The sequence below is a fragment of the Erpetoichthys calabaricus genome, chromosome 1, assembly GCF_900747795.2.
Source record: "Erpetoichthys calabaricus chromosome 1, fErpCal1.3, whole genome shotgun sequence".
NCBI classification, from domain to species: Eukaryota; Metazoa; Chordata; class Cladistia; order Polypteriformes; family Polypteridae; genus Erpetoichthys; species Erpetoichthys calabaricus.
The window spans coordinates 103,742,210-104,030,567 of record NC_041394.2 but is presented as its reverse complement, the minus strand read 5'-3'; the positions used below and the strand labels follow the sequence as shown (position 1 = coordinate 104,030,567).

Sequence of the window (288,358 nt, the reverse complement as noted above, 5' to 3'; positions counted from 1 at the left end):
TCCAAAACTGATCATTTTTAATTTGTTATTGATAATTCCCCTGTCTCACAAATCTCTTTATAGGCTTCAACTGGTCCAGAACTCAGTTGCCCGGATCATTACTAGAACCCCCTCTATTCACCATATCACTCCCATTTTACAGCAGCTTCATTGGCTTCCAGTTCAGTTCCGAATTCAATTCAAAATTCTCCTACTAACTTTTAAGGCTCTCCATAACCTTGCCCCTCCATATCTGTCTGACCTCCTCCATGTTGCCATTCCCTCCCGTACCCTTAGATCCTCTTCCTTCATCCACTTGACTGTCCCCTTACCACTATGGGGAGCAGAGCATTCAGTTGCTCTGATCCCCGGCTTTGGAACTCACTACCACCTGAGCTTAGAAATATTGAATCATTTTCACTTTTCAAATCTAAACTTAAAACTCATTTGTTTAAGACTGCTTTTTTTCTTTGATTACAATTGCTCTGTCTGATTTTAATTTTTGTATTTTACCTTTGTTGATAATCTGTGTTTTGTCTATTGTTTGGTGTCCTTGAGTGTTTAGAAAGGCGCCTACAAATAAATAAAATGTATTATTATTATTATTATTATTATTATTATTATTATTATTATTATTATTATTATTATACTGATTTGAATCAGTCGCAAAATTTACCTGAACAGTCCAAAAAAAAAAAAAAACAGATACCTGGAAAAAATCAGGATAGTGTCACTTTTCGCTACAATGTGAGTATGGCATTAAAATGACTCAAACTTCTTCTGACAAGATCTTTGTATGTTAATAACAGCATTCAATAAATGTTAAATGTGTGAAAATGCTACATATAGGAACATTAAATTGGGGTTCTTATGTAAATGCTTTTTTTTCAGAGAGGGTCCGCACCACTACGCTATGCTATGCTATGCTATGCATACCCCTAATGATTACCCCAGTATATACTCTGATAAAGGTGAGCGTAAAAAGAGAACTGGACATTACACTCTGGGTTCACATTAACAAGAATCTACACAGGCAGGTATATATTTAAAGAAGAAGTGTCCCCAAAATCCTTTCTATGATAAAACAATGTACCTCTGTTTTATTCTGTATATTGTCACACATTTGTGCTTAGGGGACAGTTTCAGGGCTTAGTTACTAATAGCAGTTCCACTCCAAGCCATGAGTTGGTGCTCACCAGCAGGTGCTCCAAATCTTTATCTTTGTTAGTTCCTTTATTAATATATATATATATATATATATATATATATATATATATATATATATATATATATATATATATATATATATATATATATATATATATACTTTCCTGAAGATAGTTTATGTCTTGACAAAAAGCCCTCTGAAGGCTAAATGTAATTTGGTGTCATTAAGTTATGCATTCATGATAGTTGGTAATCATGTAGAAATCTAACAAAACTATTCTGTACAATAGTGATCTTCATTTAGCTCAAGCTGCAATAGATTTTAGATTTTTTATGCTTATTTTTAGAAGATTGACAGAAGAGGAATTTTTGAAATTAGGGAGTGATAATGGGGATTCTAATAATTATAAAATAAGAATATGGGAACCATATATCAGAAGCATGAAAAAACACTTATACAACATCTTCTACCTAATTATGAGCAAGAAGGTTATTTCCTTCTACCATTGTGTCTTTGTTGTTGTAAACAAAGAAATGTATAGGATTCCTTGGGTGCACAGGACTAGGTTGTCCCCATCCAAAGCAATATTACCCAATCCATTCTTTATTCCAGGCCCTCCTTCAAATTTTATTTGGCATGCTTACTTTTAGCAATTACCTTAATCATACAGAACATCGTGAAGAACTTGCTTTCTCCTTCAGTTGTTTGTTTATTTTTCTACTGTATGTTAAAGAATAATATTTTTCTTTTCCAATCTTCAATTCAAAGTGTCCTTTAAAATAACATTCATAAAATGCATAAACTGCACATGAGACTTTGTGCTAAATAGCCTCGGATGTCTTGTCAAATACCATGCCAAACAACCTCCGTATCCAGGGCAACTGTTAGTCAAATCATTTTTGATTGGTTAGACTGAAAACTATCATTTTTTTGCTTATTTTCTGCTTTGATCAGCTGCAGCTGCTTGTCTGACTCCAATCATCTTGCTGGCAGCTGCTGATCTTTTCTCCACTTAACACTGTATTTACATGCCACTTGATTTATCCCAACGTTAAGCTTTTTTTGGCCACATGTAAGCATATTTAAATATATACAAAGCTTACCCCCCAATTGAGCCAACAATATTGCCACGAGCAGTTCCTTCCTACATTAGCAAAAATATTTTAAACTTCTTCCTTGGGTTGATTTTATTGAAAAAGAAAAAAAAAGAGTGCTAAAGGTTTGCACTCAACTATCCTATTACTAGTAAGGATTTAAAATGTGGAAAAGAAAAGTATATTGCTGCTTTTGCAAAAGTGGCACAGCTCACCTCGAATTGCAGCAGCACCACATGACAAAGCCATTTCGTGCTGGCATGACAGCTGTAATACAATTAAGGTTGGATGCCATCCGATCTGCCTCTGTGGGAGCCATCTTTGGCAGCATAATCAGCAAAAACACAAGAAAGAAATTACTGATTTTATTTTGATTGTAAATTTATGAAGTTCGCTTATTAATACTTTTAGAAAGGAAGAAAACTCCTTCTGTGGCCATGTCCTCATATAAATAAATACGTACATACATAGCACACACCAAGGTCTGCACTTGATTTGCTGGTAAGGCTTTTTTTATATCCCCAAATATTATGATTCTTAGCAAATAGCAATATGAAAGCATTTAATTTTTCATGTGTGATTCAAACTATATTTTTAGGACTTTTCAAGCTCATAATTAGCATGTACACAAACCACTTGTTATATCATGGGTGCTAGGATCCAATAATAACAGCAATATTGTAGCAAAATGCAAACATACGGTAGGTTTGAGGACAGTTGCAATTTGGGTGGTGTGGCTGCTTTTTTATATTCTTTTACTTACTGTTGCTCCCAAAAAATATCCTATTCTTTTTGCTTAGATCAATTTCCAAATAAAAATTACTATCACTATTGCTCCCACCTAACCACATACAGTACAAACTTGCATTTACTTTTCACTTATACATATAAAACTTTGGACAACACAAAGGACAGCCTCTAATAAGAACATAAGAGGTTCAATCAATAATAGGAGAACATTGAGACCATTGGTCAAGTTTTGTTAGCTATTCGTTAAATTGCCCTAGTATCTCATCTGTAATCTTGTTAAAGATGCTAAGGTTTCCATTTTGATCACATTGTTAAATACTTCACTCTGGATTCCCAAGACCCTTTCTAGAAAAAAATAAAAATGCTTCCATATCAATAACTTTTTCCTAGCTTCATAATGCATCTTCCAGAGTTATTGGTGTAAGACTGCAACAGTGTGCATCTGCATAGGAAAAAAATTGGAAGGTTATTTCCATGCTGAAAAGTAAAGAAGGTAAAAGACACAACGTTGCAGATGAACAGCCTTCATTGGGTGTGCATCTGAAAAGGAAAGAGCTGGTGACATAGAGAGGGAGGTAAGGAGGGCACAAAGCCAGAGCAGATGAAAAGAGAATAGGTAAGAGTAGGCGAGAGTGAAAACGCTGCTGTTAGTTAGTCAGTTATTAAAACCTGGAGAAATAAGTGATCCTAGGTTGAGAATGAGCTTAGCTTCTTCTGTTTTTGTCTTTGAAGCCCTGTGAGAGAACACAAATTCAGAGATCAGTGTGACAATGACCAAGGGATGTGAAGTGTTCTCCAGTAGGCTTTGTAAGGTCTTTGAACTTACTGGCTCAAACATGCGGCCTGAAATGATCTGTTAGCCAACTTCCTGTTTCTCCTACTGTATGTAGATGGCTTAATAAGAGATGCAGTAAATAATCATTTTGGACTGGCAAAAGGCCCATTGTTTAATACTGAATTTACCAGAGACACCAGATACAAGGGTATTGCTGGTAATATATTTGCAGGTGACACAGTGGCTCCTGTTACAGCTCAATGTGCCTGGTAAGGAATATGTGTCTCCTCTGTGAAGTGAGGTGCAGATGAGATATTTGCATAGGTTAGGTGCTCAACAGAGGGAGATCAAAGGAAGGATCAGAGAGCAAAATTGGGAAATATGATTTCATGACCTGAGGGGGTGTTAGGGTGGAGTGGGAGGACCAGCGGGATATGAGGTTCATTATTAAATTCATTATTGAGGTTCCTCTGGGAGTGGATGTTACAAGTTCTAATCTTGGCTTGACTGAATGCCCTGTCAGCAGTATGAGAAGGACATCTTCTGTCAATGAAGAAACTCCACATTCTGAGTGCTTCATTACAGACATCCACCTTATCACTGCAGAAGAGTTTTCAGACTGCCAGCAATGTAAAGAGCTGTAGAGACGGTAACTGTGTGAGTCAGTTGGCTTGTAATACAGCAGTTTTAAGCCCATGGATGCTGACAGCAAGACCAATATCTAAAAATGGTAGAGTTGTGGTGGAAGCATTGACTATAAACCTTAGAGGTGGTTGGAAACTAGTTAAATCGTTAAAGAATGCATGTAGCTGGATTCTGGAACAAGAAGCAGCACAAATACAGGTGTATTGTACTGATGCAAGTACAGATCAGTACAAAGTCTAGGTAGGAAAAGAAATGCTCTTCCACCCAGTTAGCATGGCTAGGTCCCATTCTAGTACCCATTGAAACCTCATTGACATAGTGAAAAAAGTTGTCAAAAAAGAAAGCACTGAAGAAAAACAACCAGTTCTGCCAGTCTGATTAGGATATTTGTAGGAGGATCCTGGACTTTCAGTGTCAACAGCCTCAGTTCACTGTGGAGGCTAAAAGATGGCTAAAATATATGCTAGTCATTGTTACTAAAGTCATGTCCATTACGTAAGGCACTAGAAATCCATTGATTTTTACTTGTTCAACAAATTTACATTGCCATTCAGTTGGCAGAGACACTTAAGGAAAATACAAAACAATAGAGTGCAGTTAACAATTTTATTTGCTAAATGTTGTCTGTTCTGAACAGTCAAATTAGCTTAAAAGGAATACTCTACCCAAAAATTATTTTTTATGTTACTTACCCAATGTGATTTGTAGTGATGGAGAAAAAACGTAATTTCCTGTTTTCATGGAGAACAGATAGCACAGCTTCTAAATTAATGTGCATATCGGGAAACCAATGCTGGACCACAGCAATCAATATAAAAACATCCTTGAAAAAATCTTACATTGTATGCTCACAATGTGCAAAATACACCAATAAAATTTAAAGATACTTTTAGAAAATCAGAACAGTGTAAAAATGGAATGTGTTCAAACACGATTGTGCTTTTGAATTGAAAATCCACCTCTACTTCTCATTCATTAGTCAAGAGATCTTTGTGAAATTGCATTTGGTTTGAAACACCATCAAAATTCACAACTCCAAATACTTGAACCAAGTGACAGAGCAACAACAAAGTACAGGTCAATTTACTAGAATGCATTAGTGAATATTATGAATTTAGCTTGGGGCATAGTGCCATGACCAACAAGAAGATTAAAATAAAATATTAAAATGTTCAATGGAGGCTACAGAATCCCTGAGATTTCAGCAATAACAAGAAGAAAAAATACAGATAGCTGTAGATGAAAAGCCCTGATAGGCTTTAAGAGCAGCAATAAAAATTAAGCTAATTTGAAATGCTTTTTGGTCAAATGTGCAAGGATTTACTTCACTCTCCTCTCTCTTTGTTGTTAGAAGTGAGAGCCTGCCTATCATAAACTAGCTAATACAGGGCAAACAAATATAACCAGTGTACTGCTGAAAAACAGAACAGGTAACTGCTTTCAGTGCAATAATTTGACTACAAAACCTTAATTCTTTATTTTAAGAATTTTTTTTTTTTTTTTGCAAAAGCACGGGCAAAACTAGAAAAAGTGCTTCAAAAGTTTAAGATGAGAAAAAGTCTGCCAGTTCTAGAAAGGTCAGAAGAGCTAATAATATTGCCATGCTTTTGATCTGTTTTATGTACAAACAAAACTCATTTTTTCTTACAGAACGCTAAACAATCAAATAATACCCTAAGTTCTTGTCTATAAGCCACGGCTTATCTAAGGAAAAAAGTTGTGAAAATAAAAAAATAGAATATCGGCTTATACAGTAATCCCTCCTCCATCGCGGGGGTTGCTTTCCAGAGCCACCCGCAAAATAAGAAAATCCGCGAAGTAGAAACCATATGTTTATATGGTTATTTTTATATTGTCATGCTTGGGTCACAGATTTGCGCAGAAACACAGGAGGTTGTAGAGAGACAGGAACGTTATTCAAACACTGCAAACAAACATTTGTCTCTTTTTCAAAAGTTTAAACTGTGCTCCATGACAAGACAGAGATGACAGTTCGGTCTCACAATTAAAAGAGTGCAAACATATCTTCCTCTTCAAAGGTGTGTGTGTCAGGAGCACAGAATGTCACATAGATAGAGAAAACAATCTCTAGCAAACAAATCAGTGGTGCTGTTTGGCTTTTAAGTATGCGAAGCACCGCGGCACAAAGCTGTTGAAGGCGGCAGCTCACACCCCCTCCGTCAGGAGCAGAGAGAGAGAGAGAGAGAGACAGAGAAAAAAATCAATACGTGCCCTTCGAGCTTTTAAGTATGCGAAGCACTGTGCAGCATGTCTTTTCAGGAATCAGCTTTACAAAAGATAGCAACGTGAAGATAATCTTTCAGCATTTTTAGACGAGTGTCCTTATCGTCTAGGTGTGCGAACAGCCCCCCTGCTCAATCCCCATACGTCAGGATCACAGATAGTCAGCGCAAGAGTGAGAGAAAAGTAAGCAATCTTTCTTCTCAGCCATCTGCCAATAGCGTCCCTTGTATGAAATCAACTGGGCAAACCAACTGAGGAAGCATGTACCAGAAATTAAAAGACCCATTGTCCGCAGAAATCCACGAACCAGCAAAAAATCCGCGATATATATTTAAATATGCTTACATATAAAATCACAATTTAAATGACCTCTACGCGTGCGTGTTGACTCGGCGACGCCCAGAGCAGAAAGAACGCGCTCCAGCCACTCCAACCGCGCCATGCGGGGAGTGAGAGAGACGCCAATATCTCACACTCTCTCCCCCCTTAAAGAAATTAAATGAGTGCGAGTGAGACCACTGACCTCCCTCCCTTCTATTAGTTATAGGTTATAGTACGTTCGGCTTATCCATGAGTCCGGCTTATCTATGATATGATTTTATTTTAAAAATTCGTATGATTTTTGGTCTCCGGCTTATACATGAGTCCGGCTTATAGACAAGAACCTAGGGTAATAATAAATACTAAACTTTTGTTACACCTGGTTCTCCAGAGTCCTGTAGTGTGTTACTTGCAAGAGAATTTCCTATCCTGGGCTTGCATGTATTGGAATCAAGATACCTCAACTCTAAAAAGGGAAAAGTAAGTTAAAAAAGATGGACAGCAAACTACATGAATTCAATAATGGATAGAAGAAAGTAGGAAAAGTGTATGTCTTCTCAATATATTGTGAAATTTAAAGGGCATTACAGTAATCCCTCCTCCATCGCGGGGGTTGCGTTCCAGACCCACCCGCGAAATAAGAAAATCCGCGAAGTAGAAACCATATGTTTATATGGTTATTTTTATATTGTCATGCTTGGGTCACAGATTTGCGCAGAAACACAGGAGGTTGTAGAGAGACAGGAACGTTATTCAAACACTGCAAACAAACATTTGTCTCTTTTTCAAAAGTTTAAACTGTGCTCCATGACAAGACAGAGATCACAGTTCCGTCTCACAATTAAAAGAATGCAAACATATCTTCCTCTTCAAAGGAGTGCGAGTCAGGAGCAGATGTCACAGAGATAGAGAAAAGCAAACAAATCAATAGGGCTGTTTGGCTTTGCGAAGCACCGCGGCACAAAGCAGTTGAAGGCGGCAGCTCACACCCCCTCCGTCAGGAGCAGGGAGGGAGAGAGAGAGAGAGAAAGAGAGAGAGAGAGAGAGACAGAGTTTGTTTTTCAATCAAAAATCAATACGTGCCCTTCGAGCTTTTAAGTATGCGAAGCACTGTGCAGCATGTCGTTTCAGGAAGCAGCTGCACAAAAGATAGCAACGTGAAGATAATCTTTCAGCATTTTTAGACGAGCGTCCGTATCGTCTAGGTGTGCGAACAGCCCCCCTGCTCAATCCCCCTACGTCAGGATCAGAGAAAGTGCGCAAGAGAGAGAGAAAAGTAAGCCGGGTAGCTTCTCAGCCATCTGCCAATAGCGTCCCTTGTATGAAATCAACTGGGCAAACCAACTGAGGAAGCATGTACCAGAAATTAAAAGACCCATTGTCCGCAGAAATCCGCGAACCAGCAAAAAATCCGCGATATATATGTAAATATGCTTACAGATAAAATCCGCGATGGAGTGAAGCCGCGAAAGGCGAAGCGTGATATAGCCAGGGATTACTGTATTGTAGCATTCTGTTACTCAGAATAATGCCAAGAAAGATGGCACTTTTTTCTTATAAAAGGGTACATTTATTAATTTCCAAATAAGCACATGGGAGTGGAAAAACAGCAAGAATGTAAATAAGATAACAATAGATACATTTAAAGCTGTTGTCTCTGTGCCATTCTAAACAGATTTGAATCTTTTATTTCCATCTGATATGTGATATGTTTAATTGGCTCTACTGAGTAGTATATTAAGTTGAAGGACCAAGCTTGGTGGTCCTTATGCTGCCTGCCCTCCATAACGAACAGCAAGGATCATTATATTCTCTCTATAGGCATCTTGATCCCACCTAGTCATTATTTTAATTCCATTCCACTAACACAGTGAGTTCTGATCTCTCTTTCAATAGTCTTGTTATACCAGTGGTTGGTGGTGTTGTTCCATTTTATGGTCCTGCAGGGTACACTCCTTGTTCTGTATTTCCTTCCCCTACATAAAAGTTAATTTTTCACCAGGTAACATCTACTACAGAAATATGTATCTTAATCAAGTTGAAAAATGTACTAATTAATTATGTTTAACCACTATTTTAAAATAGATTTGATTGGTTGGAAAATGGATGGATGGATGGATGGATTTGATTTTCTCAATGATCATGATTATAACACTTTGTTTATTTTCAGCAGCTCTAAGAATCCTTGAAATGACCTAAGTTCACTAAATTAAACAATCTAATATAAAAGAAGCAGATACATCATTTACATAGACAAATTTCACATGTAGGAGTAAGATTTCATAGTTAAAATTGGTTCAACAAGCACAAGTTATGTTTTTATTCCACAGGGTAAAGTAGCTCTGCATAACATATTTGTTATAATAAAAACATTTTCATATATTGCTCCTGCATTTGTCATCATTACCATTAAAAATCCATAAAAATAAAGTACACTTTGGAATGCTGAAAGAACAGATGCCTCATGTATAAACGGTGCATACGCACAAAAATGTTGCGTAAGCCCTTGTCCACACTCAAATCACAATGTATAAAACCTAAACTTGGCGTAAAGCAAAGCAGATTTTCACACCGGCTAAATGCTTGGCATATGCAAGTTCTTTGCTTGGTTTTGCCAACTGGTGGCACCCAGCATCAAAGCAGTGTGGTTTCCCTTCTTTTTAGATCCACATCCCTGACGCGGCTTTATCAAATACACTGAAATTAACTGCATATTGTTTATTAGTTTAAGGCATCTGATTGTAATTAACCTGTAACAATATAATGGTCCACGGAATGGCCAAACTATTCCAAATACCATAGCTGTTTTAGCATTGTTTCTCTAAATGCACCACTCAGAGTATTTATCCCACTGTATCTGAGTGTGGAATCACAGCTCTACAGCAGCTGATTGGAAAGATAATTATCGGTATACAACATCAAGCACACGCTGCCTCAACCATGCGCACTGTCTATTGAACTGCTCTCAAACGGCAAACGCTTAAGAGGCTTTCCTGTACGGACCTTACGGTTCAGAAACGGTTTCTTCCCAAGAACTACACACGTACTCAATCAGTCCATCAAGTGCTCCCGGCAGAACTGTTTGTACTTATAAGTACAATTACCTCACTGTAAACTTGCAATACAGTTATAATATTGCACAACCTGAGCCACTTTATAAAGCACGTACTTACATATGATGACAGATAGATAGATAGATAGATAGATAGATAGATAGATAGATAGATAGATAGATAGATAGATAGATAGATAGATAGATAGATAGATAGATAGATAGATAGATAGATAGAGTGCATCCGGAAAGTATTCAATGGATTAAAGTCATTTTTTTCCTCAGAATTCTACACACAACACCCCATAATGACAACATGAAAAAAGTGTACTTGAGATGAAGAGTCGCATAGTTTGGGGGAGGAATGATCTCCTCAGTCTGTCAGTGGAGCAGGACATTGACAGCAGTCTGTCGCTGAAGCTGCTCCTCTGTCTGGAGATGATACTGTTCAGTGGATGCAGTGGATTCTCCATGATTGACAGAGGCGCCTGCTGAGCGCCCGTCGCTCTGCCACAGACGTCAAACTGTCCAGCTCCGAGCCTACAATAAAGACTGCCTTCCTCACCAGTTTGTCCAGGCGTGAGGCGTCCTTCTTCTTTATGCTGCCTCCCCAGCACACCACTGCGTAGAAGAGGGCACTCGCCACAACCGTCTGATAGAACATCTGCAGCATCTTACTGCAGATGTTGAAGGATGCCAGCCTTCTAAGGAAGTATAGTTGGCTCTGTCCTCTCTTGCACAGAGCATCAGTATTGGCAGTCCAGTCCAATTTATCATCCAGCTGCACTCCCAGGTATTTATAGGTCTGCACCCTCTGCACACAGTCACCCCAATAATCACAGGGGCCTGGGTCTCCTAAAATCCACCACCAGCTCCTTGGTTTTGCTGGTGTTCAGGTGTAGGTGGTTTGAGTTGCACCATTTAACAAAATCCTTGATTAGGTTCCTATATTCCTCCTCCTGCCCACTCCTGATGCAGCCCACGATAGCAGTGTCATCAGCGAACTTTTGCACGTGGCAGGACTCCAAGTTGTATTGGAAGTCCGATGTATATAGGCTGAACAGGACCGGAGAAAGTACAGTCCCCTGTGGCGCTCCTGTGTTGCTGACCACAATGTCAGACCTGCAGTTCCTGAGACGCACATACTGAGGTTTGTCTGTAAGGTAGTTCACAATCCATGCCACCAAGTATGAATCTACTCCCATCTTTGTCAGCTTGTCCCTAAGGAGCAGAGGTTGGATGGTGTTAAAGGTGCTAGAGAAGTCCAGAAACATAATTCTTACAGCACCACTGCCTCTGTCCAAGTGGGAGAGGGATCGGTGTAGCATGTAGATGATGGCATCATCCGCTCCCACCTTCTCCTGGTATGCGAACTGCAGAGGGTCGAGGGCATGGCAGACCTGTGGCCTCAGGTGGTGAAGCAGCAGCCGCTCCATGGTCTTCATCACATGTGACGTCAGAGCGACAGGCCAGAAGTCATTCAGCTCACTAGGACGTGATACCTTTGGGACTGGGGTGATGCAAGATGTTTTCCAAAGCCTCGGGATTCTCCCCTGTTCCAGGCTCAGGTTGAAGATGTGCTGTAGAGGACTCCCCAGCTCTAAAGCACAGGCCTTCAGCAGTCATGGCGATATTCCATCTGGACCCACTGCTTTGCTGGCACAAAATCTCCTCAGCTTTCTGCTTACCTGGGCTGCTGTAATTGTGAGTGGGGGGAAACTCTCTCCTATGCTGGTATCAGCAGAAGGATGGGTGGAGGATGCAGTACTCTGAGGTGAGAGTGGGTTAGGGTGGTCAAACCTGTTAAAGAAGTTGTTCATCTGGTTTGCTCTCTCCACGTCTCTCTCGATGGTGGCACCCCGCTTCGAGCTGCAGCCAATGATGATCTTCATCCCATCCCACACTTCCTTCATGCTGTTATTCTGTAACTTCTGCTCCAGCTTTCTCCTGTACTGCTCCTTTGCCGCCCTGAGCTCGACTTGGAGTTCCTTCTGCACGTGCTTGAGCTCATGCTGATCACTGCCTTTAAAAGCCCTTTTCTTCTGGTTCAAAAGGCCCTTGATGTCACTTGTAATCCATGGCTTGTTGTTAGCATAGCAGCTTACTGTTCTTACTGGAACTACAATGTCCATACAGAAGTTGATGTAGTGCAGTCAACAACCTCCTCAATGTTCTCACTATATGATCCCTGCAGGATATCCCAGTTTGTAGTTCCAAAACATTCTCTAAGAGCCTGCTCTGCCTCAGGGGACCACTTCCTGAATGAGCGTGTGGTTGTAGGTGGGACCCTCACTCTTGGTTTGTAGTGAGGCTGAAGCAGAACCAGGTTATGATCTGCTTTCCCAAGCGCAGGCAGCGGAGTGGCGCTGTATGCATCTTTAACATTTGCATACAGTAGGTCAATAGTCCTATTTCCTTGGGTGTTACAATCCACATACTGGGAGAAGGCAGATAATGTTTTGTCCAGCGTCACATGGTTAAAGTCTCCAGCGATTAGCACAAGCGCCTCGGGGTGCTGTGTTTGCAGTTTAGTAACATCAGAATGGATGATGTCACCCGCAATCTCCATGTCCGCCCGAGGAGGGATGTATACAATAACAACAATGACGTGTCCAAACTCTCTGGGCAAGTAATAGGGACGCAAACTTACGGCCAACAGTTCGATGTCCCTGCAGCAAGTGGAGATTTTTACGTTTACATGTCCAGAGATGCACCACCTGGTATTCACATATAGAGCGAGTCCTCCTCCTTTTCTGCTTTCCGCAAGTATTTGCGTCTCTGTCTGCTCTAATTATGCTAAACCAGGGTAGCTCCACATTAGCATCTGGGATGGTAGTTGTTAGCCATGTTTCACAAAAGCACAACAAACTGCATTCTCTGTAGGTCCTGATATTTCTCACCAGCGCGGCCAGTTCATCGCTCTTATTTGGTAGTGAGTTCACATTTCCCAGGATCACAGAAGGCACCAAAGGCTTGTAACGCCACTTTCTCGCAAGCCGCCTAGCCTTTAGCTTAGCTCCGGCTCTGCTGCCACGATACCACCTTCTTACCTCGTCAGGTAAATAGGGAACCACACTGGCGCGGGGATTTGTTCTCAGCGCTTGAAGTTGACTACCTGAATAGACGAGTCTCGGCGTGAAAAAATCCATGTCCAAGTAGTAAAAAGTGTCCAAAGGAACGAGTCCACATTAAAGAAAAATGGTAGCAGTGAACAGTGAAATGGATAAAATAGATAAAAAGGTAGAAAGATAAAGTCATACACGGAGCTGCTGTAAAGGCTGCCACTCGCGGCGGCGCCTGAGTCTTTTAAGATGAAATGCAGCAAAATATGTTTTTTACATTATACAGATAAAATTTTAACATCGTTTAAATAATCTTTATTGTTAATAATTAAACATGTGAGGACACGGTGTTGCAGTGCTAGCGACTACCTGGTACCCCGTTCAGGGATTGTTCCTGCCTCTCGCTGTATGCTTGCTGGGATTGGTGCGACACTGGATGGATAGAATAATTAAACATGTACTTCGAAGATATTTCAATGTTCCTTAAAAGTTCTGAAGAGTCTGCGCTCTAAGCTTACAGATGGCTTGACATCTATTACAGAGCTGATTGTGTGGCGATTGGGTACTTGGAGAAAGAAAAGGAAGGACAGGAATTGGGGGTTAGTACGTTTGAAAGAGACAGTACTGCTGCAATAAATTATTTCATTGAAGGTCGCGCACAGTGCAACAAATATCTTGCAGGAGGTATGAACTATCTATGGACAGGGCGCCAGCTTGTCATTATCACTGTGCCACCGTGTTCCCATGTTTAATAACATGCTTTAACTCCTATCATCATGAAAATGATACCAAGTATACATCTCAGTATTTTAATTATTCAGAGAGCTGTAATATCACAAATATAATGGATTCTGTGTCCTGTCGGAGGAAGAGAAAGCCCGTTTAAGAAGCACGTAGTGATTCACACACATAGAGCACATAGAAGAGCACATACAAAACAAAACATTTAACGTGCTACTTTAGTTACGATGGGATTTGAGAAACTAGTAAATTAATTTTGAGATTAAAGTTGACATTTCAAGCTTTTTTCCCCTCTGTGTGCCTTTTTTTTTGTCTTTTCTCTGTACCCTAATAAGCTTTCATATGACACTGAGATGGTGGGTTACGACTCGCCTTTTCACAGCGACTTTGATATCTGACAACTTCTTTTTTTATTTTGGGCAATGTGCGACTTTGTGAACTTAAGCTTTCAAGTTACTCTTACACTCTATGTTACTCGATCAACTTTTTTTGTTGTTTATACCATTGTTTAAACCAACCATTTCATAGAACGATGAGCTTAAGGGCTATTTACATTGATTTGCATATTCAAAGAGGCGTAATTCTGGGAGGAGTTTGGGAGTGGCAGCAGGTGCGTTCACGTGCATTACGTTTCACGCTGACCGGGATTTATGTAGCGGAAGAACGTGGAAGTTGGCAAATACACAGATTTATGCATCTGGATTTTTTTGTGCGTCCGCACATTTCTGCTTTTGTCCGTACGCCAAGTTTTAGTGTGGCCCCAGATGAGCTTTTTCATTTATGAATGCTGTACCCAAATACTTGTCCAGAAAGTGTTCAAGATATGTGTCAGTGGCTATATGGCCATAATATGTGTGGGATGGCATGTTCTTTCTCTCTGCCGTTTTTTTTCTGAGGAGGCCATTCTTCTCTCCATTCGAAAGCCATGTGGTAGCAAAGACATTGTCAGATTAGATATTAATCATCTTAACAAGACAGAGAGCCACCAAGTAGCTTATTATCAAATTGTATTATTTTACTAACACTCATTGTACTCTGTCATTTAGGGCATGTTACCTAAAATGCATGAATAAATGTGAAACTTTCTCTTCTGCCTGTTTTGGTACTGTAATTGCCTAGGATTACATATGTAAATGAAAGGGGGAATTATTTAAATACAATAGAAGTAAATCCTGACAGCATGTTAAGAATATGAGATTTGGGGAATTCCATTATGGTCTATGTAATAAAGAAAGAGTATAAAGGGGGGAAATAACTACCAGAACAAAACAGATAAGACACTTTTGATATGTACAGTATTTCTCCTTACAGTGATATAACAACATGAAACAGATTCTGTTAAATAAGATCTGTCTTGTTCACACAGCAGGTACAAGTTGTCTTGAGCACATACAGACTCTTCAATCTACAATTTCCCTTACAGGTAATAATCACCAGCAATAATGTAATCAAAGCTGATACCTACTGTAAATTGCTCTTTAGGTCCTATCAATGCATCTACATCCAATCGTTGACTACCTCTAGGCAAAATGGCAAGTGAACAAATTAATCAACTTGGCTAAGATCTAATGTTCTATAATGGATATGGCTTTCAAAGTAAGGTAAGCTGAATAAGTTATAATCTCTATTGTTGGATGAAAGTTTCCCTCAAAAGGGCCGTACTACAGTGTGGCGGTACAGCATTGTGACAAATAACTACACCGATCTGAAGTCAAAATAATGCTACCGCTGTTCATAATCCTTCATAATGTAGTGTGCTAAAAATATGGTCAGAGTATTAACTGTGAAATATGTAAAGATTAATATAATAAGAGAAAAGGTAAAAATAAAAAGAATAAATACTGCATACACACAGCAATAAATAAAAAAATGATCAAAGTGGCAACTTGAGGCATAAAAGCAATACCTAACATAAAATAAACCTTGATCAATGTTTAATTGATTAACTGAGCATAGAGCACTGGATCACAGGACAACTGAATTGACAACAGAGAGAGAATATAATGCCAAGATAGTTGGGACATGAAGGCAGACAGAGTAAATAGAAAGCCAGAAGAGCTGGGTACACTGAATTTTTTTTTTTAATGAACGCCTAATACGGCATATTTTGGAAAATCAAAAACAGATACAGAACCAGTAAGTTCTACTACTCTATTAATCATGCCAACTGTGACTCAAGTTTCCAAAATAACAAATACAGTCAGTCATTCTGGAGGTGACAGTTTGAACTTCATTGTTTTTCAGTTTTTTTCTTCTTTCACCAACTTTTACTAAATCATAAGTGATGTGACAGAATAAATGGGAGGGAACAATAGTAAAATATTTTGGTTTTCAGTGCACATTGAAATAGATAAATATTTGTTTTATGTCATGAAGAGAACTACTGAAATGGTTAAGTAAATAAAAGACAAGAATGTACTAGGAGAATGGTTGATGTAACACACAAAATGTACAAGGAGATGATTAAGAGATCAACAAATGCCCTGTAAATAACAAGACTGGTACGTTATCACTTACACAGAGATTTCCAGGGTAATAGCTGAACATTATAGATATGAGGAAAACAACAGTGCAGCAGAACAGCTTTTTATTTAGATAAGTTATTTGGGTGTAATCCAGCGAACCAATCAGAGTAAATGTATGCATTAATCAGCACTGTTATGAAAATTCAGTTCTTTATAAAATTGGCCTCTGCCCTTATTTTTTTTTAACATTCTGTAAAAGGCCATTGTGATGAATGCTCCCTCTTCAGCATTTGCTGGAGAGATAATTAAAGGTGCAATGGACAAGCTTCCTCCTGCCTGGTTCCTGACTGAAAGAGGTTTTATCAATTTTGTCCAAGTAGAAGATAAGTTTCTTTCTTTACTTGATATGTTGATTTCTTCTACAATTTTTAATTTCTACCACAGTGATTTCACACATGGTGGCATTAGCCTTCATAAATTCGAAAAACATTTTAACTTCTAATCTGTTGTTCTTCCATGTTTCATTCTAGTTCCCAATGTGATTATCCATTCTCTGTGAACCATGAGTAAAATGTTCAATGACACATTTACTGTAGTGAGGAATTTAATTATGAACCACCTACTTCTGCCTAAAGCACCATTAGTGTAAGTGAGGTGTTCATGCCCCATTAGAATTTTAGATTTTGATTGTTTCACTGAAGTGATATCAGGAGAGGTTCAAAATGTTTTTGGAGATAAAAAACAAACCCTGAAGGAGCTTGATGCCCCCCCAACCCACAAATACAGAAGACTCTGAAATAATAATAATAACAAAATATTTATTATTATTCACAATATATTTCTATCTTTTTGATAAGAGAAAAAGTGCAAAGCATCAGCACAGACAGTTTGGAGAGCCTTCAGCACGACTTCAAAAAACAGAATGAGCCAGCGGCTTCAATCATGAAATGCCACTTTGAATTTTCTGGCTTTAAAAGACCTTTGTTTTAGATGAAATACATGATTGTGCGTCTCTGACCACATTCTTACTTCTTTCATCTCACAGAGGCAAGGTGGCACTGCTGCCATACAACTTAGGTCATCTATTTGACCATAATAATTGGTCCAGTATAGTTGGCAGACATTTCCCTAGCCCTCAGTGACACTTTAAAGATGATTGCACCATTATAATCCAGTCAAATCTAGTTCAGTTAGTCCTTCCCCATTTTGCCAAGTTTGGCGATATTCACAAACCCTTACATGATTTCTCTTAACTCAAGGTAAAGTAAACACCTTAGAGTTCGCTCATTACTACTAAACACTTATTTGAGCTGCTGTTAGGGCACCCAAGGCTGTTTTATTCAAAGGTCTGTTTAGCTTATTTGTGCCTTGTTCTCTTTGAAAGATCCATATTACTAATCGAGAATGGTAAACCGGAAGACACGGACACAGGTACACGGCGATGGACCCAGGAGACATAGTGCGCAGGCGCCTACAGCGCGCGTCTCATAAACCGGAAGCGAAGTCTGATCCACCGTGAACGAAGGAGTCACGGCTCAAAAATGAAAGAGCTCAACTAACGTAAATAAGACATGAAGCAACAATGCGCCCATAGCTAACGACTAACGACACAGCCACGCAGAAAAGAGGATTGTGCACTGCACCCCAGAGTCAAACGGAAGACACTACGGAGTCCACAAAGGTCCACAAAGATAGTACAGAAGGCGCGAGAAAGTACGAAAGGCGCAGGTGCCTACAACGCGCTTCTGAACTAAACGTCCACACTACACAGCATGGTCCGGGTAATGAGAATAAAAGAACTCTCCGTATTAAACGTACGGCATCCTCACACATCCAAACCATATAGCATATGTGAATCACATTACAGTGATGCATTATTAACAGTACAACCACAGAAAACGCTCCATATTAACAGTAAGTGCAATTATCCATATTACTAACGGTAGACAATGGATAACTAATGGAGTCACGGTCACGGCTCCAAAACGATCCAGCTCAACTAACGGAGCTACAAAAACGAGCCCGCATGGATAAAAAAAATAAACGTAGGCGCCTACAATGCGCGTCTGAAACCGCGGAACCAAAACTGTCTTGGCTCCAAAACCAAACAGCTCGACTAACGGAGCTACAAACACGAGCCCGCATGGACAAAATCAATGAACGCAGGCGTGTACAACGCACGTCTGAAATGCCGCAAGCAAAGCAGGCACGGCTCCAAAAAGAAAGAGTTCGACTGACAAACATCTCAACTAATGGACATACAGAAATGAGCCCTCCTGAATATAATTAATGAACGCAGGCGCCTACAACGCGCCTTTCAAACAGCAGAGGCAATAGATAAATGGCAAAGAAAGGAACGACAAACAGCTGCTAAACAATTCCGCCAATTAGCTGACAACGCATTCTGTAATGAGTCCACTATTAATGAACATTCATTAGGAGTAATGAATGTCATTTGCTGTCATTGTCATTCACTTAACTTTCCTGAAGAAACAACTGGCAATACAACTAATGAGTTTACACGTTGTTGTCAAAAGGGTCAGGTTAGGCTGCCTCCTTTAGATGAATATCCTGAATATCTACGGAAGCTTCTAACTAACAATGTACCCGAAAGTAAAAACTTTATGGACTGCATTAGATCCATGCTATGGGTTCTTTACTTCCTTTGTTCGTCATCTACACCTTTACACTCCAATATATCTCATACATACATCAATGTATTTCGGGTTACCCAACACCAGGGGTTGGCGAGCGAAGCGAGCAGGGGGCGGAGCCCCCTAGTAAACAGATAATTCTTGAATTCTAGTAATTTTCTCTTTTGAGATTTATTTTCACACCTGCAACTAATACCATATTTAGTCATTTGAAGATTAACAGTAAAGTTTTGTCATCTGCATTTTGATGTTCAGTTTTAGTGCTTTTATCATTTAGGCTTCTCAATTATTCCTTTAGTAACACAACCAAGAAGGAAAGATTAATATATAGAGCATCTACAGACACTTGACAGAAAAAGGGCAGAAAAATAATCACACATCTGTAAGAGACTTCCTGGTGGAGTTAAAAATAAACAAAAGGGACAACAAACCCTTATGCACAGTGCAGACATGCTCAAAGGCTATTTCTGTGGAAAGCCTAGACACATTACACTAAATTGTTCCTACCACAATAAGCCAGTGAAAATTGGCCAAACCAATGTGAAAATTGTGTTGTAAGCTTGTTGTGTTTAATCTTTATCTAGACTCTTGCTGTGAGTCTATGATACTAAAAGGGATTAAACAAAGAGCTCTTCTTGTTTCTGGGAGAAGAAGGACCACTACTGTTTGCCAATTGTTATTACGGCAACAGACAAACAAAAACCTAACCCAACAGTTACTTGCAGGTGAAGTGTAGCATGTTTGGGCCATTGTTCACCTGTACCATCCACATAAAGCAATTACAGAAAGTAAAAGTGGGGTAAATGTACATGACTAGACTGAGACCCACTGAAAAACACACAATGGGAGCTGAAGTGGCACAATCAAGAGGCGTGTGGTACAATGAAAGTACAACCAGAAAGAAACACAGTCCAAGCCTCTCCCATGCAGCATGAACCGAACCAGAAACCACCTCTGTGGTGACAGATGTAATAAGCGAAAATTAAAATTATGGGCCAGGAATTAATGGGGTTCTTTTTTTAACATGTTGGAAATCCAAAGTAAACTGATCAAAGGACTATTTAAAGGTCTAAAATGTTTAAACAGCATACATTTCAATCATTTTTAAATTGTCTCCATTGTGATGGGAATTAGGAAAAATTTAAACAAATCTTATAAATAATTTTGCGGGAGCTTGATAAAAACAGACAGGAAGAACGGGGATCAAGTGCTTCCTGTCTTTTGAGTTTGTCTATTGAGAAAGGTCTCAAGCCAAATTTCTCTCTTTTGACAAATAAAGATATATCTGTCTATCTATTTGTGGGCGTATAACCCGTTGACAATCCAAGGGGTCCATGGACTTGGCTCTGGAGGATTGGGAGGTACAGTAGGCTACCCAATTCGATGTTGTGGAATATGCCCCACAGTTGCACAGATGTTTTGAGAAGTTGTATGAGCACAGAGCGAACAGTCAGAGGGCACTGTTGTGGTTATTTAATTGTGGTACCACATCAAGATAAGATCAGAGAACATAGCCATAATCTTAATCCTCACTTCTCTCTCTAAGTTGTTTACCCATTGGCAGGCAGCCTATGAGATAAAGAAGAGAGAGGATCTAGCATTTCATTATTTACTATTGATGTCAGCAACAAAGGTTGAGATTTAAATAAATCAATTAGGGATTGTTTCTTTTTCCATTAGTACATAGATTTTTACTACTTTTTTAGATGAAATAATTATTAAACAAAAACATTATACAAAAAGAAACCAACATTTTTGTAATTAACAAGAAAAATGGCAACCCACCATTAACGACTGATGCCCACCCCCTCCTACCCAAGACATGCTGCATTGCAAAGCCCAAGGTGGCCAATAAGAAACGAGTATCGCTGTGAAGCTACCCAATGAGAATAAACATGGAAGCAATTCTAAATGACAAGATAAGGATGGAAATATGTATGTTTTATTCAAATACATTCCACTTGACCAAGAAAGTGATAAATCAGATCTTGTTCTTCTGTAGCCTTCAAAAGTTAAGAACGCAGCCCACAGTTTACTTGATGCTATTACATAATACTTTAGTTGAATAAATGTGTCATTTAGCAGATGCCTTTCATCATTAACAAGTTCACTATTTTTTAATTCCTTCATATTTTTAAATTACTTTTTATTGCACATTCAGCTTGTTTACTATATGATATTCATTCCTCTTTATCTGGGTGAAGAGAAGCAAAGTATACTTGCTCAGCCATCTTGAGATCTTGTCTCAGTACAGTATGTTAGACACAGAACAATGGCATGCAAACCTGGATCAAATTTCAGTTACATTCATTTCCTGAATTACTTGACTCAAATTGTTAAAAGTCAAGTCACTTCTGATAAGTAAACAAAGGTTTGAGTGAGAGGTGACCATTAATGCTCAGACTCACTGGGACCTGCTTATGGGAAATACACTGCCTTATAAGAAACATTCAGGAAAAATAAATTATCTGACTCAAGCTTCAGAGACTAAAAACACACCAATGATCTCATTCAAAAGGTGACTCTGTGAGAACATTTCTTAGAAGATCAAAACAAAAACAAGACACACCATAAACAAGGAGTCCAATTAAGCAAAGGGTTCATTTGCTGTCATTATTTATCTTCTGGGATGGAAACCTCCAACCATAGCAGCATTCCTAGGTCAAGTTTGCCCACGCCTATAGATGCACTTTCAACATCTATAAGAAATAAGCTGCCGCAAATTCTGGCCAAAAAAGCTTGTTTGAAACATAGAAGAAGGCTAAAATTAGAAGACACCAAAAGTTTCCACTTTTCAAGTGTCAGCCCTTGTAAGGGCATTGCAGAGCATCCTGCTATGAAGTCTTCTCCTTGGCGTGGCCAGTGCTCAGACAGCCACAGGAAATAGACACAACTTATCCCAGAGCGGAAAATATAAGCTGGGCTCTTTTAATGCCTAACAGTGTGGCGAGCCATATGTAATGTTATTTAAAGGGAATCCGAAGAGGATAGTGAGGGGGCTTCTCCAGGTATTACTTTTTCCATAGCAGGCTTCCACATCTCTGTTTCTGAACACCCCTTGTTCACAATGTGACTAGGACACTTTCTCATATAATCTTGGAATACTATGTTCATAAAATATAGTTAGCAGCATAATAAATAACAAAACTCCCTCTTTTAGATTTTTTGGGGTTTTTTTGTACACAGGTGTTCTACCAGTTTGGTCTTAAAGAAAAAATACATAAAGCAAGTTGGAATGGAATCATCACACATCACTTTTACTGTTCACATGTTCAAGTGTTCCTATAAAGGTTACATGATCATTTTGTCAGGATTAAAGGAGATAACAAAGGAAAAAAAATAAATCACATTTATCAAATGCTTAATGCAATTTAAGGTCATGGAAGAGCCAACGCCTGTTCAGGCAGCCCTGGATTGGGCACCAGTACATCACAGGGTCAGTACACACACACCTGGCCAGTTTGGAATTAAGTTAAAAGATACGTTCATGGGATTGTGAGAGGGAAACTGGAGTAACTGGAAGAAAACCTGGGCAGACAACAACCAGATGTGTGATTCAAATTTAGGAAATGGGATCTGTGAGGTGGGGCGGCATGGTGGCGCAGTGGGTAGCGCTGCTGCCTCGCACTTGGGAGACCTGAGGACCCGGGTTCGCTTCCCGGGTCCTCCCTGCGTGGAGTTTGCATGTTCTCCCCGTGTCTGCGTGGGTTTCCTCTGGGCGCTCCGGTTTCCTCCCACAGTCCAAAGACATGCAGGTTAGGTGGATTGGCGATTCTAAATTGGCCCTAGTGTGTGCTTGGTGTGTGGGTGTGTTTGTGTGTGTCCTGCGGTGGGTTGGCACCCTGCCCTGGATTGGTTCCTGCCTTGTGCCCTGTGTTGGCTGGGATTGGCTCCAGCAGACCCCCGTGACCCTGTGTTCGGATTCAGCGGGTTGGAAAATGGATGGATGGATGGATCTGTGAGGTAGCAGTGCTAACCACTGCAATATCCGTCTCCCCTTGGTATTAATTCAGTCTTTTTAAAATATAACACTGATAAATAGAGTGGACTAATATCGACTTTTCTTAAATGCTTTATAAATTTCCTTTGTCGAATTTAATTGTATCATGAGCAAACATTTGTGTGGTAAATTAAATGTTACTCAATCTACAGAAAGAAAGAAGCACTAAAGTATAACCACTTAAAAGTTATGTTTTATCAAATTCTATATTAGATCACATGTGATAAGCACTAAAATGTTTTAAATTACTCACATTAAGAACCATTTACAATAATATTCATAGGAGTTTTTATCAAAAGCTTTGCAAATTTAAAAGCCAAGGAAAAGAAAGGAAAGCCAAGACCATCTCTAAGCTGACATGATTCTTGTCCAAAAATGAAAGGATCCTCATACAAGTGTCTAGAATGGATGTTCTTTATTCATCAAATTTTTGATTGAAGCCATTTACACTATAGCTGAACACAGTGGTGGAGCAATCAGGGGGATGGAAGGGCCCACAAAGGTGAGAAAAAATGTAACAACATCCTAATATAAAGCCTCAAATCACAAAAAAAAACACAACAAAAAACAAACTATATATATATATATATATATATATACATATATACATATATATATACATATACATATATATATTTACACAGTGCATCCGGAAAGTATTCACAGCGCATCACTTTTTCCACATTTTGTTATGTTACAGCCTTATTCCAAAATGGATTAAATTAACTTTTTTCCTCAGAATTCTACACACAACACCCCATAATGACAACGTGAAAAAAGTTAACTTGATGTTTTTGCAAATTTATTAAAAATAAAAAAATTGGGAAAGCACATGTACATAAGTATTCACAGCCTTTGCTGTGAAGCTCGAAATTGAGCTCAGGTGCATTCTGTTTCCCCTGATCATCCTTGAGATGTTTCTGCAGCTTAACTGGAGTCCACCTGTGGTAAATTCAGTTGATTGGACATGATTTGGAAAGGCACACACCTGTCTATATAAGGTCCCACAGTTGAAAGTTCATGTCAGAGCACAAACCAAGCATGAAGTCAAAGGAATTGTCTCGAGGCACAAATCTGGGGAAGGTTACAGAAAAATTTCTGCTGCTTTGAAGGTCCCAGTGAGCACAGTGGCCTCCATCATCTGTAAGTGGAAGAAGTTCGAAACCACCAGGATTCTTCCTAGAGCTGGCTGGCCATCTAAACTGAGCAATCGGGGGAGAAGGGCCTTAGTCAGGGAGGTGACCAAGAACCCGATGGTCACTCTGTCAGAGCTCCAGAGGTCCCCTGTGGAGAGAGGAGAACCTTCCAGAAGGACAACCATCTCTGCAGCAATCCACCAATCAGGCCGGTATGGTAGAGTGGCTAGACGGAAGCCACTCCTTAGTAAAAGGCACATGGCAGCCCACCTGGAGTTTGCCAAAAGGTACCTGAAGGACTCTCAGACCATGAGAAAGAAAATTCTCTGGTCTGATGAGACAAAGATTGAACTCTTTGGTGTGAATGCCAGGCGTCACGTTTGGAGGAAACCTGGCACCATCACTACAGTGAAGCATGGTGGTGGCAGCATCATGCTGTGGGGATGTTTTTCAGCGGCAGGAACTGGGAGACTAGTCAGGATAAAGGGAAAGATGACTGCAGCAATGTACAGAGACATCCTGGATGAAAACCTTATCCAGAGCGCTCTTGACCTCAGACTGGGGTGATGGTTCATCTTTCAGCAGGACAACGACCCTAAGCACACAGCCAAGATATCAAAGGAGTGGCTTCAGGACAACTCTGTGAATGTCCTTGAGTGGCCCAGCCAGAGCCCAGACTTGAATCAAATTGAACATCTCTAGAGAGATCTTAAAATGGCTGTGCACCGATGCTTCTCATCCAACCTGATGGAGCTTGAGAGGTGCTGCAAAGAGGAATGGGTGAAACTGGCCAAAGATAGGTGTGCCAAGCTTGTGGCATCATATTCAACAAGACTTGCGGCTTTAATTGCTGCCAAAGGTGCATCGACAAAGTACTGAGCAAAGGCTGTGAATACTTATGTACATGTGATTTCTCAGTTTTTTTATGTTTAATAAATTTGCAAAAAACTCAAGTAAACTTTTTTCACGTTGTCATTATGGGGTGTTGTGTGTAGAATTCTGAGGAAAAAAATGAATTTAATCCATTTTGGAATAAGGCTGTAACATAACAAAAGGTGGAAAAAGTGATGCGCTGTGAATACTTTCTGGATGCACTGTATATATGAACATAAGGACTAATTTGACTGTAATTCCACCCCCGACCAAGGTTTACCATTGTCGCCTAATGTCTCTCCTCTTTTTAACTGGAAGATCCCATGATTGACAGCTAGACAAATCATGACATCACTTCTAGTTCTAATGCCTTTTCTCCTTCTTCCACAGACCACCAGAACAGAACCCAACTAAGACTCTGTCTACTTCCGCCACTACATCACACCCTCCTGTAGACCTAATTTCCTTTACCTATAAAAAGCTAAGCCTTCACTCTGTTAGTCAGTCGATGCTTGACTCAGTCCTTTGTGACGACTCTGTTGGAAACCTTATTAGTTTGTTGCTACAGTATACAGGGTGGACTCCCAAAATCTTTATCTGTGTTTCTGTGCTTTCTGCACAATATATATATACATACATATACACATAATATCTATAAACAGAATGCTGTTCTGAACTTTAGAAAGACCAAATGTTGATTACACAAATACAGTACATAACACCATCACAAGACTATTTATTCCCCCACATGCTGGCACACTTATTTCTCCTATATTAGCCTCCCTTAATTGGCTTCTAGGCCATTACAGGGTTGACTTTGAGATGCTATTGTTTTTAAGTGCCCAAATGGGTTAGCACCTTCCTATCTCTTTGAAGTTTTAAATTGTTACATTTCATCTTGACAACTTCAAGCCTCTAATCAAATGCTCTTTGTTGAGCTAACGGCTCGGTGGCAGCTTTAAAGTGAGTGTGCTTTTGCAACAGCCACCCTTAGGCTTTGGAACAATCTATCTGCTCATGTCAAGTCTGCTACAACTGTGGCCATTTTTAAATCCAGGTTGAAAAAACGTCTTTGGCTTTTATTTAGAATTTCTTCCTTTAATATTTTTTTCTGTGTTTTATGTCTTTTGTTTAACTTTATCCTGTCTTAGAATATAGTTCTTTTTACCTTATTTATTGACTTTGGTCTGGTTGTTTTAAATGTACTATATAACTGAACTCTCTGTCTCGTCACTTTGCTCTTTTTCATGTACTTTGTCATTGCAGCTTTGACCAGGTGTAGTTGTTTTATTATTTAACAACATCCAAGACTTGATGTCTTCCACACAATTCATTAAGGAAGTGACCCCCTTTCAGGGGTAAATAAATGTGAATGTCATAGATGGAAACAGATACCATATTATTTAAGAGATATACCCTAAGGAGTGCATGTACAATGAGAATAACACAAGACCCAGAATGGAGAGGAAGAAATTGACCATGTAAATAACACATAAAACAGTGCAACAAATGCAGAAGAAAACTATAATAATGAAAGTGAGAGATGAATATGTAGCAAGTGAAAACAACCGTGTCAGTGGCAGATCAAAATCTGTAAGTGCTATCAATGCTAACATCTTACTTTCTTGAGTATTAAGCCTGAATGAGTGTAACTCCATCAATCCATGCAGGTGCGCTCACCCTGATGACATAACAGCTCTTATTGATCATATGCTAAATCTTTGTAATTTCTGTATGTTGATTGCACATTAAGATGGCTGAAGGTGCTACTTGAAGTGGAAACAATAACAAGTCCGCCTCCATTTTAGAAGCTTTGCTCTACCACTGACTGAACACTATGAACATGTTTTAAATCATTAAACTGCCTTCTACTCCAATCCACTATGACAGGCATATAAAAGAAAGGTTTAAAATTGCCAACACCCACAAGACCTACAGAGCCTCAGCAGAAAGCACATCTGACAGGACAGACTAAAAAAGGAGAAGAAACATAAAATAATCCACTAAAAAGACAAGCACAGAGGGAGGGTGACACCAGGATACAGGCCACCAGCCACTGAGCTCCTCATCAGCCTCACAGCTGCTTCTTAATATTGGAATTGGATGACCAATAATCCATGTTACAGAGGGTTCAAGCAAAAGCAAAGTAAAGATATTTTCAAAACGTTAATGGCCAGAGAACTGGAAGATTTTCATTTATTGGACAGAGTTAATTTGAGTTCAAAAAAGAATGTCAGCAGAGACAGAACAGAACACAGAGGGTCAGGGGGAAACTTGAGCACAAGTAAAGTGATATATACAAAGCAGAGATAACAGAGAGGGAGTCACCTGCCAGACACATGAAATAAGGCCTCCGAGGAGTTACGTAAAGAAAATGTATGCACTTAAATTAAGTGTGTAGATGAGTAGGGTTTTATGAAGAGAAAATTATTTCAAAACCAGTTTTCCATGAAAGAGTGGAGAAGATGGAAGGCCACACATCCCTGCTGAATGTTAAAGGCCTGGGCAGAGATGGATGCAGAACCACCACTGACTTAAAAATGAATGGCAAGGAGCAGGAAATATTATGGAAAATGTGGGAAGAAAAAGAGTGGACAACAGGGCACTGACCACCTTCAGGACCTTCAATGATTGGGAACATCTCAGTTGAGTCATCAAAAATATCAAGAAGAGGCATAACGCCCTGACGTTGCTTTCAGAAAGCCTCATTGTGAAAAATAGGAATATGAGAGTGCCAATTTGGGCAGGAGCCAAAATACTGTACTTCTTAACCCAATGCCAAGTTCTAAGTACAAAGAATTGTTAATGAAGCATGATGCAGGATATGACTCAGCATTGCTCACTGTTACCCTGCTGTACTACTAATAAAAAAAGAATCCAGCTTGTCTTTTCTCAGTCGACCTTCCTTAATACAGGGATGTGGAACTTCTGCTTTTTAATTGCGTATAAATGTCTGGTTCTACGGACGGTTGAGTACATTTTCGTACTGCTTTTTCTGTCATCAAGGTTAGCTTGCTACACTGCTTCTTTTTGTTGCTGATTGTCCATTGCATTCAGGGTTCCAAGAAATGTGTCAATATCTTGATGTTATAAGAGCATTGCTACATAACCAGATGGTTGAGGCCTTGTGAGCTAGTACCTTGATAGCTATTTCTGACATCAGTTCTGGAGTCTGCCCTGACACCTCAGGCTTCCCTGGCAACTACTTGGTTATGTGCTATCTGGCATCATGAAGGGATATTACATGCTACCCTATGGGCTTCTTCTACATCCCGTATGCAGCCCGTTTTCTCACCCAGACATTCTCAGGAGTTCTCCTTCTGCAAGTGGGACTCGGTTTTTTCTGTAGCAAGGGTCTGTACTGTGTCAAACTGGTGGTCTCCCTGCTCCTGGCAACCTTTTGCCAGCTGGTCGCCCACCACAGTATGCATTTAGTTAAACAAAGAACTACTGACAACAAAGCAAAAGACAAAAAGCCATTTTTGAAAAAAATATTTGAACTTTTTATGGTGGATTTGTCATAATGCAGCATTTGTGAACATGCTTGAGTGGGAGACAGTGGCTTTTGATGTTAATAAACAAAGGATTCATAAGATTAAAACTAACAGTTGGAGAATGTGCAAACATGGCCTAAGCGGGATGTTTAGTAGTCAATCAGTAACAATAAACAAACAAAAGGGGATCATTGCATCAACATATAAAAAAGTTAAATATGTATACAATTTTTAGGTAAAATACTGTCGAATTTAATGTAGCAGGGGGCAAAAAAACCCCACAAAATTACAGAGACTAAAGTTAAAGATATGAGAGCAAAACGTGAAAGTCTGGTGCCCAAGTATTCATACCAGCAGGTAGTCAAAGTGATTTCAGATAATGGAAGTTGCCATTTTGATTGATTTGGATTTGGAGAGGGGGCTCTACATGTTTTCCTTACAACCTCCTACATACTGTATTATACTCGGAAAGGGTGGTGGGGGGTGGTGACATTTTATTTTATGTGTTTCATGTTGTACTTTTACTAATGACCATTTCATTTGCAATGTTTAACTTTTCACATCTCAGTCCCTTGTACATTTTTATGTACAAATTTTATGAAAGGGAAAAAAAAAATTTCCTCAGAGTTTTTAATATAGAAACATGGTGAGTATTGATTCATGGTCATTATGTCCTGGAGCACTAATTGTGTGTCAAAGGTATCAGATGCAGTAACTTAAACTCACATTTCAGAGGTCAGTTATTTGGTACAAGTTGTGTTTGTGTATTGTAGGTCATCTTGGTTGCTTAGCAACCAGAATGTCTGACATTCACCTTTGATAATATGGTCCTATGTTTGTTAGTGGTTTTTCTTTTGCTTATTTTTCATTTTTGTCACTTATTTCTGATCAACTTCCTTGTTTGTTTTCTAAAATTTACTTTGAGATGATTGTTTCATGCATCTTCCTTGCTCTTTGTCTTATATGATTGCAGGGATGGAGTCTTGTATTACTTTGCAGCCCCTAGGTGCTGCGCTCATTAGAGCTGCAGTTAACTTGGGAGCTATTTAGGACACCTGCTGCCACCTCAATGTTACTGTGGCATTAGTTGTGTCTCTCCTAAGCATGGTCAGTGTTTTTTAACCATTTCATTTTTTTTTTGCTCTCATGCTTTTAATTTAGTTTCGAGGTATAGAATGTTTGTTTTAGTTTGCACAATTTTGACTTTTTAGTTGTTTTCAGATGATTTCTACCTTTTGCTTCTTTTCAGTTTCTGAGATTTAGTATTTTGCATTTTGAATTCTTCTGTTGTATTTCTGAATTCTTTATTTAATTAAATATATTCAATAATTAGAATATTGCAATGATTAGATGTTACAACAGCTTTAACTGTCCTATTTTGGTATATTCATAACTGTTGGGATGAGAAAGTTTACTAGGGACTTGAATAGATCATCGATTGATGAATTATTCATCTGGTGCAAAATGTCAAAATGGATTTTTGGATGGACCTAGCTCTGCCAATATCTTATTGGGCTGTGTAAAAAAGTGTTTCTTGTCTTTTATTTTAGCTTTATGCCTGACCTGCATAAAAAATATATCAACAGCTTGTCAGGTACACCGTCAGTGTATTTTACCACAGCTCTACCACTTCTTGATGTCAGTCTCTTTATCTATCAATTTGCTAGGACTTAATAGTAAGTCAACTGACTGACATGGTTATTTTCCCTACAGCTCTTTCCATTCCTGGCACACTAAAATACGTACTTGTTCAGAGTTCCTTACACTCCGCCACATTTGCATGATGAAGTTGACTTTCATAATGAATCATTCAGAGGGGTTTCTCCATTAACAGAGGATACCCTAGAAGGCAATGTGCTCAAGCCAGCCAGAAGAAGACCTTGCAATAGTCATCCAAAAAGGAAAAACAGAAATGAAGCCCGCAATCTCTCTTCGTCATTCCTTTCCACCCTAACACTCCCTCCGCAGCAGCTATCTTCATAATCCAAACTTGATCACCTTTGAGCGCCTAACTTATGAAACTGTCTTCTCCTCTGAGCACATTATGTTTTAAAAGGAGACATAGTGCTATTTTCAAATATGTCACCAGCAATAAAATTTTATTTGGTCCCTCTTATGCTAAACTTTGAGAAATATTGTAGATGCTATTATGAAGAATATTCAAGCTGTTAAGATCAACGTTTCTACAAAGCCTAATGCAGATCATTCAATGTCCCTTGATCACAGCAAGACTGATCTCTCTTTTTGTGTTCTTTCCCATGGTTTCAAGGACATTGTCCAAAAAAAACATACATCACACATTTGTTCATGACTAGATTAACAACTTCATTTTCTCTATCTGCCTTATTTCACTCCTACTTTTATCTTTCACCTCTTTCATTTACACTGGCTCGGTTGCAAGCAAAACAACTTAATACACCATACAGGAGTCAACAACATTTTTCTCAAATATGCAGAAAGCTGTTCAAATATGCAAATACTGATGCAGGGAAACATTTAAAGAGGACTGGAAAAGAGGCGATGAATGGAATTGGTTATGCATTTGGATGATGTATTAGGTTAATAGCATTCACACATGACAGCAATGACACTGGACAGAACAAGAAAGGCAGTGATAATACTGTTTATATAAAATGTCCATATGCAAGTTTTTATATATTTCTTTTTTAAACAACATGAACCTCTCATCTTAATTTATAATTTGAATTCAACATTTTTCTGTATTACACCACACCTTTAGTTCTTCACTGGTGATTTTGAAAATCCGAAACAGGAAATTCACTAAAAAGAGTTTTTGGAGGATTTTAAAGTTTTCTATTTTGGGTAGGAGAAAAGTATTATTACTTCCTAATTACTAAGTCACACTTACAAGTTTGCCTGAGTTTTTTTTTTCAGCTTTGAAATGCAGGTGAATACTGGCACATCAGTAAAATTTATTTTATTTATGCCTTTGGTTCCATCACTGAAGAGGTGCAGTGAGTTTCTTTAAAATGTGATGTGCTGCATGTTTTTTACATGAAGGCACATTAAAGTGGACCATCATGATTGTTACTGTGCTTTCACCACAGGAAAACTCAGTACACAGAAAGCCACTCTCTCCATCTTCCACCCTGCCATTACCGAGCAACTGCTGTGTCCTGTTTCTTGATTCCAGAAGATGAGGGTTCCCACACTCTGTGTGCCATGAAGCCTCCTATCTCATTTCTGACTCCAATACATCTGAAGTGGTGTTTCTTAAAGTTTTGCAGACTGTAGAGCTCTTTTATAATTTTTGATCCAAGGAAAATACAGTATTCAGTTATGTGAAAAGTATTCTAATCAAGCAAATATTTATAAATACATTCATATTCAGTGTATATTTATCCAAACTTGTAATGATAAATACTGTTTCATGTTTGCTCTGCCATTGTATGATACAAATCATCAATATTTGATGTAAGGTTTGTTAAAGAGACCATTAATGTTCACTAGATGTCATATTTAGCATATTATGATCATTCATTTTCATTGCAGTAACATCGAAAATCTTTCATATACTGTTAGCAGCCATATTCACTATGATTTCTATACCTAAACTTCATCAAAAAGTAAACTATTGTTCAAAATGTTTAATATAACGTATGAAGTAAGATCAGTCAACATATCTTCTTCATTTGTAGATAAATCGTTCTTTACTTGTTCATTAAATGGATCCATAACACACACACACAAAAAAAGAAAAAAAAAATTACTCCAGAGTTCAGACTTTTACAAAAAAGTCTTCAAATGTAAGTAATGACGTTTTGTAAATGGCTGATCACAATGTGTTTTAGTTGGTTAACATTGTAATCTTCATTTCTTTGTTCTGGCTCATTCAATTGGTCAGTTAGACTCCGAAGTTATCTAAGAGGTTGTATTCAATTCTTTGTATTCTAAGTTTACTTTTCTTTTTTGGGTCTTCTATTTTATTATAACTGTTGAATATTGTTTTATGTGTTTTCTGAAGTGACAAGGTCAATTTTTTTTTTTCAAAAGTGTGAAGGGTAACATAACTTAATGTTTCATTCTGAATCTTTTAAGAATTGTACAAGGTCACAGTTTCAGTTTCATAGGAATAAAATTATATCTGCTCTTGGATCATCACAAAGTCTTTTAAAAAATGTGGCTTCACAAAAAACAGCAGGCATCCACATGTAATAGTAAAAACAAGTGATAATGGTAATACCTTTTTAAAAAAATCACAGTAACATTAATCTGTTCAGTTTAGTGAATACACATAACTAGATGCACAGTGATGAATGTAACTCTGCATCAAACAACAGAGATGTTTAGTAACTATCATGACAGACAATGGACCCATTTCTTTTTGGTTTAGGTGAGCTCAGATCAGTGTGGAAAATGACGCAATGGGTGTTGCATCAAGTTCAGGCTATTTGTTGATTAACACTAATTTTTCCAATTATGACTAATGACACACTATACCCAAGGGTTCCATGGAATACAGAAAAATGGACTGAAAGGCCATTAAGGTTGTCATTATAATTGGAAAAGGAATCATCCTCTAACCAGTAGAAACATAAAAACACATCTGACGACTCAAGAAAATGTCTACACATGACAGGAAATGAGTCCGATGATTTTTTAAATAGTAAATGACAGGCTGATGTTGCCATCTAGAACTGATGCATGAAAATCCTTACAGATAGAAAAGAATCAGTTTTCTTCTTATGTCAATTGCACAATTTTCTCAGAAAGCAAAACTCCATTTATTTTGCAAATTCTTTTGTGAAGTACAATTTCTCACGTTATTCCGCTCATCACTACTTACAGTATAAACAAATGCACCCAAGCCTCTTATGTTTAACTCAGCCACATTAATGTCAATATGTCATGCCCTCGCTGTTTTCTTCTGTATGCTTTAAATACTAATTTTGCAGCTTCTTCATACAGTATGTAAGCCAAAGCAGTAGATTCTTAGAAATCATACAAAGTGATGTCTTAGGAAATCTAGGTTGAGTTTCCCCTGATTTTTGTTCACACGTGACCTTAACTCCATATTTTACTGGTAAATTTGTAGAATAGCCTTTATTGCGCTACATCAACTTATGGTTTGATGATTTCTCCCTGCGTGTTTTTACCTATCTTTTAACATTAGGTCTTCTTTTTGATTTTCCTCATGTTTTTCAGTAGAGCATTCTCCATCCCATTGCACTTGCATTGCCAAACAGAATCATGGAATTGTGCATCAAGCTTGATACTTTAGTTCCTTCTGCCAGATTCAACTTGAAGATGCAACAATTGTGACTTAGCCCAGCATAAAGAGATGATCTATGTAATTTGTGTTTCTTTCAATTTTCTAACAAATACTTCTTTATCATGACATCAGAGAGTGGCAACGAATTTCTTGTAGGTCAGACAAAAAAGCTAAAATTTCACTGCACTTTGTACAGCTAGCCTTCAAAAACATAACAGGAGCAACACAGTGCTACAAAAGTATACGTTGACAGCACAGATGATAGCTGCTGTCAATCACCATAGAGACATTCATGCCCAGCTGGCTGTCTATTAGCCATGTATGTTGACATTTCAGCTGGCAGCTCACATTTCAAGAAGCTGCTGAAATGATGTCTGTACAGACAGCAGATATGCATATGTCTGTCCATCTGATGTTGATCACTGGGTCTGGGATTTGCTTGGATAGCCTATTTCTATCTCATTGTCTCTTTCCTTTTCTGTTTCTTTTTGATAAAGCAGATGATGTGTTTGCCCTTTAGACTGGGAAGTAACATTCCATTTCAACTCCTTGAAGCTTTCTGGTGAAGTATTTGCTGCAACATTATGTATTGTAAACCAAGGTAATCTGTTCTTCCAGACAATGTCAAAGAAGAACAGTTGTAAGCAAGATGATCAGTTTATTCTTAACCACGTAGTTGCCATCAGTAGTATAACTTTACAGTATAGTTACATGTATATATATTTCTAAACACACAAACTTTCCATGCCGACAGCCTACAAAATCAAATCAATGCATTTAGAACAACAAAAGAAATGTTAAAAGAGATGAACTGCTCGTTAAAGGACACTTTCCAAACAGACGCATATGTTTACATTTATGAAATGTGTGCTGATGTTTGTTAGCTATTTTAGCTCTCAGTAAAATTACTGATGGTTTTTCCAAGCTTTGACTTTTACAAATACTTTTTACTGTATGACCTCACTTCGAAGCAAACAATTTACTAACCATGGAAAATCATGTGTGCAAGGAAGATTCTTTGTTCATTTTTAATGTCAACTTTTTTAAACATGAATCCAAGGTTCCAAGTTAGGGTAGGCTATTGTGGCCAGACTATCGGGCTTCCATCACCACAGTAGCCTGCTGTGTTGGTGATCACAGTCTGGGAAAGTGCAGGGCAGGGTGTGCTGCTATGTTCCTCTCTGAGACACACTTTCTGCTTTCTTTTTCTCCAGCCCTTGATAAGTTAGAAAAGGACAGAAATATCTTTAACAAACAATTCATTTCATTGTGAATTGTCTATACTTTTGTTAATATAAACATCATCATATTGAGGCAGAAAAAGAGTTATATTCCTGAAATATCCATTTAAATAATATTTCCTGATGTAATATATAGGCCACATGTACTCGCACTGTCAGATTAACCCCAAAGAAAACACCAATAATCAAATAAACAAATGTCATTTATTAAACTTTCAGTATGTAAATATTCAATAACACAGTGACATCAGTAGGCACTTCTTATTTCTGGTAGTGATATGCTTACTACAAGCTATTTTACTTTTGCCAAAATGCAATTCTCATCAAATCTATATAATTTTTTGGTTAAATCTAAGTCAAGAGATGTATGTTTTGTTTAATAATGGGCATATTGTAACAAGTGAGCAAGCAATCTAACTAGCTTTTTAAATTAAGACACAATCTAGTAAACCAATCTATAATGGTAAAATTAAGTTTTGACATTATGTTTAATCAAATGAAAATCACGAGAAAAAGTGTGAACAGATACTGCCAGCAGTGTTCCTCATCTTTGAGTGACCAGACAGAAGGAAAGCCATGGCAATAGGTAAGAAAAAAGTTCACAACATTTTATTTTTGTATTTTTACAGAACTTTGCAGACACTGTTCAAAAAAAAAAAAAACAAGAAACTAAATTTCAGCCTGGAATCACACATTCCTCCAGTCCTCAATTACTAATTTTTTAATCTCTCCCTTTATTTTCTCTAATGGCAGCTTTTTCTCACCTATTCTCACATTTTTTTTCTCTTCATCTGCCTTGACTTTCCTCCCTCTTATATATATGTGTATATATATTGTCACAAGAACAACAAAAAGACATTGCGAAGGTTTGGGGCAGCCACCCGTATAATATTTCCTGGCTGCAAAAATGATTAGCATGAGCAGACAAGTTCACACAACTGAGTCCAAAACAGAACTGATATGCTGGAAGCAAGATTGCGACTTTAAAGGCCAGTAAAGGAAGTGATGTCATCAGGTCCAGAAGTGATGTCGTTGGCTGCCCCAGAAACAGGCAGGATTTCCCAAGAATGGCCTGCAAGAGATTGAGAGAGAGAATTAGTACACTTTGCCACCCCCTGGCCCAGCGCGGAATTACATCTTTTCAAGCCCTTTATTTGTTTCCTAAACATGCGCGTGTGACAGAGTCCCTCCCCCCTCAGCCCAGACCCACCGGGTCAGGCGACCTGCACCAAGGTCATGAACGCGAGAGAGAGCATCGGCGTTGGTATGGAGAGAGCCCTTCCGATGAACGAGCGAGAACTTATAAGGTTGCAGATCAAGGAACCACCTAGTGACTCGAGGGTTGGACTCCTTGTGTAGGGCTGTCCACTGTAAAGGTGCGTGGTCCATTACAAGTGTAAACTCCCGACCCAGGAGGTAGTACCTCAACTGTGTAATCTCCCCCTTGATCGCAAGAGCCTCTCTCTCCACCGCTGCACACCTGGTCTCCCGATCCAGCAGTTTCTGGCTCAGGAACATGACAGGGTGTTCAGAACCATCGACGCTTTGGCTCAGCACTGCTCTTATGCCTGTGTCCAAAGCGTCCATCTGGAGGATAAAAGGAAGAGAAAAGTCAGGTGCTTTCAAAACAGGTGCTGACGTCAGCTGAAGCTGAATGCAGCTTCTGTCGTCTCAGTCCATACCACAATGTTGAGAGCCCTCTTCTTTGTTAACTCTTTTAGGGCGGATGTCGACTTTTGTCGACAGGAAGGGTTGAAGGCTAATGTCGACAAAAGTCGACATCCAGGGATAGTGGGCGACAATCAGCTGTTAATGGCGACAAATCTCACTGTCACATCACAGGCATTCCCTCTGTGCTTGGAGGAATGCTAGACTCATTGACTCGGCAACTAAACCTTGCGTAGCCCAAATATTTGGCTTCTTTCAACCCAAAAAAAACATTTTTTTGGATTGATCCGAAGACCGGCCTCACCTAGTGTCCGCAATACAGCTCGGATGTGCTGTAAGTGTTCCTTCCAGGTGCTGGAATAGATAATGACATCATCTAGGTAGGCAGCACTATATGTGTTATGGGGTCAGAGCACTTTGTCTACCAGACGCTTGAAAGTCGTAGGAGCCCCATGTAACCCGAATGGAAGGACACGATACTGCCAGTGTCCACAAGGGGTGCAAAACGCAGTCTTAACCTTTGCGGAGTCTGTTAAAGGAACATGCCAGTAACCCTTGGTCATGTCAAGTGTGGTCAAATATTCCACCAGTCCAAGCCTCTCAAGGAGGTCATCCACTCGAAGCATAGGATAAGCATCAAATTGGGAGACCTGATTAAGTCGACGGAAGTCATTGCAAAACCTTCCAACTTCCGTCGGGCTTAGAAACCAAGACTATTGGACTGGACCAGGGACTATAACTCTCCTCTATGACTCCTAAGTCCAGCATGCGCTTGATTTCAAGCTCCACTTCAGCTTTCTTTGCCTCGGGAAGATGATAGGGGCGCTCTCAGACTATAACCCTGGGTCTGGTCACAATGTTGTGGGCAATTAGAGAGGTCCTTCCGGGTTTTTCGTCTACCACCTCCGGGACGGACGAGATAACTGCTTCGAGCTCTCACCTCTGTGAGGGATTCAAGTTAGAGCCGAAGTTAAGTGTGTTGGTCTGAGCAAAGAATGAGCGGGGCTGTCCAGAGGAGGAATTGGGGTCCCTTTCCTTCCACAGTTTCAGAAAATTCACGTGATAAATCCGCTCGCTCGGCCGCCGATTGGGCTCTTTCACCAAATAGTCGATGAACCCTTTCCTCTCTTTAACTTTGTATGGTCCCTGCCAATGGGCAAGTAGTTTAGAATGGGAAGTGGGAACCAACATCATGACCAGATCCCCCGTTTGGAAGCCCTGAAGCATCTGGCCACGGTCATAATAGAGGGCCTGTGCTGCTTGCGCCTCCTCCATGTGACTTTTTAGTATAAGTCAAATTTTCTCAAATCTATCACGTAACTGCGCCATATACTCCAAAACATTAGTCGAGGGAAGAGCCTCTCCTTCCCAACCTTCTTTCAAAATGTCCAATATACCCCGGGGTTGTCGTCCATATACTGTATTAATTCAAATGGTGAGGACCCCATTGAGGCTTGAGGGATTTCCCTGTAGGCAAAGAGTATGAGGGGGAGGAGTTGATCCCGATTCCTTCCATCCCTGCTGACCTCCTTGCGAAGCATCTGTTTGAGAGTCTGATTAAACCTCCCCACTAAACCGTTCCCCTGAATGAAACCAAGGTAAATGGCGTTCCATGGTCCGTAAGGACTTCTTTAGGGATGCCAGTTCTTGCAAAGACCCCTACCAGTTCCCGTGCAATGGCTTTGGAAGTAGCTGAGCGCAGCGGAACAGCCTCTGGATACCGGGTCGCATAATCCACGAGGACTAATACATACTTATGTCCTCGGACTGTGGGCTCCAGGGGTCCCAGTATATCGACTCCTATTCTTTCGAATGGGACATCAATCAAGGGGAACGAGAGGAGCACGGTCCCTCCTAGGAATTTACCGCAGCTGACACTTTGGAAAAGGGATACAGAAGCGGCGAACTTCCTCGTTAATTCCTGGCCAGTAAAATCGGAGCTTGATACGCTCCAATGTTTTCTCGGTGCTCAGGAGTCCTCATAGGAAGTGCGCGCACACTAACTCACAAACCAGCTGCCAGAAGGTTTGTGGAATCAGCAGCAACTTCCGTACCTCCCGCTCATGTTCACTGACCCGATATAATAAATCATTCTCAATAACAAAGTGGGGGCCCTGTGGCATGGGCTGATGGGTGTCTTGACAGTTGACTAGTATGACTTAATTCTTTGCAAATTTAAGGGAATCATCATTCCATTGTTCCCTTTTAAACAAGGCCGGCATTTGTCTAAACCGAAAACTTAGATGATGCAACTGTCTGCAACGGTCTAGGAACTTCCCCATCCTCCTCTTGGCCTCCCATATCTCTCCCCGCCAGCTTAGTACACGGTGTGGAGACAACCTGCGACAGATTATTCCCATCTGTTACTAGGCCTAAATTAGGTTTGGGGGTGGCCAGTACTTCACTGCTTTTAGTATGAGACCAGTTCCACCCGAGAATCACAGTGAAAGGTGGATTTGGGAGGGCCGCTACAGTGAGTTTTTTAACTGATCCTCTCTGGCTGATGAAACATCGGGCGGATTTATAGAATCGGACATCTCCGTGTACACAGGTTATACTGGTCTTTACTTTCAAACACTGTTGCGGCAGTACATACTGGCGATCAACAATGGAAATGTTGCTGCCAGAATCGAAGAGGGCTTCCACCTTAAATCCATTAACAACGACCATTCCCGTATGAGCCATTGACAGGGGGTTTGAAAGTGCACACAATCCACCCCCCCTCTCCACTTGCATTCTGCCTCACTCCCAGGTAAGGGCTGCGCCCTCAGAAACAGGGACTCCGGTGCAAACTCCAGTTTATGCCGAGGGGGCAGATTAGGAGGGACATAATCTCCATAGCGTCCGCTAAAGGACTGTTCTGCTCTGCCAAATTGTGCGGCCGTCCTAGATGCTTCCATGAGCTTGATGAGCTCATTTATAGAAGTAAATTCTCCCCAGACCGGCTGGGTGAAATGGGCGGGAAGGTTGCTCATTAATAGGAAGCAGGCTACCTTCTTTACTATCTGGAAGGTGGAGCACTTGGTGGGCCTTAACCATCCTGCCACCATTTCCCAAAGTGCATCAGCCTGCTCTTGGGTAGATCGCTCAGGATCCAGCTTCCACGCCTGCAAGATCCTCACCTGCTGGTCTGGGAAATCCTCATTTTGATCTGGGGCCTTGGCCCCCATGGGGAGGACAGAACGGCAGCTTAGTGAGGAACATCTTCCAGCCCAGGCAGGGTAGAAAAAACTAGTGCTAAAGGTACATTTCCATGTTTTGTGTTTATTATCATTAATATTCAAACTTTTTTTCTCATGGAGCACTTGTAAACCATGCACTGTTGCCTAAAGATTCATGCAAAAATTCAAACAAATGTGACACATAAAAACAAAGCCATTCTCAAAAATGACATTTTCTATGTGCACAAAGTGATGTGGTCAAACACAAAATAGAGCTGAGAGCACTTTGCACTGTTAGCATAGCAATGCACATAAGCAACTCAGATAAATTCATTTCTTGTGAGAAAGTCAGCACGGAATAATTTTAAGTTAAGAGTGTTGTACTGTTTTATCATACTGTATTTAGTGTTCTATTTTGTCCTTGTGCACTTGCCATACTTTGTGTCTTGCCACTTTAAGCAAGATCACTTTGCCGCCTTTCATATTTACAATTGCAAAGGTTCCCATGTTGTGTGTGTTAATGATAAACGTAAGTTAAAAAAGATTAGTTAATGTCTATATGATGTTTATCATGTTTATCTTTAGTTATATATTGTTTTTCTAGTAAACATTCTTTCACAGCTTTAAATATGGTATGTGGCATCATTTGGAATCCAACACTTCTTTGTGTTTCATTAGCACCATGTGCCTTTGATAAAACAAACCTTTTTAACTCAAGCCCTGTTAATTGTTAGATTTGTTTTATCTTCCTTTTTCAAGAAGTAGTTGCGAAATTTTTCTAAACTGATTTAACTTGAGTTGCCGAAGGAACTGTAAAGTTATTGTGTTTTTAACTGTTTTGTTCCATTATTTATTTTAGACCACCTATACAAATAATAGCCATCAGATTGTAGAACTATAGATCTTTACAGTATATCTACAAGATTAGCAATAAAGAATAAGATAAACTGTCACCTTCTGTGCTCTACTTATGATTCCCTAACTGGAGTCAGGGACAGAGAATTAACAGAAGACTATCAAACTACCACATTCCAGGGGTCCCACCTCTTCTACACTCCCAATTCCTCAAACACATTAAATTATGTCTTTAATTCCTACAAAATCCTAAGGTGAAATTTGGCTAGGTTTTGCATTTAAAGCAGTATACCCCCCCCCCCCCCCAAATTTAATCTGTTTAAGATAATATGACTTTTCTGACACTTCCTACAATTAAAAAACAATAAAAAAAATGTAAATATCCCATTATTTAAACAGCTTCTAAAAAATCTTTACGTTACCAAGTCCTTCAGGTCAATTTTGACTCGGCAAACATTTTACTGGATTTTACTTTCCATTTAGGGTAGTGTGTTCACAACCCACAAAACATTCTGAAAGTAATCTTCATAGCTTAGAAATGTGATAACTTTTAGTAAGGTGACCTAACTTCACAAAAAGCAGTAACAGTTTCCAAAATGTCACATTTTTGTACAACTGCTACAAATTTTTAATACTTTTGAATACAACATTTTAAGACATTGTAAAAGGTAATCTTTTTCTTTCTTTCTATCCTTTTTTGTTCCAGTAGATCAGAAGATGCCATGTTATTGCCAGTCTGTCTCTCATATAAATTGAATCTATGAATTTAAATGTGTTTCACAAGTGAAACAACTGAAAGTATACATACCTTATAATAATGATCTTTAAGTATTTCCTCCACAATATAATTATTGATCCATTCAATTACTTAACATGTTTATTAAGGGCAGAATCACAGGATGGTTGGAGCTGCTGAAACCAACCATGTGCAAGTATATTTATTTAATTATTTATTTACTTGCTTATCTATCTATCTATCTATCTATCTATCTATCTATCTATCTATCTATCTATCTATCTATCTATCTATCTATCTATCTATCTATCTATCTATCTATCTATCTATCTATCTATCTATCTATCTATCTGTCTGTCTTGAAACTGATGCAAGCAAATGATGTAAACAAAGAGCAGCCTTGCTTCCAGTTAAGAAACTGACATTGGCCTACATCTGGCCAAAATGCACTTCACTCTAAAAGGAAGGGGGTCACTATAAAGAACAACTTCTTTAACAGGTCTGACCACCCTAACCCACTCTCACCTCGGAGTACTGCACCCTCCACCCATCCTTCTGCTGATACCAGCATAGGAGAGAGTTTCCCCCCACCCACAATTACAGCAGCCTAGCTAAGCAGAGAGCTGAGAAGACTTTGTGCCAGCAAAGCAGCAGGTCCAGATGGAGTATCGCCCCGACTGCTGAAGGCCTGTGCGTTGGAGCTGGGGAGTCCTCTACATCTCATCTTCAACCTGAGCCTGGAACAGGGGAGAGTCCCCAGGTTTTGGCAAACATCTTGCATCACCCCAGTCCCAAAGGTCTCATGTCCTAATGAGCTGAATGACTTCCGGCCTGTCGCTCTGACGTTGTATGTGATGAAAACCATGGTCCTGCTGCTGCTTCACCACCAGAGGCCACAGGTCTGCCATGCCCTCAACCCTCTGCAGTTCGCATACCAGGAGAAGGTGGGAGCGGAGGATGCCATCATCTATATGCTACACCGATCCCTCTCCCACTTGGACAGAGGCAGTGGTGCAGTAAGAATTATGTTTCTGGACTTCTCTAGCGCCTTCAGCACCATCCAACCTCTGCTCCTTAGGAACAAGCTGACAGAGATGGGAGTAGATTCATACCTGGTGGCACTGATTGTGAACTATCTTGCAGACAGACCTCAGTATGTGCGTCTCGGGAACTGCAGGTCTGACATTGTGGTCAGCAACACAGAAGTGCCGCAGGGGACTGTACTTTCTCCGGTCCTGTTCAGCCTATATACATTGGACTTCCAATACAACTCGAAGTCCTGCCACATGCAAAAATTCGCTGACGACACTGCTATCATGGGCTGCATCAGGAGTGGGCAGGAGGAGGAGTATAGGAACCTAATCAAGGACTTTGTTAAATGGTGCGACACAAACCACTTACACCTGAACACCAGCAAAACCAAGGAGCTGGTGGTGGATTTTAGGAGGACCAGGCCCCTCCTGGACCCCATGATCATCAGAGGTGACTTTGTGCAGAGGGTACAGACCTATAAATACCTGTGAGTGCAGCTGGATGATAAATTGGACTGGACTGGCAATACTGATGCTCTGTGCAAGAGAGGGCAGAGCCAACTATACTTCCTTAGAAGGCTGGCGTCTTTCAACATCTGCAATAAGATGCTGCAGATGTTCTATCAGACGGTTGTGGCGAGCGCCCTCTTCTACACAGTGGTGTGCTGGGGAGGCAGCATAAGGAAGAAGGACGCTATTTATAAGGTTGGGGGTGCTTTCAAAACCACGATGGACAGGTAGACCCACCTTTTGGGATCAACCCACCGAATACAAGAAACATAATAGACTTGAAAGATACTAAATAATTACTAAACACAAGAAAAATAATATAATACTCTATTAAAAATAATAAATGAACAGAACAATATTATAAAATCAATGGAAAACAATGACCAATAGTGAAAAAGAACAAAGAAGACAGAAAGAAACACTTTAACTATGAGCCAAGGGAGGAACAATAACCTGACCATTACTCTGGAGAACAAACACTTGTCTCTTCGTCACTGCACCACTCTGACACCCAACATTATAATTATTCACTTGGCAAATATTTTTATACACAGCAACTAAGAACCACAATGATAAACAATACATGACAGTTTTCAAGCAAAGCACAGAAAATGTAGGCAGCAGAGAGGATCTGTAGGTCCTGGCCTGATACTTCACAGCATGGACAGTGGTTAAGAATGTTAAGGAACTACACTGGACAAAACTAAACTCATTTCTCTTTTTACCTTTTACAGTGTCAGCAAAATGTAATACAGATGACCAGAATATTTTTTAATTGTGCCTCATTGTTTTAGGCAATGTGTATAAGTAGCTGCCTATGAAAATGCTTGAGGGCTGAGGTAGCTAAACAAGTATTGTTGACATGGAAAAGATTCTTTAAAATTGCAACTTTAAAGCTGCTACTGTAAAATAAAATGAAAATCACAAATATGCCAGTTATTTTCCAATGTTATATCCAATGCTTGTTGTGCTAGATGCTTAACAGCTATAGCATACTATATCAGTCAGTCAATGATCTTTGGTTCAAGAGTGAATTGAAATGGGATCAGGATCAGGATTAGGATACTGCAGTACTACTTTAAAATCTGCTCTTAGTGTTGCTGTAGATGCAAAAGCTTGTTGTGCAAAAAAAAGTCCTAAAATGCATTGTGTAGGGTTGTGTTTAAGAAAGGAAAGGATGTCCATTTTACTAATGACAGTACAAATTTACCATTCACAATTATGCCACGCTTGATTGTGAAAGTACAGAAGCAGATCTGTAAAATGTAGCAAAGTTTCATAGCATATTTGGAGTAAAACATGCTGAGATTGGCCTAACTTGAAACAAACAAGCATTCATTTACTGTACATTCAAATGTCAGTAGATGGCTTCAAATATGACTTTTTAATAATACATTCAAATTCTATTCGAATAGTGACATTTGATCCAACAGGCTTATTCCAGATGCACTTTGCATACCCACTGGTTGCTACAACATGGCACTGCAAACATTCTAAACTCTTTACTAATAAATTATGCTTGGATGTAATGCTGCATGTTGCATAGGTACTTCAAGGTGTTTCTCCTACTGTACATAACGCCATCACTTAGTGTAAAAAAACCCAGACAAACTCCCAAGGACAGAAGGAGAACCTTCAGTACAGTGAACAAGCAACTAATGAAACTCTGGTCCATTGGGCTGTGAGGCAGTAGTGCACAAACCTAGGTGTCTTGAAATGTAAGACTTTATAGAAACATTCAAAATAGCAGAATTTATATACAGTACTTTTCACGTGTGCTTTGTCAGTATGTACCACCTATAATCAGTGTTTTTAGGTGCTGATTTACTGAGAACTTGGTAACGATTAATATTGGCTCATTGGTTAAAAGCGGCTATTTTTTACTAAGCTAATGTGCTGTGCTCATCTTTCATTCAGCCTCAGTAAACAACATGTCAGCATGTGTGATCAACTGCAGACAGTGCTTTATACCATTACATGTCACACAAACGCACAGATGCCCTGCAACCACAGCAGCAACACACAAAGGCCTATCTTAAGACTTTTAGTCAGTTAGACCAAGCAGACTATAGTATTAGGAATGGTAATGGAGAAAAAAAACAGAATTTAGTTAAGAGAAGTGTTTACTGGGTAATGCTGTTCAGGACAACTAGAATGATTCTATACAGTAGACAGTTATTCCTATTCAAACTAATGAGAAATACTACTTTGTAATGATAGCCAGCTGGGAAAATACTATTATATAGTAATAGGTGGAACAAGTTGTTTGTAACAGTGGAGATCTTTGTACAACAACATGGGGGTATTGGAGCAGAAATGTTTCAGGCCAGAAGACTTTCCAAAGGTGTTGAGGGAAGGTCAAGTTTAATTTGTGGGTTGTCAGAAGATGATGCATAGAAGATGTAGTGGTGTGATGGGTGTTCTGCAGGCTGCTTTTGTGACCTTTGGTACAGAACGTGTGCAAGAGGCGTGCAGAACCCTGATGTAGTAAGGTTAAATTTAGACAGCAATAATGCAGCTGCTTGGAAAAATTTGGAAAGTTCTGTTACAGAGAAGACGTGTTGAGTGCAGGTATAGCTGTGGGGACAGCAGCTTCAGTAAGAGTAAGAGATGTGTGGAAGACTGGCCCTCCTTCCAATCTCTAAAGGAGCCACTTTGGCAAAGAGCTGAAAGTTTATAAAAACTGTGTGAGGAGGAGTATGCTCTTGGGAGTCAGGCATGGCCAATGAATGCAGAATGGTGATAAGTGTTGTGCTGAGGAGAAACAGACTAAAGTGATTCATTCATGCATCTCTCACTCTGTTCTCAACATGTCACCTAAATATCAGGACATACCTACTTTCTCCAAAACTACTCTAAAGATGATATTTAATTTTACACTTACATATCCAAATTTACACTGTGGAGATAGGTGTTGTACTGGTGAGGAACAGACTGAAGTGGTCTGGGTAGAGGATGACTGTGTGAAGGGGCACAAAGATGGGAGGGAATGAGACCAGGAGGGAAGCCAAAGAAGTGGTTGGAATAGGTGTCAGATGATATGAAAACAATGGGCCTCACGCCAAAGGATGTCAAGGACCATAGACAGTGGAGGAAAAATATCTAGTGGCAACTGGCCAAACTGGAAAATCCAGGAAATGGCTGCTTAACTGATGATGATTGCAGTGAGTGCCTACAAATGTAGGCAGATGTTTATGTCTGATAACAGAATATTTAGTTGATACATATTCTCTAATTTCCAAAATATTTTTTCTAGATACAGATTTCACCCTGAAAACTAGTTGTTGTACTATTGTGAGCTACAGTACTTGACGGGCTTTTGTATGATTGGCTTTTGGGCAACACTCTTCACAGGGTTTAAGAACAGAGCCTGGCTCTGCAACAGGCAATATGTTTTCCGTATGCTTCGTCTAAAGGCATGTGTTCCCTTTGTGAATTCAATACCACAATATTCATTTGGATTTAATTTATAACACAACTGTGAGCACCTTGTGCAAAAAGAAAGAAGTAAATGTTGAAACTGAAAGGCACACTTGGCATGTCACCTACCTGCTGAGATCATTCAGCTCCCCCCAGCCTGAGATACTAAAGGATACGGCTGATTTCGAGAAATGGGTCTTTTTCAACTTCCCTTGTTCCCATGCAGCAGCTGAATGGCTGTCATTCACAAAGACATTTTGAGGGGGAAGGACAGAGCTACTAGGAGTTCATAAGGCCACAGACTCTGGTAGAATCAGTGTTAAAAGCCTCTCTATTTAAACGCACACCTGTTAACAAAGCCACAACAATGGAGGAAAAGCATTACTAGAGTGAACAAAAAAATAAAGGATCATTCTTCCGCCAAATGTGTCCATACACTTTAACTAATAGAGCTCTCACTCTCATTCATGCACGTTCACTAGCGGCTAGAATCACACAAAAAGATCAGCTAATTCAGCAAACACTAAAGACATATGAATTTAAAGATGTTGCCCACATTCTTTTATTACCTTTTATTGCTGATATTTTGACGACAGCTCAGATAACATTCAGCCCAGAACAGGGAAAAGAGTAGGCCAAAACAGTCAGCTTTTGGTAGGAATATCACATTGTTGGAAACAACATCTTGCTGTTAAAAGGCTGAACACTTAGTCTTCCTGATCTGCAGCAACTTTAGATTAAAATATACTTGCATGTTTCCCTTAGATAGTGTGCACCATCCTTTGATTTGTCAGCATGCTATTCAACTACAGCAGCAATGTAAATATAGTCTCTAGACTGTTCCCAGCATAATATCTCCTTGAACCAGAGGCTTTATACTGAATTAAGTCTGGATGTGCTCCTATATCTTTTTCATTTGGTGTTGCTTTATGTAAAACATTTTAAGAGATTGATAACAATCTGTGCCCAAATGTAAACAGAAGAACAGGGGTGGGGTAAGACTAAATGTTGACCCCCAAGTTTAAAGCACAGCAGTCCACTTTAGAGCTGTGCACTCATGATTATCTCTTTCATTCTTCTTAAAAACTCCACCGTGTTGTATGTAGAGCGTGTGCATGTAAAACTAACAAATTAGATAACAGGGTGCAAACAGAAAGTGTTAATAATAATCATCTACTGAGAACACAATCCATTTATCAAAGTATATTTACTACTGGAACAATGTAAGGTTGTATGTGAATTACTTCTGCCATACTCCATTTGCTTGTGGGATCGGCTCCGGCTTCACGTAATCCTGGCCAACCCTTTCCTCCCAATCTCTAAAGTATGTGTAGATGTATTGGTGATTTTTATTTGTTCTGGTGTGATGTGTTTGTGCTCTGTGATAGATGGATATGCTGTCCAGGGCTATATCTCACCAAATACTGCAAAGATAGGCACTAGCTCCTTGTGACCTAAAAGTGGATAAATGGATTAGAAATAGGATGGATAGGGATTGTCAGAGGGACTGGAACAGAAAATTTCTCTATATGCAGATGATATGGTCTTATATATATCGGACCCAGAAAACACTGTCCCTGCTGTTTTAACAGCACTAACAGAATTTCAAAAGATATCTGGTCTTAGAATTAATCTGAATAAAAGTATACTCTTTCCAGTGAATTCACAAGCATATAATATTAGATTAGACACCCTACCTTTTACCATAGCAGATCAGTTTAAATACCTAGGGGTAAATATCACAAGTAAACATAAAGTTCTTTATCAACAAAATTTTGGCGTCTGTATGGAAAAAATTAAGCAAGACTTGCATAGATGGTCAACCCTAGATCTCACTCTAGCCGGAAGAATTAACATTGTTAAGATGAATATCCTTCCTAAACTTCTCTTTTTATTTCAAAACATTTCAATATATATCAATAAATCGTTTTTTAAACAGTTAGATTCAATAATAACCTCATTCATTTGGAACTCAAAACACCCACGTATATGAAGAGCAACCCTACAAAGACCTCAGGCAGAAGGTGGCATGGCTTTACCTAATTTTCAGTTTTATTACTGGGCAGCAAACATACAAGCCATAAAAACCTGGACACAAATAAATGAACATACACAGGCTTGGTCTGCAATAGAAGTAAAATCCTGTAGTACTTCTTTATATTCCCTGCTCTGCTCTCCAATAAATGAAAGTTATCGCAAATATACTAATAACCCAATTGTGCTTTACTCACTCAGAATATGGAACCAAATTAGGAAGCATTTTAAGATGGAAAATCTTTTATCAGTAGCACCTCTGCAAGAGAACCACCTCTTTCAACCTTCGCAAGTATATCCAGTTTTTAATACCTGGAAAAGTTTTGGGATTAAAATGCTCAGAGATCTTTATATAGACAACATATTTACATCTTTTGAACAATTACGTTCAAAATTCAACCTCCCAGCTACACATTTCTTTTACTATCTACAAATTAGAAATTTTGTTAAACAGAAATTGCCCGATTTCCCCCACCTTGCACCCTCCACAATGCTGGAAAAAATACTGCTCAATTCCGAGGAAACAAACACTATTTCCGCAATATATAAAATCTTATTAGAGTCCCTACCTTTCAAAGATCCAAGAGGACATTGGGAAGAAGATCTCTTAATCAATATATCAGAAAAGGAGTGGAAGGTAGCAAAGCAGAGAATTAACTCGAGTTCTATATGCGCAAAGCATAGAATTATTCAACTAAAAATTATATATCGAGCTCATCTGTCTCGCTTAAAACTGTCCAAAATGTTTCCAGGCCAGGATCCAACCTGCGAGCGCTGCAACCAAGCTCCTGCCTCACTGGGTCACATGTTCTGGGCCTGCACCAAACTAACATCATTTTGGACAAAAATTTTTAAGTGCCTCTCAGACAGCCTTAGTATCACAATCCCTCCTAACCCACTAACAGCTGTGTTTGGTGTCCTTCCAGATGGACTTGAATTGGAGAAGGACAAACAAACGGTGATTGCATTCACTACACTTTTGGCACGCAGACTTATTTTGTTAAATTGGAAGAATCCTAATTCTCCTCTTATAAGTCAGTGGGAAACCGATGTTTTATATTATTTGAAATTGGAAAAAATCAAATTCTCAGTTAGAGGATCTGTACAAAATTTTTTCAAAACATGGCAGGATTTAATCAATATTATTTTAGAATAAGAGAATTAACTATTATTGCATTTAACTCCCTTCTCCATCTCATATTTATATAGATATTTACTTCTCCCCTTCTTTTGTCTAATGTTGCCTTATTAAAAAGCTTAAAGCAATTTTCCTTTAGCTAAGCTCTCCTTCTCAGGGGTGGGGTTTGATTTGTCTTCAAATTTGTTGGGTTATAAATTGATCTGTTTGTATGGAATGATTACAATGAAAATTAATAAAATAAAAATATTAAAAAAAAAAAAAAAGAAATAGGATGGATGTATAGATATTAAGCAATTAGGACGCCTGATGGTAGTGTTTATTGCTATGACCTCACAACTTCACAGTCTTTCGAGGTAATTTCTTGATCTGATTTACAGTGTGGGGAAAGATTCATGTTCTCCTGGTGACAATGTGAGTTTTTCTTGAATACACTGGCTTTCTTCATCACCTTGGACACTTCAATATTTGGGTTATTACCAATTCTGTACTGATCTAATATGGATCATTGTGTGAATGTGCCCTGCAGTAGGCCAGTGTCCACTCTAGGGTTTGTTTCTGCCTTGCACCTGATGCTGCTGGGGGAGGTTTCATTCTTTTTTAAGACAACACATTGATTGATAGCCCCTTAATCAAAGTCTGAATTAGCATAAGATGACCAAATTCAGGGTGGTCATAAAAAATGTAATGATTTACTTCATGAGTTAGAAGTACATAATAAACAAGAATACTTGCATTATTTATATGAAATATAAAAAAGTGTGCTTTTAAATGTTTAAATATTTTCAATTGTAATAGAAAGTTGTCATTTTTATCACTCTCTGGTAGAGGTCCATAGAGGGCTAAATCCCTAGTAAAGTATCTATCTATCTATCTATCTATCTATCTATCTATCTATCTATCTATCTATCTATCTATCTATCTATCTATCTATCTATCTATCTATCTATCTATCTATCTATCTATCTATCTATCTATCTATCTATCTATCTATCTATCTATCTATCTATCTAAAGGATCAGAAGTCACAATGATCATATTTCTAATAACTGAACTTGAAATAACCTAAAATGATACCCTGCATGCTTATATTTGAAATTTGCCATTTTTAACCTTCTGGGAGTGACTCTTTAAGGAATAGGACCACTGGAAAGGAATCAAATGTCAAATATATTATAATATCCATGATTATCAACCTCAAAATAGCATAAAATGCCGACAATCCACATGCCTTTTCACTAATCCCCCTTTCATCTAAGTTTTGTGATTTGGAGTGACTCTGATCCCTCGTATCCTATTAGATGTGAACCCCATGGGTCGGTTAATGTGGCATGCACAACTTCAAGTTTATCTGATCATTTTTACTAATACATGTTGGTTTACACTTTATCATAAGGGAGTAATTACCTGCGCAACAAAAAAATATTGTCCAGAAATGGCATAAAAATTAGTTTTTTTGGGGGTCTAATGGGACATAATGGGTGGGGGAATATGTCAGAAAGATTGACAACTTTCATAACTTGACATCAAGACAAGTCCAACAGTATTTGATATGGGAAGGTTTTCTCATACCAATGGGTCAGGAGGCATCGGACAAAAGAAAGTAAAACTATTTCCAAGCGCTCAGAAGTAATTCTTATGAACACAATACAGTACGGGCAACACGGTGGCACAGTGGTAGCTCTGCTGCCTCACAGTAAGGAGACCTGAGTTCGCTTCCCGGGTCCTCCCAGCATGGAGTTTGCATGTTCTCCCTGTGTTTGCGTGGGTTTCCTTTGGGTGCTCCGGTTTCCTCTCACAGTCCAAAGACATGCGGGTTAGGTGCATTGCCGATCCTAAATTGTCCCTAGTGTGTGCTTGATGTGTGTGTGTGTGTGTGTGTGTGTGCCCTGCGATGGGCTGGCACCCTGCCCAAGATATGTTCCTGCCTTGTGCCCTGTGCTGGCTGGGATTGGCTCCAGATCCCCATGACTCTGTGTTAGGATATAGAAGGTTGGAAAATGACTGACTGACTGACTGACTGACAATACAGTACATAATACAGTATTCTGTCAGCTAATCCATGGATAGTTCCCACATTGCACCATGTTACTATTCCACACCACCTTAAACTTGGATAAGTAGGTTTACATGGATGACGGATTTACCTACAATACTCAAATTTCATGTTTTATTAAATATTAACATAAATCTCGTTTGGCTATACTTAATAATATAAACTAGCTAAGGTCAAAACTGGGAGTGCAAGAACTGAGTAACAAAGTCTAGACCATGTAACAAAAATCAGAGTCAATACTGAAAAAGGAGTGTCAAAACCAAGAATTTACAAGTAAACTAAGCATAATCAAAGATCATGGTCAAAGGGACAAGAAAAAGTTCATAGACAGAATCTATAGATAGATAGATAGATAGATAGATAGATAGATAGATAGATAGATAGATAGATAGATAGATAGATAGATAGATAGATGTAAGGCTAGTCTTTTTAATTCAGATCCACAAAGCTGGACAATACCAAACTTTATACCAACAACCCTGTAATTTCATGCATTACACACTTCCTGTTGACCTTCCCAAGCAAGTGAAAGCACCTGAGACAACAGCACAAAATGGTGGCACCCATAACAAAACAAAATGGTGCCACTGCCGGCTACTCCTGTTAGGGGTTGCCACAGTGGATCATCTTTTTCCATATCTTTCTGTCCTCTGCATCTTGCTCTGTTACACCCATCACCTGCATGTCCTCTCTCACCACATCCATAAACCTCCTCTAAGGCCTTCCTCTTTTCCTCTTGCCTGGCAGCTTAAAATCTGAAAACAAACAACTATATTCCTTAACATCTAAAACACCCAAAATGATATTTTTAGTGGCCAAGGACAGACAACGATAAATTAAAAACAAAAGCCAGATCATGACAACTGTGTTAACAAAGATCTGTTCTAATGCATCAATTTCTTCACCACATGGACATATTTGTATCTGAAATTGCCATCTAATTGGACTTCATTTTAGCACTTAGTTATTTGGATCAACTGTTAAAAACATTCTAGTATTTAAACAAGCTCAGTCTTTTGAGCATTAGTTTGAGAAAGAAGTTGTGCAACAGCCCTTTGTGGAGTACGTGATAGCTGGCTTCGCCAAGCAGAGTGTGTATAATCAACATGAGCTCCTAACTATATAAACTAGAGTACCATATCACCACAGCACTGAAGCTAACGGTAAAATCCCTTAAGACCCACAAAATAAAGTCTGGAAGTACATAAGCATAGTAGGTACATTAGCCTTTCTGCCAGGTTCACAATAGCTGACACACTCACCTTTTTGCAGACCTACTTTTACAAGAGGGGGAAAATGGCCACCAATATTAAGTAACCGTTTCCACAGAATATCATATGTTTACAGCGTGACCACATTTATTCAATCAAATAGCCTTGATCCCTTGACTACATGGTGTAGTAGCCACCATAGATCCTAGAAACAATGAAAAATCACCAGACAATCTAAAGTGAAAACAAAGACATAAAAGATAAAATTATGCCAGTACAGCACAATGGAAGTGTTAACGAGACTGTATAATGTGATGCACACTAGCTAGAAAATTATTTCTAGTGTTTGGCAAAAAGTTAAAAATATGACATTTGTCTTTTTTTAAAAAATCAGAATAGTGGGAAAAACACAATACAAGACTTGACAAAATGAAGCTTGACTTAAGGCAACTTTTTATGCTATGCATCACATAACAAATGGAAGTGGTAAAAGCCAATTTAAATACAAGCATAACAGATGCAAGTGTGGTGTTTTCAGGTGATAGTGGTTTTATATCTTGAATCTGTTTTCTTATATATGTCTTCAGAAAAATTTAAAGTTGATCCACAAAAATCCTACCATTTATATTATTCAGAAAAGCAATCATCCATTTATTATGTGTACCTCACTATTTAAATACAAGGTTGTGGGGTGCCACAGCCTATCCAAGCACCACAAAGCACAAGCCATAAGTCAGTTCCAGATGATGGTCATTCGCACCATGATAATTTTTTTAGTTGCCTGTTAGTTGCCTGTCAACCTGAGATGCTTGTCTTTAGGGTGGTGTTCTAGTGCAGTGTGTGTATTTGCACATTCTCTCTGCATTTGTGTGGCTGTGTCTCTCTGGGTATTAAACCTGTGCGCTCTAAGTAAATTGCCAACTCTAAACTGGAGGGAGTGATTGCTTTGTGCCTCACACAGGGTCAGTTACAGCATTGTGTCCAATTTTGCCAGAAAGGATGGCAACCCTCACAGCCCTAAAAATAGATCAATCAATTTAGTAAATGCACAGATGAATATGTGCATTTGAGGAAGAAAAAAATCCTGGAGATCACCTATGCAGACTCCACACAAGCCAGGTTCGACAGTAACACGGCACCACCCTGCAGAAATATAAGACGTGATGAGACTGCACAGTAAAATCAGACGAGTAAAACAACTGTTGCAGTTGGATCAACAAAGGTGTTGTGTTCTGTCTGCTCATCACAACAAAAGACAAAGCCAGAGTAATTTTGGAAAGAATGCATGTTAACGGAAAGAGTAATTGGAGCTTTAAATTTTAAACACAAAATTTAGATTTATAGCCCTACGATTACTGTTTTTATGATTAGCTTTGTGGCCTTTTTCCTTCCCCAAATCCATAATTATGCTGTTAGGCAATTCCCAAAATGTTGAAGCTTGTGGTTAAAAATATTGCACAGTAACCAAGATAATAATTGTTTGTGTAGAGATCCTGAAGTGCCATGCGTGTGATGTGAGAGCGGTGCTCCTCAAGGTGCTACTTACTTGCTGCAGCTTTCTTTACATATCTCGAGCAGCCACATCAATTCAGTCTTTGCCCACATAAAAGCTGGACGTCTCTTCTGGCATGGCTCAAACACTCCTAGAGAATTCCAACTCTTTAATTGCTTCTGGAGGGGAAAAAAAAAAGAAAAAAAAAACAGCAAAAGTTGGGCTCTTTATTCAATCACGTTGTTTTCGAACAACAAAATGTGAACATGCTTCTTTTTTTTTTTTTTGCGAACAAATAATCACAACGGTCACTTGCTTATTGGTCTGCCATCTCTCAATTCAACAAGACCTGGCTTTCTTTTTTTAATGGCTGATTGGGTGCAGCTTTAATCCCTCACTCTGTTATAGAATTCACTTGGAAGATGAATTGCAATTGGTGGAAAACAGGGATGCTGTTGTGTGTAGGGGATTAAACCTTCCAGGGGAATCAAAAGCCACTTACATCCCAGTAATCAGCATGTTTTCACTCTGAAAAGCCAGACATTTTCCCATTTAGAAAACAGAGAGCATTACTCCCTTTCTGTTTCTCACAAAACCCATTCATTTGGTTTTTTTCTTATATAGATTATACCTATGTGTTTTGTGTACCCCACTGCTGAGCAGACAAGGGCCAAGGTGAAGAAGTGTCTATTCCAAAGTGGTAAATAGATTGAAGGGGACACCCACAGCTTGCCTCCCATTCCTCAACTGCTCAGGAATTTCCATTTCTGCTACTTGGTTGGATTTAACCCTTTACGGTATTGCCTGGCTGTAATTAGTCCAAGAGTGCTTGCGCTTGGTGCTGGGGAAGGACAGAGCATTAATGAACCACTAAAGTTATTTGTTTTCCTTCCCATGGATGAACTTAGATTCCCTTGCGTTTAAAAAGCTTCCAGGTTTAGTTACTTTAATTTATTCACATATTAAAAAAACATGAATCTGCCTTCTCAGGAAAACATGCTGCAGAACAGCAGATTAACAGCCCCGATATTTATAAAAAAAACAAACAAAAAAAAAAAAAAACAAGAATCTTAAAAATACTTTGCACTATATTATTATAAGCAAATTCTATAGCACTATCAAAAATATGCAGTTAATTTTTAATAAAATGTTATTTTTTTGGAAGAGCAAATATGACAATGGTCTGGACCTTGAAGGATTCTGGTTACTATTGTGTTTCACTTACAAGGTTTTTTATTTTAATTTGGAACATTATATTTCTAACACTGCAATGCTATTCTGTAAGTTTCTCTTAATGGCTCTAACAGATTGTGATGTGAAATATCAGTTTGTTAAATGTATTTCTTTCTTTCTTGGGGTTAGTATGAATTTTGTTGGTGAGGAATTATATTTTTTCTTAATTAAGTATCGCTATGGTTGGTTTTTGTCATTTTTGATTTTTCTCTTGGGAATAGGTTATTATTAATGCTACTAGCCACGTTACCTGTCAGTGACAGGTAGCAGAATAAACATAAAAATCCCTTGCCCTACATGTGGCTTCAGGTCTGTTCTTGATTGCCGTATTCCTATAAAGTCTGCCTCTCAGATTTTGTCATTTTGCTGACCTCCTGTCTGTTATTTTATACCTCCCATGTTTGAAGGCGACTCTCAGTGTGTCTGCTATGCCTTGAGTTCTTGTTGTGTGTCTCTCACACTCACACTTCCTCTTTCCATCTCACTGACCAATCCGATAGCTCTACAGGACTGGACACAAAAACCTTACCATTTTACTATATATAAGGTAAACTATAATGTTTATTAAATTTGTCTCCATTTTGTGTTTCTGTCTCCGATGTCTCTACCAGTTGTAGGGGTGTGTGGCACAGCACGATGGGTTGGTTTACATCATTAGTACAACATCTCAGACACCGGCGCAACACAGCCACTGGGAGCCATGATTGGATTCAGTTCTTTGAAAAATACAAACCCTTTGCCCCACTTCTTGTTCTTTTGATATTCTGAATTTTTGCACACCCTTTTGGACTACAATTTTTTGTTGTGTTTTGGCTAAAGTTGTTCTGGTTATGGTCCTCCAACTGTCCATGATTTTGATTCATTTCCTGGTCCTGTTACAGTGCTTCCTTCCTCACAGACAGCTTCAATTTAATACATTGTTTACAAGGAAGATATCTGTTTCCAGTCACATGATACACCAACATTTTTACCTGCCGTGTAATCTACCCTTAGATATTTAAGATGACGACATGCAGCATTAGGATCTTAGCTTTGGGATATTTCTTTCAAAAAATCACATTGTATACAATTTAGCAAAAGGATTTTTAGAAAAGCGTTTGGACCTTTGGAGTGGTTTATTTTCTTTATCACATTTTTCATTTTGCTTTTGATCAGTTTCCTTGCGTTATTTTGTGTATTTCAACCAGGATCCTACCTGTCACTTGACAGCTTGCTAGCCTCACCCTTGAAGAAAGTTCTCCTATCAATCTTTTTTTTTTTTACAGTTTTCTTGGTCACTTGCTGTTATTTAGTCGCTGCAGACTCAAAAATAAAGTCTTCTGTTTTAGACATTCCCCCTTCCTTTACTGTAAGAAAGGGTTGTCACATACGTGCGCATGGAAGGCAGCTAAAGGGGTTGAGTAAGGGCGATTCCGAATCAGACTGGGATGTGGCAGAATGCACTGACTTTTTTTCTCTCTGTTCTGCAGACCATTCATGGGAGATTCCACCTGGCTCTCTTGACGTCACTTCCGGGTCCGAGCCTATGGAAGAAGACTTTGCCGGCTCCGGCCCCTTTGATGTCATGTCTGGGATCAAGCCTATGGCTGAAGACCCTTATGAGTCCGACCCCTTTGACCTCACTTCCTGTCTTCCCCTTTAAAAGCCTCCACCTTTTCCCTATTCCCTCAGTTCTGTTTTGGACTCGGTTTTCTGCACATCAGTGCTGTGTAACATTTTTACGATTTTGCAGCCAGGATATCAATTATACAGGTGGCTGCCCCAAACCTTGCTATGACTTGTGGTCAAGTTTGTGACAGAGTAAAAGTGAAAAAGTAGGAAAAACAAATGCAACTCAGTGTTATAATAGGCTTCTTTCCTTGGATGTTTCTCCAGTTTTTGTAGTCTGTAGGACTGAAGCCAGGACATGAAGTTGAAGCAGAAACCTTGACATCCTTTAAGATGTATCTGGATGAAATATTAGAACTGCTTAGCTGTTAGCTAAACAAACAAGCCTGATGAACTGAATGATCTTCTCTCGTTTGTTGAATTTATTATGTTCTTATGTTTATTGAAACAATAGCCCTACTAGCACAAGGAAACAGATTAGGAGCAGGAATGAGGCCAAGGAGCATGTGGTCTGGTCTTATTCTACTTTACGCATGAACTTTAAAGAAGGGGTTACTTGTACATTTGTCATGTCAAATATAAGTGACCGATTTCTACCAATTTTTTTATACATTTCATAGATTTTTAGACATAGATGGCAAGAGTCTGCAGGTTTGTTAATAATTGCTTATATACAGCAATTCACTATGGACAGTAAATATGTGCACTTCATCTGTAGTCCATAACAACTGTTACTCTTAAATTTTTTGCATAAAAGGTTATGCTTGCTCCAAAGAAAGTCAAACCCAGTAAAACTAGTATGCATAGAAGAGTAGCTCTGGTTAATTATACAATAACAAGATAATCTGTGACCATGTCCTCACCACAGCCTCTCTTCAGGTGTTTCGAATAAGACTTTACTGTTTTGTGTACAATCTATTGTGATTATTTTGATTATAGTATCACAAAATTGAAAAATTGGTGAGGCCTTCACAGATACCCACAGAACTAAGAGCCTATCCAGCCTGACCAAAAATAGTTCTTACCCCAGGGGAACCTGAACCTAGGAAACTGGGAGGTTTCAAGAGAGAATTGGCAAAATAATTTGTAATGTTCCAAAATATATAAGAAAATTTTAAAAATATACTGTACCAGGGAGAGAACCTGTGAAAGAAAAGTCTGGCTGTAAAATAATATCAAAACAAAAATCTTTATAAAATGTTTTTATTAACAGAAGAATAACAAAAATGCTCAAAAAGAGGAAGAAAGAGTTGTTTAAAGGCAATCTGAAAAATTTCCAAATCCAATCCACAATGTAAAATCCAAGGACAAGAGGCAGAAGTATCACAAAAAAAAACAAATTTAAATGAAAACTGCAGTACTTACAAAAACTCCTACTGAGCATATTCATGGAAGAGCAAGAAACTCACTTTCCCAGCATGATTTTGAAGGCTGGGGGCAGTTCCTTAGCAATGATGTAATGGTGGCCCATCATTTTGGGGATCCATCCACAAAAGACAAGGAACATGAGAGAATATAATTACACACATAGAAACTGAATAAATAAATAAGTAGAACAAAATTAACAGACAATTCATACTTAGACAAATAGTAAGCGAACAGAACAATGTCCACAGAAACATTTGTAACCAATGAACAACATTGAAAAATGCGCAAACAAGACAGAAAAATGAAATTTAAACATAAGCCAGGAGAGCAGCTCTGGTTAAAACACCACCGCAAGCTGGCTCTCTCAGTGTTACTATTTGCTCTGATCATTAAACTCAAGAAGAGGCTTTGTCTCTAAGATACCTAAAAGTTGTGATAAGGTTGCTTTATATTAAATTTTTCCTGGTCTTGCAAAGGAATATATTTTTTAAATTCTTGATTCCAGTTAGGGTTATTGGTTATGGAGATTTCTATGTTGGTTTTTCATTTTTCCACTTAATAAAGATGCATAAAAATAAATTGCATAATTTCACTGTTTTATAATGAGTGCTGTCATTTGTTTATTTCTTGTCTCTGTAACTAACTAGAAATGATGGGGTGCTCAATGTCATCAGGTTGATAGGATAAAAGGTGCCCTCAATGAGCACTCATTTTTCTAGGATATATTAAACCTTTTTGCGTTTCTTAGAGGAACTTTCTTGTTTTTGATCTCACCATTTTAATTTTTTGGTTGTTATTTTGATTTTGGTTTTTGGCAGTTGTTTAAGTTCTGATGCTCATTATTTTCTTATTAATGAACTAGAACTTGGCCTACCTCCTGTCTGCATATTTTTTTCTGACCCCTTATTTACTCACTGCTATTTTTTGCCACTAGCAGAATAGAAATAAACTCAGCCAGCATTTCAACTCAAAAGGCAAGTTCTATAGCACGATGTGTAGAGCACAATCAAAGGAGGTTATGCTTAAATTTATAGTGCACTGGTGAGGCCACACCCAGAGTACTTGGGCAGTTTTGGCCTGCAGGCTACAAAAATGACATAACAGCGCTAGAGAAAGTACATAAAAGGGCAACTGAACTGACACTGAGAGCTATAAGCTATAAGGAGAGATTGAAGAAGTTGAACTTTTCAATTTCAGCAAACAAATTAATAGGAGACATGACTGAAGTGTTTGAAATTATTAAGGGAATTAGTACAGTGGATCCCAGCTGTTACTTTAAGGTGTGGTCTACAATCAGAAATTCTCACATTGAGAATCATAGACTCATGAAATAAGTTACCCAGTAGTGTGGTGCACAGGAAGACTTCAGAGACCTTCAAAACTTCACTGAATACAGATTGATGACGTATGCTGGGCTGAATGGCCTATTCTCATTATAATTGTTTCAATGTTGTAATCTGAAACTTACTGTAAGATTACACAATCTTAATGTTGGATGTTTAGCAAGTAATTAAAAAACAGGGGAACTTAAAGAAAAAAGAGAAGTATACAGAGGTATGCACTTTCATACTCCAATGATGGCTAAATGTCACGTATATTACATTTGATATAAATATGAATTTACTTTTATTTTTATTTGAACAATGTTTTTACTTTGCTTTGCACATTTTTCTGCTAACTAGTCTTATTAAGATCCCCAGAAATTTCAGGTTTGACTTGACTTTAATATTAACTAAAGGTCTAGTGATGAGATAGATGAATCAGCAGCCATACCACATGCTCTTTGGAACAGGTCATCCATCTGAAATGAATCATGTTTGACTCCATCTAGTACTTGGAGGGGAGACCATCTGGAAAAAGCCTGGGTCACTGCCAGATGAGGTGTTGGTGAGGCTAACAGAGGGCACCTACCTTGTGGTCCAAATGAAGATCCCAATGCCCCAGTGCAGTGATCCGAACACTGTGCTGTAAAAATGGCACTATCCTTTGGATAAGTTGGACAACCGAGGTCCTGACTCTCTGTGGTCATAAAGGATCCCTGGGCATCCTTTATAAAGAGTAGGGTGTATCCTGCCGTCCAGGTTTAACTGCTCTCCATGGCCTAGTCATTCTGGCCCCCTAATAAGCCCCTGTCTCTAATTGACTATCTCTCTTTCACTACTTCACTACTAGCTAATGTGTAGTGGTGCAAAATGGCCACCATCACATCATCCAGGTAGATGCTACACATAAGTGGTGGTTGACTTCGCTCCCCATTCAATGTGAAATGTGCTTTAAACAGTGAGAAATATAATGAATTATTATTAACATATTATAATTATTATAATAGCAGTTGGTAGGAATCCATTCAGTGGTGTGCACGAAGGGGTGGCTACAGTAGCTCAGATCCCTGCCCATTTCCTGTCATTGGCCCAAGTGCCCTTTTCTTCAATTAGAAATTGATTGTTTCACAAGCAACATGCCTTATTAAACCTAGGTAAGCTATTAGTCCCCATCTTATATGGAAATAAAGTATGGTCTAAGATAGTGTTTCACAACCTGGAGGCTGTGGCTGACACTGGATGAAACCCTTTCCCAGCATTGCAGGAGGATGGCATCTGAACCTGAACAAAATCTCGTGCAGTGGTCTGATGATTGCACTTAAAATGGACAAGGTGAAGCAAATCAGCATAGGTGAATTTGGGCTTACTGAGAGTAGTTGTCATATCTAATACTGCATCTACTCTGCTTGCTACCCTGACTTGACTGCATGAAAAATCTGGATTGACACTAACCCAGATGTGCATCCAGAATAGGAAAATACAACTGTCAGGCTGCTCATTCTTCTGTCCTGCTCCTCACGCTTCTCTAGTGTCACGTTCTTGTTTTCCCCCTAGTTACAGAGATGTCAAATGACTTGTCAAGAATTAAGTGATTTTGCCACTTAAGTTTTTTTTATTTCTACCATTTTTGAGGAATTCCATTAGTGGGTTACTGAGGGCATGTAAATGCACCTAATGATCATTGGGGCCATAACCCAAAAATACCAAATAGTCACTACTAAAACCTGGAAACATGAAATATTAAATAAATCCTAAATGAGCCAACAAAGCTCAACTATAAGATACAGGACCAACCCGACTGCCACATAGGGACTGATAAAACATGGTGCTAGTTTAAGGGATGGAACCCTCAGGCGGATGTCTTGCATAGTGAGTCACACCTTCTGCTTAACTCAAAAAATAGAGTATGATCTATGTTTATTGTCCACAAACTGTTTGGAAAAAGTTCCCACCACTTTTAGGTTTCTACTGACTAGTTGCCACAACAATTCAAGCCCAGCAGGGTACTCAGGCATACTAGGAAACAGATGAAGAAATGGAAAGTCTAAAAACAAGAGTTTGAGAACTGCACAACGCTGATTGAGACAAAACATTCTTGAAGAATTAAGCCAAAGATAACAGATCACTCCAATTGCTTTTACAGGAGTTAAAGGTGCAACACAGAAACTTATCCAAGTCCTTGTTAACTTACTTCGTCTGACTATTGGCCTCTGCCCTACAATATATGGTCACAGAACAATCTCGAGAACTGGGACACAAATTGAGAACAATAAAAATAGAATAAAATAATACATATCCATTTAACATTAGAATCCCTGCAGCCTATGAAAAAAGTTGTAATGCCGGCCCACCTTAAATTCCTTCGCACCTCTTCATCATCATCTTTGTTTTGCAAATATGTCAATCAACACTGGCAACAAGCAGCCTGCTATCTCATCTTCCAATGATACAGCTGAAATGAGATGCAAAATTCTTAGAGCTCAAGTCTGTTTATCTGGTGTGAGGAGCCTTGAACTGTATAGGATAAATAATATATTGTTATTTGGAAAAAATATTTAATGCGTGTTCTGTGTCTACAATGTTCTGGATAAATGTATGTAAATGTTCAACACATAATTAAAACTTTTTTCATGTTATAGTAGTAATTGACAAAATGGTGACTTGAAGTGTATAATGTGTGAAGACCGAAGTTTAAACATCAAATAAACACTTTCACAAAAGGTATAACAAAACAAGTGCGCTTTAATTCAGGAATATAACCAAAGAAAAAGAAATTATTTAATTTACATGTGGCTGTCAATGTGTAAAAACTGAAGTTCAAATATCAATCGACACAACGTAAACATGTCTGCTTGGCTGGATGTACAACGAACGTGCCTCTCCCTCTCTGAGTTGATGGCGCTGAAGGGATACAAGCAGACACACAAAACACTTTTGAATCATGTCTTCTTGGTATCTTGTTACTTTAATTTTTATTCAGTTTTATTCTTGAATAAAACCACACTTGTTTTGTTATACCTTTGTGAAAATGTTTATTTTATATTCCAGTAACCACCTGAATGACATCAAATCTGTCTATGCCTCTCTTGTGCAAGCACACACACATCCATGCACGAAAATGCCATTATTTGAAAGCGCTATGTCATTTGAACGTGTTGTTTTTCAAGATTTTGCCCAATCTCCACAATATACTGCATGGTACTGAGAATGCAGACAGACGTCTTCTTTTTGGGTACATACACTGCCAGCATGGTACTGCCAGATCTAAACACTAGCGTGGAGAATTGCATGTGTACTGAAGTGACTTTAGCTGCAGGTGGAAATTCCCGTGCCTCTTTATTTATGGTGCCAAGCAGAGTTGTTTTGCAGTGCAGTAGTCTATTAGCCAGCAAAAGCAACGTGAAGAAGTTGTCTGTTGTTACGGTTCCGCCTTTGTCCAGAAATGGCTTTATGACCACAATCTTGGAAAGTCTTTCTTCTTTGGGATGACTAGGATTTTTTCTTAAAAAAGTATTTTCTCTTAAAAAATCTGCCGCAATCCAAAACTTTATGTCAAATTTGTCAGACTTGGTTGAGATGTATTGCAAGAAAGGACAACAGACTTTGTTTAGAAACAGTTGCTCATCAACAGTAAGATTTTATTACCTCAAATAATCTGGATTTCTTCTTCATCACTGAAACCTGGATTTTAAATGGTGACTCTTCCTGTTTTACTGACTTGGTACCATCAGGTTATTCATTTTTAAACTCTCCGCGGCTGACTCTTCGTGGTGGGGGCATTGCCACTGTCTTTAAAAGTATGTTTTTGTGTCAGAGCCTTACAAAGGGTCCGTTTAGTAGCTTCGAACTGCAACTTTTCAAAGTGTGCAGCTCCCCTTCTTTGTTGTTTGCCGTGGTTTATAGACCTCCTGTATTTAATGATACCTTCATTTCTGAATTCTCTGATCTCCTGGCTGATATTACCCACTCCCATGACAAAGTATTTATTGTTGGTGATTTTAACATTCACGCTTGTTGTCAATCGAAACCTTTGGTTAATGACTTTTTATCACTATTGGACTCGTTTGATTTTATCCAGCATATTAATACGCCAACCCACTCTCTCGGTCATACCCTTGATCTTGTTCTTACTCGTGATATTTCAGTTAATAATATTGATTTATGCGATGTTTCTTTCACTGATCACTTTTCTATAATAATGGATATGAATATTACTGTTGATGTCCCATCTACTATCTGTGCTCGCTTTTTAAATTCTTCTATTATATCCGAATTTAAAACCATATTCTCTAGTCTTGATGTGCATGTCCAAAATAATGGTATCGATGATTCTGTCTTAAACTTTAATTCTTCTTGTAAAACGGTTTTAGACTCAATTACTACACCCAAGATACGCAGTAATAAGGGAAGACCTGCTCCCTGGCTAAATGATGCTACGCGATCGCTGCACCGTGCCTGTCGAGCTGCTGGACAGCGTTGGAAAGAAGATGGACTGATTGTCTCTAAACAGATTTTTAGGACTTCTCTATTCAATTTCCAGGCAGCCGTTAAGAAATCTAAACATGATTTCTTTGCTGATTTAGTATCCCGTCATTCTAAGAATCCTAGGGTCTTATTTAATTCAATTAATGTGGCCATTCACCCTCATTCTGTGATGGGATTAAATAACACTGTTCATTCATGTGAGCAGTTTCTATCATTCTTTGTCAGCAAAATTGATACTATCCGCTGTGGCATTGTTCAAACTGGCTATGAACTTCCTACTGTTAAACAGGGCATTGTCTTAGAATCCTTTGATCTAGTCTCACTTTCACAGTTAAAAAGAACTATTGACACCCTTAAACCAGCTTCCAGCCCTCTTGATATTGTTCCACCACGTCTCTTAGTGGAAGCCTTTGATGTTTTGGGCCCATCTTTACTAGCCATTATCAATGATTCTATAAGTGCGGGGGTTGTACCTTCATTTTTTAAACATTCTGCGGTCCATCCCTGTCTAAAAAAGGCAGAATTAGATCCGGGGTTTTAGCTGGTTTTCACCCAATTTCCCAACTGCCATTTCTGGCTAAAATTCTAGAAAGAATTATTTATAATCAATTGGTCGATCACCTTAACTCCAATAATTTATTTGAGATCTACCAATCTGGCTTTAGGTGTTTTCATGGTGTTGAAACGGCCCTCCTGAAAGTATTCAATGACATCTCTGTTATTACTGACTCAGGTGACGCGGTGGTCCTTCTCCTCCTTGACCTGTGCACTGCCTTTGGCACTATTGACCATGAGATATTGCTGATGCGGCTTGAACATCTTGTGGGGCTTAAAGGGTCTGCTCTTAACTGGTTCAGGTCATATTTAACTGGTAGACACTTTTCAGTGACTTTAAATTCCTCTTTTTCATCTACTGCTCTTCTTAAATGTGGTGTTCCTCAGGGATCCATTTTGGGTCCTATTTTATTCTCTATATATCTTCATCCTATTGGACCTATTTTTAGGAAATTTAACATTGCTTTTCACTGCTATGCTGATGACACACAGGTTTATATTCCTGTCTGCAACTCTGCAATAAATCAACTACACAACTGTCTTTCTGAACTAAGATCCTGGATGGCTAATAATTTTCTTGATCTGAATCAAAATAAAACGGAGGTGCTTATAGTGGGTCCATCAGCTAAAGCCCAAATTGGTCTTGGACTTCTCGACTCTTTCTCTGTCTTTTGCAGACCTCAAGTCCACAATCTTGCTGTAGTCTTTGACAGTAACCTCTCTTTTGAGAAACAAGTAAATTCTGTAGTCAAGAGTTGCTTTTTCCAGCTTTGTCTATTAGGTAAGATCAAGCCTTTTTTTATCTTCTAGGGATCCTAAGAAAGCTACTCATGGTTTTATTTTTTCTCGCCTTGATTACTGCAACTCGCTGTATTCTGGGATTAGCAAATCCCTGAAACACAGGTTACAGTTGGTCCAAAATGCTGCCGCTCGCTTTCTGGTTGGGGCAAGAAAGTATGATTCTGTTTCTCCTATTTTAGCTTCTTTACACTGGCTGCCTGTCAGTTTTTGAATTGATTTTAAAATCTTGTTGCTAGTTTTTAAATCTTTACATGGGCTTGCTCCTGCCTATTTATCTGAATTATGTGTTTTACACCAGCCATCCAGAGTGCTTAGATCTTCTGGTCAGTTGTCTCTTGTTGTCCCTCGTACCAAGTGTAAAACCAAGGGGGACATGGCTTTTGCAGCTGCTGCTCCTCGCCTGTGGAACTCTTTACCTCATCATATATAGGAGTCGCCTACAATTGAACTGTTTAACACAAAATTAATGACTCATTTCTATTCACTTGCATTCCATGACCTTCAGTAATACTGATGGTTTCCTCATTGTGATCGTATAACATCACTTCTATTTATTATTTATATTATTTTTATTTATGTTCATATATTTTTATTTCTATTTATGTTATTTGTTTGTTTTTTTCGTTTTATTCTATTATTGTAAAGCACTTTGGCCACAGCATTCCCATGTTGTTTTAAATGTGCTATACAGTATAAATAAATTGACATTAACATTGACATGTTGCTGTGGGTTGTAACTCAAAACACAGTTCTCAACAAAATGTTGCCAGATGTCCGAGAGCACAGCAAATCTGCTGTTTTTCACATGTTCTACACGGGTGTCTTTGTTGTCAAACTGCAAATGCCACATTATAGTTTGATAGCAGTCACAGGGCATCGTATCTTTGATTGTCGGTAAAACAAATAGTTCTGACCAGGCATTAACCACAGCACTAACTGTGGTCATTGCTGTTCTTGTGAAAGATTGGATATAAACACCATCAACTCAGAGAGGGAGAGGCAAGTTCATTGTACAATGTAAACTTGACTGAGAGAATAAAACTGAAAAAAAAAAAGACTTTTACAAGCAGCAAAAATTTACAATGGGTATTATAGACTCAAATCAAATGCATGTTTTTATTATATAATAGTAATGATAATAGCAGCTTATTTTGCTATTAAGGAAAACATTTGCCAAGTCCCAAGCCAAATATACCTTTTTGACTGGGGCAAAATAAGCATACTTAGAGACATAATCAACCACCACCAATTAAAGGGGGGAAAGTCTGTAATTAAGTCTATGGAAAACAATTCCAATTGACGACTTATAACCAAAATAGGTTGCAATAACCCAAAAGCCAAATCCTGAGAAGATCCAAACAAATTTTGACTCTTTTTAGTTAAAGGAGAGATTTGAGAAGTCATCAAACTAAAATTCTTAACGAAATTATGGTAGCCGTTGGAAAAGCTGACAAATCTTTGTATCAGTTTCAAACTTTCAGGTGATTTCTAATTTAAGATTGTTGTGACTTTAAATTAATCAATGGCCAAATATTTACAAGTTATTTTGTAGACAAGGAATAAAACAAAATCCTGATGGAATTCACATTTCTTTAAATTGACAAAGGGATGATTTTTCTTACAAACGTTATAGTAGTTCTTGTACATGTTGAATGTGAGATTCCAGATTTTTAGAAAAGATGAGTATATCATCAATGTGAACTAGAACAAAGATGCCCACAACATCAAGAGAAATATCATTAATAAAAGATCGGAATTCAGTAGGTGAGTTGGCTAATCCATATGGCATTACCCTAAACTCATATTGTCTGGTAGAAGTACTAAATGCCCCTGTGTCTGCGTGGGTTTTCTCCAGGTACTCTGGTTTCCTCCCACAGTCCAAAGACATGCAGGTTAGGTGAATTGGCAATTCTAAATTGTCCCTTGTGTGTGCTTGGTGTGTAGATGTGTGTGTGTGCGTGCCCTGCCCAGGGTTTGTTTCCTGCCTTGTGCCCTGTGTTGGCTGTGATTGGCTCCAGCAGACCCCCATGACCCTGTAGTTAGGATATAGCGGGTTGGATAATGGATGGATGGATGGATGGATGAAGTATTAAATGCGGTTTTCAGCTCACTCTTATCCCTTATCTATTCTGGTAATAACAGGTATTGAGGGGACTGGGTAAATATTTTTCACTATAACTGTTAAATTCATGGTAATCAATATCTGATCTTAACTCCACATGTTTTATCTCCACAAAAGAAAAATCCTGCACCAGTGGGACTTACCAATGATGCATTAAAACCATTTTGAAGATTTTCTTGAATACATTTTTTCGATAGTGACTCTCTGGTTTAGATAATGTGTATATTTTCTTTCTAGGATGAGAGCATCAAGTAGCTTTCAATAGAACAATCATTTTTTTGATGAGATTGTAACCCTGAACATCAGGTCTTATTAAGAATACATTGAGTAATATTATGTTATATTATTGAGTAATACACTGATATTTCAATAAGTGGGGTCTGAAGAAAGACATTGACAAAATTCTTTTTACATTAAGGGGCTCAACTATTTCATGTTTTTTGTTGCTGCTCTGTAAATGGGTTGTATTTCTGTAACCACAGATTTCCAAGTATTATGAAATTCATTTGAATAATTAAAAAAAAAATGTTATTTTCAGATCAAAAAGCCCCACTTATAAACAGATGGGAGAAGAAATATATTACTAATAGGGTTTCCAACAATAGACAATACTTTTGGTTTGTTTTTCAAAGTAATGCATGTTATCCCTAATTTCCATAATAGAGTGGTTCTAACAACATATTCTGTGGTCCCAGGACCAATTAGAGAGAAATCTTGGTATCATTTATAATACCAGCAACATTTTTTTTACATAAGGCTTGTCTACAAGTGTTCATCCTGCAAACCCTCACAAAGTATGCACACTTCAGTGTTCGTGAAGCTTCTGGCAATTTGGAACAATATGCCCTGTTTCACCACAAGAAAAAAATATAGCTTTTATATTTTGTCACTGCTGCTGTTATAAATTGACAATGTTTTTTTCTGTTTCATTGACTCAGATACCACCTTTTGTCTCAGAAGGACAAGTGAAAAGTCCCCATTTATGTTTACACTCAATTTTTTTTTTTTTTGTGAGCCTGTTGCCCATCTTTTGGCCTAAACCTATTATGTCATCTATAGTTTCACCTACGTTGTGATTGGTGATTTTTTTCATTTATTTCAGTAGATAAACCCTTTTTTAAATAAAGAGACTAGTACAAATTTGTACCACTAGACCTCTGTAGGCAACATTCTAAACTAACTTAGTAATGCATTTTGAGCAAATGACTGTTACTTTGCAAGTTAAAATTCTACGAGGGGCATTCAGTAATTTTTATCTACCTCCTCTCATAATTCAGTAGAAAAGCAACAGGAATATATTGTAGCAGCTCATTCTAATGGCTTATCATCGAGGTAAAGATATCACGTATTTTGGATAAAATTGCAATTTCCCTTTCAGACAAATAAAGCATAATCTATCTAAACCTTAGGTTCTTAGACTATGGCTGTGTGTTGTCTCAGTTTGGGTCGCAAAGAGTTGTGCATCACAATAATACTTAATGGGAATGGGTCATATACGGTTTGAGGAGTGCCTTGCGATGGGTTGCCTCAGGCAGCTGAAGCAAATGCCATTGCTCCTTCACAACCTGTGTCCAAGGGGGAAAATGGTGGAAATTGGGGAAGACACACCCGGATGACAATTGATGGCTATTTTTCATAGGGAGACCCCCTCCCCAGGATGATGATGGCCAGTGATTCTGGGTCTCAAACACACAAAAACTGAAAATTGGGTCATGAGAAAAAAAAAAAGCTCAAGAACAACTGATCTTAACAATGCAGACTCAATCCACTGGGTAAGTATTAGGCTACATGTCAAAAACCATGCAACATTAATTTGGAATGGCACTAAACTTTTTTTGGATCCCTGGAATATCCAGTAGGATTGGGTATTTTTTTTTTTTTTTTTTTTTTTTAACACTACTACAGTCCACAGAAAGTTGGAAATTGGATGAGCAAACTGTTGGGTGCCATTTTTTAATTCTCCTATAATCTGCAGGAGAGAAGTCATGGCATATGACATTATTTATGTATGTCTTTTAATTTTTCCTGCAGCCTGTAAATATCATGTGGCAGACGGCTGGGGCCCTTGCCCAGCCAGGATGCCTTTCTTATGGAATGACCTGGAGAGAAGCAATACTTTTCCTGAAACATGAGAGTGTGACCCCCCTGGATTACATCGGGGCCACGGGCTTGGAAGTTCAACCCTGCTGGGACCCGTGGCCAGCACCAGGGGGTGTCTGGATAATTGCGGAGCCCTGGACGGCAGCATTTCCGCCACACTCGGAAGTGCTGCCAGAAGATAATCCGGGGGCCCCTGGAGTACTTCCGGTTGCCCATGCAGCACTTCTGCCACATCCGGGAATGCTGCTGGAAGATGATGGAACAGCACCTGGAGCACTTCCGGGTGTAGTATAAAAGAGGCCGCCTCATTCCATTCAGAGAGCCAGAGTCGAGAGGAGGACGACAAAGCTTGCGTTGAGGGGTGGAGGTGGCAGAAGAAACAGAAAAGAACTACGAAAGAGAGAAGAGAAAAAGGACTGAGCACTAATTATGGTTGATTGTGCACTGTGCTGTAGAGGCAACTTAAAGTAGAGTGTGTTGCTTAAGAACATGTGGCTCTGTGTCTATCTGTGTTCGGGTTATATTCCACACACAATATACACATCTCATCTTTTACACACCTCATTCATTTTAGTTTTGGTACTGCTACACTAATGTAGATAAACCAGATGTGTGTTAAAAAGCCAGACAAAGTTCACTAACTAAAGGCTGTCAAGTCCAAAACAAAGCCAAAAAATCCACTATTGTCACCACTTCCCAAAATGACAGTGATTAATAAGATGCCATAGATAGTAATACACTGTGTCAATTGTGAGAGCATGTCGTATGCCTTATGGGTGTGCTGATTACACAACGTGGCAGCAGTTTTTAAAGTGGTGGTGGAGATGTCAAAAGACAATGTAGCAGCAAGGGATGAAAACCAGAAAGACGAATGATCAGGCAAAACTAACTAAAGGCTTGAAACAATCATTGTCAGAAAGCAATGTGGCAGATTGAATATCAAAAAATAGAAAAAAAAAAAGAAACATACAATAAAAGAAAAAAAAGAATTGTGTAACCTGAGCCAAAGCCAAAGCAGAGCAATGATTTTAAAACCAGGGATAGAGAAACAAAAATGAATAAAAAGCAAAGGTTTTTGGAAGAATTCAGTCATGGACAAATGTGATGTATATAAAGATAACCATTATAGCTATGACTTAATGACGACATGAGTCGTACGCTTCAGATTGACCCTGCATGGAAACAGCATAACAACCAGCTCAACAAAAGTGCTCAAAATGGTACCACCCATGCAAAAAACAAAATAGTGTCACATGAGAAATGTTAATATTAGCACAATGTTCCTTGACCTTTAAAATACCCAAAATGTAGTTATTTATTAATTTAAACAGACAAGGAAAAAAGATGAGAAACTGAAAAAATTCCTAGTCATGGCAATGGTGACCAACTTTAACACTAGAATTACCAGAGCCTACGAAAAAACTTGTAGATCCGTCCCACCTTAAATCGATTCGCACCTCTCCATCAACGTCTTTTGTCCTGCAAATGTGTCGAAAAGCAGCAAGCAGTCTGCTATCACATTCCCCACCGCCGTACAATTTTCTCAGCTCAAGTCTGTTTACCTGCGTGTCAGTTGCTTAGAGTTGTATAGAGTGAGAAGTCAAGCAAAATGACACCTTTTATAAACACTATATCGTTATTTGGAACACATGCATTTCATGTGTGTTCCGTGTCTACAACAATCTATGTACAGTAAACACATTGTTAAAACAGAAACATTTTTCATGTTTTAGTAATAATTGACAAAATGTAGACATGAAGTGTATAACGTATTAAGCCTGAATTCCAAATATAAAATAAACACTTTCACAAAAGGTACAAATATAATAGAACAAGTGCGCTTCTATTCAAGAATATAACTGCAGAAAGGTGGCACAACGGTATCAACTGTTGACTGGTAATCAAAACTTCACGGGTTCGACCCTGGACGAGTCCGTTTTGAGAAGTGAGTTGCTCTTATTCTTACTGTTTTAGAATAAAAACATACATCTGATTTCAGTCTGTAACAGCCGGTGTAAATGTATGATACTTGTAAAGGTTAGCTTTGTTTTTTTTTTTTTTTTAATTCAGTTTCATTCTCTCAGTCACGTTTACGATCCCACCAAGCCACCTCACGCCCCCCCTCCCAATCTGGCAGTGCTGTTTTCACATAAAGACATGCTATAACAGAGGTAAACTTAGATGATAACGACGGTTCTACATCGGAGCAAGAATGCACATCGCACTTTTGCCATTGCTGTACTTTGTATTTGTACACGGGAAGCTCTGCAGTCTACTTGTGACTTTACGCTGTATGAAGTAAGTAAATAAATAAGGGTAAATAAGTAAATAACATTCGATCTGGCTCTTATATACAAAGTACAGCAACAGCAGCTTCCACCTGCAGTTGATGGAAAGGTGCGAAGCGATTTAAGGTGGGACGGATCTATGAGTTTTTTCGTAGGCTCTGGTAATTCTAGTGTTAAGGGAACACCCGCAAAATATGTCAAATGAACACCAAAACCTAACCATTTCTCTTCTTCCTCCACAAGTGTGATAACTCTAACATTCCTCTGAGCCTTCGAATGGTGTAGGCAATGGAAGAGGTCATACTCAATAGTATCAAATGGGGTTTATCTGATTTTGACCAGAAAACTTGTCACAACTTTCCTGCTTGATCTACAATGGTACATACTCTGAAAACTTCTAGATACGTTTGATTTAATTATGATTCCTCAGTCTTCCTATGAAAGGCTATGGCAAGGTAGTGAAACAGACACTCCAGCAGATAGCTCAAGATAATTCAGATCCAAGAGAGACAGTGCCGATTCCACCTGGCATATGGGCCAAACCCTTGATCTTCCAAAGACATCTGACTGCACATCTGGCCTTCTTTTCTATTTATGATTTTCACAAATTAGATATCATAGTGCTTGGAGACTATCCTGTTTGAGAACCTAAGGGTTGTATCTCTACTGTTGGCTGAAGGTATCTTGTGAGACTATTATCTCCACTGTGCAGTAAAAAGTCTTACAGAAAAGTCTCATACAGTTGGGATTATTAACACCTAATTGAGGCTATGGAAAAAAACTGCCTAGTGCCCAAAGTTCATATTCACAAGTGAGGGTAGAGTCAACTGTAAGACTGACATTGTACCCGTCTGTGGTGGTGAAGCAGGAGCTAAGCGCATCCAAGAAGCTTTTCCTCTTACTGATTAGTCTACATTTCCATTCTGTTCTGTCGTCATAAATTCTGAACACTGACGAATAGAATGAAATTATAAATATAAGCATACAAAACGAGGTTCATATGCAGAGTTCTGCAATATGGGATGACTTTGAAGTAGAACCCCAAACTTTCTTCAACAACAGTACGTGTAACAGGCAGGGCTCATGACATGAAGACCCAGAACATATTGAAATGATATTCATCAGTTGTCCTGGAACATATGCAAAGTCTCCAAGAATTGTTGGACTAGAAGTAATATGAAGTAATACTTAATAAATTAGAGCAAAATAGTCTGTCTAAAGATTATAATCCTTAATATGCATTAATGTGCTTTTAACATGTAATTTCTTGTTTTTAACATGCCTTTCCAATACTGTTATTATATTTGGGGGCACCTGCTATTTATGGAGATCTATAAGATGAGCATCAGAGTGATGCTATGTTTAGCAGTGTTTTTCACTGGGTTACCTCCTTGGAATTACAGTGAAAGTACCTGTGTAGTATATTTAATGGTACTTTTTTGTGATCAAATTTTTATTGAACTTGAACTAAAAATCGTAATGACAACCTTCCTTCCATCCATTCTGTCTTTTCCAAAATTAAAATTAAAAATGGGTAAAATTTGTAAAAATCCAAAAATTGGTTAAGGGGATAAAATGGAGATTGAGTTGACACATATTTGATGAGCTAAATTACAGAAGGGAATATGTCTGTGCAAAACTAAATGGGTGCCAAGATGCTTATCCTCTGAAGGCATGTGAAAAAGGAAGGCAATACTGAAGCCGATTGTAAAATTCTCCTTTTGACATGTAAACCCTCCCTTTAAATGGCTTAGGCCTCCCCTTAACATACCTTTCAGAAGTTATTAATGTGGCATATACATCAGAGTGTATGCTGTGATCTCAATTTGCAGGTTTGTTTAAAATTAAAATAAACAAAAGTAGGAGGTTTTAACTTTTAGCTTCCAGAATGATCAACCTGCCAATATTTGACAGACCCTTTTAGGTATAACACTTTAAATTAGGGCCAAAACATAAAATATGTGTTTAAGAGGCTGCTGCATTTTTTTTTTTGGTTTTTAAAAATTGTAGCAGTCAATTTTGTTACTTTGTCTGTGTCTTGTTGGCATTCTGTAGAGGCAGTTTTTGTATATTGAGTAGTTATATTTTTGTCAATGATGGATCTAGTTAATATATTATCTACCAAATTGCACATATCTAACATAATGAACATTATTTTTGAGATCTGCAATGCATATGTTTTGTTTTTGTTTAATGAAATTCTGTCTTTTATAAACTGTGTTGGTGTACTATGCTCTGGACTTATATGTGGCAGTTCATTTAATAAGAACAATGGGATTTCACTAAACATGAAATAATGTGTTAGAATGAGCTGAAGACCCCCTGTGAGCTTATAATGTGAAAGGATATTGCACTTGTGCAAAGCGACAACAGTTTGCAGAGAAACAGAATCAGGAGATAGCACAAAGAAGTCAGAATTAACGCAGTCTTCATAACCAAGAAGACAATAGCTAAATAACAAGTCCAGGACATGTATTCAGAATTATTAGTGAATTATTAATTTACTGATGTGCAATCCATGTTCTAATAAGGTTACATGGCTAAAAGACTCATACAAAATATGTTTTAATTAAGATGGTACAAAGCAATGGTGCATAATTAAAATCAGACTTTGGAACACACTTTATGAAAGCCATGACAACATAACAGAGAATGACTGCCTATTATCACTATGTAACTTCACCATCTTTAATTAAAAGAGAGACATTTATTTTCTGAATATCACAATTTTAAATTACATGTTTATTATCAAACTTCCATTTACATTTGAATGCATGAGGGAAACATTATCATACTAATGGTAATGCATGGTTCCTGGTTTAAATTAAGGTATAAAGCTTCCACAATACAAATGTACTCCTTTATTTACAACATACACACCGTTCTTCCAACTGAATCACTTTCCTTTCTTCACTGGTTTCAACAATAGCCGTCCATCTCTCTCCTCCACACAAAAACCCAGATCTCTGAGTGCAGAAAGATCTGCCACGCCTTGACTTTTCATTTGCCTTATAATTTCTTGATTCTCTTGGTTATCTTCCAATACATTCCTGATGGTGAATATTGCCCACTGGTTTATAACTGAGATAGCAAGTTAAGGATTTAAGTTTTTATTCATGATGGAAAAAATATATAGATGCAAGGATTAGAAGTTACCTAATAAAATCATGTTTGTACCATAAATCAGGCATTTTAATATGAAAAACATCATGTTTACAAGAATATAACCATGAATGACAAGCAGAAGCATTAGTTATAAGTTGTGTCTTAACATTATATGATTTATTTCAGTAACTAATCCTTTTCTCCAAATCAAGGGAAAACATTCTGCCAAAAGAAGCAGAGCGCTTTAATTACTTACTGTTGTGCAACCACTAGTTGTAATTGCAAACCCAACAGAAAGTACAAAGTTCATGACATCATTAGCAAATAATCAAAAAAGTTACAGACACTGCAAAAAACAACTATGTGCTGCTTGTACTGCACAAATGATCCATTTTTCATTTTCCTGAACCCTTTAAAATCACTTTGGGGTTGCAAAGGGGTGAGACTATTGTAGATGCATCAAGAAAACAGCAGGAATCACACCTGCACATGGAGCTAGTTCATCACAGGTCACCCTCTAAAATGCATTGGATATGGATGTGGGTATGCCACAAAAAACAATATAATTCTTGTAAACAACAAAAGGCAGGTTGATGGCTTACCCTGATGTGGTAAAACATTATTTATTGTAAGCAGTTCTAATCTAAAATGAATATGATTAGTAGTACTCCCATTTTTATCACATTCTGAATCACATGTGAACATATTCTAGCTTGCTTTCAAGAAGATAATGCAGCAGATCAAAGATGATGTATATGTTGTTATGGATGTATTCATAGCATTCTTTGGAAAATGTATTGAAACTAGCCTGATTAGTTCTTGTCTCCTGGATGTTACACTGACTGAGCAGCACACGAGCTAAGCAAATACACACTAGGATGTGGGCAACGAGATGCTGCATGTTCTTTAGCATAAGAGAAAATTTTTCTGTACTCTTTGCACTTGACAATAATAACCTTAAAACCTACACACCACTAACCTTTCACCATCTTAGCCCATAATCACAAAAAATATATCTCCAAATGTAGCAAGTCAATAAGCAAAAGGATAACTAGCAGTACGATTAAATTTTAAATGAAACATTACCTTAAAAAAAGTAAATAAAAACTTAGTAACAGTAATCAGCTGATTTACATAAATTAAACAGATATATATATAATGAGTGTATAGCAATTTGGCTAACAACATATTTTCACGACTGCTATTAATTTGTTAGTACTCTTTATAATCAAGAGAACCAGATAAGTGGGTTATAAGATTGATTAATGGATGTTTTCAAATATAACTGGCAAAAAATCAATATTTATAAAATACTAAGGTTTCTCTGTCACTTTTTGGATTACTTGTGAGCTACTAGGGCTAGAATGTTGATTTTGGTCTTAATCAAAAGCTTATGACCTGATCTGTTCCGGAAATTCTAAATTTTAACGTAGCAGGAGCTTTGTCAAAGTGACCTGTGGTCATGTGTTTGTAATGGTAAATTGATAAGAGACATGACAGAAAGAAAAGGAAGAGCAGCAACATCTGGTCCGTACTAACCCCAACTCTGTTTTCTGTTCTTTTTCCGGTTTTCTGTGGTGGCGATCTGCGTCACTACCACCTAATCAAAGCACCGTAATGTCCCTACATTGATGGATTAAAGACCAGAAGTCCACATGACCGTCATCATCAAGTCCTTACAGGAGAACCCTGAATACAACGAGGACTGATTGATGTCATTTATGTTAGGTAGAATGCCTAGAGGGGGCTGGGAGGTCTCATGGCCTGGAACTCCTGCAGATTTTATTTTTTCTCCAGCCATCTGGAGTGTTTTTGTTGTTTCTGTCCTCCCTGGCCATCGGACCTTACTTTCATTCTATGTTAATCAGTGTTCTCTTATTTTATTCTTATTTTCTCTTTCTTCATCATGTAAAGCATTTTGAGCTACATTATTTGTATGAAAATGTGCTATATACTGTAAATAAATGTTGTTGTTGCTTGGCAAGAAGCAAATTACAGAAGCCAATTATGTGATGAAGAACACAGTAATAGCAATGCCTGCTGAGCTTCAAGCACATCAAAGGAGGTGATCATGTGAAACTGAATAAGCAAACAAGATGCTGAAGCACATGGACAAGCAAGAAGTAATTCTGAATATAGCCTGATACGTTCTGGAAATCTATATACGAGGGGGTCCCCAAAAATAACTGGAATTGAAAAAAAAAATTGTTTATACTTACTGAAACTTTAGTCTCCTTCAAAGTACTCTCCATGTGAATGAATGAACTTGTCCCAACAGTTTTCCTACTGGTGGAAACATTTTTGGAATTGCTAAAGAGGAACGTTGTCCAATGCCTGCAGCGATTTTTCTTTGACTTCCTCCACGGTACAAAAATGCTTTCCTTTAAGTTTTTTTTCATATGCGGGAACAAGAAAATGACGCACAGAGCAAGATCCAGTGACATTTCCAAAAATGTTTCCACCCGTGCATTCATTCACAGGTAGAGTACTTTGAAGGAGACTAAAGTTTCAGTAAGTAAAAGTTATTAAAACAATTTTTTTTTTCAATTCGGCTTATTTTTGGGTACCCCCTTGTATATAAAATGCAAACTTGGGGACACTTTTCTAATGGGCAAAAAAAAAAAAATTTTTATTTTAATGAAAGCATGGTCTCCTTTAAGCCCATCTATTGATAATCCCCCAGGATATGGATATGCATGTTCAGAATTCATAGTCAAATGTTAGTATTATGTTTAATGACCACTAACCAAATAACTTTATTAAACATCAATAGAGGATGGCAAAGCAATCTGTGGTTGTGTGTTTATGGCAAAGTAACTTCAAAATCAACTGATAACCATAATAATGGGATAAAGACAAAAGGACAGCAGCACCATCTGCTGATCAATACACAAACACCACTACTTACCAAAGTTACATTGGCAATGTGATCAGTGTCAAGCTGTATTTTTTTCATATTAAAAACAAGTGAATGTGTAGCCAAAATAGAAAAGTTCTGCTTGCTGTAAAGAGCCACCAGAAGTAATAATATAAATTATTAGTTCTACAGGAGCTGTATCTGTTTAGAAAACATAAGAAGTATTGTTATCTTTTACAGATTTTAATTGCATTTTATTTTAGGATTATAGGTCTGCTTGTTCCACCAGTAAAATATATTGTGAATAGTCTCAACAGATCATTAATTTCTTATATTGCTTGTTGGATATAAATCTAGACAGCTAGTTTTCTGATGGAAACTTCTTCTCTACTAGAAGTTGGAGCCTTATGAAACCTGTGTCTATAATTAGTGATTTTCTCTTATTGTGATTGCCTGCAACTGTTTAGGCTTAAAGTAAAGTTTTCATTTACTGTTTCACAACAGTTGACACTAAACTGTAATCCTTCTGTTACTGAACTTCTCTGACATTTACAAATATTTTTTAAAAACTTATAAAATTTCAAATTATCTTAGTTCATGAACTTTGGTGGAAATCTTGAAACTGTTACACGAAGTAAATATGTATAGCACTATACAACTGTGCCTGCAGATGCAAGCTAGTTTCGAGATGTCTGTTCTTTGCAGACGTGGGGGCTGTACAATTCTGTATTGTGAAAAAAAATTCTGTTTATCTAACAATAGCTTAATAAGACAGCAAAGTAAAGGGATCATTTTCATGATCAGATGAAACAAACTGAACCTTGTTAACAGGGGTTTACAAAGCTACAGTTTGAACTTGTGTGTCTGTTTTCTAAATTTCATGATTTTTTGTTTTCATTTCATTTGGGCAACATTTGCTATTCTGCCAAACTATGAAGTAGAACATGGACTAGCAATTTCTGGATCCGAGCCACATCAAAATAGAGGAAGAAATTTGTTCCACAAACATTTGTCAAAATTAGACTCAAGGCCAACCTAGAACCAAACTAAAATGCAATTATGAAAAAGTGCATGGGCTTTAACATTCTAATTTTTTTATCATAATCATTATTTCTGTAAATTGACTCACTGTTAAGTACCCATATAATTAAAGTCTTACTGACTATGTTAACACTTTAAAGGGACTCATTCTTATTTGAAATACATAGCTTAGCACACTACTTTTATTACATGAGATCTATTTGTGGGGGATTGCAAAGGATGATAAAGGACAAGACAGCCTCTTTGTTCTAGATTAATTACATAAAAAGACATCACCTAATCATCTTTCAGTTCCTAGCCTAATGCCGAAGAGCAATATATGTATTTAATTTGTCTTATGTCTATACATAATACACACCATCTCCATGTTTTATTACTTGAGACATCCTACACGTTTTTTTTAAGCATATAAATTAAGGATTACAAATGTAACATTCACAGTTAATTTTCCACTTTTTATTTTGACAGAAAAACAACGTTAAGTTATATGTTTGAACAGATGTCAGAAATTGAATAAATCATTTAGCAGATTTTCATTCAAATAAAGTCACTTTACCTTCTCCATTTATCCATGCAGGGCAATTAATTTCATAATGTATATCACTTCTGCCTCAAAGGTCCACAGTCTTTGTTGTGCAAATCCCAGCTGATGCAATGCCTGTTGTGGAGTATGCCATGCCTTCCAAGTCTCAATGTTGGTTTCTCTAAGTTTTCTTGTTTTCCTTCAACATTCCTAAAAATGCATGTTAGATTAATGTGCAGTTCTGCTTGTCCAAATGTTGATATAGGTAGGCATGTGCATGAATATGATATGTGATTAAGTCTAAAGTTGGTTCCTACATTAATGTGATCGACTATCTCACTGGCAACTTAAAGAAAAGAATCTAGTCATATACTGTACTAATCAAGAACATCAGAGTAGAGCAATATTTGAATGAAGCATGATATCAGATTAACAGTGCCAGTGAGGTACATCCCTTCAGGCCAACAAGTTCTAGAATGGTTCCAAGGGTATATCTACTTATACAGTATATATATATATATAATATATTAGCCTAGCCAATCTAAAAATTTCTGGCAATGAAAAAGGAGGTCAAAATACAAAGTCAATACTAGCTATTTTGCAAAAACTACAGGACACATTGACATACAGTAGAAATAGTACAGCATCCCAGCTTTTCTGACAACTAGTTAGGTCCAATAATTTTATAGTCATGATGTTTTGAGTGCAAAGGTGAAACTCGATATTAGTTAGGGGTACTAATTAGGACGCTGGCAAGTGACTGAAAACATGTTTAACAATAAATAAAACATACATACAAATACTAAGTTTGAAAAATAAATAAAAAATATACAGTTATTATATGGTATATTTTAGTGAACAACAAATAATTTCAAGTGTTATTTCTGGAACACAAACTATTTTCGGGAACTCACAATATCACCACCTTACTTAGCATTATGTTATTCCTATGGGGAAAAACAATAAGATTCATAGTTATACACAGAGATATCAGACTTTGAGGAAGCAATCATGTTTTTGCAAAAGTTGTGTCATTAAATTTGCTCATAAACTCCTCTATGGCCTCATTTATATGTAACACACTTTGTCTATTTGAAAATAAATACTTCTCTTCAATGGCAGTGTCCTATACAAACAAAGTCATGAATATTACATGAATTGCCTTGTTAGCATGCTGTGACAGGCTAGATAGCCAAGATCAGGCCAAGAGCATCTGAAGTAGGATAGAAGATTAGAGTGAGCCTGATCTAATATTCTCATTACTCCCTTTTAATTCTGTCCAAAGAAGTAAAATTGAACATGGTTTAAACTTAATCCCACTATTACTTTAAGCACTTTTATTGAAGACCCAGCTATACAAGCAGGATCTCTGAAGTTTCCATAGCTACAAGAATAATGCCACAGGCCTGTTTGTTGCAAATCTAAATAGAGGACTAATGCAAATGAAACGACTAGAGAATGCGTTTACCAATGCAGGATAAGTGTTAGCTTTTACAGCTTCTTTGTTTAAATAAAAAGGAAAGCAAAAAATAATCTCATACAAATTCTAAAGGAGGGATTTTTTTAATAAATTAGTTTAAAATTGACAAGTTCCCCAAGAATATACTATGGAAGATAGGTTCTAGTGTGCAGGCATGATAAATATAACTAAGAAAAAATTAATATAAAAGGAGATTAATCTGATAAATAACATTTAATTATCTAATGAACTTTAAATATTGTATCTTAAATTAATAAGTCTTAACCTTTTCTTCATTCAGTTCTATCCACACTTTACATACCACAAAAACAGTAGCTCTTTATCTCTTCCCAAATATGTACTATTTATTCTATTCCAATAAATTATTCAGGTATAAGAAAAACACTTTAGGCAGATTATAATATACTGATGTAGATTACTAATGATAATTCTAGAAAATACTTAAGGTCATAGCTTGAATTAAAAAAATAATTCAGACATTCCATGTATACAGTCTTGGTACCTAGGGATGGTCATTGCTAATGTTAGATCTCATGCTTTAGAATAGAAATGATTTGTCACAAGGTGAACAGGATTGCTTTGCTAGTATTTACAGTGCCTTATATGGTAATATCCATCCATTATAATAATTTAACTTAAATCTCACCAGAAAAAATGCAAAAGACAGCATAAAAGAGCCACCAGAACCATCCACTGTGAAAACGAGCACTCTGGTCTTTTGAATTCTCTTCAAGAGGACCAAGGACCATACAGGTAGTTGTCTGCTTTCAGAGAATATGGTGACAAATAAATATTATTTCATTTTACTACTGATCAACAGCAAGCAAAGGTCCATTTTTATGTGTACTGTAAGTATATTTTAGGGTTTATAAACTACAAAAAGTACACTCCTTTTTGAAGTACTCAACAGACTGCTCTTGATAAAACTCCCTAATCCTAACATACTATACATTGATATTTGCAGTCAAATGATACAGAGCTCATTGCTTTTCTTTTTCCTTGCAATTCAAATAATTGTAAATATAGGTATATCACAGTGGAGGCGTATTCAAATTGTATCTATAGGTTATCTCAGTTGATAAGGTCTTTCTTTCAGATATCCATGCCAACATGACCTTGGACACTGATCTTGGTGAATTATTAGCAGATAAAGTGGCTTGGTCATACAAGTCTTTTTGATCAGCATGATGTGAATAATAGATGATTTTGCTACTTAGTGCCATTAAACTTATATATTTAGACCAATGAGAATGTGAAGCCAAAACATTACTCAATCAGTTTGTCAGTTTAATTTTACATTCTTGAAAGGGCAGTATTATTCATGTACAGCGTCATTCACTGTGTTTCTTACAAACTTAGTCATTTTCCTATTAGGAATTAGCCATTTTTTGTCATAATGAAACATATTAAACTCACTGGTTGCAAAATCACCTCTAGCCCAGAAAAACTGAAAGAAAATAAATTGCAGTCATCACTCTGAACTTCTTTAAATTATACAAACTGAACAATAACTTTAAAACTATAGCTATATAAATGTAATGAATTATTATTATTATTATTATAAGTATTGTCAAAGTTCTAAAACCTGACTGCAACACTATTAATTTTGTTTGAAATCCAAGAATTACCTTCTGCAATTCAGAAAATGACAAACTAATACTGACTGTACAACATTAAGGTGACACTGAAAAGGACCTAATCCCATTACTTGTAATTTTTGCCATTTTTACAACTTTCCCAATACAATTTTGGCTCAAAAAACTCAAAAAATTTTTTTTTATTGTTTCTGATAAATAATTCGATTGCTTTCTGATACCATATAAAACACAGCATATACTCTTTATATTCTGCTGTTGACGGATCATACTTGTTGTTAAGGCTACAACAATACATCTGAGGTGAAGTGAGACCTTTGTTTTTCAAACAACATACAATTTAAATTTAAATTCATACTGTTGAAAATACTCATTATTACTATCAAGTAAGCTGAAACACCTGCTCCTAAATAACATGTAATTTCACAACACAGAAAAACATTACACAAAGAAATGTGTGTCAGCAGTGAGAAAAGTGAACTAGCTATTTTTTAGACAACACATAATATCTACCAAATATTAAACACTAGAGCTTCTTCTTTAAATATGAAACTAGAAAAACAGTGACAGTGTTTTAATGTAAGGGGCCAGAAAATTAAAAGTAATTTTGTAACACAAGTTGTTTTAACACATGCTAACCATCCCAGAGCTTTCTGGTTAACTGCCAGACCAAGACCATGTCTAAACAAAGTATCAGCCAATACCTTAGGAAACCTGATCTGGCAATTTCCCAGGTCAAGACCTCTGCTTCTGTGTCAGTTGTTCAAAATTTAACATATATTATATATATATGTGTGTGTGTGTGTGTGTGTGTGTGTGAGTGTACAATAAGCCTGATGGTTTTCAAAAACAATTGTTAATATTTGTTTTTCTATAAGAGTAGATATTCAAAAAAATTGTGTGTACATAAAAACTGAATTAAAGCATTTTACAGTAGAACAATGGTAAAATATTTTATTATTTTGTTAATTACTTTCTTTGCCTGTGGCAAATAAAATAATTAAGACTTTCAACAATGATACTATAAGGGTTTTCTTTACATTTGCCTACGAATCTGGGTTCTAATTGTTACACGTAAGTCAAGGTAACTGATCACATTTCAAGAAAAAAGTTAATCCAATTTATTAATAAAAAAGACAATTGTATACAGTAATCCCTCGCTATATCGCGCTTCGCCTTTCGCGGCTTCACTCCATTGCGGATTTTATATGTAAGCATATTTAAATATATATCGCGGATTTTTTGCTGGTTCGCGGATTTCTGCGGACAATGGGTCTTTTAATTTCTGGTACATGCTTCCTCAGTTGGTTTGCCCAGTTGATTTCATACAAGGGACGCTATTGGCAGATGGCTGAGAAGCTACCCAGCTTACTTTTCTCTCTCTTGCGCTGACTTTCTCTGATCCTGACGTAGGGGGATTGAGCAGGGGGGCTATTCGCACACCTAGACGATACGGACGCTCGTCTAAAAATGCTGAAAGATTATCTTCATGTTGCTATCTTTTGTGCAGCTGCTTCCTGAAACGACATGTTGCACGGTGCTTCGCATACTTAAAAGCTCGAAGGGCACGTATTGATTTTTGATTGAAAAACAAACTCTGTCTCTCTTTATCTCTCTCTTTGTCTGCTCCTGATGGAGGGGGTGTGAGCTGCCGCCTTCAACAGCTTTGTGCCGCGGTGCTTCGAATACTTAAAAGCCAAACAGCCCTATTGATTTGTTTGCTTTTCTCTCTATCTCTCTGACATGCTCTGCTCCTGACGCGCACTCCTTTGAAGAGGAAGATATGTTTACATTCTTTTAATTGTGAGACAGAACTGTCATCTCTGTCTTGTCATGGAGCACAGTTTAAACTTTTGAAAAAGAGACAAATGTTTGTTTGCAGTGTTTGAATAATGTTCCTGTCTCTCTACAACCTCCTGTGTTTCTGCGCAAATCTGTGACCCAAGCATGACAATATAAAAATAACCATATAAACATATGGTTTCTACTTCGCGGATTTTCTTATTTCGCGGGTGGCTCTGGAACGCAACCCCCGCGATGGAGGAGGGATTACTGTAGTTATTTATATATTAATTGACAAGTGGGAAATGACACAGAGACAAATAAACAAAGGACTCTATATAAATGTAAGTAATATTTTTGTGTGATAGACTTGAGAAATTTATAAGGTATGCTATGTGAAGGAATCCAAAAAAGCCGGGTACAGTCATCCCTCACCTATCGTGGGGGTTACGTTCCAGAGCCCCCCGCGATAGGTGAAAATCCGCGAAGTAGCGACCTATATTTATTTTATTATTTATATATATTTTAAGGCTTTATAAACCCTTCCCACACTCTTATAAACCTTTCTCGCTCTCTTATTAACCTTTCCCACACTCTTATAAACACTTCCTATGCTCTTAAACACTTTCTACACTGTTAAACACTGCAGAGCAACACTACGTGCAACGATCAGACGTCAATGTGTCTGCCACTCGCTTTGTGAAGGGGGCAGCTGAACGCATGCTAAGCAGAAGTGGACTTTGTGCTGCTTCTGCCAAAATGCCTGCTTGTCGCTCTGCGCGTTCTGAAGGAGGAGGAGGAGTGGGGGCAGGGTGTGTGAGGGCTGAACGCACATTTGCTCAAACCCCCCTCCCCTAAGGCGCGATACGCTCCTGCCACTTCGTGTTGTAATGGGGTTGGGGGGGGTCAGCTCAATGCACGCTAAGGAGAAGTGGACTTTGTGCTGGCTTTGTGCTGCTTGTCGCACTGCGTGTCAATTATTTAAAAGCCTGTACAGCAGCTGTTTTCCTGTCTCACTGTCTTGTCTTGCGTTAAGTTAAAATGTTTTATAATAGAGAGATGTTACTCATATCCTTAGCCCAATATTCACATTTGTGTTAACAAAGTGTGTTTTATAAGTTTACATGTGTTTAAAGCATGTGAGATGGGTATTTTAAGGCTTAAACTATAAAAATGTAACTTCCGCGATAGGCAGGCGATCACTTGTATTTAAAAAACCCGCGATACAGTGAAGCCGCAATAGATGAACCGCGATATGGCGAGGGACGACTGTACTACGAGACCTATCGGCAATTTACCTTGGGACAAATAGTGCATTTGATGGTACCACAACTTTTAATACACTCTCCTTTTTTAAAATCATTGATTTGGATTACAGTCAGAAATATGACTACAGACTCGGAAAGTCTTTGCCCTGGGCTGTAACTCAAAACACAATTCTCAACAAAATGTTGGTAGATGTCCAAAATCGCAGCAAATCTGTCGTTTTTCACACATTCTGTACGAGTGTCTTTGTTGTCAAAGTGCAAATGGACCATGAAAGTCTGATAGTGGTCGCGAGACATTGTATCTTTGATTGCTGGTACAACAAATAGTTCTGAGCAGGCATCAACCACAGCACCAACTGTGGTCATTGCTGCTTTTGTGAAAAGAATGGAGATAAACGCCATCAACTCAGAGAGGGAGAGGCAAGTTCGTTTTACCACATGAATGTCACTGACAGAATAAAACTGAATAATAAAAAAAAAGCACTAACTTTTACAAGTACTCTGGGTGTCACAGACTCAAATCAAATGTATGTTTTTATTATATTATTGTAATAATAACAGCAGCACACTACTCAAAACATGGAGCTCAGACTCGAACTTTTGGTTATAACGCAGCGGTTTTTACCTCTGCACCATCCATGAATACATATCAGCTTTGCTGATTGCCATTTGAGCTTCGGTTTTCAACTCACTGACAGCAACATGTAAGTTGAATGATTTTTTTTCTTTGGTTATATTCTTGAATATAAGCGCACATTTATTTGATATTTGAATTAAAGTCTTCACACATTATACACTTCACGTCATTATTAGTATAACATGGAAAAAGTTTTTGTTTCAGTTATGTGTTCAGCATTTCTTGCCTTGCATTTCCTGTCATCCTACATTTACACAGATAGTTGTAGACACGTAACACACGTGAAATGTTTATATTCCAAATAAAGATATATTTTTTACCCTATACAACCCAGACACCTCACACCCAGATAAACACACTTGAGCTTTGAGAATTTTACAACTGACATCAGCACTGTTGGTAGGGGATGGGATAGTAGGCTGCTTGTGCTGATCGACACATTTGCAAAATAAACGTGATGAGGTGAGGTGTGAAGGATTCTAAGGTGGCCAGGGATTATGACTTTTTTGTAGGTTTCAGGGATTCTAATATTAGGTATACTTAACAGCCACTCATACTGATGCCAGCTTAAGCGTTTCTTCTATATATTGCCTGCTGTATTTAAAGTATAATGTTGTATTAACTCTATTTGTATTCATGGTAAAGCATGTTGTTGATATTATACTACTATCGCTAGTATAAATTAGATATGCAGGTAAGAATTACATTGTACGCATGACAGTTCATTTCAGCTTGAGATTAAAAAGGTATTGCAAAACCCATTTCCTCTAAAATAACTAGAGGGAACTTAATGAAAAAATGTAGAAAAAGAAGCAATACTCACTCTGCTAGTTAAACTTACCTGACACCATATTTTCTAATCTAACTAATAAAATCTAATGCTTAGACAGCAGAAATTGGCCATGATCTAATGTATTTTTCACTGTATTGTCTTTCTTGATGAATTACTCATACCCTCATCTTCCGTGCCTATTATTCTAAACATACTTTACAAATACAGGGACATTCACAATGATGAAAACTGAATATATTATCCCAGAAATTGTTGTTCATTCAAACACTTTTGGATGAAGTTTTATTTCCTTAAGGTAAGTTTTGAACATGCCTTTTAGATACTGTATATACATTCATTTTTACATTTAGTATCACAAATGTTTTCAGAAATAAGTAAGAATGAGTGGAAGACAAAAGAGGAAATGCATAACATGTTGCGGATACAAAAAGGCTACATAATAATTTGCTACAAATAAATAATCACAATGCAGCACCATTGCCATGTTCATATCATTACCTCAGACTATAAACTGAAATTTATTTAAAATGAGATAGACATACATTTGTATTAAAGTGTAACAAGTCACAAGGCTTTACACATCATTATTTATCTCTTTATTTTTCACTTAAAAATATACTGACATAGAAATGTCTGTTAATTTAGGCTTCTAGAGTTAAACAATTTATTAAAACATTTTTTTGACAACATATTTAAAAAAAAACAAAACAAAAACATTATAAATCCAATTAATATAAGACGCTAAATACATTTTTGCTCTGAATTTAGACATAATCTAAGGTCAGTTTTTAGAATAGTATTTCTGATAATAAACACAAGCTGTACTTAATGGAAAAACACACTTAGTTAGCTCAACTGTTAAAATTAATGAATGGCCTAAACAAGATAAATATGTAACAAATGGAATTGTTTCAAGGATTAAAATTCCTGCACCTATGGTTTTCTTATGAATGACAATTTTTACTGTCCCTTTCACATTTCAGCTGAAACTGATTCTTCCTTGTTAAGTGGGTCTCCTGTAAAAATACTTTCTCTGCCTTTAAGGATGTGAGTTGTGAGACGAGAACATGTTTTTTTCTCTTAAGCTCAAGTGTGAGGCCCTAAATGCCCCACCTTTCGCTATTTATTGATAGATCAGAATTATACTATTTCTGTATTCTAGGAAATATTTTAAATTTTAGATCTAAAGAGGAAGATATTTTAGATTTCAACTTTGCCATTAAGTTTGCATTTTCATTATCAGGCTTTGTGATCAGTTAACTAACCATTAAGCTCCTAACCAAGCAAGGGAAAAAGACAAACAATTTTGACTAGCTCTTTGCTTTCCCCTCCACTAAACTTTTAGTGTAGGACTGTGAAGGGAGATGTAGAATAACATGGTAGTGGAGAACCTATACAAATCTAAATTTAGTTTGGCTAATGTATATGCACCAAATATAGGCAACCAACAATTCATACTTAATGTTTTCACAATGGTTTCCAGTATGAACACTCATAAATATATATAAAAAAAAGAGACTTTAATTATGTATTAAATTCAGACTTAGATAAAGATAGTATCTTTGACAATTTCAAGTATAACATCAAAAACCATGATTTCACAGTTTATTACAAATCAATCTACCTGGTCCATTGAGATTTCTATAACCAAATAAAAAAGAAAATTCTTTCTTCTCATCAGTACTATACATTATAGTTACTCAAGAATCAACTACTTTTTTAAAACAGGAAAAATTTTAACAGTATTGTAATATCCTCTATTAAATCTTGCGCATATCATCTCCAACCATGCTGCTCTTATCCTGGAGTTCAAACCATTATGCTTACAAACTCATTTTATAACTGGCAACTTAATACAGTGTTGGTAGCAGCTGTGGGCTTCATAAAATATCCACACAAACTGAGACCAATGTTTCCCTGGAGGTTTCTGTGGTTAACACTTTAAACACTAATGGATGTTTTCAAAGGACAAATAATCTTGTAAATCACAAATACAAATAAACTGCAGACTAGAAATGCATCAGAACTGACTACAGAGATCTCCAGATCTTATAAAGAATATGCTATATCACCAAGTTAGTCAAAAGTTCTTTAATTTAATTTAACATTTTGACTTAAACAGAAACACAGCAACTTATTAATATTATGTATTAATATTATGAACATGAACAAAACACAAGTAAAATTCTAGCTCAAAAATACATTAGCAGGTGATTTGCAATGCAGTAACTGAGATTAGTAACAATGCAGGAAATAAAATTAGGAGGAAAAAGAAAAAAATAAATATTTTTAATCAATACTGTAAGTCTTTTTATTCCTCACAGTGTAAAGATGATGAGGCTCAAGTAAAGGATTTTTTTTTGAGAAAATACAAATACCACACCTTGATGTTTTCTGCACAGAAGAGCTTGACAGAATCTCAGAAACACATTGAAAAACAAGCTTCAATAAACTCAATGAAGAATGGAAAAACTGCATTCTCAACATGGCTATCCAGTAGATTTTCATAATAACTCAGCTCCACTTTTGTTAGCAATGTTTATAAAATCTAGAGAAAATAAAATTCTGCCAGAAATATTATGGCAAGTGTATAATGCTGCCTTTCTAAAAAAGGAAGACTTGCTACACTGTGCATCACACAGACCAATTTCATTACTTCATAATGCTGTTAAGATACTGGCAAACATTTTAGCTAGAAAAATTAAAGTGTTTTCATATGTAATACCATACGAACAAAGCCACAGCAAGCTTGAGATCTGAAAAGAAGTGCTGTGAGTCTAGTGTGCATTAAGCATACTTTGGCATGATACTGGAGAAAGGCTTGAATGCCAGCATACCTGCATTCCTTCAGGACTGGGAAGTGAGGACATCACCTTATGAGCTTGTGCTGTCTGTCGGTCAGAGTACCTTTGGAACATTACAATTATAGGGAGTGGATCAGCCTTCTTATTGAAAATCCAGTTGGCACTCATGACCTTGAGCTTGGAATTGGGAAAATGCTGAAACCAGAGCTGCCACTGCAACTCGAGATATTGAAGCATGACATCTGTCTTAGTGTTTGAAGGGGCACCCAGAAAATTAAGATTGTCCCTTCTGGATCTGTCAACTGTTCTGTTAGTTTAAGCTGCATAGCAGCCATTTCAGCTGAGAGAGTAGAGATAGTCTGAGTCATGATGCTCTAGAAAACTGGCTCAGAAAACTTCAAAGGATATAGAGAGCTTGTTCTGATCAACTTTCAAAAAATTAATGCCCACTCTTAAATTCAAAAAACTTCTCTGAAAGACTTGTTTAATGAGGCTTGAAATATTTTGCTTTGTTCCTTGAAAATGTTTTTTAGTTTTGTAATTTTCAAGGACGACTGATCAGACTCAGCTGCCATGACAAAGTCAAGTTTGGACTTGAGAGAGTTCTTTGTAGTGTAGCAGTCTCTGATTCAGAAGGAGTTTTTCTTCCTGAAGGCATCATTTCGAGTAGGTAAGTTAAGGTGTTGATTAATCATAATAACAGAGGTATAGGAATACAAAAATTGACACAGTGCATTTCTTATATCCATGATTGTCCTAGCTGAGAAAAGGGCTAATTTTTTCAACTTCTAGTGGAAAAAACAGAACAAAATATGCAAGGAGGAAAGCAGGCTTAATAAATTTTATATTATTGCTAGTACCACAAAAAAGCAAACAGAATGTGGCTTTTCAACCCATACATGACAGAGCTAGATGTGTAGCTTCAAGTGGTACAAAAACTTGTAGTTAAACTTGATGCTCTCTGGTGAGTTCATCTACGGTAAGCTCTCTGCTTAAGCTCTACCTCGTCTGTTCTCTCAGCTCCTATTAGGTCATCATCTGATACAGCTTACTTCCATAATGTTTCTGTTCCAATGGTTTGCCTGTCTCATAATCACCCAATCTTTACTCCTGGAAGGGGTGCTTATTATTCCATAACCTATCCTTGCTTCTGATATTAGAGGCTCATACAATGAAATATATGCATCTGACATCACAGAGTTTCGAAGCTGCAGATTAATGTTGCTTGTAAACTGGGATGAAAAACTCTTCTGCAATCAGTTACAAGCACAATGATGCAATGCCTTAAACTTCTCGTTAAAAATTGTACACCTCAGAATAGTACTTAACAAAAGTGATAGCATTTCTAAAAATTTCGGGATTTCGGCTTGTAAAATCATAAAACACAGCTGTTCTTATTATTGAAACGTGCAAAAAGATCTTACAACTTGAACTTGAAGATCTTGAACTTACAATGCCTTTTTTAAAACTTTGACTTTTTCACTTAATATATATGCATATTGTCAGAAAAGTATTTCTTTTTCAACATATAATTTAAACTTATCATCTAAAGACATTAACAGACAAACTATGACAAAATGATATATTACAAATACACAGCAACAAAGTGAAACAATAGATAAAAGTGCATTATTTTGTGCAGTTCTTTTAATACAGTTCATTTCTCTTCATTTCTATGAATAATTTTAATCTTCATTACAGTTAGTTCTATCAATTCAGCCTAGTTTAATCTGATGTATTCCAAAAAAAGAATGTGGCATGGCTCTACCTAACTTTCAGTTTACTGGTTGCAAATATTTGTACAATACAATATTGGAAACTGGGAGAAATAAACTAATCTACAACTACTTAGTTTGCAATGGAAAAGAAATGCTTCTCTCAATCGTCTTTGTCCTTTGTTCTTATCTCTAGTTCTTCTATATACAAATTAGTTAAAAGTGGCCAAAGCAATTTCCCACAACTTACACTAATTTCAAATACAGAGGTGATACTGTAGATGGATATTCAGGCAGCATCCCAAAAATATAAATAAAAAGTGCCAAATAATGAATCTTTCAATTACAATTTCAGAGGAATGAATTTCAACCATTTATCTATACATATAAAAGGCAAAGCCCTCATTGACTCATCACTAATTCTCCCACTTTCCATATAGGTGGGAAGCTGAAGTTTCGCATGCTCATTCCTTGCAGTGTACTTACAAAAGTTAGGTATGTTTCATGACCTATTGCAACACCCAAGTGGAGGAAAACGGGTGTCCAATATATGTAAGAAGCCCAAATTTTCCATGATCATCCTTTACATTGTACTTACAAACGTTAAGTATGTTTGATTTTGCGCCGTGCCCCGTAATGAACTTTCGAAAATAACGTCTTCTTTTTGGTGGTTCTCACCATTATGTCATAAAGAACTTTCAGAACTGACCTCTCCTTTCCATTTACTTCACGGCAGATACGCACAAGGGAAGACCCCGGTTCCCCTTCCTTTTACTGCACGGCCGCTGTCTGCGCACCTACCATGTGGTTGGCTCCCTGCCTATATACATTAACGACATCCCACGCTCATGTGCCTCCTCACTCGCTTCCTTACTTTCCTCAGCTGTTCGTCTTGCTCACTGCTTCCTTTTTCTTTACTCCACCACTTCAAGCCTGTTATTGTTCGCCTTGCTTCATGTCTTCCTGCTGGTGACTCCTACCTTTTCATTTAGTTTCTTCACACTCTTAATCCTCCGGGCATGCCTCCGCATGCTCTGCTTTTGAAGGACAGCGCACCAATTATGTTACTACGAAACTTACAACCACCAAAACTTTGTAACGGCACCAGGCTTCCGATCAAATCTCTGCACAAGAACCTCATTGAGGCAACTGTCTTCACTGGAACTGGCTCAGGGAAAACTGTATTTATCCCTCACATCCCTCTCATACCCTCTGACTTCCCATTCCAATTCAAATGCCTCCAATTTCCAGTAAGGATGTGCTTCGCTATGACAATAAATAAATCACAGGGCCAGACTCTAAAAAAGGTCGTCATTGACTTGATACAAGATTGCTTCTCACATGGCCAACTGTACGTTGCATGCTCAAGAGTAAGCTCAGCAGACAGCTTAGTCATTTTACAGTCCGAGGGCAGAACGGCAAGCGTTGTTTACAAAGAGATCCTTACATCCTAAAAATGTGCATTTCTCATACACAACATTTACAACCATAAATTAAACTCTTTACAATCATCAAATTCACTCTCAATACTAAAATAAGCCTACGACAATTACATTGACAATCATGTTATGTTTAAAATGTTTCCTTTTCTTTTTCATAACTTCTTTAACACACTACTTCTCCACTACGAAGCGCGGGTATTTTGCTAGTAAAATAATATATGCCAAGAACACATCATTCTATTAAAAATCAATCACATATCATGTTCAGAACTGTGTAAGATATAACCAGAGCAAGATTAAATTTCTGAAAGATGTCATCAAACATTGTTAGGTCACATGTTTTGGGAATGCTCTACGCTTAAACTATTTTGTCCAAAATCAAATTCTGTTCACAAGGATCTATTCAAAATTTTTTCAGGACTTGGCAAGAGATGATTAATGTAATTGTAAAGTAAACATGCCAGCTCATAAGTAAAATTTTTACTCTATTGGTTATTTCTTCCTATACAAAGAACTATTTTAAATGGGACTCTATTTACTTTGCTGCCTTTCTTTTTGGGATGTTGAACGCTGAATGTTTTTTGGATTTTTAATGAACCATACACACATTTGTCTGGGGTGTGTTTTGCTAAATGTTTCACGTCCAAACAAAATAAAGTTTAAAAATCTTTATTACTAAACCACAATCAATTTATGCACGGCGGACACACGGCGGACGCACCGAGGCGCATGCGCACTGCGGCCTTGGCACCCGCCCCAGAGTCCAGAGTCAAACGCAGCGGCTTTCCAAAACGCGGCGGCTTCCCAGAGTCAGAAGGCGGCGCCCAAATAACACAACGTACTGCGCCGTGGCGCCCGCCCCAGAGTCAAACGTAGCGGCTTCCCAAAACGCGGCAGCTTCCCAGAGTCAGTAGGTGGTGCCCGAACAACACAACCTCTGAGCGCCCAAAAAACACAACCTGTACAGTCAAACGCAGTGGCTTCCCAAAACGCGGTGGATTCCCAGAGTCAGTAGGTGGCGCCCAAACAACACAACCTGTAAGCGCCCAAACAACACCACCTGTAAACTAGACTTGCTCTAATCCATTGTACCGGTAATACAGATCACATAACGGTCATTCAGTTTGGCGCCCGCCCCAGAGTCCAGAGTCAAACGTAGTGGCTTCCCAAAACGCGGCAGCGCCCGCCCCAGAGTCAAACGCAGCGGCTTTCCAAAACGCGGCGGCTTCCCAGAGTTAGAAGGTGGCGCCCAAATAACACAACGTACTGCGCCGTGGTGCCCGCCCCAGAGTCAAACGTAGCGGCTTCCCAAAACGCGGCAGCTTCCCAGAGTCAGTAGGTGGTGCCCGAACAACACAACCTCTGAGCGCCCAAAAAACACAACCTGTACAGTCAAACGCAGTGGCTTCCCAAAACGCGGTGGATTCCCAGAGTCAGTAGGTGGCGCCCAAACAACACAACCTGTAAGCGCCCAAACAACACCACCTGTAAACTAGACTTGCTCTAATCCATTGTACCGGTAATACAGATCACATAACGGTCATTCAGTTTGGCGCCCGCCCCAGAGTCCAGAGTCAAACGTAGTGGCTTCCCAAAACGCGGCGGCTTCCCAGAGTCAGTAGGTGGCGTCCAAACAACACAACCTGTGAGCTACACTTGCTCTAATCCACTGTGCCAGTAATATAAATCACATAATGGTCACAGACTCTAACCCAGCGGCTTCCCAGACTCAGTGGCTGGCACACGAACAGCACAACCTGTAAACTAAACTTGCTGTGCTCCACTCTGCCAGCAGTCGGTGTCAGCAAAGGCAACGGAGTCACGTCCCCACAAAAGGAAACCACTTTAGTACAGATATACTTATTTAATTAAATGCCATTTCCCCAGACGCACCCACCCTCCATGATATGTCATCCATCCAAATATCAGACGGAACAGAAACTGCTTGCCATTCTTGGATTTCCGATTCGCTAGCGAATCGCGGGCTTACTTGTGATCATATATTTTTAACCCAAAAGAGACAAGGATCCATGATGCAACTAAATGATATTGTATGCTGTGTAGAGAAAATTTTCAAATAAGATTAGCCCCTGAATACCTAACTTTAACAATTTTTTTCAAGTGCAAATGGGCTTTTGGCTTTTAAGTGAAGAGCAAGCTTGATGTTGGGAACTTAGCTACACAAGTGTATATCACTGTGAATATCAGAATAATCTGCTGTGTCATAAACCTTAACACAGGACCAAAATAATACACTTGGAAGCCTAGATCATTTAAAAGCAAATGTTGCCTATTACGTTTATCTACGTGTAAAATGCCACACACATACTGATAATACAAACATAACATTTCCAAAGATACTATAATTTTTAGCTGGGTGAAAGTACAACAAATTAGTCATTGTCAGCACAATGTGTTACAGTATTCTCTGTAAGAAAATGCAGATCAGTTTAATTTTAGATATGACAGCAGTAGTAGTACAAATAGTAGTATTTTCACAAATACCCTCCCTTATGTTACACTCGATTGTCACTCAGGCTGTAAAAACAATGCTAAAAGTGTTAGTCCCAACTTGCAATAAGACCGGAGATCTAATTGGGCTGTAAAAGTGCTAACAGCATTAGTGCTGAGCGTTACTCAGGTAATGGTAGAGGTATGTCTTGCATAAGCATCAGACCAGAGCATTACCTGGGCAACAATGTAGACGTGTCTTCTCCTAGCCTCATAATGGTGTCTCTGTTGTTCATATTATTATTATTATTATTATTACTACTATTTGTATTATTACACTTTCTACACTTCTGACTTTGTAAATTTAGTGTTTTGCACATTTCTACAGTAGAAAGATGAGATGTAACAAAAATGTAATTTTTCAAGACAAAAAATACAGAATAAAGTGAAAATCTTATGATTCAAATATGATCAAATTTCTTCCATTACAGCAAAAATTCTACTCTGTATTTCCTTCCCCCATTCCAGAAACTGCAAAGAGTCAAGCAATCACAACATAAACATAAAATGCTCCCCCCAAAAAATGGATTGCTGTACTTGAACAAAAATTAAAACAAAACAACTAAAAATAAAAATGAGATAAAACAAACACCTGCCTAATTGTATATAACAAATACAATGAATAGAAATAGACCATGCAATTGCTTAAAAGGGCTTTTTACTTGACCTTATTATCTCCAATGCTGCATTAGTTATCCACCATTGTCAATTCTGTAGCTGCTTCTTTCATTCAATACCTTGATTTCTTTAGTTTTTCACCATAAAAAATTCTTTATTTTTCCCTTTACCTTTTCCCCCGAGCCTCTAGCATTCCAAGCCAATCTGAAAAAACACTGAGCACTAAATTTCTCAAACTGCATTTAAGATCTGCATAATTTTTACCTTGAAAAAAAACTAGTTAACACAGTTCTGTGAACATCTTTGTGTTCATTCATTTTACTTTCTGATCAAATTTAAAGAAAATAGGAAGTGAACATATATAATTAGAGATGAATGAAACACACAAGTTTTGACTTAAAAATGTTTTCAGTGTGAGCCAAACTCATATTCTGGGGAATATTACTGTACTGGTGCAATGGGGTGATGAGGTCAGATATGCATGGACACGACTGATAGCAGAAATAGCATGTGGTACCTCTGTGCAATGATGAATATGGGTAAGATAAAAAAAAATGGGAAGTGGAACTGAAATTTTCCAATGAAATCTTGTTAATGGGATTGTGCACCAGAGAAAAAATAATCCTAGCAACAGGATAGTCAGATGTTCCAGAAAAGAAAGTAAGAAAGAACCCAAAGAAGAAGAGATGATTACAGTTTTTTATGAACTAGAATACTGAAGAAAGTATTGTGGCCCTGAAGTACAATGGACAAAAACAAATTAAATCATGCAAAAACAAATAGGAAACACAACCACAAAAAAAAAACAAAAACAAAATATGCAAAAACAATTGGAATACACAAAAGCAATACAAATTGTTTATGTATTTTCTGATTTGCCTTTGTGTATTCCATTTTTTTTTGCATATTCAGATTTGTGTTTGTAATTTGCTGCGGTGGGTTGGCACCCTGCCCAGGATTGTTTCCTGCCTTGTGCCCTGTGTTGGCTGGGATTGGCTCCAGCAGACCCCCGTGACCCTGTGTTCGGATTCAGCGGGTTGGAAAATGGATGGATGGATGGATGGATGTTTGTAATTTGTGTTTGTGTTTTTTTATTTGTTTTTGCACAATGCACTTCAGGGCCACCATTCAGGGCATTCACAGAACAGAAGGAGTAGCAGAAAAGGTCAGCATCAAGTCCTAGAGCAAACAGACACCACTGCAAACAAACTATGGTCACCACCTCACATAATGGTTAGTGAAAAAGTACAAAATGAATACATCGCTTAAATTTTTTTTTCTTTGATTGGATGAACTAAGATTTACTGATTCTTTTTTTTCAACCCCTTAGATCTAAGGTTCCCAACAGGGGCAGTACCTCCCACCGGTGGGCGCTGAAGAAATCTATGGGGGCATTTCTGGTCCAAGACATATTAAGGGGGCGTTGAGGACCAGCCGCTGCCTCCTTAGGCAAGACTCGCAAGAACGTGCTGAAAAATTTGATTAATACTAAAAATCATCGAACGCATGTTTCAACCAATTATTCTAAATGTCCATTAAAAAAGACCTGTCCATATTAAATGATCATGCAAGTCCTTAACACACGTGCAGAGGACCGAGTCTATGCATGTTTTGACAGGTTCATTGAACATTACTATAAATACGTGAGAAGTTTTTTATCAATACCAGATTGTTTCGGAATTCCTTCAGACCAAGTTTAAACCTAAAATTACAGTGCGGTACCTACAGATAAAATCCAAAGAGAACTTACATGGACCATCTGCCTGCACTACACGCCAGCCACTTCACGTCTCTGTCGCTCATGAATGTGGATTTCACTTTAAATTAAATTAAGATTTAATTAATTAAATCTTTTAATTCTCGCGGATAGGCCTCTTCATTGGGAAGAAACACTACTTTTCCCTGATGGCAACATGAATTAGACGAGTCTCCAATTACAAGTCTCCCATCATCATATTTAGCCAAAAGAGGATTTAGCATTGTCAACAATCTATAGTGTCATCACACCAAGCTCAGCCCTCTCACTAATATTATATTCATTTTTTTAATAATATATATTTTTTTAATCATACTTTGAGCAATACAATGATATTGTTAATATTTTCTAATAAAATAATGTAAAATATCTGTCCTTGTTTTTCGATATATAGTATAGTTTAGTTCACTCAAGGGGGGCGCTATTGAATCACTCTTTGAAAAAGTGGGCTCTGACCCAGAAAAGGTTGGGAACCTATGCCTTAGATAATTAAAAAAATCATAAAAAAAGCTGCATTCCTGTTCACTTAAGCATAGTTAGGTAAACAAATTACTTTGAGGCAACAAATTAAGCAATTAGAGAGAGAAGAAAATAAGGAAACACCAGCCTACCTAACTAAATAAAACAAACCAATCAGAATATTCTCCAAAACTGTTAAAAAACAAACATGACATTTATCCTAGGCTTTACTAATCTCTAATATACTTTTTCTGTTGTTAATTTTATTTTATTTTTATTAGACATCATAATCTCTGTTATATGAAATGTGTCAATATACTTGCTGCATTTATGTAATGTGTGCTCTCAAAATTTAGCTGTAGGGAAGGTCAGTTTAACTTCAGACAAGATAAACAGTGCATATCCAAAAATATAACTTTAAGCCATATAGCAGGCCCCAACCCTCCAAAATACCCCCTTTTGTCCCTGATTTTTTTTGGGGGAGGGATATGGAAGACAAAGAGAAAAGTGCTGTCAAAATTAAATCAAGGTATAATATTCATTTTTATGACAGGCAATGACAAAAGGAAATGCAAGAGAAGTAATGACTAAGAGGTGACAGATTTCTTCATACCCTTCAAAAACGTGGTGTTAGAGACAGCCATGTCCTTCACTAATGTAGTAGCATCAAAGATAACTAAATAAACTTGCCAGCACAATAGGAGGTGGAATGAACGACTGCTGCCTAATAAATTTCAAGGAGAGGAGAATGGATGTAGATGAGCTGATTTTATAATCAGGTATCTCTGCTCAGGATGCTGCTATATGGAGTTCCAATATTCCATACTGCCAGCTGGCTACAAATATGTAGCCTTCAGTTTACAAAGAATGTCTCTTTTCCCAAAGAGCTACACCAAGATATCCGTCCATGCAAAAATGAGACACCTTGTAAACTACAATGTTTCCATGAATGCAACGTCTGGCTGGCTGGCTTAATCCCAGCCCCATGCTCATGTGTATATCTGGACTGTTATACTAGGAAATACTTTATAGGAATTAAACAGATAGCAGCGACATGCTTCCCCTTGGCCATATTATTCATAGCTTTGGACTTGGATATCATTTAAATGTGGATGACACTCATATCTGTTTTCAGTGTTAAATTTGAAAGTTCATCAGAGCTTGATCAGCTCACAATTTGACTCAGAGAAATTAAAACCTGGTTGGAATATAACAGTTATAAATAAACTACCCAATTCATCATATTAAGAAAGTTTCTTACTTTCACCTCCATAACATATTCCTTGTTCACTTATTCTACTTTCTAATACTGAGAAATGTGTCCATGCTTCTATTACATCCTGCATCGACTACTGTAACTCCTTACTGGCAGATGCACCTGGCAATTTGTTACAACTGCTCCAGAATCCTGCTGCAAGAGTCCTTACACAGACCTGCAACAGCGAGCACATGACACCCATCCTGGCTATGCCTTCAGTGGCTTCCTATGTCTTACAGGATAGATTATAAAATTCTATCAATAGCCTATAAAGATTTAAAAGGCCTTGCATCAGATCTCATCAGTAACTTCTACCCCCACTATGCTACTGTCTGCTCACTAAGGTCCACTGATTATAGCAGTCCTGTTGTGCCCTCAAACTATATTGTGCTTTGTAACTTCCAGACGTCTTACCTCCCTAAACTAATTAGATCAGTCAATTCAATTCATTGTTTTAAAAAAAAAAAATCAAAGCACATTTGTTCAGGAAGCCATTTAACTTACCATGACATTCTGACCATTCTTAACATTTGTCATTTCTAGTAAAAAGACAGCTAGATGAACTAAAATTGGACATCTATCAATAAAATGAAGGACAGTGCAGCTGCAAATTAAATTTGACTGATAGCAGTGAATTAATCTGTGAAGGACTGATCCATAGAAGAAACATATTTATAGCCATATTAAGTGACAAATATGTTTTTGTGGCGGAAACAGTATTTAACATTTGGAAAAAATAGAGTAGCTAATTAGTACTCAAAATTTGGGAAAGATCCTGGTGAAAGAATACCCAGTTCTGGAGATCAACTCTTACCAATAGAGTCCAAAGCTTTCAGTCACTTTGAGGCTAAGGCCAGGTTTATACTTAACGCGACGCGATGCATGCTCCAGCGGATAGTACTGCTATGCAAGCGTTTTACTGTTTATACTTGTGCGTATTTAATGTAAATCTAGAAGATTCCACCAGGTGGCAGTGCAAGATATCATCACGGTGACAAAACGTTCGGCTTCACTGTATTGTGAATTCTGAGGACACCTTGCCACCGTATCTCTGACAAGGATGTTTAATGATTACATCCATCAATCCGGGGATGTGCCCATTCCAGCAAGCATCGGGAGCAAGAAAGAAACAAAATCCCTGGACGGGGGTATCAGCTCATCGCAAGGTAAACACAAGTACACACATACAATAGCGTCATTTTAGCGTCACCAAACCCCCAAAACTTCATGTCTTTGGAAGGAAACCGGAGCACACTGTGGAAACACACCAGGAAAACATGCAAACTCCAGGCAGGGAACACAAGGGATGCAACTCCCTGCGAGGCAGCAGCGCTACCGCTCTGCCACAATATATGTAATTATTATCAGTATTCATTATTTAAATGAAGTTAACAACTTATCTGTAAAATGTAACATACATACTTTAATGCATTTCATCATGAAAATGATATCAAGTATAAATCTAAGTATTCTAAATGTGCAGAGAGCTGGAATACCATAAATTAAATGTGTTATGTGTGTGGTGATTGCCACTGTCAGTTCGGAAGGAAGGCCTAGAAGCACGTAGTGATTAACAACTGGGTCAGTTTTAAGATGACATTTATGACAGTCTACTCTATAATGATAAAGTAAACTACGAAGTTAAAGTGGACATTTCGAGATTAAAGTGAAATTTCCACTTTAATCATAAAATAGACCTTTTCACCACACACACAATTTTTTTCTCTGTGGCTCAAATACGCTGCCATACATTATGATGCTGTTGTGAAGGTGCAAAAAAAAAAAAAAAATTTTGTAAATCTCCCGCCTTGCAAAAAAGTCTGACCAGACAAAGGCGGCATTATATGCTGAGGCATTAAATGCTAATCCACAGTTAATAAAAATAAATTTAATTTGGAGCATAGTTCCCAGCAAACATCAATATTTGGATGTCAAAACCTTCAAAATCAAGTACAGTGGAACCTCGGTTCATGAACGTCTCGGTACACGTACAAATCGGTTTACGACCAAAAAGTTCGCCAAACTTTTGCCTCGGTTCACGACCACACACTCGGTATACGAACAAGCCAGTTTCCCTTTTGGTTTGTACATGTAAGTCTCTCCCTGTGCATTTCTTCTGCAGCGAGCAAGAGAGAGAGAGCGAGACACACACACACAGGCAGCTCGAGAGTGAGAGCACACACACACACAGGCAGCGTGAGAGAGAGACTGACGCACACACACAGGCAGCGCGAGAGAGAGAGAGATGCGCACACATACAGGCAGCGCGAGTGAGAGACAGACGTACACACACACAGGCAGCGCGAGAGAGAGAGCTGGACGCATAAGGTAGGAAGGCAGTTAAAGAATGCACTGGGCTTAATTTTGTTTTCACTTCTGTTTACAGCGATCGGTTCGTAGCGTGCATTGTTGCAATGTTACTTTTCTTGGTGGTTTATTAAATTATGTATTTTTTCAAATGTTCATTTTTTTCCCTGTGCTTAAAACTGTTTTTAGCCAGCGGTTGGTATCACTATAGCGCGAACTATTGCAGTGTTAGTTTTCTCTGTTGTTCAAGGTTTTCTCAGTGTTATTACGACTAGAGTTTTGGAACGAATTATGGTCGTGAACCGAGGTTCCACTGTATAATGCTGTCTCTGGATTTCTAACACTAGAGAACAACATGCCTTCACAGACTCATTCTTGCTAAGTGAACAGGTAAAAGAACCAATTCCTTTTTGGGCAGAAGAATTCCATTTTGGTAGGAATGTTCAAAGGATGATCCAAGGTTTGGTAATAACTGAGTTAAACAACAGGAACCAGGGCAAAAGATTGTATCTAAAACAATTGCAAATGTAGCCCCCTAAAAAAGTGGCATGCAATTTTTTATTTATTTATTTTTTTTACTTGGAAGCTATACTTTTTACTCTCATCCCATCCAAAATGTCACTGCATCATTCTAGGCTTATTTTCTTGACAATTTAATCATGAATGAAAGAAACAGCTTTGGTGGATCAGGTGCATATGCTTACTTGCTATAATGGCAAAATGTAAAATATCTGACTTTTTAAAACCTTAATAGTGTCATAAACGGCAAATGACACAATAAGTGAATTATAAGTGAAAGGTAACGATTCACCACCATAGACAAACAACTATAAAGTTTAAAACAGCATGGCTACAGGAGTTTCCCTGTCTAAGGAATTGTATAGAGAACCAACCTATTCATTGTGACTTTTATTCTAAATTTCATGAAAATACTGCAGAAAAAACTAAACTTATAACCAGTTTATCTCATTTTAAGCAAAGGACCGTGAGAAAACATGTCAAAGGCACAAAACTACAAGAAACTGTGTGACTGCTAAAATCACATCTCAACACTCGCCTTTGGCACGGTCCATCCTTCACGCCACAGAAAGAAAAAATGCCAAGAAAGAATTAAGAGTTCAAGTGGTTTCTCCCATTTTACGCCCAGAATGTTGACACCTGCATCACTGTAACCTGTGCTCCAAGCAGAATTAATATAAAATGGGACACATTTAAGAAGCATTTGATAATGGAGGATAAAACTCATTATTATGACAAAGCTCAAGTAACAGCTGAAACAATAAAAACATAATTCTACAACAGAAAAGAGACTTATGATAAGAGTTTATATGTATAGCATGGAAAGGCTTTGTGAATGATACAGTAAGTACATTATTGTTCATGGGGTTATAGATTAAAAAAAAACCTTATTTAGTTTTACTGTTTTTTTTTTTGTCTTAGTAGCTCAAGCTTAAAACTGTTTGATCATCATTACTATACTGTAGCTAGCTTTTAGATACATTTCAGTAAAAAATGGCATGTCTAACACATGCTCGTCACATGGTTTTAGTAAAGTGGTGCTTCCTTACCACAGATCCTCCTGAACTTACTTCCTGCTAAGTTGGAAAGAAAGAAAACAATCACTGCGGGAAAGCCTCTTTTCCCAAGTGAATCCAGAGTAAACACATGAAGTCAGTTCATGATGAGGGCTTAGAGATGCCTGCACGCACAACAGCACAGCATCCTTTGCACAAACCACAGACACACAAACACAGATGCATAAAAACACACAATTTAGCTGTCCTTTAAACACGATCCTTTTTTGTAATTTGATCTTATTTCCAAACAAAGACAAAGCCTGTATTTTAAAAAGTACATTAACAAATGATTTAAAACTAAATCAAAAACAAAAATTATAAAAATCATCCTATGAAAATGCTTAATCCAATTAGTAACATATTTTTCAAAAAAGTAATAACTCACATTTAATTTTCCATTTCTCTCATAATTGTTCAAAATTTGCAAATAAGAGGTTTTTATTTTGCATAATGTTTTGTAACTGTCGCCAAAGTTAAGGAACAGTTATTATAGTTCATGGTGTTGACATTCATATTTACTACTATTTTTCAAGTGAAGTTTTTTCTATGCACTGGCTTTTCCTAATTGCGGTACAGAAGATTGGTGGAATTACAACTTACTTAAACTAAAAAGAGCACTGTCATTCTTTTTGACAAAAAGATCACATTTTAATTTCTTCATACAAGTATCCTCCTATACAGCTCAGCATTTACCTATGTCATACAGAGCTGAACTTGTCTACAGTCCTCTGTGAGTTTCATCTTGTTCTTACAAAATTTTAGGGAAAATATTGTCATCTGGATAGGATAAAGAAGCTTATCAGGCTTCCAGGCATCAGCTATTAATTTACCATGTTTGCAAAATGTATAGCACTATGAATAATTTTAGAAACCAATAACTATGGTAACATATTCAAAAAAAAGTTTCTGTGTCAAAGTGAAAATTTGCACTAGACTATACATTTAAAATTGTTGAATTAAATATTTTATTATTATATTATTTAGTATTATAGCAAATATTTCATTTTAAAATATTGCTAAAAAATCACAGATGTGCATTTGAGGATACTGGTGCACACTGCAGAACATATAAAAATAGGAACTCTATACTTTTCCAGTAAGAAAATGTTTCAAGATATCAAATCATCTTGAGGTTTAATAAACACCTTAACAATAGAGTAAATGGCTACATGAAAAAAATGTAGACATGTCTGCAAGAGATATATATATTAGCTTCATTAATGGTTCCCAACAGTGACAGATGTATGTTGGTCCAATAAGAAAGGACCTACTTAGTGCTCTCAAAGAGGACAGTTAAATTTTATTTGAATATATCTTTCAAACTGTGTGCAATGGTGAGATATCTTCTGATGTTCATCTATTATTTGTAACTTATAATAAAGAGAAGTGTTCAGTTTAGAAATAAAGAGAGTGTAAGGAACACTGCAGTGAGTTTCCCATCCAAATTTCCAAACATGTGTGGTACTGTGCAACAAGACAGACAGAGGTTCAATAGCAATGATGAAAAGAAGACCTGGAGTGGAACATTCTTGTCTTATGTGATGAAGAACAGCAAAAATATGAGTTTGTATTATTTCAGTTTGAGGCTACCTGAACATAAGTGCAACAATTCTCTGAAAGCTATGATTTTATGGCCATACTTGAACATGTACAACATACTTAATGAATAACCCTATTAATTTTGTATTCAGATATAACAAAACTTTTTGTGTTCAAATACTGATGAGGTATATATTACATTAAATCGACAATGAAAGTTAAAGGACAGTTGTCTGCCCTTACTAAACTCCATCTGGTCTGATAAGATAACACAAGATATATTTAAAAGATAACCATTTCTGTGAAATCTGCAGCGTAGGAGATTTTTTTGTAATAAAAAAATGGAAAAGTAAGCAATGTTCTCCACAGTATACTGCCTCTTCATCACAGCTCGAAAACATTAATAATAATAATTTTGATATTTTTTTTTGGCAAAATTCTGCTGGGTATCCACCTGAAACCATTCTGCCCACTTTTAAGCTCCAGTAGACAAAGTTATTGGTTGGTAGTGGTTGTATGGTTGGTGTTATGGTTTATAAAATCTACAAATTATTCTCTATATTTTTATTATTATATTTTGCTCAATCCCAACAAGATGAATTCAGACGTAGGACACTAGTATAGGCATTATAATAAAAAAGGCATATCCTCTTCCCTTACACCTCACTTTTATAACAGTTGTCCATAGCATAGTGCTAAAATAGTTTTACAGCCTGGGAAAGGAAGACTGAGCCGATGCCTCCGGATATTGATTAATTTATGGATGGACATCTGAGACAACAATTTGGTTTACAGTCTGGGAAAAGATAGATTAAAGAGTTTGAGCAAAATTCACCCATCATATTGACAGTCAGCCAATCAGTTGCATGCAGCAATCATGTGTTGTGAAACCATGGCATGCAACTTTATAATATATATGCCTCATTTGAAAGCAACGTCAGAAGTAGAGTAACAGCGACGATGGAACAGCGACGTCAGAGAAGGAAACAAAGACACGTATGACCAGTTTTCATCCAATCACAAGTTAACAGCATTTTCATGAACATAGATTGCTAAATCAAACGCCGCCTGAGACATTCATCCTTGACATCACTGATTCCTTGTTATCTGTAGCTTTTTCGTAAGCTTTTTTTAAGACTGTTTTATCCAGACTTTTCTATCAGTCCTATTTTCTATTATGCTATGTTCCACTGGTATTATTATTATTATTATTCTAATAAATACCATGCTGCTTTTAACTTTCAATGCTTTGTCTTAATGTCTATAGAGTGACTGAAGTAATAAGTTAGATTTCTTTGAGCACCTGGTGCAGCCGGAGATTTGCCATTACCACTGTGCTGCGAGGTTTATTAAGGCTGCGAGTGAGAGCTCCACTCAATAGTAGGGTACAGTGTGTAAAGTAAGGAATTCTTGGCTGATAAAATGGCCTATAGTCAAGGATGCTGAGCCTTTGTATGTTTAAATGTATTCTTGTAGACCAAAAGTAATATTTAGGTCTGAGATATCATTGAAACATCGTATGTTGTTCGTGCCGATAATAAGTAAGTCTCTTGATGTGCTGAGTGACAGGCTGTGTTATTCCTAAAGCACTTGTGTGATTTAAAGTGCTAAAGGTTAATCAGTGTGTGTGTGTGTGTCATTCATGGGGCACTGTTGTGGTTAGGGTCTGTGTGTATGCATATAGCTATGTATGTGTGTGTTCATCTTAAAGCGCAGTAGATCAACCCGATAACGAACTTGACGAGTAGACTTACCCTTGAGAAAACAGGTAAAGGGTATGTAGAGGGAAATACTATGATAATACAGTAATGACTTAAGAGGCACAAAGAAAAAGGAAAAACCAAGCAAAAAAGAACAATGAACACTTATCAAAATGACAACCTTGCTTTCCAACATTAATCAGAAGAACTAATGATCTTAAACATTTTCCAAAACTTCCTTTCAAAGTAAGAATGGTTCCCATGAGATTGTATAAATGAAAAATTGGGAGTAGTCTCCCCTAGACTTTCTTGTATACTCAGATATGGGGATGGATATTTGAGGAGTAAACCGCAAGAAAATGTTTATACTGTATTTTTATATTACATACATTAAATAATCATTAGCAACAAATCCAATCAAATTAATAATATATTGAACAATTTTTATAAAAGTAACATTGAATAAATCGGACTCTGCAGCTACATGAATAAAAAGGTAAAGTACCACTTCCAGTTAACGGAAATAGCCCAAAAGTTGGTGGAAATCAAGGTTTTGTACCCAATACTTGTACGCAAAATTTAGTTGACCTAAGTGAAAGCATACTCAAGTTATCATATTTACATACACACACACAATTCCAAAAATGGTATTTTCAGACTCAGGGAGGTCTAAAGTGTCGCGATTCATCAAAATCTCGACATCAAATGTTTGGACAATTACAATGCTTTCTCTATACTTTGTATATGAGAAAGTAAAAAGCAATAAAACATAAAAAAAGGAAATAATACAAAAAGTTTGTTTAAAATGTTCGCTACACCTATAAATTCTAATGTCACTTCAGTTGTTGATTAGGGCCTAATAATTCACATGGTTTGATGAATATAATGGCACACAGTCATTTTTTAAATATCTTATTAACTGAATCATGTTTAATAGTTCTTTATTGATCAGTGGTACTATTTTTTTATCAAGAGGTTTACAGCTTTTCTCTTGTACATTTGCTGTGCTAACATCTTATTTTCTCAATTTTGGTAATGAAATTGGATTGACTGATTTAAGTAACAACTATTTAGAACTTTCTTTAGACAACATAATGATTTAATTGGCACAAACCAGAGGCAGGCTTTATGCATATTATCTAACAAGATTATGCCTGTCAGTTCTATCATTCTCTTTGCATATTGCTTTTTTTAGGCACAATAAGATATTATCTGGCCCATCAGGTATGCCTTGAGAGATATAGATGCAAAATGCAATATTTTAAGCAGAGTTATTCTTGATAAAGAAGTTTATTTCTGAGAATACAAATTTAACATAGCCATTACCTGGATGTAAGGGTGAATTAAAATAAAAAATGCTGTATTGTTAAGAGTAGTCAGCAAACAGTAGGTATCAATAAGTACAGCATTACCTTCCATTAGAGCATCTTATAAATTGCACAATTAAAATCATTATTAACCTCCTTAGCGTTAGACCAGAGAATTACTCGGGCTGTGAAAACCGTGTTAAAAGCTTTAATCCCGAGTATCACTCGAGCAACTCGGGCTGTAAAAGTGCTGTCGGCGTGAGTTCCAAGTATTATTCGGGCAAAGTTACAGGCGGGTCTTGTGCAATCGTTATGTCCGAGCATTACATGGGCAAAGATGTCTCCACTCACCTGTATGTGTGATCTGTAACCCCCTTCATATTAATGGTGTCTCGTAAGAAACGTTTATCAGCAGCCGAAGTGTTGCACACTCTTGTGAATGATACAAGCAGTGATGTTGAGGATGCTGAGGAGCACTTTACCAACAATGAAGACTTTGATGAGAATACCCATCCAGCACCCAAAATGAAGAAAATCTGGGAGATATACTAGGTTATTGTAGCAAAATTTCAGAGCATTTACATTCCGGAATGTGATGTGAACATCGATGAAAGTCTCAAGGCTTACAAGGGCACACTGTCATGTATATAGTACACTGCATCAAAAAGAGCAAGATTTGACATAACATTTTATGCACTTTGTGAAACTAAAACAGGATACATTTGGAATTAGGTTCTGTACACAGGGAAAAGGACAATGTTTGATCAGAAATACAATCAGTTCCGTGTTGCTATGTCGTTGGCGCTGACTTGATAGATGCTCTGCTGGATCAAGGTTACTATGTAAGCATGGACAATTCTTATACTTCACCAGAGCTATTTTACATCTTGCTGCAAAGAAAGACTGCCGCATATGAAACAGTGAATCCCAATCACCGTTGCATGCTTGGAGACTTTGGCATAGCTAAATTACTGCGAGGTACGCTAGTAGCTTGGCAAAAGGGTAAAGTGTCTGAATTGAATTGGAAGGACAAAAAAGATGTTTGTATTCTTAGCACTGTACATAATGCAGCTATAGTCACTGTACAAGCAAAAGGAAACAAGCAGGTTACAAAGCCTTGTTCTAGGGTTGACTACAATAGCACGATGGGCACCATAGATTGACCTTCTATCCCCATATGCAGAGGCAACAAAAGAAATACTATAAAAAGATATTTTGTAATCTGGTGGAAAAGTGCACATAGAATGCATTCGTGTTATACAAACAAAAAGCTGGCAAAACTGTATCTCATGTAAACTTTACATGCCAGCTTGTAGAACAAATCATTTCCACACAACCACCATCCACGCTACTGCTAAAGAGACGCAGTTGACCCAGCACATCGCGGATCAATCCAGAGCATCTTATTGGTAGACATTTTCTTGATTATATACCTCCAACAGAAAAAAAACAGAATCCAACTTGTACCTGTGCAGTATGCTGTTCAAATCTGATAAAACTGGAAAGGACATCTGAAAAGAAACACACTATTATTGCCCCAACTGTGACATTGGATTTTGTTTTTCATCGTTCTTTAAGATTTACAACACAAGGACTCATTTTGAGATTATACAGTACACTGCTTTGGCATCATTAGTATCTATATATATAATTCACTAAGTCCATGGCAAGCAAGACGCACGCAAGACAGAGCCCCGCCCACCAAATGGGATAGGACGACAACTCGCAGAAACACACCCATCAACTCGGACGTAACAACTCACAAAACACGGCGTCATTCGCGTTTGTCTCTGCTACAGTCCACATGCACCTCTGAGCCACATTGACTTTTCGGTTACGACGCACGGCCGCGTTCACCATCGCAAACTGTTTTACACGCTACATACAGTGATTCGCATCCGCGACAAACATGCTTCTTCTTAGATGGTCCTGCAGGAACACGGAAAACGTTTGTCTACACAATACTCCTTATTCCCCGGCCCACGTCCACCCTCACTCTCCAGGCAACAAACACCGCGAAAGTCGCATTTGTCTCCATGGCACACGCACGACAGAGCCCCGTCCACCAACAATTTGCGCGAGGGCGAAAGCATTTGCCAAGAATGTTTTCATTAATCAAGAACGAAAGTCGGAGGTTCGAAGACGATCACATACCGTCGTAATTCCGACCATAAACGATGCCGACTGGCGATCCGGCGGCGTTATTCCCATGACCCACCGGGCAACCAAAGTCTTTGTGTTCCGGGGGGAGTATGGTTGCAAAGCTGAAACTTAAAGGAATTGACAGAAGGGCACCACCTGGCCCGGACAAAAAGAACAATGAAAAGTCAACGTGGCACAGAGGTGCATGTGGACTGTAGCAGATGCGAGACCGACTGAGGAGGTGTTTGGAAAATGAATAGTCAACGTGACTCACAGGTGCATGTGGACTGTACACAGACGAAAGCAATTCAGGTGAGGAGTTGGGGGCGGGCACACGAGCAGGCAGTGCGTACTGAACGATGACTAAGAGATGACTGTTCACCCATCAATACATCGTCCTCACTGGGCGTCCTTCCCCTCACACCCCGTTCCGCCCTCAGCGTGCCCGCCGTTCAGCCCCATCCCTCGCTGTGGGAGGTGGGGGCGTGGCGGCGGTCCTCCAGTTTTCCGTCACGGACAATTGTATGTTGCTCTCTCCAGAGTTCCCTTACAGTCGTATCCTCAAACCCACCCCATAAGAAGAAGCATGTTTGTCGCGGATGTGAATCGCTGTATGCGGCGTGTAAAACAGTTTGCAAGGGGTATCCCATGGTCTTACAGTTGGTGGGCGGGTCTCCGTTAGTTGCTCTTGCGAGCGGGCACATGACCAGGCAGTGTGTATGCTTCGAGAGCGAGGGTGGACGCGACAAGACCATCTAAGAAGAATCATATTTGTCGTGGATGTGAATCGCTGTATGCAGCGTGTAAAACAATTTGTCGCGGATGTGAATCGCTGTATGCAGCGTGTAAAACAGTTTGCGAGGGGTATCCCATGGTCTTTGCAGTGTCTATGCTTCGATGTGAATCGCTGTATGCAGCGTGTAAAACAATTTGTCGCGGATGTGAATCGCTGTATGCAGCGTGTAAAACAGTTTGCGAGGGGTATCCCATGGTCTTTGCAGTGTCTATGCTTCGATGTGAATCACTGTATGCAGCGTGTAAAACGCTGTATTGTATGTTACCCTCTCCAGAGTTCCATCTTTTCATTCACCTACAGTCGTATCCTCAAAACCAACCCCATTTGGACAACTGTGTCTTTCAGAAAGTGTTCACCCATCAATACATAATTATGCGGCTATGCTACGCCGCGGGTTGGCTAGTTATTATTATTACTGTTATTATTATTGTTGTTATTATTGTTAATTTCATATTATTATTTTTATTCATCATTACTATTATTATTTGTATCATTATTCTACTTTTGAGATTTAATAAAAATGTAATTTTTCATGCAAGAAAATGCAACACTATGTAGAAAATAGTCTATTTATAAGTAGATATGATGCAAAAAAATTCACATATGCTATATATGATTTTTTTGGAAGTTTTCAATTACATTTATTTATAAAGATATACCAGTGTAGAGGATGATTAATCCATGGCTTTGTTAAGAATGTGGTTAAAACAGCTACAAAGGGTAAATGACTATATTAATACACCTACTTTTGAGTTTTGAAGAAAAACTTACAGTGCAATATCTGTCCCCTGAACAGTTTTTTAAGTAATATGGGAAAATAAAAAATAAATTCTCTCTTCTATTTGATTGTATTCTTAATCTGTGTGTACCCATCTTGAAACAGGCAGACAAGGCTATTTATTCAAATTTTAATTTGAATCCATGTGAACATACAGAATCTTCCTACAGACTCACAGACATGTTAATCAGTTAGACTGCTCTAGAATGTTATGATTGGGTCATCTTTTCTTCCAGGTCTTTTTATACATCTTTTTTGAAGCTTCATTTTTGACACAAATGTTTTGACTGATGCTAAATATGATTCTGCATTCTAATAACATTATTTAAAATGTGCTTTGGATTCTTTGTATATTTTCATGTCTAGGATTTTTTTTTGTACTGGGCTTTGCCATGTTGTAGTTCTTGCTTCTTCCATTACCATGGTAACTGACCAGGGATGCACAGTTGTGTGTCATCTTCGCAACAGCTCACAACACACTCCCTGCTAAGTCAACTTAACGCACGATTGAACAGAATTACTTTAGTGTGCAGTTTACTTTGCTTTATTTTTTTCTTCCAGTATAAAGACTTCTCGCTTCATTTTTTTTCACTACTATTTTTGTTTTTTTCATTTATCCTATGCCAAAAGACAGGACTAATTCACTTGGTTTCTGACTGTTTCCTCTCCTAATTCCTATCTGAATAAATTGTTCTGCCTTAACACTCTAAAGTCACAACACATTACATCTGCATTTCTGTCAGAACACAGATGTTTGCGTTCACTTTCCTCAAGTATCAAAATATGTCAGTAAGCTTTGAAAGTGCAAGAAATGTGTCTATGATCTGCTTGACTATACTGCCACAAAGAGTTTCAGTTTTTGATTTCTAATACATTTGCAGACCTTTCTGAAAAAATGCTTCCACTTTGTCACTATGGGCTTTTGAGTGTAGACTGATGGGCAAAAATATGTGCAGAAAGTGATGGATCTGAATACTTTCTGAATCTACTGTATGTTGCTATTATTAGCACTTGATGATGGTGTGTTGTTTATATAAAATAGACCAAGGTTGTTAACTTTATCATTATTGTTGTTGCATATTTTTCATAATCCTTATTTTGAAAGCTATAAACCATATATATGAATTAGGGAATCTATTCTAGGGAATTCGAGAATCCCACATGTCATTCCCGGAAATGACACAGTGCACAGGCATCTCACATGTGAACGGTTTTAGAACGAGCAACACTTATTTTTAATAAAACTACTGCAATATGTTGACACCAATAAAAGACTAACCTTAACTACAAGCAGTTCATGCTGTCATATAAGTACATGTACAGTGGAACCTCGGTTCACGAACGCCTCGGTACACGTACAACTTGGTTTACGACCAAAAAGTTCGCCAAACTTTTGCCTTGGTTCACGACCACACACTCGGTATACGAACAAACCAGTTTCCCTTTCGGTTTGTGCGCGCTGATGATTTCCGCACGTGTTGCATTGTTCTCGGTCAGACATGAACTGCTGCAATGTAAGAGAGAGAGAGAGATAGAGCAGGCAGGCTCGTGTGCTGATGAGAGAGAGAGAGAGAGAGAGCAGGCAGGCTCGTGTGCTGATGAGAGAGAGAGAGATGGCAGGCTCGTGTGCTGATGAGAGAGAGAGAGAGAGAGAGCAGGCAGGCTCGTGTGCTAATGAGAGAGAGAGAGAGAGCAGGCAGGCTCGTGTGCTGATGAGAGAGAGAGAGAGAGAGAGAGCGAGCAGGCAGGCTCGTGTGCTGATGAGAGAGAGAGAGAGAGAGAGAGAGAGAGAGAGAGAGAGAGAGAGAGAGAGAGAGAGAGCAGAGGCAGGCTAGAGAGAGAGAGCAGGCAGGCTCGCGTGCTAGAGAGAGAGAGAGAGAGAGAGAGAGAGAGAGAGAGAGAGAGAGAGAGAGAGAGAGAGAGAGAGAGAGAGAGAGAGAGAGAGAGAGAGAGAGAGAGAGAGAGAGAGAGAGCGAGCCTGTACGTGCAGCTGAGAGCGAGCCTGTACGTGCAGCTGAGCAGGGAGCCTGGGTGTTTGTCAGTGTTATTCAATGTTTTTACATTAGTTTACTATTACATTGTGCATTCTATGGTGTAATTAACTTAATTAACTATATTTGTGCTTAAAAATATTTAAAAAAATATATTTACATATAGTTCGTACGGTCTGGAACGGATTAATTGTATTTACATACAATCCTATGGGGGAAATTGCTTCGGTTCACGACCAATTCAGTTTACGACCAGAGGTTTGGAACGAATTATGGTCGTGAACCGAGGTTCCACTGTATCTAGTTAGTTGCGGTAATAACAGCGTAGAAAGCACAACGTGTCGAGCAAGCGGTCGTTCAGGCGTCAGCGCACCTTCTTGCAGAGTACACCAGCCGCTGAGAAAGCACGCTCTGCCTTCACTGAAGTAGGCGGCACAGTCATCATATACCGATACACTTGTTCTAAACAATGCCCGCGCCTACCGTTGCTCTGAAACACCGCCGTTTCAGCTTTTACTGATGCATCCAGTTTCTTGTCATCATTCTGTGATGGCAAGTTTCTTAGCACAGATAATGCGAATGCAACAGACTGACGTATTGCAATTTCAAGTTGCTGTTCAAAGCTGTCAACAGCACAGACGTCAATGAACTCTGCCCCGTACCAGCCTTTGTGCGCTGCAGAGTGCAGACACATCCCAGTCCACTGTGCTCAGTCAGCCGGGAGATTGACTGCTGCTGGTCTGTTGTTGACTAAATTAATCGGCAACACACTACACTGTGGGCCAAAAAACCATGCCACTTTACTATTTTCAACTATAAGTCTGTTATTTCTTGATCGATTTTTACACTTTTACACGCTATATATGCAAGCTTGGCCGTTCCCGTTTGAATGAAAAATGTCCAGGAAGGATTCCCTAATATGAATGTATTTTATTGACTAATCCAACGGCGGTATGATGTTTTGGGTGTACATGTCCTGCAGCAGGGAATTTTCACTAGTAACAGCAGTGGGCTATTATGGGGAACAACTAGATTAAAGTCTACCTTTGTTAGTATTCTGTTGTGCTGCCACTTTGTCATTAAAATATATCAATTAAAATTTCTTACTGCTTTAGACTGGCAATGCCCTTTGAAAATAACCCGAAATTTTTAGAGATCGATCCATCCATCTATCCATTTTCTTACCCCATTCAGTCTAGCACAGGGGTGGGCAAATTCAGTCCTGGAGGGCCGCAGTGGCTGCAGGTTTTTGCTCCAACCCAATTGCTTAATAAGAAGCTCTTATTGCTCAAGTAACACTTCAGCTTCACTTTAGTTGTCTCGCTCGTTAAGATTTTGAACCCTTATTGCTTATTTTAGTCTTAAACAGCTGTATTCTTGGTTTTTAATTGCTCCTAATTAGCAATACCACGCAAATGACAAAAGAGACCAGCATTTCTCCATTTAGCTTGTTACCATTTACACCTGTGTGTATTTATCACACACTATTTGGTTTAATTAAATACTTGGAAGGAAAGTGAAGAGAAAAAAGTGAAGCACTGAGAATTACTCATCTGTTTTAGACTTCAAATCATTTGGATGATATCCTTAGAAAGGAAAATAAATCTAGGATATGAGAATGACCTGACATGGCAGATTTAAAGCACTAGCAAGCCATGCAATTAAATAATTGACAAGGATTGTTTTTTAATTAAGCAACTGGGTTGGAACAAAAACCTGCAACCACTGCGGCCCTCCAGGACTGAATCTGCCCACCCCTGGTCTAGCATCATGTTATCACATATCATGCAGGTCTGTTAATTTATTTCTGGATAAAATACCAAGGTATTAATGCTCCTCACTGAATTATTTATACCAAGACTTGACATTTGATTTCTCTGTGCTATTCCTCTGAGCTTAAGTTTTATTTTCTTAAAATAAAATAAAATAAAAGTTTCTAAAAATAATAAGATAAAACTAAATCTTATCGAAGAGAGCAAGATTTTTAGCTCTGCATGACACAATGCAAGTCATGCATCACAGCACTACAAAAACTACTTTAAAAATAAAATAACCAAGCCAAACCAAGTCTCTACCAAGGAGAAAGTAAAAATGAAGGTGACATCACTGGATGATCCAAAGCATACCACTTCATATGTAGTATTAAACATGTTGTGGTGCTTTAATGGGTTTGGGCACACTTGCCTGCCACTTCTTTATGGATAAAGTTATTTTAGTGAACTAAAGGCTAAGCCAAAATGAAGTACCACATTTCTCAAGGTCATTGCGGGAGGTACAGGCAGCCAAATGGGTTAGGGTGGGGGTCCTTTGATAGGCAATCCCTTGTAGTTTTTAGTTGGCAACATGCCTTGGTCTGGTGGGCACCGTGCTTTCGCTGTCAAAGCGTTTTTCAAAAACAACAAATCCATCATCACTACATAACACGCCTTCTGAATGCACTTCAGCATTCCTCCTAATAGTGATGTCCCAAATCGAAAAAAATTCCTCAGTGGGTGGCTAAATTTAGACAGATGGGAACAACATTGAACAGAATATCTCCAGGCCATCCTTGGACTGTACGAACGCCTCAAAACATTCAAGCTGTTAAGGGCATCAATTTTACAGTCTCCTAGACTGCAAACATGCTTCTGCCTTAGGCATTTCCAAAACGTCTTTGAGGAGGATTTTGCATGAGGACCTTTCCATCCATACAAAATGACGGTAGTGCAGGAACTCACTGAGTGAGACTGGGAGAGCAGTAAAAAGTTATGTGCAAAGTTTCTGCAAAACGTTCATCGAGATGCCATCATCATGTGCATCAAGAGGCAAATTTCCATTTGAATGATTGCATAAATAAGCAAAACTTTTGCTATTGGGCTGAAACCAACCCTCGTGACCTTCATCAGGGACCCCTGCACAGTAAGCATGTTACAGTTTGGTGCACCGTTGCAGAATTTGGCATTGTAGGCCCTTACTCTTTTGAGGAGGGGGAAGCAAAGGTCACCGTCACTTCAGAACGTTACATTGAAATGCTAGAGAACGTTTTATGGCCCATCTGGAAGAAATGGATGTGGTAGATGCCTGGTTTCAACAGGATGTAGTAACAGCTCATACGGTGTGGAGATCCATGTAAGTTTTTTGGGAGATGTTTCTGGGGAACCTGCAATTTCTTCTTGTGGGGCTATCTCAAGTCGAAGGTATACACACACACCAACCTCAAAATTTTGAAGGCCTCGAGGAAGCTAATCGACAAGAAATCGCTGCTATTCCTCTTGAAATGACCGAACGATTCACATGAGCATTCAGAAATCGTCTCGAAGAGTGTATCACTAATGATGGCAACCACCTTGAAGACATAATTTTTAAAAGACAGCGAAAAAAATCTATTTTGTATACCCTTTCTTGTGTCATAATGAAATTTATTTTATCTGTTAGTGTTTTTGTCGAATAAACTTTTGAAATGTGGTACTTCTTTTTGGCTCACCCTGTAAAATACAGATGCCTATCTTAAAAAGCTTACAAACTAACAGGTGATCACTTTATCACACAGCAAGATAAAAAAAATACTACAATTGCAACAAAGATGTTTATCAAAGAAAATATGTTGAAAACCTTTAAAAAGACTGCAGAGGATTACAGGATTTGTAATTCTGTAAACAACTTTGTCCTAATAATTATGCTCATCTGAGATGAGAAAACTAAACAGAACATCCATTATCCAAGACATCATATATTCATCCACCTACCTATATTGGAGTTTAGCAATTAACGAGGATAGCTGGATGGTATGAAATTAAAGTAGTTAAGAATATTTTTGTTTTGATTCAAGTTACATTTTACTGTTGTAGTTAAAGCTGACAAAAGTGTTAAAAGTACTGTTGACCAGTAGTTTAAGTTTTCATGTATTTTTAGGATTTTTATATCTCTTAAGACAACGTACAGTATGATGTTCCTCAAAGAAACAATTTTACATTTCATTACAACACTGGTGATATACAAGTTAAAATAATGTACCCTTAAAGATATACATATACTGTAGATACTAAAAGAATTCTGTAAGCAATGCTTACTTAAATGATAACGTTCACCTCAGTTAACTGTGTAAAACACTCTTGTATCATCACAATCATTATCTGTGAGGTGTCTTCTACTAAAAGAGAGTAAAAAGAGCTTTAAAAATACCCATAGCCACTATATATGACTGCCATCTAGTGGATATTCTTAAGACATTCATCCAGCCATTGTCTGACGCAGATTTATAAATGAGGATTTAAAGAAAATGGTTGGCAAAGTGAAATGAAACAGGCTGGAGCCAAAAAAATTCAACAGAAGACTGTTTCACACAGTATGCATGCAGAAAACATGTATTCAAAAAGAGATTTTTCCTCATCTGTATCCAATAAAGTCATTAAAACATCTTTGATTCTGTTTTTTTTAGCAACACCACCAAATTTTCTATTTGATATGAAAAGTATATATGGGAAATCTTTTAATTTGCTTAACCCTATATTACTGATGACGTGAAATTAATTAATCTTACAGCACAAAATAATACACCTTCTAAATGTCAAAAATGTGAAGATTTGTTCATATTGGTCATGTACAGTATATGCTACATGAGTTTCTTATGATCAAAAATATTTTAGAAAGTGCTTTGCAAAAAATATATATTTAGTATTAAAAATCACTTATAGAAAGTGATACTAGTTATAGCAAAAGATTAAACTTCATGGTCAAAATGGTCTCAACATGCACTGCTTAGTATATATAGTAAAAGAATAAAAATATATATTCAGTTAAAGAAAAAGAAATTATTCCAGTAGATCATAAAAATTAAAAATATACCACACAATGATTATTGCCTTTCAAAAAACAGCAGAAAGGGATAACATAAGTGAAATTCTGACAGCAAAGAAAAAATGACACACACTGTATAAACTCAAGGACCATCCTCTTCCAATTACAGCAGTATTATGGAAGTAAATAACAAAATATACAAGTAAGCAGTAATACTGATATGCTGCCCCTTTTAAGATCCTTCCTATTTACAGAGGTTTTAAAGCACTCCAAGTATTTAAAGTGTAAGTGTAACTGAAAGAAGCAGTAATGCAGCTCAAAACAGATCATAGCTACTGTATGTATTACAATACTAAGGTAGAATATGTTTTAGATACTTATTCTTAAAATGTAAAATATAAAGAAATACAGCAAAAAATAACAAATATTAACTTATTTACAGAAAATGAATATTCAAAAAGCCTATGAAGTTCAAGCACTAGGAAATACTTTAGGTTACAATTTTCACAATGGCAGGCAAAGTATATACACCATGCATATTCAATATTTGCATGTGGGTATTAACTGGCAAAGTCTGAACTGCAGAAATTCAGAATTCAAATTTTGGGTAATAAAAAAAAAACTTTTATACAAAGTAAAATAGTATTTTTCGGATAATGGATGGATGGATGATGAGCACAAATATAAACAAAATAATGAATCCTGAAACAGTAAATAAAAGCTGTTTAATATATTTAATATCCATTCATTTTCCAATTTCTTCATTCATTTCAGATTGCTGGTATAATTAAGATGAATAAATTAAATATAGCAAAGATGAAAATAGGGAGTAAAGAAAAAAAGAAACATTTACTTTACATCTTTAATTTCTGATTACTTAAAGTACATGTTCTACCTTCATGTAGATCAAATATTTATTATTTGTATTCAGTCAAAAAAGTCAGTCATATCTTAAATGCACGTAATTGTTCCTTGACAAGTTCAACATAAATGTATACTTTTCTTAGTCTCTTTAATCATTACAGATCAACACCTAATTAAACTGCTACACTGCTATACCTTCTATAGCAAAGATATTTTTCTTGAATGTGTTGTAAGCAAGGAGTTTAATTTTTAAATTGTTCCACACAAGATGATGTTGTGTGTTTTATTTATTCTGATGTGCTACTTTTTGGTTTAAGCAAATATAGTAATTAATTTCTCTCCAGTTATTTCAAAAATATATACCTCATGATAAATGTCTAAATGATTTGCCTCAAAACAAAAAGAAGAGGAAAAATTAATTCAAGTTATGTGCCCTTTTCTATTGATATGCCTCCTATATGAAAAAGCAAATTAACCTAACAAAATGTCTATAAAGCTATCACTTTAATTACATTATACAATATTAACAATTCAGGTAAGTCAACCTGTTCCCAATCTCATATCATGAAAAATCCCAGGAGGAACTCTGCACTTTCATCTAAGGGCTCATTCCACCATTGTATGCTAAACAGCACCTCTGTGTGTCTTTTCCCCCCACTGCTATCAGTCCTTCCAGTGTACTTGTTAAATTAATTTTGAAATATCTGCACAATATACATCTATTTTGTTATTTATTTATTAATCAATTGATTGTTACTATTTGTCCTTGTTTTTTATGCTTCTGCTACTGTATGCAACTGAATCTCCCCATGGGATTAACAAAATTTGTCTAATCTAAAGAACAAGAAGTCCTAAATACAAAACATAAAAGTCTATTACACAAAACATACTTAAGAAAGGATTTACACAACAACAGAAGATTACTGAATATAAAAATCAGCAAACAAGTGTCTATGCCTTCCTAAACCACTTAAGTCACCCTGCCTATTAGGTGAAGTGAGGTCTTCCACTTCCAGGTCTCACCTCTGATATCTTTCTTACCACATCTCAAGCCTTTCTTAATTATACCATTTCAGTTCTTCCCAGATACTGTACTTCTAGCTCCAAGCTCACAGAGATCTGGGCTTGAGGTGGAATTTCACTCCCTACTGGATCACTATTAATCATGTCCAGAATTACAGCTGAAGAAGGGCACACATTTAGTTGGCTACAGTTCAGCCTAACCTAACCATACCAAGGGTAATATGTCTGCCTTCCACAAATACTCAAAACTGGGCCCTAAAACAACCAAAAACCAACAAAGGCAATGCTCTTCTACACTATAAAATCTGGAGCTTTTATTCACTAATTGGAGCATCCATCTTTTCCTATGAAGAGGTCAACTGCTAATTCACCTAGCCTCATGCACAACTGGTGCACTTTGTTCTACAGCTCTTCCACTCTCGCTCTACTGATCAACTGACGATAACCCTTGACCAAGACAATCTCATCTTTACGAATGAAGCTCCATTTCTCTAACAGCATACTCTTACATAGGAAAGGATCAACTCATCAAAATAATACTCAAAAGTATATACAACAGAAACCAAAACAAATAACCAAAATTATTAACAAACTATAATGAGCTATCCTGTGCCTGTGGTCATTAGCTTGCATCTCTCCACGCTTGCACTTTGCCAAGATGCTTCATTTAAATTATAGGCCGATATCACAAGGCATGCATGCACTCACGCACGCATGTGTGAGACACACACCTGAAATTGATATTCTGAGACAAACTTTTCACAATATTATGGAGGTAAGTTCAATGCCTACTGTTCTTTTGCTTTCACTGTAAAATTAACCTGTTGGGTTAGGCAAAGCTGTTATAATGCTGCAAGCACTAGCACACAATAAAAGACTTGCTCCTCTGGTTCTCTGTCTGCAGTACTACTGACACGTTGATGCTACCAGCATGTTGAGGCTACCAGCATCACATAGTATACATTATAGTATACACCGCTTATATACAAGATTAAGATTAACTACTGTATAAAGAAATATCAGGTATTCTCCTGGTAAAGCAACTTATATGATCCTAGTCAGTGTCTCCTTTGACTTGGCTATAGTGAAGCACTGGAGTGTGCCTGGACACCTGTAGCCATGGCTCACATCAACAACAAATTATGCCAGGGACTGCTGAAAATTCTTCTCAAACTGAACAGAGTTGTTTTTTCATAATATTTCTAATCTAAATTCCTTCCAAAACCGAGGACATTCTGCTTGCTCCCAAAATGATACAATACTCTACCAGAAAGTACTTTGAAAGGTTACACTGTACAACAAAGTTTTTGCTTCTTGAACACTATTGGGTGTTTCTTATAGATGTTTGGGTGCTGATCACGAATATCACATCAATATCACGTACTGTTTTAGAGAAATCTTCAGTTTTGTCATGATTTTTTCTTGTATTTGTATCCAAACATTTTTACTACCATAAGAGACTTATCAACAATGGTTTGTGCAGCTTGGGCATGTCCACGCATGGAATCAGGCCATGTTGGAAGCTGTTCTTTGAAAGTTGACATCCTGGGCATGCCTGGGCAGGTCTGAATGAGCTTGACGCTGTCTCAGCATGCTATAAAGGTGGCTTGCATACACCGATCCTGATGATTTGGTTAATATAGATAATCAGTCTGTATGTATAGTATCAGTATAGTAAAGTATAGTACCTGTAGCAATATAACAGAAAGTAAGCTTGATGCTATAGACGTTTTGGTGTCGGGCGATATGTCTCGTCAATGTCGTCAAAGCCGCGATACATTTTGTTATATCTGTGGCGAATATACACTTGCGCCTCAGAGACGTTGGATGACTGCTCTTATGAAGAAAGCTCATCAACTGTATTTCGGCTGCAAAATTGGTGATCAAGACAAGGAATGGGCGCCTCACATTTGCTGTGCGAAATGTGTTGTCAGTCTGAGAGCCTGGCTCAGTGGCACTCGAAAGATAATGCCGTTTGCTGTTCCGATGATATGGTGAAAACAGAAAGACCATGTGACGGACTGTTACTTCTGTTTGACTAATGTGTCTGGTTTCTCTGTCAAAAACAAGAAGTCGATTGAAAATCCTAATCTGCCCTCACCAATGAGACCCGTGCCACATGATGACAGTCTTGCAATACCAAAACCACCAGAGGATTGGACCTTAGACGAACCAGATGAAGAAACTGCAATGCAGGGTACCGACAGTGACATTGACCCGGATTTTGAACCATGCTCATCAGGCGATCCACATCTTATAACAAAGTCCGAACTAAATGATTTGGTCAGAGATTTGGGTCTGTCAAAAGCCGAGCTGCTGGGTTCAAGACTACAGGAGTGGTGTTTGCTGTCACCAGGTACGAAAATTTCTGTGTTGAGACAGACATCATAATATAACCAAATTTTTTGCACAAGTCGACAGTCTCCGTTTCTGTTGTGACATTGAAGGATTGTTCACGGCCTTGGGTTGTGATCACAACCTGGAAGAGTAGCATCTCTTCATTGATTCGTCAATGTTAAGCTTGAAAGCTGTTCTGCAACACAATGGCAACATTTATCCTTCAGTACCTGTTGGCTATGCAGCACACATGAAAGAAACGTATGAGAATATGGAACTGTTGCTGAAGCACGTCCAGTATAGCAGGTACAACTGTAATATCTGTGGAGATCTTAAAGTCGTTGCTCTGTTACTAGGACTGCAGCTTGGCTATACAAAGTACTGTTGTTTCATCTGTGAATGGGACAGCCGTGCCAAAGAGTCGCACTATTCTCGACAGAACTGGCCACTCCGTAAAAAGTTAGTTCCAGGACAGAAAAATGTGGCACATGAATTGCTTGTCGACCTGGCAAAGATATTTTTGCCTCCTCTTCACATAAAACTGGGACTCATGAAGAATTTTGTGAAAGCACTGAACAAGAAAGTCGAAGGCTTTCGTTATTTAAGACAGATGTTCCCAAGAATAACTGACGCCAAGATCAAAGAGGACATTTTTGTAGGCCCCCAGATCAGACATGTTATGAGTGACAAGCGGTTTAAAGATCTGTTAGTTGGGCAATTTTCTGGACAATTACAGAGCCCCAAACTACATTCAGCTGGTAGACAAACTTCTCAAAGCATACAAGACAAAGAAGTGCAACATGTCACTCAAAATTCATTTCCTCCACTCACACTTGGACTTCTTTCCTGCAAATCTCGGTGCTGTCAGTGACGAACACGGTGAAAGGTTTCACCAGGACATTGCTACGATGGAGAAACGATACCAGGGCAACTGGAATCTGCCAATGCTTGCTGACTACTGTTGGACACTGCAACGTGATGCACCAGACATTGAATACAATAGAAAAACAGGAGCAAAACACTTTTAATTCTGTTGAATTTAATAGTGTATGCGGTAAAACCAAAACTATATTTGTGCATACCCAGTAGGTACCTGTCAAAATCAGCAAGAACTTTTCAGGAAGCAAGATCTTTCAAAAAAATTGTTGTGCAGTGTTATACGTTATACAAAAAGGATTATTATAAATACCTGACAGACTTGATAATTGGGGTGCTCTGGCAGTACTGGGAGATTAAACAAAATCTTTAGTGATTAAGCAATTGTAAGGAGTGTAAAATCAACATACTAATTCCTATGTAGAAGATGAAAAAAAAAAAAAGAAAAGAAAAATGTTAACATCTCAAATGAAAAAACTTGAACAAAAGGAAACAGAAGCAAAATTGAAAAAAGTGCTCAAAGAAAGGACCTGAGAATTGTCAGGTTCCCGGATAGATACAAAAAGTACTAAATTCATATTGGGGTTCTCACCAAAATTCTGTTTAAATGGAATTAAAGAAAATATTGAAATTGGAAAAGCATATATGGCTTATCTGACAAATGCTCCCCAGGAGTTTTCATCACTAAATTTCTAAGGTTTCAAGATATAGAAAATGTGCTTCACTACACAAAAGAAAAAGGCACACTCTTGTGTTAAGCAAATATAATCAGTATCTTTCCTGATTTCAATGCTTAGATTGCAGAAAATATAGTTATCTTATAATGATATTAAGTAGCAGTTATAAGAGAGGAACACTTTATGGCATCATATATCCAATTAGACTGAAAGTGATAAATGGAGATCAAATTTATTTGTTTCACACATCTCAGTAAGCTGAGAATACTTACAAAACTCATCCTAGACTACATGAATGAAGTATGAATATGTCAATATGTACTTTTCTATTACAACTACGGTCCATTTCTGTGTTTTCATTGGCTAGTGAAGGGTTATTATTATATCAAACAATTGTGTTAATAGTACTTGCAACACTGAATGCATTGCAGTGTATTTTCTGCCTTTCTTTAGGAAAATATACATTATTATTAGTATTGAAAGATATGTTTTTTTTTAGCTACTTTTTCACAATTAAGACATGCATTTATCTGTTCAGGAAGCTTTCATTGTTCAATTAAACTGTACTTATAAACTTAAAAAAGGTACCCACCCAGCTGTTTATTATTGTGGCTAAGGAGGCCTTACAAGAATTTTAAAACAAACTCCATAAAACTTACTGAATATGTCTTGTCTGAAGTGGTGAACATTCTATTCTTAGAAAATATACTTTCCATGTTTTGGAGGTATACGTTTAACAAAGTGGGAAATAGCTTTTTTAACAGATACTTGGCACTATTTTTTTCTGAGGGAAGACGGTATTCTCTTATCTATTGACTGGAGTTTTCAAGTATGCAAAAGACAGTAAGGCTACAGAGCCAAAAGGTGCATTATGGTGTTAAATAATGACAAATAATCCAGAAGTAAAACACTTGTCTCTAGCAGTTTAAGAACGAAATTGCTTTTCAGCTAAAATTGTTCAGAAACATAGCTTATAGGTTTCTAAACTTTATAAATGTATACAATCAATAAATATACATGTTTGGAATGTGAACATAAAATGAACAAACTAGAGTGTATATAGTTTCCATTGACCTCATGTCAGCAATCCTTATGCATTGTTGCTATGGCATACAGTGCACATATGAACACTGTGATGTGTCAATGCTAAGCAACTTGTGGCTGCAGCTAATATGATCAATAAACAAATATGAAACTGTTAATTTGGACCTTCCAACTTTAGGTACTTTTTTCAGTTTAATTTTTGAAAAAAGTAAAAAAATCTCCAGAAATTCATGACTGATAACAGCTGCAAAATTGTCCCCATCAGTAATGTAAACAAGAGTCTTCTATAACAAAACTGGTTTGGTATATGGATGTAGCTAAGTTTCCACAACAAACATTTTAGTCAAAGGTAAGCATTATAAATTTACATATGTGCAGACAGCTGTCCAGAGCCTTTATGCAGGCACAGGCTGAACATTTTCCTCTATCTCTTTAATTAATTTTTTAATCTTTGATCTACTTATTGATGTATTGTAACATACTGTATATACAGTTGGTAAGATTTATCAAAAAGGCTAAACTTTTCATCGCTCCTGGTTGTCAGACATTATAATGGTATAAAATGGGCATATCACATCTTAGCTCACTAAAGAAAGGAAATGTCTTCTTACAAGAGACACATTTAAAAATTAAAGATAAACAGAACTTAAAGGAATGATAGGATTGACATGTATTTCATTCCAAATGTGGGAATAAAATGAGAGAATATGAAATATTTATTGAAAAACCAATCTATTTTCCTGGCTCTGATGAATTTATTGGCACAGAAGGCTATTTGCATTGCAACATAATATAACGCATAATGCTGTAATACACAGGATGGGAAAAAAATTAATGAAACTAAGGTACAGTTGTGCTTGTTTAAATGTTATGCTTCATCATAGCCAATATGATAGCTTGCTATAGTACTATAGCTTGCCATGTCATGCACATCCTTCCACCTCTTTCTAACTGGAAAACATCTCTCTGCCATAGATGCTTGAAATCTGTGGTCTCATAGGACAGTACTGTAGTAGTGACTAAATAATACATTGATTAAGAAACAAAATAATACTACATTGCAAGAAATAACAAAAAGTAAACCACTATGAAAACGCCATACTTCAAAGTTGTTGGTGTACATTGCAAAAAACCCATAAATCAATCAAAAGCAATAATGGTATTTTTGCAAATCCTTTAAAAAATCTTAAGTTTACATGTTGTCTGCTGTCTTTCATTATTAAAATATGCACTTTGCATGTTTATGCCGAGGTTAACAACACGTCCAAGCTAAGTGAATCTGCTTTTATCAAAGATTACACCTATATTGAGCCACGTACACTGAAATACTCCATGACCATTCTTTTACTACTGCAATATTGAAAGAATCTCTTTTGGTCATCTTTCATCTCCTCTTCAATATTTGTCTGTTAGTCTTCCTAAAATCCTTTTTAACTGTTGCTCTCATGCTGTCATATGCTCTGGAGTTACATACCTTATACAGTTGGTTTTCTAATTTGCAACTTAGTTTTTAGCTCCTTATCTATCCACCACTGAGTTCTCCTCAACTTCAAACTGCTTCTAAATTGGTGGATAAACTTGTCCTGCATTATACATAAAAACTCCACACTACTTATATTTTGCCACATCTGCTCAAAATTGGCCCAACTAAAATTAAACTGTTTTAGTTCTTGAATAAGGACTATGCCAAAAAACTATGAAATGTTTATTTTATGGTCACTAGGTCCTTGTGGTTCAGTCTCATCTGTCCCTTAAATTCTATCCAGATTATTAAAGAATACTAAATCTAGACAAGCATCCTTACTTGTTTGTGCTTTAGCATACTATGTTAAAGGACAGTCACTGATTACCTCCTAAAACTGCTGTTCTTGTGCTCCGCTATTTGTAAAGCTACCCCATATAATGTCTGGTAATTAAAGGGCGTCATGACTATAATAACCCCTTCTGAACTTGCCCTTTTAATATTTTTTAAGAAGAATTATTAAAGAAGAAGAAGTATTAAAAAGAAGCAAATTAAAACTATTGTCTGCATTAGGGGGTCAATAGCACTCTCCTAAAATAAGTCATAAATACCCTAATGCTGTCTTGTCAAATCCAGACATCCTCACTAAGCTGTGGTTCACCATCTAATTGAAGTCTTGCACTCAAATTCTATAAATGACGACTTCCCTGCCTTTTTAGGTTTTGCCTGTCTTTCCATATTAATATGTACCTGTGCGTGTTATACTCATGCCAATCTCTAAAGGCTTCTGGTTTATGCTCATGTTTGTTTGTAATAGATTGTTTACAAATACCTTTCTTTGCCCATTTCCTACCAATAGTTGCTTTAATTGCTATTTCCCACTGCATCAACAAATTCATGCAGATGGAATTTGTATTACAATTAGGGCTGGGAATTAATTAAAAAAAATTAACTAAGTACATGTCAAAGTATAAAATGATCGAAATGACTGTTGACTTTGAATGCACTGGTAAACACTGACTTTACACTAGAATAAAATACATGTGCAATGACACTACTTATTTAGGAAAAGATCCCAGTTGTCCTACCGGAAGAAAGACTTTCTGAGACTGTGGTCATAACGCTTATGGAGCCATTTCTGGACAATGGCAGAACCATAACAACAGTTGCATAAAGTGCGACAGGAGCTTCCACCTGCAGCTAAAGTCACTTCAGTACACAGATACTTTGTCAGCATGCCTGTGTCGATCAAACACAGGAAGCTCTGCAGTCTACTTGTAACTTTACGCTGTAGGAAGTTATGTTTTGCATATAAAGACCATCACAAAACATAATCACAAACAGGACTTTGCATGATACCTTGGCAAGCTCAGTATACCCTGCTTTTTCTTCGAAGGACATGCGTGTAGCAAACTGACTGGCAGGACAACCCCCAACCTGTTGCTGCATCCAAATAATGCCATCTTTCGCCTTTATGCCTGGTGTAGCTGTGTTGTTCTTATGTGTGAATGGACATTTCTTGCAGGGAGGGCTTCTGTTCTCTTTCCCTGATGTAGAACCCTCATTCTCATCTGAGTTCACCTGTTATAGCACGTCTTTATTTGAAAACAAGCAGTGTCAGATCGGGGGGAGCATGAACGTGACTGAGAGAATAAAAGTGAATTAAAAAAAATGCTAACCTTTTCCTGTTTGCACTTATCGAAACATTTAAAAAACAAAATACGCTGACGAAGAGGTGCGAATGGATTTAAGGTGGGCTGGGTTTATAAGTTTTTTCATAGGCTTTGGTAATTCTAGTGTTAAATGGGCATAAATTAAAACTTCTGTTAAAACTCTGAAAATACTATTCTCAACTAATCATCACCATCAACGACTTGAAAATTATACTCCACATAAAAGTGTTTTTCAACTGATGGTTTTTGTGGAAATAACAGTGCAGTGCTCCTAGGCCCAGACCTGAGAGAGACATGCTCATCAGGTGGTTAAGACCTGTCCGAGGAGGACGGGACTACCTGGAGAAGCTGACATAAAAGCAGCTCAGTGATTGCCATTTTGCAGACACAGCACTTTGAGAGCACTATAGCTAGCAGCCAGTGTGTATGTGTCAGGGGTTCACCTACCTGGGTGCATGTTCATCAGTGACACTTGAAGAGACAAGGACCAGCTGGGCATATGAGTTGCCCCTGACCCTGTGTCAGTGAAGTGAGGCAGAATGAGGACTGCCTGTATGAGTGGGCAAAGGGACAAAGCAGCTGGGAAATGCATCCAACATGTTCACTAAGTGCTGTGTCTATGAATGGCAATCTCTGAGCTGCTTTTGTTGCTGTCCCCTGTCCCACCCCTTTGGACAGTTTAGAATATCTAAGAGATTTAATGCCTTTTTGGTTGGTAGAATCGTGGTGATTTAAAGAGGTCCGACCAACAAAATTTTATCCTATCAAAGTTCCAAACCTCACATTTGTGCTATGATTCCGATCTCTACAGTTAGGTCCATAAATATTTGGACAGAGACAACTTTTTTCTAATTTTGGTTCTGTACATTACCACAATGAATTTTAAATGAAACAACTCAGATGCAGTTGAAGTGCAGACTTTCAGCTTTAATTCAGTGGGGTGAACAAAACGATTGCATAAAAATGTGAGACAACTAAAGCATTTTTTTAACACAATCCCTTCATTTCAGGGGCTCAAAAGTAATTGGACAATTGACTCAAATGCTATTTCATGGGCAGGTGTGGGCAAGTCCGTCGTTATGTCATTATCAATTAACCAGATAAAAGGCCTGGAGTTGATTTGAGGTGTGCGCTTGCATGTGGAAGATTTTGCTGTGAACATAAAACATGCGGTCCAAGGAGCTCTCCATGCAGGTGAAAGAAGCCATCTTTAAGCTGCAAAAACAGAAAAAACCCATCCGAGAAATCGCTACAATATTACGAGTGGCAAAATCTACAGTTTGGTACAAGCACTGGTGAACTCAGCAACGCAAAAAGACCTGGATGTCCACGGAAGACAACAGTGGTGGATGATCGCAGAATCATTTCCATGGTGAAGAGAAACCCCTTCACAACAGCCAACCAAGTGAACAACACTCTCCAGGGGGTAGGCGTATCGATATCCAAGTCTACCATAAAGAGAAGACTGCATGAAAGTAAATACAGAGGGTGCACTGCAAGGTGCAAGCCACTCATAAGCCTCAAGAATAGAAAGGCTAGATTGGACTTTGCTAAAGAACATCTAAAAAAGCCAGCACAGTTCTGGAAAAACATTCTTTGGACAGATGAAACCAAGATCAATCTCTACCAGAATGATGGCAAGAAGAAAGTATGGAGAAGGTGTGGAACAGCTCATTATCCAAAGCATACCACATCATCTGTAAAACACGGTGGAGGCAGTGTGATGGCTTGGGCGTGCATAGCTGCCAGTGGCACTGGGACACTTGTGTTTATTGATGATGTGACACAGGACTGAAGCAGTCGAATGAATTCTGAGGTGTTCAGAGACATACTGTCTGCTCAAATCCAGCTAAATGCAGTCAAAGTGATTGGGCGGCGTTTCATGATACAGATGGACAACAACCCAAAACATACAGCCAAAGCAACCCAGGAGTTTATTAAAGCAAAGACGTGGAAAATTCTTGAATGGCCAAGTCAGTCACCTGATCTTAACCCACATGAGCATGCATTTCCCTTGTTGAAGACTAAACTTCAGACAGAAAGGCCCACAAACAAACAGCAACTGAAAGCCGCTGCAGTCAAGGCCTGGCAGAGCATTAAAAAGGAGGAAACCCAGCATCTGGTGATGTCTATGAGTTCAAGACTTCAGGCTGTCATTGCCAGCAAAGGGTTTTCAAACAAGTATTAGAAATGAACATTTTATTTCGAGCTATTTAATTTGTCCAATTACTTTTGAGCCCCTGAAATGAAGGGATTGTGTTAAAAAATGTTTTAGTTGCCTCACATTTTTTTGCAATCGTTTTGTTCACCCCACTGAATTAAAGCTGAAAGTCTGCACTTCAACTGCATCGGAGTTGTTTCATTTAAAATTCATTGTGGTAATGTACAGAACCAAAATTAGAAAAAAGTTGTCTCTGTCCAAATATTCATGGACCTAACTGTGTATATGTAGACATTTAATGTCTAAACAAAAATAAACAAGGTATAATTACCAGAGCATTTCAACAATATTTATTTTCAATTTTCAGTAAGGACTTTAAACATGTGGACCCTTTGAATTTAATTGGCCCTGTATTTGTATGGAATACAAAGGACTATCTTTAACATAACATAAAGAGTTCTGCACCGAGAGGACGTGAATGTGTGAGAGAGCATCGGCGTTGGTGTGGAGAGAACCCTTCCGATGAATGAGCGAGAACTTATAAGGTTACTGTAGATCAAGGAACCACCTCGTGACTCGAGGGTTAGACTCCTTATGCAGGACCCTCCACTATAAAGGTGCATGGTCCGTGACAAGTGTAAACTCCCGACCCAAGAGGTAGTACCTCAACTGTGTAATCGCCCACTTAATCGCAAGAGCCTCTCTCTCCACCGCCGCATACCTGGTCTCCCGATCCAGCAGTTTCCGGCTCAGAAACATGACGGTGTGTTCAGCACCATCGATGCTTTGGCTCAGCACTGCTCCTAGGCCTGTGTCCGAAGCGTCTGTCTGGAGGATAAAGGGAAGTGAAAAGTCAGGTGCCGACATAAGGGCCTTTTTTAAGTCACCAAAGGCTGCCTCAGTCGTCTCAGTCCATACCACAGCTCGGTTCGCGGACAGGGCCATGTCAAAATGGCTTCTATTTTAGAGCACTGCGGCTTCACAGTACCATGACCCACCAGGTAGCCCAAATATTTGGCTTCTTCCAATCCAAAGAAACATTTTTTTGAATTGATTTGAAGACCGGCTTCACCTAGCATCCGTAATACCGCTCGGATGTGCTGTAGGTGTTCCTTCCAAGTGCTGGAATAGATGACGACGTCATCCAGGTAGGCAGCACTATACGTATTATGGGGGCGGAGCACTTTGACCAACAGACGTTGGAAAGTTGCAGGAGCCCCATGTAACCCAAATGGAAGGACACGATACTGCCAGTGCCCACTAGGGGTGCTAAACGCGGTTTTACCCTTTGCGGAATCCGTTAAAGGAACCTGCCAGTACCCTTTGGTCATGTCAAGTGTGGTCAGATATTTAGCCTGTCCAAGCCTCTCAAGGAGGTCGTCCACTCGAGGCATTGGATAAGCATCAAATAGTGAGACCTGATTAAGCCGACGGAAATCATTGCAAAATCTCCAACTCCCATCGGGCTTATAAACCAAGACAATCGGGCTGGACCAGGGACTATGACTCTCCTCTATGACTCCTAGGTCCAGCATGCGCTTGATTTCCAGTTCCACTTCAGCCTTCTTTGCCTCGGGAAGACGGTAGGGGTATTCTTGGACTATGACCCCGGGCTCAGTCACAATATCGTGGGCAATCAGAGAGGTCCTTCCAGGGTTTTCGTCTACCACCTCCGGGACGGATGAGATAACTGCTTCGAGCTCTTGCCTCTGTCGGGTATTCAAATTAGACCCAAAGTTAAGTGTGTTAGTCTGAGCAAAGAAGGAACGGGGCTGGCCGGAGGTGCGATCAGGGTTTCACGGTTTCAGCAGATTCACGTGATATAGCCGCTCATTCGGTCAATGATTGGGTTGTTTCACCAAATAGTCGACGAGTCCTTTTCTCTCCTTAACTTCATATGGTCCTTGCCAGTGGGCAAGTAGTTTAGAGTGGGAAGTGGGAACCAACACCATGACTCAATCCCCCGGTTGAAACTCCCGAAATGTTGTGCCAAGGTCATAATAGTGGGCCTGTGCTGCTTGCGCCTCCTCCATGTGACTTTTTAATATGGGCCAAATTTTCTCAAATCTATCGCGTAATTGCGCAATATATTCCAAAATATTAGTGGAGGGAAGAGCCTCTCCTTCCCAACCTTCTTTTAAAATGTCCAATGCGCCCCGGGGTTATTGTCCATATAATAATTCAAAGGGTGAGAACCCCATGGAGGCTTGAGGGATTTCCCTGTAGGCAAAGAGTACGAGGGGGAGAAGTTGATCCCAATTCCTCCCATCCCCACTGACCACCTTGTGAAGCATCTGTTTGAGAGTTTGATTAAATCTCTCTACTAAACCATCGGTATGAGGATGATACACCCCGGTTTTCAAATGCTTTATTTTAAGTAACCTGGCCATTTCCCTGAACGTTTCCGAGGTAAACGGAGTCCCTTGATCCATAAGGATTTCTTTAGGAACCCCAACTCGTGCAAGGACACCCATCAGTTCCCGTGCGATTGCTTTAGAATTGGCTGAGCGCAACGGAACAGCTTCTGGATATTGGGTTGCATAATCCACGAGGACTAATATATATTTATGTCTTTGGGCCGAGGGCTCCAGGGGTCCCACTATGTCGACCCCTATCCTTTCAAATGGGACATCAATTAAGGGAAGGGGAACAAGAGGAGCACGGTCCCTCCTAAGAATTTGCCGCAGTTGACATTCCGGACATGAAATACAGAAGTGGCGAACCTCCTTGTTAATTCCCGGCTAATAGAAACGGAGCTTAATACGCTCTAGTGTTTTCTCGGTGCCCAGGTGGCCTCCTAGGAGGTGGGCGTGCGCTAACTCACAAACTTGCCGCCGGAAAGTTCGTGGGATTATCAACAGCTTCCGCACCCCCCCTCATGCTCACTGACCCGATATAATAAATCATTTTCTATAACAAAGTGGGGCCCTTGTGGCATGGGCTGAATGGTGCGTTGGCCGTTGACTAGGACAACTGCATTCTTAGCAAACTTAAGGGAATCATCATTCCATTGTTCCCTTTTAAATGAGGCTGGTGTTTGTCTAAATTGGAAGCTCAGATCTGAGAGAGGATCTGGCCTGACCTCAAGGGGCGGAGAATCATCCTGTTCTGGTGAGAAGCGGACAGATGATGTAGTGGTCCGCGACGGTCCAGGAAGTTTCCCATCCTCCTCTTTGTCTCCCATATCTTTCTCCACCAGCTGCGTACACGGTGTGGAGACAACCTGAGACGGCGGATTCCCGTATGTTACTAGGCCCAATTTCGGATTAGGAGAGATCAGTACTTCACCGCTTTTAATATCAGACCAGTCTCGCCTGAGAATCACAGTGCACGGTGGATTTGGGAGGACTGCTACGATAATTCTTTTAAGTGATCCTCCGTGGCTGATGAAACATCGGGCGGATTTATAGGAGCGGACATCTCCGTGCACACAGATAATTCTGGTCTTTATTTTTAACCATTGTCGCGGTAGTACGTATCGGCAGTCAACAATAGAAATGTTGCTGCCGGAATCAAACAGAGCTTCTACTTTGTATCCATTTATTATTACCTCTCCCTTATCAGCCATTAACAAGGGGTTTGAAAGCGCACACAATCCACCCCTCTCTCTCCATTTACATTCCGCCTCGCTCCTGAGTGAGGGCCGCACCCGCGGAATTGGGATTAAGAGGGACATAATCTCTACAGCGTCCGCTTAAGGACCGTTCTGCTCTTTCTGCTATCCCAAATTGCGAGGCTGTCCTCAATGTTTCAATGAGCTCAATGAGCTCGGTTACATTAGAAAATTCTCCCCAGACAGGCTGGGTGAAATGCTCGGGCAGGCTATTTATAAATAGAAAGCAGGCCACTTTCTTGACCAGTTGGAAGAAGGTGCATTAGGCTGGCCTTAACCAACCTGCCACCTCTTCCCAGAGAGCATCCAGCTGCTCTTGGGTAGACTGCTCAGGGTCAAATCTCCATTTTTGTATTTTTCTCACCTGCTGGTCTGGGGAATCCCCACTTTGCTCTGGGGCCTTAGCCCCAGTGGGAAGGACAGCTCTCTCTTCTGAGAGAGCATAATAAGTCCCCGTCGCTTCCCCCATAGAAACCAGCCCATGTCTGTGTGTCCCATCGACACTCTCTCCATTTGATTTAGGTGACCCGAAGCTAAAGAAAGGGAGCGGAGTCTACACCGGTTCTTTCCAAAATCCGAGACGCAATCCCCACCCGAAAGCTCGGCCCAGGTACTCTCCCACCTGGATATGATTCAGGTCCGGTCCCGTTCTCTTCTGGGTTTTCTCCATCCTGCCGACTATGCCAATGTCACAAAAACAACTATAAGACATTGAGAAGGTTTGGGGCAGCCACCCGTATAATTGTTCCCGGCTGCAAAGCTGATTCAACAACAAAGACAACAGAGAGTCCAAAACAGAACTGATTCTCTTGAGACAAGATGGCGGCTTTAAAGGCCAGCGAAGGAAGTTATGTCATCAATACCGGAACCGGAAGTGACGTCATTGGCTGCCCCAGAGCTGGGCGGGATTTCCCTAGAATGGTCTGCAAAAGATCGAGAGGGAAAATTAGTGCACTTCGCAACCCCCTGCTCTGGCATGGAATCACACGTATTCAAGCCCTTTAGTTGTCTCTTAAACACACGTGTGTGATAATATAAAACAACCAACTCTATTTAATAAAAAAGTAGGCCTATCACATTCTAATTTTAAGTAAAAGAAAACAGAGCCATCTGAATAAAACTAAAAAGCGAACTCCTTTACAAATGTCCTATCAGAAAAAGTTTTTTTTTTATGTTGGCCCAAAATTCATGCTGCTTTAATTGAACATTCATTTACAAGCTGCTGGGCTGTAAATGAATTTAAAAGACTCTGGTAGATCTGTCATAGTGGGCACTCGTGGCTAGCCCTGGATGTGACAATATTTTTTAATGCATTAAACAGGACACATTAATCGCAAAAATGAACGCATTCACTTTTCCAGGCCTAATTACAATACTTGTTATATTTTTTTACCATTCTTTATTACAACTATTGTTATATTTAAGAGATATAGTCAAAAATACTTTGCATGCTGTACAGTAACTGTGACAATATATATCAGTGGTGCATGTTGGTAAATATTAAGTTCATACTAATTAAACAGAAATTAATTTGTCAAAAACAAAATATACATCATTATTTAGAATATGTCTGCATGTAAAATTGGACCTAAGAAATGGCATCTTAAAAGTATCCTAAATAATAACAAATGAGTAAATAATTTTAATGCATTAAATCATTCACAGATGATATGTGGCAAAACAAGAAAAATCTGTATTTCTACATGAAATATTTACAAGGTGCACAATGAATAAAATAACTGAGAATAACAACATAGAATGCACAGTTCCTTGCATCTCATATGACAATTTCAGATGTTACCTTATTGTTATTCCAACAACAGTGTGGCTTACATCATATAGAAGAACATTATGCCAAAACATCTTTGTAAAAAATATATCTAAACATATTTAGGAGCTGTTAGCTAAAAGTGATAAAAATAACCGTGATAATTTTCTGCTTTTTTCCATTATCAAATATTATAAATATTGTTATACAGTAATCCCTCCTCGATCGCGGGGGTTGCGTTCCAGAACCCCCCGCGAAAGGTGAAAATCCACAAAGTAGAAACCATATGTTTATATGGTTATTTTTATATTGTCATGCTTGGGTCACAGATTTGCACAGAAACACAGGAGGTTGTAGAGAGACAGGAACTTTATTCAAACACTGCAAACAAACATTTGTCTCTTTTTCAAAAGTTTAAACTGTGCTCCATGACAAGACAGAGATGACAGTTCCGTCTCACAATTATAAGAATGCAAACATATCTTCCTCTTCAAAGGAGTGCGCGTCAGGAGCAGAGAATGTCAGAGAGAGAGAGAAAAGCAAACAAATCAATAGGGCTGTTTGGCTTTTAAGTATGCGAAGCACCGCCGTATAAAGCAGTTGCAAGGAAGGCAGCAGCTCACACCCCCTCCATCAGGAGCAGAGAATGTCAGAGAGAGAGAGAGAGAGACAGATAAAAACAAACAATCAAAAATCAATACGAGCCCTTCGAGCTTTTAAGTATGCGAAGCACCGTGCAGCATGTCACTTCACGAAGCAGCTGCACAGAAGGGAGCAACGTGAAGGTAATTTTTCAGCATTTTTAGACGAGCGTCCGTATCGTCTAGGTTTGCGAACAGCCCCCATACTCACACCCCCTCCATCAGGTGCAGAGAATGTCAGAGCAAGAGAGAGAGAGAGAAAAGTAAGTTGGGTAGCTTCTCAGCCATCTGCCAATAGCGTCCCTTGTATGAAATCAACTGGGCAAACCAACTGAGGAAGCATGTACCAGAAATTAAAAGGCCCATTGTCCGCAGAAATCCGCGAACCAGCAAAAAATCCGTGATATATATTTAAATATGCTTACATATAAAATCCGCGATAAAGTGAAGCCGTGAAAGTCGAAGCGCGATATAGCGAGGGATTACTCTAAAATGAACATGGTAGGTAATGTTACTAATTTTATAAATTTTTACTTTGCGAGAGGTTTTTTTCAGAAATGTTCAGAAGATGGAGGGTGACCTGTAATTGTAAAATCATAACCATTTTACAAAACCATTTTAAAATGAACTAAAAAATATAATAAATACAAACAGAATGAAACATGGCTTCTGATTTACAATAGTACATAGCTTTACTATATTTGTACTTTTCAATTCATTTACCAATATTTAGCAAATTTAGCAATCTATCTAAAAATCCATCCATCCATCCATTTTCCAACCCGCTGAATCCGAACACAGGGTCACGGGGGTCTGCTGGAGCCAATCCCAGCCAACACAGGGCACAAGGCAGGAACCAATCCCGGGCAGGGTGCCAACCCACTGCAGGACACACACAAACACACCCACACACCAAGCACACACTAGTGCCAATTTAGAATTGCCAATCCACCTAACCTGCATGTCTTTGGACTGTAGGAGGAAACCGGAGCACCCAGAGGAAACCCACGCAGACACGGGAAGAACATGCAAACTCCACGCAGGGAGGACCCAGGAAGCAAACCCGGGTCTCCTAACTGCGAGGCACTATCTAAAAATGTTTAGAGTAATTTGTTAATTAAGAAGTACATACTGGAAGTTTTTTTCCCCTTGTTTAGTGTTCTTGCATGTGAGTGATACGTTTGCTGCATGTTATAGTATCATTTAGTTTAGCTACACAATTTTCTTAATAGAAGTGTAGCATATAAAAATAAATCTGTGAAAAAATGAACTCCAAAAAGAATCACTATTGTGATGGTCCTCACAAATACCATAAAATATCGTATACTGGCAGAATTAACTGAAGTCAGCTACTAAGTCACAAAAGTAAACCAACTGAGAAAAGCAGTCAGTCATGCTTCTCAACTGTTCTGATATTAAACATTCAGGGTTTGTTTCATATGTAATTGAATCTATGTAAATATTATAGTTTCAAAACTTCTAAAACTTTCCAATGAGACATGACAGTTAAAAAAAGATTTACATAACAATTTCCCCACAGCTGAAACAGGTTTTGCATCCATGCATAAACTGGCATCCTTGCATCATTGCATTTACTTTGCCCTGTCTTTATGTTTAACTTTCACAGATCTACATTTTACATACTTTACATAGTTTATACTTAATTCTGTATATTAATAAAATGTAGAAAGAATATTTTCTTTCGTTACTTGCCACAGATATACAGTAAAAGTCTCATGCGTCTGTAAAGGATACAAGGGTTGTTGCCATCTATACAACAGTTATCCAGAATGAGAGGTATTCCATCTAACTCCCGAACCTTAAAAAAAAAAATGTTAAACTAGTACTTAGTAGTAGAAAATGTATTGGTATATTTTTATTTAAAAAATGAAAAAAAGCAATAACATACTACTTCACAAAAAATAAACGCAATAAGGAATTAATTATTCGTCACTGGTAATGTCTTATACCAGTTTTCGTTTTTCAATACCAAATCATTAGCTCTAAAAATATGACACAAAAAATTAAATGAGCTAGATCAGTAGCAAAATAGCATGGTCCGGCTTATTTGTCTGAACTTATCATGACCTGAGCGCACATTAAGATTTCAAGATGCCGGTCTGCTTATGATTCCAAGGATTAATAAAAGAACAGTGGGAGGTCGAGCTTTTAGTTACAGGGCCCCTAAACTGTGGAATGGTCTGCCTGCTACTATAAGAGGTGCCCCTTCGGTCTCACCTTTTAAATTCCGGCTGAAGACTCACTACTTCAGTTTAGCATACCCTGACTAGAGCTGCTGATTAACTGTACAGACTGCATCTCTGTTGTTAGTCATAAGCACTAAAACATAAGTAACATGATTGTTATAATTTGTTACTAACCCTCACCTATTCTGTTTCTCTTCTCGGTACTCAAATGTGGCACTTGGTGCCACAGCCCACCTGCTAAGTTGTTTTGCCTGCCTAAGGTAAAGTCATCCCTGATGGAGGATCGCAGGAATCGTGGGGTAGAGGAGTCCTTTCATCGGAATGGCTGGCCCAGCGCTGTTTCAGCTGTGGAATGGCCAAATGGGGGAGACAGCTTCATGGCTGAGATCTCCAGGACTCTAAACAAATCCAAACAACATTATGTGATATCACCTACTGTTAAATTCTGCTCCGTACTTGTAAAATTTTTATTTTTATACTGTATTGAGGATTTGTTCTGTTCTGTGTATTGTATTGTATTGACACCCTTCTTTTTGACACCCACTGCACACCCAACCTACCTGGAAAGGGGTCTCTTTTTGAACTGCTTTCCCAAGGTTTCTTCCATTTTTTTCCCTACAAGGGTTTTTTTGGGAGTTTTTCCTTGTCTTCTTAGAGAGTCAAGGCTGGGGGGCTGTCAAGAGACAGGGCCTGTTAAAGCCCATTGCAGCACTTCTTGTGTGATTTTGGTCTATACAAAAATAAATTGTATTGTATTGTGTCACCTATTCTTTTAACATAATGGCAATACACATGCGTAATGTCTTACTGTGACTGTTCTTTTTACCTTTAGCCAAGACAGAAGTTTATCTTTCATTTTAGTTAGACTGGTGTGTATTTGAGAGGGGGTGGTTGTTTGGGAATGTCACAGTACCAGAATTTTACTAATCAATGCCAGTACCAGTAATACAGTATTTCATGATATCACAGCAAAAACAGAAATAACATTTAATTGCTTTTTATTAAAATTATCTCCACTATTAAAGTGGATACTAAATATACAGTATATACTATTAGAATAGTATATGCAGTATATACTGTATCTATACATATTAATAAAAGGCAAAGCCCTCACTGACTGACTGACTGACTGACTGACTGACTGACTCATCACTAATTCTCGAACTGGAAGGCTGAAATTTGGCAGGCTCATTCCTTACAGCTTACTTACAAAAGTTAGGCAGGTTTCATTTCGAAATTCTACGCGTAATGGTCATAACTGGAACCTGTTTTTTGTCCATATACTCTAATGGAGGAGGCGGAGTCACGTACCGCGTCATCACGCCTCCTACGTAATCACGTGAACTAAAAACAAGGAAGAGACTTACAGCACGAGTCAAACGCGGGAACGAAGGTAAATGACGTTAATTTTTGAGTGTCTTTTAATACTGTGTAAGCATACATATTAACACATATGCAATTAAACGTGTGCATTTATGGGGTGATTTCTCAGGCTTAAAAGCTCACCTTTTATTAAAAAGGTAAATACAAACTGTTTTCATTCTGAAGGGCACAAACCACGTTAGATTTCAGATGTTAAACGCGCAAAAATGTCGGTACACCAGATAAATAAGCGCAACATATTATCAGTTGTATTGTATGCTTACAATACATATAGAAATGTGTTAATCGTTAACTAATATTATGGGATGGTGTTTTTCGACTCGCGCCTTGATTTAAACTATTGCATTTCTTGGTGGGTTTGCGTAGCTTATTGTCAATATCTTTACACCTCTTTTTAAGACTTAATTTAAAAAGGTTTTCTTTTCTTCTTAATTAAAATTTAAAAGCAATACTTCACCGCTGTGAAGCCCCTCTAGCGCTGACGTCCGAGGTTCAATTACCGTAAGCGAGTGCAGTGAGTGTGTACGCCTGATAAGCCAAGAATAAGGGGGAAAGACGTGTCGCGTACTCTTTGCATTATTTGACAGTAAACTATTTTCAACCATTCTATGATCTGTTTCTCACAACTGAAGGCACCGTGGCTGATGTTACCTCACTTGCTGGCCAACCATAAGCGTTACCTGGTAGGTAACCAGCCACTCACTTAACTCCCTTACGGGAATCGAACCTCGGATGTCAGCGCTACAGGCGAAGCCCCTAAAATTGCGCCACGGCGTGTGGTTCGTTTATTTGACAACATGTAGATCGGGGTAATTACAATCATGGCATTCGTAGTCTGATTCACAATCTGATTGTATGGGTGGTTACCTACCAGGTAACGCTTATGGTTGGCCAACAAGTTAGCTCGAAGTGATCACTCGAGTGAAGGCAGCTTCACAAAAAAACAGATCCTTAACAAACTGTTATTAGTATATTTTCCCTCAATTTAAAAAGGTTTTCTTTTCTTCTTAATAAAAATTTAAAAGTGGTACTTCGCCGGTGCAAAGCGCGTGGATTTGACCGACTGACACATACAGACATATTCATGAGTGCAGGTACTTCGGAAAGAAAGCACCGTGTAAACCTAAAGGTTAAATTAAGTTCATAGACCTACAAAAGGTTGCCATTCATTTGAGGCAAGATTGCTTTTCTTCTGTACAACTATACGTTGCATTCTCAAGAGTGTGCTTGCACGGCTTCGGATATAGATATATATATATATGTATGTATGTCTATATATAAATATGTAAGCTTATAAGTACTGCCTTACTTCTCTTTAAGAAAGGAAAATGTAATGATACTTGATTTAAACGATTCCATGTCTTCCTGGGTTTGCTTAGCTTATTGTCAATATCTTTACACCTTTTTTTAAGACTTATTGACTGAAACGGGCTTTCACGAAAAAAGTTAGGGCTTTGCTACAGGATACACCCTCCACAAGTTAAGCAAGTAAAAATAAAATATATATTTCTGTTTTATTTAAACCTTTTAAGTTCGTATGCATAGCCCCATTTGGCTGTTTTATTTTTTTTTTCTTTCTTCAGTAATATTTAATCTCCTTAAAGAAAAAGAACATATCCATTTTACTTTTTTTGTTTCTCTTTAGTAATATTTTAGTGTAAAAGGATAACCAGTATTTAAACCTTTTATGTTACTTTATAAATTTATTTTACACAATGTTGAAAAATTAATAAGAAAGCTACATATTTTGGCAGCTGCTGCTTTAATTTTCAATGAAATGAAAAAACCTCTCCAAGAGAAAATGTCAATGAAGAAGAAACAGTTTGCACTATCTAAAAATGAGAAACCCTCATTTATAAAAGTTTGCTGCAGATGACTTAACTGAAAATAAATTAATAGTTCCTATGTGTATAATGCATATTTATCAATTTTACTTATGCCTTTATTCCAGCAACTTGCAACATCTGAGGTACAATTTCTTACATTACTTTTGTTTTTTGCAGCACAGGCAGGTGAAGTGACTTCCTCAGGGTCACACAGTGGTGTCAGTACCAGGATTTGAACTGACAAGCTCCGGGTTTACTGAAATATTACTGAAGAAAGAAAAAAAATGAAAACGGGCAAATAGGGCTATGCATACAGATGTCCATCCATCCATTATCCAACCCGCTATATCCTAAATACAGGAGCCAATAAGTAGATATAAATATAGACATACATATATACACACATACATTCACATATATATATATATATATATACATATATATACATACATACATATATATATATATATATATATATATATATATATATATATATACACACATATATATATACATATATATATATATATATATATATATATATATATATATATATATATATATATATATATACACATATATATATATATATATATATATATATATATATATATATATATATATATATGTAGATATGTAAATTTGTATATGTATATATATATGTATATGTGGATGTGTATATGTATATATATATGTATATGTAGATATGTGTATATGTACATATGTATATATATGTATATATATTTATGTATATATATGGTTACATATCCTCTCTAACACACTACTTCTCCGCTGCAAAGCGCGGGTATTTTGCTATATGTAGGTATGTATATATATGTATATATGTATATGTATATATATATATGTTTACATAACCTCTTTAACACACTACTTCTCCGCTGCGAAGCGCGGGTATTTTGCTAGTATACTATAAGAATAGTAAATATACAGTAAAAATACTAATACATTTACTTGTTTGGCTGACACATGGCTGACTTGCAACATATAAGATACAACTGGTTACATTTCTTTTGCTTTTTTCCAATTGGATCACAGGCAGGTGAAGTGACTTGCTCATGGTCAAACAGTGTCAACAGTGGGATTTGAACCCATAAGCTCAGGGTCTGAAGTCCAAAGCCTCAACCACTACACCATTCTGCCTGCAATTTAGCCCTCTGCACACAGAACAAAAACTGGAAATTAAATGGTTGGGACCAAATCAACCTCAAGAATTATATTCTACGTTCCTGGAATGAAACTGTGAATGTGTTGAGTGTTGGCTATTATGTACTAGCCGACCAGTGTGGCATTTACTGAATGAATATTTATTTGTATTTCTGCTTTCAGAGGTGAGTATTTGATGTATGCTAAGATATTTTAACACTGTCGTTTGGTGGTTGTACTGCATGATAATACTGCATGTAGATCTTCATTTTGTGTGATTTTTTACAGCATTATTTGGCTGGCATTTTATCAACACTGATGGTGGTAGTCAAATACATTGTGAAATACTGCGTATGTCCCTTGCTAGGTCACTGAAAGCCATCACCTGGATTGGCAGCCCTCCAACAGTGCTCAATCTTCCACAGCTCATTTTATTTTGGACTTGGATGGTCTTTCTCCATCTTGCCTATTACTGTCAAATTCACACCACTAGCTAATTCCATCCACTGTTCAGTTGGGGTCAGAGGCAACACTCACTTTCCTTGACTCTGCAAGCTGAAACAACCTCAAGTCAGTAGAATCCCTGGATAAAATAAGGTTCTGGGAAGGTCTATGGTATGATGAAAAGTCACAGGCAAAGTTAAACATACTGACAGTACTAGAGAACAAAGCTAACTGGCCGCCGACCCCTTTCTGAGAATTCAATAATAAGTTTGTGCTCAGTACAATAAAAAGATACACTTCTTTCACCCTTGGATTTTTCTTTGGATTCCAAACCTCACAAGTATTTCTGGTGTCTTTCCCTATGGCAATACAGCTTTAGCAGTATATCAATGCTGCAAAGTACCACACAGCATTATATCAAGAAGGAAAAAAGAATACAGGAGTGTCTGTAATAGTGCATAATTACTGTAATAGTAATTATATTTTTGTATGTACATTTTTGTTAATGTGATTAAAAAAACAAACGCAATAAGAACAACTAATCAGCAGTGCTAATCAGGGTATGCTAGGCTAAAGTCTTCAGCCTGGATTTAAAGGCAGAATCTGGAGGAACATTTTTTATAGAGCTTTGGGGTCCTGTAGCTAATAGCTCAACCTCCCACTGTTCATGTACTGATACTTGGAATCTTTAATAGACTGTCATCTTAAGATTAGATTAAAGTACACCCTGATTTGCATGTGTATATGTTCAGGTAAGTTAATAGGGCTTAGGCCATATAGTGCTTTATATGTTCAAAAGAAGGATTTTAAAGTCAGTCAAACTTGACATGTAACTTAACAATGTAAAGATTAAGAACAGGAGTTATACAGATATGTTTTCTAGTTACTGTAGCAATTTTAATAAATTAATTAATAAATGTGTTAATTTCCACGTGTGTGTGAATATTAAAATCACCAATGAACACTACATGATCATAATTTATATCTAAGCCAGGTATAAGGCTGCCAAATTGAAACATAAAAAAATTAATATGGGTCCAATAGTTGGTAAAACAGTAATACAATTCAGGTAGTTTCTATTTTAATAACTGATGTGAGTGGCTCAAATTATGCAAATTCATCTAAATGTTCAGAAGCAATATGCAGTTCATCGGAAAAATTAATCTAGGGCTACCTCATTAAACAGAACTTTTTGATTTATGAAAGAGTGTAAACCCTTTCAGCGATGCCTCACCTAAAAGAACAGTGTCACACTTACTATAACAGGTTTCAGTAGGGAGACAGATATCACATTTTGTAATGCTGTTCACCAAAGCTACTTTTTATTGAAATTACCCAATGTCTACAGCACAGCATTTTAAACTGGAAAGATGTTTCTTCCCTGATTTTACACTCACTGGACACTTTTTTAGGTACACCTGTTCAACTGCTTGTTAACGTAAATATCTAATTAGTCAATTACAAGGCAGCAACTCAATGCATTTTGGCAAGTAAACATTGAATTCAAAATGGGGAACAAAAGGTGATTTAAGTTAATTTGAACATGGCATGATTGTTAGTGCCAAATGGGATGGTCTGAGTATTTCAGAAGCTGCTGATCTACTGGGATTTTCATGCACAACCGTCTCTAGGGTTTACAGAGAATGGTCCAAAAAAGGGAAAATATCTGGTGACTGGCAGTTGTCTGGGTAAAAACACCTTGTTCATTCCAGAGGAGAATGGGCAGGTTCAAGTTGATAGAAAGGCAACAGTAATGCATATAACCACTCGTTACAACTGACATAAGCAGAAGAGCATCTCTGAATGTACAATACGTCAAACCTTGAAGCAGATGGGCTACAGCAGCAGGAAACCACACCATGTGCCATTCCTGTCAGCTAAGAACAGGCAACTGAGGCTACAATTCACACAGGCTCAATAAAACTGAACAACAGACGGTCTGATAAGTCTCGATTTCTGCTGCAATATTTGGGTGGTAAGGTCAGAATTCGGTGTCAATAACATGAAAGCATGGATTCATCCTGCCTTGTACCAACAGTTCTGGCTGGTGGTTGTGGTGCAATGGTGTGGTGGATATTTTCATGGCACACTTTAGGCCCCTCAGTACCAACTGAATGTCGTTTAAATGCCACAGCCTACTTGAGTATGGTTACTTACCATTTCCATTCATTCTGATGACTACTTCCAGCAGGACAACATGCCATATCACAAAACTCAAATCATCTCAAACTGGTTTCTTGAGCATGACAATGAGTGCACTGTACTCAAATGGCCTCCACAGTCACTAGATCTCGATCCAATAGAGAACCTTTGGGATGTGGTGGAATGGGAGACTCACATCATGGACGTGCAGCCAACAAATCTGCAACAACTGCGTGATGCTATCATGTCAATATGTTCATGTCAAAAATTCCTGAGGAATGTTTACAGCACCATGTTGAATCTATGCCATGAAGTATTACGGCAGTTCTGAAGGAAAATGTGGATCCAACCCGGTTACTAGCAAGGTGTACCTAATAAAGTGGCTGGTGGGTGTATACTTATTACTTATGTTACTTTTATACTTTATTTAATTTTAGTTAACTTATTAATAGGTTTTGATTTTAACTCTAGTTTTAATTATGGTCTCAATTTTGACTTAAATCTGGCCACAAGGGGAGTCAAACCAGCCCAACTTCATACTGGTCCCTGGCCCTGATAAATAGACAGGGTAAGTGTCAGGAAAGGCATCTGACTAAAACTTCAGCCAAAACCTTAATGATGGAATCATTCCAATCAGCTTTGGAAAATGCTAGAGCACATCCTGTAGGGAATGCACAGGGACCTTATCTGACCCCTGTGGGAACTGAGCAAAAGTTACCAGGCGAAGGACGGACACAGCTAAAGAAGTGAGTCCAAAAGAAGTAGAAGACGACGACAGGGGAGGGAAAACAAAAAGAGTAATTTAACTGTCAGAGTTAGGACACTGAATGTTGAGACATTGACTAGGAAAGGAAGGGAGTTGGCAGATTTGATGAGAAGGAGGAAAGTGGGAGTGTTGTGTGGGCAGGAAACTAAATGGAAGGGGAATAAGGCAAGAGAACTGGGAGGAGGCTTTAATTTGTTGTACAATGGGGAAAATGAGTAAGGGAGAAATGGTGTAGGAATAGTAGTATCCAAAGAACTAAAAGATAGTCTTGTCAGCGTGAATAGGAGGAGCAAAAGGGTGATGAGTGTCAAGCTGGGCCTTGGTGAGACTGTAGTTAATATCAATTGTACAAATGCTCCTCCAGTGAGCTGTGAGGAAGAGGAAAAGGACATTTTCTGGGCACAAATGGATGAAGAGCTTAGAGCAATACAAGAGGGAGAAAAGGTGATTGTTGTTGGTGATCTAAATGGGCATGTAGCAAAGAATAGAGAAAAGATAGAGAGGGTACATGGAGGGGTGTAGGGGAGAGAAATGAGAAAGGGGAGAGAATAGCAGATTTTGCCTTGGCATCTAATTTGGTGATAGTTAACACTTTTTTTGAAAAGAAAGTAAATCCGTTTGTGACTTGTAGTGATGGAGTAAGAGAAAGCCAAATAGACTTTCTAATGTGTAGAAGATCTCATTTGAAAGAGATAAAGAAGTGTAAGGTCATAAATGGGGAAAGTGTGACAGTGCAGCATAAAGTGGTGGTGATGGACTAGGAGATCAGAGTCAGCAAAAGAATACAACCAGAGCAAACAGCACCAAAGATAAAGTGGTGGAAATTAAAAGGCTTATGAACAGGTTTATGGAGAAACTTTTAAATGAAGTGTAGCCGATTGAGAGTGTGGAGAAATGTTGGGAGAAGAATAGCAAAGATGTATTAAGAGCAGGTGAGGAAGTGTTAGGTATAACAACAGGAAGTAGCACACCTGGGGACAGAGACATTATGGTGGAATAGAGAGATGCAAGATGTGATAAAGGCTAAAAAGGAGGCAGAGAGGAAATGGTACCAATCAGGTAGGGAGGAAGACAGAGAAATGTATAAGCAGACATCAAGGAGACAAAGAAGGCAGTGGCAAGAGCCAAATCATAAACTTTGGAAGAGGTATATGAAAAATTGGAGATAAAAGAGGGAGAAAGAATGATTTTTAGAATAGCGAAGACTAGGGCCAAGGCTGGAAAGGATTTTAGTTAGATAAAGCAGATGAAAGATGAGCAAGGAGTGGTCTTAAATGAGCATGGTAGGATCAAGAATAGATGGAAGAGGTACTATGAAAAGCTGTTGAATTTAGAAAATCCAAGTGTAGTATTTGGGGTTGGAGTCCCAAATGAACAGTGTGATTGTGCCCATTTATAAGAAGAAGGGATAAAACTGATGTCATACACAATGAAAATTTGGGAATGGGTTACAGAGAAATGGTTTAGGGAAGAGACTGTCATATGTGTGAAGCAGTTTGGTTTTATTCCAGGGATAGGAACAACTAATACAGTTTTTGCATTGAGACAGTTCATAGAGAAGCATCAAGAAAAACAGCAAGGACTACACATGGTGTTTATTTACTTGGACAAGGATTATGATAGAGCGCCACAACAAGAGGTCTGGAGGTGTACGAGAAAGAAAGGAGTAGCAGAGAAACGTGAGGATTGTCCAGGATATGCACGAGGAAGTGACAACCAGGTTAAAAGCAGTAGTAGGCTAAACAACAAGATCCCAGTTAGAGTAAGTCTGCAGCAGGGATCTTTTTTACTGTAAGTGCTTACTTCTTTGATCTGGATGTGTTAAGTCATGAGGTAAAAGACCAATCCCCCCAGTGCATGCTTTTTGCTGATGATGTGTTGTGTAGCACCAGAAAAAAGGAAGTGGAGAGGATGTTGGAATAATGGAGTAGGGTTTGGAAGATAGGGAGTTTAAGATAAATAGGCACAGAATATGTGAAGTGTAATGATGATCAAGATTCAGAAGTTAGCCTGGGAATGCTATCGAAAAGAGTGGATAAATTTAAATATCTAGTATCAGTGGTAGCCTGAGATGGAAAGCTAGATGCAGAGATAACCCACAGAGTACGGTGTGGACAAATCAGTTGGAAGAAGTTATCAAGTGTATTGTGTGATCAAAAAATTAAGATGAAGGTTAAAGGTAAGGTTTTTAAGACCTGCAATGATGTATGGAGCTGAGACATGGGCAGTAAAGCAGGAGAAGACGTTATATGTAGCAGAAATCAGAATACTGAGATGAATGTATGGAGTTACAAAAGGGGACAGAATAAGAAATGAGACAGAGGTACAGTACAACAAAAATAGGAGAGATATCTAGGAAAGTACAGGAAAGCAGGTTGAAGTTATATAGACATGTGATGAGGAGAGACATTAAATATGTGGGCAAGAGTTATGGGAATGGAAGTACAGTAGAAGAGAAAGTGAGGGAGGCCAAAACGGAGGTGGATGGACAAAGTAAAAGAAGATCTGAAGAAAAAGGTTTTGGCTGGCAAGGAGGTATAGAACCAAGATTTTGAAGAAGGTTGATCAAGCCCATTGACCCCACATACAAGTGGGAAAAGATGAAGAGGAAGAAGAAGAAGCTGATTTACATTTTGCTGCATGACTCAATGTTTGAGATGTTCTACTATAGGATTTTTGTGTACAAGTTAGAGAATAATAACAGATAAGATTAAAAGAAAGCCTGAATTTAAAGATGACAATGTCGTGGCCTAGATCATGCAGTGAAAAATCGGTCAGGCAATTTTGCTACCATATTTTAAATTAAGGTGTAAGATCCCCTTCCAATGAGGCTGAAGACTGTATGTCTTAAAAGAGTCCAAAGATTTCACTAAAATCAATCCATTTATTAAAAAATGATGTTATTTTTTTGTACTCCAGATCCCTAACCAGTAGACCACATCCTCTCTATGTAATCTCGGTAAGTTGCCACACACAATTAAGTTCTAACATTTTCTTTTAGCTTTGATGCGTAATGATATGAAGTTCCATTTTAAAGCCTCAAATTGCTGAAAAACAATACTGTTAGTTCTGATATGTACCAGTAAATTGAACACTTCATCACTGGCCAGGAGTCAAATTTATTTTAACTCTTGTGCTCACATAGTTTTTATTTCTAACATTCATCATTTGCAGTTGCAAATTGGGAACACATTTCCACAGTCAGCCTCAACAGAGGTGCTGCTAAGGGTTAAGTGTTCAGTACTCTTAGTTTAGTTCCAAGTCTGAACTGGTGAACTAGGTGCTGAGGGACTACATTTTGACTTCACAGACCCCACCCACTAATCCTGTGGCTGTGTGATGCTCAATTTAGTCATGCCCTGACCATAGTAGGACTTGAGGCTGAAGCAGATTCATAAATGGTCAAATTATCTATACAATCTGACTTAATCCAATTTTCTGTTTCCATAATTACTATCAGGTTCCTCCAAAATGCACATTTTTCCCACCAACTCTAAATTAACAATACACTTCTAACAGGTGAAGGTATCTATACTATCAGAAGAAAAACCTAAACTGTAAATACTGCAGAATGCACATCATATACTGTAAATGTACCTTCAACAGGTAGAGAACAGAAAGAACTTAGCCCTGGATGGCAACAAGATTACTAGCATTCTGTCCTTATGTCCTGTTATGTGCTGAATATACAGATGAGGATTTCCAACAAATGAACTGGTGAGTTAATTCCAAACTACCATGATTAACACCGCACTGGAGTTGTTGGAAATCATAAATGCTTTCATCTTATTTTAACATACCAGATATGTGCTTTTTCAAGCCATGTTAACAGAAAGGCAGTATTGCGCTAAACTGAATTAGACACATGATGTTGATCCTGGTTGTGCAACACTTAAAACATGTTGGAAGTACAGTACTTTAAGTAAAACGCTTCTCAATGTTGTGCCAGATAATTATCGTTTATCAAAACTGTTTTTAATGTATGCAATTTAAACACACTGAAGTTCATTAGGTATTCTGACCATTAAAGACGCCTTTATTGATAATTTGAATGCATGCTTTGATTAATTATGTCTCAAATATTTAATTTCCACAAAATTATTTTTACAAGTTACACACTATACAAGAAAACTGCCCATATTAGTTAATAATAAACACTAGTGTTCAAAGGTTCTATTAAGATACCATTAAAATGATTTAAAAATATAAAAAAAGATGCTACTCGGGGACACATAAAGTATAATCTAATGTGGCTATTACTGTTTGAAATGACTGGTTTGTAATTTATTATTCACATATGACTACAAGGCCCCTAATATTAGAAGCCATTACTCCAATGACCTAAGGATAAAATCTCTTAATTAATCATGTTTAAATTCTAATTTATTATTACAGAAACATTTGAAATTGTGCAAGAACAACAGAAACCTGTTATTCAGTTCAATAAAACAAACGGTTTTCTCTTGGGTTATAAGGTACTGGAATTCCTAAAGTTCAATCATGGGTTCAGACTGTCTTGAGATTGCCAAAAAACTGAAAATTTAATTAAAAAAGTATCCACTACTGGTTTGAGAAAAGAGGGCAAACTGGATCTAACCAGGATACAAAAAGTGACATAAGTGCTTGTGAAAAATGTGTATCTGTCCTAACAACATAAAAAGTTATAACTAAAGTGACTGCCAAGACACATGGAATACAAATTTGTTTATCAAAATACTGTTTCATTAATCATTTGTTTATTGTTTAAAAAATAAAATAACTATTAATGCATATTTATTTTATTTATTGCTAGACTAGAAATGATTAAAAATAATCTTACAATTTAGAAGTGTCATATAAGAAATACTGTAATAATGCTAGACCAATATTTACATACAGCACAAAGATTACTTACTATATAACTCCATAATTTTCATACCAATGCAAATTGTTGTTTGAGCCACTATAACAAAATCTAAAATATTATTTCTATACTGTAATCAATCCAAAAATTTTAACTTTTATGGAAAGGAGTGCAATGATATTTTAAAAATATAAATATTGTAAACAGTATAATTTAAAATAAAATACAATACCTTATTTTGATTTTCAGGGTTCTTATAACACAAATTTCCAATCAGTCGGATGAGATAAGCTTTAAACCCAACAGCAGGATGAGACACTGTTCTAATCTGTGCAAAATCATGGGTCCCACTGAAAATGTTCTTTTTCATTTTCCCACTGAGATGTACCTCTCTCAATAGTTCTGTAAAAAGAAAACATTCATTGTGATTTGTAACTTCAGGCAAGAAAACTGTAATTGAATTAATTCACGATAATTACTAAATCCTGCAAAGAACCAGTAATCATCAAATCATGGACACCTAAATAAAACAAGCTATATGCAACACATATATCAGAAAAAAATGTCCAGTTTCTATATTTCAATATGTTACAAATTAATATAAATAGGATGACTTTCTTTTTTGATTTCCCATTCCTTTAAGATACTTTCTCTTTACTTAATGGTACTGCTTTTGCAGTGTTTGTGTGATGTTCATGGGTGCATTTTAGGGCATTTCTAATATTACTGTTCCCTTTTATAAATATACCTAAACAGTTGGGTAAACCAGGTAAGCTTGGTAAACAGTTATCTATAATTACTTCCTGTTTTTCTAAACAGGCGCCTCAGGCAGGACTAGTTTCCTGTCTTGTGTCCTGCTTGGATAAGCACCACCTATACCCAATTCTAGACTGGGATAAGTGATTCAAATAATGCATGTATGTGTGGACAGAAGCTATTCTATGCTGCAGTAACTGCAGTTTACTTTCTAATTTTTCAGGTCATTTAAAAAATCTGTAATTTGCAGATGGTTTAAAAATGTCCTCCAGTAAAGTAGTAACCATTAAGTTGACAAATCAATTAAAAACAGTAGTGGTATTTTTATATACTCATGGTCTTCTTTCAAATAAATCATACGTTTTCATGCTTTCAGATCTATATTATTATTAAAATATGCCATTTGCACACTTATATACCTACGTGAGCAGTGTATCTCAGCTGAGTGGCGTGAATGTGCTTTTATCAAAGACCTCACCAATTATGGAGCCACATACAGTGGAAGGCTCATCAACACTGGAGAGCAGAGTTTCACACTTCCCAATGATGTATAGTTGTTATAATTGGTCATTTAGACTACATGTCACAGCTGTGTGAAGAAGGCAGAAAATAAAATTGCTTGTGTTACAGCTTATCTTTATGAACTAATATACACAAATCTTGAGTCAGATACCGATTACAATTTGGACTATATTGAAAATGGCATGCTTGCTGAGGACTTCATGCTGTGCTTGATTTGCAAGTACTGCTCAGCATAACTTTAATACGGCATGCAGTTTTATAGTTCAAGTGTCATTGTTTCAATTACTATACCTGGACATTGTTGCCAGTTCTCCCTATGTTAGTTTTCTGAGCAGTGCTCTTTTAATTTCAACTTGAGTACTGTTATGCTCTACGTGCGCCTCTCGGAAATTTCACATGAGAAATCAGACAGATATCACTATATCATGCTGCTCGTATCTCTGGGTTGCAAGCACATGTGAATAGAGTGAAAAACAGGTCCACCTCCCCAAACTGACCGACAGTTGTGTGCAATATACTATATTTTATCCAGATGTTAATCATGCTCGCTTCAATGCAGAAGCAAGTGCAATTATAATGGAGAAACAAAATTGAAGTGAATCCCTATTGAAGCAAGCACAATAAGAAATGGAATAAAAAAATATTGCACAATGTTATCGATACTGTCAAGGGGGGTTTTGGGTGCAGGGAGATTATACTGTGAACAAGTCTCATATGCTTGTGACCCAGCAACTTTCGCCTAAGACCCAAAAGTGTCTGAGAAACACTGGTCTAGGACCTGTCCAGGATGTTTCCTGCCCTATGCCCAGGGCTGCCAGCAAATGCATTGTACCCATCCCTGTAACCCAGCACTGGAATATGCTGCCATGAAATTATATGTATGTAATTAGTTTATTCCAGACATGAAATGTAAGAAAAAAGCAACAACAAAATACATAAATAAAAACGCAATAAATTTTGGTGGGGAAACTTCAACAAAAGGAAGGAGAAGTATGAATTGCAGCACAAAAACACAATCTATTGTACAAAATGCAGTCTTTCTCTGTGTCTATTGGGAGGAGGAGGAGGTTGGGAACATGCACTGATACAGCCTGTTGCCACACCCAGCACACAATGAACAAACGATCTCAGGATCTCATATTAGGACCCAACTGCAGTCATGCAACAGGTGACACCTCAGCACCACACTAGTTCAAATGGAATGGAACAATGTGAGGTGTTTTTTTTTTTTTTTTACAGTGGCTGTAGTGCCAATCCTGCCACCAATCCCCAAGTTGTCCCTGTAAGTTGGAGGACCTGCTTGCAGGGCTGGATGCAGGTTAACATTATTCCCAGGACAGAGCAATTGCAGGTTAAGGGCCTTGCTTAAGGGCCCAATGGAGTGGAATCACTTCTGGCATTTACGGGATTCAAACCAGCAGCCTTCTAATTGTCAGTGCAGATCCTTAGCCTGAGAGCCACCACTCCACCCCCACTGTTTACTGATAATCAGAAGTTGCTTTAAAACAAATATACAAAAAATACATTTTTTTGGACATTCCCAAAGCATCACTTTTTATTTAGTTAATATTGGCGTAAACAAAGGTTTTTTAATCATATAAATACTGTCTTTTAAAAATTTGTGTGTATTGTACACACTACTCTTCAGCATTTGCAGCTCTTTTATTATATAAACAGAATAACAGTTTTTCATTTTTGGGGATGTAATTTAGGTGCAATAATGCAAAAAAAAAAAAAAAACATGGAGCATAAATATATGCAAGTAGTACAAAGATAAACAAGTAGCAGCAAAATGACTTTGGTGACTCTAAAAAAGATGACTGCTTAAAGCACAAAAATATAAAAAGTAACCTGTACAAAGCATTTTACTTCAGCCTTCTTAAATGTATCAATGTAACTCTTTACAAAACCAACATGCTATAAAAAGAAAAAAAAATACAAATGAGAACTTATCTTTAGCTTACACCATTTTTAAGAAGACTGCATACTCAACAAAAATATACTTGATGGTTTTATTCAATAATTTTTATTAAGCAGTTACATGTGTAGCAAAACTGGTCTTTACAGGCATGTACTCACTTTTACTTATTAATTTATTTTTTTAATAATTAGACAACAAGGAAATTAAGCAACTTTCTTGGGGATACACACTAAGTAACAAGCTGGCAACCTTACAGCTCAGAGATGAATTCATTATCCAGTGCACCTCCCTGCCCAGCAAAAATCTAACTTCTAGGAGTAAGTCTTATTATCCTGAATTTACACTGAAACACAATTTTCATCCAGCACAATTCTTTTTTTTGGAACAAGGATTAAAATCAATTTAAAGATAAATACAGTGGCATTTTATTGGTGAGAAAATTAAATTATCAATATTATCTTGCCTAATCAATATTATCCTGGAACTGTTAAAAAATATTTTTTATTAAAAAGTTTACAGCAGTTTCTTTTTAGTCATCTTCACAATGTTCTTCTTGAATTGAAATACAATTGTCCCCGCACTTCCCTCAGTTTTAATTTCGGGTACAAAAAGATGTCACCAGGAGCAAGAGCTGGTGAATACAGGGGTGATTAGCAACAACCACACAAATCTTTTATCTTCGAATGATAATGTGATTTGGGCAGGTGCCCTGTCCTGGGATAAAATGCAGTTTTGCTTATATCACTGCTCAACATTTTTTTTTCCTGATGCTTTCCCACAGATGTCTCAGCAGGTCAATGTTATATCTCTTATTAACAGTCTGCTCATGGGGAACAATGAACCACTCCATCAATATTATAAATGCGGCCATCACTCTCTGCTGAAAATCTAAAATTGTGCCTTAGAGAAAAAAATAAAGGATTTGCATCTGTTTTTTTTTTTTTTTTTTTTTTTTAAACGAGTAAGGAGTTTCATTACATCATATTTCTCAAAAGTCATATTGAGAATAATAGTGAGAATTGGATGAGTACTTGTTACAATCAATACAGGTACATAAATACAATACTCTTACACCCTTTTACAGAATAAAGAGCAAAATAACATAACAATATGTGCAAGTTCAGTTCAGTCATACACCTTGCTGCTGTTAGTCACAGCAGCCAATACCAGATAACACAGCTAAACAAATGTAATGTAAAAATTAGTTCATGTGAAGGAGTCTTCCTTTAGCTTAGTTCTATAAAAATACTAAACTATCTTCAGTTTAAAACTACATTTTTCGTGTGTAATAAAAGAACACTGACCACTGAATTACAGTAACCACAGGTAAAATATGACGTTTTTAGTGATATGCCTAAATCTAAATGCATCAGATCCAACACTGCTTTAACTGTATTTCTATTATGGTTAATACTACCTTGTTAAGTAAGACATTAACATATCTGTACTACATTTAGGAAAGAAAATTGAAAAATAAATAAACCAACTTACCAACTGTTATCTTCAGGATCTCTGGATATTGTTGCAAAAACATGAACTTTTTTATGTCAGATGTCATCTCACAAAGAATATTCAATAATTTTATTATAATATGACATTCCTGAAAAAAGAGAAATGTGATTAATTAGATTAGATGTGGACTCATGAACACAGTTTTCTACAATCTTCACATAGCTGCCCTTTATAGTGACATCAGAGAAAATATGACATAAAAATTGATGCGATCAAACAAAGAATGCCGAGACAAAATAAGTGAAGGCTGTGTAATTGCTGTACTCCAGCATTTCCATTAAGGTTTGGTAAGAAATATTACTGAAAACTGATTATTGATGAAAACCGTCGTGTTGTACAATTATCAATAAATATAGTATATATACTACTTTCAGGATCATTTTGTACTGAACTTTTACAATCATGGACAGAATTGTGGGCACATTACCATGGGCACCAATGCCAGGAGAGTTTCTTGCGTTCCTCCACCAATTAAATTAAATTAATACTCATTTCTGTGTGAGTGGGATTACAAAGCCAAATTCATAAATAAGTGGTGGCTGCAACAAGACATTATCGTATGAATTTATATTACACAGCAGTCTACAGTACATCACCTTGACTGCATTTCATATACATGATGAATACACACTGAAAATGGAGTGTGTAACTGCATTTTTGTATTAGCTTGCTGCTTAATGAAAAAAGTTACCCACACTGTACATCATGGCCATGAATATGCATCAAAGCAAAGACTAGTTTTGCAGAAGAGTTCCTGAGGCCTTTACTCAAGGTAGCACGTAGAACACTTTTGTGACCTTATAGAGAAAAAAAATCAACTTAATATAAAGACGTTAATTTGAAGGCTATCTATTTTTAACCCAAGTAAATATGGAAGTAATTTAATATAGCGGTCCAGAGTAACTCTACATTCATCTCAACAGTACTACATAAAAAATTAGAAGTGTTTTAATCACTCATATTTGGAAGACATAGTGGTATACTACATATAAAGAATGCACATTTTTATCTTAGTGAAGACTCATGTAATTATTTTAATCAAATGTTGTGATCTGTACTACTGCTGTATTATCTGCTTGCCTTTTATACCATAACCTGTTGTTATAAGTAAGTGAATCCTTGAAATTTTGCATTATAAACATGACATAGTCAGATCACACAAAACTGTGAGGAGAGTGGTTTGTTGGTGTGAGCGATTTAAAAAAAAAAAAAAAAAATACAGAGTCTGTAGGCTTCCAGCAGACACTGGTGCACAGGAAAATGTGCGTGTAGTGCTCTGAGGTTGATTAATTAAAGTGCTTGACTGATCAAGTGCAGACATAGACACGTCCGTCAAGTGTTTTGTTCACGTCTTGGAGTTAGTGACTGTGGCACCTGCACCCAGCCACAGTTTAAACGAAAACCTAGACAAGAGAGAGAAAGGGAGAGAACCAAGAGAGTAAGAAGGCAGCATTGGAGTGTTTGAACCAGTGTGATGGAAAGGGAGCAGAGCAGTTGGTAGCCCTGTGGAGGAGTGAGCGATCAGTGATGCATGGGTGGATCATCCACCTGCTGAATAATTATGGTGGAGCTGGTACAATGGAGGTGTTGTTCCCACAGACACCAAGTAGGGCAAAGTGGAAGACAGAGGGCCAGCTCTGAGAGGTCTGGTAGATGCTGAAGGAGGCAGCCAGAATGAGAGCCAGAAGCTCAAACTGCAGCTGCTGTTGTCTCCGGCCAGCTGCAAGGCCTGAAAGGGTAAGCTGGAGGGATGAAATGAGAAAGATGCACTGGGCTTGAGAGAAAGGCAGAGGCAGAAAAAAGTGTCTGATGACTACATGGTTTTGTTTTTAGTCATTTGATTATTTATTAGATTTTTAACTCATGGAGGAGCACCTGTTTTTAAGGATTATTTATTTAACTAGCAAAATACCCACGCTTTGCAGCGGAGAAGGAGTGTGTTAAAGAGGTTATGTAAACATATATATACATATATACATATCTACATATATACATATATATATATATATATATATATATATATATATACACATATCTACATATATACATATATATATATATATATATATATACATATATATATATATATATATATATATATATATATATATATATATATATATATATATACACATATACACATCCACATATATATACATATATATATACACATATCAACATATATATACACATACATATATACATATACACATACATATATACATATACACATATATATATATATATATATATATATATATATATATATATACACATATTTACATATCTACATATGTATATATACATATTTACATATATATATATACACATATATATACACATATATATATATATATATATATATATACACATATATATATATATATATATATATACACATATATATATATATATATATATATATATATATATATACATACATATATATAGCCAAATCCCCGCGCTTCGCAGCGGCGAAGTACTGCTTTTAAATTTTTATTAAGAAGACAAGAAAACCTTTGAGGGAAAATATACCAATAACAATTTGTTAAGGATCTGTTTTTTTGTGAAGCTGCCTTTACACAGCCTCTCCGCCGTTTTATAAACGAACGCCATATAAGGCCGTCCTTTCTCCTTGCTTAGCGGTTCTGTATTGTTTTATTGTTCGTTTATTACGATTCTTATATTGTGTAGCTATTTGAGACTCACTTTTCTGTTCAGGTACCCATTTCCTTTATGTAATCCGCGGATTCTCCACTATTTTTTGTTCGTTTATTACGATTATAGTTATTTATTGATTTCCTTCTTTAGCTGACTGCCTGCTCATATAAGGCGCTCTGCTGTTTTTTTGTGAAGCAGTCTTTACACAGCTTCTCCGCTGTTTTATAAACAATGCCATATAAGGTCATCCTTTTTCCTTGCTTCGCCAAGGAAGCAGCCTTTTTATTTAATCCACGGGTTCTCCGCTGTTTTATTGTTCGTTTATTACGATTGTTATAGTTCTCTTTGTATACCACGTTGTCAGTTCAGCACTCCGGTTGTAAAATGACCAAGCCGTGCAAGCTTACTGTTGAGAATGCAACGTATAGTTGTACAGGAGAAAAGCAATCTTGCCTCAAATCAATGGCAACCTTTTGTAGGTCTATGAACTTAATTTAAACTTTAGGTTTACACGGTGTTTTGTTTCCGAAGTACCTGCACTCATGAAAATGTCTGTATGCATCAGTCGCTTCATATTCTTTTCCTACATTATCAATTGTGTAATGTGTTTTTTGAACAGGTTTGATTCATCGAAGTGATCACTCGTGCTGCGTTCAGTCAGTTCATGTGAGCCACTCTCTTGTGTGATGTTGCGATGTCCACGGCTTTATTTAATGTTAGCTAAGACCCGGCACTTAAAAGTTTCTCGCTACAGCAATTTTAACTCCGTTTCAAGGTGATCCAAAGTCTCGTTTATACCTCATGTCTTCTCATTAAACTTGTATGTCGTGAATATGGTATTGCAAACGGCAGCGTTTCTATAAACTTAATTTAAACTTACGGTTTACACCGTGCTTTGTTTCCGCAGTAGCTGTACTTATGAATATGCTTGTATGCGTCACTCGCTCGCTTCTTATTGTTTCGCTGCCTTCTCAATTGTGTAATGAATGTTTTCTTCAGCGCTCCTTGGGGCTCTTCCTTGTTTTCTACATACTGCGTTCACAGTCAGTTCACGTGATTACGTGGGAGGCGTGATGACGCGATACGCAACTCCGCCTCCCACGGCCATCGAGCTGCAGTCTATTACAGTATATGGACAAAAAAGAGGTTCCAGTTATGACCATTACGCGTAGAATTTCGAAATGAAACCTGCCTAACTTTTGTAAGTAAGCTGTAAGGAATGAGCCTGCCAAATTTCAGCCTTCCACCTACACGGGAAGTTGGACAATTAGTGATGAGTGAGTGAGTGAGTGAGTGAGGGCTTTGCCTTTTATTAGTATAGACTAGCAAAATACCCGCGCTTCGCAGCGGAGAAGTAGTGTGTTAAAGAGGTTATGTATACATATATATACATATTGTCGCAGGTGGCCAGGATTATTACCTGGCCGGGACGCCAGAAAGGACCGGAAGGTGGCGAGAATAGCTTCCGGGCCACGAGAGCACAACCGCCATGGAGCAGGAGAGGACCGTGGGAAAGGAGAATGAACTGTCGGACTTGTTGGGACCCGTGGCCACCGCCTGGGGGCGCTTTACACCTCGTGGGACCCGGATGTTGTTACTTCCGCCACACTCTGCAAGATGGCGGAGGAATCTGCCAGGAAAGTCCGGAGTGTTTCCGGGGCAAAGGACAGCACTTCCGCCACACCAGGAAGTGCTGCCGGATGGTTTCACTGCGCCACCATGCCGTCCGCATACAAGCTTAAAAGGTTTAAATAAAACAAATATATACCTTTATTTTTACTTCCTTAACTTGTGGAGGGTGTATCCTGTAGCAAAGCCCTAACAATTTTTGGTGAAAGCCCCTTTCAGTCAATAAGTCTTAAAAACAGGTGTAAAGATATTGACAATAAGACTACGCAAACCCACCAAGACATGGAATCGTTTAAATCAAGGCTTTGCGCTACCTTCTTCCAGATCGGCCCCAAGGCGTTCATATTTTTCCAAAGCAGTTCTGGTCTCCATCGGCATCTGTAGCTGAGTTCGAAAAACACCATCCCATGCTATTAGTTAACGATTAACAAATTTCTATATGTATTGTAAGCATACAATACAACTGATAATATGTTGCGCTTATTTATCTGGTGTACCGACATTTTTGGGCGTTTAACGGCTGAAATCCAACGTGGTTTGTGCCCTTCAGAATGAAAACAGTTTGCATTTACCCTTTTAATAAAAGGCGAGCTTTTAAGCCTGAGAAATCACCCCGTAAATGCACACGTTTAATTGCACATGTGTTAATATGTATGCTTACACAGTATTAAAAGACACTCAACAATTAACGTCATTTACCTTTGTTCCCGCGTTTGAGTCGTGCTGTAAATTCTTACTGTGAAATATAATTGACAAATAATTTGGTGAATGAACTTGTGAAGAAGGTGGAGCTGGAGTATTACGTCACTTCATTAACGAAAATGCCGTGATGTGCAGAAGGGCGGGGGGAGTGTGGGGGTTGACGGAGAATGTTTTCTTCAGCGCTCTTTGGGGCTCTTCCTTGTTTTCAGTTCACGTGATTACGTAGGAGGCGTGATGACGCGATACGCGACTCCGCCTCCTCAATTACAGTATATGGACAAAAAAGAGGTTCCAGTTATGACTATTACGCGTAGAATTTCGAAATGAAACCTGCCTAACTTTTGTAAGTAAGCTGTAAGGAATGAGCCTGCCAAATTTCAGCCTTCCACCTACACGGGAAGTTGGAGAATTAGTGATGAGTGAGTGAGTGAGGGCTTTGCCTTTTATTAGTATAGATGAGGGAGCACTCCACTGTCATTGCACTTTATACACTACTTTTTGACTGTGTGCTTCCTGGTAACAGCGGGCAAAAAGTGCCTAGAGTAGTTTTTTAGCACGCCATGGTGGAATAATCCTGTGGCTAAAAGGGCTCCAAGACAGCTCCTTCTGGAGGGGATTTTTCATGATCACATCTAATTTTGCCACTATTCACTTTTCCACAAAAGCTTCCAGTGTATCCAGGACAAACCCTGTGATGGAGCAGGCTTTCCTGATAAGTTTGTTCAGGCACTGGGCACTTTTTGAGCTCAAATTGCTTTCCCAAGTAACCACCGCAGAGAACAATACACTGGCTACTACGGCCTGATTAGAGTATTTCCAGCAACTTGCTGCATAAACCAAAAGGCCAGAGTCTCCTTAGGAAGTACTGTCTGTTCTGGCTCTTCTTGTACAGCAACATGCTCATAGACTGTACCACCTCCACGTCCTACCCTTGAATGGTGACTGGTCTCAGGCTTTGGCATGCCGGAAATCCAACACCAGGGGCCTCATGTATAAACGGTGCGTACGCACAGAAATGTTGCGTACTCCCGCTTCCACGCTCAAATCGTGATGTATAAAACCTAAACTTGGCGTAAAGCCAAGCACATTTCCACGGTAACTCATACCTTGGTGTACGGAATTTCTCTGCTCAGTTTTGCAGACTGGCGGCACCCAGCGTCAAAGCAGTGCTACTGTTCCTGTGTGGTCACCCTTTCTTTCTTAGCTCCACATTCCTGACGCGGCTTTATAAATACACTGAAACTAACTGCATATTGTTTATTAGTGTAATGCATTGGATTGTAATTAACCTGCAGCAATATAATGGTCCAAGGAATAGCCATAGTATTCCAAATACCATAACTGCTTTAGCGTTGTAACTCTCACTGCATCTTCTTCTTCTTTTAGCTGCTCCCGTTAATGGTTGCCACAGCAGATCATCTTTTTCCATATTACTCTCACTGCACCACTCGGAGTATTTATATCACTGTATCTGAGTGGGGAATCACAGCAGCAGCTAATTGGAAAGAGAATTATCGGTACACAGCATGAAGCAGATGCTGCCTGAGCCAAGGCAAAACGCTTCAGAGACTTCCCTGTACGGACTTCGCGATTTAGAAAAAGTTTCATCCCAAGAACTCTAAACGCACTCAATCAGTCCATCAAGTGCTCCTTGTAGAACTGTTTGTAGTTATAAGTACAATCACCTCACTGTAAACTTGCACTACAGTTATAATATTGCACAACCTGCGCCACTTTATGAAGCGCGTATTTACATATGATGACGATATCATTTTTAAGATGAAATGCAGCAAAATATGTTGATTATATTATACAGATAAAACTTTAACTTCATTTAAATAATCTGTATTGTTAATAATTAAATATATGAGGACAAGGTGCCGCAGCGCTAGCTAGTTCAGGGATTGTTCCTGCATTGCGTTGTATTCTTGCTCGTGCTGACGCGACACTGGAAGGATAGATGGATATAATAATTAAACATGTACTATGAAGAAATTTCAATGTTCCTTAAAAGTTTTGAAGAATCGGCGTTCTTAGCTTACAGATGGCTTCATGTCTATATAGCTCATTGTGTGGTGATTGGGTTTTTGGAGAAAGAAAAGTAAGGACAGGAATTGGAGGTTAGTACATTTGAAAGAGACAGTACTTCTGTAATAAATTATTTCATCGAAGGTCGCGCATGGCGCCGCAAGCCTCTTGCGTGAGACATGAACAAGCACTGCGCCACCGTGTTCCCATGTTTAATAACATGCTTTCATTCCTATCATCATGAAAAAGATATCACGTATACATCTCAGTATTTTAATTATTCAGAGAGCTGTAATATCACGAATGTAATGGATTCTGTGTCCTACCGGAGAAAGAGAAAGCCTGTTTAAGAAGCAGGTAGTGATTCACACATGTAGAGTACATAGAAGATCAAATACAGAACAAAGCATTTAATGTGCCACTTTAGTTACAATGGGATTTGAGAAACTAGTAAATTAAACGATTTTAAGATGAAGTTTATGATGTTCTACTTTAATGGCAAAATAAACTATGTGATTAAAGTGGAAATTTCGAGACTAAAGTTGACATTTCATGCTTTTTTCCCCACTGTGTGCCTATTTTTTTGTCTGTACCCTAATAAGCTTTCATATGACACTCAGACGGTGGGCTACGACTCGCCTTTTCACGGCGACTTTGATATGTGATTTCTTTTTTATTTCGGGACACTGTGCGACTTTGTGAACTTGAGCCTTCGAGTTTCTCCGACACTCTGTCACTCGATCAACTTCCTTTTGTTGTTTATATCACTGTTTAAACCAACAAATAGTACGTTTTTCCTTTGCCTCCACTTGGTATTCACTGAAATTCTTATATTTCCCCCCGTGCTTTTCCCATTGTCTTTTCACAGAAGGCTATTTATATTGATTTGCATATTCAAAGAGGTGTAATTCTGGGAGGAGTTGGGGCGGGACAGAAGGCACGTGCACGTACGTTACTTTTCACGCTGATCGGGATTTATGTAGTGGAAGAACGTGAAAGTTTGCGTACGTACAGATTCCTGCATCTGGATTTTTCTGTGTGTACGCACATTCCCGCTTTTGTGCTTATGCCATGTTATAGTGTGAGTTCTACATACAGTGTTATACATGAGGCCCCAGCTCTTTTGTACTGCTGATGCTGAGCTGCAGGTGGTTCTCCCTGTACCAGAAAATTAAGTCTTCCACATGTCTCCCATATTCTGACTCATCTCCATTATTAATGTAGCCTATGATGGAGGTGTCAGCTGAAAATTTCTGTAGGTGGCAAGGGTTGGTATTGTATTGGAAGTCTGTTGTGTAGAGAGTAAACAGAAAGGGAGACAGGACAGTTCCCTGTGGAATTATACATCACCATTTCTAAAACATAGTTCCTGAGCCCCATAAACTGCTGTTTATTAGTCAGGGAGTCCATGATCCAAGAGATTATGAGGGCATCAAGATACACAGTCTTGAGCTTGTTCCTGAGCCGATGAAGCAGAACGATGTTAAAGGCACTGTAAAAACCAAAGAACACTATCCTTGTTGAGGCACTGATAAATTGTCAAATTGGGAGTAGGCTCTGTGGAGCATGTAGATCAGAACATCTTTCTCACCTCTATATGTATGGCATGCAAACTACAGAGGATCAATGTGTTCTGAAACCAGGGGGCAGAGCTGATTCAGAACCAACTTCTCTGAGGGCTACATGATGTATGAAGTAATAGCAACTGGTGTGAAGTCCTTTGGATCACTGCAATGCCGTTTTTAGTACTGAGACCACACAGGATATTTTTCAAAGCTGAGGAAACTTCTGAAAACTCAGGAGGAGGGAAACAGGTGCTGAAGGACCACTCAGAGCTGGCCAGCACATGTTTTCAGCACACCGGTGATAATTCTACCTGGCACTGCATCCTTGCTCAAGTTTTCCCAGCTCTCTCCTCACTCGATCAGCAAAGCTAGACAGTCCAGGAAAGGGAAGGGGGACAACACTGGTTTGATGTCATTTTAGGGGAAGGTCAATCATATTAGGTGATTAAGTCATATTAAAATTAAGTTATTTTTTTAAATTGCTCAGTTTTGTTGGTTCGTTAAATATTCATGTAAAAAGGTCTGTTTGCCAACATTTATGTTACTGTACTTGGGGGTCTATGAGAAAGGTGTCTAAAATTACCACCATGGATCACACTACCCAACTTTCCTGAAGACATTAACTGTAGTATGTCATTAACTTTGCCATGCATAGGTACATGAAAAAAACACACATACAGTGAACAAGAACAAGTGAGAACTTTATTACTAAACAACATTCACTCACACCACCATTCTGCTGTCATAACTCTTTTAATAAATTGTGCATTGGGTTATTAGTATTATTTACGAAAGATGTGGCATATAACAGCAACTTTAACTTCAGTGCTATTGCCTCCTGTTCCACTCTTGCTCAGTTGTTCTGATGGCACCTTTTCTTTCTGCCACTTAACACTTCATCAAATTCAGTCCCTCTCTCCAGTCCAACCCTTATCGGTCATGTAGTTCTCATTTTTAGATTCACTTTGATTTCAGACTAGAGCTCACACCTCTGGCCCTTACAATCCTATAAAATTCCAGGTGACCATTGACCTGCTCTGCCTCTGCTCAGTCATTGATTTCCTACTGACTGCTGTTATACTGTCTTTATGCTTGAAGGGTCATTTTACATTACTGAATAAAATCAGTGGTTTTGAAATATGAAGCCAACAACATTAAATTAGAATTTTAATATTTTCTTATAAAAACCTTCAGTAAAATAAATGTGACAATTATGACATAAACTTAAGATCAGCGGGGGAAAAAATTGTTAATTTTTTTCCTACAACTCTTACAAGTTAATAAAGCAGTAATTACAGTATGCCTTTGATGGTGAAACCATGTCCAATAGATCTGACTTAGATAAACTTAAAACGTAAATGCACCTTTTCTACTGAGGCACCATTTGATGCACTAAAATTTGAATGTGAATGTTCTGTAAACCATAGCCAGCAAATGTGACAAAACTTCCAAAAAGAACAATTATGAATTATATTTAAAAAGCACTCCTTTTTCACCGCATTATCTATATTAATAAAAGGCAAAGCCCTCACTCACTCACTCATCACTAATTCTCCAACTTCCCGTATAGGTGGAAGGCTGAAATTTGGCAGGTTCATTCCTTACAGCTTACTTACAAAAGTTAGGCAGGTTTCATTTCGAAATTCAAAGCGTAACGGTCATAACTGGAACCTCTTTTTTGTCCATATACAGTAATGGACTGCAGCTCGCTGGCCGTGGGAGGCGGGGTTGCAGGGGTTGCGTATCGCGTCATCACGCCTCACACGTAATCACGTGAACTGACTGTGAAGGAGAAAGGACGGCCTTATATGGCGTTCGTTTATAAAACAGTGGACAGGCTGTGTAAAGGCAGCTTCACAAAAAAACAGATCCTTAAAAAATTGTTATTGGTATATTTTCCCTCAATTTAAAAAGGTTTTCTTTTCTTCTTAATTAAAATTTAAAAGCAATACTTGACCGCTGCGAAGCCCCTCTAGCGCTGACGTCCGAGGTTCGATTCCCATAAGGGAGTGCAGTGAGTGTGTACGCCTGATGAGCCAAGAATTAGGGCGAAACACGTGTCGCGTACTCTTTGCATTATTTGACAGTAAACTATTTTCAACCATTCTATGATCTGCTTCTCACAACTGAAGGCACCATGGCTGATGTTAGCTGACTTGCTGGCCAACCATAAGCATTACCTGGTAGGAAACCACCCATACAATCAGATTGTGATTCAGACTACGAATGCCGTGAATGTAATTACCCCGATCTACATGCTGTCAAATAAACGAACCACACGCCGTGGCGCAATGTTAGGGGCTTCACCTCTAGCGCTGACGTCCGAGGTTCGATTCCCATAAGCGAGTGCAGTGAGTGTGTACACCTGATGAGCCAAGAATTAGGGCGAAACACGTGTCGCGTACTCTTTGCATTATTTGACAGTAAACTATTTTCAACCATTCTATGATCTGCTTCTCACAACTGAAGGCACTGTGGCTGATGTTAGCTGACTTGCTGGCCAACCATAAGCGTTACCTGGTAGGTAACCACCTATACAATCAGATTGTGATTCAGACTACGAATGGCGTGAATGTAATTACCCTGATCTACATGCTAGAGAAAACCTCAATGAAGAAACAGTGTGTAAGCATACATATTAACACATGTGCAATTAAACGTGTGCATTTACAGGGTGATTTCTCAGGCTTAAAAGCTCGCCTTTTATTAAAAAGGTAAATGCAAACTGTTTTCATTCTGAAGGGCACAAACCACGTTGGATTTCAGCCGTTAAACTCGCAAAAATGTCAGTACACCCGATAAATAAGCGCAACATATTATCAGTTGTATTGTATGCTTACAATACATATAGAAATGTGTTAATCGTTAACTAATAGTATGGGATGGTGTTTTTCAACTCAGCTACAGATGCCGATGGAGACCAGAACTGCTTTGGAAACATATGAACGCCTTGGGGCCGATCTGGAAGAAGGTAGCGCAGCGCCTTGATTTAAACGATTCCATGTCTTGGTGCGTTTGCGTAGCTTATTGTCAATATGTTTACACCTGTTTTTAAGACTTAGTGACTGAAACGGGCTTTCACGAAAAAAGTTAGGGCTCTGCTACAGGATACACCCTCCACAAGTTAAGGAAATAAAAATAAAGGTATATATTTCTGTTTTATTTAAACCTTTTAAGTTCGTATGCATAGCCCCATTTGGCTGTTTTAGTTTTTTTTTTCTTTCTTCAGTAATATTTAATCTCCTTAAAGAAAAACAACATATGCATTTTACTTTTTTTGCATCTCTTTAGTAATATTTTAGTGTAAAAGGATAACCAGTATTTAAACCTTTTATGTTACTTTATAAAGTTATTTTACACAATGTTGAAAAATTAATAAGAAAGCTACATATTTTGGCAGCTGCTGCTTTAATTTTCAATGAAATGAAAAAAGCTCTCCAAGAGAAAACCTCAATGAAGAAGAAACAGTTTGCACTATCTAAAAAGGAGAAACCCTCATTTATAAAGGTTTGCTGCAGATGACTTAACTGAAAATAAATGAATAGTTCCTATGTGTATAATACATATTTATCTATTTGACTTATGCCTTTATTCCAGCAACTTGCAACATCTGAGGTATAATTTGTTACATTACTTTTGTTTTTTGCAGCACAGGCAGGTAAAGTGACTTCCTCAGGGTCACACAGTGGTGTCAGTACCAGGATTTGAACTGACAAGCTCCGGGTTTGCTGAAATATTACTGAAGAAAGAAAAAAAACGAAAACGGGCAAATGGGGCTATGCATACAAATGTCCATCCATCCATTATCCAACCCGCTATATCCTAAATACAGGATCCAATCCTTGCCAACACAGGGCACAAGGCAGGAAACAAAAACCCGGGCAAGGTGCCAGCCCTCCGCAGGGCGCACACACCCACACACCAGGGACAATTTAGAATCGACAATGTACCTAACCTGCATGTCTTTGGACAGTGGGAGGAAACCGGAGTACCCGGAGGAAACCCAGACAGACACGGGGAGAACATTCAAACTCCACACAGGGAAGCAAACCCGGGTCTCCTAACTGGCACTTTTCACTGCGCCACCATGCCGCCCGCATACAAACTTAAAAGGTTTAAATAAAACAGAAATATATACCTTTATTTTTACTTCCTTAACTTGTGGAGGGTGTATCCTGTAGCAAAGCCCTAACTTTTTTCATGAAAGCCCCTTTCAGTCAATAAGCCTTAAAAACAGGTGTAAAGCTAAACTTGCAGCACCGCTATTCAATTACACTTGCCTAACGCCTCTCCTAAGGGGAGATACTGTGGGATCTGGGCATCAGTCAAAGCACCAATCACAGGCCCGATTAGAAAGCGGGAAGCTGTGATTTGTCGTCTCCCTCCCATGTAACAATCACAGCCCATGTTACAATGCACTATGTATGTATGTGTATATGTATGTATGTATATGTGTGTGTGTATGTATGTGTGTATATGTATGTGTATATATATGCTGATATGTGTATATATATATATATATATATATATATGTATATATATGTGGATGTGTATATGTATATATATATATATATATATATATATATATATATATATATATATATATATATATATATATATATATATATATGTACTGTATATATGTATATATATGTATATGTAGATATGTGTATATGTAGATATGTATATATATGTATATGTATATATGTTTACATAACCTCTTTAACACACTACTTCTCCGCTGCGAAGCGCGGGTATTTTGCTAGTGTTTAATAAAAAAAAAAAGGGTGAAAAAGATTATCCACGTCTTTACCATGAATTGTATGAATAATGATTGTCCATCACATTTGTGATGCTTTGCAGTAAGGAGACTGTGGAAGATTGTGGGTTCGCTTCCCGGTTCCTCCCTGTGTGGATAGCGCTTTGAGTACTGAGAAAAGTGCTATATAAATGTAATGAATTATTATTATTATTATTATTACCTAGAGGATTTCAGACTTTCACTTTAAATCACATATGAAGACAAACATGACAATACTAGACATTAAGCCCGTTACAATAACGGGCGCTAGAACAGTAGTCCATAAACATTAGTAGGAACAGTCTATATTAAATGGCAAGGGACCTTTTACCTCATTAAATTTTTTCCGTAAAATGCCTGTAACTTTCTCTGACAGTAATACTGGCATTGCTGTCTGTAATATGCGTTTAATTTTCTGTCATAACAGTGGGCAATCAGCAGATTCTCCCCAGCAACTGATGTAACGTGCTTGAAAATAAATCTACTTTTAAAAGTCATCATATTGTAATAACCTGAAAATTCGTTTATTTAGGAAAACCCCTTCAACGACTGACACTTTACACTTTACCGGGCCAAGCTTCTTAATACCAAATCTGACATCCTCAGAGTGAACACTTGCACAACAACAAACACTAATCCCACCTCTTTGGGGAAGCTGGTCTCCGCGTCTCAGTACCCGATTGGATTTTTCGTGTTTTATGTTTTAGGTCTTACCTCATTTACCGAAATCCGATTGGATCGGCCGCGCAATATTTTATAGCTCCTGCTCTCTCTGTGTTGTGTGACGCATCAGGCGACCTTTGAAGCATTGCACCGTGCCCCACGCATGCGCACTTCACCAGAAGACACACACAAACGGACACTGGACGCACACAGGGGTTTTATTAAAAAGGATAGTACAAGTATCACTAGCACTATTGCCACCAAATGGACTGGCACTCAAACAGCTCGCTGGCGTGGCATTCAAACATGACAATGGCCCTGCAAAAGGTCCAAAACAATTCTTAAATGGCTTTCTTGCTCTACTTCAGTTCATAACGTTTATTTCCTTTAATATGGCTTTACAAAGCAGATTAACCCATATTTCCAATGTCAAACTTCTTCATACGGTAACAGCACCCAGCAATATGCTTATTTGATTTATCTTGTTGAAGCCAAATCTTGTAGACAGCATTTTCCAACCACTTCAAGTTAAATTTACACTTTCCTGGCATTTTTATGGCTCAGTAAATCACAGTGACATGTTTAATGTACACAGTGTTAATTTACCTTTCTAATTATTTACCATTTAAAACTAACTCAACACTAATAATTTGATGTGCAGGCTAACAACTACTACATATTTATACCAGTTTGCGCATGTGCTCACATACAGAACACAACACAAGGCGTTATTAATGTGTGAGGTCATTAAATGTAATATTAATGCAAGATGTTGGTGTTTTGTTGCCAACATATCAGATGTTTAATTTCATGATGTCTGATTATTAGAATTCACTTTAATATTATCAATGACTTTTAAGTTCTAAAATTTTTTTTGAATTTCAAGAACTTTTCATTACTGGGTTTCAGCTTGTTAATTTTTCATGATTTTCCAAGTTTTCCAGGACCTGTATGAACACTGCATAAAGTTACCAGAAAGTGGTAGAATGCACAGAAATAGTCTTTTTTTTTTTTTTTTTTTTGCAGCATGATGTTATTTCATTCACTAGATGGCAGCCCAATACCATCCCAATAATTATTTCAGCTTAACATTGTAAAGTGGATCATTACAAATCACCCCTAGTTGGACTCTAAAACACACTTTTCAGTGTAAGATAAGTCTGACTTCAGTTTTACTTTTTGCCATTATGTAAGTTTCTAAAATTCCCCATTCCAAAAAAGAGACACCCTGACCACACATCACACACCAAAAAACAAAAAACATACAATTTCAATTGCTCCTGTTCACATTCTCATTTCACTCACTAACTTCAATCCAGTCAATGCTCATGAAAGAAAAATATATGAATTGCAGTGTGTAGGCAAGAAATATGAATACTGTGCTGGAGTTCCAGTGATGGTAGCTGAATTTGAAAAGAAAGTGTAAACAACCATATGAACTTATGAACACATTTTTGGAATAAAAGAAGTAAGAAAGTAGTCCACAGGAGGAGCGCAAAAATGACAGCTAGGTTACTGCAGCATGCTTCTTATTTCCTGCAGAATCAAGAGATTTTATACCTTATTTTTGTTTAAAAAATACACAAACTTAATTAGGGATTCTTGTAAAGTTTTCTCTAAATATATACTTTCCTGATGTTCTCTAATATAGGCATAAATAATAATTTTGGAATACAGGAAAAATAATGAACTTTTTAAGAAAAAACGACAAAAAATAGAAAAAAAATATTCAAATTAAAATACACTACTTAAAAGCAGTAGATTTTACCTCATCAACTTCAGCTGTTTCATCTTCTAGTTTTAAAATTGATTTGCAGCTCTGCTGAAAATGATCGGCTAAGAACATTGTTAGTTTCTCAGAAACAACAGATTCCTTCATGCATGATGCAGAATCTTCAACTTCTGAATACACTAATTCAAGAAGCCTAAGCCTAAAAATAGATAATACAAAATATGTATTTTATTTTCTAAAAAAAGTGAACTAAAATAAACATATTTACTTAATCAAATTCAGGATCATTTCAGCACCAAGGAGCAAAATAACCTTGGGTGGTAGCTGTTCTTGGTGCTCACTCAAACACCCACCCATATCAGAGTACAAGGGAAAATGTATTTGAAATTTCCTGTTTAACTAGGACATCCTGACATCATTTATACCAGCACATTTAAATTAGAATATGAGGTCATATATAACATTTAATTTTATATCCATCCATCCATTTTGTTCTCAAATAACGGTTTACAAAAATGAAATCTTATTTCTTTGAAACACCTATATTTACCCAATACTTTTAATGAATAACTATTTTGGGACCTTTGGATGGTACTTAATGGAATCGGGATGTTTAAGGAATGCACCGTTTGTCTGTGTGCTCACTGATGTAACTGAAATACTTCCCAGCTATTATATGTAAATGAACCTAATTATAAAAGTAACTGTTCTCTTAAGACTAACTAGTCCTACTATGGACAGCCTTGCTGCACATATGCTGAAACTCAACCAGCTGGTATAATAAAAGGATGTCCATTTTGGAGATTCATTTGTAATGATGACTTTTCTTTATCTAAAAAGTGTTTACTACAACAAAAACCAACATGAAACCAGGGCCGTGGAGTCAGAGTCGGAGACAATTTTGGGTACCTGAAGTAGGGGTCGGAGTCAGCAAAAATGTACAGATTCCGACTCCAAATAAATTTAAATTGTAATGAAAAAAAAATACAGCAAGTTCAAATGTCCCATTTCACAAACAATAGTCATAATTAAGTATGTCTATGATGTAAGAATAAAGCCCAGTGCATAGTTGTGTTGCTACTAGTGTGAAGTTCAGCTGAGGTATTATACAAGCTGACATTCACATATTGAATTCTGGATTATGGTACATTACAAAAAGTGTTCTCATTTTATTTCAGATATAATGTGTTTAACAAGTTCATTTAAGTGTAAACAAGTGGAATGATGTAGGTGTAGGTGTGTGCTATAGCCTGATGTGTGTTCAGGGATTCTTGTCTTTTGTTTAAACTGATCAATACGGTAGAGAGTCAGCTTCCTATCCAGTAGTTCTGTGGTTAAATGACGTGTATGTTGCCTTCCTTCAATCAACATGGAAAATACATTAGCATATTAAATACAGAGGAGTCGGAGTCAGGTAGTCGGAGTCAGAAGTATCGGAAACTAAGGAGTCTGAGTCAGAGTAGGAGTCGAAGGATTTATCTACCGACTCCACAGCCCTGTATGAAGTTATCCTAACAAATACAAATCTGAGATGTGGCAGGAAAACTGGAGTACCTGAAGAAAAACTTATAATGTCTAAGCTGCACATTGACAGTGACTGAGTATAGAGTTCAAACCCACAATACTGGATTCATAAAACAGTGTTGCTAAATATTGTGCTGCCCTATACTGTATATAGGTGTTCATATGTTTGAAACATCAGCAATGGATTGCTTAAAACTATAGTGTCATTTAGCACTCAAAAATAGAATGCCTTCATATAAATTTCTGAATGTAATTTAATTACATGATTGTGGATGGTTTAAAGTTAAACTGATTGCAACTGCAGTGAAACAATGACTGAATGGAGTGCAGTGTAGTATAGTAAAGACTTTGGACTTCAAACCCTGAAGCTGTCGGTTCAAATCTGGTACTGACACTGTGTGAACATGCGTAAGTCACTTTACCTGCCTGAGCACCAATTGCAAAAACAAAAGAAATGCAACAAATTATATCTCACATGTTATAAGTTGTTTTGGATAAAGGTATCAGCCAAGTAATAATAATAATTTATGGTATTACATATCTGTTCAGATTTATATTATGCTTGTTGAATACCTAATAGGGCTGTAACAACTAATCAATGCCATCAATAATAATAATCCATGAAAAAATGTTTACCCTAAAAATTTTGTTATTGATTACTTGCCTTGTTATATATTACACATGTTGCAAGATCTGTAAAAATAAACTTGTGTGGTACAGGAGCACAACTGAGATGTGGGAGCACCTGAAAATAAAATATATTGGTGTAATGGTGATCCCTCTAGCACTCACTCACACCTGGTGATAATCTATCAGCATCTGAGTCATCTACAATATACAAAACATCTTTGCAGTGTATTTCTTTTAAAGATAGCAACAACCAGTAGCTGACGCTGTACTGTAAATAAAAATGAGCCTTCAAATATGCTTCACTCTGATTATCAGCAGCCTTTGCTGCTATATAACCAATAAAATCAAACAATACACACGAAGAAACTTTTGTCAATACTTAAACAATGGTTTCAGCCTCCTCCTTGATGTCAACAACAGTCTTGAAAGTGTTAAGCTAGATCTCAAAGTTAGCAACTCAACTTGTTGCTATACACATTTTTGGCAAATGTAATTTTAAATGCTATTTATACCATGTCTATGAAGAATTATGCAAAGAATAATACTCTTTCATTTAAAAAAAATGCTTGCACTTCTGCACAAACTTTGCATTTTTAAACGCCTGATTAAGAGATTAATTAAAGAAATAATCAACCAAATAATTGATTGGTAAAGTATTTGTTAGTTGTAGCCCTAACAGTCAGTTTTCTTCTGAAGTTTAAAACTGTCAGTTCAATGGATGTCACTGCTTTATAGAGGTGTGCAAATATATATGTGTCAGACTATATAGTATTATAATGCTTTCTTTTAATGTTGCCCTCATTGATCACTCACAATCTAAATTGGCTGATTTTCACTATAAAACATTCAATTAGAGATCGATAAACTGACCGATCACAAAAACTGATTTTTCAGAATCTGCTTTTCTAAGCTTTACGTTAATTAACTTGCAGTGTTTGGTTATGCAATATATTACAGTAGGTAGTACAGTAGCTGTGTCATTTTGAGGCGAACTTTCTGTAAACAGAGACCAGTAAGTGCAGACTTCACGAGAGAGAGAGAGAGAGAGAGAGGACCTGAATATAAGCCTTTACATTAAAGAAAATGGAGCAATAAGCTAAGTAATAATCTAAGAAAAAAGAATAGGAAGAGTTGTGCTGTGCAATTTCACAAACTGTAAGAAAAGCTACTTTAATGATTTCAGACCTTTTTGTTTTGTTCTTTAAATAAAAAAATAAAATAAAGACTGCCATGCTGAAATTGCTGATTAATAAAAATAGGTTAATGTGTCTATTTTGCTTGTAAACTTGCTAAGCATGTTAGCCTTGTATCTTTTTTTAAAGGTTTATACTGTGTTTGTTTTGTTTGTATGTTTCATACAATATATGTTTTGTAAGAAACAAGAACTGCATAATTAAAATGGTAATCCACATTTATAATTACACCTCAAGAATTAGGAATGTTTAGCTGGTACACTGGGTAAACAAAACCTGTATAACTTTAACATCAAAATAAATCTGTAATGCAATTCATGATTAAAAATTATTAAAACTAGTAAGTGCACAGATAGCGTGCTTGCATTTAAGAGTGTTTAACTGCCAATATCAATAAATTTCATGAATGACTGAAAATATACACTACCAGTCAAATCTTTTAGATCTCAGTTTTTATGGAAATTCATGCAGTTTAATGTCTTATTGCTTCATGAAATCAAGGCATAGAACAAATAAATAATGGCAAAAAAAAAGTCAAGGAATCATTAAGTGTACAAATTTTATTCAAATTTTTAATTAATCAAAGTAGCCAAACTGTGGAATGCCAATAACTCTGTGCAAGTCACCAACCCTGTCTCCAGCAAAAAAAAAACCCAGACCATCACAGTTCTTCCTCCATGTTTGACAGCCGGTGTCACAAACTGAGGAACCATCTTTTCACCAACTCGATGGCATGCAAACACCCACCACAATGAACCGAAGATTTCAAATTTTGATTTATCGGTTCGCAAGACTTTCTTCCAGTCTGCAGTAGTCCACAGCTGGTATTTCAAGGCCCTATTTTGTCCTTTAAGGAATGGCTTTCTTACTGCCACTTGCCCTGTCAAACCTGCAGCACAAAGTCTCCTCTTCACAGTAGAATCTAAGACTTGTTTTTGTTCGACCAATGTTAATCTGTGCTTGAAGCTGTTGTGCTATGAGGCACCTGTCATGCAAGCTGGTGACCCTCAGAAACTTGTCTTCTGATTGGGTTGTAACTGTGGGGCTGCCAGATCTCTTCCTATCAGAGTTTCTTCCAGCTTCCGTTGCTTATCGATTGCGTAGGACACCCTACTCACTGACACTTAATTTTTATTTTTTTGCAGTTTCTCTAAATGAAATGCCTACACTTTTAAGGGTAATAATTCTCTGTCTCATTTCATTCCTGAAAAATGTGAAAAACTGGTACATACTTACCCAAAAACACTTAAATATACAGTATGCTGATAATTTCAAATTCTATTGTATCGAACTATTCAATAAATATCCATACATATTCATATGATTGTGTGAAATTTCTGGGCAAAATGTAGCGCTAGATTAATCAAAAATACAGCCAATAGATTAATCGTTTACAAAATAATTATTTGCGGCAGCCCCAACTCCCATAGAATTACAAATTGGAGTCTTGCATCAGGATTCTACTATCTTCTTTGTGATTCAGTATTCTCTACCCTATCTCATTTTAGGCCTTCCTTGATCACAAAAACACAATCCACCCATTAACTGCAGATCAAAAGAAATATTAAGTTAAAGCAATTTTTGTATATGAGTGAACTTTATCCATGTACCATTTACTCTAAAAATTAACACCTGCTGAACAAATCCATATTACTAACCGAGAATGGTAAACCGGATGGCATGGACGCAGGTACACGGCGACGGGACCATGAGACGTACTGCGCAGGCGCGTACAGCGCGCATCTCATAAACCGCACGCGAAGTTGTATCCACTGCGCACGAAGGAGTCACGGCCCAAAAACGAAAGAGCTCAACTGACGTGAATCAGAAATGAAGCAACAACGCGCCCATGGCTAACGACTACCGACAGCCACACAAAAAAGAGGACTCTGCGCTGCAGCCCAGATTCAAACGGAAGAGGCTACGGAGGCCCCACGGGTCCATAAAGTATGGGAGGCGCAGGCGTCAGCGCCATATTGTGAGTGGCACTACTGTGGAGTGAAGGCACAGGCGTCACCGCCATATTGTGAGTGGCACTACTACGGAGTGAAGTTAGGAATAATGTGCTGCTTGGGTCGACTAATGTATTTCAGGATACCCAACGCCGGGGGTAGGCGAGCGAAGCGAGCAGGGGGCGGAGCCCCCTTGTTTATGAAGTAGGACAAAAGGGAACTACTAGCAATACAATTTGCATTAGATGAGTGATGTCATCTAATTGGCTGGAGAAAGCATAGTTTTTACTATGTCATTTATACAGATCATAAAATATTTTAAAAAAACAGCTAAATGACTAAATGCAAGGCAAGCCAGAAGGGCTTTATTTAGTTTTGCCATCTACTATAAAAGATATATAAAAATTAACACCGGGTGTTACAGACTCAAATCAAAAGTACATTTTTATTATGACAATTGAACCAATTTTAAGTTTGACTTTATGTTGAGGCATGCCAGTGGGAGTAATGGCTGCCCAGCGGGTCATGGGAATAATGCCACCGGATCACCAGTCGGCATCGTTTATGGTCGGAACTACGATGGTATGTGATCTTCTTCGAACCTCTGACTTTCGTTCTTGATTAATGAAAACATTCTTGGCAAATGCTTTCGCTCCCATGCGAATTGTTGGCTCTGTAGTGCGTGTGCCATGGTCGGCTGCTTAGTGAATTGTTGGTGGGTGGGGCTCGGTCTCGGTCTTGCGTGCGTCTTGCTTGCCATGGACAGTGAATTATATATATAGATAGTGATAATAATAGTAGCTCACTACTCACAATGGTAAAGGCAGAGAGAAACCAGGCTCGAACCTGCAACCTCTTGATTATGAGGCAGCAGCAAAGCCGACATGTTTCCTTTATGTCGATTGATATTTGGGCTTCGATTTTTACATATTGACTGCAACATGTAAACTGAATTATTTCTTTTTCTTCAGTTATATTCTTGAATAAAAGAGCACTTGTTTTGTTATACCTTTTGTGAAAGTGTTTATTTGATATTTGACTTCAGTCTTCACACATTATACACTTCACATCAGCACTTTGTCATTATTACTATAACATGAAAAAAGTTTCTGTTTTAGTTATGTGTTCAACATTTCTTGCCTTGCATTTCCTGGCATGCTACATTTACCCAGATCATTGTAGACACGGAACACACATGAAATGTATGTATTCCAACTAACGATATATTATTTACCCTGTACAATTCCAGACATTTCACTTCCAGATAGAGAGACTTCAGCTCTGAGAATTTTGCATCTGACTTGACTTCAGCTGCCTCAGTGGGGGATGGGATAGCAGGATGCTGCTGCTTGTGCTTATTGACACATTTGCAAAACAAAGATGATGCTGATGAGGTGCGAGGGAATTTAAGGTGGCTTGACATTACAAATGTTTTTGCAGGCTTCAAGGATTCTAGTGTTAATACATTGCACCAATAATCTGCTCTTAAAAAGACTGGACCTGTCTCGTACAAGTTAATGCTGCCTTCTCACTTAAGGATTCATCCTTGTTTTCATGTTTTTAGACTAAAGCCTGTTTATTCTAGCCAATATTATAATTAATTTGTCCGTTCAAATGAACAGCAAAGAAAAATATGAATTACGATCCACACTGGACTCTTGTCTATGTGGCTCAAAAGTTTAATATCTTGTTCACTGGCATGGCTGTAACCCTGAGGAAAGTTCTTGGATTCCTACTTGTGACATTAATGGTCCATGGATTTTGCAAACATTTTATTTTCCCGGGAAACCTAATGAATGTGTCTAGATTCCTCACCTTAAAAGGAAAGACACTGTTATATTTGCATATTTTCTTTCATTTATTCTGAATTTAATAAACATCTGTTTGTGACTTTTTTGTGTGGTTTTGAAACCTGTAGCAGTTTGTTTCACTTTCTTTTTATTTGAGATGTGTTTTTTATTTTACACTAAGATTTTGTATTTACCATGACACTATATTATTTTTTGCTATGGGCACAGCAATTTTAAGCACCCACTGCAATGGTGTGGGTGCCCGTAGCTAAGGACACACCATTGTAACTCATGTCATGTGACATCATCTGCACTCCACTATTTAACACTAGAATCCCTGTAGCCTACAAAAAAAAGTCAGAATGCTGGGCCACCTTAAATTCCTTCGCATGTCTTCATCAGCATCTTTGTTTTGCAAATGTTATAATCAGCACAAGCAGCAAGCAGCCTGCTATCCCATCCCGCATCGACTCAACTGAAGTCAGTCTCAAAGTTCTCTCAGGTCAAGTCTGTTTATCTGGGTGTAAGGTGCCTTGGATTGTATAGGGTAAATAATATATCGTTACTTGGCATTTCATACGTGTTCCATGTCTACAACAATCTGGGTAAATGTAGGATGACAGGAAATGCGAGGCAAGAAATGTTGAACACATAAATAAAACAGAAAATTTTTGTATGTTCTACTAATAATTGGCAAAATGCTGACGTGAAGTGTATAATGTGTGAAGACTGAAGTCCAAATATCAAATAAGTACTTTCAAAAAGGGTATAACAAGTGTGATTTTATTCAAGAATATAACCAAAGAAAAAGAAATTAGTCAAATTACATAAAATCACAAAAATTACATAAATTACAAAATAAAGAATAAACCAAAATCATTAACACATAATCACACAAGACAATGCTATAAGAAATACATTTTAAAACATTTTCACTATGGAGATTCAGTATGGAAAATTCAGGCAGGTTGTTGACTCGCTCAGGATGGGAGCTTAAGAAAACAGCATGTTGTGTAAATATTTTTGTTTTTGAGTTATACAGTCATATGAAAAAGTTTGGGACCCCTCTCAGGCTGCATAATAATTTACTCTACTTTCATCAAAAAAGGTAGGAGTGGTATGTCTTTCATTTCCTAGGAACATCTGAGTACTGGGGTGTTTTCCGAACAAAGATTTCTAGTGAAGCAGTATTTAGTTGTATGAAATTAAATCAAATGTGAAAAACTGGTTGTGCAAAAATTTGGGTACCCTTGTAATTTTGCTGATTTGAATGCATGTAACTGCTCAATACTAATTACTTCCAACACCAAATTGGTTGGATTAGCTCGTTAAGCCTTGAACTTCATAGACAGGTGTGTCCAATCATGAGAAAAAGTATTTAAGGTGGTCAATTGTAAGTTGTGCTTCCCTTTGACTCTCCTCTGAAGAGTGACAGCATGGGATCTTCAAAGCAACTCTCAAAAGATCTGAAAACAAAGATTGTTCAGTATCATGGTTTAGGGAAGGCTACAAAAAGCTATCTCAGAGGTTTAAACTGTCAGTTTCAACAGTAAGGAATGGAATCAGGAAATGGAAGGCCACCGGCACAGTTGCTGTTAAACCCAGGTCTGGCAGGCCAAGAAAAATGCAGGAGCGGCATATGCGCAGGATTGTGAGAATGGTTACAGACAACCCACAGATCACCCCCAAAGACCTGCAAGAACATCTTGCTGCAGATGGTGTATTTGTACATCATTCTATAATTTAGCACAATTTGCACAAAGAACATCTGTGCAGGGTGTATGAGAAAGAAGCCCTTTCTGCACTCATGCCACAAACAGAGTTGCTTGTTGTATGCAAATGCTTATTTAGACAAGCCAGATTCATTTTGGAACAAAGTGCTTTGGACTGATGAGACAAAAATTGAGTTATTTGGTCATAACAAAAAGCGCTTTGCATGGCGGAACAAGAACAATGCATTCCAAGAAAAACACCTGCTACCTACTGTCAAATTTAGTGGAGGTTCCATCATGCTGTGGGGCTATGTGGTTAGTTCAGGGACTGGGGCCCTTGTTAAAGTCGAGGGTCAGATGAATTTAACCCAATATCAACAAATTCTTCAGGATAATGTTCAAGTATCAGTCACAAAGTTGAAGTTACGCAGGGGTTGGACATTCCAACAAGACAATGACCCAAAACACAGTTCGAAATCTACAAAGGCATTCATGCAGAAGGAGAAGTACAATGTTCTGTAATGGCCGTCACAGTCCCCTGACTTGAATATCATCGAAAATCTATGGGATGATTTGAAGCAGGCTGTCCATGCTTGGCAGCCATCAAATTTAACTGAACTGGAGAGAATTTGTATGGAAGAATTTTCAAAAATACCTCCATCCAGAATCCAGACACTCATCAAAGGCAATGGGAGGCTTCTAGAGGCTGTTATATTTGCAAAAGGAGGCTAAACTAAGTATTAATGTAAGATCTCTGTTGGGGTGCCCAAATTTATGCACCTGTCTAGTTTTGTTATGATGCATATTGCATATTTTCTGTTAATCCAATAAACTTAATGCCACTGCTGAAATACTACTGTTTCCATATGGCATGTCATATATTAAAAGGAAGTTGTTACTTTGAAAGCTCAGCTAATGATAAACACAAATCCAAAGAATTAAGAGGGGTTCCCTTTTTAAAACTGTAGTTTTAAATCTGTGTTAAAGCTCTGTGCCCGTTATAAGTTACATGAAACTGGAGTATGTGAAATAAGAAAATTACACTTACATTAGCTATCAACTGATGCTGCCCATGGAAGAAAGACCTGCTTTCATCTGACAAAAACATGGCTGTCAAATATCACCACTCATGGGTAGTGATCCAGTTTTAAGTCATGAAAGACTATTGAAATTAATTTAAGATTTTTTATGACCTAGTGAAATATTTTAACATGTTTGGTCTTAAATTGATGCTAACACTCTGCTCATTTTTTTCCAACCATGGAATGCAGCACCAATCATATTGGAGCATCTTAGAACAATTTAGAGACACCAATTAACCTAATATGTAAATCTTTGGGAAGCTGAGGAAAAGACCAATGTACTAAAGAAAACCCCATGAAGACATTCAAAACTGGGACTCTAGAGTGGTGAGGTGGAAACATGAACAGTGTGCAACAGTGCTGCTCAGAATACTTTCCTAGTTGATGAATTCCCATTTGAAGTTTACTGTCTTGCATTTTGCACCATGTAAGTACCTCAGTAATCCTTGACATTCTATAGTTTCAATATCAATGCTCCTGAATTGCTACCAAGACTGCTGCTTATTAAATCATACATCACAAATCAATATACCATTGCACTGCAGAGAAGGAATATGTTAAGCAATGCTAATACAATATTTTTAACATCTTTATTCAAAACATTTAATAAAAAACTCTTTAAGTAAATCAGTCAGGTCTACACCAGTTTTATGTATCTTGAACCAAAACAGTATTTACTGTAAATAATCAAAATTTCAAATCGAGTACTAAGTAAATTTATGTTCAAAAACAAACATATATTCACTTAGTTTCACATTTAAAAAAAGATAAAATTTAAGAAGAATTCCACCACACACTTTGTACAAGATGAATTATATTCACTCTTAAAAAGACATTTTAATAAGAAAAATGTTGAATATATTAACTGGCAGAGAAGACATAAAACAGTTACAGTTACTGTTATATATTGAATGTAAGTTTCTTCTGGCTTGTAATGCATTTCATAAATCCTGCACTCAGTAAAGGCGCCAAATGTGATTCTGCAGCTTTGTGTTTATTGTTGCCAGTTGTGGCTTAGCTGTAAAGTTAACCAACTAATCTGTAAGAATTATTAACATAAAAACATACATTATATTTGAACTTTCACTGTTAGATCTCAATCCATGTATGCTTATTCATGAATAAAGGGTACTGTGAAAGAATGTTGCAAGACACAGATCAAGTTCAGTTATTAAAATTACCTTTCCTGATAATTAAGTTTTCCATATAATTGCTCAACCAGGTCAAAGGATTTCAGAAGGTATTGGGTGATAATCAGTACTCTGGTTTAAAAAAAAACAAGAACAAAAATAAAAGTGATGGGAATATATTCTGTAAAAGTGTACATTCTAGAAAAAAATGATAAAAAGCACATATTTTGAGAATAACAGAGATTTATGTCAGTTGGCAAAAATTAGCTAACTAATGAAATATTTGTGGTAATGCTGGAGGACATTGTAAACACCCTGTGAACTGGGTCTTAATAACATGTTTGATCATACACTGTACGTAAAAATTCATCTTAACCATGCTGAAAGGTTACCTAAGCATATCAAGAACATTAGTGTGGTGTTCAGCTGCTGGCCTGACATTTAAACAATTTGCTTAAATACACTCATAAGCATAGCTTCTTGGGAGAAGAGGTAAAACTCAATAAAAATTAATACATACTTAGGCAAAATTAGTTTAAGATAATAACTTACAGCCAGTCCAAATCTGGTTGTTTGGCACACTGATTGATAATCTGAAAGGCTACTTCTATTCCTTTGTCATTCAAAAATTGTTCTGCTTTTCCATCATCTAGGCAAGTGAAGAGTACCATAGAACAATATGCCACAACCTTTTCATCATCATATCCAAGAAAAGTCCTTGAACAAAATAAGATTCTAAATTAAAATTATGAATAATACACAAAAGAACATCAGAATGATTGCTAGATACTACATATAACTACATGACCATTTGATTAGTTAATTTTAAAAGATTACCATAAAAATGTATAACCATAAAAAAAGCTTTTTTTTTTTTTAAATATAATTGCAGCAGATGTACCTGGGGCTGCCAGAAGGAGCTGTGAGGGAATGTCCCAAAGATCTGCTGAAGGTACTCCTGACACCATAAATAATTTGCAAATTTACCACAAATGTGTTCCCTGGGTAAGGATAAAAGCTCCTATCAGTCACTTGGGTAGTGAGCTTGGAGTTGGGAAGATTGCATGGAGAAAGTAAGAAGAGAAGAAAAAAGGAAATGTTTTGTGTGATACTCAGTAGGGTTTGTTAATTTTTTTTTTGTTTTTGTTGTTTCCGTGATTTGCACTCTTTGTCTACAATAAAAACAATATTTTTTTTAATATGTTGTATATTGACTTACTTGGATTTCCTACTGGGTTTGAGGACTGCTAGAGAATGCCACTAAATTTCTATTAATGTTCCTAGATAAACATCAATCTGGCTGGCTGACAATCCAAAAGGAGTCAGTCTTTAAATGTAGCATTAGAAATGGGCATTATCAACTAATTTCATCTTTGAATGTTCACATTATATATGTTCTCTTTAAACATTAGCCAACCCAGCAAGCAAAAACATTTTTGTGTAATGTTTAAAATTTTATTTGTTGATTACAGATGTTTTCAAACAAGTTCCTGACACACTGTTCCTCAAAAGAAGGCCAAACAGTTGAAACATCTATGGAGAACTAAATTCATCTACCACTTTTATCACTTGTCATGCATCTGTAGTTAGGAAGCATCCAGAAGGCTCTTTTAAGTGTACAAAAACCACTCAAAATGAGAGAGGGCACTGTTGTAAACAATATGACCTGTTTCCAATCAGCAATCAGTCACATAAAAGTGGGCGTAGCTCGACCTGGCACCATCAGCTGTGTCTTTCCAGGGTCTAGGCCTATAAAAACAGATGGGCGAGCCAAAGAAGTCGTCTTCTTATCTGATGACAGCACAGAAGAATAAGCTCTCTAAAACACTGAAGCCATGGTTATGCAATGGCATGTTAGTTTTTGTTTATTTTTGGACTTTTTATTTAAGAAAACACCAATTAAAAAGAAAGAGAGGGATATATAGTTGGGGCAGGTAGGTTAAATACACTTTGGAACGCCAGTAACAGATTTGATTCCAGCAACACATTTTAAAAAGTTGAGGCGGGGACATATCAACCACTTTGTTGTATCACCTCTTCTTTTAACAACACAATGGCAATGCAAATGCATAATGCCCTAAAGTCACTGTTCTTTTTATCTTTTCTCAAAACAGAAGTTTTTCTTTCTTTATAGTTAGTCTGCCGTGTATTTAAGTGGGGGTGGTAGTTTATAGCAGTGCTCCGCAACCTTTTCTCACCTACGACACACCAAAGTTCTTCCTAGAATTCCGCGGCACGTCAAAAGCTAAAATATATAGCAGTGGTGTAGCTAGGGTGGGGGGGTCTGCTCCGAGCGCCAGCTATTTAGGGGCGTCCAAACTACGGTACTTTCCTTTTTTTTTTTGTTCCTTGAGGAGGCGCAAAAAAAAAATTTCTTTCAGCTTTGGGGCGTCAAATTTTTCACCGCCCCGGGCAACATGATCTCCAGCTATGCCACTGATATATAGATATTAATTTAATACACAAATTTTACAATAAATTTTCATTTTTTATTATAAGTATACATTTATTATAAGTATACATACATAAAAACTACACTATATTTACTTTTATGCAATCTTAATAATTATTATAACATAATGACTGATTAATGTGATACCTGCGCTTGTTTCAATGAACACAAAAGTTTTATATTCGGCTCAATATTTGACTGCGCAACCCAAAGTTCTTGGTCAAGATCTTTTAAGCATGACCGCTTATCATTTTTAATTAACAAAAGAGTTGTTTGTCTTTTTTTCATAACTGGGATGGTTTGAATTTAGATGACGATTTAGTTTACTGGGTGCCATTGCCTCGTTTGATAGCTGATCGCCGCAAATGATGCATTGTGGCTTTGGAGCCGTTTCGTCACCACACCACGAGAATCCATATCGAATGTAGTCTTCGTTGTACTTCCTTTTCACAATCTTCTTTGTTTTTTTTGCAACACTTGTGCTGGGTTCTTCATCATCTGTACGTGAAGACGAATCTTTTCCATGTAAAAATGTATCCATATTTAAAGGGGTATAAAACTAAATATGAATCACACGAAGAACGTTAACCATACACAATTCAGCAACACAACTAATAGTAATGAATGATAACTACTGTCGCAAGACGAGTGAATGCGACATAGCACGACTAATACATCGGCTTGAATTGAATCTAGGTGAGGGCATGGAACGCTCTGCCTATCAAAGCATACTATGGAGTTGTCTGGCGACTACGTAGGGTCTACATCGTAGGCGACAGGCGCCAGGCGATGAGATTTATTATTTCAGAGAAATGACACATAAAATTATGAAACCTTTAAAAGGCTATTTACGCGAATATTTCATTGCACGTATTCTCGTTATTGTGTTTCTAAGGAGGACCGTTGACATATTATTTAGTTAGAAAATTGTCTTATTTGACCGCGTCACACCTGTATCGGCTCAAGGCACACCAGTGTGCCGTAGCACACTGGTTGCGGAGCACTGGTTTATAGTAATGACATGATACCAGAATTTTAGCAAGCAATACCAATACCACTGAAATTTCACAATACCACAGCATTCAATGGCTTTTTACTACAAGTGATCAATATTGTGATTTTTCTGTAATGGCCTACAAAATATATAAATACTAATATATTTACTTATTTGGCTGACTCCTTTATCCAAGGTGATTTACAACACTTGGAGCACAGATAGGTGAAGTGACCTGCATGTGATCACATAGTGTCAGTAGCGGGATTTGATTCCCATATCCTCAGGGTTTGAAGTTCAAACCCTTAACCATTACAGTACATTACAGTGTCAGAAAAAAATAACATCAGCTTTAAAACACTGGTATACTCATCAAGAAGTTAGTTTTAATTTAACTATTATTGACATTGGCATTTATTGGCATTTATAAATATCAAAATACAATGCAATGGCTGAATCTTAATGTGTGATGGAAATGGGGATCCCCAGTACAACAACAACTGGGGGAAATTTTATAGTCTTTAGGGGATAGGGTCCTACTGTATATGCCTAACAATGTATGCGATATTTCTCTTGCAACAGCACACTGTGCAAAACCAGTTAGAAAACTTTTGGATGCTTAAAAGCACACCTGTAGATGTGTTCATCATAATCACAGAAAGCATACAAAGCCTCCATTACTTTCTAGGGTCTGCACAGGACACGGTATTAAAAAGCAATTCACCACATCAGCATTTTTTCTCTTCTTACAACATTGTGACACTACAAGTTAAACAATTAAAACTCAAATCTGATCCGTCACATCATTGTCCTCACAAAGCATGCATGGCACTATTAATGAACTAACAGTGTAAAGGGGTACAATTGGTAATAATGAAAACCTGTGTGTGTGTTTAGGGTTTTTTTAAATTTTTCATAAGCATGATTATTTGCAGTCATGAACTGAAATTCTCCTGTCTTGGAGGCAAAGTATTTCTAGACATGTTGTTCTTTTCAACATGTCTAGATGCTGTATCGTATCATCATCATGAACCATTTTTATAATCATGTTATTCCCATGTATTGCTTTGCTTTACTGGATCACGCATGATCCAGTACGAACTGTCATTCGTAGCGCTGCTGCCTCGCAATTAGGAGACCTGGGTTTGATTCCTGGGTCCTCCCTACATGGAGTTTGCAAGATCTCCCCGTGTCTGCATGGGTTTCCTCTGGGTGCTCCGGTTTCCTCCCACAGTCCAAAGACATGCAGGTTAGGTGGATTGGCGATTCTAAATTGTGCTTGGTGTATGTGTAGGTGTATGTGTGTGTGCGCACCCTGCCTGGGGTTTGTTTCCTGCCTTGAGCCCTGTGATGGCTGGGATTGTCTCCAGCAGACTCCTGTGACTGACCCTGTAGTTAGGATATAGCAGGTTGGATAATGGATGGATGGATTATGTTTTTGGAACACTAGTATCAACTGGTCCTGAAAATATCTTTTTCTGGATTTTTTGACATCCGTAGTTGTTTTTTGTAACGTAACAAAATTTATTCCACTTCCGTAAAAACCAAAATTTCTCTCATTTCTTCATTCTTTCTTTCAGATAGATACATAATTTTATTTTTTTATATCCCTTTACTGAGATTTATTATACACAAAAGAGAAAATTATGAAAACAACATCAAACAATATTTTTAATGGTACCAAAAACATGTTGGAAACACAAATTTACATAAATTTCAAAATAACGGAAATTTTAAAAGACTTGCACTTTCCCAGTTTTATTTAATCGTGTGTATCCAGCAGGGGGCACTAGCTCCCTGGGATTGTGTTATTTATTGAACTGCTTTAAAATGCAGTTTTCACTCCCAATATACAATATGGTATAATCATTTATACATACATATCCAAGCCAAAGAGAAGCCATTGGAACAGTACAATCATCATTCAGTTCTTCAGTGGGGAATGCTGATGAATGTACACCCAGTTCAGCCGAGTGCAAGGCATCATTGTCATGGCTTCTGGCTTCTACATGGTACTTCTCCATTATAAACACTCACATATTTTGCATATTCAGTGAACTTTTTATGTAATTTTCTAGATATGGGTAACTATCATTTGAGCTATGTTATTTATGGGCTGTGCTCTTCTTAGACACAAATAGCAAATTTTTCCCCTATCTGTGCACCTGCTCTAATCACTCCTGGCTTCTGCCTGTAAGTGATGGGTCAACCAAAATCCGTGCCTTAAAGAATTATCTCATAGAATTTGTTGACAGGGAAAACTCTAAATAGCAGACAATGGCCCCTGGCCATACAATCATGTCACGTCAGGTCAGGTTGGAGAGTATGCACTGGTACAGCGCGTTGCCACACCCACCACATGAAGAAACAGCTCAGGATTCTGGTTGGCAACCCCCCCAGGCAGACACATGGTCCAGTCCCACTCTCCGGAAATCACCCTTTATCTGCCACAGCCAGGTGTTACGTGGGCATCCTTTTGGCCTGGTCCCAGCCTCTAGGGTCCTCAACAATAAGGATTCTGCAAGCCAGATCACCCTCGGGGAATTGTGCCACATGGTCGTAGTGCTGTAACTGACACTCTCTCACAATGCAGGTAATGCGCCACATTCAGGATTCAGCACTTTTAAATAGCCTGCCTGAGTTTTTCTCTTAGTTGATTTGCGTGGTTTAAGCTATATTTTTTTATGGCTTCAGGTACCTATAAAATAATGTGTTTGGAATAAACTTCACAGTGGCGCACTTCAAACCTTTGGCTACATCACGATCAATTAAAGGACAGATTTTTTCCATTTCCATTTTTCTTTATTTACCAATAAGGTAACAAAACTGCCTGATTTTAACAATGAACACTTAGGGTAGTACTTCAAATTAAAATTAAAAAAAAAAACTAATTAAAAGAGTCTATGTTTACAATAATCCTGTTTTATCTTTAATTGCAATAATTAAAAGAACATTAGAATAAAAAGGTGGCAAGACTGACAAAGCAAACTTGCTTGCATCAATCAAAAAAAGTTGCTGATCAAAATTCAAATGCCCACAAAAACTAAAAAAACAAAAGCCAGAAAACAGCAAGGCCTTTAACCTGTAAAAAAAAATCCACTAATCCTTGACTACCTTCATTAACTAAAAAGTGTAAGATGCTTGTCCGCACACTGTTCTTTCCATCCCAAAAGAAGTCCAATAAAACTTTTTGAAGGTCACTGGTGGGTCAACAAATCAGAATCTATGCCACAGCACTGAAGAAAACACATTGTCAATAACAAGACATACAGTTAGCTCCATAAATATTTGGACAGAGAACTTTTTTCTAATTTTGGTTCTGTACATTACCACAATGAATTTTAAATGAAACTACTCAGATGCAGTTGAAGTGCAGACTTTCAGCTTTAATTCAGTGGGGAGAACAAAACGATTGCATAAAAATGTGAGGCAACTAAAGCATTTTTTTAATACAATCCCTTCATTTCAGGGGCTCAAAAGTAATTGGACAAATTAAATAACTCGCTCAATACCTCCCCCGGGACGCTTGGTGGCAGCCTCCCTGGCCAAAGGTGATTCCCCAACCTCCCACAGGGCTCCATGGGAGATGAAGTCCTCCACAGCCTGGTTGGGAGCTGGGGTGGCCGCTAGGGGGTGCTGCCTGGATTCAACAGTCCGGCTGGACGACTCTTCAGCCCCACCCAGAAGTGCAATTTGGACCAGGTGGTCAAGCACCTGGAACACTACCGGGTGGGCTATAAAAGGGGCCAGCCACCACCACTCCACGGCCAGAATCGGGAGGAAGAGGACGAGGTTGCCTGGGAGGAGTGGTGGTGCCAAGGTAGAGAGTTGTGTGTCTTGTTTAAGTGCTTTTGGGACTGTGTATTGCCTGGGGGGTTCACGGGGAAGACGTGTCCCACAGATGAAGAAAAATAAAAAGCCTGTTGGATTTTACACGTGCCTCTGCGTCAGTCTGTGCCGGGTCGGGTGCTATAATAGCGCCTTTAACAACTTGTAAACCTCTTAAGCAATTTAGCCGTGCATCTTCTTGATAAAGAAGATCGTTTGAAAATTTTATGTTGTTAGAATTCTGGCTTGTAATTATGACAAGAATTTTATTTTAGTCTGGGCCATATGTAATACAGACATATGTTCTGTGTGCCTGTTTTATTAGTTTAACTAGGGGGCTCCGCCCCCTGCTCGCTTCGCTCGCCAACCCCTGGTGTTGGGAATGACAAAGAGCGTGATGTATGAATGAGATATAGAATAGTGTGACGGTGTAGATGATGCAAATAGAAAGCAAACAATAAAGTGTGTGGCACAGTGTAAAGGTTTATTGGAAAATTTCTTTGTACACGCCGTTTAAGTGTAAAAGGTAATTCCAGCTCAGAACTTGTAAGGTCATTTAAGATGGTTATTGTTGTGATCAGAGTCAAGTTTGTCAGAGCTTAGAAAGAGTTGTGTCTTTCCAGGAAGTAATGGAATGACTTGGGTATTTATGTTTTCCACATTAATATTTTTTGGACATAATATAGTGCGTTGTGTTTAAAGGGGCATTTGGTCTAATGAGATTGCTGTTCCAAATCTCTCTGTAACTAAGTCGTCACAGATAAAGGCTTGAGGAATTGTAATAATATGTGGGTGAAGTCCATCTGTATTGGTGAGTGTATCATCTCTCAGTTGTAATAAGCAATTGTTATGATCTGGTTCTGGACATCGTATCTTTTTTACTAACTGTATCTTTTGAAAGCAATGCCAATTGTCTGCGTATTTTAAGGTGCACTGAACAATAGCTGAGTGCATGGCATCTGGAAGAATAGCTAATCACTGTCTAAAATCTCCTCCTCATAAAAGTACCTTTCCTCCAAATCGAATATTATTATTCATAAACGTTTGTTCATGCCATTGAACATTCATCAATAAACAACATTTTTTCAAGACGGATGTCACGTGCAGTGCCATCGTTAATGTTCATAGTGGATTCCGATTTGTAGGATCTAATGTAGTTGATAAAGATTTCATTTTCAGGTACATCGTCAGTTATAAGCTTCTGTAGATATTCAGTATATGAATGTAAAGAAGGCAGTCTAATTTGACCTTTTTGACAACAACGTGTAAATGTATAACTTGTATTGCCAGTTGTTTCTTCAGGGAAGTGAACTAAATGACAATGATTGCAAATGACATTCATTAATCCTAATGAATTTTCCTGGTGTATGTTTTGCTTGTGCCGTTTGAGAGGCGCGTTGTTGCATGTGTAGTATTTGGGACGTGTTGTTTTGGAGCTGTAATCGATTTGCCTGTGCTGTGTGAGAAGCCCGTTTTAGCCTTCGCTGCCATTAACGTATGTCTGAGACGGGAGGGGTTTCGTTTTGAATCCGTGCCTGTTGAGATGCAGCACTTTGATTGATAGTTTGCGTCATGTGGATCTAGGATGTAGATTTGTGCATATTAAATGAACTATTGTAGGATCTAATGCAGTTCATAAAGTTTTTACTTTTAGGTACATCGTTAGTTAGAAGCTTTAGTTGAGCTTTGCGTATTTGGAGTCGAGTCATTTTTTCTTTTAGAAATATGGATAAGTAATAAGGAGTATTGCACTCACTGTTAATATGGAGCCTTTTCTGCGGTTGAACGGTTAATAGTGCCTTATTGTAATGAGATCCACCTATGCTGCATAGCCGTCTATTTTGTTGTCTCTTTCGTGTTCGTGTGTTTGTTCCTGTTATCCTTTCCTTTTCGTTTTGTACCCGTGACCGTGTATTCATGACTTGTTTCTTTCTCAGCATGTGAAATATGGATAAGTAATATGGAGGATCGCAGTCACTGTTAATATGTTTCATTTTCTGTAGTTGAACGTTTAATAGTGCTTTATTGTAAGGAGATCCACCTATGCTGACACCTATGCTGCCTAGTGTGAAGGTGTTGATGTTCACTTTAGAATATGTGGCTTTGGGTGTCACTTCTTATGGATGTGTGTGTGTGTTTGTGTGTGGGGGGGGGGGGGGTTGAGGATAGTTGTCGCGCGAGCGTCTTCTTTCTTTTTGTGTTCCTGTGTCTTGTTGAATCCCCCTGTTTGTGTGTGTCCCGTCCCTTGCTTGTAGGGTCTGTGGGGTGGTTTTTTGTTCTTTTTTTTGTGTTCCATGGGCTTGTTGAATCCCCCTCTTGGTGTGTGTCCCGTCCGGTGCCTGTGGGGGGGGGGGGGGGGGGGGGGGGGTGTGTGGGTGGGTGTGCCTTGCTGTTGTGCGCGAGCCTCTATTTTTTTTTTTTTTGGGTCTAGTCTCGTGTGCAATGTATTTTGTGCTTTGCCTGCGTTTCCTCATTTCTCCATTTTTCCTGTGCTCACTCCTTTTTTCTGTGGTCTTGTCCGCCTCTCGCGGCCCCTCATCCGCCTCTCTCGCCCTCTTTTGTCCGCCTTTCTCGGCTCCTCAGCCGACTCTCGCGGACTCTTTTTGCGCCTGCGCAGTACGTCTTTTTGCAGCTACGGCCCATTGCCGGATGTGCCTGCGTCCATCATCCGGTTTAGCATTCTCGGTTAGTAATATGGATATTAAGTATGTTTTTAAAGGGATTTTATTTTTTGAAGTATTTTTTAAGATCACTGAACAAAAAGTCTTCAGAATTCAATTTTATTAATAAAAATGAACAAGTGGTTTCAAGTTTAATTGTAAAAATATCAAGGATAACATTTTAATATAGACATTTCTACACAGCTTGTTATGCTGGAGCTTAGTGTGAAAAAATTTTTACAAGGACAAAGAAACAATATCGGTATTGGAATTAGCCAAGTCTAGCAGCATGAAAACAGTAATCAGTATTGGCCCTAAAAACAAACTGGAGCATCCGTATTATACAGATGAACTTTTCTTTCTAAAGCTGAAAACGATCTAACTGTAGGTCAATAGGTGACTCTAAATTGGCTTTGTCTGAGTAAACTTAGGAGTACATGAGTATGCACTCCAGCGTTTGCTCCTGTCTCCTGCATGATGTTACAAAATAGGCAACCACCCGCCTCCAATCCTATAATTTGATTAAGTAGTTTCAAATAGGGAATGAATCAATGGACATACTTTGAATCTAGGGCAAACTTTAAATTAAGACAAGAACTGAATATGGAGTATGCAACCCAGTTGTAAAAATTCTGTACTATGCATGATTCTTGAAATCACATAATTCTGTCTATATGCTTTTATATTAGGTAGGTAAGGTAAAAAATAATAATAAAATAAAATCCTGCCTGGCAGCAGGGTCTTGCCTTGAGCATAGGAAAGGTGCTATATAAATAAAATGTATTATTATTATTATTATTATTATTATTATTATTATTTTGACTGTACAACACAGACAGGTGTGATTAACAGAAAGCTGTTGTCCCAAAATAACTAGTGAAACATTTAGATGAACAAAGGGAAAGTAAAACGAAAAACATTCTCAAACACTCTTAATCCAGTTAAAGGAAACTGGGGGCTAGAGTCTGTCCTAGTACCATTTGGCACATGGCAGGAACCACGCCTGGATGAAGCACTAGGCCATCAAAGGGCCCTCTTCTGTATTGTAATACATACAATCACATGGGGCCAACTCACAATTACGAAACAACCTTATATACAGTACATGTCATTAGGTATGTGGAAGGAAAACTAGACTACTCGTAAGAAAACCTACAAAGACATAGGGAAATAGTCAAATTCCACACAAGACAATAACCGGGTGTGGTATTCTACTGTGAGGACTATTCTGCAACCATACATGAAGAAAGGACTACACAGAAAGATGAACAAATAAGTGGAAAAACCACAATAAAAACATAGCACAAAATAGAGAAATTTACAACACATCCATTTCAAATTACTAGAAGTTCAGTCATTTTCAAAAAGTATTAAGCTCATTTTTCTTTTTTTTTTTTTTGTTTCTTTTTAACTTGATTCTTTGTACAAGGGCCCTCCTTAAACTCTAGACATATTAACACTCATTCTTGACTTTTCTTGTATTTAGGAGAATGAAAAAAAAATAAAAACAATCAATCTTACATAAAGCATCAAGAATTTATACATTAATAAAACTTTAAAAATACAGACTTGCATTATAGTAACTTGTACTGCAAAACAGAAAAAGGCAGACCATTACTACTTTTGTCAATAATTATCATAATTCATCAGTCTGCACAAGACCTGGCAGCTAACTAATATTATGCTTAGAAGATTTAATGTAATATAAAATATTGATTCAATCAAATATTTTATTTCATTAGTACACTTCACATCAAGCACAATCATAAGAAAAGCAACACAATTACAATTTAATATATACGAACATTCATCCATCCATCTTCCAAGCACATGTATTCCAAATAAAGGGTATGGAAGCTGAAGACTACCCCAGCAGCAACAGGAAGAAGCCAAAATAACCCCTTAGAGAGTGTCAATCCAAACATGTCCATGTCTCATTTATATATACAGCATAGAGCTGCTGGATTATTAAACAGGAGGACTATTTAATACAGAATATGAAAGCAGTAACCAAGTGGTACAAGTGTGATGTTCAGAGGCCAAGGTAGATTCATTTAGTGGCTATAAGTATTTATATACTTACACAAAAAAATCTGGAAATGTAAGTTTCCAAATATCCTCTTTGCATTCCCTGTTTCCAGCAGCAGCATTTCCAAGAAACTGTATACCACACCTTAAAGCTGTTGGAAAAATAATAAGAAATGAATAAATGCCTTCCATACTGGAAATTCAAACCAACTGGATTTCACATCAGATACTGCTATATCACTTTGATCTGAGGCCTGGGTTACCGTAGAGAGTAGAATATTTACAAGGTAGTAGTCTATTTATATACAATCTTGCTTTGCACAAGTATAGTTAAATGCTCATTACATCATGAGGAAAACGTATTTAAAATATTATAATGTACATTTAGGTACAATGTACATTTCCAGCAACAATACTCCAAATGGCATTATTTAATGGATCAGCCCTGGTTTGAGTAATGTAAAGTTCACTAAATAAATCAAAAACTATTTTACTCTGAATGTGAAAGAGCTATGCTTGCTTTCACTCAAGAAATGTTATAGGACCCATAGCCATGATCTATATATATAATTCACTAAGCCGACAGAACAGGCAAGACAACCATGGGATACGCACAGGCAAGACAACCATGGGATACGCACGATATAGCCTCGCCCACCAACTCACAGAGACCCGCCCACCAACGCTAAGACGATGGGATACGCCGATAACTCACAGAGCCACGCCCGCCGACAACACAGAGCCATGCCCACCAACTCTAAGACCATGGGACGAGAACGCGTTGAGCCATGTTGACATTTCATTATTCTTTTCGGTTTCGGCTGCATTTCTATATATAATCCACCAAGTTGTCCGCCCAACAACTCGAACCAATACAGAGACACGCCCACCAACTCTAAGACCATGGGACGAGAACGCCTGCCCACCCGCCCGCCTGACTGACTGTTACCAACGTTCACTGCAATGTACTGGAGTGTAAAACCATCACAACTGCTAACTCATAAACTGCAACAATTCACCAAACACCGCATCGGACACTTTCTAAATATAAGACGATATATAGATACTCATTATTCCCCGGCACGCATCCACCCACGCTCTCAAGGCATTCACAGTGCCTGCTCATGTGCCCGGACGCAACAACTCACCACACACAAATTCTGTTTAATTTGACTCAACACGGGAAACCTCAACCGGCCTGGACATGGAGAGGATTGACAGATTGATAGTTCTTTCTCGATTCTGTGGGTGGTGGGGCATGGCCATTCTTAGTTGGTGGAGCGATTTGTCTGGTTAATTCTGAAAACGAATGGGACTCCCTACTGCAGCTGTGCACAACCTGCGGCCGTACGGCCGCATGCGGCCGTGGGCAAGGACTTTGGCGGCCGTGGACGTGTATATTAAAGTGTACGTAATGGCGGCCGTGCAGGTGTAGGGTCTCTGGACTCCAGCGAGTAAGGGGTCTCAACGCCGCGGAATCTTTGTCGGCCGGGTCGGTATGGTGACGCCGAAAGCCGATTTGGACTCTGGGGTCTCTAGACTCCTGCAAGTGTAGAATCTCAAACACCGCAGAACCTTCCTTAGCCGGGTCGGTATGTTGACCAAAATGTTGCCCTTTATATATTCATCGAGGCCTAGGGACTCTCGAGCTTACTCCGCATTTCCTGGGAGAAATGGGGTGAGATGGTGCAGCGTGGATAAACAAATGGAAGTAGCATTCGATGTAGCACTGCCATCTCCTATAGCTAGCTCTTGAATCCCCGCGCCTCGGACGTGCTAATGAGTTGACCTAAGGGTCAAGAAGACACGTGCAGAAATGGTACACAGACTTAGTGTGGAAATCTGCAAATTTCTCAGGCTTAGATTGCAGCCGACACTCCAACATCAATATATAAAATATAATTTTTTTGAAAATATGAAAATATTTCAAATCGATGCAGTAATTGCCCCATAACTGCTTTAAAAATTTTGCATACTCAAGAGAATATGCTTACTTGAATATTAAGTTCGGTTGAAATGGGCTGACACCCAGGAGTACATTTGAAGTGGAAATCAGCAGTAGAATACCCACAACTACGAGAACTGGCCAGGAACATTCTCGTTCTTTTCGGAAGCACTTATTTGTGCGAAGCAGCGTTTTCCAGAATGAAATATCTGAAAAACAAGTACCGAACCCGATTGGTAGACAGCAATCTAGAGTCTGGAATACGGCTAATGGTCTCCAGCGAGTCCCCTGACTTTGCAAGTCTGTCTGCAAACATGCAAGAGCAAGGAAGCCATTAATGGCGATGTTTTCCAAACTTCCTGAAACAATTGCTGTAAAGGTTTTTTGTCCTATATGACGTTTCGTAGACATTTTTTTACATATGTAGACCAGTAAATTGAATATTGTCAGATATATCATACTCTGTTTTAATGTGTAATCTGTAAATTTTTACATAAATCATAAAACATTATTAAGTTTACTTGGACTTACTGGCGGCCGTTATTAAAGTAAAAAGTCTGTAGTGCGGCCGTTATTAAAGTAAAAAGTCTGTAGTGCGGCCGTCAATAGCGGAAAGGTTGCGCATGCCTGCCCTACTGCTAAATAGTTACACGATTGCCAAGCAGTCGGCGTCCAACTTCTTAGAGGGACAAGTGGCTTTCAGCCACGTGAGTTTGATCATTAACAGGTCTGTGATGCCCTTGGATGTCCGGTACTGCACGCGCGCTACACTGAATGGATCAACGTGTGTCTACCCGGCACCGACAGGTGTGGGTAAGCCGTTGAACCCCATTCGTGATGGGGACCGGGGCTTGCAATTGTTCCCCACAAACGAGGAATTCCCAGTAAGTGCGGGTCATATGCTTGCACTGATTACGTCCCTGCCCATTGTACACACCCCCCCCTTGCTACTACCATGGTCGGGTGACTTGGTGGATTATATATAGAAAAGCAGCCGGAACTGCAAAGAACAATGAAAAGACAATGTGGCTCAGAGGTGCATGTGGACTGTAGCAGAGACAAAAGTGACTCAGGTGAGGAGTTGGGGGCGGGCACATGAGCAGGCACTGCATACTGAACGATGTTTGTATGTTGGTTCGTAGTGTGCATTGTTGCAATGTTACTTTTCTTGGTGGTTTATTAAATTACGGATTTTTCAAATGTTCATTTTTTTCCCTGTGCTTAAAAATCATTAAAAAAGCGGCGTGATTATGCGGCGTATTGGCTAGTATTATTATAAATAATAATCTCATCATAAATTTCAAAATAAAGGAATCAACCTTTGAACTTGTGGCTGAATCCAGAAAGGTACCAGCATAATCAACACATTTAACTGTTTATGTTACAATGAACTTGTCACTGAATCTGAATGTACTTTATTAAATATAAATCAAATTATACCTTACTGTTCCAGCAAGTCACATTGGAATTTTGCCAAATAAAAATAATAATTTAAATTCAATATAACTAACATAACTTTGAGATTCCTGAAGAAAGACATAGAGCAGGCTAATTTTCCTAGATTAAGATGAAACGTAATATAGTTCCCAATGTAAATAAATTAAATTATATATAAAAGGCTGACAGTTTTGCTGGGTGACATATTGACTTTACAATTATATAATCTCATCATAAATTTCAAAATAAAGGAATCAATCTTTGAACTTGTGGCTGAATCCAGAAAGGTACCAGCATAATCAACACATTTAACTGTTTATGTTACAATGAACTTGTCACTGAATCTGAATAAAAATAATAATTTAAATTCAATATAACTAACATAACTTTGAGATTCCTGAAGAAAGACATAGAGCAGGCTAATTTTCCTAGATTAAGATGAAACGTAATATAGTTCCCAATGTAAATAAATTAAATTATATATAAAAGGCTGACAGTTTTGCTGGGTGACATATTGACTTTACAATTGTGCTATTATATGTACATAAGACTGATGTCTGTTAATATAATAATAATTTATAATTATTATTTTATCTTCTCATTTTTTCAGTAAAATACTGAAGAGTCATCTAGGTATGTGTTAAGTGCCAGTTCAGAACCATTGTGAACTGTCCAGTCATTTGATAAAATAGGAATAGTGGTTAGAATGAAAAGTTAAACCCAGTACCACTGGTAGTATTTCTCTAATCCAAAGTAATAATAATAATAATAATAATTCATTACATTTATATAGCGCTTTTCTCAGTACTCAAAGCGCTATCCAAAGTTATAGAGTAAAAGTGTCTAATTAAGACCGGGTATAATACACAAATACACACAGATTCAGAATGAACAGGTTATTAAATTAAACATGACTTTTAGTAATGTCACAGTTCTCTTTTAACATAATAATTCAGTTTTATGTAAGGAAAGTAGCACATTTGGCTAATAAAGCTCCAAGCAAGAAAAGTGTATGTTTATATGTGTCCGTACTATATAAATGTTAATGTTAGAAATGCTGTTCTTCTGGCAATATTTATTCATATGAACAATGTGTGTTTAAACTACAAACACCCAAAAAAGGATATAATGAAAATTCAATCCACATGGTTTAGTTTTTTAAGGTATGAAATTTAGCCACAATTTAGAATGTTTGTGCTTACAGAGAATTTAATGCACTGTATGCTATATTAACTACAGTGTTTCTGGTTTCTTTTACAAGCTCTGTAAAATATTGATGTCTCGTCATAAGACCATACACTGTGAAGGATGATTTTGATTAAATTGCTGCCTCCCCAGAAAAACAAATCTTTTAATTCATGTGAAAAACTGTAATGTATTACACTTAGTTATTTGCTGGTACAATAATAAATATGTCATATTTGTTCTTTATAACAGAAAACATTGAGAGTTCCATTACAAATAATAATAGAAATCTGAGTCATAATTGAATAAAAAACTAATATACTTCTGTTTAGCTAAAGATAACACAAATGATGTCATGATTTAAATTATTTTTTTTACTTTTCCTTAAGGTGTTTGAACATACTGTTTGCAAATCATTACCAGCTCAGAACATAGTACAAGTACAATGTTTTAAAAAAAGGCTTTTCTATTTCCAGTCTGCAATCAATTCAATATGATACTACAAGAATCATGACTAGAATTAGGAAATTATGGCCATATGTTTATTTCTGATTAAATTTAAGGCCAACATCAAACTCCTCCATCTGAGATATAAAGCTGCAAATGGCAATTAATGTTTTTTAAATAGATATACGTATTTTAGCATATAAATGCTGCATATTATAAATACAAGACTAAACGTTCTCTGAGCCAGTAGTCATCAAAATGTGTGGTACTAGGATAATTTGAATTTGAAAACTTAAACATTCTAAATCTACATGTACATTTATATTCAGAAGTCTCAAAGACATTTATATCGATTGGCAGAAGGTAGCTGCTTGGCTGTTAAGCACATAGCAAAATTTCTGGTATTCCCAGCATTTTTATAGTGTTAAAATAACCCTTATATTATAGTGTGTGTGTATATATATATATATATATATATATATATATACACACACACACACACAGAGGGTCCTCGGGTTACGTCTCGACATACAACGTTTCGAGTTTACAATGCTCACTCCCATAAAAACTTTAAAAAAAATGAGACATGAGAAGGAATAAAGGTAAGGATTTTTTTTACACTCATTTTTTTTGTTACTACAGTACTTCTGTACAGTATATTTATGTCCTTTTCTGTGGCTTAGTTGTGTTTTTATGTTCTAGATTATGATTTTGAAAATGTGTTAGGATAGGTAAGTGACTTAGGCTAGGGTGTGTTTCGACTTACACCAAAATTCGGGTTACATCACTGTTGTAGGAACGGAACTGTGAACTGTGTATACTTATGTGTGTGTATATATATATATATATATATATATATATATATATATATATATATATATATATATATATATATATAAAAATAGTGGACTATAAATTCACAGTGTTAATTTAACACTGACAGTTTTGCTGTGTAGGAATCCAAACTTGACTGCTGAAACACCCTTCAGAGTGATCTTTACAGAATTTAAAAACAAGATTCAAAATGGGTTATATCAAACCCTCGTAAACTAAACTAACTAAAAGTTACATCCTTTATTTTGAACAAGCCTATTATTAATATTGTGAGAACTGCTGTCAAAATCTGATTGAGTCAATATATACAGCTCACTGGAATATCACACAAATTTTGTATTGATTTGCCACAACAAAAACATTTCACATCTGAGGGAGCCATATAGTAGAAAAATTGTACATTTATTAAAAAATAAAACTTCCAGGGAGGAATAAACACATTATAGTAAATAAAAAATAGAAGCCCTGCTGACTCTATAAACATTTAAATACAGGTTTTAACCCCTGTTTACCAGGTTGGGTGGATTACCCATCTGTCTACCTCTCCAGAACAGTAATAATCACATACAGTGCATCAGGAAAGTATTCACAGCGCATCACTTTTTCCACATTTTGTTATGTTACAGCCTTATTCCAAAAAGGATTAAATTCATTTTTTTCCTCAGAATTCTACACACAACACCCCATAATGACAACGTGAAAAAAGTTTACTTGAGATTTTTGCAAATGTATTAAAAATAAAAAAATTGAGAAAGCTCATGTACATAAGTATTCACAGCCTTTGCCATGAAGCTCAAAATTGAGCTCAGGTGCATCCTGTTTCCCCTGATCATCCTTGAGATGTTTCTGCAGCTTAATTGGAGTCCACCTGTGATAAATTCAGTTGACTGGACATGATTTGGAAAGGCACACACCTGTCTATATAAGGTCCCACAGTTGACAGTTCATGTCAGAGCACAAACCAAGCATGAAGTCAAAGGAATTGTCTGTAGACCTCCAAGACAGTATTGTCTCGAGGCACAAATCTGGGGAAGGTTACAGAAAAAATTCTGCTGCTTTGATGGTCCCAATGAGCACAGTGGCCTCCATCATCCGTAAGTGGAAGAAGTTCAAAACCACCAGGACTCTTCCTAGAGCTGGCCGGCCATCTAAACTGAGAAATCGGGGGAGAAGGGCCTTAGTCAGGGAGGTGACCAAGAACCCGATGGTCACTCTGTCAGAGCTCCAGAGGTCCTCTGTGGAGAGAGGAGAACCTTCCAGAAGGACAACCATCTCTGCACCAATCCACCAATCAGGCCTGTATGGTAGAGTGGCCAGACGGAAGCCACTCCTTAGTAAAAGGCACATGGCAGCCTGCCTGGAGTTTGCCAAAAGGCACCTGAAGGACTCTCATACCATGAGAAAGAAAATTCTCTGGTCTGATGAGACAAAGATTGAACTCTTTGGTGTGAATGCCAGGCGTCACATTTAGAGGAAACCTGGCACCGCTCATCACCAGGCCAATACCATCTCTACAGTGAAGCATGGTGGTGGCAGCATCATGCTATGGGGATGTTTTTCAGCGGCAGGAACTGGGAGACTAGTCAGGATAAAGGGAAAGATGACTGCAGCAATGTACAGAGACATCCTGGATAAAAACCTGCTCCAGAGCGCTCTTCACCTCAGACTGGGGCGACGGTTCATCTTTCAGCAGGACAACGACCTTAAGCACACAGCCAAGATATCAAAGGAGTGGCTTCAGGACAACTCTGTGAATGTCCTTGAGTGGCCCAGCCAGAGCCCAGACTTGAATCCGATTAAACATCTCTGGAGAGATCTTAAAATGGCCGTGCACCGACGCTTCCCATCCAACCTGATGGAGCTTGAGAGGTGCTGCAAAGAGGAATGGGCGAAACTGGCCAAGGATGGGTGTGCCAAGCTTGTGGCATCATATTCAAAAAGACTTGAGGCTGTAATTGCTGCCAAAGGTGCATCGACAAAGTATTGAGCAAAGGCTGTGAATACTTATGTACATGTGTTTTCTTAGTTTTTTTATTTTTAATAAATTTGCAAAAACCTCAAGTAAACTTTTTTCACGTTGTCATTATGGGGTGTTGTGTGTAGAATTCTGAGGGAAAAAATGAATTTAATCCATTTTGGAATAAGGCTGTAACATAACAAAACCAGTAAACCCCCGATTCTCTAAAGAATCGCAAATCCAAGAATGGCCATTACTTTCTGTTCCCTCCAATCTTTGTAGGGATGTAAGATCATGGAGGGTGGGAGCGTCCTGGGAAAGTTTTCATTTAATGAAATAAATATATTTGTAGTAAAGATGTGTCTTTTTGGAGTCATGGCTCGTTTGGCTCTGGTGTTTGAGAAGCGCGTTGTAGGCGCCTTCGTTCATTGTTTTTATCCATGCAGACTCGTTTCTGTTTTTCCATGGGTGTGTTGTTAGCTAGAAGTTGTTTGCTGTTAGGAATCATAATTGAACCCCTGACCACAGGCACTGTGGAGTAGCTGACTGCTGGCACTGTCAGTAGTCACCACTACCTCAAGTTTAAATACATACACATATATAGACAGACGCCGCATTCACTGTGTTTCCCAGTAGACACGATACGTCAGCCTTATTGCGAGTGGCAAAAGTGCTATTTAAACTAATACAGTTAGACGTGGACACCGGGTTTTGTGATGAAAAAACAATGTTTAAAACAGTATCGTTTACATACAACAGATTTTGGCGAATCGTTTAAATGCAATTATTTATATCTATTTATACACTAATAATGGCAATTATTAAATAATAATAATTATAATTATTATTATTATTAACCATTCCTCCCATATAAGTAACATTTCGGGGACTGCCTTCTTCTATCTTCGACACATTTCCAGACTTTGTCCTGTTCTTACGCAACATAGTACTGAAGTATTGTTTAATGCCCGAGTCACGTCACGTATAGATTACTGTAATGGTATTCTATCTGGCATCCCACAAAAACTTATCAATCGCTTAGAACTTCTTCAAAATTCTGCTGCCAGGATAATATCCTGCTGTTGTAAATCCACTGAACATATTACACCTATTCTCTCTCAACTTCACTGGCTCCCAGTTAACTACAGAATACAATACTAAATACCGCTCTTAACATTCAAAGCTCTCCACAACCTCACTGATCTCCTCCAGACTTACACTCCTCTCGCTCACTCAGATCTTGTACTTTGAAAGTATTCAGTGTGGCAATATGGTGCAGCCTTAGTTTGTGGAAGACAGATACAACTAAAGACATGAGCATAAAATGACGGTTGTCAATTTGAAACTGTGTTTCCTCAATGTGCTCCTTGAGAAAAAATATCATCAGGTTTGAGACATGTTAACAGCTAACAACAATCTACATAGTGACTAAATATGTTTAGCTAAAACGTTGTTTGGAGGCTCACTTGAGCACATAAATGCATAGCTTTGCTAGCTTAGCCTGGCTTAGCTAAAGCAAAGATTATAAAACGGGATTTTCTAACGGCCAAATATAACCAAAACAATTGTTCAGCCTTACCTATGAAATGTAATCCCCCGGAATCTGGTTTGGAGCGTACAGCGGTTTGTACAATCCTAAGCAGCACATTATTCATTACTTCACTCCACAGCAGTGCCACTCACAATATGGCGGCGACGTTGACGTACGATTCTGCTAGTCATGAGGCGTCTAGTTATTCTATGTGAATGTTTAAATATGTCACCATGGCAACTTGTTGACGAAGGTTTTATATGCGGTTTTCATTTAATTACATAAACATAATCCATACAGGCTCGTTTTGTATTTCCGTTAGTTGAGCTCTTTCATTGTGGAGCCGTGACGTCTTTGCTTCTGGTGTGTCTGAAGCGCGTCATTGGAGCCTCCGTTTATTGTTTTTATCCATGCGGTCTCGTCTTTGTTGTTCTGTGGCTGTGTCGTTAGGTACAAGTCGTTTACTGTTAGGAAGCATACTCCAACTTACATACACTGACTGCTGGCACAGTGGATTAGAGCAGGTGTAGTTTACAGGTTGTGGTGTTTGGGCGCCACGCACTGACTCTGGGAACTATGGGCTCGGTTGTGTATTACAAATCGTTGAGCTCTTTCCATTTGGAGCCGTGACTCCTTTGCCTCTGCTGACACAAACCGCTGGCACAGTGGATTAGAGCAGGTTTAGTTCACAGGTTGTGTTGTTTGGGTGCCACCTACTGACTCTGGGAAGACGCTGGGTTTGACTCTGAGGCGCAGTGCGCATGCGGTGCGTCCGCCGTCCGTGCATAAATTAAACTGTGGTTTAGTAATATAGATGTGGAAAAAGTGATGTGCTGTGAATACTTTCAGGATGCACTGTAATTATTCAACCTAAGACTCAATTCTCTTTTTTACAAACTCTCTTTTCTGGATTCACTTCCACTCACCATTAAGCCCTTGCTCCAATTCATTTCTATAATCAAGAATTTACCTAAATTTCATTGTACAATGTCTCATTGCTACAATGACAATAAAAATTTTGATTTGATTTGATTTGAATCACAAGCTCATCAGCCTGTGTTGACATTACATTGATTTGGAAGGTCACATCCAGTTATACTTTAAGTTATGTCTGTGACTGGGACTGGGGTAAAGTCTCTGGATCATCACTCAATATTGCCCTAGGGCAGGGGTCTCCAACTTTTTTTCCCCTGAGGGCTACTTTTACAAACGTTTATTCTCATAGCTTATTTAAACTGAAACAAATTGAATAAGCTTGTTTTGCCTGAACATTTACAAAATGTTGGTGTCCACAACTCACATTGTGCATTAAAACATCACAAAAATTTGTAGTTCAGCTGGAAGTGCATTTTGTATGTCTGTATGCATTTTCTAGTGTATCTCACACTATTGATTTAAAACATGAATGATGTCAAAACAAAACAATGCAATTACAAATACACAGATATTACTTACTCATTTGTCATTTTGTTACATGTAACTCACTTCACAAGAGTATTCACGTCGAGTTGCATGCGTGATGTTTTTTTTAGTTAGTCAGATGACTGGCACTGCATGGAGTCAACAAGAGAGGTGTATGTGGAGTGTAGCCACTTAGGTTCACTCTTATGGAGTCATTTAAATGTTCATCTGTCAGTCTTGTTCTGAACTTTGATTTCATGACATTCATGTCAGAAAAGGCAGACACAAAGGTGTGTAGACCCAAACAAAGCAGACATTTTCAGAGCTGCTTGGTGAAGATTCTTATATTATCTGGCTCTACTAAGCTTCAGAAATGCTGAGAATGCTGTTGAGACTTTACGTGCACATTATTTTGAAGGTTTACTAATATATAATATATAAAATCCAATGTCTGTCTGTCTGTCTGTATGTCTGTCCGCTTTTCACGACAGAACAATTTAAATATTTTTTTTTCTATAATTTGCTTGAACATTCCGATTGATTTTGCATCTTCTCTCATTTCTCTATGTATCATAGTTCGCTTGCGGTACAGATTTATTTGCGGGAATCCTTGAAAAGGCTGCAGGCCAAGGGGAGGGGCATTCCTCACTCACTTGCCAGCTTCAGGGCATGTCCCTTAACTCTGCTTAGCTAGCAAATGAGAGAACAATTGAATTCAACTTTGTTTGATATTTAAAATAAAGTGTTACTTAGGTCTTGATGAGTTTGAGTCCAGATATTCTCTTAAGTGTATGCCACACTGAAAAGATAGATTGCAATTCAGATTGAGGATCGTGATATGATTATATGGAAAGATCGCCCACCCCTAATTTAACTAATCAAGTTTTCAAATTTATGTAGGATTCATTAACCCTTTGGCGAGCTACTCGGAAAGGGATTGCGAGCTACTGGTAGCTTGCGAGTGACGTGTTGGAGACCCCTGCCCTAGGGTGTAGCTGACCCTTGATTCACAGCAACACTGAACCTGGAACAGCCCTTAAAAAGGCAGGCCTATTATGCACCTCCTGCACTTCTACAGTCTTTTGACTTGAAAACTGTGCGTTGTCACTCACTATCTTTATACTTGACCAGTCAAAGTTCTAACGAAGGTAACTGGAAAAATACAATGTGTTAAAAAATAGCCGGAAAATGTAATTTTTAGAAAATCATCTCTGTATTGTAGTAAATAGGAGTTAAGTACATTTTGTAAGGCTAGATAAACACTCATTGTAATATCATCAAGAGGGAGAAGAAAATGATAAAATATTATTATGTTTGAAATGTGGTATTATCTTTTCAAGACTTTAGACATTCTTCAAGTGGCAGCTGGAAACAAGGCACTTCCTGGATAAAAGTGGACCTCAACCCGATAGAACACCTTTAGGATGAATTAGTGCGGAGATTGCGAGCCAGGCCTTCTCATCCAACATCAGTGCCTGACCTCAAATATGCTCTCCTGGAAGAATGGTCAAAAATTCCCATAAACACACTCCTAAACCTTGTGGAAAGCCTTCCCAGAAGAGTTGAAGCTGTTATAGCTGCAAAGGGTGGGCCAACTCCATATTAAAGCCTAAGTATTAAGAATAGGATGTCATTAAAGTTCATGTGTGTGTAAAGGCAGGCGTCCCAATACTTTTGGCAATATAGTGTAGCAGGTGTTCTCTACTGCTATTACGTGACTGACACCGAACAGCACCCCTGCTCATGGTATACTCCATGCAGTCACATTTATAACTCAGTAAATTATTTACATTTTAATTGCTTAATAACAGTATTACTTTTTTTTACTGTATACTGTACTTCTTAGGAATGAACTATATACTGCTACTGTATTTTTTTTAAATACAGCACACAATCTACATATAATAAAATTGAGATTTTTGAGACCCTGGCACCCTCCCCCAACTGCACTGTGCCCTACAACAGGCAGGAATTGGTTGTCAGCTGCTGGTTCAGCTGCAATTTTTCACACTCACCGCATAATGTGTCTGTTGCCTGATGGTTGATGCAGAGAACATTTAAAACTGGCCACTGACCTGGCCATGTGTTCACTTGCTGTAGCATCTCCTCCTGGTTGAACCTGCTTGATGTATGACTCTACCTGCTCCTTTAACATGACGATATCTGTGCTTGCTTGCTATGTTTGTGTGTGCTGATGAGACAGGTCCCCTTTGAAAAAAATGTATGAGACTGTTCTTGTCTTCACATGAATAAAGCTGATTTTCTCAGAAACCTGGACTCACCACCTTCTCCCTTGTGCAAGTCTGCGACCCACACATCACAATATCAATAATAATCATAGACAAAAACTGAAAATAAACAAAACATTGGTAACAGTACTACACCAAAGAGAAACACATTATTCACTATATGTTGTTTAAGATACAATTGCTATTTTTTACTGAAGCAAAGTTTATTACATGAAAGCACTGATTTTTTTGTAATATGCCAATACTTCATTGCCACATTTATCCTTCTGTAGCACTGGGTGAAGAAGCTACCATGATTAGTGGAGATATAAATGTTAACTTATTTTAATAAAAAAGCCTCAAGAAATTAATGTGCTTAAACAATTTCTCTAAGTAGTGTTCTTCATATTTATTTCTCTTATATACTCCAAAAACAAGGTGAAGATTTTTTGACAAACTGTAAACATCAAAGAAACAAAATAAAGTAAAATACATCATACCTTCCAATTTGTGGGAGAGGAAAGTGGGCAACTTTTGAAGTTTATCAAGAATTCTGATGGTGACTTCAATGAAACCTAAATCCCTGTTTGACAAATAAAAATAATTTTCATTATAATCAAAGAAAATATAATGTAATAGTGTTGTCACTAAAGCCTGTAGTAGTTTTTGAGTTATTAACTAAAATAAACTTAAACACTCCTTAAAAAAGGTGCAAAATGTTTAATTACCAAAAAAAAAAAAAAAATTAATATTTACCATAGCAAAGTACTTACATGAGAGTTAAGGGCTATTGTAATTCTTGTTTTAGCAGCTGAATAATGATTTTTTTTTTTTTAGAATATTTGGGAGCTAGAATCACCTTTACTCTTTAATGACGTTTACCATTTTATCTGCATCATTGTAGTGCAAGTTTGAATTCAGTTCTTCTCACAGATATCATCATTTTCATGTTTTGGCTTGTTACCAGTAAGGTAGTAAAGGACTAATGCTAAAGAGGTTTGTAGGTCTGATATATAAAATACCATATCATCTGTATATAGTGATATTTTCTGCTTGAAAATTTCTCTGATAATCCCCTTTATCTCTACATTTTGAAAATGTATAGCCAATGATTCAATGTCTACTGCAAAAAGCAAGAGTGATAGAGGGCACCCTTGTCAAGTTAAAAAAAATCAAGAGTTTCTGCAGTTAATACAAACTGATATTTCTGAACTGGTATAACATATTTCTATCCATGTGGATATATTTAGGCCAAACCCAAATTTGTGCAATGTAGTGAATAGATAGTTCCATTGCACTACATCAAAGGCTTTTTCTGCATCCAAATATAATATGATTTCTGGTGAGTAAGATTTTGTGGATGCGTATAGGTATTGCAGTTCTGCTCACGTAACGACAAGCCAGAGAGCAAGAGGGAGGAGGGGTTAGACAAATAAACTATGTAGAGTCAAACTATCAGTAATTTTATATGCCATGTTCAAGGTAGATACACTGGAGTGGTGGAAAAATTACTTTTAATTATATATTAGAATACAGTATCTAGAAACACTAACAAATTCTTGGTTGTTTTTAATGCTTTTAACCTAACAAAGAAATGAAATATTTGCTGAAGACCAAGCTAATTTACCCACTTCAAATCTTTATAGACTGTATAATTAATTTAGGACATCTCCAAGTCAAACACAATCCTATCCATACTGTTATATTCACAGTTCAAACACTAATTTTCAAAAGGGAAATGCACTCACTGCAAAACAATGCCAGTCAAAAAAATCAACAAAATGATTAATACTTTTCAGCTTTTTTTCGTTAACTAATTTTTCACTACATTGTGGAAGTTTTCATAAAGTGATTTCTAATATATTTAAATACACTAATAAAACTTTTATCATATTCTGCTGAGAACATGGAAATAATATGACAAATGTGGATTGTTGCTTAACTGGAAAGGACATAATACACATGGCCATGCAGTAAATTTAAATTTAAAGTTAGACATCTAAAAAAAGTGAGAAAGGACCAATATAATATACTGTGCTCTGATGCATATGAATGGTTTAGTTACAGTATACTTTTAGTTTTTACGTTCATAAATAAGTTAGGCACAGAATAGGCAAAACCCACATAACTGATTTGTCACTATCTCTGGACACTACAAGCAACATAACACTTTACAAATACTGTTCACTAAAATATTGTTAATTATAATGCATACAATAAATATCTAGCATGCACATCTAACTGGTCTAAGTAAAAAAAAATGTAGACATGTACAAATACTTTTATTTTATTGATATCTTACAACATCAGCAAAAGTTATGGCTGGCCGAGGCTTCACTTGCGTGAAGTTTGTGACATTAGATGTGACATTTGATGAAGACTCAAGACCTAAAACTAGGCATCGTTCAGTTCTGCACTCTGAGCTTGACAGAACAAATAATTAATTTATCAAAAAAAAAAATATGGGAAGTGAGTTTTTATCCTGTTTAACACAGACACATTTGACTAAAAAAGAAAACATATTGTTGTTTCAACTATACTCATAAGTAGTGCTGGTGAAAGCAATCTCTGTTAAGTCTCTTCCCATAAAATAAATACAGGGAAATACTAGACATCCACAGGTCTTTAATGCCAAATGGGATCCATGTACAATGGCAATTCCTAAATATTGCCGTTGGCTTGATTTTGTGTCGAAAGAGCGGTTGCTCATGGAGTCCCGAATGAGGCACATTACTTGCATTGTGAGGAAGTGTCAGTTACGGCACTATGGCCATGTGGCGCGTTTCCCCGAAAGGTGATCCAGCTCGTAAGATCCTCATTGTTGGGGACCCGAGTGGCTGGACCAGAGCAAGGGATCCCCCACATAACACCTGGCTGCGGCAGATAGAGAGTCATTTCCGGAGGGTGGGACTGGACCGCGTGTCTGCCTGGAGGATTGAAAACCAGGATCTCGAGTTGTTTCATTATGTAGTGGGTGCAGCAACGCACTGTACCAGTGCATGCTCCCCAACTTGACTTGACTTGTAGAATGATAAAGTCTACATGCATCAGCCAAACTCACAGATTTGTGTAGTGAAAAAATGAAAGATAAATCCTGTCAGAACTTATTCCCCCTTTTATTGCAAAATTGTAATCTATACAATGAAGGTGAAAACAAATCAGAAAGTGTTTAGTGAAAAAAAGGAAAAAAATCCTACAAAAACCTGGCTGCATTAGTGGGCACATCCTTTAATAATAAAGGATTTGGCTGTGTTCAAAATCAACCAATAACAATAAGTCTCATATCAAATAGTAGTTAGTATACACCTGACAACAATTAAAGCGGCTCAGATTGAGCTCAGATAAAGTTTGGCTGTTCCTGTAGGATTATTCTGATATCCTCTTAGTTGTAACATACTCCAGAAGACAAGGTTCGCAAAGGGCTTTTAAATCATGAATGGGATCTCATTATTGAAAGGTATCAATCAGGACAGTGGTACAAAAAAGTATTTAATGCATTAAACATCCCATTGGAGCAAAGTGAAGACACTCATCAGTGACTCTACCAAGACATGGTATCCTTCCAAGACTGATGAGAAGACAAGGAGGAAACTGGTCAGGGAGGCCACTAATATTGCCACTACAACAATATTAAATGACCTACAGGATTTCCTGGTAAGTACTGGTTGTTCCCTACATGTGACAACAATCAGTCAAATTTTTCATATGTCAGGGTTATGGGGTACATTAGCAAGATGAAAGTCTTTTCTAACAAAGAAAAACATCCAAGCCTTACTAAACTTTGCAAAAAGGTATTCCCCATCTCTCACAACCAAGTGGAAAAATGGGTTAACTCCAATGAAGTTAAAAGAACAGGTTAATGTACAAACAAAAGGGAAATCTTTACTAGTCATAATATTTGTACTAATTAATGAGAGAATCCACAAGAGAATCACAAAGATTTGTCAGAGTAATTCAGCTAGGTTACTTGGCATGCTATGTGGAATGCCAGTTGAAGTCATTGTGGTTATGGTTATGCTTCACAACACAAAGCTATATATTGTGTATTTATATATATATCAATATTTAGGGATAAACCAGCAACAGAAAACCTAAATTCTTTTTTCCATGAAGTACCATTCAATCAGAATCTTTATGTACTACTCTTCATGTACTTTCTCCATGAAAACTTAAAATTAAAATTTTTTCTCTTGCACCACTACAAAATACATGGAGTAAGTAACACAGAAAAAAAATGAGGGCTGGGAATCGATTAAAAAAATGAACTAATTCATTGTATAAGTGTATGGAATTAATTGCGATTAATCGCATCGATCATTACACCATAGAATTATAAAGTGATACATAAATAATGAAGTAAATATACACTGAATCATATAATTAATGTAGAATTAACACAAATTAATAAAAAAAAACAATGGCATAATTTAAACTTGAATAATGACCTGATCTGAATGTGAATACCTTCCTAAAAGGCCAGTTGAAAAGAAGTCAATAAGAAAATAAGGACAATGTATTAATTGTCAAATTGGTATAGCATATGAGACACAGACAAGTCAAAGTAAAATGATACAATTGAAATGACTGTAGACTTCGAATGCACTGCTAAAGACTAGCTTTGAAATAAGCATTTCTTAAATGGGTATACATTAAAACTTGTGTTAAAACTCTGCAAACATATACTCTAAACAAGTGGTTTTCAACTTGTGTCCAATAAGAGCTACCCAGGTCAAATGAAGGAAGTCTATAGATTAACAAGTGTAGATTTAATGCTTTTGTGGTTGGTATAATCATGGTGTGCCTTAGGATTTTTTGAGTTACAAAAAGTGTGCCACGACAGAAAAGGGTTGAAAAACACTGCTCTACCAGCTCCTTTGATCCTGGCACACTAAAAAATATCTCTGTAGCTTCCATCTCACTTGAAAACTAACACTGTGCATTACTTGGGTGGTTATGTTGTATTCTTTGCATAAATTGACAAAAGATACTGCAAGCTGGAATAATGGGTAGGGATAATCATTACACTTCTGTTTCACAGAATTTTCTCATTATATTAGGTCAGTAAGCACTGTAAGCTACCTGGCAGACTGGCAGGTTAAATACAGAGGTACTTGAGACGTACTTTGGCTTTAGTGCCACTTAAAGATAACGTATGTTGCATGTATTTGATATGACGTTGATTTGATCTTCTTACAGAAACATGAAAAAAAAAATGAGAGAGAGCATAATTTTTACCTTTGCTACTTTTCTTTAGTATTGCTCCAGGACTACCATAAAACTCCTTCCTCCCACTCCCCCACATGCTATGTTGGTATGTATAAAACAAGGAAATGAATACCAGTACCACATACTTACATGTGACAAGGTGTTTTGAAACATGTAATTTGAAACTTTTAAAATAAAATTTTATTTCTAAAATTTTTTAAAAGTACTAAATAAATACGGTACTGGATGTGTATGTAATTGTCATTTTCACGCTTAAGTTTTTTGTATTATTCTTTCATAATGTAAAAACAATTACATGAAAATGCAGCCTTGAACAAAGCAGTGCCTGACACAATCTGGCCTGGGAGACAATATTTTTAATGTGTTAAACAGGCCACAATAATCACAAAACTTAACACCTTAACTTTCCCAGGCCTAAAAAAATGTCATTTTTGGGTGCTGTATTCCTTAATGTATATAGGTTGCATAAATCGTTACACAAATAAAACGAAAGAAAAGCACCACTATGCAGACCTTAAATGACTTTTTATAATGAATATAAAACCTGTTAATCAATAATATTCAAGCATATGTGTCCTGCACTGAAAAGACATTGTTCTTCAATATTTTGTTGACTCTAGATTGAGGAATACAATGCCCATTTCAGCATGCTCACTTGTCTTAGGAAAATACACTTTTGTGCAGTCTCGCTCCTTTAAACTTCAAGATGTCCTCTGGTGGTGAAAATAAGTAAAAAGACTTCACGGCAATGTACCAAGTAGATTAAAAGGTCCATCTATGGTTTTCAGGAGACTGTTAATCAGGATCTTGGAATGTGGTAAAAAGGAGAATTTTTTTTCCCCTAAAATTTACATATTGAACCTGTCTGAAGCTATTTATGGCAGGTTCATAGTTTAGGCTCACAAAGATATTAATGAGAACCACAAAACCATTGTACAAATGCAGAAATGATTAAGTGAAGAATAAGGAAAATCATGAAACATTTTCTCTCAAAATTACACTTTGAATTTAGTCCTATTTCTTTTATACTCCCTTAACTAAACATTTTACTGTCAGTTTCAAAAATAACAAGAATTCCTATAAAGCAACACTGGTTTACAACATGTTTGCATCTGCAGTTAAAACAAGAAAAAAAATCTGTTTTTTACCCCTTTTTTTCAGGAGGTTAGTCAGAGCTGGAAGAAATCCGAAATCTGTTAAGTTTTTAATGCCTTGGGAAAACTTCATGAAATACTTGTGTGCTCTTATTTGTGTAATTGCTGAGACTTAGACTGTCTGTACTTAATTGTGGTGGTGCAACTTCACCCAGAGAATTTTTTCTTTTTTGTTTAAAGACAAAAAAGTACAGTAGTATACACAGCCTTTATTTTCATAAGAGACAACCACACACAAGTATGCATAAAGTCACTTTTTTGGAATCCAAAAAATACCAAAAAATCTGATATTTATTAACAATTAGATGAATGAACAAACATTATAACTTAAACACATGTAACTGATAAGGTTGCATTTATATTCCAACAGTCAACCTAGTAGATTATATATGAATTATTTACTTAGTATTAAAAAAGTATTATCTAATAAATGTATTAATAGCAAATGGCTAAATGGAGATACTCAATATTTGTTAACTAACACAATTCAAGAAGGTCTTGTTTTTAAAAAATGGCTTACAGTTACCCATATCATAAAAATACACTTTAATTAGCAACATCCAATAACTGAAGCATATTTTCCATGAAACCACAATATGCGAAAAATATAAAGGAATAACAGTGACAAATCTCTAAATTGAAAGAGGAATGACCCATTCCTGAGCCTCTCCATCTATAAAGTATTTCTTGAAACACAAAAATCTTTAATCACATGAACCAAGAAGAAAGGTCATTATTTTTTAGTGGAATTACAGTTTTGCTGGGAAAAGTTTAACACATTTTAGACTTTCTAATGTCTTGGAAATATCACAGGAATGTCTAAAACATGGGCAGTAGTGAAAATGTTATTTACAGTTAATATCAGAGAAACATTTATTTCAATTATGATAAAATATTTCTAACATAAGGTATACAAAACAATCACAAGTGACATACTGTGGTTAAAAGGGCATCATAGCTTCAAAGTCCTGTGCCCAAAGACTGGCCCATGCACAGACTTTGTGATGGTTGTGTGACTTCTTCGTGTCTCTGTGGCTTTTCAAATTCAGGTGCAAATTAGTGCCATGTGTGCACGTCTCTATCCCAGGAACCAGGTTAATTCCCACAGTTCTAAAGGCTAGATCAACTGGTGATACTAAACAGACCCTACAAGTGTACGCTGTGCACGGATTTATGCAACAAGTTAAAATTATACAACTAATTCAACAACTTTTTGAGAATTTAGTTATCAAGGTAAATATGACTTGTCTTAACTTAAGGGATCACAGTGTGCAAGTTATCCCTTGAGGTATTCAAATGTAACTAATTACACAAATGTTGAACATTATAATGACAGCTCAAGTTTCATGTGCAACATCTGAACTATGGCTGCCACTATGGCAAGTATGATGCTGTTTTAACACAACTCTACTGTCTGCTGATTATAAGCATTTAAAAAGTTACATGTTTACTGTCACTTTTGCTATCTTTTTTCATTCTTTGTACTTATTTATGAATTATCTCTCAGTATTGAAAGGAGATTGTTTGATCAGCATTGGCACCATGAAATATTTAACAGGGAAGCTCTGGATTTGCAAAGGGGAGGGCAAAGCATGATTTCAATTCTAAAAAAAATTAAAAAAACACTAATTTCAATTTATAATTATTGACTATTCCAGAGAGTGCAGGCACAAAAAGATCAAGCAAATAGCATTGTATCCCACACAAACCTTGAACTGAAGGTTAGACCTGATGCTCAAAAACCCCATAACCAAGCACTGGGTTTATCTGTTACTCATGCGTAAGATGGCACCCATAAGCACATGTGCTCATACATACAGTTCCGCTCTATTTTAAAGAAATGATGACTGATCAGGCATACGACATTTCATTTACTTTTAATGGAATCCAAATTAAAGTATAAGGCATCACTGAAAAGCACAAAAAGCACAACCACTAAACAAAACACAGTAATAAGGAAAATAATGAGATGGCCCCTGTTCAAAATACAGTGGAGCCTCGGTTCACGAACGTCTCTGAACACGTACAAATCGGGTTACGATCAAAAACTTCGCCAAACTTTTGCATCTGTTCATGACCACACACTCGGTATACGAACAAGCCAGTTTCCCTTTCGATTTGTGCGCACCAATGATTTCTGTACGTGTTCAGTTTCTCCCTGTGCAGCAAGCGAGCGAGAGAGGGAGAGAGAGACAGAGAGAGAGAGAGAGTGCGCTAGCGAGCGAGACAGAGAGAGCAAGAGATCGAGCGAGCGAGCGTGCAAGAGAGAGAGGGCTGGCCGCATAAGGCCGAGAAGGCAGTTAAAGAATGCACCGGGCTTGTTTTTAAAGAGACTGATTCGAGCATTGTTTTAACCTCGTTGTATTTAATGAAGACTTTTTTCTATTGGATTTTAACCTCCACTTCACTTCTGTTTACAGTGATCGGTTCGTAGCGTGCATTGTTGCAATGTTACTTTTCTTGGTTGTTTATTAAATTACAGATTTTTCAAATGTTCATGTTTTTCCCTGTGCTTAAAACTCATAATAAAAGCGGTTCGTAGCGCTATAGAGTGAACTCTTGCAATGTTAGTTTTCTCTGTTGTTCAATGTTTTCTCAGTGTTATTCAATGTTTTTACATTTACTTTACTATTACGCTCTGCATTCTGTGGTATAATTAACTATATTTGTGCTTATAAATCTTTAAAAAACATATATTTACATACAGTTCATACGGTCTGGAACGGATTAATTGTATTTACATACAATCCTATGGGGGAAATTAATTCGGGTTACGACCAGAGTTTTGGAACAAATTACAGTCGTGACCCGAGGTTCCACTGTACTGTTTATTGCTCCCTTTAGCATGAATGATGGCATGCAGTCTTTTAAAATAGTTGTGGATGAGACCTTAGATTTTTTCATGTGGTAGAGCTGCCCATTCTTCTTGGCAAAAAGCGCCCAGGTCCCATAAATTCTTGGGTTGTTTTGTATGAACTGCACATTTGAGACCTCCCCAAAGTTGCTCAATGAAACTGAGGTCAGAAGACTGTGATGGCCACTCCGGTACCTTCACTTTTTTCTGCTGTAGCCTCCAAAGGATCCACTTAGCCTTGTGTTTTGTATCATTCTCATGTTGGAATATCCAAGTGCATCCCATGTGCAGCTTCCGGACTGATGAATGCAAGTTGTCATTTAATATTTTTTGGTAACATGCTGGATTGATCTTGCCATCAATTTTCACCAAGTTATCTGTGCCGCTGAAGATCACACACCCCCAAAACATCAGAGATCCACTTTCATGCTTCACAGTAGGGATGGTGTGGTTTTCGCCATGGGCCTTGTTGCAACTTCTTCAAATATAGTGTTTATGCTTGTGACAATAAAGTTCAATTTTTGTCTCATCGCTCCAAAGGACTTTGTTCCAGAAGTTTGAGGCTTGTCTAGATGCTGTTTGGCATATTGCAAGTGGGCTGTTTTGTGGCGTTGGCACAGTTTAGGCTTTTTTTCCAGCAACTCGACTGTGCAGACCATTTTTGTTAAAGTACCTCCTTATTGTGCAACTTGAAACAGCAATATCACTTCCTTGCAGAGAAGTCCGTATTTCAGCTGAATTGGCTTGTGGGTTTTTCTTGGCAGTTTGACAAATTATCCTGGCAGTTGTGGCTGAAATCTTGGTTGGTCTACTTGACAGTGGCTTGGTAACAACAGAACCCCTAACGTTCCACTTTTTTTTTGTAATCAGAGTCTGAACACTACTGACAAGCACTTTCAGATATCCAGATGTTTTTATATCGTTTAACTGAATTTTACAAATCAACAAACTTTTTTTTTTCAAAGGTCCTTTGACAGTTATTTTGTTTTCCCCATGGCTTAGTATTCAGCAAAATCAGTGCAGCTCTGCATGAATTTAAATTGACTATTTATACACAGACATTGATTACAATCAGAGAGGTTACAGTTGTGGACAGTCTCCCTTAATTACCCCTAATATGAACATGTGTGTGTGTCAACTTGTGTGTATAAACTTTTGATCAGGCCCATTTGGGTGATTTCAGTTATCATTATGATTTTATCATTATGATTTTAAAAGGGCACACACAATTATGTGATAATAAATTGCTTTGCCAGAGCACTGTCCTGCTCCACTGATAGACTGAGAAGATTGTTCCTCCCCCAAACTATGCGACTCTTCAATTCCACCAGTTGGGGGGGGGGTTAAACATTAACATTATACAAAGATATTATCTGTTTTTTACCTGCATTATTATCAATCTTTAATTTAATATTGTGTTTTGTATCAGTAAGGTGCTGCTGGAGTATGTGAATTTCCCCTTGGGATTAATAAAGTATCTATCTATCTATCTATCTATCTATCTTTATCTAAAAGGAAAGCATGCTGCATGATTATTTATATTTTTCAAACAATGGCTAATATTTAACAAATTCTGCCAGGGCATGCAAACTTAAGGGCACAACTCTATACTGTAGAAAACCTAGTGTATAGCACTAAATATACCATTCAGTGCAAAGAACAATCACAAAACAAATTATAATCACCAGGAATAAAGAATGAGTACCATGTATCTTACAAGTAGCTAACAAGGCTACTGAAACAATTAACAATTTTGTTAATATATTGACAGTTATATTATATATATATATATATATATATATATATATATATATATATATATATATATATATAGCTATAAAAATACTTGACCATAAATAAAGAAATTCTTCACAAAGGCTGATATGTGCTACTGCTAGATTAAAACACAAAAACAAAGGTAGATATTACACCACTGAACTCACCATTAGAAGAGTTGAACTAACAGGGAACAAAATCTCCACATGACCCTCCTCTTCCACCTGTCCCTAACTTGTGCATTAAAATATATATAAGTATAGTAAAATATGTTTGTTAAAAATTATTATGGGGCAAACATATCTGGACATGGGCCCTCTGTGGAACCATGTGTTCTTTTTAAATTTACCATTTACAGAATATATGTGCACTGTTCAGGTTGAAAGAAAGCAAGTGTACAATGCAAGGACATGAAAAATTACAAAGTACAGGTCAAATCCCGTTACAGGGAAAACCAAAGTAACAAAATATTAAGAACAACAAATACTTTTGATGGCCCAGACAAATGTTCATACAACATAATGTATAATGGATTTAATTTTAACAAACATTTGTTCGACCAAAAATGGTCACTGAAGATAATATTGTGATGCAGACAATACTTAATGCTGTGCCTACACTTTCACCGAGTCTCAGGGGCCCTGCAACAGACTGTTTCTTTGTTGTTAAACCAAATGAAAGTGACACTCTGTTGTAAAATCTCCAGTCTCAGCGAGAGTGTAAGCGTGTCATCATACACATAGCCGAATTCTGAGTCTGTGCTCCACAGAATGTCCGCATGGGTAGTTGTATTGTGTGCAGATACTGTACTGTTCAAATCTCATAGTGCTTCTTTGCGATAAACAAAAAAAGTGAGAAACTGTGGCACTTTACACTGAAAAAAAATTACATCTAACGTCTCATTTTCAAATAAAATATTTTTTGCAGTTTAAGAAGCACTGTTTTTTATACAGGTATAGTCAAGCTTGAGTCACTGAGTTGCATGAGAGACAAGAATGTAAGTCCAGGTTTCCAAGGAAAATACAGGTACTTTATTATTGTATAGAGAAGGCAGGTACAGTTTCAAGACTACATCAGGAGCCGTTACATCCGCACTCAAGCACATGAGATAGGAGCCACGACACGGCCAATCATCTTCAGATTAGAAGTACACCAGTGTCTCGGAATCACCGCTGAGGCAGAACAGGGGATTGCGAGGAAGAGAAGGTCAAAGCTGGTGTTAAATTTTATAAACATTGTGTGGCAAGCACGTTACATGGTAAGCCTGATCCTGCGGAGAACAAGAATTACTTTGCCCTTTGTTTACTGTTTACCAGATGCAGCAGAGCAGCTATGGAGCTGTCCTTGCACTGCTGCCATTAGAGATGGCGAATTAAATATTTTTATGGTCTCATGAATTTTGTTATAAAGGGATTCCACCTGTATAAAAAACTAACATATTTTGCACTGTTGTTCTTTTGTCTGATATGAATAAAATTCTACATAGATGAGGGGTAATTTTCTAGAATATCATGCATTTTGCAAAGATTCATTTTAACCTTTAGCTTAACACATCTAACAAAATAAATGTATGAGAACTTGCACTTAAAAATAAAAAGGAAATAGGCACATGCAAGGACCACAGAGGAGGGAAGAAAAAAAATAGCAATTAAGAACAAATTATATAGGTTAACACTATAGATAAAAAGACATTCCTTGAGTATATTAATTTTATGTTATTGAAACTAGAGACAATGTTATTGTTGAATGCTTATGTTTGGAAACTAAGCCCTCCCTTCAGACCCTAGATAAAAACAGTACCTCTGCAACTCATACAAAGTATAATTAATTTTTAATTGCCATTATCCCTGATTCTTTCAAGAAAAACCAACAGCTAAATTATTTATTATTTTTAAAGAGATCACATTTCAACCAAAGAATTGTAGATCAATTTCAAATTTAACTTTTCTCAAAACTAACATCTTACTTTTAAAAATAGCATTCCTAAAGAGAAAATTTTGTCTGGCTTCTGACTTAAAGAATTTAAACAGCTTTTACTCACCTTAGTGATGCTTTCATACTGTGTTTAGACTTAAAGACAATTTCTGACATGACTAACTACAGAATTTTATTATAAAGTTTTGGACTGTCAAAATACTACTCTTAGGTAGTTTACTTCCTACTCAATAAATATGGAAGTCTAATGACAGAACTACTGCATTCTTGTAAATAGTTACATAATATTCCTATTTCTTGCTATGGGGATATATCATTCAAATAGCAAAATATTCACTTTTTGTATACTGATGACACCTAACTTAATTTATCAAAAAATATTTTTTTACTGTTTTATTAATTAACTGATTCAAAAGGGTGAAGCAGTAAATGAGTGAAAATATCTTGAACTTAAAACACAAAAAATAAACATCCTATTGATGGATGAAATTCTGCAGTAAGACAATATCAGATACAGTTAGGTCCATAAATATTTGGACAGAGACAACTTTTTTCAAATTTTGGTTCTGTACATTACCACAATGAATTTTAAATGAAACAACCCAGATGCAGTTGAAGTGCAGACTTTCAGCAGCCTTTGAGTCAATTGTCCAATTACTTTTGAGCCCCTGAAATGAAGGGATTGTGTTAAAAAATGCTTTAGTTGCCTCACATTTTTATGCAATCGTTTTGTTCACCCCACTGAATTAAAGCTGAAAGTCTACAGTTCTACTGCATCTGAGTTGTTTCATTTAAAATTCAAAGTGGTAATGTACAGACCAAAATTAGAAAAAAGTTGTCTCTGTCCAAATATTTATGGACCTAACTGTATGTTGCTAAAGTATATGCAGGGTGGTTGCATGTACAAAAGAACAGAAAACAACAAACAATCTAAGGACAGAAATTAGCAAAAGCTCTAAAAGGTGACAAATTACCCCGGAATAAAAATACACTGCCAGAAGAATGTGATTAGGAAACACAGATAACCTGAAAAAGACCATAAGACATAAGCAACAGAACACAATAAATAAGAATTTTTGTCTTTTATTTTTTTGTTTAAGTTTTTTATTTTTAATAAATTTGCAAAAGTTTTCTGTTTTTGCTTTGTGATCCTAGTGTATTGAATGTTGCTAGATGTTAAGAAAAATGAATTAAAATGATTTTAGCATTTCAATCCACTCTAAATGGTTCTATATAATTATTCAATGACAACATTGCTTAAAGTCAACTTGTGACTTACAGTAGCGAAGGAAGGAAAAGACAAACAGACTTTCTAATGTGTAGAAGATCTCATTTCAAAGCGAAAAGAACTATAAGATCATAAATAGGGAAAGTGTGACAGTGCAGCATAAAGTGGTGATGATGGACTGCTAAATCAGAATCAGCAAGAGAATTAAACCAGAGCAAGCAACATCAAGGATATAGTGGTGGAAATTAAAAGAGGAAGTGCTTAAGAACATGTTTAGGGAGAACATTTTAAATGAAGTAGTCAACTGAGAGTCTGTAGAAATGGTGGGAGAAGAGTAGCAAATTTGTATATAGAGTAGGTGAAGAGGTGCTGGGTAGGATGACAGGAAGAAGCTCATCTGATGACAATGGGACATGGTGATGGAACAGAAGGATGCCAGATGTGATAAAGGTGGCAAAGAAGAAATTGTACCATTCAGAGAGGGTGGAAGACACAGAAATGTATAGGCAGACTAACAATGAGGCAAAGAAGGCAATGGCAAGAATCAATGCACAATCGTTGGACAATGTGTATGAAAACCTGGAGACAAGAGTTGGAGAGAATTATTTTACAATAGCAAAAACTTGCTATAACTTGCTAAACTCCCCTCCTTTAACCGCCACCTTATCGTGGTGGAGGGGTTTGCGTGTCCCAATGATCCTAGGAGCTCTGTTGTCCGGGGCTTTATGCCCCTGGTAGGGCCACCCAAGGCAAACTGGTCCTAGGTGAGGGAAGAGACAAAGCGCGGTTAAACAAACCTCCTATGATGAAAAACAATTTTGGACAGCGTTTTCCCTTGCCCGGACGCAGGTCACCGGGGCCCCACTCTGGAGCCAGGCCTGGAGGTGGGGCTCGATGGCGAGCGCCTGGTGGCCGGGCCTGCACCCATGGGGCTCGGCCGGGCACAGCCCGAAGAGGCAACGTGGGTCCCCCTTCCCATGGGCTCACCACCTATGGGAGGGGCCAAGGAGGTCGGGTGCAGTGTGAGTTGGGTGGTGGCCGAAGGTGGGGACCTTGGCGGTCCAATCCTCGGCTACAGAAGCTGGCTCTTGGGACGTGGAATGTCACCTCTCTGAAGGGGAAGGAGCCTGAGCTAGTGCGCGAAGTTGAGAGGTTCCGGCTAGATATAGTCGGACTCACCTCTACGCACAGCTTGGACTCTGGAACCAATCTCCTTGAGAGGGGCTGGACTCTGTACCACTCTGGAGTTGCCCCCGGTGAGAGGCGCCAAGCGGGTGTGGGTATACTTATTGCCCCCCAACTTGGAGCCTGTACATTGGGGTTTACCCCGGTGGACGAGAGGGTAGCCTCCCTTCGCCTTCGGGTGGGGGGACGGGTCCTAACTGTTGTTTGTGCGTATGCACTAAACAGCAGTTCAGAGTACCCACCCTTTTTGGAGTCCCTGGAGGGGGTGCTAGAGGGCATACCTTCTGGGGACTCCCTCGTTCTGCTGGGAGACTTCAATGCTCACGTGGGCAATGACAGTGAGACCTGGAAGGGCGTGATTGGGAGGAATGGCCCCCCCGATCTGAACCAGAGCGGTGTTTTGTTATTGGACTTCTGTGCTCGTCACGGATTGTCCATAACGAACACCATGTTCAAGCATAGGGGTGTTCATATGTGCACTTGGCACCAGGACACCCTAGGCCTCAGTTCGATGATCGACTTTGTGGTCGTGTCGTCGGACTTGCGGCCACATGTCTTGGACACTCGGGTGAAGAGCGGGGCGGAGCTGTCAACTGATCACCACCTGGTGGTGAGTTGGCTTCGATGGTGGGGGAGGATGCCGGTCAGGCGTGGTAGGCCCAAACGTGTTGTGAGGGTCTGCTGGGAACGTCTGGCAGAGCCCCCTGTCAGAAGTAGCTTCAACTCCCACCTCCGGCAGAACTTCGACCACATCCCGAGGGAGGTGGGGGACATTGAGTCCGAATGGGCCATGTTCCGTGCCTCTATTGTTGAGGCAGCTGACCGGAGCTGTGGCCGTAAGGTGGTCAGTGCCTGTCGTGGCGGCAATCCCCGAACCCGTTGGTGGACACCGGCGGTGAAGGATGCCGTCAAGCTGAAGAAGGAGTCCTACAGGACCCTTTTGTCCTGTGGGACCCTGGAGGCAGCTGATAGGTACCAGCAGGCCAAGCGGAATGCAGCTTTGGTGGTTGCTGAGGCAAAAACTCGGCGTGGGAGGAGTTTGGGGAGGCCATGGAGAACGACTTTCGGACGGCTTCAAGGAGATTCTGGTCCACCATCCGGCGTCTCAGGAAGGGGAAGCAGTGCAGTGTCAACACTGTATATGGTGGGAATGGTGCGCTGCTGACCTCGACTCGGGACGTTGTGGGTCGGTGGGGGGAGTACTTCGAAGACCTCCTCAATCCCATTAACATGCCTTCCAATGAGGAAGCAGAGCCTGGGGACTCAGAGGTGGGCTCCCCCATCTCTGGGACTGAGGTCACCGAGGTGGTCAAAAAACTCCTTGGTGGCAGGGCCCCGGGGGTGGATGAGATACTCCCAGAGTTCCTCAAGGCTCTGGATGTTGTAGGACTGTCTTGGTTGACACGCCTCTGCAACATTGCATGGACATCAGGGACAGTGCCTCTGGATTGGCAGACCGGGGTGGTAGTCCCCCCTCTTTAAGAAGGGGGATCGGAGGGTGTGTTCCAACTACAGAGGGATCACACTCCTCAGCCTCCCTGGAAAAGTCTATTCAGGGGTCCTGGAGAGGAGGGTCCGTCGGATAGTCGAGCCTCGGATTCACGAGGAACAGTGTGGTTTTCGTCCTGGTCGCGGTACAGTGGACCAGCTCTATACCCTTAGCAGGGTCCTGGAGGGTGCATGGGAGTTTGCCCAACCAGTCTACATGTGTTTTGTGGACTTGGAAAAGGCATTCGACCGTGTCCCTCGGGGAATCCTGTGGGGGGTACTCCGAGAGTATGGGGTACTGGCCCCCCTGATAAGGGCTGTTCGGTCCCTGTACGATCGGTGCCAGACCTTGGTCCGCATTGCCGGCAGTAAGTCGAACCCGTTTCCAGTGAGAGTTGGACTCCGCCAGGGCTGCCCTTTGTCACCGATTCTGTTCATAACTTTTATGGACAGAATTTCTAGGCGCAGCCAGGGCGTTGAGGAGGTCCGGTTTGGTGGGCTCAGGATTGGGTCACTGCTTTTTGCAGATGATGTTGTCCTGTTTGCTTCATCAGGCCGTGATCTTCAGCTCTCTCTGGATCGGTTCGCAGCCGAGTGTGAAGCGGCTGGGATGAGAATCAGCACCTCCAAATCCGAGACCATGGTCCTCAGCCGGAAAAGGGTGGAGTGCCCTCTCAGGGTTGGTAGCGAGATCCTGCCCCAAGTGGAGGAGTTCAAGTATCTCGGGGTCTTGTTCACGAGTGAGGGAAGAATGGAGCGTGAGATCGACAGGCGGATCGGTGCGGCATCCGCAGTAATGTGGGCGCTGCATCGGTCTGTCGTGGTGAAAAAGGAGCTGTGCCGCAAGGCGAAGCTCTCAATTTACCAGTCGATCTATGTTCCTACCCTCACCTATGGTCATGAGCTATGGGTAGTGACCGAAAGAACGAGATCGCGAATACAAGCGGCTGAAATGAGTTTCCTCCGCAGGGTGTCTGGGCTTTCCCTTAAAGATAGGGTGAGAAGCTCAGTCATCTGGGAGGGGCTCAGAGTAGAGCCGCTGCTCCTCCGCATCGAGAGGAGTCAGATGAGGTGGCTCGGGCATCTGATCAGGATGCCTCCTGGACGCCTCCCTGGTGAGGTGTTCCGTGCACGTCTAACCGGGAGGAGGCCCCGGGGAAGACCCAGGACACGTTGGAGGGACTATGTCTCTCGACTGGCCTGGGAATGCCTTGGGATTCTCCCGGAAGAGCTAGAAGAACTGGCCGGGGAGGGGGAAGTCTGAGCATCTCTGCTCAAGCTGCTGCCCCCGCGACCCGACCTCGGATAAGCGGGAGACAATGGATGGATGGAAAAACTTGGAACAAGGCTGGGAAGAATTTGAGTCAGATAAAGCAGATGAAAGATTAGCAAGGCGTAGTCTTACATGAGCATGATCAAGAAGAGATGGAAGAAGTACTTTGAAAAGCTGCTGAATGTATAAAATCCAAGAGAAGTCATTTGGGGATAAAGTCCCTAATGAAAGGCTATTACCACGAGGCACAGAAAAGAATGAAAAATGGAAAGGCAACAGGCCCAAATGAAATACCAGCAGAAATGCAGAAGAGTTTAGGAGAAGAGGGAGTAGATGTGTTGTGGGATCTAATGCAGATGATCTGTGAACAGGAAAGAATACCAGAGGAGTAGAAGAACAGTGTGATTGTACTCATTTATAAGGAGAAGGGTGATATTCATGATTGTGGAAACAACAGAGGAATATAGATGATGTCACGCACAACAAAAAATTGGGAAAGGGTTATAGAGAGAGGGCTTAGGGAAGAGGCCACCAAAGTGGAGAAGAAGTTTGGCTTAATGCCAGAGAGAAGAACAACTGAAGCAGTCATTGCATTCAGATAGCTCATAGGAAAGGATCGAGAAAACCAGAACGGTTAGCATATAGTGTTTATTGAGTTGGAGAAGGCTTATGATAAGAGTGCCATGTCAAGATTGTCTGGAGGTGCATGAGAGAGAAAGGAGTACCAGAGAAGTATGGGACGATTGTTCTGGATACGTATGAGGAGGTGAGGACTCAGGTTAAACAAAAACATTTATTTATACATAATGTATAGTGCTGTATTTGAGCCACAGAGAAAAAAATTAAGGACATTGTGAAAACATGTATTTTGTGATTAAAGTGGAAATTTCAGCTTTAATCTCGAAATATCCACTTTAACCTCGTAGTTTATCCATCCATCCATTTTCCAACCCGCTGAATCCGAACACAGGGTCACGGGGGTCTGCTGGAGCCAATCCCAGCCAACACAGGGCACAAGGCAGGAATCAATCCCGGGCAGGGTGCCAACCCACCGCAGGACACACACAAACACACCCACACACCAAGCACACACTAGGGCCAATTTAGAATCGCCAATCCACCTAACCTGCATGTCTTTGGATTGTGGGAGGAAACCGGAGCGCCCGGAGGAAACCCACGCAGACACGGGGAGAACATGCAAACTCCACGCAGGGAGGACCCGGGAAGCGAACCCGGGTCTCCAGGTCACCCAACTGTGAGGCAGCAGCGCTACCCACTGCGCCACCCACCTCGTAGTTTACTTTATCATTAAAGCAGACATGTATGTTACATTTTGCAGATAAATCGTTTGTTTTGTTTAAATAATGAATACTGTTAATAATTACACACATGGGGGTAGCACGGTGGCAGAGCAGTAGCACTGCTGTCTCGCGGGAAGTCATGTAGCTGGTATTCCCTGCCTGGAGTTTACATGTTTTCCTGCTGGGTTTCCACAGTATGCTCCGGTTTCCTTCCAAACATATGCAGATTTGGGGATTTGGTGCCGCTAAAATAACTCCAATGTATGTGTGTGCTTTTATTCACCTTGCGAAGAGCTAAAGCCCCGTCTAGGGATTGTTTCTGCCTCGTGCCCAGTGCTTGCTAGAATGGACACATCCCTGGATTGATGGATTTAATCATTAAACATCCTTTTCAGAGATATTGCAGTAAGGTGTCATCGGAATTTAATGGGTGTTCCAGGTAATTCACAACACAGAGAAGCTGAACCTGTTCTCACCGTGATAAAATCTCGCACTGCCACCTGCTGGATTGCTCCTGATTTACATAAAGTACGCGCGCAAGTATAAACAGTAAAACGCTTGTGTAGCAGGAGTGTCCGCTGCAGCATGTGTTGCATCGGGTGAAGTATGAACCCGGCCTAAAGAGTTGACAGGTGCAGTGCTGAAAGATTCATAAAGTGAAATGATTCCCCATAAGACACTTAATGTTAGAGCAACATTCTGGTAAATATCAGATTTTTGATTTTAGATAATGCCTTCACTTATCACCTTGGTGGAGTCCTCTTCTTAAGCGGACAGCTGCATTAGTGGTCAGTTGATGGGCAGTTTTCATTCTACATGTGCGTGGCTACGTACTCCCTTTATGCTGTAAAAAGCCGGCAAGCAGATGATTTCGCAAAAGTCAGGAGGAAGAAAACAGGAAAGGGGGAAAGCAATCACAATCCCCGGGGATGTATGAGATATAGATAAGACAGTGTATGTGTAGGACTAAAGTGAGGATGAGGGGGTATTCCTCCCCCTCTATCTGAAAGGTAAGAGCCCATTACCTTTAAGCAACTGGGTAGGAAATACTTAAAAGGCCTCAGTGACATTAGTAAGGAGGTGATTGTTGAGGATAGGTGTCACTATTGTGCATATTGCAAAGGTTCATTTTTTCTCCATGCTCTAGGTTGTCTTAAAGTTATTTTTTCAACCTTTTTAAGCCATCAAGTCTAAGCTTCAGCACTTGATGAGAGATTTTGGCTGCTACAGAACCATTGGACCAGTTATTCGACCTTTTTCTTTCTACCATTTTATTCTTCTTGTCAGCTTTGGACTATGTGCATTTTATAAGCCCTTGCCTATAATTACTATGCATGAATGTTTTCAGTAATTTATTGAATTTGTCCTGTTTGTTGGATGTGACTATTTTGTTTTGCTGGATTGTTACATTTATTTATTTATTTATTTATTTAGTGGATTTTGTTCTTTATCTCACCCGCAAATACTGGTTTTTGCAATAAACATTGGTGACTTTGATTTCAAGAGACTTTGTACTTTATCTGGGTTTTGGGGTACCTTGAGCACCGTCCGGCAATGAACTACTAGCGGACACTGATTGAAGACAGTGTTTCATGACATGAAGATGTAAAGAAAAAATAAAAAGTAAAAAAAACAACAGAGGTCAAAATACAACTATATCAAAGTCCATCACATAACCCAAAATTACAGTTGAAAAACAAGTCCTGGTTATATATCCATAATCTTGGACACACTTGCTACTGTGGCACCATCTTAAATAATGTTGCGCTGACATCACACATTGCAACTTCTGACCTCCACATGATAGTAAAAATGCAGATGTCTTTAACACTCAAAATGGCAGCACATAAACCATAACAAATAATGAAAATAATAAAAAAAAATAATGAAAATTAAAATAATGACAAGTCACAAAGAACAACACCCTATAAATGGTAATTACTCTACCAAGCCATGAAAAAGGTGACTGCCTGCCTCAAACACTTTGAGCACGATTAGTGCATGGATGTCATTAACAATTCCTTTTTAGACTGGTTTCCACACTGCTGTAGGCCATTCTCCTGCAGGTAGACACCAGTAAATTTACATGCTTTGTTGCTTTCAAAGAAGCCAATATGAGGGATACAAGTGCTAAAAGGTTTCGGCAGGCATGATCATATTTTCAGATTGTCATCTTCTTTCTGCATATTACTTCCTGAAACAGTCTTCATATTGCATCTGCATATTACTTCAGGAAATACTGTAGCTTAGTTATATTTTCACTGCATGGGTTCTTTTGCCTTCTGTTCTATGAGAAGTATATTCCATGCTGCCTTTCAACTCAAGGATCCAAAAACTTTAACCTCCAGTATGGTGGCTGATATATAAGGTATGGCGTGAAATTAAAAAGACTGATATTAAAGAGAATTATGTTGTAAAAATTATTAGTTCTTTAATATAACAATGACTATATTTAAAATGATTACTTCTTAATTCTAATTTTTATTTAATTTTTTTAATTTAACTTAAATGTTTTTATTTGTTTTATTTTTAACCATTTTTAAAATTTAATTTAAAATGTATTACTTTTTAACATTTTAAAAATGCGATATTTACTACATTTTTACATACTGTCTCCTCCAAAATGGCTCAGATTCAACTCATCTTACTCTTCAGTCCCTCCAATTCTTGAAGCAATCTTGTAATTTCTTTCTGTCAGGGTCATCAATACATCAGTTACGGGTAAAAGAATGTTTCCCCGTATGTAATTTTTCAAATTAGATAGATAGATAGATAGATAGATAGATACTTTATTAATCCCGATGGGAAATTCACATTCTTCAGCAGCAGCATACTGATACAATAAATAATATTAAATTAAAGAATGATAATAATACAGGTGAAAAAAAAAAAAAAAAACAGACATTAGGCATGACACAAAACATTGCATGATCTGGTGAAAACTACTAACTGTGGAAACACTGAAATGTACTAGTAGGTGATTCACACTGTAAAGACAAGAGACAGTGAAAGGGTGCATTAAGCTGGAGGATACAATTTTTGGCAATTTTGGGCTGAAGGCAGTCTTCTGCCACCAAAAAACCTTGAGCTTGGTTGGGATAAAACCTTATCTCTGTATGTTCTCTTGAACATTATGAATCCACTTGATGGCAAATGCTTCTCCATATTTTTGTGTTCCATTTCGCACAACATCAACAAACATACTGTTACCTATTTCACAATCACCTATAATACAAGTAATGATGAAATCTACAATATTTTTTCTTGTGTTCATTAATAGTGGTGGTAATAAGCAGCAATTTTGGATCTAGCCATAAGATTTTGGTGTAAAGTGTAGAGCTCTGACTGGGCCATTTAATGGCTTCTGTTTCTTCATTTTAAACCAATGCAATGCTGCTCTTGCAGTGAGCTCTGAACCATTGTTCTGTTGAAAAATTAACTTCTTCCTCAGTTTTCATTTTCTGGCAGAGATTGTTCTGCTTAATGATTTGGCAAAGTAAGACTGAGAAAAAATAAAACTCAAGAAAATTCAAGTGCATTAATACTGCTAGTAATCTTGATAAAACTGAAAACACCATAATAAAATTTTAACCAAAAATCACAGGCAAAATAGGACAGCTGTAAAGTCAAAACCATGAAACAAAACTCAAGAACAAAGCACCAGTAAGTACTGAATAATTGTAAGAGAAAATGTTCTTGAAACTACATGCCTGTTCAACTAGGACATTATGACTTCATTTGTACCAGTACATTTAAAGTAGAAAATGAGATAATATATATTATTTAACTTTAGATTTTGATCCCTGGTAACAGTTGATATCTAAGGCCAGGGATATATTTATCGCTACACGATGCATGCTCTTGAGGACGCTGTTGCTATGCCAGCAGTGTACTGTCCATACTTGGATGCATACTTTAAGTAAATCTGGAGGATTCCAACAAGTATCAGTGCGATAAATCATCACAGCGAGAAAACAACGTCCAGTTTCGTTGTGCTGTGAGTTGTGCATCAAGTTAATTTCTGACAACATGCTCAGAAGATGCATCAAAAGAACTCTGGGAACACGTGGTAGCCATGATGCGTGCACATACACATTCTGAGCATGAATTATATACTGGCCCTAAGTAGTCTTATTTCTTTGAACCAAGTATCCACCCATGACTCTTGATATGTTTAACAAGTTTAACACAAGACTCAAGAAAGATCACCAGTCCATTAATTATAACCATAAGTCATAATGAATAAGGGAAAAACTCTTTACTGGTTTCAGAGCAGAGATTTGGGAAAAAAAAGTCAGTGTAGGAAATGAATTTAGAATATTGAAGTTTTTTAAGTAAACAAGTAATAAACCACCATTATTACAGAAAAACGACAGTAGCCTTAAAATGATCAATGGCCGCAATCACTCTTGTGGGGTCCTCAAATATTACATTTCCCAAACTGTCACAAAGCTTTAGATGTGCAGGGCTGAAAAGAAACAGCTGTAGTTCAGCCGCGTTGGCCATTATCATGAGTAGACTTCTAACCTTTTGTGCCTGAGCCATGGAGGGAGCTAAGGTCAGGGAAATAAATTAAAACTGCTGGCATTCAAAGAGTAAATTAAAATAATTTAGGGATTCACAAAAGCCTGTCAAATGATCCTCGCAATTAAGAAACTGCAGTATTAAAAGTCTTGGACTACAATAACCACTATTAAGAGTTAATTGAGAAAATTATTATCCACCATTGCTTCAAGTAACTGTAGGTGATCTCTTTTATCTGCATTCTCCTTGATGCCAATGATACACATATTGTTTCTATAGTTCCTGTCCTCCAATTCTATTAGTTTAGATGAGACTCATGCAACTTGAAATTCCATTTTCAGAATTTTGCTTGCATGGCAGCTTACCAAACACAGAAAAGCCCTTAGTTCCTTGGTAATCTTTTTCAACCTTAACCTCAGCTATATCAAGGTCAATTACTACAAGCACTTTCCAAAAAGAGTGTAACAAAGCAGCGAGTTAGCCCTGTATAAAGCTCTTCAAGTCTTTACATAAGGCAGCCATAGAAAGATTGTCACTGTCTGTTCTAGAGGAGTTCTTGGTACAGGAAGCCTTCTTCATATGACTTTGAGGTTTCAGAATGAGACTGTCTTGTACAGGACGTAACTGATGACTCAATGAAAGTTAACAACCTACAGTCACATACTCAAAGAAGACATTATAAAAATACTGAAAATTGAAATTTAAACAATAACAAAATGAGGTACAAACTACAAGACATGCTTGAAACCCAAGTCACATAAGCAGAAAATGTAAAAATCATGAAAAGAGGCACAGGTACCTACCTTGCAGTTCTCTTTTATCTAGAGTCTATTTGTATTGTACCTCATTAACCCTTCTGCTACGTTTCATTATAAAATGATTCTGTTACAACTAACTTTTCTCAGTGTAGGCTATTGATAAGTGTTGGGCGATAAAACAATTTCCACTTTTGATCAAAAAAAAAATCTTGACGATAACGATAATAAACATTGGCAAAAAAAATAAGATTAAAACTTGTTTTTCCCATATTTTTTAAAAGACAATGACAGTGGCCAATCAGGCAGCCTGTAGGCTTGGCAAAACACCAGAACAAACACCAATCCACGATGCACTTTGCAAATTTGCCCATCCCCACAAAGAAGCTATGTTGCAAATATTAGCAACACGGTCTGGTGTTTGGGAAATATATTGTGCAACAATGTCATCCCGGTAAGTGAAGCTGAGGAGGAAAAACAAAGATTAATACAACAAACCTATTCCACCACATTAAAAAAATACCATCCAGTCGAATATGCTGAATGTCAAAAAGAACCCACAAATGATACGAGCTGTGATGTCATTCCTAAACAGCAGTTGATTATATTGTTATTTGCTGCTATGACCCTATATTGTTGAAAATCAAAAAGGCATCAGCACATCACAAACGCAGTCACTTACTCATGGCAAAGGACATTATGCCAGTGGGTGCTGTCAAAAAAGAAAGCTTCAGTAAACTTCTGAAAGTAACCGACTTGATGTTTAAACTCCCCAACTGAAAACATTTTTCTTAGACAGCACTTCCACAGCTTTATAATGAATGTCAGGAGAAGTTTGAGGCAGCATTAAAAGATGCAAGATACTTTGCCACTACGACAGACTTATGGTCAGCCTCTCACACTTCCTGGTGGTCTATATTGGATTCAACAAACAAAAATGTTCATGGTGGTAGTGTCAATTATTGACCTTCAGAAAACGTTTGCATATTTTTTCATTTTTTGATTGTTGGTTTGCACATTGAGCTTCATAGTTTAGTATCTTTTGACTTTGGTAGCATCCCTTGCTATAACATTTGACTTTAATTTTCTATCTCATCCATTTCCTGGTTCTTTCTATGAAAATCTTCATATAGGCAGAATACTAGATGTATGTTGTGACCTTACTAGCGTGAAATGACTGTTTTGTACTGACCTTCCATGCAGGATAAAATCTTTAAATATAGTATCACCATACTGCAGGACTTTAGGCAACAATTTCATTACAAAATATTGTTAATGCATGGTTTCCTTAATAGATGATAAACAAAGGATTTACAATATATATATTTTGAAGCATTGTTCACTGTAATTTAAAATTAGGCCAAATACATTATTTTGTTTATTTTGTATGACTTCAAACCTGGAGTTAGTAACTCTCTTTACTATGTAAAGAATACTATGTATCGAAATGGTTTGCAAACTGCTCTGCACTGTGCCCCTTTGACTAAAAAATATAAAGAAACAAACAAAAAAATAAAGCACTATCTGAGAAATATCTAGCACAGGCAGGCGTATGAGGATTATGGATGTTAAAACGACTAAACCAAGTTCAAATCAAATGTGACCCAGATACTGAATCACTTAAGTGTAAAAACTATTAAAAGGAAAAATGTGATTGTTTTGTTTATTCTGTACAAGGCCTTGATCATCACAGATATAAGAAATTTTGAGGTCTGGCAAACATTAAAATGTGTACATTTTGTTTTTTATTTGTGGAGGGTCTTAAAGCCGAGAAACTAAGGAAATAAAAGTTTTATGTTGTCTTTATGTTTTGATTTTTACATTTTCTGATTTGTGGTTTATTTGCCTGCACATAAAATAACATACTATTCTGATGAAAACATTTTATTTTATAAAGTAATTTCAGAGCAATTACAGTTGTGCTTGAAAGTTTGTGAACCCTTTAGAATTTTCTATATTTCTGCATAAATATGACCTAAAACATCATCAGATTTTCACTCAAGTCCTAAAAGTAGATAAAGAGAAACCAGTTAAACAAATGAGACAAAAATATTATACTTGGTCATTTATTTATTAAGGAAAATGATCAAACATTACATATTTGTGAGTGGCAAAAGTATGTGAACCTTTGCTTTCAGTATCTGGTGTGACCCCCCTTTGCAGCAATAACTGCAACTAAACATTTCCAGTAACTGTTGATCAGTCCTGCACACTGGCTTGGAGGAATTTTAGCCCATTCCTCCGTACAGAATAGCTTCAACTCTGGGATGTTGGTGGGTTTCCTCACATTAACTGCTCGCTTCAGGTCCTTCCACAGCATTTTGATTGGATTAGGTTAGGAGTTTGACTTGGCCATTCCAAAATATTAACTTTATTCTTCTTTAACCATTCTTTGGTAGAACGACTTAGGGTCGTTGTCTTGCTGTATGACCCACCTTCTCTTGAGATTCCGTTCATGGACAGATGTCCTGACATTTTCCTTTAGAATTCTCTGATATAATTCAGAATTCATTGTTCCATCAATGAAGGCAAGCTGTCCTGGCCCAGATGCAGCAAAATAGGCCCAAACCATGATACTACCACCACCATGTTTCACAGATGGGATAAGGTTCTTATGCTGGAATGCAGTGTTTTCCTTTCTCCAAACATAACGCTTTTCATTTAAACCAAAAAGTTCTATTTTGGTCTCATCTGTCCACAAAACATTCTTCCAATAGCCTTCTGGTTTCTCCACGTGATCTTTAGCAAACTGCAGACGAGCAGCAATGTGTTTTTGGAGAGCAGTGGCTCTCTCCTTGCAACCCTGCCATGCACACCATTGTTGTTCAGTGTTCTCCTGGTGGTGGACTCATGAACATGAACATTAGCCAATGTGAGAGAGGCCTTCAGTTGCTTAGAAGTTACCCTGGGGTCCTTTGTGACTTCGCCGACTATTACACGCCTTGCTCTTAGAGTGATATTTGTTGGTCGACCACTCCTGGGGAGGGTAACAATGGTCCTGAATTTCCTCCATTTGTACATAATCTGTCTGACTGTGGATTGGTGGAGTCCAAACTCTTTAGAGATGGTTTTGTAACCTTTTCCAGCCTGATGAGCATCAACAACTCTTTTTCTGAGGTCCTCAGAAATCTCCTTTATTCGTGCTATGATACACTTCCACAAACGTGTTGTGAAGAGCAGACTTTGATAGATCCCTGTTCTTTAAATAACACAGGGTGCCCACTCACACCTGATTGTCATCCCATTGATTCAAAACACCTGACTAATTTCACCTTCAAACTAACTGCTAATCCTAGAGGTTCAAATACAGGTTCACATACTTTTGCCATTCACAAATATGTAATATTCAATCATTTTCCTCAATAAATAAATGACTAGGTATAATATTTTTGTCTAATTTGTTTAACTGGTTTCTCTTTATCTACTTTTAGGACTTGAGTGAAAATCTGATGATGTTTTAGGTCATATGCAGAAATATAGAAAATTCTAAAGGGTTCACAAACTTTCAAATACAACTGCACTTCAGGAGAAGAACAGCTTAAAAATATTTTCATTAAAAAAACATCTACATAAACTACATAACAGAAAAAAATTGTTTGCCACATAGCAATATAGGTGTGCAAGATTTTCTCTATAGTATGCCTATAAAAATATATTTAATTTCTTTTACAGTGTTTGATCCAGAGAAAATTTTAAAGAAGTAATTTTGGAGTAATATGTCTCCTCAAGGGGTCCACATTAGAAAGTAGTCAACTTTTACACTTGGTGTTTATTAAATGTAATAATAAGTTAATGTTTGCCTCAAAATACATAGCTGTCGACATTAGAACAACATCTTAGGCTATAACACAAAAAACATCTCTATAATTATTGATAAAACAATTGTATTATTGTTCGTGTAACTTTATTTAAATCACAAACAAGTACCTGTCCATGAATTAGCTCTAAAATGAAGATAGTGACACTGACTCTTTTGTAATTGTCAAGTGATTCTCCGGCTTTACTTTGGAAGCTCTTAACTTTGTCAAATATGGCTTTGCTAGCACAAGGTCAAATGTCTCTCTTTGGAAAATAATATTCATCTCTGTCAGAATTAAAATGATATCTATTAATGTAGACATGACAAACAGAAATTCAAATGCAGTAACATTTATTTAGTAAAAAATTATGTTGCCTTTTGTATCACTGTGTTGCTCTAGCATGGCTGCAACAGGTTGCTTACACCTATACACAGCATTGTGTGTTACCTACCTGCTGTTTATCAATACTAAAATGAAAACCAGCAGACACTGTGCATTTTTTCATTTTTTGCAGAACGGTATCTACAACATTTTCCATCTCCTGCTGTTTATCAATACACATGATAGGATGCTTAAAGTAGTAGTAATACAGTGTAGTATTTTTCCCTTGAAACATACTTACATAAGTCACTTTATCCTGCCTGACATATAGTGCATCCGGAAAGTATTCACAGCGCATCACTTTTTCCACATTTTGTTATGTTATAGCCTTATTCCAAAATGGATTAAATTCATTTTTTTCCTCAGAATTCTACACACAACACCCCATAATGACAACGTAAAAAAAGTTTACTTGAGATTTTTGCAAATTTATTAAAAACTAGTCATTTAGCCCATTACAATAACGGGCGCTAGAACAGTAGTGCATAAACATTAGTAGGAACAGTCTATATTAAATGGCAAGGGACTTTGACCTCATTCTTTTTGTTGGTTGTATTTTTCTTTCTTTCAGGCTTTCTTTTGTTGATGTGTACTTGCTGAGCTGACTGTTCTTCGTGGGCTGCCGCCGTGTATTGTGTGTCTTTAATTTTCTGTGACAGTAATACTGTCTTGTACGTCCGCTGGCTTATACGTCAGTAATATACCTTTAATTTTCTCTGGCTGTAATACAGGCGTGCGCGTTGGTAATATGCCTTGAATCTCCTCTGACAGTAATACTAGCTTGTATGTGGCTGTAATACGAGTCACTGTATTGTGTACCTTTAATTTCCTCTCGCAGTAATACTGGTTTGTATTTCCGTAAAACACTTTTAACTTTCTCTGACAGTAATATCGCGCATCTCACCGTGCCCCGCACATGCGCACTTCACCAGAAGACACACACACACGGACACCTGGACGCACACAGGGATTTTATTAAAGAGTATAAAAAAAATTGAGAAAGCACATGTACATAAGTATTCACAGCCTTTGCCATGAAGCTCAAAATTGAGCTCAGGTGCATCCTGTTTCCCCTGATCATCCTTGAGATGTTTCTGCAGCTTAATTGGAGTCCACCTGTGGTAAATTCAGTTGATTGGACATGATTTGGAAAGGCACACACCTGTCTATATAAGGTCCCACAGTTGACAGTTCATGTCAGAGCACAAACCAAGCATGAAGTCAAAGGAATTGTCTGTAGACCTCAGAGACAGGATTGTCTCGAGGCACAAGTCTGGGGAAGGTTACAGAAAAATTTCTGCTGCTTTGAAGGTCCCAATGAGCACAGTGGCCTCCATCATCCGTAAGTGGAAGAAGTTTGAAACCACCAGGACTCTTCCTAGAGCTGGCTGGCCATCTAAACTGAGCGATCGGGGGGAGAAGGGCCTTAGTCAGGGAGGTGACCAAGAACCCGATGGTCACTCTGTCAGAGCTCCAGAGGTCCTCTGTGGAGAGAGGAGAACCTTCCAGAAGGACAACAATCTCTGCAGCAATCCACCAATCAGGCCTGTATGGCACAGTGGCCAGACAGAAGCCACTCCATAGTAAAAGGCACATGGCAGCCTGCCTGGAGTTTGCCAAAAGGCACCTGAAGGACTCTCAGACCATGAGAAGGAAAATTCTCTGGTCTGATGAGACAAAGATTGAACTCTTTGGTGTGAATGCCAGGCGTTACGTTTGGAGGAAACCTGGCACCATCCCTACAGTGAAGCATGGTGGTGGCAGCATCATGCTGTGGGGATGTTTTCAGCGGCAGGAACTGGGAGACTAGTCAGGATAAAGGGAAAGATGACTGCAGCAATGTACAGAGACATCCTCGATGAAAACCTGCTCCAGAGCGCTCTTCACCTCAGACTGGGGCGACGATTCATCTTTCAGCAGGACAACGACCCTAAGCACACAGCCAAGATATCAAAGGAGTGGCTTCAGGACAACTCTGTGAATGTCCTTGAGTGGCCCAGCCAGAGCCCAGACTTGAATCCGATTGAACATCTCTGGAGAGATCTTAAAATGGCTGTGCACCGACGCTTCTCATCCAACCTGATGGAGTTTGAGAGGTGCTGCAAAGAGGAATGGGCGAAACTGGCCATGGATAGGTGTGCCAAGCTTGTGGCATCATATTCAAAAAGACTTGAGGCTATAATTGCTGCCAAAGGTGCATCGACAAAGTATTGAGCAATGGCTGTGAATACTTATGTACATGTGATTTCTCAGTTTTTTTATTTTTAATAAATGTGCAAAAACCTCAAGTAAACTTTTTTCACGTTGTCATTATGGGGTGTTGTGTGTAGAATTCTGAGGAAAAAAAATGAATGTAATCCATTTTGGAATAAGGCTGTAACATAACAAAATGTGGAAAAAGTGATGCGCTGTGAATACTTTCTGGATGCACAGTATAACTAATGCTAAGTGATAAGCGACGCAACATATATTTTCAAAATGTAGAATTCCTTTTCTAGTTTGCCTGCCACTCCTACCTTGAAGCCAGTCATAATCTACAACAAAAGTTAAAAAAAATAAATAAAATTTACCTAAACATGCATGCTATATTAAAAAATAACATGAATAACTAATAAACAAGCCCATGACCAGCTTCACTTCTGAAATCTTCTTTAGTTTAAGTTGGCCTAAATAACCATTAATTATTTTTGCACCAAACACTGTAATATGAAAATAAAATTTGAGCCAATGTATTTAACTGAATTATTAATGCTACCAATCAGTAAAACTTCCTCAATAAAATTTTCAAACAGATACTATTCCACTGTTATTGCCTGTTAGTCACTGCACTCCCACTTACAACTTCCATGCTGCATGGTTAAATGTTCTGACCCATTACTTCTTGTACAAGTCAAATATTAAACATATACCTTTCCAGTGACAGCCAGGGGCCTCACGTATAAATGGTGCACAAGTACAAAAATGTTGCATACGCCAGTTCTCACACATACTTCAAGATGTATAAAAACTAAATTTGGAGTAAAACCACTCACGTTTTCAGGGCAGGCACACAGTGTGTATGCAAGTTTCTGCTCGGTTTTGTAAACAGGTGGCACCCAGCATCAAAGCAGTGCTGTTTCTATATGGTGCCCCTTTCTTTTTTGGATTCTCATCCATGACACAGGGTGTATCAAATACATTGAAATTAATTGCATATTATTTACAAATTTAAGGCAGCTGATTGTAATTATTCTGTGACAATATAATGGTGTAAAGAATGACCTATTCCAACTACCACAGCTGCTTTAGAGTTGTTAGAAGACATTGCAAATGGAAGAATTAGAAGAGAGCGAGTATTTATAGATGGTGATGACTAGCTTCTAAGTCGATTTTGATTTCCAAGAGCAATCCTTGTGGAGCTGAATACTGAAATGATGCCAGCTTTACAAAGGCAGACTTTGGGGAATTGTGTCCTACCTGTTCCTTTACAAGTTCTGTCCACTCTCAGGTTTTTAGCCACAGGAGCTTTTCAATGTAAACTTGCTAACTGATCGAGCATTTCACAGTCATCACTGAATCGCACAATGCCATCTGATTGGGATTGTATTATCCGCTTGTCATCCAGATACATAAGATTTCCTTACACTATGGTTGAATTGGCAAACATCAAAGCTCAATTCGCAGCAACGTCTGGTTTTCCAAATGAAATCGGAGCAGTCAACTGCATGTACATTGCTATTGCAATAACGCTGGACAAGCTATATCATTCAGGGATGAATCACCAAAAGAAGGAGCAGGTATTACATCATCTATAGCAGAAGAGCCTATAAAAACGGCAACTTCGCCCAGTCACAGTTGCTTTTTCCAACTAGTGCAGCAAAAGGCAAGCAGTCCTTTTAAGGACAACGAAAGCGTTGTGGTGCTTTGCACCAACTATACAATATAAAGGCACCTTCAGAGAATGAATTAGCTTAGGTGAATAGAAAGTATTTCCATTCTATTAATGTCCTGCTCTATAGTCCACAGAAAGTGTGTCACATTGTGCGAGTATGTAGCATGCTGCATAATGTGGCACACAAATGTGGCTTGCCCGTACCTGATGAGATGCAGTATGATGAACCTGACCCTGACCCACCAAATGATCAGCCAAATCAGACAGTGTTACAACGTTGTTTGATTGTAATTAGAAGAATATAAAAACAGGTAATAAGAAGCAGCTGATGGTTGCCCAGTGGTTTTCAAGGCAGAGGTGTGGGCACTGCAGCAACATCACCACCTGGAGTAATGTCGTCAGCAAGGGAGTCAGCTTTTTTAATATTGTCTGAAACAGAATAAATAGACAGTAGGCTGCAACTTGATTTTTCACAATGACTGATATCTGACTACTTTTTATTTTGGGCACTGTGTAACTTTCTGAATTTGAACTTTTGAGTGTCTCCACCATCCTGTACCACTCCATCAACTGCCTTTTGTTGCTTATACCACTGCTTAAGCCAACAAATAATAAGTTTTTTGTTGCCTCCACTTCAAATTCACTGAAATCTTTCTTTTTTCATGTGCTTTTGCCATTGTCCTTTAACAAAACACTGAATAGAAGGAGCTATTTATATTGATTTTCATATTCAAATATGCAAAATTCAAGGAGGAGTTAGGGTGGGGATGCATGTACATGCATGTGTGTTAAAATGCATGCTGATTGGGATTTATAAAAGGAAAAGTATGTGGATCTTAGCTTACGTACAGTTTTTATGAATCTGACTTTTTTGTGCATACGCACATTTCCAGTTGTGTTTGTACACCATCTTGAAGTGTGAATTCTACGCACGATGTTATACATGAGGCCCCAGGTCAGAGTTTTCATCAATGAGTACACATACATAGTCACAATCTGTTTGTGGAAATGGTTGCATTTAGAACTTGAGCTTGAATATCTATAATAATAAAAGGCAAAGCCCTCACTGACTGACTGACTGACTCACTGACTCACTCATCACTAATTCTCCAACTTCCCGTGTAGGTGGAAGGCTGAAATTTGGCAGGCTCATTCCTTACAGCTTACTTACAAAAGTTAGGCAGGTTTCATTTCGAAATTCAAAGCGTAATGGTCATAACTGGAACATATTTTTTGTCCATACACTGTAATGGAGGAGGCGGAGTCACGTATCGCGTCATCACGCCTCCTACGTAATCACGTGAACTAAAAACAAGGAAGACATTTACAGCACGAGTCACACGCGGGAACGAAGGTAAATGACGTTAATTTTTAACTGTCTTTTAATACTATGTAAGCATACATATTAACACATGTGCAATTAAACATGTGCATTTACGGGGTGATTTCTCAGGCTTAAAAGCTCACCTTTTATCAAACGCGGGAAGAAAGGTAACTGACGTTGTTCACTGTCTTTTAATACTGTGTAACCATACATATTAACACATGTCCAATTAAACGTGTGCATTTACGGGGTGATTTCTCAGGCTTAAAAGCTCGCCTTTTACTAAAAAGGTAAATGCAAAACTATTTTCAATCAGTTTATTGAAACGCTCCCGTTAAGGATTGCAATAACATATTCGCGAGATAAAAGAACGAAGTAGGGGGAAATGGAGGAACAGCCGCAAACAGCGAAGAGCAAAAAATTAATTAAACAATTGACAACGGAGCGAGTTAAGCATACAAGCATGTTCATAAGGGAAACAAAGCACGGTGTAAAACGTAAGTTTAAATTAAGTTTATAGAAACGCTCCCGCTGCGGATTGCAATAACATATTCGCGAGATAAAAGTTTAATGAGAAGACACGAGGTATAAACGAACCACACGCCGTGGCGCAACGTTAGGGGCAACAGTTTCAACCATTCTATGATCTGCTTCTCGCAACTGAAAGACGGCACATGGTGGATGTTAGCCGACTTGCTGACCGCAACGTTAGGGGCTTCAACTCTGGCGCTGACGCCACATCTCAGTGCCAACACTTTGCAGACTGTACTTAAAAGACACGCCCTCCTCACTGGACAGTTAAAAACACCAATCAAACTAACGATGATATCAAGTATTACCCAATCCAAAGTAGGAAAGGAGGCATCTTCATAAAATGCGTGTGGGATGATTTGCATGAGACGCTGCTTTAAAAAAAAAAATGATAAAAAAAATACGGGATAAATCCCGTCCAGTATTGATTCAAAACGGGACGCGCAATTTCATTCTCAAACGCGGCACGATTCTGTATTTTAAAGGACGGGTGGCAACCCTACAGTGCCAGGTAACCACCCATACAATCAGATTGTGATTCAGACTAGGAATGCAATGAATGTAATTACCCCGATCTACATACAAGGCGAAAGTCTTGCAACATTCAAAGATGATGGTTTGGGATAAGTACACCATACAACATAAAAGAGCTTATGAAGCCTTGAATCGAAAAAAGCAAGATCTCAGAGATCGTAAAAAAAAAAAAATAGGAGGTAATGTCGTTTTACTCGCTGTAGATTTTAGTCAAACATTGCCAGTTATTCCACGAGGGAGACCAGCAGATGAACTCAACGCGTGTTTAAAATCCATGCTTCTCCCACGCTCGGTTATATGTCGCGTGTTCTCGGGTAGGTGCACCAAAAAATGTATACATTTAAGCATGTAATGGGCAAACAAAAAATGAGGTATACCCGAAGGCACTGCAGTAGTACTTCATGTAACTTTACTTCTTAAATGTTAATGTTTTACTGTTTAATAATTTATACGCTTCTTATATGTTGTTCAAATTCTTTTATCAAAATACCACTGACAGCGCAATGCACGATAACATGGAGTGAATACACCATACGCATCCGCCCACGGCTGCCCTGCTGTGCGCAGATAGTTGATTCTACAATAAAATAAAATAAACATAAAAAGAGTAAAACAATCATCACCCATAAAGCGGATAGTAGACGTGACGTACTATATGTGTACCACATTTCAAGTGTATAGGTGAAACGGTTTGCGAGCTACAGGTCATTTAAAATCCTGGACAGACACACAAATTGCCACGGTAGCAAATTACAGAAGAAGATTTTACTGTTTAATAATTTATATTTATATGAAAACTGCTTCTTATATATTACTTCATATTCTCATATGATAATGATGTTAATGTTTATATTGATTTCTGTGTTATTAAAACTGCATGTATATTTGTATATGTATATATATATATATATATATATATATATACTAGCAAAATACCCGCGCTTCGCAGCGGAGAAGTAGTGTGTTAAAGAGGTTATGAAAAAAAAAGGAAACATTTTAAAAATAACGTAACATGATTGTCAATGAAAGCCCGTTTCAGTCAGTAAGTCTTATGTGTGTGTTTATGTATGTGTGTATATATATGTAGATGTGTATATGTAGATATGTATATATATGTATATGTATATAAATGTTTATGTGTGTGTGTATATTATATATATAATATATATATATATATATATATATATATAATATATATATATATATATATATATATATATATATATATATATATATATATATATAAAAGACAGCAACAGTTATAACAATGACAACACAATTACATTGACAATCATGTTACGTTATTTTTAAAATGTTTCCTTTTTTTTTCATAACCTCTTTAACACACTACTTCTCCGCTGCGAAGCGCGGGTATTTTGCTAGTTCTTAAATATCACATGGACTCAGTAAGTAGAATTCCCAATTAAAACATAGTCCTTCAAGATATACCAAAAAAACACAATTTGGACATCTTCTTTAGCCAAGAAGTACACCAGTTGAAGAGCTTTCATGTTTTTCAATATATGTCTCATCAGTATGTTTCAGTGATATATTGGTTTCACACAGCATTTAACAGTTGAGTACTGTAAAAATCCAAGAGTGTTTATCAGTTAATGAAGCACTACAAAGAAGTCTGCTCAAGAACGTATTCACCATAGCAAACCACTAAAATCTTATTTTCATACTTCCTGAAAAAACAAAAACTGATGAACCTTAAGTTGTTGTCTGTTGTTTTTCTTCAGTAGTAATGAGCAAACCCCACTGAATTCCCTCAGGTTTTGCAAAATCACAGAAATGTTCCTGAACTTCGCTGAATACCACAAAATGCATTATAGTCAATTAAGGAAGGAGGAACTGTACTAGTTTTTGACTTCTGTCATGGAACATGAATCCTACATGCATGAATTTGCATGCACCACACATTTCAATGAATCACAAATCTCTGTTTTAGATTCACAGTATAAGAACTTACAGAAAATATGTTTTCTTTAAGTCATGAGTGAATAACAGATGGAAATGAATGAGAAAAAGAGAAAAACTGTGAACAGGAATATATTGGTTGACACAATAAATTATTTAATAATGTGCAATGGGTCAGTATTAAAACACCAGAACAGAAGACAAAGGTAAACAATCAACTTCAAATGGTTTGTCTCACATGTTCTGGCTTCAAACCCGATCTGTAAGTAGGAAAATATGATTGAACAGATAAACCTGAACCAGTATTATGATGCTTGAACCCTTCCAACCAAAGCATTTTATTAGGTTGTTTTTTAGTGTAAAATAGCTCAGTTTGAAAAGTCACTCCCCATGACTGATATTCACAATGAAACTAACAAATTGAGCACTACAAATGTACTGTACATGCTAAACTATTCAATGTAAACTTCACCTGCATTCACTCTAACCAGGACTGACAATAAGGCAATTTTTTATGAGGATGCATAAAGTAATTTGTTTGCATACTGTTTTACTTGATCTTCACAATTTTAGAATTTAAAGGCTGTATTACATGTTTTTCTATGTTTTCACATTGTCTTTACCCATGCTAAATTGGCTATTGCACAGCCAAGGTTTGCTACTGTGCACAAGGTTTTCACTCTGTTAACTAAGATCATCTTTGCTTCAAAGGTTAAGCTTTTATCGGGTTTAAAAAAAAAAACAAAAAAAAAAACAGAAGATTTTCCAAAATGCCTTGTGGGTTGTAAATTTATTTACTCATCAAACAGATACTTCTTTGTGTGCATCAAACAAAATACTCATATTTTACACATCCTTAAAAAGCAGATGTTTTTACTTTTACATAGATCTGTAATTATTTTTTACTTTATTTTTTAAATCACACCCTTTGTGTAATACGTAGACCTTACTGACTCTGTATAAGCTGTGAGAAAAGCTATCAAACCAGTTACATGACTTCCTGGTTGAACATGTTATGATAAAAAAAAAGTTTATACAAGCAGACAACTGCTAAAAAAAAGTAACCTTAGACTAATGAAGAACATTCCAACAACTTTGTAGTCAGTAAAGTTAATTTATTTGAGCATTAGAACAATCTAGATGAGAACATGCCATCCAACCCAACTAAGCTCGCCAGTCCTCTCCATTCAATTCTTCTAAAATAACATCACGTCTAGTATTAAAAGTCACTAAAGTCCTACTGTCTACCACACTACTTGGTAGCTTGTTCCAAGTGTCTATGGTTCTCTGTGTAAAGGAAAACTTCCTAATATTTGTGAAAAATATACCCTTAACAAGTTTCTGTGTCCCCATGTTTTTGATGAACTCATTTTAAAATAACAGTCTCAATCCACTATACTAGTCCCCTTCATAATTTTAAACACTTTAATCATGTCTCCTCTTAAACTTCTTTCGCTTAAACTGAAAAGGCTCAGCTCCTTTAATATTTCCTCATAATTCATTCTCTGCAGTTCTGGAATTAACCCTGTCACTCTTCTCTGGACTTCTTCTAGTGCTATTATGTCTTTTTCACAGCCTGGAGAGCAAAATCTGTATGCAGTACTCCAGATGATGCCTCACTAGTAAGGTGTAGAACTTGAGCATAACTTCTTTGGACTTGTACTGTACACATCATGCTATGTAACCTGACATTCTGTTAGCCTTTTTAATGGCTTCTGAACACTGTCTGGAAGTAGGCAGTGTCGAGAACATTACAACTCCTAAATCCTTTTCAAAAGGTGTACTTTCAAATTTCAGACCTCCCTTTATGTATTCAAAGATAACATCTGTACTTCTTACATGTAATACATTTACTGACATTAAACTTCATCTGCCACAAAACTACCCTAGCCTGTATGCCGTCCAAGTTCAAACTGTAATGATTCAACAGATTCCAGATTATCTGCCAATCTACCTATCTTGGCATCATCTGTAAACTTAACCAGCTTGTTACTTATTTTCCTATCCAAATCATTGATATATATTAAAAATAGCAGCAGCAATAGCATTGACCCCTGCAGAACACCACTATTAAGGACAGCCAATTACTGTGTCTGAGACAATTTTGCATCCATCTACAAACAACACCTTGAACTCCCATTTCATTTAGTTTGACACCCAGCCTTTCGCTTGGCAATTTATAAAAAGCATTCAGAAAATCAAGATAAATAATATTATATGCTCCATTTTGATCACAGCCTCTTGTTGCTTCCTCAGTGGATTGAAGTACGTTGGTAAAACATGACCTCCCTCTAATGAACTCATACGGACTGTTCAATAAAAGTCTTGTTCTTGCCATGTGTTGCTTAGTCCTATCCTTAATAATTCCTTCCATTAATTTTCTTCTGTTGTATGTTAAGCTTACTGGACCATAGTTGTTTGGATCTGCCTGGTCACCCTTTTATTAAAAGGGCATAATATTTCACATTTTCCAGTCCTTTGGAATTTCCCGAGTGCACAGTGACTTCCTAAAGGTACAAATTAAGGGTTTATATATGTACTCTCTAACCTCCTTAAGAACTCAAGGGTAAATACTATCTGGTCTTGGCAATCTGCTTGATTTCAGCCTATTTAATCCAAGCAGTACTTTCTCCTTCTACAAATTTTAAATCTCTTAGTACCTCGTTAGTAGTCCCTTTTACTCTTTATGTGAAGACCTCAGAAAAATGTAGGTTTAGAGCATCTGCTAGTTCACTGTCTGCATACTATTTCTGATGCACTTCACCTCCTCCCTGACTGTTCTTTTACTACTAAAATACTGAAAGAAACTCTTTAGGTTATCTTTCGCCTTATCTGCTATATTTCTCTCTAACTGTCTTTTAGCCTCCCTATTGTCCTTCTTAATGGTTGTTGCCCTCATGCATTTATATGCCCCACAATTCACATTAATTTTATAAACCTTATACTGCTGTTTTTTATCCTTAGTATGTTCCTTTTTAGCTCTTTATTAACCAACTGCAGAGTTTTTTAATTTCCTACTAATATAGTTATGCACCTGTCCTGCATTATATGTAAACCTGTACCACTGCTCCTCACCTGTCTCCACACTTAAAAGCGTATCCTAGTCTATCCTTCTTAGACTTTACCACATATGCTCAAAATTTGCCCTACAAAAGATAAACTTAACAGTTTTAGTCTTTGCATCTACATCCTTACAAAACACTGAGAACTGTACTATACTATGATCACTTGACTCTACACCCTCAATTCTATCCTGATTATTAGAAAATACTGAATCTAGACTGGCTTTTCCTCTCATTGTCAGTCACTGATTACTTCTAAAAACTATTCCGCTTGTGCTACGCTGTTTGCAAGGTTTCCCCAGTTAATATCTGGGAAGTTAAAATCCCCTATATCTATAATATCCCCCTGAAAACGTGTATTTTTAATATTACTAAAAAGATGAGCATTAAAATTACTGTCTGCATTTGTCAGTCTATAACACACTCCTAAGATAAGGCCTCTTTGCCTAATGCTTTTCCAGGTGAAGCCACATTGCCTCACTAAGAAGGGACTCACCGTTCAACTGAAGAGGACTTGCATTTAAATTCAGTTTGACAAACAGCTATCCCACCTCCTTTTCTGTTTAGTCTATCCTTCCTAAATGTGTATCCCTCTATGTTATACTCATCCTCATCTTTGTTATTTAGTCAGGTTTCTGTGAATGCTTTAATATCATAATTACTTTCTCTTATTATTTACTCCAACCCCAACTCACATGTTTTATTTTTGATACTAAAATATTTAATTCTTCATATTTAGTTCATCACAGGCTATATCATTATCTTTAAAAACATCATTTTAATAAGACACTTCTGCTCACAACACATGCAGTATATACTTACAACAGAGTGGCAAACATCAGATGCATCTGTGCTTTGGAATAATTAAAAAAACTCTGCTGTTTACCCTATTTAAATGATATATTCACATGAACTTTTTTTTTTTCTTTTCATTCAGATTTTTTTTAGGAAAACCTAACACTTAAAACACAACAACAAAACTGGTACAATATATATCAGTAATCTTTGCTGCCCACATATCAATATCATTATTAATGTAAAAAAATCTATAACAGTCGGTCCCTAATATATATACACTAGCATTCAAAAGTTTGGAATCATTCAGAAATGTTTATGTTTAGGTGAGAAATCAATAAATTTTTAACAAGGTATCATTAAACGGATTTAAAAATATAGCCCTGACATTACTATTGTTGCTATTGGCTATTACTGCTTGAAATGACTGATGCTTAATGTATTACTAACATCCATCCATCCATCCATCCATTGTCTCCCGCTTATCCGAGGTCGGGTCGCGGGGGCAGCAGCTTGAGCAGAGATGCCCAGACTTCCCTCTCCCCGGCCACTTCTTCTAACTCTTCCGGGAGAATCCCAAGGCGTTCCCAGGCCAGTCGAGAGACATAGTCCCTCCAGCGTGTCCTGGGTCTTCCCCGGGGCCTCCTCCCGGTTGGACGTGCCCGGAACGCCTCACCAGGGAGGCGTCCAGGAGGCATCCTGATCAGATGCCCGAGCCACCTCATCTGACTCCTCTCGATGCGGAGGAGCAGCGGCTCTACTCTGAGCCCCTCCCGGATGACTGGGCTTCTCACCCTATCTTTAAGGGAAAGCCCAGACATCCTGCGGAGGAAACTCATTTCAGCCGCTTGTATTCGCGATCTCGTTCTTTCGGTCACTACCCATAGCTCATGACCATAGGTGAGGGTAGGAACATAGATCGACTGGTAAATTGAGAGCTTCACCTTGCGGCTCAGCTCCTTTTTCACCACGACAGACCGATGCAATGCCCGCATTACTGCGGATGCCGCACCGATCCGCCTGTCGATCTCACGCTCCATTCTTCCCTCACTCGTGAACAAGACCCCGAGATACTTGAACTCCTCCACTTGGGGCAGGATCTCACTACCAACCCTGAGAGGGCACTCCACCCTTTTCCGGCTGAGGACCATGGTCTCGGATTTGGAGGTGCTGATTCTCATCCCAGCCGCTTCACACTCGGCTGCGAACCGATCCAGAGAGAGCTGAAGATCACGGCCTGATGAAGCAAACAGGACAACATCATCTGCAAAAAGCAGTGACCCAATCCTGAGCCCACCAAACTGGACCCCCTCAACACCCTGGCTGCGCCTAGAAATTCTGTCCATAAAAGATATGAACAGAATCGGTGACAAAGGGCAGCCCTGGCGGAGTCCAACTCTCACTGGAAACGGGTTCGACTTACTGCCGGCAATGCGGACCAAGCTCTGGCACCGATCGTACAGGGACTGAACAGCCCTTATCAGGGGGGCCGGTACCCCATACTCTCGGAGTACCCCCCACAGGATTCCCCGAGGGACACGGTTGAATGCCTTTTCTAAGTCCACAAAACACATGTAGACTGGTTGGGCAAACTCCCATGCACCCTCCAGGACCCTGCTAAGGGTATAGAGCTGGTCCACTGTTCCGCGACCAGGACGAAAACCACACTGTTCCTCCTGAATCCGAGGCTCGACTATCCGACGGACCCTCCTCTCCAGGACCCCTGAATAGACTTTTCCAGGGAGGCTGAGGAGTGTGATCCCTCTGTAGTTGGAACACACCCTCCGATCCCCCTTCTTAAAGAGGGGGACCACCACCCCGGTCTGCCAATCCAGAGGCACTGTCCCTGATGTCCATGCGATGTTGCAGAGGCGTGTCAGCCAAGACAGTCCTACAACATCCAGAGCCTTGAGGAACTCCGGGCGTATTTCATCCACCCCCGGGGCCCTACCACCAAGGAGTTTTTTGACCACCTCGGTGACCTCAGTCCCAGAGATGGGGGAGCCCACCTCTGAGTCCCCAGGCTCTGCTTCCTCATTGGAAGGCATGTTAATGGGATTGAGGAGGTCTTCGAAGTATTCCCCCCACCGACCCACAACATTCTGAGTCGAGGTCAGCAGCGCACCATCCCCACCATATACAGTGTTGACACTGCACTGCTTCCCCTTCCTGAGACGCCGGATGGTGGACCAGAATCTCCTTGAAGCCGTCCGAAAGTCATTCTCCATGGCCTCCCCAAACTCCTCCCACGCCCGAGTTTTTGCCTCAGCAACCACCAAAGCCGCATTCCGCTTGGCCTGCCGGTACCTATCAGCTGCCTCCGGGGTCCCACAGGACAAAAGGGTCCTGTAGGACTCCTTCTTCAGCTTGACGGCATCCTTCACCGCCGGTGTCCACCAGCGGGTTCGGGGATTGCCGCCATGACAGGCACCGACCACCTTACGGCCACAGCTCCGGTCAGCTGCCTCAACAATAGAGGCACGGAACATGGCCCATTCGGACTGAATGTCCCCCACCTCCCTCGGGATGTGGTCGAAGTTCTGCCGGAGGTGGGAGTTGAAGCTACTTCTGACAGGGGGCTCTGCCAGACGTTCCCAGCAGACCCTCACAACACGTTTGGGCCTACCACGCCTGACCGGCATCCTCCCCCACCATCGAAGCCAACTCACCACCAGGTGGTGATCAGTTGACAGCTCCGCCCCTCTCTTCACCCGAGTGTCCAAGACATGTGGCCGCAAGTCCGACGACACGACCACAAAGTCGATCATCGAACTGAGGCCTAGGGTGTCCTGGTGCCAAGTGCACATATGAACACCCCTATGCTTGAACATGGTGTTCGTTATGGACAATCCGTGACGAGCACAGAAGTCCAATAACAAAACACCGCTCGGGTTCAGATCAGGGGGGCCATTCCTCCCAATCACGCCCTTCCAGGTCTCACTGTCATTGCCCACGTGAGCATTGAAGTCTCCCAGCAGAACGAGGGAGTCCCCAGAAGGTATGCCCTCTAGCACCCCCTCCAGGGACTCCAAAAAGGGTGGGTACTCCGAACTGCTGTTCGGTGCATATGCACAAACAACAGTTAGGACCCGTCCCCCCACCCGAAGGCGAAGGGAGGCTACCCTCTCGTCCACCGGGGTAAACCCCAATGTACAGGCTCCAAGTTGGGGGGCAATAAGTATACCCACACCTGCTCGGCGCCTCTCACCGGGGGCAACTCCAGAGTGGTAGAGAGTCCAGCCCCTCTCAAGGAGATTGGTTCCAGAGTCCAAGCTGTGCGTCGAGGTGAGTCCAACTATATCTAGCCGGAACCTCTCAACTTTGCGCACTAGCTCAGGCTCCTTCCCCTTCAGAGAGGTGACATTCCACGTCCCAAGAGCCAGTTTCTGTAGCCGAGGATCGGACCGCCAAGGTCCCCGCCTTCGGCCACCACCCAACTCACACTGCACCCGACCTCCTTGGCCCCTCCCATAGGTGGTGAGCCCATGGGAAGGGGGACCCACGTTGCCTCTTCGGGCTGTGCCCGGCCGAGCCCCATGGGTGCAGGCCCGGCCACCAGGCGCTCGCCATCGAGCCCCACCTCCAGGCCTGGCTCCAGAGTGGGGCCCCGGTGACCCGCGTCCGGGCAAGGGAAAACGCCGTCCAAAATTGTTTTTCTTCATAGGAGGTTTGTTTAACCGCTCTTTGTCTCATCCCTCACCTAGGACCAGTTTGCCTTGGGTGGCCCTACCAGGGGCATAAAGCCCCGGACAACAGAGCTCCTAGGATCATTGGGACACGCAAACCCCTCCACCACGATAAGGTGACGGTTAAAGGAGGGGTAACATATGACTGCAAAGTCCCATTTTCAGCTGCCATTCCTTCAGTGTCTTAATGGTAAACTCCTGTAGCTCATCCTTAATTAGTCATGTTAAATGCTGATTGGTTATTTGAGAAACCTTTGTAATTGCATTAGCACCGCTGAAGTCAGTTATTCCCTTCAACAAAGCGAGCAAACAGTCTTTCTTTGGGTTGGAAGGTACTGGCATGCTTAAAGTTAAAGTCTGGGTTTAAAAGTGAATGAAATGAAAGAGCTTTCTCAAGAATCATGTCAGTCTACTTTTTAAATGAAGATTATTCCATGTGAAAGATTTTCAAAAAAAAAACAAAGATTTCATACTAAGGCATCTATTACTATCATAAGAGAACACGGCCAACTAGATCTAACCAAGACAGAAAAAGAGAGAGCAGACACAGATGCACAACTGTACAATAGGTATTTCAACGCCCATAGTTTGAGAAATAAGCATCTTAAAATCATCCTTCACAATTATTGGCACCCGGGTAAAGAAGAGTAAAAAGGGTAGTAGAAAATGAAAACAATCACTTTTTGATGAATTACCTTAATATCACACTGAAAACAGTAACAGAAATCCAACCTTTAATGGAAGTAAAATTATACTGAGGGAAAAAAATCCCACTACATATCCACTTATGCCATGATTATTGGCACCCCTAGAAATTCTAATGAACAAACCCCTAGAAATTCTAATGAACAAAGAGCTGCTGAAGAATTTTACTATTTTTATCTGAATTTAGATTGATCAGAGTGTGTACACATTTTGAAGCAGTAATCCATGACTTCCTGTTTCATTGAAGTATAAATATGAGGTGGCACAAAGGCCAAACTCCCTTATTAATTTAACAACATGGGAAAATTATGAGAACACGCAATTCCAATGAGGGAAAAATGTGTTGACCTTAATATGCTACAGAATGGCTACAGAAAATTGATACTCACCTAAAAATGCTGATATCTATACTTAGGGCAATAATTACTGTACACACATAGTTAGATCCAATAGCATATGACCAGTGATAAAATTTTCAAAATTTTTGCTCTGTGCACCATCACAATGGATTTGAAACGAAGCAATCAAACACCATGTGACTGAAGTATAGACTTGCAGTTCTAATTAAAGGCGTTTAACAAAAACATTGTATGCGCCATTTAGAAAAGACAGACATTTTTATTAATGGTCCCCCCATTTTCATGGGCTAAAAAGAATATGGACAAACATAATCACGGATATAATGATCATTTTAAAAACATAGAATTTGGCAATGATAGATCTACCTCCCAGAGAGTTTTCTTGGTTTTGCTACATGTAGTGAATTCATTTTCCTTCACCAAGGAAAGAATTCTGCGATCATCCAGCACAGTTGTCTTCCATGGTTGTCCAGGCCTTCTGGTGTTGCTGAGCTCATCAGTGTGTCCCTTCTCTTTAAGAATGTACCAGATGGTTGATTTGACCACAATTAGTGTTTCTGCTCTCTCTTGGATGGGTTTGTTTTGTTTTATCTGCCTAATGATGGCCTGTTTTTACTTGCATGGAATAAGAATTGAGAGTTCACATAGACAGCTTCCAAATGCAAATTCCACACTTGTAATCAACTCCATACCTTCTACCTGCTTAATCATTAATGAAAATAATGAGGGAATAGTTTATCAGTTATTTGTCCAATACTTTTGAGCTCCTGAAAATGGGGGGACAATGTATAAAAATGGCTGTCATTCCTAAATGGTTCATACAATATACATATGTTATATATGTTAACGGCAATGTATGAAAAGCAGGCATTGTATAGAATAAATTTTATATATATATATATATATATATATATATATTTGCAGTTGGAGATCCACAAAGGGAGAAAAAACGAATCACGTATCATAAAATAGTTTTATTCCTGAGCTTTCAACCCCTATCAGGGGTCTTCATCAGAGGATAATGCTTAGACTTACAAGAATCAAAGGCAATATATAGCAACACATTCAGGGGGGGGGTGGGTGGAGGTGACTAAGTCCATATGATCAAAAGGGGGGGGGTTTATCGTTAAATTAAAGTGCATATGTCCTTCTTAAGTTGGCATATGCTGGGTTTATGTCCAAGTGTCTGTTGATGGCATTTTCATCTGATAGCCAAGACTCGGCCAACTCTCTGGCGCTTTTTGTACTGGCCTTAAGATAACCCCCCCCCTTTTGATCATACGGACTTAGTCACCTCCACCCACCCCCCCCCTGAATGTGTTGCTATATATTGCCTTTGATTCTTGTAAGTCTAAGCATTATCCTCTGATGAAGACCCCTGATAGGGGTTGAAAGCTCAGGAATAAAACTATTTTATGATACGTGATTCGTTTTTTCTCCCTTTGTGGATCTCCAACTGCAAATATGCAAACCGTATCACAGACCTTCTCTTCCATATATATATATATATATATATATACACACACATAATAACAAGGCATACAAGGCATCACAATTTATTCAAGCTTCTGAAAAAAAAATGCACCTCCCCTTTCAGTTGTCTGTCCTCTGGGGCCAAACGTACACTTTAAAAGTCTGCATACACAAGTTTTGTGTTTTCAGTTTTCATCTCAGTTACATTCACTTCATGGACTCTAGATTCCTGTCATTGTTTACCTTCTTTTTCTCTTTCAGTTTAAATAACACAAACTCTTTCTCTGTGTCCACCACTACAATTAAACAGTCCTTAAACAATCCTGTCCAAAGAAATCAAAGAGAATCAGAAAATAATGCAATAAAATTTAAGTGCACTGCACTAGATGAATAGCTGGTGAACAAAAACAAGTCAACACTATAGCCCACTTAGAGAACAACACTGTCAATGGTCAACAGTAGAATTACTAAAAGTTTCTGTAATACAATATTGTTACAGTATGTAATGTACCATCTTGTAAAGTCATGATTAACAGAGCATGACAAACATTACAGATTTTACTGTATATTGTGCCTTACTAAACTTAAGAATGTCTAGAGGCAGTTTGCTATTTACTAGCAAATTTCATGAATAACTGTGGACCCACCACCCACATAAAAAATGTTCGCTCCAAACTTTCATATCACGTCATGTTAATAACTTTCAAGTCTCAACATACTGTATAAAGTAATTCTACATAAAGCTTTGAAGTTTTCGCATACCTTTGCAATCACATGTTCATGTTTTGATAAATAAGAGCATCTTTCACATGAAGAAATGCATGTAGTTAGGTATCTTGTTTTGTCTAAATAAGCACATTAACTGCATATCTGACATCACACTTAGCTACTATAAATAAAAATACAAATATGCTGTACATTTTGACAGTTATACTTCACTTTGCTATGCTCAAAACTGAAGACTACCAAATGTGGCTATTGCTTCTATTCAAATCTGTTTCCTGGACACCATGTAAATATTTACAAATCTTTATGAATCAATGTCAGATTAAATAAATGTCAATCATTGATAAATCAATGGACTTGATGAAAATATTATTTACATAGTTACTCAACATGTGATATTCTGCAGTGCTATTTAAAATATATCTAACTTACGTATTTGAACAACATGTTGCATGACTGAGCCCGAGGCATTTATTTTATACAATTCTGAAATAAAATTAGTCCTCAGTACTTCACATGTTTCTCCTATTGCACCATATTTGGTAACATACACACTACTGAACAATAAGCGCAACACATATGGAAAATGTGATGATGACAAAAATACAAATATAGAATGGCAGATACATCAATAAGTTTACAATATTATGTGCATTAAGACAATGTGTCACTGAGTTAGGAGGCAAATTAACAGCACAATTTGATGAAAATTAAAAGATGGTAATAGTGTTTAATCTCTGTAACAGACATGCAGTGGTCTTGGTGCACTAACATTTAAGCCAACGATGCCAATGCCGCAGAAACAGTATAAACCAATACAGTGTACATATATAAGTGCTTTTATTAAGCAGGAAGGAATGATGCCATTTTTTAAATAGCAGGTTCGAAAATAATATGACATGCAAAGGAGACAAAAAAATGTAATTTAATAAGATACACCAAATACAATTCATAGTATTTTATTTAATTACCAGAGTTACTTTATTGAAAAATAACTAACAGAATAGCACATGCAAATCAGGGGTTAAACGTAATATTTGACAAGATCCTGGCCCATATAAAAAAGAATGGGGGATGGGTGGATTTAGCCATGTGTTCTAGAAAAAAAAATGATAGGTTTTCTAAAACTATCATTTATGTTAACATATGCACACATTAAATTAATCTATAGTTATTTTCTATTCAAAAATTGACATATTAGCAATTCTTAAACAATACTGTGCAAGTTACTGATCCCTTATTTAAAAACTTTGGTGTCAAAAATGTTATACAATTCTGAGAGATCAAGCAGGTACAAATCAGAAGAAACCTACAGCTGTTTGGGCACAGGAAATGAGATATTTACATCTCATGGCAAATGGAGTGTTTAGGGGGGGCTGAAGGGTGGAAGGGGATAATGCAAATGCCTTGCAGGTACAGATCTGATGTCTGCAGTTTATGCCACAGGTGTGAAAAGTGTAAGCACAAGGAGTAAACATTTCCATTAAAGATGTATTCCAATAACGTAAAATGATATGAACAATACCCAAAAGCTTTATCCTTCAGACAGACTTTTAACTATTTTCTAAAAAGGAAGGCATGCCTTTTACAATGAGGTTTAGAGATAACACACTGTTTCTCCAAGGAAAGCATTTTCCTGTATATCACATGTGCTCAAGTGTGAACTGAATTAATTTTATGTAACATTTACTGCCATTGACTGGTGCCTAGTCCACTACTGACCAAGCGTGTCTGCATAAAATCCACATTCAATATGATTGCTATATACAATTGTGCTTCGCATAATGCAAAGAGGAATATGAAATGGGGAACTGAAACAGTGCATCTATTGCACAGAGCCACTTTCAGTGTTCGATATGTGAGAAAATTACATCCAAAAAAAAAAAGGCATTTTTAGGCAGTTATTTGGAAATGTAAATCTGGCATATTTTACCTTATATAAGATTATAATGCCATTCTGAGCTGGAAGACAGCAAAACAAAAGACAAATCTCAAGAGATTGTCATTTGGACATCAGTTTAATCTTTTAAATCTAATAAATCAGCTAGACTACAGCAGTTTTAAAATAATTGATGCTTAAGATCTAAACATTTCCTACATAGTTCCTAAATCAGGACCACAAGTACAACGTTAGGAAATGGCTAGGGTCTCATCCATGACTAGTTTGTCTTTTCTTTTTATTCATTTTATCTTCTTTAAATTAATTTATGCCTTTGTTCTGTTTTATTTATTACTGAATAGTTTCATTTAGGGCGGCACGGTGGCGCAGTGGGTAGCGCTGCTGCCTCGCAGTTGGGAGACCTGGGGACCTGGGTTCACTTCCCAGGTCCTCCCTGCGTGGAGTTTGCATGTTCTCCCCGTGTCTGCGTGGGTTTCCTCCGGGCGCTCCGGTTTCCTCCCACAGTCCAAAGACATGCAGGTTAGGTGGATTGGCGATTCTGAATTGGCACTACTGTGTGCTTGGTGTGTGGGTGTGCTTGTGTGTGTCCTGCGGTGGGTTGGCACCCTGCCCAGGATTGGCTCCTGCCTTGTGCCCTGTGTTGGCTGGGATTGGCTCCAGCAGACCCCCGTGACCCTGTGTTCGGATTCAGTGGGTTGGAAAATGGATGGATGGATGGATTTGCTTTCATATTTTACATATTAAAAAAGACATATTTTATAGTTATAAACCAACTATGCATTTAGAAAAACGTTATTTTATTAGTCAGAAGAAAAATGTTTCTTGTAACATGTTTTACTTAGAGGACAGATACAAGATAAGATCTTGCTATGTCTGTTCTACTCAGACAAAATCAGGTCAAAACCAGTATAAATAAAGAACTAGGGGCATCTACACGCACATTAGTCACAAGCTGAGAGACAGGAAGGACAGAGAATCAGCGTGATCCTAGCCCATGGCTACAAGAAAAACGCTACAAAGTATAATACACAAAATTTTGGATTGGTCATAATGGACAAGACCTGAACATCAGTGGGGAGTTAGCCCCTACACAATGACTCCCATTGGTCCATGGGATGAATCAGCAAAGCACAAGACTAGCAAAAATGCAGAGTTACAGAGCAGCTCAATCTCTCTTACTCCATCCAGAGACCACTCTAGTTCAGGAGACCAATCAGCTTACTTTGAAGACCACCTTGCCATTTAGGTAAAGTGTGTGCCTAGACTTCTAGCAAGAACAATCATTATCCATCCTGGTTGTATTTGGCATGATGTGACACATTTATTTTACTTTGCTCCTAAAATAAGCACATCTGAAATCTCAAGTAAATAGGTTAATTTAAAATACATGAGTAAAGTTGTAAACTGCTTGTTATAGACAGAGACAGACAGACAGACAGACAGACAGACAGACAGACAGACAGACAGACAGACAGACAGACAGACAGACAGACAGACAGACAGATAGATAGATAGATAGATAGATAGATAGATAGATAGATAGATAGATAGATAGATAGATACTTTATTAATCCCAAGGGGAAATTCACATACTCCAGCAGCAGCATACTGATAAAAACAATATTAATTAAAGAGTCATAAAAATGCACTGCAAGTTAAAAAATGCAAAGTGGAGAGTGCGAGGCAGGTATAACAGTCAATAACCTTGTATTTTGTTAACGTTTCCCCTCCGTGGAATTGAATAGTTGCATAGTGTGGGGGAGGAACAATCTCCTCAGTCTGTCAGTGGAGCAAGACAGTGACAGCAGTCTGTCGCTGAAGCTGCTCCTCTGTCTGGAGATGATACTGTTCAATGAATGCAGTGGATTCTCCATGATTGACAGGAGCCTTCTCAGCGCCCGTCGCTCCGCCATAGATGTCAAACTGTCCAGCTCCGAGCCTACAATAGAGCCTGCCTTCCTCACCAGTTTGTCCAGGCGTGAGGCTTCCTCTCTTCTTTATGCTGCCTTCCCAGCACACCACCATGTAGAAGAGGGAATCTTGGCACAACCGTCTGAAAGAACATCTGCAGCATCTTACTGCAGATGTTGAAAGATGCCAACCTTCTAAGGAAGTATAGTCAGCTCTGTCCTCTCTTGCACAGAGCATCAGTATTGGCAGTCCAGTCCAGTTTATCATCCAGCTGCACTCCCAGGTATTTATAGGTCTGTACCCTCTGCACACAGTCACCTCTGATAATCACAGGGTCCGTGAGGGGCCTGGGCCTCCTAAAATCCACCACCAGCTCCTTGGTTTTGCTGGTGTTCAGTTGTAGGTGGTTTGAGTCGCGACATTTAACAAAGTCCTTGAATAGGTTCCTATACTCCTCTTCCTGCCCACTCCTGATGCAGCCCACGATAGCAGTGTCGTCAGCAAACTTTTGCAAGTGGCAGGACTCCGAGTTGTATTGGAAGTCCGATGTATATAGGCTGAACAGGACCGGAGAAAGCACAGTCCCCTGCGGTGCTCCTGTACTGCTGACCACAATGTCAGACCTGCAGTTCCTGAGACGCACATACTGAAGTCTGTCTGTAAGATAGTTCACGATCCATGGCACCAGGTATGAATCTACTCCCATCTCTGCCAGCTTGTCCCTAAGGAGCAGAGGTTGGATGGTGTTGAAGGCGCTAGAGAAGTCCAGAAACATAATTCTTACTGCAATTACACCATTCTTACTGGTCTTCATCACATGTGACGTCAGGGCGACAGGCCTGAAGTCATTCAGCTCACCAGGACATGATACTTTTGGGACGGGGTTGATGCAAGATGTTTTCCAAAGCCTCGGGACTCTCCCCTGTTCTAGGCTCAGGTTGAAGATACATTGTAGAGGACTCCCCAGCTCCAACGCACAGGCATTCAACAGTCATGGCGATACTCCATCTGGACCCACTGCTTTGCTGGCACGAAGTCTCCTTAGCTCTCTGCTTACCTGGGCTGCTGTAATTGTGGGTGGGGGAAAAAAATCTCTCCTATGCTGGTATCAGCAGAAGGATGGGTGGAGGATGCAGTACTCTTGAGGTGAGAGTGAGAGTGGGTTAGGGTGGTCAAACCTACTAAAAAATGTTGTTCATCAGGTTTGCTTTCTCCCTGTCTCTCGATGAAGACACCCCGCTTCGAGCTGCAGCCAGTGATAATCTTCATCCCATCCCACACATTCTGCAACATTTGCTCCAGCTTTCCCCTGTTGTACTATCCTTCGCCGCCCTGAGCTGAACTCCGAGTTCCTTCTGCACGCGCTTGAGCTCATGCTGAGTATCCTATCTTGGGTCTTAAGATACAAGAGAAAAGGAAAGTATTTAGCTGCATAGCAGTTAACTCTGATGGTGACCATAAGTGGAGATTCAGATTACAGCTGCACCTTTGTGAAAGACTGGCAAGTGTGAACATATGAGGGCTATAGTAGAGATTTGGAACACACAGTTCAGACCTATGTAATAAAGAGTCTGAAAGTTAGAATAGAGTCACTCTAGGACCCCTCAATGATAAAATACTTACCCTCCCTCTTTTGTACATATTGAATCCAAGAGAATAGGGCCAAATGATGTTGCAGCTGGAGGATCACCCCAGTGCTATTTAGGAGCACAACAGAGCAAAAGATAGCTGCTGTGGCATTAAGGTTAACTTCTGCTTTTTTAACTCACTTTTGGATACACTGTAGATTTTGCTGTTTTGTGAATACAATGTGTACAATTTATTTTTTTTGGTGAATGGACTTTATTTTTTTTTAGTATACAATTACATTTTTCAGACTTTTTTTGGTAATTGTAGGTTTGCCTTTTGGTAGTTTTTATTTTTTACATCCTTTTTTTCTTTTAATTCATGAAATATATTTTGAAATGTCAATAAACTGTATTTGTCATTGTTGATCAGTGGTATTATATTTCCCAAGGTGATATTCTGAGTTTTGATTATAAAGCCTGTGCAGGAAGAAGCCTGCTGCTAGAGTTTGGGGTTAGGCTGTTTTTGATATTAGGAGACATTTAGAGCCTTGTGGCCTAGTTTATGGATAAGCATGTGTCTTGAGTTTTGTGGAGCCAAGCAGATCATAACTCATGCTGTAAAGGCTCAAAAAGGTGTACTGCCCATAACATTTGTTAAGATTAAGTTTGCTGCCAAAACACAAACTTTAAAAAATATTTGTTTTACAGATCTGTTTGAATTGTAAATAGAGCATATGTGTTTTTACTGTTTTCAATCGCATTTTAGTTATTGTACTGACTGACAATGTGTTGCCTTAAAAAAGAAAAATAGTTTATATATTTTTTAATTTACTAGGTATTGATCCATATTGTTATCATTTCTAATTCTGTTATCCAGTCTGATACTTTTTTTTTAATCTGAATATGACATTTCCAGGTGAAGGAAACAAGAATCCCCTGAATAAATCCATATCAATAAGAGTAAATTAGAGAGAGAAACAAAAATGACATGTGAATTGTATGTGTAATGAGGATTGTTTTACATGATAGATATCCTCATCACTCCTGTTTTAGACTGGGATGATGGCTTGTGTTCTGACCTCGGTGAAGACACCAACAAAGCAAACACCTCAAATATATAAAGTGTTTCTACAACTCTAGTAGACTACAACTGAAAACCCATCTTGCTTTTTTGCCTTATTAATGTTTGTGACATTCTCATTTGCTTGTTCACCCTTTTCTTTAAAATGAATAAAAACTTGCCCTTTCTAAACAAACTGATTTGCTGCAAGCAAATTTTTAATGATGCCATTCTGTGAAAAGACATGCAGTATAAAGAAGTAGATACCAAGTACAAATTCTTAGGGTTTGTATTAATCTACAATACATAATTGAACATACAGTATATATAAATGTCTTTGTAAAGTTAAATCTCATATTTAAAGAATAAAAGAAAATCAATACAAAAGAAAATATTAACACCTGAAGCTAATGATTTCTTGTTGTGTTAGTTTAATTTTCTAGGTCTTTGTATTTGGTGGACTATATTGTAGTTTGTAGTGCAGCGGCACTGTGGTTTCATCTACAGCCTCACAGCTCCCAGGACACTGGGCTCAAATCTAGTAAGATGTTCTCAGGGTAATGCAGCTTACTTCTAGAAACATGAATATTAGGTTGATTGGTTTAGTGAGAATTATTTGTGTGTCCAGCAATGGAACAGATTCTGTCTTAATTTGGTTCCTGCCTTGTATCCACTGTGGCTGTCATGAATTGGTAGGACTTGTACAGTTAATTTTGTACAATATAATTAACAGTATTTTTTGGCTACTCTTTACATTTTTCTGGTGTTGTGGACAATATAATTTATTTTTCATTTTTTTACTACTTTTTATTTTTTTAATTATCACCTCTGTTGTTTGTAATTTTCATTATGCCACATCACCACCTTTATTTTCCTGTACAGTGATCCCTCGCTATATTGCGCTTCGCCTTTCGCGGCTTCACTCTATCGCGGATTTTATATGTAAGCATATTTAAATATATATCGCGGATTTTTTGCTGGTTCGCGGATTTCTGAGGACAATGGGTCTTTTAATTTCTGGTACATGCTTCCTCAGTTGGTTTGCCCAGTTGATTTCATACAAGGGACGCTATTAGATAGATAGATAGATAGATAGATAGATAGATAGATAGATAGATAGATAGATAGATAGATAGATAGATAGATAGATAGATAGATAGATAGATAGATAGATAGATAGATAGATAGATAGATAGATAGATAGATAGATAGATAGATAGATAGATAGATAGATAGATAGATAGATAGATAGATAGATACTTTATTAATCCCAACTATTGGCAGATGGCTGAGAAGCTACCCAACTTACTTTTCTCTGTGTTTCTTGCGCTGACTTTCTCTGATCCTGACGTAGGGGGTGTGAGCAGGGGGGCTGTTCGCACACCTACACCATATGGACGCTCGTCTAAAAATGCTGAAAGATTATCTTCACGTTGCTACCTTCTGTGTGCAGCTGCTTAGTGAAGCGACATGCTGCACGGAGCTTCATATACTTAAAAGCTCAAAGGGCACGTATTGATTTTTCACTCTTTGTTTTTATCTGTCTCTCTCTCTCTCTCTCTCTCTCTCTCTCTCTCTCCCTGCTCCTGACGGAGGGGGTGTGAGCTGCCGCCTTCAACAGCTTTGTGCCGCAGTGCTTCGCATACTTAAGCCAAACAGCCCTATTGATTTGTTTGCTTTGCTATCTGTTTCTGACAGCCTGTGCTCCTGACACGCACTCCTTTGAAGATGAAGATATGTTTGCATTCTTTTAATTGTGAGACAGAACTGTCATCTCTGTCTTGTCATGGAGCACAGTTTAAACTTTTGAAAAAGAGACAAATGTTTGTTTGCAGTGTTTGAATAACGTTCCTGTCTCTCTACAACCTCCTGTGTTTCTGCACAAATCTGTGACCCAAGCATGACAATATAAAAATAACCATATAAACATATGGTTTCTACTTCGCGGATTTTCTTATTTCGCGGGTGGCTCTGGAACGCAACCCCCGCAATGGAGGAGGGATTACTGTATGTGCTGCCATTTTGATTCCCCATTAGGAAAATTAATTCAAAGTTATAAATGCTCATATTATATACTGTGGTGGATGGCCGGGGCCCTTGCCTGGCCGGGACGCCTCTTCTGTATATGGTCCGGGGAAGAGGCATAGACTGATCAGTACCTCCCATGGGATGCTAGATGGCAGCCCCCCTGGGTGGCAGTGGTGCCTCAGATTCCCGCAGGGCTCCATGGGAGACTGAGTTCTCTACGACCCTGTTGGGATCCAAGGGTGCCACAAGGGGGCGCTGCAGTGGTTCCTGAGCCCATGTGGGCGGTTCTTCTGCCACACCCACAAGTGCAGCCGGAAATGGGTCATCAAACACCTGGAGCACTTCCGGGTGGGCTATAAAAGGAGCCAGCAGCCACCACTCCGAGAGCCAGATTCGGTAGGAGAGGGACTAAGCTTGCTGGACAGGAGTGGAGGAGAAAAAAGGAGAATAACTGTGGTGATTGTGATATTGTGCTTGTGGGACTATTGTTGCGCCTTTGGGAATGGGGAAGGCAGTGCCCACAGGCAGAAGAAAAGAAAAATAAAAGCACTTTTGTTTTTATTAGTGTGCCTCCCGTGTCTGTCTGTGCCGGGTCAAGTGCTGGTATAGCACCATTTGTCACAATACTGTACTAAAACACATACACTGCATACTGAGATTCATCCCTGTACACCTTCCTCAGCCAGCAGGCCAGGAATTGGATTAAGTGGTTTCAAGTATAAAATTACATGTAAAAAAGAAATGGAAAATAAATATATGTTTAATGGATCCTACCTGCAAAATACTAAGGAGCAGATTTTTTCATATTATGAGGATGAATGGGTAGATAGTTTTATTAATCCCAAAGGAAATTGTAGGGTTACAGCAGCAGACAAAAAGCACAAATATAACAAAAATTACAATAATAAGTATGTTAACAAGATAGATATACAGATACAGTATCACATGAATTACAGTATTATTGGCAGCATTGGCACAGCATACTGCACATAGCGTCATTGTTAAGATGTCTGCTAGACCATCTCAGTACCATTCAGCAAACAGGGAACAATGCCTCCCCAACTGAAGAGTGACTGATTACAGAGCCTGGCAGTAGAAACAACCTTAAATAGTGCTACTTGCAGATACAAGTAAAGGTGACCTGCATACACCAAACAACTTCAACCTCCTCAGAAAATAACTCTGAACTTCCTGTATACAGCCTCTGTGCTAGTTCTCCATTCAAACCTGTTGTTTAGATGAATTACAAGGTATTTGTATTTTCTTACCATCTCCACATATTCACCATTAATGACAGCTCAGGGTTAAGTGGACTTGACCTTCCTGAAGTCTACGATAATCTCTTTTATCTTATCAATGTTGAGGTGCAGGGGGTTCAATCTGCACCATTCAACAAAGTCCTCCACAAGTGTTTGTAGTCATTCTCTTGCCCACTGTTGATTCACACAACTATAACTGTGTTGTCAGAAAATTTCTCTAGATGATATGATTCAATATTGTATCTAAATAATGTGTGCCATGAGATTTTCAGTAAAGAGTCAGAGAAATGCTCATGTTTAGATGCTGCTCAGCAGGAAGTTTACAGCATAAAACAAATTTACAACCTTTTTGATTTTTTAGCTGCTACAGGTCTGTCCTAGTTATGTCAGTAAATGTTAGTATATAATGTATGAGACAAAATATCAGCATTTTTGTATTTTCTAAACTAGAGAAAGTGAATAAAGTTTGTTGACTATTTATTCAGAAAGTGTATGCATTGCATATAAAACAAAGTCTCACTATACAATGTATGTAGTTCAGTAAGCAGTTTGTGTGTTTTACTATATAGTGTATTCGTCTCAGTAAACAGTGTTAAGTATTTCAGTATTTGGTGTATGTACTGTGAAGAATGAATTAAGTCAGAAACTGCATCCTTTAGAAGAGAAATAATGTTGTGAACTATATGTACAGTCACTGCAAGCGTTAACATTAATGTTTTAGCTCTGATGGAGATATTAAATGGGTGCGAGACCTTTTGGGGGGGGTTGGGGTCAGCACATGCAGTTTAGGGTATATTTGTTATATTTCAGCCTGGGTTGTTCCAGTGGCTGGGGTTCAAATGTCTCTTTTATGTCTATTTTATTCATTGCTTATGCTTCAGTAAACCTTCCTTCTTCAAGTTCAGAATTCAAGCCACATACCCGCCTGTCTCTTTTCCCTTGTCACAACACCTCCACTTATTCACTTGTTCTTCCATGCTACTGGTGAGTGGTGCTGCTGTACTGATGGCATTCACACTTGTGTGTACTAGGCGGAAGAAAGACTGGGTGCCTGAAAATAGCACACTTCCTACAGCATTATTATTGACAAATATTAACAAATAAAAAAAACACAGATCGGGTAATTTCCTTTTTCTATAACGTCTCCTAATTTCAAATTAAACTATTCAAAACTAGTCAAATTATTTTTGAGAGTTTATGGTATTTACTTTTTTTTTGGTGCGAGGTTCAGCCTAAATATCGATGTATCAAAATGTCCTTTCTTAGCTGATACCTGCTACCCTAATTGTACAATTCTGCCAAACTTGAGCTTTTTCAATAAATGGGAAATAGTGCTTTTGTTGAAAAGTGAGTGAGTGAACTTTGCATCATGTATACAGTACATCTGCATTAAAAGTAGTTTTCCAGGTAATGATTCTTTACAGGTTTGTTTTCTGACTTTGACCTCATCACATTTTAAACTGGACATTGTTCTGTTTTCATCTCATGGTCCTTCAATGTTTTAGTCTGTTCTGCTTCTGCTTTTGCAAAGTAGTACAGCTGGCCAAATTGGCCATGCTGAGTTGAATGGTTATACATTCAACAAGTATCACAAGCAGTTACATTGGTTAATGCACTATGCATGTTATGTCTGAAACGCATCTTTTCTTAATTACCTTACCCACAGTCATACACTCGTATCTTCAGTTTTAATCAATCTTTGGCTGGTATTCAACGCATCTTGTGAAAAGAAATATTATCTGTAGTATGCGAAGATTAAGTGGACCTCAGTTGCAACACAAGAAATACATGCATACTATAGGCACTATTTCTCAGCAAATGCCATATTTTGAATACTGAATATAAAACTTCATATTTCTATAAAATGTTAAGATAAAAACTATCAGAAGCAAATTATCTACATTAGTAGTCATCACCAGAAATCTTTATCTGCAGTTATACCACAAAGGTCAATGTCGAAAGTATGCAACACAACATTTAGAGACACACTTAGGAATCAAATACTGTGGTCTGATAAATCAAAACATGAACTCTTTAGCTACAATCAGCAAAGGTATTTAAAGAAAAAAGGGAGACTATTTGTAGAAAGGACCGCCTTAATTAGAGCATTTACATTTGCCTTAATAACCCGGCAACTCACAGAAACCTGGTTTCAAATATGCCATGTAGACCCTTATGCTGGTAAGAAAAACCGGGTAATTGGTCACCGAGGTAGGTTAACAGAGATAGATTTCTCCACGAATAACCCAACTATGTGGCCGTGTAAACACTTAAGTGGGTTACAGTTAAGAATGTTGTAGCCCGTGCATGTTCAGTGTACTCTGTTAGTTTTGCACATGCTTTCAGTAACCACAGGTAAAAGCATGCACAAACATAAATTTCCTGAGGTAAATGCTCAGGTGATCGGATTATTCCTTCTCCTGGATAAAATAATTGGTCTCAATAATTCAGAAATCGCTAAATTTATGGTTGATGAACTGAACATAGAGTATGAAGATCTGCAGCAGAATGTTGGGAGCAGTAATGCATTTAAAGTAATGTGCATTATATAGTTTGCTTACTTTTTAAAGTAACAAGTAAACTAAAGCAATACTTATTTTATTGAAGTAAAAATACCTGCATTATTATTGTAACAGCAGCATTGGGTGTAAGGCAAGAAGAACACATAGTGGGGCCATTTGCACGGCTCAATCATACAGCCAAGAAGGAAAGAATGTGCTGAGTGCATTCTGGTAACAGAAACATATTAATAAAGTGTCAGTTTAGTTTTTATTCAGGTTTGCTATACATATGTTGAAAGAGTGCAATAAGGTTATGCAGCAGCAGTGTCTATAGCGCAAATAATAAGGGGCTCAATTCAAGGATGTAAAAAGGGGATATAAAACACAAGAAGCTTATCACAGCCTTTATGCTCATTTTCAGATGCGCTGTTACATTACTTTGGAATGTTTTAACAATGGAATACTCCAGAGGACTACTTATTATTTTAAATGCAATTTTTAAAAAAATCAGGTTTCTGCCTCTCTCCTTCCCCCAGTTATGTGTGCATGTACACAGTACAACAGGGGACCTATTATGATTTTTGAGGTTCTTTGGAATCCCCATACAAAAATATATTTAGAGGAAATAATGGATTTAGTAAATCCTAGGGGCTGGATATTAAAACTAGTCAATTATATAAAACATACGTAAAAATCAACTATGAACCAGTTCAAGAAATGGCAGACTAATGTTTTGTAATGCCCTTCACAGTCCCCAGACTTGAATATTATTGAAAATTTCATGGGTAAGTCACACACATGCAATACATGCAATGCATGCAAGACAGCCTAGGAATATTTTTTAAACTAGCAGCATTCTGCAAAAGAAAGAGGAAGACAATTCCTAAATCAAGAACAAAATGGCTGTTAGCTGGCCACAAAAAACATTTTGGAGGCTGAAATGTCTGCCAAATGGGATATCTAAGCATTAAGTCATAAGGTGCACAAAAATTGGCACATGCTATATTTTACAGGCTTTTTCCTAATCTATTGAATTCAGCAAATAAATAGCTGGGAATTTTAATTTGTATGATTATGTGATACTTAGGTTTACTGGTTGCATTAACACCTTCTTATTTAGAGAAATCAACAAAAAATAAAATTGGACCAGAATGCCCACCCATAATGTTTGCACACAACCTGTATATGAATAATCATTCCATCACTATAACTATAGTAAATTAAACAAATACATTTCCCTGTGAATATCATAACAGAAGCAAAAATATTAAATAGTTGTACCTCATACTACTCTGGTTTTTGGGGCACTCAACGCAGGCATTCCTTTGACATCTAAAGCACTCAGTTGTCACCTGGAGAAACTCATCTGTGGGTGTGAGACACTTTTCAGTGATGTAGTGTGGCTGAATGACTTTGGTTGCTTGGCACAAAATTTGAAGTAAGTTGTGAAAAAAATAACCATCAGCACTCTCTCTGAAAAAGAATGAAATTATTTTTAAAAGGTCATGAAATATTGTTTAGCTAGTATATTGCATAAAATGATGTAAAAAAAAAAAAACTGCTAACAGAATAGAAGTTACTGCCCTGTTTGTATTAACACTTTTGTATCAATAAATAGCAAAAACACCTAAATCTGATCTAAAATTAGTTTCATTATTATATTTATCATATTTTAATTCAATTTCCCTTTAGCAATCAAAACGAAAATATTTTATTGTATACTTGTGTTTGAGGTTGTGCTCAAATAACTTTTTTGTTATCCATCCATCCATCCATTTTCTAACCCGCTGAATCCAAACACAGGGTCACGGGGGTCTGCTGGAGCCAATCCCAGCCAACACAGGGCACAAGGCAGGAACCAATCCCGGGCAGGGTGCCAACCCACCGCAGCTTTTTTGTTATTATTAGTAAATTTCACATTATTAAAAGTGAAAATGTAATATTTTTAAGAATCACTTCAGTTTTGGGCAGCACAGTGAAAAGGTGAATAGTAGTATTGCTGCCTATCAGGCCAAACCAAATCAGTGCCTGTATGGAGTTTGAATTTTCTTGCGGTTTAGTTTACTTTGGACTACAGCTTTTCTCTTGCAACCTAAAAGGTGTGTGTGTTAAGTTTGTTGGCACACTAAACTGAAGTGAGGGTGACTAGAAATGGAATGGTGTCTCTTAAAGGATTGCAGACTTAGTGAAGAGACAGAATACAGATGGTACCTGTATACTGCAACAGGTTGTCAGTTTTTAGTTATATAAACCACCTTTGCTGTGCCAATTCCTGTTCGATAAATTATGCAAAGCGCTGCTTCTTCGCAGTTGGGAGACCTGGGTTCACTTCCCAGGTCCTCCCTGCATGGAGTTTGCATGTTCTCCCAGTGTCTGCATGGGTTTCCTCCAGGTGCTCCACAGTCCAAAGACATACAGGTTAGGTGCATTGTTGATCCTAAATTGTCCCTAGTGTGTGCTTGGTGTGTGTATGTGTGTCCTACGGTGGGCTGGAGCCCTGCCCTGAGTTTGTTTCCTGCCTTGCGCCCTGTGTTGGTCCAGCAGACCCCCCGTGACCCAGTAGTTAGGATATAGAGGTTTGGATAATGGATGGATGGATAAGACGTGGATTGTGAGCATGACATGTTGCTATTTCCAAACAAGGTGTATTGAGTATTGAGAAAATATGTGCAGAAAATGTTATTTAATCTGAGAGGTCAGTTGCTAATGAAAAACTGAGAGGAAAATAAACCTCCTTGCTTATACAACTGATAAAGTATATAAATAAAAGTATATATATAAAAATATATATAAAACAATGTAAACTGGAAAACTTAATCTAAATAATGAATGTAAAACAAATTTCAATTGACAAGTATTAAGAAATTTGAACACTTGTGTTAAAAATAACGGTCCCCTAGGCAATGCTCAAATTTTGAGCACTTCACCAACTAAGTTAACTTAGTTACATGAACTCTGGTTGATTATCAATATATGTTGTTGTTCTTGCTGTACTTCTTTACACAGTTAAAATGCTAACATTATATACTGACTGATAAACCTTGGGGAGAAATATAAATACGCCTTAAACTTATGGAAATTGCTGAAGGGACCGAAAAAAAAAAGATTACGTGGAACTTGGTAGAAAGGGAATGTGCCTTATATGCAGTAAGTCAAATGAAGCAAATATTAGATTTTGTTCAATGGAAATAAACGCTAAATATTTTACTAAGGAATCGTAATTTTCTCCTTTACATTGATAAGGCACGCGTCTTACAGGTGATCGATACATTTCTTTGTAAATTAACCTGAGAAGCTCTATTTAAGAATACTTTGTTAATACCTGAAAGGCTGTTCACGAAATAAAGTCGCTAGGTTCCGCATCATTTCAAGCTCCGTGCCGCTTACAATCCCTTTCTGAAGGGACTCCAACACCACTTCAAGTGAGGCGGCTGCGTTTTCCATGCTTTCCGTGGACGCTGCCATGTACTGTCTGTGACAGAGTACGTAAGGTATAGCGCGGTGTCCCCGCCCACCAGGAAGTATAATTCTATTGGATCGCTGCTTCTTGCGTAATCATTTACGTTGGCGCGGCCTTTGTACTTTCTTACGCGCGCGTGCACATACGGCTTTGCGCGTGTTTAGGCAGTTTTCACTCTTGAGTATCGGTGTTCTTTATTCTGCACCGCCCGTATATACTGTATGTTTACCGATTCTGCGTGTTTTCATTCACCAAAATGAGTGCTTCAAAATTTCTTTAGGTTCTGTAACGCGTTTTAAAGAGATACACCGTTGAAACGTAACCTTTTCGGAGTTTTGTGATTAAAAAATACCATTTGATTACGCAACCAACCCAGATATTAGGTAGGGAGAGAATTGGAAAATGATTTTTTATATTTTTTTTGTTTTATATCAATAACAAACTGCATAACACTGAAAAAGTGTGTTTATTATGAAAACTTTATTGATCATCTTTTAAACAATTCAACTGACTTAGAAATAATTTGTAACATTTAAATTATTTTGATGGGGTGACATAATGTTATTTTTAATGTAAGACTTTTAAAAGCACCATTCCCATATTAATAGTTGTAAACATGGCAGATATTCTGCAGAGCACCAACGGTACCCATCATACCAGTGGATAATACGCATCAATTGATTTTTCTGAACCTGCTCTTTCCATTTAATGATTTCTCCGCTGCCTTCACTCAGTGACAGGCAGATGCATAAGCCAGTGGTGTCCTGGATAATGGACTACCTGTGGCGCAGACCCGAGTTTGTGAGACTTAAGGACTGTGTCTTTGATATGGATGTGAACGACACTGGAGCTTTCCAGTAGAAACTATATTTAGTGTTATCCCGCATGTAAGGTTATTTTGGATGCTGTTGTTGATATAAAAAAAGTTCTGCTCTGGACAAGTGCACAATATTGTTAAAACTAACTTTATCTCGATTTCGCATTACATCTGATTGTTTAACTGCTCAAATTAATTTTGCAAGTGATCCAAATCTGATATGAGTGTGTATTGATTGTATATCCTGAATATACCCCGCTTGCACAAAATGTGTAAAAACAATTGTGTCAGACAAATGCAAATTAATTGATGCCAGTTTGATTTAGTACTTCACATTGTTTCAGTTTAGACATCTTGCACTGAAGAAAAACAGTAAACGAAATATCAGAGTTTTTAGTTTTTTGTGCAAATTATTATTCAGATTAGTTAATTCCACCTGAGCCTTGAGCTGGCAATTGGCTCTGCACATGTTTAATAATAGGCTCATAGTCATCTGCAATGGAAACAGGTGGCAGGAAGGACACAAAGAAGAAGGCTTGCCTATCGAGCTTGCCACAGTGCTCTGGATCACGCTGGTAGCATTTCACTGAAGATTTAAACTTTGATATTACCTCTGGTAGTTTGCCAATGAGTTGCTGTGCCAATTGCTTGCTTTGAACATCCATCCATCCATTTTCCAACCCGCTGAATCCGAACACAGGGTCACGGGGGTCTGCTGGAGCCAATCCCAGCCAACACAGGGCACAAGCAGGAACCAATCCCAGGCAGGGTGCCAACCCACCGCAGACACTTAACCATCCTTTGTCTATAACATCACATAGGGCAATACACCTGTTTCTCATTTTAGCTTTAAAATGCATAAAAGATTTACTTCTGTTTCCAAAAGTTAAATGCAGCTGACTTTGTGGAGGTCTAATGAGGCCGCCAGTTTGGTCCCCAATCCTGTGGGATTTACAGGGACTTTTCCTAGGTCAATGTATATAATATGTACCATTGCACAGTGGTTAGCATTATCCTTTATCCCAGGGGTCCTCAATCACAGTCCTGGGGCCTCATGCATAATGCCGTGCGTAGAACTCACACTATAACATGGCGCAAGCACAAAAGCGGGAATGTGCGTACGCACAGAAAAATCCAGACGCAGGAATCTGTACGTACGCAAACTTCCACGTTCTTCCGCTACATAAATTCTGATCAGCGTGAAAAGTAACGCACGTGCATTCGCCTTCTGTCCCGCCCCAACTCCTCCCAGAATTACGCCTCTTTGAATATGCAAATCAATATAAATAGCCCTTAAACTCAGCCTTCTGTGAAAAGACAATGGGAAAAGCACCGGGGAAAATATAAGAATTTCAGCGAATACCAAGTGGAGGCAAAGGAAAAACGTACTATTTGTTGGTTTAAACAGTGGTATAATCCAGTGCTCCGCAACCTTTTCTCACCTACGACACACCAAAGTTCTTCCTAGAATTTCCGCGGCACGTCAAAAACTAAAATATATAGCAGTGGCGAAGGGGGAGGGGGGTGGTTTGGGGGCGGTCCACTCCGAGCGGCAGCTATTTAGGGGCGTCCTAACTACGGTAGTTTCCTCTTTTTTTTGTTCCTTCAGGAGGCGCAAAAAAAAAAATTTCTTTAAGCTTTGGGGCGTCACATTTTTCAACGCCCCGGTCAACATGATCTCCAGCTACGCCACTGATATATAGATATTAATTTAATACACAAATTTTACAATAAATTTTCATTTTTTATTATAAGTATACATTTATTATAAGTATACATACATAAAAACTATACTATATTTACTTTTATACAATCTTAATAATTATTATAACATAATGACTGATTAATGTGATACCTGCGCTTGTTTCAATGAACACAAAAGTTTTATATTCGGCTCAATATTTGACAGCGCAACCCGAAGTTCTTGGCCAAGATCTTTTAAGCACGACCGCTTATCATTTTTAATTAACACAAGAGTTGTTTGTCTTTTTTGGCGTAATTGGGATGGTTTGAATTTAGATGGGGCGGCACGGTGGCGCAGTGGGTAGCTCTGCTGCCTCGCAGTTGGGAGATCTGGGGACCTGGGTTCGATTCCCGGGTCCTCCCTGCGTGGAGTTTGCATGTTCTCCCCGTGTCTGCGTGGGTTTCCTCCGGGCGCTCCGGTTTCCTCCCACAGTCCAAAGACATGCAGGTTAGGTGGATTGGCGATTCTAAATTGGCCCTAGTGTGCGCTTGGTGTGTGGGTGTGTTTGTGTGTGTCCTGTGGTGGGTTGGCACCCTGCCCAGGATTGTTTCCTGCCTTGTGCCCTGTGTTGGCTGGGATTGGCTCCAGCAGACCCCCGTGACCCTGTGTTCGGATTCAGCGGGTTGGAAAATGGATGGATGGATGGATGAATTTAGATGACGATTTAGTTTACTGGGTGCCATTGCCTCGTTTGAAAGCTGATCGCCGCAAATGATGCATTGTGGCTTTGGAGCCGTTTCGTCACCACACCACGAGAATCCATATCGAATGTAGTCTTCGTTGTACTTCCTTTTCACAATCTTCTTTGTTTTTTTTGCAACACTTGTGCTGGGTTCTTCATCATCTGTACGTGAAGACGAATCTTTTCCACATAAAAATTTATCCATATTTAAAGGGGTATAAAACTAAATATGAATCACACGAAGAACGTTAACCATACACAATTCAGCAACACAACTAATAGTAATGAATGATAACTACTGTCGCAAGACGAGTGAATGCGACGTAGCACGACTAATACGTCGGCTTGAATTGAATCTAGGTGAGGGCACGGAGCGCTCTGGCTATCAAAGCATACTACGGAGTTGTCTGGCGACTACGTAGGGCCTACGTCGTAGGCGCCAGGCACCAGGCAATGGGATTTATTATTTCAGAGAAATGACACATAAAATTATGAAACCTTTAAAAGGCTATTTACGTGAATATTTCGTTGCACGTATTCTCGTTATTGTGTTTCTAAGGAGGACCGTTGAAATATTATTTAGTTAGAAAATTGTCTTATTTGACCGCGTCACACCTGTATCGGCTCAAGGCACACCAGTGTGCCGTGGCACACCGGTTGCGGAGCACTGCTGTATAGGACCCATGCTTAAAATTGTGGGTAACTGAATCTCAGAAAAAGGCACAGCAAAATTAAGAGTGCTGCTGAAGGGAAGTGCCAAAAAGGTTCTGAAAAGGGTGGAAATGAGGAATGTTATTTATTTACGACTATTCTGCCTGGGCGGCACGGTGGCGAAGTGGGTCGCTGCCTCGCAGTTAGGAGACCCGGGTTCACTTCCCGGGTCCTCCCTGTGTGGAGTTTGCATGTTCTCCCCGTGTCTGCATGGGTTTCCTCCGGGTGCTCTGGTTTCCTCCCACAGTCCAAAGACATGCAGGTTAGGTGCATTGGCGATTCTAAATTGTTCCAGGTGTCTGTGTGTATGCCCTGCGGTGGGCTGGCGCCCTGCCTGGGTATTTGATTCCTGCTTTGTGCCCTGTGTTGGCTGGGATTGGCTCCAGCAGACCCCCGTGACCCTGTAGTTAAGATATAGCGGGTTGGATAATGGATGGATGGATGGACTATTCTGCCATAAATAGGAAGAGTCAGGGATGACTGTGTGTATACATATGAAAGAAAAAATTGAAAAATGACAGACACAAGTGTTTTGATTTGATCAAATTTGGCCTGACCTTTTGACTGTTTAATCTCCAGATCTTTCATTCAAAAAAACATTTGTCCTTACCTTTGGGTGTAACAACTTAACATTTTCAGAAACGTAAATTATTTATTACCTTGTTTCAAATGTAATATCCTGCTTGTAACTCACCACCAACAGGAAGAGTTTGTCACTATTCTGTGCCAAACTTAAAGCACCATCTTTTCTTTATTTAGCCATCCCTTGATGCTGGACATTAAATGGGGTACCCACTCGTTCCCCAATTGTTTTTATTGTTTCCTTGTGTTATTTTTAAGTGGCATGGTCGTCAGGATTCCCTGGGGAAATAACGGACCAGGAGGACATTTTACCACTCCTACAATGGTTGGCTGAACAAGTCACACAGCTTTGGGTGGAAGCCACAAATCAACAGACCAACCTTGAGGAAGTGGAAGCACAATGAAAGGCAGATGAAGTCATTCTGTGGAGGTAGGAAATGATTTGAGAAGCGTTTTCCACAGCTAAATAAAAGCCTGTGTTGTGCTAGAACTTATGCCTGTGTCGGGTTTGGGGAGCCGGTGTGCCCACTACAGACTACAGGCCATACAAATATGGCCTCAGTCAAATACAAAAAGGCAAGTGCAAGTCTTCCTAGTATTAATAGATTTTTATTGGAGGGTTGTGCTCCGCTTCTCTGAGCAGACTGCGCCTTTGACAATTTAGACCAAGAAGTCAGCCCTACACCATGTGTTCTAGAAGTCTATGGCAGAAACTTCCTTTGTTAACTTAAAGAAGGCCCTGACATCTGCACCTCTTTTAGTGGTACCTAACTTCACTCTTCCCTTTATCCTTCACAAGGACACTCTGACACCAGCCTGGGTGCCATGTTGAATCAGCATTTCAACAGTGTAGAACATTACACTTTGTTTTTGAGCTGAAAGCTGTTGGAATGGGAAATCAGTTATGCTGTAGTTGAACAAGAAGCCCACACCATCAAATGGGCCATCACAAAACTGACATAATACCTCTTGGGCAAGGGGTTCACTTTAGTAATAGATAATGCACCACTCCAATGGATGGCTGCCCACAAAAGAGAGAAACCTCCAAGTGACTTGTGGTTCCTGGACCTTCATGGGTATTGTTTTAGGTGTTTGATAGGAGGAGGTTGCTATACACAAACATTGATGCATTGCCAGGGTCCACAAGCTCTTGATCAGGTTCACTCCTCCCACCAGTAGTGAGTTAAGGGGAGGTTTTGTTTCGAGCAAGAGAATAAAGGGGGTGTCTGTCTTATTACTATTACGGGTGTCATGTCTCATCCAGGGTTCCTTCCTTTTGTTTCAAATGTATGTTTTATGTCTCTTTTGTTCATTTGTGTTCTTTTATTTGTTGGTTATGTGCGCCATTATTAATTTATTTTTGGTTTTGTCTATATACAGTGCCCTCCACTATTATTGGCACCCCTTGTAAAAATTAGTAAGAAGAGTTAGAAAAAAACACTGTTTGCTGAAGAACTGTCATCTTGCACTGAAAAAATGAGAAACATCTGACTTTTTATTGAAACAGGTTCATTCAAAGAAAAACAAAGCCCTCATCAAGAAATAAATATCAAATCAAATTTCTGAAACTAATTAATCCAGATCAGGATAGCAGAGGGCTACAGTATATTTCAAGTAGAATTGGTAATGGGGGAAACGGAGTACCAAGAGAAAACTCTTATAGTTATATGGAGAAAATGTACACACGACACTAACACAGTGACCAGACTGGGATTGAAATCCAGTTTCTTGGGGGCTCTGAGACCTCTTCTTCTTCTTCATCCTTTAGCAGTTCTATGTGGGGTCAATATGCTTGATCAGCCTTCTTCAAACAGCTTGGTCCTGTACCTCCTTGCCAGTCAAGCCATTTTCCTTCAAGTCTTGTTTTACTTTATCCATTCACCTCTGCTTTGGCCTCCCTCACTTTCTCTTACCTGTACTTCCATTCTCAACACTCTTTTGCCCAAATATTCATTGTCTCTCCTTATCACATGTCCATAACACTACAACCCACTTTCCAGCACTTTCTTAGGTATCTCATTCACCTTTGTTGTGCCTCTGGTTGTCTCATTTCTTAATCTGTCCTTTTTTGTACCTCTACACATACTGTACATCTCAACATTCTCATTTCTACCACATATAACTTCTTCTCTTGTGCTCCCTTTACTGTCCATGTTTCAACTCCATACATCATTGATGGCCTTACCACTGTCTTAGAACCTTACCATTAACCTTCAGTTTAATTCTTTGATCACTCAATACTCCTGATACCTTCTTCTAATTGTTCTAACCACACTGTGCTCTATGGGTTGTCTATGCATCTAGTTTTCCATCTCAGGCTACCACTAATCTTAGATACTAGGGGGCTCTGCCCCCTGCTCGCTTCGCTCGCCAACCCCTGGTGTTGGGAATGACAAAGAGCGTGATGTATGAATGAGATATAGAATAGTGTGAAGGTGTAGATGATGCAAATAGAAAGCAAACAATAAAGTGTGTGGCACAGTGTAAAGGTTTATTGGAAAATTTCTTTGCACACGCCGTTTAAGTGTAAAAGGTAATTCCAGGTCAGAACTTGTAATGTCAATGAAGATGGTTATTGTTGTGATCAGAGTCAAGTTTGTCAGAGCTTAGAAAGAGTTGTGTCTCTCCAGGAAGTAATGCAATGACTTGGGTATTTATGTTTTCCACATTAATATTTTTTCGACATAATATAGTGCGTTGTGTTAAAAGGGGCATTTGGTCTAATGAGATTGCTGTTCCAAATCTGTCTGTAACTAAGTCGTCGCAGATAAAGGCTTGAGGAATTGTAATAATATGTGGGTGAAGTCCATCTGTATTGGTGAGTGTACCATCTCCCAGTTGTAATAAGCAATTGTTATGATCTGGTTCTGGACATCGTATCTTTTTTACTAACTGTATCTTTTGAAAGCAATGCCAATTGTCTGCGTATTTTAAGGTGCACTGAACAATAGCTGAGCGCGTGGCATGTGGAAGAATAGGTAAGCACTGTCTAAAATCTCCTCCTAATAAAAGTACCTTTCCTCCAAAGGGAATATTATTATTCATAAACGTTTGTAGAAGTTTATGAATGGTGTTGAGTAAGTGACTGGATGCCATTGTACATTCATCAATAATTAACAGTTTTGCAAGACGGATGTCACGTGCAGTGCCACCGTTAATGTTCATAGTGGATACCGATTTGTAGGATCTAATGCAGTTCATAAAGATTTCACTTTCAGGTACATCGTTAGTTAGAAGCTTCTGTAGATATTCAGGATATGAATGTAAAGGAGGCAGTCTAATTTGACCCTTTTGACAACAACGTGTAAATGTATTACTTGTATTGCCAGTTGTTTCTTCAGGGAAGTGAACTGAATGACAATGATTGCAAATGACATTCATTAATCCGAATGAATTTTCCTGGTGTATGTTTTGCTTGTGCCGTTTGAGAGGCGCGTTGTTGTATGTGTAGTATTTGGGACGTGTTGTTTTGGAGCTGTAATCGATTTGCCTGTGCTGTGTGAGAATCCCATTGTAGCCTTCGCTGCCGTTAACGTATGTCTGAGATGGGAGGTGTTTCGTTTTGAATCTGTGCCTGTTGCGATGCAGCACTTTGATTGATAGATTGCGTCATGTGGATCTAGGATGTAGATTTGTGCATATTTGCGTTGTTGATTTGTTTCAGGGTGCACTGTTCCAATGCGATGCAGTATTTGTGCACATATGCGAAAGCAGTATGGTCCATTGCCTTTTGGTGGCCTGATATTTACTCCGGTAGATGCAAAAGCAAATGAACTATTGTAGGATCTAATGCAGTTCATAAAGTTTTTACTTTTAGGTACATCGTTAGTTAGAAGCTTTAGTTGAGCTTTGCGTTTTTGGAGCCGAGACATTTTTTCTTCTAGAAATATGGATAAGTAATAAGGAGTATCGCACTCACTGTTAATATGGAGCCTTTTCTGCGGTTGAACGGTTAATAGTGCCTTATTGTAATGAGATCCACCTATGCTGTATAGTGTGAATTGTGTTTGGTCCCGTTATCCGAGCGGTCTCGTTTTGTACCTGTGATCGTGAATTCATGACTTGTTTGTTCTTGAGCGTGAGAAATATGGATAAGTAATAAGGAGGATCGCACTCACTGTTAATATGGAGCCTTTTCTGCGGTTGAACGGTTAATAGTGCCTCATTGTAATGAGATCTACCTATGCTGCATATTGTGAACGTGTTGAGATGACGTATGTTTAATACGGACGGTTCATTTAGAAATGGGGCTTTGTGTGTCATTTGTTATTTATGTCACTGTGGTCGAGGGTCTGAATTGTCGTTTTTGTGTACGTTTCGTGTGCTATGTCCGTAGTCTGTCCCGTTTTGTGTCCAATGGGCGTTGTGTGGTGCTCGCGGCTTCTTTTTTTTTGTGTGCTAGGGGCTTGTTGAATCCTCCTCTTTGTGTGCGTCCCGTTTCGTGTGCAATGGGATTCAATCCTCCTCTTTGTGTGTGTCCCGTCCGTTGCTTGTGTGTGTGTGGGGGGGGGGGGGGGGGTTTGCGGGCTCTTTTTTTTTGTGTGCCAGGGGCTTGTTGAATCGTCCTCTTTGTGTGTGTCCCATCCGTTGCCTGTGTGTGTGTGTGTGTGTGGGGGGGGGGGGGTTTGCTCGTGCGGCGCTGTGTGCGTCGCCTGCGTTTGACTGCTTTTTTCTGTGCTCACTCCTTTTTTCTGTGGTCTTGGCCGCCTCTCGCGGTGCCTCATTTCTTGGGGCGCCTGCGCAGTACGTCTTTTTGCGGCTACGGTCCATTCTCGGTTAGTAATGTGGATTTATATTTATCAACTTCTGTATGGACATTGTAGTTCCAGTAAGAACTGTACGCTGCTATGCTAACAACAAGCCATGGATTACAAGTGACATCAAGGGCCTTTTGAACCAGAAGAAAATGGATTTTAAAAGCGGTGATCAGCATGAGCTCAAGCGCGTGCAGAAGGAACTCCAAGTCCAGCTCAGTGTGGCAAAGGAGCAGTACAGGAGAAAGCTGGAGCAGAAGTTGCAGAATAACAACATAAAGGAAGTGGGGGATGGGATGAAGATCATCACTGGCTGCAGCTCGAAGCGGGGTACCACCATCGAGAGAGACGTGAAGAGAGCAAACCAAATGAACAACTTCTTCAACAGGTTTGACCACCCTAACCCACTCTCACTCTCACCTCGGAGTACTGCACCCTCCACACATCCTTCTGCTGATACCAGCATAGGAGAGACATCCCCACCCATAATTACAACAGCGCAGGTGTGCAGAGAGCTGAGGAGACTTCGTGCCAGCAAAGCAGTGGGTCCAGATGGAGTATCACCACGACTGCTGAAGGTCTGTGCATCGGAGCTGGGGGGCCCTCTACAGCGCATCTTCAACCTGAGCCTGGAACAGGGGAGAGTCCCGAGGCTTTGGAAAACATCTTGCATCACCCCAGTCCCAAAGGTATCACGTCCTTGTGAGCTGAATGACTTCCGGCCTGTTGCTCTGACATCACATGTGATGAAGACCATGGAGAGGCTGCTGCTTCACCACCTTAGGCCACAGGTTCAACATGCCCTTGACCCTCTGCAGTTTGCATATCAGGAGAAGGTGGGAGCGGAGGATGTCATCATCTATATACTACACCGATCCCTCTCCCACTTGGACAGAGGCAGTGGTGCTGTAAGAATTATGTTTCTAGACTTCTCTAGCGCCTTCAACACAATCCAACCTCTGCTCCTTAGGGACAAGCTGACAGAGATGGGAGTTGATTCATACCTGGTGGCATGGATCGTGGACTATCTTAAAGACAGACCTCAGTATGTGCGTCTTGGGAACTGCACGTCTGACATTGTGGTCAGCAACACAGGAGTGCCACAGGGGACTGTACTTTCTCCGGTCCTGTTCAGCCTATATACATCGGACTTCCAATACAACTCGGAGTCCTGCCACGTGCAAAAGTTCGCTGATGACACTGCTATCGTGGGCTGCATCAGGAGTGAGCTGGAGGAGGAGTATAGGGACCTAATCAATGACTTTGTTAAATGGTGCGACTCAAACCACCTACAACTGAACACCAGCAAAACCAAGGAGCTGGTGGTGGAGTTTAGGAGGCCCAGACCCCTCATAGACCCCGTGATCATCAAAGGTGACTGTGTGCAGATGGTGCAGACCTATAAATACCTGGGAGTGCAGCTGGATGATAAATTAGACTGGACTGCCAATACTGATGCTCTGTGCAAGAAAGGACAGAGCCGACTATACGTCCTTAGAAGGCTGGCGTCCTTCAACATCTGCAATAAGATGCTGCAGATGTTCTATCAGACAGTTGTGGCGAGCGCCCTCTTCTACGCGGTGGTGTGCTGGGGAGGCAGCATTAAGAAGAAAGACGCCTCATGCCTGGACAAACTGGTAAGGAAGGCAGGCTCTATTGTTGGCATGGAGCTGGACAGTTTGACATCTGTGGAAGAGCAATGGGTGCTCAACAGGCTCCTGTCAATCACGGAGAATCCACTACATCCATTAAACAGTGTCATCTCCAGACAGAGGAGCAGCTTCAGTGACAGACTGCTGTCACTGTCCTGCTCCAATGACAGATTGAGGAGATCGTTCCTCCAACAAACTATGCGACTCTTCAATTCCACCCGGGGGGGTAAACATTAACATTTAACATTATACAAAGTTATTGTCTGTTTTTTACCTGCATTATTATCAATCTTTAATTTAATATTGTTTATTGTATCAGTATGCTACTGCTGGAGAATGTGAATTTCCGATTGGGATTAATAAAGTATCTATCTATCTATCTATCTATCTATCTATCTATCTATCTATCTATCTATCTATCTATCTATCTATCTATCTATCTATCTATCTATCTATCTATTTACATTTATCCAATCTATTCAATAGCTCTCCTTTCAGGCTAATTTCTGAGTTCTGATCATCATTAAACCTTATCTTCAACCCCCTATCTTCCAAAGCCCTTCTACATTCTTCCAAATTCCTCTCCACTTCCATTTTTCTGGTGCTACACAGCACAATGTCATCAGCAAAAAGCATGCACCAGGGAAATGGTCTTTTTATCCAATGACTCAACACATCCATAACTAGATCAAAGAGGTAAGAATTTTAAGAGGATCCCTGGTGCAGACCTACTCTAACTGGGATCTTGGAGACTCTGAGACCCTTTATGTTAGAGAAATGTGCCACAGTAATCCAAAAATAAATGCATAAATAAATAAGGTGCTTTATCAGGTATTAATCCATCACCATGATGAATAAAAATTTTTTATCCATTTTTTCACATAAGGCTGTATCAAAAACCAGGATGCAATTTTGCACTTAGACAAGAGTTTTTCAAGCTAAAAGAAACTATTCTCTTGCTATTTTTTTATTTCTGGCACCATGCTCTTCTCCATTTGTATGGCTTTATAAGAGCTTGTACTTTATGATACATTGATGTTTTAGTTTGATTTTATAGTCCTAGCGTAGGATTTTATAATCCTCTAAACATCTGACAGAATCTAACTGTAAAGCCATAAAAATAAAGACCTCTGGAATCTGATTGGTGTTAAATTGTATGTGTTATAGGCTTCATAGTTTTTGAAATGTATGCAGGGCTCAATTTTAACACATTGTGAAAGCATGTTAATGAAAGAATGTACGTCTAGCTGAAATGTGGGACATTTTTGTTTTGAAGTGACACATATGTGAAGAAGAGAAGCAGAACAATAAACTGATTAAGATGAGTGTTCTGGGACAATCATAAAAGTAGATGAAACAATATTTTGTTATTTGAATAAAATGAATGAGTAACAAAACATTTTATTACAAGCAGTGGTTTATAAAAATACCATATTTTAATAAGAGAAGTAAATTATATCCTATTACATGTGTTGTGGTTTGCAGGAGGGGATGAAGCCAGGAAAAAGAGGGAAAAGGGAGCTATTCTTCACAGTACAGTCAGCCTGTTTTGCTAGAAAGCTGCTGTCCACTCCAGTGTGAGCCTGCAAATTAAATCAAATGAAGAACTTTGTTACTCGCAAACTGTATTGTAAAAAAGACACAGTTGTGCAAGGTTAATCTTTTTTATCAAAAAGCACATAAGTTCTACCTATTGGATTTGATGTCAGATATTTTTATTAAAATATTGTTATCCATAGAGCAGTTAGCTTGTTTGTATTCCTTCTATTGCTGATCTGACCCATCATTGCATTTCTCCACAAAGAATGTATTATTATATCATACAGTGAATCCAATCGCAAATGTATTTGCAAATTTAGCAACTTTACCTAAGCTATGTAATCCACATTACTAACCGAGAATGCTAAACCGGATGGACGCAGGGACATCCGGCCATGGACCGTAGCCGCAAAAAGACGTACTGCGCAGGCGCCCCAAGAAATGAGGAACCGCGAGAGGCGGCCAAGACCACAGAAAAAAGGAGTGAGCACAGAAAAAAGCAGTCAAACGCAGGCGACGCACACAGCGCCGCACGAGCAAACCCCCCCCCCCACACACACACACAGGCAACGGACGGGACACACACAAAGAGGACGATTCAACAAGCCCCTGGCACGGGGACACACACAAAGAGGAGGATTGAATCCCATTGCACACGAAACGGGACGCACACAAAGAGAAGGATTCAACAAGCCCCTAGCACACAAAAAAAAAGAAGCCGCGAGCACCACACAAAGCCCATTGGACACGAAACGGGACAGACTACGGACATAGCACACGAAACGTACACAAAAACGACAATTCAGACCCTCGACCACAGTGACATAAATAACAAATGACACACAAAGCCCCATTTCTAAATGAACCGTCCGTATTAAACATACGTCATCTCAACACGTTCACAATATGCAGCATAGGTAGATCTCATTACAATGAGGCACTATTAACCGTTCAACCGCAGAAAAGGCTCCATATTAACAGTGAGTGCGATCCTCCTTATTACTTATCCATATTTCTCACACTCAAGAACAAACAAATCATGAATTCACAATCACAGGTACAAAACGAGACCGCTCGGATAACGGGACCAAACACAATTCACACTATACAGCATAGGTGGATCTCATTACAATAAGGCACTATTAACCGTTCAACCGCAGAAAAGGCTCCATATTAACAGTGAGTGCGATACTCCTTATTACTTATCCATATTTCTAGAAGAAAAAATGTCTCGGCTCCAAAAACGCAAAGCTCAACTAAAGCTTCTAACTAACGATGTACCTAAAAGTAAAAACTTTATGAACTGCATTAGATCCTACAATAGTTCATTTGCTTTTGCATCTACCGGAGTAAATATCAGGCCACCAGAAGGCAATGGCCCATACTGCTTTCGCATATGTGCACAAATACTGCATCGCATTGGAACAGTGCACCCTGAAACAAATCAACAACGCAAATATGCACAAATCTACATCCTAGATCCACATGACGCAATCTATCAATCAAAGTGCTGCATCGCAACAGGCACGGATTCAAAACGAAACACCTCCCGTCTCAGACATACGTTAACGGCAGCGAAGGCTACAATGGGATTCTCACACAGCACAGGCAAATCGATTACAGCTCCAAAACAACACGTCCGAAATACTACACATGCAACAATGCGCCTCTCAAACGGCACAAGCAAAACATACACCAGGAAAATTCATTCGGATTAATGAATGTCATTTGCAATCATTGTCATTCAGTTCACTTCCCTGAAGAAACAACTGGCAATACAAGTAATACATTTACACATTGTTGTCAAAAGGGTCAAATTAGACTGCCTTCTTTACATTCATATACTGAATATCTACAGAAGCTTCTAACTAACAATGTACCTGAAAGTGAAATCTTTATGAACTGCATTAGATCCTACAAATCGGTATCCACTATGAACATTAACTTCTACAAACGTTTATGAATAATAATATTCCCTTTGGAGGAAAGGTACTTTTATTAGGAGGAGATTTTAGACAGTGCTTACCTATTCTTCCACATGCCATGCGCTCAGCTATTGTTCAGTGCACCTTAAAATACGCAGACAATTGGCATTGCTTTCAAAAGATACAGTTAGTACAAAACATACGATGTCCAGAACCAGATCATAACAATTGCTTATTACAACTGGGAGATGGTACACTCACCAATACAGATGGACTTCACCCATATATTATTACAATTCCTCAAGCCTTTATCTGCGACGACTTAGTTACAGACAGATTTGGAACAGCAATCTCATTAGACCAAATGCCCCTTTTAACACAACGCACTATATTATGTCGAAAAAATATTAATGTGGAAAACATAAATACCCAAGTCATTGCATTACTTCCTGGAGAGACACAACTCTTTCTAAGCTCTGACAAACTTGACTCTGATCACAACAATAACCATCTTCATTGACATTACAAGTTCTGACCTGGAATTACCTTTTACACTTAAACGGCGTGTACAAAGAAATTTTCCAATAAACCTTTACACTGTGCCACACACTTTATTGTTTGCTTTCTATTTGCATCATCTACACCGTCACACTATTCTATATCTCATTCATACATCACGCTCTTTGTCATTCCCAACACCAGGGGTTGGCGAGCGAAGCGAGCAGGGGGCGGAGCCCCCTAGTATTAAATACTTCCTCAAAATTTTAACAAAATAGCAATAGAAATGAAAGACATAGCCTCCCTACTCGTATAAATGGGAGTAGCTACAGCTAAAACAGATTAAAAGTGAAAAATAAAGTTGGGCTCTATTTAAGCAAGTGTTACAAGCCCATTAATAAAAGTTTTAAAATGTTTAAAGTTTGATGAGGCAGATAAATAAATGTTACATTTGTTAGGAGTGTTATAAAGTACATATTTAGTCATTTTTTTTTACTCATTATTGGTTATGAACTTGTGTAATTTTAAACTATTTTGGGTTTTTTTAAGTGGAGGGTTCTAGTTTTCATGTTTATTCCTTGCTTCACTGTATAGTTTAGGTTTTGTAAATTTATTTTGGTCATTTCATCCACCACTTTGTATATCACCGACTTCACCATTTTGGTTACCCATCACTTAGATTTGGGGTGGATAAGGGTGGAGCTGTGGATGTTTAACTACCTACCTTTACATGTTCTCTTTGCTAAAATAATTAATCCTTACCAGTTATATTTGGTTTTGACCTTTGCTTTGTTTCCCAACTAAGTTTTAGCTTCATGTTTTGGTTTTGTCACAAGATTTTTCGATCTCTTCATGTTGACGTTTGTTGTGCTGAAGTTTCTCCTTTGACCAATTTATGAGGGATCATTATATTAAATCCATAACTAAAATCAGCAAGGAGCATCCTTACAAATGTGTTCTACTGTTCCAGATGTGTAAGGGCTATTTGAAGAGCGGTTATGACTGCATCCTCCATTGACCTTTTGTTCAATATGCAAACTGATGTTGATCAAAATCAGAAGGAATAGCAGATTTAATGTAAAAGAGCATCAGTCTTTTAAAGCACTTGGTGATAATGGGGGTTAGAGCAATTGAGTAATAATCATTCAGACAGGTCACTGCTGACTTATTGGGGATGGGAACAATTGTAGTTATAGTTTCTAGTGCTGGTAGTAATAACTTCGGCACTAGTCGGTCAGCGCAAGTCTTCAATACCTGTCCCAAGACTCCAACTTGTCCAGCTGCTTTGCTGATGTCAGTGCTAGGCAGAGTCGATCTGACTTGGTGTTGATGTAATCTTACCAGTCTGGCCCATTTCTAGCAATGCATCATAGATGTTGAATAACTGGTTCAGTATGACTGGGAGAGTGTTGTTGCTGCTGGAGTATGTAAAAATGGAACAATCTGTACAGATGATGAGAGTCTTTATCCCTTTCTACATATCCTGGGAGATACCATTATTAAAATATTCCTCAGAGTGCTGTTTGTGCTTATACTTTGAATCTATAATGCCGTTTTTCAACCTCCCTCGTACTTCCTTGTAGGCTCATGTGTCTCCAGATTTAAATGCTTCATTCTGCGCTTCATTCCTTTAAATACCCTTGTTATGGCTACATTTGTAACACAAAAGGTTATGTAAGAGAGAACCAGAAATGTGTTTTCCTCTAGTTCTACATCCTGAGCAAATACAATTCAATCTGTGACCTCAAAATAGTCCTGCAGTGCTGAGGTGGCTTCCTTAGTCAACATTTGAACAGTTTTATATACTTAGTTTTTGTCTGTACATCAGAGGTTTATAGGCTGGTGTGAAAAACAGGGATGTATGATCTGAAAATTAA

The 288,358-nt window shown here is 38.3% G+C and overlaps 1 protein-coding gene across 1 annotated transcript; it reads right to left on the bottom strand.

Annotated features, from left to right (window-relative positions):
• Nucleotides 1–74,603: 74,603 nt before the first annotated feature.
• Nucleotides 74,604–271,621, bottom strand: atxn10 (ataxin 10). Its single transcript, XM_028804614.2, has 11 exons — nt 271,440–271,621; nt 269,399–269,590; nt 208,525–208,607; nt 195,115–195,211; nt 183,650–183,814; nt 183,149–183,229; nt 172,121–172,283; nt 156,283–156,391; nt 151,825–151,994; nt 138,573–138,636; nt 74,604–75,202 (listed from the first exon to the last, which is right to left on the bottom strand). Exons 1-11 carry the CDS (start codon nt 271,580–271,582, stop codon nt 75,018–75,020), a joined length of 1,452 nt encoding a protein of 483 aa, XP_028660447.1. The 5' UTR covers nt 271,583–271,621; the 3' UTR covers nt 74,604–75,017.
• Between the last annotated feature and the right edge of the window lie 16,737 nt (nt 271,622–288,358).

Excerpts from the sequence above, each read along its gene's own strand:
- atxn10 (XM_028804614.2), bottom strand. The coding sequence starts at position 271,582 with ATGGCAGCGTCCACGGAAAGCATGGAAAACGCAGCCGCCTCACTTGAA. Across the intron at positions 195,212-208,524 it reads CCTCTCCCACAAATTGGAAG|CTTTAAGGTGTGGTATACAG; the intron begins GTATGATGTATT and ends TTTTTCCAACAG. Across the intron at positions 183,230-183,649 it reads CAACCAGATTTGGACTGGCT|AGTACTGATTATCACCCAAT; the intron begins GTAAGTTATTAT and ends TTTTTAAACCAG.